This window comes from Argiope bruennichi, chromosome 8 (genome assembly GCF_947563725.1).
Source record: "Argiope bruennichi chromosome 8, qqArgBrue1.1, whole genome shotgun sequence".
Classification (NCBI taxonomy): domain Eukaryota; kingdom Metazoa; phylum Arthropoda; class Arachnida; order Araneae; family Araneidae; genus Argiope; species Argiope bruennichi.
The window spans coordinates 32623200-32911557 of NC_079158.1; the positions used below are offsets into that span (position 1 = coordinate 32623200).

At 28.6% G+C, this 288358-nt stretch overlaps 10 protein-coding genes and 1 long non-coding RNA gene across 16 annotated transcripts; 6 read left to right on the forward strand and 5 right to left on the reverse strand.

The window, feature by feature from the left end:
• Positions 1 to 14607: 14607 nt before the first annotated feature.
• LOC129981473 (peptidoglycan-recognition protein 2-like) lies at positions 14608 to 24238 on the reverse strand. 2 transcript variants are annotated; one of them, XM_056092322.1, is made up of 5 exons: positions 24120 to 24238; positions 23068 to 23129; positions 20961 to 21140; positions 19974 to 20051; positions 14608 to 14841 (listed from the first exon to the last, which is right to left on the reverse strand). In XM_056092322.1, the coding sequence occupies exons 1-5, from the start codon at positions 24128 to 24130 to the stop codon at positions 14819 to 14821; spliced, it is 354 nt and encodes a 117-aa protein (XP_055948297.1). In that variant the 5' UTR covers positions 24131 to 24238; the 3' UTR covers positions 14608 to 14818. The 2 variants fall into 2 exon arrangements, with proteins under 2 accessions (XP_055948297.1, XP_055948296.1); XM_056092321.1 differs by having other exon boundaries at positions 19846 to 20051.
• A 5055-nt stretch (positions 24239 to 29293) lies between these two features.
• On the forward strand, positions 29294 to 93424 carry LOC129981745 (ninjurin-2-like). Of its 5 annotated transcripts, none has more exons than XM_056092722.1 (3): positions 29294 to 29713; positions 86711 to 86920; positions 87927 to 90112. In XM_056092722.1, exons 1-3 carry the CDS (start codon positions 29495 to 29497, stop codon positions 88152 to 88154), a joined length of 657 nt encoding a protein of 218 aa, XP_055948697.1. In that variant the 5' UTR covers positions 29294 to 29494; the 3' UTR covers positions 88155 to 90112. The 5 variants fall into 5 exon arrangements, with proteins under 5 accessions (XP_055948697.1, XP_055948698.1, XP_055948702.1 ...); XM_056092723.1 differs by lacking the exon at positions 87927 to 90112 and adding an exon at positions 91432 to 93424 and having other exon boundaries at positions 29339 to 29713; XM_056092727.1 differs by lacking the exon at positions 29294 to 29713 and adding an exon at positions 56067 to 56103 and having other exon boundaries at positions 87927 to 90110.
• Positions 93425 to 97205: 3781 nt separating this feature from the next.
• On the forward strand, positions 97206 to 102713 carry LOC129981650 (ninjurin-1-like). The gene is made up of 2 exons (XM_056092580.1): positions 97206 to 97583; positions 102369 to 102713. Exons 1-2 carry the CDS (start codon positions 97335 to 97337, stop codon positions 102588 to 102590), a joined length of 471 nt encoding a protein of 156 aa, XP_055948555.1. The 5' UTR covers positions 97206 to 97334; the 3' UTR covers positions 102591 to 102713.
• A 10645-nt stretch (positions 102714 to 113358) lies between these two features.
• Positions 113359 to 120590, forward strand: LOC129980548 (uncharacterized). Its single transcript, XR_008785247.1, has 4 exons — positions 113359 to 113444; positions 115370 to 115445; positions 118757 to 118779; positions 120344 to 120590. It is a non-coding gene; the product is annotated as an uncharacterized LOC129980548 (long non-coding RNA).
• Positions 120591 to 122439: 1849 nt separating this feature from the next.
• On the forward strand, positions 122440 to 130135 carry LOC129980610 (uncharacterized). Its single transcript, XM_056090992.1, has 3 exons — positions 122440 to 122534; positions 123923 to 124079; positions 128497 to 130135. Exons 1-3 carry the CDS (start codon positions 122480 to 122482, stop codon positions 130133 to 130135), a joined length of 1851 nt encoding a protein of 616 aa, XP_055946967.1. The 5' UTR covers positions 122440 to 122479.
• Positions 130136 to 145014: 14879 nt separating this feature from the next.
• LOC129981575 (uncharacterized) lies at positions 145015 to 151465 on the reverse strand. Its single transcript, XM_056092474.1, has 2 exons — positions 150316 to 151465; positions 145015 to 146495 (listed from the first exon to the last, which is right to left on the reverse strand). The coding sequence occupies exons 1-2, from the start codon at positions 151146 to 151148 to the stop codon at positions 146045 to 146047; spliced, it is 1284 nt and encodes a 427-aa protein (XP_055948449.1). The 5' UTR covers positions 151149 to 151465; the 3' UTR covers positions 145015 to 146044.
• Positions 151466 to 154106: 2641 nt separating this feature from the next.
• On the forward strand, positions 154107 to 181107 carry LOC129981108 (uncharacterized). The gene is made up of 9 exons (XM_056091784.1): positions 154107 to 154994; positions 160741 to 160986; positions 166251 to 166336; positions 169796 to 169887; positions 171095 to 171133; positions 172101 to 172202; positions 175420 to 175542; positions 177156 to 177284; positions 180909 to 181107. The coding sequence occupies exons 1-9, from the start codon at positions 154233 to 154235 to the stop codon at positions 181010 to 181012; spliced, it is 1683 nt and encodes a 560-aa protein (XP_055947759.1). The 5' UTR covers positions 154107 to 154232; the 3' UTR covers positions 181013 to 181107.
• Positions 181108 to 181195: 88 nt separating this feature from the next.
• LOC129981107 (uncharacterized protein CG3556-like) lies at positions 181196 to 208820 on the reverse strand. Its single transcript, XM_056091783.1, has 14 exons — positions 208713 to 208820; positions 206882 to 207022; positions 204054 to 204170; positions 201081 to 201226; positions 197728 to 197829; positions 195159 to 195351; positions 193663 to 193782; positions 191822 to 192041; positions 191009 to 191265; positions 189312 to 189472; positions 188971 to 189172; positions 188127 to 188298; positions 185037 to 185170; positions 181196 to 181531 (listed from the first exon to the last, which is right to left on the reverse strand). Exons 1-14 carry the CDS (start codon positions 208750 to 208752, stop codon positions 181461 to 181463), a joined length of 2076 nt encoding a protein of 691 aa, XP_055947758.1. The 5' UTR covers positions 208753 to 208820; the 3' UTR covers positions 181196 to 181460.
• A 6107-nt stretch (positions 208821 to 214927) lies between these two features.
• Positions 214928 to 222440, reverse strand: LOC129981525 (RNA helicase aquarius-like). The gene is made up of 3 exons (XM_056092383.1): positions 219023 to 222440; positions 216804 to 217035; positions 214928 to 215925 (listed from the first exon to the last, which is right to left on the reverse strand). Exons 1-3 carry the CDS (start codon positions 222349 to 222351, stop codon positions 215356 to 215358), a joined length of 4131 nt encoding a protein of 1376 aa, XP_055948358.1. The 5' UTR covers positions 222352 to 222440; the 3' UTR covers positions 214928 to 215355.
• Positions 222441 to 222689: 249 nt separating this feature from the next.
• On the forward strand, positions 222690 to 243355 carry LOC129981073 (phosphatidylserine lipase ABHD16A-like). The gene is made up of 20 exons (XM_056091719.1): positions 222690 to 222893; positions 223234 to 223302; positions 224447 to 224513; positions 226223 to 226309; positions 226734 to 226819; positions 227040 to 227110; positions 227198 to 227290; positions 227380 to 227453; positions 227837 to 227877; positions 228662 to 228766; positions 230279 to 230392; positions 231831 to 231995; positions 235375 to 235438; positions 238466 to 238529; positions 239287 to 239343; positions 239560 to 239622; positions 240156 to 240229; positions 240962 to 241060; positions 242846 to 242892; positions 242985 to 243355. Exons 1-20 carry the CDS (start codon positions 222825 to 222827, stop codon positions 243114 to 243116), a joined length of 1641 nt encoding a protein of 546 aa, XP_055947694.1. The 5' UTR covers positions 222690 to 222824; the 3' UTR covers positions 243117 to 243355.
• A 17669-nt stretch (positions 243356 to 261024) lies between these two features.
• LOC129981753 (parafibromin-like) lies at positions 261025 to 274499 on the reverse strand. The gene is made up of 15 exons (XM_056092736.1): positions 274210 to 274499; positions 271107 to 271212; positions 270960 to 270998; positions 270340 to 270421; positions 269993 to 270051; positions 269213 to 269298; positions 268081 to 268297; positions 267047 to 267142; positions 266868 to 266943; positions 265587 to 265745; positions 265413 to 265500; positions 264761 to 264898; positions 263561 to 263652; positions 263287 to 263428; positions 261025 to 262277 (listed from the first exon to the last, which is right to left on the reverse strand). Exons 1-15 carry the CDS (start codon positions 274338 to 274340, stop codon positions 262241 to 262243), a joined length of 1548 nt encoding a protein of 515 aa, XP_055948711.1. The 5' UTR covers positions 274341 to 274499; the 3' UTR covers positions 261025 to 262240.
• Between the last annotated feature and the right edge of the window lie 13859 nt (positions 274500 to 288358).

Genomic DNA, 288358 nt, shown 5'->3' on the forward strand with positions numbered 1-288358 from the left:
TATTTTCGTGAAATGATAATTTTAATGTTATTCTGATAGAAATTTTATTAATTTCCTAATAATATTTCGTGATAATTTAATATTTTTAATAAATAAGGATATCATTAACTAATGATTCCAGTTAATTTTCCGAAATTATTACAATTCTAGTCATTTTTAAAAAAATATTATGTATTAAAAAATAAATGAATGAAAACATGTTTCACAAAACTGTGCTATTAATTTAAACTAAAATAAATCATTAATTTGTTGTGTAAAAAAATGCGTAAAAATTAACTGTTGTTATTATAATTTAGCTATAATTAATAGTTAACTGACCACATTTATTATTAACTAATAATTTTAATTAATTTTCAGAAATTATTACCATTCAAATCATTTTTTTTTCAAAATAATATACATTAAAAATAAAAGAAAAAGAGTATGTTTCTCAAAGCTGCACTGAAATAATAATTTAAACTAAAATAAATTATTAACTTGTTATTTGAGTAAAAAAAAAGTGTTAACTGTAATTACTACAATGAACTATAATTAATTGTTAACTAACCATATTTATTATTTAAATAAAATTAACTAATAATTATAATTCTTTTTCAGGAATTATTACTATTCAAGTGATTTTTTTTCAAAACTAAAACATTAAAATCTAAAACATTCCACACAATTATATTAAAATAATAATTTAAATTAAAATAAATCATTAACTTGCTATTTCAGTAAAAAAAAGTATTAACTGCAATTACTATAATTAACTAAAATTAATAGTTAACTAACAAGATTTATTACTTAACTAAAATTAATTAATAATTATAATTAATTTTTAGGAATTATTACTATTCAAGTCATTTTTTTTCAAAATAATATATATTAAAAACTAAAAGAAAAGAACATATTCCCCAAAACTATACTAAAATAATAATTTAAAATAAAAAGAAAAATCATGGACTTCTCATTTGAGAAAAAACAATTGTTGAAATACGAAGCTAAAATGACTAGTAATTCAAAGAAATACATCATAGTGTGTACGCTGTGTTTGTTAATAAAATACCTACATTCTCCACTGCCAAAACATAATCGCATTAAACTGCATTTTTTTGTATATTTTATATACAACTAAAATGATAAATATAAAAAAAAAATTATATATATTAATATATTTTTGAACATCATTTTCATAGATTCAAATAAATTTCAACTTGGGACTGCATTTATTTCTGAATTTTCCTGTTGCTTCATGTTTAAAGAAAAAGCTGGCTGATTTACAGAGTTAGTGGATCAAGCATTTTTAATAAATTTTTATTTCAGTATAATCTACACATTTCCTGCACCTGAAACTTATTTACACGAAATGAACTTATGTTGAAATCGTTTCTCTGCTCATTTTCCATTGATTCAGAATGAGACAGCTGAAATTATTCTCTCAGGCAGAATGATAAAAGCCAATTCAAAGTTTTCTATTTACTTCCTCGTACTAATTTGTTCGAAACCTGCATTTAACGCGGCTTACGCAAGTTGGCCAATGAAATGAAGAGAACAGATTCAAAGAGACAGAGATACGATGAGAAACTTGCTCTAGTCGTTTCGAGTTAACATCTCTTTTCAATGGAAAAAAAATTCAGTTGAGAAACTATTGACCCGTTAGGAGTATACTTCTCAAATTATATCATTAAATACAGACAAGTGAAGAAACTGGTTTGGGATCTTGACAGGCAGAAGTTGATTGCATTTCAGTGTTAATGAAAAGAATAATAAGTTAGCACTTTTAAGCTTTTAAGAATATGGGAAATTAGATTTTATGGTATTTTAGACTTTAACAGAGCTTTTTTTTAAAACTTTTTCAAGCAGTAAACAACAAGAAATTTAGTGATCATCATCATCAAAAAAAAAAAAAAAATGAAACGTTTAAGACCTTGCTAAGACTGAAAAAAAAACTCCGCATATTTTTGAAATATAATGAACAAGAAAACTCGGCAAAAAGTAATAAAGTAGATATATAAAATTTGTAATAAATTTTTAACTTCAAATTAGTACATTTCTAGTCTGTCTGACTGACCATTCTTGTGCATGCTCAAAAAAATACCGAATTAAGTGGATGAAATTTGGCACATGAATTTTTCATAAGATTCAGAAATCTAGTTCAAATGTTGACAGATTCCACTAAAAGCTTCACTATCTATTTATTTGGTACACAAATTAAAAAATAGCTCGAAAACATAGAAAGTTTACTCAGGTAAGCAAGCATATTTGATTTATCGTATTCACAAACAGGTATAACTCCAAAATGTGTTCTTCCGAATGAAGAAGTTTTGAACTAGGAGATTCGTCAAAACCTCAAATTCGATTTTTTGATAATTACAGAACCCTCTCTATATTTCATGCACAGAACAACATTCGCAACATTTAATTAAATAATTTACCATTTTAAAAATTATTAATAACTCAATTTTCGTCAAATCGAAAAATAAATTAACTGTCAGTTTTTAAAAATCGTTTGGAAATCTATAATTTTTTCAGTAATTAAGTTTTAAAAATCGTTTGGTAATATATAATTTTTTCAGTAATTAAGTTTTAAAAATCGTCTGGTAATCTACAATTTTTTCAGTAATTAAGTTTTAAGAATTGTTTGGTAATTGACAATTTTTTCAGTAATTAAGTTTTAAAAATCGTTTGACAGAACTGATATTTCCGTTTTAATTAAGTTGTAAATAGTAAGAAAACTTGTGTATAATAAAGTTTATACTAAAGTACTTTTTATAGGAAAAATATTAATAATCTTGCATAAATAATAAACAATGTAAAATAAAATATTCTAGCGGAAGTGACCTCACTGAAACCTTCTCACATACTCTTTAATAAACATATTATATCCTCCGTATAAAATTGCGGAACTTGGGTAAGGCTGCTAATGCTTCATGAAAGTTCAAAATTTGAAATTTGTGACGAATATGTGCTCATATAAAGTTAATTCATGTTTAAGTAACATTATGTGTTATTACGTACTTACGCAATTTTTGAATTCATTACACATCTGACAGGTGGAAAAATGACGTCATATTGGAGGAAAAAAACAATGTGCAATTCTGTAGAGTGTTTATTCTAACTGTTTATTCATCCATTATCTAATTTCAGAGCCATTAAATTGTCTTTCACTTCCAATTGGAAAAGTGCTCTAAATGTTGAAAATATTTATCTTGTACGCATGAGTCAATAAATGTATTGCTGGTGCAATTACGAAATTTAAATATTTATAAAGCTTTTTCCTGTTAGTCATACGTAATAAACTAATCTTCACACTTTAATTTTTGAACCCACCGCTATTCGTAATTCCTAATAAATACGCATGCACTCCGAATTTATTAGATATTTCTAACGCATTATGATTAGAATTTTTCAAGCAGAATAATCATGATTAGAATTTTTCAAGCAAAATAATCATACACTTTCTCATCAGAACTCTTCAATATAGTTTTAAAGGAAAACTATCAAAACGGATATTTAAGGAAAACCAAATTTATTTCCTTATTTAACTTGCAAATGATGTAAAAGTAGTAAGTATTGTATCGGTATTGTTTAAGTATCATAATATTTATAGACAAAATTATATGTCTGTAAATTTCAACATGCGACAAGCATGTCTTTTAACCATTTAGAATGATCAGGTTGGATTGCTGTACCTAAAGTTATCAAATTCGGCTCGTAGTTTTTTGGATGGCTATTATAATTTTTTTAAAAAAATTATAAAATAATTGTATAATTAGTTTAATTTTTAAAATAAACTCAAATTTTTATAAAATTCAATTTGTAATTTTTTTTAAAAAATTAAAAATAAACTTTTTAAAAGTTTTAATATTTTTTTACATTTTAATTGGATTTTTATTTTATTAAAATTACATAAGTTTTTCTCAATTTTTTATAACAACTTCAAAGCATAACTAAGCATAATATAAAAGCTAATTTTCCACTGTATTAAAATAATCCATCTTCATTTCATTCAATTTTGTTTGTAATTTTAATAAATCTTAAAAATCAACAATTTTAGGTACATGCTGCAACAAACAATTTCATTATTTTTGTAACTATATATATATATATATATATATATATATATATATATATATATATATATATATATATATATATATATATATATATATATATATATATATATATATACATATATATATATATAGCTAGTAGAGAGAGATTTAATTTGCTACTTAAAATAAAGATAGACAAAACAAAACCTTTAACATTTTCATAATAATTTCTGATATTTCGAATGAGAAATTAAAGTTAGAATCTTCTTTAGATCTTCATTTTTATAAAATTTAGAAAAACATAAAAAACCAAACTGACCTCGTAAAACACTGCATGACGTGAAAAACGAGGAAACACTTTTGAAAATATCTTTTTAATCGTTTTGTAACTGGTTTTTTTCTGAGTCGCAGGAACATGCACGTTTTAATTCTTTGTAACAGGATTTATAAAATTTAAATCTGGCATAATAAATATTTCTACGAAACTGGAACAAAAGTATGCTTTTTTTCGTTAGAAAATACAACGATTTTGGAGCATAAAGTAATATTGTAATAAGGGGGGGGGGAATGTTGGATCGTTCGAATGCTCATCGCATACTTTCCAATAAGGGTACTACCCTTCTTTAACCTCCCTCGCGCATAAATTTTGGGGCCTTGTATAAAGCTGCGAATGCATTGCAGGGAGTTTCGTAACTATAATTACGAAATATTCTTCTTATCTGGGAATCTAGCACGTTTGCTGAATCAATCGGTTGTCTTTGATGTTTGATACTTGGCATGGCGTGAATATACATGTACCCAAAAATCGAATTTGTATTTTGAACGTCTTTTTTCAGATCGATTGAAATTAAAACAGATTTAAACAAATAATTACAATTGTAGCCACAATTGTACCAATACCAAATTTAAATCACCGTATGTTTAAGTTATTGCATTTGCATACATGCGAAAGTAACAGACAGACTTCAGAAGGTTCGGTTCAAAATTTGATATGAATCTACATTTTAAATGCTAAATCTATGTATCAAACTTTATCTGTCTAGCTCTTTATGCTTTAGAGTTCTTCGATATTCAGATAGACAAATAGCTAGACTCTCTTATATTGTAATTCGTTTTGAATTTATAAGGAATTTACAAATGTGGTCTTAAATCTGTTTTTCAAATTTCCACCGTTCTAGCTCTAAACGTTTTTGAGTTATTGCGTTCACAGACAGACTGACAGACATAGTTCTGAAAATGGGCTTTTTTGTAATCAGAAATCTCTGAAATTTGAATCTGGGTTTTAAAATTGGAGGGTCGCTAGTTCGAGAATTATTCCCACCAAAGACAAATAGCTAGACTCTCTTATATTGTAATTCGTTTTGAATTTATAAGGAATTTACAAATGTGGTCTTAAATCTGTTTTTCAAATTTCCACCGTTCTAGCTCTAAACGTTTTTGAGTTATTGCGTTCACAGACAGACTGACAGACATAGTTCTGAAAATGGGCTTTTTTGTAATCAGAAATCTCTGAAATTTGAATCTGGGTTTTAAAATTGGAGGGTCGCTAGTTCGAGAATTATTCCCACCAAAGACAAATAGCTAGACTCTCTTATATTGTAATTCGTTTTGAATTTATAAGGAATTTACAAATGTGGTCTTAAATCTGTTTTTCAAATTTCCACCGTTCTAGCTCTAAACGTTTTTGAGTTATTGCGTTCACAGACAGACTGACAGACATAGTTCTGAAAATGGGCTTTTTTGTAATCAGAAATCTCTGAAATTTGAATCTGGGTTTTAAAATTGGAGGGTCGCTAGTTCGAGAATTATTCCCACCAAAGACAAATAGCTAGACTCTCTTATATTGTAATTCGTTTTGAATTTATAAGGAATTTACAAATGTGGTCTTAAATCTGTTTTTCAAATTTCCACCGTTCTAGCTCTAAACGTTTTTGAGTTATTGCGTTCACAGACAGACTGACAGACATAGTTCTGAAAATGGGCTTTTTTGTAATCAGAAATCTCTGAAATTTGAATCTGGGTTTTAAAATTGGAGGGTCGCTAGTTCGAGAATTATTCCCACCAAAGACAAATAGCTAGACTCTCTTATATTGTAATTCGTTTTGAATTTATAAGGAATTTACAAATGTGGTCTTAAATCTGTTTTTCAAATTTCCACCGTTCTAGCTCTAAACGTTTTTGAGTTATTGCGTTCACAGACAGACTGACAGACATAGTTCTGAAAATGGGCTTTTTTGTAATCAGAAATCTCTGAAATTTGAATCTGGGTTTTAAAATTGGAGGGTCGCTAGTTCGAGAATTATTCCCACCAAAGACAAATAGCTAGACTCTCTTATATTGTAATTCGTTTTGAATTTATAAGGAATTTACAAATGTGGTCTTAAATCTGTTTTTCAAATTTCCACCGTTCTAGCTCTAAACGTTTTTGAGTTATTGCGTTCACAGACAGACTGACAGACATAGTTCTGAAAATGGGCTTTTTTGTAATCAGAAATCTCTGAAATTTGAATCTGGGTTTTAAAATTGGAGGGTCGCTAGTTCGAGAATTATTCCCACCAAAGACAAATAGCTAGACTCTCTTATATTGTAATTCGTTTTGAATTTATAAGGAATTTACAAATGTGGTCTTAAATCTGTTTTTCAAATTTCCACCGTTCTAGCTCTAAACGTTTTTGAGTTATTGCGTTCACAGACAGACTGACAGACATAGTTCTGAAAATGGGCTTTTTTGTAATCAGAAATCTCTGAAATTTGAATCTGGGTTTTAAAATTGGAGGGTCGCTAGTTCGAGAATTATTCCCACCAAAGACAAATAGCTAGACTCTCTTATATTGTAATTCGTTTTGAATTTATAAGGAATTTACAAATGTGGTCTTAAATCTGTTTTTCAAATTTCCACCGTTCTAGCTCTAAACGTTTTTGAGTTATTGCGTTCACAGACAGACTGACAGACATAGTTCTGAAAATGGGCTTTTTTGTAATCAGAAATCTCTGAAATTTGAATCTGGGTTTTAAAATTGGAGGGTCGCTAGTTCGAGAATTATTCCCACCAAAGACAAATAGCTAGACTCTCTTATATTGTAATTCGTTTTGAATTTATAAGGAATTTACAAATGTGGTCTTAAATCTGTTTTTCAAATTTCCACCGTTCTAGCTCTAAACGTTTTTGAGTTATTGCGTTCACAGACAGACTGACAGACATAGTTCTGAAAATGGGCTTTTTTGTAATCAGAAATCTCTGAAATTTGAATCTGGGTTTTAAAATTGGAGGGTCGCTAGTTCGAGAATTATTCCCACCAAAGACAAATAGCTAGACTCTCTTATATTGTAATTCGTTTTGAATTTATAAGGAATTTACAAATGTGGTCTTAAATCTGTTTTTCAAATTTCCACCGTTCTAGCTCTAAACGTTTTTGAGTTATTGCGTTCACAGACAGACTGACAGACATAGTTCTGAAAATGGGCTTTTTTGTAATCAGAAATCTCTGAAATTTGAATCTGGGTTTTAAAATTGGAGGGTCGCTAGTTCGAGAATTATTCCCACCAAAGACAAATAGCTAGACTCTCTTATATTGTAATTCGTTTTGAATTTATAAGGAATTTACAAATGTGGTCTTAAATCTGTTTTTCAAATTTCCACCGTTCTAGCTCTAAACGTTTTTGAGTTATTGCGTTCACAGACAGACTGACAGACATAGTTCTGAAAATGGGCTTTTTTGTAATCAGAAATCTCTGAAATTTGAATCTGGGTTTTAAAATTGGAGGGTCGCTAGTTCGAGAATTATTCCCACCAAAGACAAATAGCTAGACTCTCTTATATTGTAATTCGTTTTGAATTTATAAGGAATTTACAAATGTGGTCTTAAATCTGTTTTTCAAATTTCCACCGTTCTAGCTCTAAACGTTTTTGAGTTATTGCGTTCACAGACAGACTGACAGACATAGTTCTGAAAATGGGCTTTTTTGTAATCAGAAATCTCTGAAATTTGAATCTGGGTTTTAAAATTGGAGGGTCGCTAGTTCGAGAATTATTCCCACCAAAGACAAATAGCTAGACTCTCTTATATTGTAATTCGTTTTGAATTTATAAGGAATTTACAAATGTGGTCTTAAATCTGTTTTTCAAATTTCCACCGTTCTAGCTCTAAACGTTTTTGAGTTATTGCGTTCACAGACAGACTGACAGACATAGTTCTGAAAATGGGCTTTTTTGTAATCAGAAATCTCTGAAATTTGAATCTGGGTTTTAAAATTGGAGGGTCGCTAGTTCGAGAATTATTCCCACCAAAGATCTGACGTTAATGAAGGTAAGAGACACATTAAATCTTTCTAGATCAAAATCTCTTTCTTATTGTGTTACGGGATTTTAGACAGTATTTTCAGCTTGGGTATCATTTTTATATAGAACCAAGGAAAGCCAGAGATGGCAATTGACCCGAAAATTATGAATCTATAAATGACTCCTTCGCCGAATATTGGATTCTAAATATCCAGTAATATCAAATTTCTTTTCTGAGACTCGAACAATCAGTATTTTACGTCAACTAAAATTTTTACTGATACTTCATACTCTTTCTCTTTTTGAAATCTACCATGCATGAAGTATGCTGCATTATATGCACAAGAGAGTGTGTTCCAATGCCTGAAAGAGATTCCATGGCAGCAAGAATACTGTAATGGGAAATCTGCTTAATAGTCATACAATTAAAAGTCAGTAAGCTAAGTAATAGATAATGTTGTTTTATTTTATACGAAAACGCGAAGCACAGATAATAAAATATAGACTAAGCTTACTTAAAATAATATTTGCTGAAATTAGTAACACACAAGCAACAAGCCTTTGTTAAACAATCGATAAAGCACGAGGCGCAAAGAGAGAACTCTCTGAAGATTCATTAGAGTACTCATGTCTCGATTCGTCTCCGATTCTTATAGCTTTCATAACATGGCATCGAATGTTTTAGAACAAATTCTAGGATTCAAGACTTAATGGAGCTATCACTAAGATTCTCGAATATTCTGGGTTCTTAATTTTTGTCGCCAAGTTCATCAAATGGTCTTCAAACCTGAGAGTCATTGATCAGACATCCATTCATCATCTGTTAGAGCTGATTGCAAAACTCACTTTTTTAACAGAAACTAAATGAGCAATGGAGTAATATTACAAATTCGTAACATTATCCTTCTATTATTCGTATAAGATCATTGATGAAAAAGAATTAACATGTTTATTTAGATGATTTTAATAACAACATTATAGGGGAAACAAATTAAATTTTTACTTTCTATAAACGCTTAGTTTGAATCTTAAACTATAATTTGCAATAACTCGTAATAACGAATTTCTCATCAAAAACGATCTTTTTTGTTTAGGATTTTCATTGCCACTGCTTTTTGTAAATAGAAGTTATAATAACTTTCCTCATAGGAAAATCAGAATAAATGATATCTCCGAAATGTTTTCGAATACTCCTTAACAAAGTCATTATTCCCTCTCTTTCTACTTAAAATTCGTGAATCTTGGGCAAGATCGTAAACATTAGAATTTTCAAATCTTTATTTTCATAGTTCCACACATGAATATTTTGTACCCTTATTACAATGAAGAAAATGGAGAACGCATTTTAGTCAACTTTTTATCGACTGATTCAATCCAAAATTCGATATAGAACTATTATTTTAGTAATAAAATGACACACCAAATTCCATTTATATAAATCATTGCATTTTGTGAATTACATCGTTTTCTCGTATGCCAATGTGCAGACTAAGAAAAGGTGAATCCTGTGATAGATTTAGTTCAAAATTTGACATGGATCAATACATTAGAAGCTAAAACTATGTACAAAATTTTATTGATTTAGCTCTTTATTTCCTGAATAAATATTTATCGCGTTCACTTGTACTCGGATCTACAAATAAATTCCTTAGGAACTGATTTTATAGAAAATCTACATACTTGGTTTAAAGGTGATATACCGAATTTTATGTGTCTTGATTAAAGCTTTTTGGAGTTACCAGATTCATAAACGAACAGACACATAGACATAATTTCAAAAATGCGTTTTACGGATTCAGGGTGTTGGTGGAATTTTTCGATTATTACAATTTGTTTTGTATATTTCGTATGTGAGAAAGTTAAAAAAAAAAAAAATAATAAAGCCTTCAATCGATTGAAACAGTGAAATACTTTCTCTCTTCTTTTCTCAAACTTTCTTTTTTTTTTATCAATATAGATGCTTTACAACACGTGCGTAATATACAGGAAAATATATGCAAAACTAATGATCCATGTCAAATACGCACAGAGAAATAAACACACGGAAATTGTGACAAAATGAAACTTTCCTGCTTTTTTTCTTTTTTATTTAATTGGTTATCAAAGGCGTTTAAGCATCGCAAACACTTGTTCGAAAGATTTATCGCATATTTCATGGAGGAAAAAAAAGGGGGGGGGGGCTGCTAATACCACTAGCACTTTGTCGATTACTGACAGTAATCGGTTTTTCGAGATGCGGTTTCCTAGGATAAAGGTCAGAGATTATGAAGCGATCGAATTATGCAATTAACCAAATGAGAGTTATGTAAAAAATAGTGCATTTTTACGTTTTGTTGTTGTTGTTGCCCCGCAAGATTTAACAACGAATTACAATTTTTCCCCTATACTTCGATATTTGTTCCTTAACATTACGAGAAAAACGTTTTTAAGTGTTTTATTGTAATATAATAATTTTATAAGCTGATTAAATACCGACATGATGCGATAAGCATGATTAGAATTCTTGCTAAATTCTCATAGGGATGATTGGTAGTCCTAGAGTTATCAAATTCAACAAATGATTACTTGTCGGATATTAAGAAAAGAATTTTCCGAAATTCTTATTAGTCGATTATTTAAAATTAAAAAAATAATAATGCTAGAACGAAAATTGTTTTTAGACCACCTTAAAAGAAAAAAAAATGATTTGTGATAAATTGTATTTCCGTAAAATTTTTCTCTAATATCGATAAAATTTTTAAAATACTTTAAGCCATTGTATAAAAATACTTACAATTATTTTGGTAACTGCGTTTGTACATATGAGCATTGTAACCGCATCAAATACATATTTGTAAGTACATTTTCATTGCTATAATTAAAAGTAAATCTGAAACTTAAAATAAAAATAGATTAATAAATCCTAAAGTGTTACTATTTTATGATGTTTCTGAATGTTTTTGGATTGTTTTAATTTTATTATTATTATATGCTTCTCTAATTTAATCATCGGTGTATTTTCAACCAAGCAGATTAGGCAGGTGCTAGCCCGGTAAAAACGTCGATTAAAATATTCTATTTTTTCTAATAGCCAAATAAATTAATTTGTAAAAAAATACAAACTCTATAAATGATAAAATATTAATAATTTATCAAATATAATTAATCAGGTATCTGTTTTATTATGTTCTTTCAGAATATTTATTAAATCGAACATCTACTTCAATTATATTGTCTCCCTCGTCGACTACTGACAGCTTATCGTTGGCGATCTTGGCGAAATTCAGGCAGCATATGCCTAACAGAGCTTGGCAGTTTTGGTGTAATATAAAAAACGCCAAATAAGACAACGATAGTAAAAAAATAAGCAAATACCACAATCGCCATGTATAGGTGAACAAAATATCTCATTTTTTGAATTATTTTCCCAATTAAATTCGTGTGGTAAGAAATTGTTAAGCAAATGTGGCTGATTTCAGACTAGGTATCTGGGCTGAAAGAAAAGGAAAGAAAGAAAAGGTCGACAGGTCGATATAAAAAATGTTATCGACTTACATGCCAAATAAATAAATTCGTAAAAGAAATTCAAATTTACTAAATTATAAAATATGAAAATAATGTCAACACTTTTTTGGTTATGATGAGTCAAGTTAATATCTATTTCAATAAGTACAATGACTTATGACAGTAATTAGATGCACGCCAACTTTTACGTAATATAATTTTGTTCAAGAATGGGTAGTGCTCAGTAATAAGCCATAATATATAAATAAATAAACCTATATATTTTCATAAATTTCTTAACGTAATATTTTATCCTAAAATAAATCATTAATATGTTTAAAATCCGATAAAATTTAATCAAAAAATAATCAGTTTATTTTAAAAGAATCCTTATAATATTCTTTGTTGGAAATCGTAAAATAGCGAAGTACTCCACTGTTTGTAAACACCGATTCTTTTTTTTTTTTTTCTATGAAGTTTTTTTACAGATAAGCGTAACTGGAACGTTTGTGTAGTAACATTACAACTCCAATTATAAAAACAGAAACTACATATATGCATGGAAGAGAAATATTATTGAAGTCACAAACTTAATTAATATTAAATTTTATCATTATGCTATTTTTTAATTTTTAATTAATGATATTCAAAGAACATCACATACAGACGCAATTGCAAATTCTGTTACAGTCTAAGACTCGAATGTTCATTAAAATCTTGATGTCAGACTTTTCCAACATTTCCAGTATTTTCCTTGGGCATATTTCATATACAAGAAAATAAAGACGGTGTTTGTAGCATTTTATGTTAAAAATATTTTCAAAATATATATAATATATCCATAACTGAATAATTTTTTAAATGGCATTATCTTGTAATATGAAGCATAATAAACGGAATAAAACAAAAAGGTTTTCTAAAAATTAGCATTTGAAAATATCCAACCAATAAAAAAATAAATCACATTGAACTCGTTAGATGGCGTCACTGATGTTTAATTTTCTGTTTTAAATCTCAGTATAACAATTTCATAAAATACGCCAGTTAACATTTAAATTAATTTAAAGCATAAGTTTGAACAAAGTTATTTTGGAATTATGTTAAACATTCCTTAAAATAAAGATGATGAGAATTAAAGCATTCAATTTAACATTCCGAATTCGAACATTTGGAAGATTTTATTCATTTATTTATTTTATGTAAGAAAACTTATTGTAAAAAGCATCTCTTCCATATATGTGCGTTAAAAGATGATTGAAACATAGTAAAATATCAAAAAAAATTATTATTATTATTTTATTTTATCAAAGCAAAGCAATTTTAATTTTAAAAAATCTGTGTAGTGGGTGGTATAAGTTACTTGAAACTTGTTGAGGAGTTTGGGAAAATATGTTGACATTTTTGACAAATATTAAAAAAAGTGTAATCGGTATAGTTATGGAAATGAATTGTTACTTTTCTTTAAATAGCATCTTATTATTTAATATTTGAACGATGATGTTTAAATCTTATTAGAAGTGATTATAATTATAAATGTGACTGATTTGATACACCAATGTAGCAGATTGGTATGAGCGAGGATAGAAGCTGGGACCTTGTGGTTCGCAGCCGAGTAACATGACCACAATACAAAAGCAACTGCTAGTGTAGCATACCTGTTAACTGGCTTATAAGCTTTCAACACAACTGTTTGTAATTTTTTGAAATGGCGTTTGTTGCAGAAAGAGATTCAAAGAAAATTTCGATGGTAAAAATCTATAAGCAAATAATTGCGAATGGCATGATATTAAAAGGCATTCAAGATATCGAACATTGAGGAGATGACGTAGAATATCTTGTGCTACTTTCATGAACAATTAGAACATATCAACAACTTATTCAGAATTGGGTAGATATTTCTCCTCTGAAGCGAGATGTGGTGATTTATCGAAACCAGAAAAATAAGTGATAGTTATTCTTTTCCTCAATTTTAATATAATATTAATGATGATTATAAATTTTGGTAAATCATTTTCTTGGAATTTAACTTGAAATATGATCAAAACTAATTTTTTTTCTTGTTTATAAACAAAGCAATTTAATTATATACTGGCAGTTCATAATATATTATTTTAGCATACAAATTCCGATATTCAATGATTTTCTTAGAAATGAAATACTTTGAACCATATAGTGCAATAATATCAATTTTTTTCGCGTTTTAAAAATAGTTATTTTTAAATCACTCGAACTTCACGTTAACTTCTGAGTTGCGCAGACTCTTTTTTTTTCATGCGCTTTTTTCCATATGCTGTAATTAAAAATGCTTTATCTTTAACATTCCATTCTAAAGCTATATAAGTCAGAAAACTTAATAAAGTTCATATGTTATTATTATTTGTTATGTTATCAGCTATGTATGTTTGCTATATAATTTGTTATGTTGATGCCGCAGTCAAGTCAGTTACGTTTTTAAAAGGAAAGAATCGAATTAGTTAGTCAGTAATTAGTTATTAGTAAGTAATGGAACAATCATCTACTTTATATCCCCCTTTTAGATAAATTATATCATGTATTCTTTTAAAGCTTAATGTTTCAATGCGTTCAGCGAAACCTATTTACGGCATAGATGGTAGCATGCGTTCAATGCGTTCAGCAAAACATATTCACGGCATAGATGGTAGTATCACTGTTGAAAATTAAAATTTCGTTTGCTCTGTTTCATTATATGAAAAAGCAAATGTTAGTCGTCTAAGTGATTAGTATTTCTGAGAAATAACACTGAAGACAAAATGATAATGAGTGCATAAAAACAACTTGAACGAAAAATTCCATGACCAATTTATAAAATATAGTTGTTCTAAAAAATACCCAGTGAATTTCGAAATATAGCTTTATAAGATGAAATGAACAAAATATAGACATTTAGCACTTGTATCCTTCAAGACGACCACCTTTGAACATGGGCCAATGTTTGATTATTTCATACAGTTTGTCTCCTGGAGAAGCTGTGCAGGTTGCGTCTCGGGCGCCATGTAGCTCACGGTTTTCTGCTACGTGGCCCTGAGAAAGAGAGAATAAAAAAGGAATTAGCATTGCAATGGAATTGCATTTATTATTCAAGAAATTTTGAATTTATAAAACACGTGTTTTTTTTTGTTACAATTATTTAAAATTATCTCAGAATGATGCATATTAAAACATATCAAACCAGAAAGGAAAAAGAAAGCTGAATTTCTCTGGTTTCAAAATATGCAAGTCTCGGGTTTTTAACAATCAAGAAATATTTTATTCTTTTGATTATTACAAGTTTTTTTTTTATTTAATAGACTAAATTTCTGTTCAATTTCTCAAAATTTCCTTTTTATTCTAGTTTAGGGAACAATTCGCTAACAATCAACTTGTAAATATTATTAAGAAAACTTAATAATAATTAAAAATACCTCACTTACGACTAAAACTAAGATATTATTTAAACAATAGCATTTATATTTCTTGAGATTGTCTTAGTTCAAACTTTTCTAAGAAAAGGGATGTTTGACCCGAGGATTAGGGATGTTCATCCAAAGGCGGAATTTTTGATCCAAGAGCTGAGGATCCAAGACTATCCAAGGATAGCTGAGATAACACATTTTAAAAGAGTCACTAAAACAAGAAATTAAACAATTAAAAAAAACTTGATGAATCACGAAAATGTTTCAAGCCTTACATATTTCTTCTTATTTGTTAAAAAAAGATAAAATTCTAAAGAACATATTGAAAAAGGAAATAATAATGAAAGCAGCAGATCACAATACTTAACATTCAATAGTCTAATAGATAATGTTTAATTTTTTAAGGCAAATTACTGCAACTAAAGAAAGGAAATTTATAAATGCTTCATTAATCATACAGTAAGAAATAAAAGTGGCAACTTTCAACAATGTTGCATCTTTCCAGTACTGTAATGATTCTAAAGATAATAATAAGAATGTTTACTCCAATAGTGGAGATCAAATAGAAATCCACAGACAATTTGCACTTTGTCTTAATTAGAAAAAAAATTAACTAGCAGATATCCTTACAAGGCACTTATTCCAACTTTTTCTGATATAGTATCTGAGTAAATATCATACTTATTAGAAATGTGAAAATGAAGGAATTTTAATAATTTTTTATAAATCAAATTTTTTATTTATGTTTTGTCAGTAGTTCAGCTGTACAGACAATCAACAATTTAAAACATAATCTAAGAGTGTGGTTGACAGCTTAAAAACATAATGAAAAAAGAAGAAAAATAGAAGAAATATGTTCTTTATAGATAAATTATTCATTATTCGATAACTCAAAATCTCGAAAGAAATTAATCAAATATATAAAAATAACAAATTCGAAAAAAAGTTCACTCTTTTGAGTTCATAAAATATTTCAATATTACTTTCACTGTAATTATTAAAAGAATATTTTTTTTAAAAAAAAGCTAATATTTAAACTGAAATTTTTCTTAATTACACAAAACTGACGACTGAATTCCAAAAAATTCATACAAAGAAATATTTGTAAAGAAATAATATCACTATACAACCACGCTCATTAAAAATAAAAATGTTTGCTGGAAATAACTATCACTGCTTACATATTACATCCTTTCATAATGAGAACCATGAAAATAATAACCTTATAATTTATTAAAAAAAATTCCTTCATATTATAACAAATAAGAGCTATAAATAAGAGCTATCTAATTCAAAGAACCTTGGAAACTACCAATTTCAATAACATTCACTGATGAAAAGTATTAACTTAGACAGCCATTTAACTACTCCTAGCCGCAAGTTAAAGCTCAAAGCAAATTATCGGTAACAGCATAAGGGATTTCTCATTCCCACACCAGGCAAATTAAAGTCAAAAAATAACCATCGGCATTAGCCGAAATTAAGGTTAGCAGGGTGTGCCGGGCAAAGCAACAAGCAAGAGAAACATACCAAGAAACATGAAAGCTACATTCAGCAATCGATATTTTTTTTGTGTTACATTAAGGTTAGCTCTAGCAAAGTAGCCATTAGGTGATTTCAAGTGATTAAATGAACCCATTAGAAAAACTAAAGGGAAAGTGATGCCCTGGGTACATTAACACTGATTGCAAAAATATGAATCACGTGAGAAGTGGAAATCAACACTGAAAAAGAATACACTTGGAAGTCTAGTGGGGCTTTTTTGGGGGGGGGGGTATTATTTCAACTTTGTTGTTCAATATATAGTATCATGTTTCAAAGTTAATTATTTATAGTAGTGGATAGTTTTTACTTTTTTCATATAGGAAATATAGAGAATATATTGTAATCGTCAAAAAATTCTAACTCGAGACTTTGACGAATCTCCACGTTTAAGACCATCCTCAGTTCAAAAAACACTTTTATGAAAAATGTACGTCTGTCTGCTTGGGATAACGATAACTCAAAACCACTTTGAGATAGATTGTTGAAATTTGGTACATGGTCTTTACTCAAAATTCTATTTAGATGAAGTACATCTGTACGGCTGTTTTAATATACGTACATAATAATATAATACAAAACAACGAGAGCTAGTTAGATAGAATTTGGTACACGAATTTAATATATATAGTATAGACACTTGCCAAATTGATCCAAATCCAATTAGAGTTTGACCGTCTGTCGGTTTGTACTTTCAGAAACAAGTAAACGCGATCATTCAAAAACTGCAATGACTTTAATTTATCAAATTTGATATGGAAACGTATGTCTTCAAGTACAATTTCGTGCCAAATTTTTGTTTCAATCGGTTGAGAAAAGCGTGTCAAAAATCTGTGAATGTTATTAACATATATCAATGATTAATCGCCAAATAACTCGCCAAGAATGACACTATAGACTCAGTAAAAATGCTAAGTTTACGCCGAAAGTTAATATTTCGCAACTATTGAACACCAGTGCCATATAAGACGTTCTCTGACGTGACAAGTTTATTACAGAGGATGCGAGAAAGTTTTTGGGATTCACTCTCGCTGGTTTATTTATTGTATGGTATGAATTACTCACATTGTCTTAAAAACGAACCTGAATATGTAATTGTATACTTTTACCGTTTTGTGGGTGGCATTAAGTTTCGGAGTTTGTAACATAAAATGCTATTCACCGTTTAAACGATGGACTGAACTGCATGAGTGAACAAAAAAGCGAACAATCTGCAACATAATATATTAATATGAACTTTAAAAGCAGTCACTATCTCAGGATAGTTCAAATGAAGTAGCCATTTGGTTGGTTCAAGTGACTAAATGTAAAATCCTAAGGAAAGTAATACTTTAGACACATTAACATTGATTGCAAAAGTATGAAAAGTATGAACACTGAGAAATAATGCACTTTCATTTCATTGATTGTTTGTATTATTCCGGTATTGCTAAAATTCAGTACAAAGTATCGCACTGCAGATTGGATTGTTTACAGAAATGGGTACTGTTTTCTGTTTGTTATATGGTGTACGTTGCACACCTTTTACTTAAAGATAAACCTGAATATGCAATGGTAAATTTTTGGGGCTTTTCTATGTGACAATAAACAGGAGGATTCTGGGATGTAAAACATGAACAATGATTTTAATGCTGGACTGAGATGCACGACTGAATAAAAGACGAGCAATCTGCGGTGTAATGGATTATTAAGAACTTTGAAGACAGTAAATATCTCGGGATAGCTCCAGTTAAGTAGCCATTAGGTTGCTTCAAACTCACCCATTAGGAAGACGCTCTAGGAATATTAACATTGATTTCTAGAACGGAAAGCATGAAGGAAGTGGAAATAACAGTAAGTAATAATGCACTTGAATTTTAGCGATTGTTTGCATTATTTCGTCATTATTGCAGTGCAGCACAAAGTATCGTGTCAGGGAGTGGATTGTTTACAGAAGTGGGCAGTTTTTCATTTATTTTAGAGTATATGTTACTCACATTTTTTTTTTTTTTTTTTTTTTTTTTTTTTGAAAATGAGGCTGAGTATATTATTGTAAATTGTTGTTACTTTAGTAAGAAAAGGCTTTGGAATGTGGAGTGATTCACCATTTTAATGTTGGAATTAAATACATAAATCATTGAGGCAATACAATATAGAGTACAAGATGATTTTGAAACATTACTTGACTTCATTAAAGACTTTTAAATAGGCAATAAAGGAAATAATCACAGGGCTGCTAAGAAGGGGAATTTGAGGCTTAAAATGATCTATTTAAAGAAAACATGGATATTATATTATGCATAAACGATTCACCTGAGGTTAAACAAAATCAAACCAACATTTGCAAAGAAAAGCCTGCAACAGAAAGCAATTGATTCAAAATAATCAACTTTTCCAACTTTTATGAGTTAATCCACGTAAGAAACATTGGATTGGAAGTCCGTTTAGAGTAGTTGTTTTAAAATGTATCTCCATAATTTATCGTCATATAAACGATTAAATAAAATCGATGTTAAGAATTTACCTTAATTCGTTCGCTGCGTTTCAAGCAAATGTGTTGCTGATCCTATTCCAGCAAATTTTAATAAGGAATTTTTAATTAGAAACTGGATATATATTTGGGGCTATGGTATCCATGCTTTCTTCTCTTAGATTTTGAAGAGTTTAAAGTATTGGTAATAAACATATCGTTCCTGATATCAGTAATTTTCGTTGTTTTGTGGAAATGTAAATTCATGTTTTATATTTCAATGCTTACTTGCTGGTCAGAGATTATTTTAATTAACATAAAAGAAAGTAGATTTGACAGACCTTTAATTCTAAAAGTAGATGCAAGAAATAAGCAATGAATATCATTGCTTTGATAACAAAAGAAAATGATATGTTAAGATATTTTTATCATATACTTATCATGTACACTACATATGTATATATTTAACACATTATTATTATTATTTGAAAATAAAAGGAAAGGAAGTTTGATATTTGGAAAACAAAATTGTTTTGAATTGATTGCTGTTTTTATAGAGATTTAAATTTGAAATTTGAAAAATTAGCCTTCGTTATTATTAAAAACAATTAGAATCAATTAGATGTATTATTAGAATCTTACCGATCGTATACCACAGACAATTAATGATCTCGCTGCCTTCAACATTTTTGCATTTGGTGTAACTTGTTGATAATTTCCAATAAATGCTATACCATAGGATTTGCTATTCCAACCAAAAGTGTGGATACCTTCTTTGGTCCAACCTGCTCCTTCGTAGACTCGTCCATCCCCACCTATGACAAAGTTGTAACCGATATCTCCCCATCCTGAAACGATAAAAAAAAAAAGCAATATGTAATGAATCTTCAATATCGCTTCTCTGCAGAGTTATTCTCATTGCAAGGAAGACTTTTGTAGATATTTTAATGGTCGCTGAATGGATGCCAGTTTAAAGAATTTCCAGATTTGGTAACAGAATTGATGGTTATTTGGCGACTTGTGGCGGACAAAAATGAAGGATCCCGAATATTCGAGAATCTTTTGGATATCTCCATTAATACTGATGTTATGACATTTGTTCTAGAACATTCGATGTCCAACCACAGGAGCTGTAAAAGTTTTCTTTGCTATTTTCAAGTTAATTCACTATATTGCTTTTATTTCATTTTTAAGAACTATGTATCCGAACTATTTAAATTATAACAAAGTATCGTTTAAATGTCAGAACACTTTTCTCAGTAAACATTTTTTTTTATTCTCTTGTTTTGAAATTCACCTGTAGATTAGGGTTATCTTCTTTTTTTAGTTCTCAGACTAACTAATAAGATAAAACTCTGATAAATTTTGTATTTAATTATTTAAAAATGTTTTAAAAGCGTTAGAATTTTTTAAAATTTAAAACATCATTTGATAACTCATTTTGTAAACCTTTACAGTTTAAAACCTTTTTAATTTAAACTATTATACTCAGATTAATAACTTTTCTTTTAAGAGCCAAGAACCGGTGAGTCAATTTCCACCCTTTATTCATAGTGTATATGGCTGCAAATTTAGAAATCTGTATGTCTAATTCAATACCTTAAACCAATACAATTACTAATATATTTTTCCATATTTTGATACGTTTCATGACATTTTAAAGAATTTATTTATTAAGACACAAAGAATTACATTTTTATATTTAAAAAACATTTATTATTTTGTGAAATTAATGAGAGACAGCATAAAGATATTACCCAGATTTATGTGGTGATTTTGCATGTTTCGCATTTGAGCACTACATGCTTCTTTGTTAGGGCACTGAGGAGTGACTGTATGACCAATGATCACATGCTTCACTGGCCTTTTGATGGAATTTCTTTGTGAAGGAGGCCGAGCTGACCACTGTGAACGGGAAATTATTTCAACGCCTGAGCCTATAGAATACAAAAGGAATAAAATAAATTTAAACTTTAAAGTAGCTAGCGGAAATCAAACTGTCAGTTTTAATGCCTGATGTCTATTATAACATTACGATATTAAAAATCTATAAATTTCTTCAGGGACAATTATTGAGACTATACTAGACAAAAAAAACTCATAGACAGAAAAACACAAGATTTGATAAGTTTGTAAGTAATATTTTCATAAAATATTTTACTAAATATCGCTAATTCTATTGGACACTGTAAGAATTTTAGACATTGTAATTTTTTAATAGGCATACAATAATACATGATTCTTTATGTTATTTAAAGCAGTTTACGAACTGGAACATGCTTATGTCTAAAATTAGCTACTTTATCACAATTGCAGAGTTTGCATTAAATTATATCACAAACAAATTATGTTACAAACTATCAAACTTCAAATTAAAGCTTCTCTAAAAATGCCAGCAGTCTTTTGGTTAGTGAAGTTATTTAAAAAAATTCTCTGCATTTTCAAAATATTTTACAATGCAAATCTCTGGGAACCCCAAATCTTTTAATAATTGAAAAGCCGTTCTGATGTTATTAATTGTATTAACCCTTTAAAGGGCCATTTTTTTTCTAGTCATATTATGTTAAAATATTTTTAGGCTTCAAATTAGAATAAGAAAAGGGATTTATTTAGCTTATTAGATAAATTTAATTTCATGAATTAATTAATTTGGTTAATTAATAATTAAGTAACAAATCAAGACACGTCATTTTGTGTGAGATAAAGAACTGAAGCATCTAAGTTTCTGTCCTTCTAAAAAAATTTGTCAGAACCTATGCCAACATACATAATTTCATAGAAATATTGATAAATTTGGTGGGAAGCATACTTCCCACGGCCCTAGAAAGGGGTAAAAGAGAATCCTGAGAATTTCATTAATTCTTGGACATTTAAAATTTTAGAAAAATACAAGCTAAGATATTTACATGAAGATTTTTGGGCTAAAATAAAGCAAAGTTTCTTTTTGAATGTGATATTTTCATGCATAGATTTGCGAACAAAGATTTTAAACCAAAGAACTTTGGAAATTTTAAAGAAATGACTGTATAAGGAAAAAAGTTTATCTTCTTAAATAAATTTTTGATTTGCAACACTTCTAACAATTTATAGTTTAATAAAAGTAATTAATCTCATTATATATCCATTTATTTATATTTTTTGTTTTACCTTTGATATCACGTATTTAATGTATCACTGTAAAAGAATTTTAAGCATTTTATATTAAGTAAAATATTGCTAATGGTAAATAAATTTATTTTTATCTTTTAAAAAATTAGTGAATTGCAAATGGTATATTTGATAGTTATTAGTAAAGTAACTAAGGATACAAATATCTAAGAATATCTCTAAAAATAATAATTTATAGCAGTTAAAATTTTAACACGTTATTAGTTTCTTCATAAACTAGATAATAACATTTTACTTCTTGAAAGCTTTTGTATTTCGGAGGTTAAAATGAGAAACTACCTATCCAGAGATGGGAACTATTCAGCTTTCTTTTCCTTGAGGTCAAAGCAGTATTTGAATGTAGTTTTAAAACTTTATGAATAGTTTCTCATTTTTGCTATTTGTCGATTAGTTTGTTATTTGTTTGTAACAGACTCTGAGTGTTTTATAATATCATCTTGAGCATTACTTGAGATCTGGCATATTCGAAAAATGTGATATTAATATACAATTTAATGAATTTTCTTTGAATTATTTCAAAAATCTCGATTATTAATTTTTTATACCGCTTAATTAAATTTCAATTAGAATGATTCACCATGTTTTACATCTTGAAACATTGTTATATTGAATTATTACTAGTTCAAACATGAAAATAACAAGGAATATATAAAGAAATCAAAGAGAAAAGGAAAATAAAAGAATGTATGTACTTACATGCAGCAGCAAATGTCAACAAACAAAGATGAATCAAAAGGGAAATAATCTTTTTCTCGCCTCTGAAAGAAACAATTCAATCTATTCATGATTAAACTGCTCATTAAGTTAACACAAGAGAAACAACAATTTTATATGAATCTTTTTTAGTTCTTTATTAGAATTAATTTTTATTAAATATTTGATAAGCTTTATTAGAACACATATATTTTCACGTAGGTTATAGTCACATGCAAATGCTTCTATTTGTTCTATTCTCTTCCAACATTTGGCACAAATCTATGAAAGCCAAATGCCAAACTTCATCCATGTTGTTAATTGCATTTTTGTAGTCTAGTGTTGGTGACAATTATCGTTCCCAATAACAGGAAGAGAGGCAAGTACATCAAAATAATTTTAAAAATAATCTTTTTTTAAACTCAAAGAGGCTTAAAATAGGGAAATTTATGAAAATCTAGATGTCAAATTATTTCACGATTCCAATATATTTTGTGTTTATGTTTTGTCTACGAGAATTTAGAAATTAAGATAATGCAACTACAGCGATGTAATATGCGAGATTCATCATAATTCCAGAATATATACTGTCCATTTAAGGATTCTTAAATCCTTCATCTTAAACACAGGGAGGTCAATAATCAAAGGCGAAAATAGAAATTTAAAATCTGAATGGCAAAAGAACAATTTTAAAACTTCTAAATAATTGCAAAAAATTATTGATTTAGTTTCAGATTGCTACAAATATCTTGTAAAATATATACAAATTAGAAAGCATATCCATTTTTAAAGAAAAAATTTGGTGTCATCATAGGTCTCTATGTTAATTTTCAGAAATTTATTTACATAATTAAATCAAGCATAAACAAATACCATCACAACATAGTTATTTGAATAATAAATCTCTTTTTAAAAACTATTTCCAATTTAACTTTATTAGATTATTCGAAAATAATTATTCATTGGTGAAATTGTAAATAAACCTAAACAGATTTTAAAACCGAATTTTGAAAGCAACAATGCACCAATTGTTGAAAATGAAATTAAAATAATACCTGGAGTACATGCTGAGTGTAACAAAAGTTCATGAGACAGTCGGTTTAATTTCTAGACCAAATCTCGTTATCATATATATATACTCGACAGCGAAATTATCGGGTGTTTTTTTCTTTCTGATTTGTTCTTCTTTCATATCTTTTTAACTCCTTTTATCAAACAATTTTAACCTTATCGTATAAGTTACGCGATAGGAAATTCCAAAAGACAATAGCATCATTTTAACAGAACGCGAAGAAATCCATGGTTTTCCCATGCCTAGCATATTTCTTTCACATTTGTATAAAAAACTGTCTGCGTATTTATTTCTTAGTTATGTGGTATTTCGTCACCTATGTTATCTTTTTTGATTCTGAATATAATCACAGATAGGTTAATGTTCCATTTCTCTTCGTACTTTGCTTTTAATTTTGTCCATGCATATTAGCACGAATGCTTTTGTGTACATCACTTTATAAAAGCATATAGATTTTGTTTGATCCACATAAAATCTGGTCTACTTGCTTTGTAAACAAGATAAAAGTTACAGTTAACTCTAAAAAGTAATTGAAATATAGGTGAATTGAAAATTAAGTCAATTTTTGGTATGTGCAGCTATATCACCCAAAATTATAATCTCGTCAGAATAATTTTCACATTATATTAAAACAGAAAAAAAAATACAATTTTAGTAAAATAGATATCATTTCAATATGATTTTTTTCTAAACTTAACAAATAAATTTGAATTATTAATAATTAATCTAAGGAAATGGTTTTTGATAAATTTATAGTTAAATTCATAACTAATAAATAAAATATTAATTATAAATAATTTTTAATTGTTTAAAAATATAATTAGTCAATCAATATCATAAAAAATCTTTAAATTTTTATCTGATACATTATCTGTATCAATGTTTTTAACGTTATGATAAAAATCAAACTATTTTCACCATTCCATCAAACCAATTGTGTCTCAAACCAATCAAATAAAAACAAATTACTTATTCATCCGAAGTAGATTTGCACTTCCGTTTTTATTTTGCACGCATGGCAAATGCAATTTGCAATTTGTAGTAAATTGATACCCTTCAATTCATATTTTTCAATCGATTGGTTCCACTAAATTCATATTTTCGAATTAATAAGGCAAATTTTCGAATAATTATTTTCAATTTATTGGAATATAACTTAACAACCAGGAAACCAATATTCTGAGTGAATAAGATGATGGCGATTGATAGCTAGTATTTATTTAAGGAAAAAAGCAAAAAAAAAAAAGATTTTTAAAAAACTGATTAGAAAAACTCTATTACCTTTTTTTATCTTTTAATAATCTAATTTTTTTTCCTTGGTTGTCTAGTAAAAGCAAAAGAAGAAAAAAATCGTATTTTTTTACATAAAAAAAATACGATTCGTCCTTGAAGTTTTGCCGAATCTCAACATTTCAAAAACTCTTAATTAGAATCATACCTATTTATGAATGAATTTACTCACAAATTCAGCAAAGCGAATGGAGACAGTTTAATATGTCGTATTTACATAATAATTGCAACTTTCTATGAAATTTTATTCTAAATAAATGTATGGGAAGCTTAAGTTAGTAATTCCGTATTCAATTGAGGATGACAATTCGAAAACGTAACATAGCTACTAGAAATTCAATAAAATCCATTATTCAGACACTTTTTTATTTTAAATTATTCAGTTTAAATCCTGAAATAAGATTTGTTCTGTATTGACGAAAAAAATACATAAAGTACATGATTATAAATAGTCCATTGCTAATCCAACAAGAAAAATAATTTGAATTTGATTATTTTTCTTTTTTACTTTTAAAATGATGTGATAAATGTAAAAAATTGATTAAATATTCTTTAGTATATTTTTATTAATAACTGAGTGAAGGTAAACATATATAAAATATTTTAATCAATTTAATCGGCGTTAAGTTTTCTTAATGTAAAGAGCAGCAGTATTTTGAAATGATTTGTTTTCCATCGTTGTCATAACAACGCTACGTACACCTGTTGAAAAGAATTAAGACAAACGCCTTTTAATTTATATCCCCACCTTTCTTTTTAATTATTTAATTTCTCAGGATTGGAATATATTAATATTTAGAAGCTGTTTTTAAGATTGTATTCTTTACACAAATCATTAATTACTCAGTAGTTAAAGTGACAACGTCTATTTTCATTTTATAGAAACAATGAATAAAATTTGGAGGAAAATGTTTCAAAATAATTGAATTATCTTAATAAAAAAGTATTTACGGCATTTTAAAAATTACATGTTAAAGCATTATTACACAATTAAATCTATAATATTCTTTTTAAATCTACAACTTGTAAATACAGACTAACATTTTAGTTTGATCGTAGTAATTGTATAAACACAAGAAACAAACTTGTCAGGTGGTGCTAGTCAGTCCATAATCATTTTTTAAGTGGAAAATTGTCAGAGGAGCATAGCAGTTTCTTTTTGTAAAGTAGGAACAGATTGTCCTAATTTATATCCACTTTCCATCTATGTTAGTAGGAAACCGAGTTTTTTTGCTAAGGCTATTAAAAGGGCTATTTTTTATTCATTATTATTATTATTATTTTGGATTTTCCATTAAAAATAAATCGTTTTTATGATAAAATTGGATGTAATATTTCTGAATATAGTATAATTCAATTTGGTTAAGTTTAAAGAAAATTACAGGAACATGTTATGAGTAATATAGCTTTCCGGTAAAATAATGTGCAAATGAAAAATTAATTCAAAAAAATTGAAATTGAAAATAAGTATAAGAATTATTTGTCTTCTACAAAGCAAAAAAGTAAATATGATATTTTTTTAAAAAAAGAAAACATCTTTGAATTAGTAATTTCATTTTTGTGCTATTTTTATTTTCTTGCTATTAATTCCTTAATAAAATTTAACGCAGATGATTTTCGAATAAAGAAATTAATAGATACTCTTTTGTTCGGCAGAGATTTTGAATATCACTGTTTTATTGAATTTTTCTTTTACTTCAATAGACACACATGGACAGTGCCATTTATATTATATTTTATACAGAAATATTCGCTATTATACAGGAAAGAACTTTAATTCCTAACAGCAAGTTTATTTATGAAATTTCAAGAATCAACAATTCTGTCGGAAAGTCAAAAACATTCTGTGCCTAAATTTCTTTTTTACTTCAATACGCATACAATGAATAGTGCCATTTATATTATATTTTATACAGAAATATTCGTTATTATACGCGAAAGAACTTTAATTCCTAACAGCAAGTTTATTTATAAAAACCCAAGAATCAGCAATTCTGTCGGGAAGTCAAAAACCTCCTGTGCCTAAATTTCTCTTTTACTTCAATACGCATACAATGAACAGTGCCATTTATATTATATTTTATATAGAAATATTTTTATGTTAAAAATATTATGTATGAATAAATTATAATTCAGAACACCAACTAGATTATTTATAAAACCCCAAGAATCAGTAATTCTGTTTGGAGCGCAAAATAACACCCTATGCATAAATTTCTCTGAAATTCACTTCAAAAATCGAAAGAATCGATGGTTCAGATGAAAACTTTTCATAACCGAGGTAAAAACCCCGTTGTGTTTTTACTGGTTTCCCGACATCTCACGCAACTTATGTCCAAAAAGACAAGAGCACGCAATTTGAAAGACGTATCCTGGATTTAGCAGAACATAACAACATTTACAATAGTATACAAATACCAAGCGTCGATTTACTGACGTCGGCATATGGGAGGTAAGAATCAATAACAGAGACAGTTCCACGGAGCACGACAATAATCGACAGGTGGCTCTCCCTCTCCGCTTCACACCCACCCCGAAAAACCTCTGCCCGATGGAAATGCAGGAGTTAATCTGGTCTAGATGAATTGCAGAAGCCCTCAAGAACTGGGCGTTTATGAAAAAGCAGTGATGGTAGGTCATATAATAGAAGGGAATATCGAAACTTGCTTCTAAGAATTGGAAGATGTGAACGAAAATTAATTATTCTCCTGGGTTGCTTGTCTTAGTGCGGGGGTGGAATTTTCATATTATTATGTAGATTCCGCTAAATGCTATATGTTGTGAAAACACCGAAACATTTGAAGATCGGCTAGTGAAGTGTCGGTTTAATATGGTGACAAATGAATGTCTGTATAATAAATAGTATTCATTATGCAATATTTATATAATATTTTTGGATTCTATGATATGAAAATTGTTCAGAGAATAATAGAAACTTGTTGAAATATGTTGATGAACTTGATGTGATATGGAAACGAATGTTCAGAAGGATGTTTGAATATTCATGAAGTTGATAAACTATGGGTGTACAGAAAATATAGAAACTGTTAGATTTACAAATTTCGCTTCTAGTTCTCTTTTTCAATGGGTGTTTTTTATGAAGTACTGTATCATCAAATAACAAGAATGTTTTTTTTTACTTCATGCTTGGCTGATTACACAGCAAAAAAGTATGAAAAATTAAATGCAATTAGTAGAAATTAGAAAATATTTGTGTACTAATATAGTGAAAAATATTTGTGTACTAATCGTTATAATGTTGCAAAATGTTCTTAAGTTCCCAGGGCTTTGAAATTCACACAAAATTCTGAAAATATAAACTCTTAAAAGACTCAAATCGACTTCTACAGAGAATAAAAATTCTGTATGATTTTTGGATACTCTTTCAATGTTTTAATGTGCTTAAAATATTAAGTATATAAGAAAAGAAGTATTGATGAAAACTGGCTGCAAAATTTCTTAGTCACTGATTATCGACTACGAAAGTTGTTCAGACACTATTAGAAACTTGGTGAAATATGTTGATGAACTTGATTTGATATAAAAATGAATGTTCTTAAAGATATTTGCTGATGAAGTTGAACTCTTGATGTTCAGAAAATCAATTATTGGCTATGTAAACACGATTATCGACTATGTAAACAAGCAAAAAAATGATAACATAAAAACTGCGTTTTCCTGTAAATAGAAAATAATTTCAGTCTACATGTAATAAAGTCGTACTTTTGATCATCGCTTACTTCAAAAAGTCTACTGTATGTAAATAGAATTTCCAATAATGAATGTTTAATCATTTTAGTCGATTTTGATATTCTACCACATTCCAAGTAAACACTTAAAAGTCATGTTTTCTGAAATGATGTTTTTTGTATAATGGTATATTATCTGGATTCGTTAACAAACTTAATGCTTTAGCTGAGTCAAATATATCTTTAGAACATATGCACATATATTTTTCACGTGCTGAAAACTGAAAGCGATGTCGTTCATAACTTTCACTCTGACACCTTTACAGATATTTTGTAAATAATTTTCCTCTGATGTATTGTAAAATATATAACATTTAAAATGACGATATTCAACGTCGACCCCGATAGTGATACAGTGGTGAGTCGGCGACCTTATCAGGATGTTATTGCCATTAACGAACTATCAGATTTGGATGGTTTTGAAACACGTCATAGGAAAAGAGTTACCATGGAAAACACCGAACCTCCTCGCTTTCCCTGGCTTCGAACTGAATTTATCCAAGAAATGGAAGAAAGAAAAAAATATCTTGGGTATCTTGTAAGTAATTGCATGCAAAAAATTTAGCATTATCACACGAAAGGTAAGAAATAATCTTTAAGAAAGGTTCCGCATATATGCTTTTATTGTTATATGTATTTAGTTGTATGTGTCCATTTAAACTTAAATTTTAGTCAAAGCTCGATAATACTTTGAATAAGAAGTTCAGAATATAAAGTTACTGAATTTTAAAATTAAAAATGTGCATATAAATGTAAGTAAAAATAATGAAAATAATTTATCGTATTACTTTTGTATTAATATGCTGAATATTTAAATTTTTTATTATAATTATTTTTAATCTTAAATTTGTATTTTTTTGGTGGCAGTATTAAAGAATCGCGGAATAATTTTTCACTTTTGCATGAAGGTCTGCAATTTAATGAAATCGGATTGTGTCTAGTTTTCTTCTTTAATCCTGTTGAGTTAAACCTTGTAATTTAGAATATTATCGAGTTTAAATCATGTAATTTAGATACATGTTAATTAATCAATCATTAAATCACTAATCAATCACTAAAACAAAAGTATCCTAAATTTATTTTTAAACTATTATAACAAAACATTATAGCAAATGTAGACAAATAATTCAATTCCTACTATTAGTTCACACTCTCCCTATATATATTTATACATCTTGTTCAAATGTTCAATCGTTAATAAAATACTTTTTATTCATCCACTCAAGTGTTCAAATACATTTTTCAAAACTTGTAGTGGATGACACTGATGTTAATACAGTTTTTTCAAATATTAATTCATTGATTATCAAATTTAATTAATTTTTAATACTTTAAATAGATTTTCAGCAGTTTGTAATAAAAATTGAAATCAACAATCAGTAGCTCAATCGGTAAAATGCAAGGATTTCAGTATTTTTTCACGTGAGAGTGAAGAATATGAGTTCAATTCTTGCGAAAGTAGGAATTGACTTTAATTTTTTTATATTACTTGTTTTTTATATAAAAATATTATAAAATATTTGCATAAGTTATAAGTTATATAAGTCAGTTTGCATATTATTTAAATTAAAATACTATTGTTCTTTTATAAAAAATATTTACTTAATGATATCTAAATTTAAATACGTATATTCTAACAACAGCCAAAAACCATTTCTTTTTAAAAATTATGTTATGCACCATATTTGTATGATTTCAAATTAATCTATCGATTTTACGGTGCAAATATTAAATAGAATTTAATATATAATTCTATTAAATACTTTGAGAGTTGTAATAAGAAAATCTCTACATGCTTACATCTATATTTCGATAAAATTAATAATTAATTTATTTTCGGTTATAAAATACCTAGCAAAAAATGCATAATAATTTTATGACTGCTTTTGAACTGGTTTTTTTTATTTGAATGGAATATTATGGCGGAGATTATGTCATGTAAATCCTGATTTTAAAATTTTCCAACTCGTCATTGAAAACTATATAATGACGAGTAATAAAAGGTAATTTCATATAATTTAAGGTAATTTCATAGAATATTGTTCATTCCCAATAAATATTGTTATAATTATATTTAATTGAAGACCATGTATCTTTAGATTAAAATTATTTCACGCGCAACCAAATTATAGCAAAACAAAATTTCATAATATTTTACTGCTAGATGCAAATCAACATGATAAATTCCCAATAATTAAATTAAAAAGAAACAGCAATATCATCAGAGGAAAATATCTTCGTATGCTTTGTGGGTTGAGGAAAAATAAATTTTGATGATCACTGGAGAAAAACCCCACTTATCAGTTTAACGAAAAAAAAAAAAGAAAAAAAAACCAAGATTTTTGAATCAATAAGTTCAGAAAAAGGAAGAATGCATAATTTTTTTTTCTCTCAGAAACAAAACAATTAATTAATTAACTTCCTATTTTTCTTTCCTTTTTTTTTAAAAAAAAGAAGCTTTTATAAAAGATATTTTATAAAAGCTTCTCGTTCTTTCTTTTTTAAATGACTCATAGTAGACTAATAGTTTCTGTGTGATACAAAGCTTGAGTATGTTGTCTGCGATTTTAATTATTGATATTTATGCACCTTCTTCAAATTGCTGATTTCGTAGAGAAATATGTTAAATTCTAAAAATTTGATAAAAAAATTCATTTTTATCAAACGTTTTATTTTAATTTTTGTTTAAAATAAAACGTTTTTATTTATGTTCTAAGAATAAAACAATTTTTTGAATCATAACCTTGGAAATCAAAACCACATTGTAATAGAGTAATAAACAGAAAACAGTTCCATAAAGAAATTAAGTTACAATGAATATTTTAAAAAAGTATATACCTAAAATATTTTAAAAATTAAAAAGAAATTGTTATAAATGTTATTTAATTTTCTAGTTATTTATATTATTTATATAAGCGTCTCATATTCTTAAGATTTCATTTTGAACTCCAGATTCTTAATTTTAAAAAAATGTCATTTCTAATATTTATTACATTAATAAAAGCGTGCTTTTAAACACTTTTAATCAATTTTGCATTATTTTAGTTTGTAAAAATAAAAATGTCTAATCGATTTTTACTCACTTCATGTTGTAATTGAGTTCTGAAATTTTGAACATGACTTCAGATGATAACTGAATATTTTAATTATTTTAGAGCTTTTAATTATGAATTAACACTTAAATGAGTTACAAATTGATTTCATAGAGATGGTATCGTTTAAAAGTTCATTTAAAGCCTATTAATTTCTAGATTTCATAATAATCGTAATCATAAATAACGAAAATATTAAAAATGGAAAATAATAAAAAAGGGCTTTAAAAGCCATTTTACTAGTGTAATTGTGAAGTAGAAAGTAACATTTTTTGTCAAAAATCAAGCAATGTTATTTTAAAAAAAATAAGACTCGATCATGTATAATTAAGAAAATTAAATTCAATCATTAAAAAGAAATTCTTGCATTTCCACCAAGAATTAAAATATAATAATCTGATTTTATTAAGAGTAATTTTATTGGAATTTCATGCTTTTACAATCTTATTTTGATATCCAAAGACGATTTATAATATTTATCATTCTAATAGAATATTAAATTTAACTATATCTACCCCATGTATAAATTAAATATTTATTCTTAGAAATCTAGAATATCAATATTGTATAATTTTCTTTACAATAAAAGTTATATGTTTATATAAATTATAGATAAACAAATGAAAGCCAGCACATCAAAATCGTACAAACGTTCAGTACCTATGAAACAAAAAGCGTTTTCAATAATTCGAGACAAAATATTGTTATAAAAAACTATACAAAATAAAAAGATATTAATTCCTTCATACATTTGAACAAAAGTTAAATATTAATACCATTTTTTAGAATGCAATGTTTTTAATTTTCGATTTGATATTTAAAAATCTGCTAACTAGTTGGAACGGAAATATATATTAGCCTCTTATTTTTAAGAGAGTGATTTAGACATTTGAAAAACAATCGTATTATTTGTGCGTACACTGCAGAATATTTTCTCTAATAATTTAGAAAATAAAAAATTAAGAGGCAAATAATTTCTAATAAGTTAAAAAGAAAAAAATTATTATTTTCTAAGAATAATGAATCCTTTGGCTCTTTAATCAAGGGATCATTGTGCTCAGGCCTATCGTGTAGACTTTGAATAAAGTCTTCATTTATACCCACAGTGCTCGTTCGGACCGTTTCAATTGAACACTCCTTGTATAACAGATATGCTAATTAAATGAAGGGAACTTTGATTTCACATTACTATGGCTTTTTATCTAGGAATGAACCTACCAAAATCTGTTGTTGTTGTTTCTAATGGCACTTGCTATGAATAAGCTCCCTGCCGAAGTCAACGAAATTAAGCCGAGGGTGCGTCTCTTGTTTTGTAGCGCCAACTAGGGCCAAGAGCACGTCTTAGCTACTCACGCATCACATTCGCTTGCACAGCCCCTTTTTACATGTGGGGGGGCACATTCACTCTTCTCACGGATAGAACAAATGAAGAACAACCACGCTGGAACCGTGATTCGAACGCAGGACGCTCAGACCAGGGAAGGCGCGCTACCCCTATGCCATGAAGCCGGCACCAAAATCTGCAATAAATTTATGTAATGGTACTTTTGTAAAAAAAAAAAAAGAACAATCCTTATTTAATTAATGGAAATTTTTAATCCTATCGCTGATGACAATTTTGTAAAAAAAAAAAAAAAAGTTCAATAATTACTTTGGGTGAAATTTGAAAGAATACTTCAATTGCGGATATTTGCATAAAAATTTTGATAGCCTTTTTATATCGCACAAAACAAATCCATGCTTTGTAAATAATATAACTCATACAATACTTGATAAATCTCTAAGTTTATAACTTGTACATAGATTCAGTATTTTTATTACTATTACCTAGTTATTACAGTAATTCAAAGCGATTTTTACCAATACATAGAGAAAAATATTACGATCTTCATAATTCACACCAATACGAAAGCAATAATCGTCGCAGTTAAAGAAGGCAATAATTGTTTAAACGGAACATTACAAACAAAGAAAAGTTTCCGTGATACATCGTCCATCCTCTGAGCAACTCTTACTAGAAAGAAAGGCCATTTAATCCAAATACTTAGTAATTTGTTAGATGATGGTAAAGACTCACGCAAAGCTGCAGTCTTCTAATAGAAGAGAAGAAACTTTTCCAACAAAAAAGATTACATATGAGAAGAGTCCATAAGCGAAGCAAACACGAAACACTAATTCCTTTTCTTTCGGTGATGAGTTAGAGCACCATAAGAAAATATCGACAAAAAGTAACAAGGGAGACACCGCAAGTAAATGAATCGAGATGTTTCATTGCTGGTTCAATGCATGTTTACAAAAGATTAATGAGTATGAAACGAGGTAAAATGTCTTACAACAATGGAATGAGAGTATTTTCGTTTAATCAGAGTTTTTGTAAGTGCTCCTGTTACTGTTTCAAGCACTTAGCCAAGCATAGAAGTAAAATATATAAATTAATTTTTTAAATTGATAAAATATTATTAAATTTGCATTAAATGAAAAAATATTACTGATTTTTTTTTTAATTTGTAGCGGTTACATAACTCTACTACCTTCTCATTTGACACAATAGATGGCGTTGCCTTATTAACAACAAAGTATATTTCCCATGATTCTTCTGGAGGGTCATCATTAGATTGTATTCTAGGTAAATGTCGTGTATTTTCGTGTTCGTGTTTGATTTGTCTTGTGAAATGTGCAACTTAGAAAATAATTAAATAACTGTTCCTGAAACTCGTCTGTTATTTTCATCGATCTCATAATGAAGCTATAAATAGTCTCGTCCCTCTACAAATTTATAATTTAAACATTAATAACTTATTAGCATATAGTTTTTAACATAATAATGTATTCACAGTTAAAAAGATATTGATAATTCTTTTTATTCTAAGGGACTAAGAATAAATGTTAGCTTTGTTCAAGCGCGTTTTTTTCATATCCTCTAACCATGAAATCGGCCCTGAACTTAATATTTTTTCATATATAAGGACAAGGCGGTTTAACACTTTTACTTCTGGTTTTCTAAAATTGGATCTAACTTATTCTCAAAGATATGGTAGTTATTGCTGTTATACAATTCTTATTTATTATTGTGTAACAGCAAACCACAAGTCACCCTTGTCCTGCGGTAGTAGAAGGGCAATCTTCATGACAATTCTGAACTGGGGTATGTCATTAAGTTCTAATGGTCATCACCTCTACGATACAATAATCCCTTCCATAAAAGTATGTGTCGTCATCGAAGTGGATGCGACTCGACTTTCATATCTTGCTATGCCCAGCCAGCCAGTGGGTGTACAAGGTATTAGAGCTAATGACGTCCATTAGAGCTTAACCACCGAGAGTTGACAACAAACCACTGTATAAGACTTGCTATTGTATGAAGAAAATTAAATTGAAGGGTAGATTGCATATAGGAAAGCTCGTCACTTTTACAATAGAATATGGAATAGCGAAAGCAAAGAGGATCGCTATAAGAGACTCTTAAAAAAGTATTAAGTAAAAGAAAACAATACTCTTAAAAAGTATTAAGTAAAAGAAAACAATACTCTTAAAAAGTATTAAGTAAAAGAAAACAATACTCTTAAAAAATATTAAGTAAAAGAAAACAATACAAATTAAATAAAGTACAAATTTACACTAGCATGCCTACATTGCACGAGAAGCATGTATTTCCGAAAACTGTAAGTTCTTTGAACACTTACTCTAAGTACTCAAAAGATTTATTGTTAATGTTAACATAATGAGGAGTATAATGCATGCAACTAATATCATAATGTAGCGTTGATTTGAATGCGTGTTGCATTAAATCAGTCTTGAAATTTTGTTAAGTTGAATGTTATTTTTTATTTTAATTCATTGGCAAAGAACCCTTGTAACATTTGATTTTGTGTTTTCACATACTCTAGTTTTATTGCAAAAATGATAGTCTGCTATATGCTTGATCTAACTTTTAAGATTGTCTAAAGACTTTTGAATCACTCTGCGTAAAACTCAATGCAATAAATCACATTTAAAAGCATTACATAAAACATCGATTAAAAATATCCGTCAGTTTATACAAGCAAAATAAGAAATCGTCTGAAGTTGAATGATTGAATTTAGCTATACAGTAACATTTTATAAATTGTTTCTAAATATTATTTAGTTAAGCATACTTCTACGCAGAGTATCATTTTTCACATTATAACTAATACTATTCTGAATTGCCAATTTTTAGGAATAAATTATTTTAATAGTATATGTATTGTTGCAACAAATTCACATTAAAATAACTCATAATCCTTACTGCACACAATCGTACATGAATTAGTTTAAATGTAAATTGTTATGAAAGAGATATTCAAAATTATAAAGAGAATTTCTTTATGAGAATTTAGAGAACGAAAGTGTTCTTTTAGTTAAGAAATAATAGATATAATAAAAAAATTTATAAAAATCAAATAATTAAATTTATCCTTCGATTCAACAATTCCCTGTACATTTAACAAAATTTTGCCAGACTTTAATTTGAATTCATTTGTAATTCGAATTTTAACCTGATCCCTTGAATTTTCCATTCGCATAATGTTAAAACCTCATCTACATCAAAATATTGAAAAAGAAAGCTCTCATTTCTGATTTTTTTTTTCATTTATTCCTTTATTCTCAAAGATCATCAATGAATACTTTTCCAAAGCCCCCTTTCTATTCTTCTAGAATCTTACTGTTGTACCATGTATTCGATTAAAAAGTAATAAAAATTTCTCAATTAAGCAATTTTGTATACGTTTGACGCCGAAGGCATCATTTATTCAAAACACTGTATATTGTTTGTTTATTAAAATTGCATATTTATTTCTGAAAATTATTAATTAAAAATGCTTTAAATTTCTCTCTATTATTTCATTAATTAAAACTACTTTTTATATTGTATATTAAATGTATACTATTTATTGAATTTTTTAAATTTTACTAATAAATTGGCGACTGTTTTTATTTTTAAAAGTGTCATTTTCCCTTCCTGCGTTTTTAGATCCTATTTTCATTAATTCGAATTTTTTATGATTTTTCTGTCAGCTTCGACTTTGTTATCGTATTGGTAATATCTGTAGATATGTTTTATTAGTTTGAATTATTACTTGATTGTACGTATCTTTATTTACTAATCTCATGATTTGATGAATCGAATTTATATTTCGCTCCTCTTTACTTTTTAATTTAATCTTTATTAGGTAGTACTAGCTTTTTTTACCAGATGGCAGCACTAAATATCGATATTCAGCGGTTTTCCTTATAGAAAGTGTTTCCCCTTCATTCCATTAACCACATTCAACATCAGCAAACATATTTTAAGTTGTTAAATCATTTCAAATCATCACATTCAAAATTAATAAATATATTTTTAAATGTTAAATCATTCCGCAAAGCACACAGAAAATTACCAAACATATTTTAAGGTGCTAAATCATTCCGTTAAGCACCCACAACATTAGCATACATATTTTAAAGTTCAGCAACCTACACAGTTTTAGAATTATAGATGTTTTTGTTTTTAGCATTTATTTGATTGTTCCAAACAAAAATCGCAAGTCAGAATGAAATTTTACTTATTAATTTTCCAAAAATAAGTACCTTTTTGTCTATTGTCTGTGAACACAATGACTGAAAAATGCAATATGCTAGACAAACTAAATTCTAGAGGGGGCAATTTAATTAAATATTTAGAGCAATATCCAATTTTGGCGCAAAGAATCAAATAAAATAAATTGTTGGTTTATCAGTCTATCCATGTATACAAGGACACAATGGATCAAAATAGAGGTAACGGAAACGAATATAATTTTATAAAGGGTTTTATTACCATAATTGTAAATTTTGGACCTGAAAAGTCAAAAGGGAGTAACCTAACTTGTATTCCTAATTCTTGTAATCTCTCTAATTTGCCAACCTTCATTATATGACGAAACTAAACAAAACACTGGCCATAACGAGGAATTGTGTATGAAAGTAGAAGATATTTGATTCAAAATTACAATTTTTGTATCAAGAAATTTCATTTATCTCAGTCATTGTGTTTTCGAGTTACATGCACGTGAAAGTACAAACTGACAGACGGTCACCCTTTCAACGGATTTGGTTTAAAATTAGATACGTATCTCCACAGTCCCTCGGGGAGGTGGACCTCGAAATGAGGATGAGATGCTTCCGGCATGGTAGTTGCATCTCGCCACCCCGGAGGATACACAAATAGGTGGGGATCTGACCCCTTCAATCGATGACGGGACGTACTTCCTTCTGGGAGGGTTGTACCGTGGCTGGTGACGGCCCTTAGGACTCAACCACAGTTCCCGCCAGTGTTGCTGTTGCGGCGGTCCGGTCATTCAGCCTTATGGTTTAAATCCGTGTGCCTTCGTGGCGGGTCGGAGAGTCAATTGGTTGACTTAACTATCTCCACATTAGGTGTTAAAACTACGCACGAAATTTTATTCATTTCACTCTTTAAGTTTAGAAATTACCCTAGGGCGGACGGGCAAAGTAACTTTCTGTGTTTAGATTTCATTCAAAATGTGACAGAAATCTACAAATTTGAAGGTAAACTCCAGAGTTCGAATTTTATTTGAGTCATCGTGCTCACCGACAGATGGACATAATTCTCATAAAATTGTTTCTCAAATTCCAGGTGGTCTGACGCTAGGAGATTCGTCAATATCTTATTTGAAATTTTTGAACGATTGCAAAAGATTTTCTTTAGATATTTCGCATAAGAGAAAGGAAAAATCATAATATAAGAAAATCATTGCATCATTGTTCGCCATGAGTTGTTGAATTGAATATTATGATGCAGATAAGTTGAAAGATCAAATTAACACGAATGCTCTCCTTTCAGCTTTATTGTATAATTTCATCAAACGACACCTTGTTATACAATGACCATAATTAATGATATATTTTAAGCCTCTGCCCATTGACGAATTGAGTTCAGTATTCATTCAAGAATCAGTTAATTTATATTAACCTCTCTTTTTAAAGCAACTCTAAGGCTATTTCGGTACAGACCTCGTAATTTTGAAGCGAGATCAGATGACGAGGATGATACTTGAGATTGCTTATACACACTCATGTCCATAAATTAATGATAATTCAGAGTCACCCGGAAATCGAACTCTAAAATACATACAACACCCGTAAAATGACTACACACATCTTCAAAAATCATATGCAATTTGCAGGAAGCCACCAGATGACACCGATAGTAAGTCACAATGACGAGAGTGTCAGAGAGTGATGTATAAGATATACAGGCAAAGAAGTAAAATTGTTCGCAAGCGCTTTATAAGCCTTTCAGTGCAATGCCCGCATAGTTATGACACAAAGAACGCATTTGGATATTTTTTTATGTGGTAGAATTAACGGCCGTCTGGAATGTAGGTGTACCCAGCTGGAAGTATCCGAGGAACTCGGAATCACCCAGAGTGTCATCTCCAGGCTTTGGTTACGATTTCAAGATGATGGTAATGTGAGTAGAACGTTACAGCACAGGTCGCACCCAAGTTACAACGCCGAATGAGGACCGGTATTTAGCAGTTACTGCCAACAGAAACATTCGGAGCACATCATCAGACCTGTCTCGTCAGCTCTCTTCAACCACTGGTACGACAGTTTCAAGGCAGATCGTGTACAGGCGCTAAGAGCAGATTGGTCCATATGTTCGTAGGCCTGTCAGCTATGTTCCACTTACTGCAACTCACTGTCGCCTGCGGTTAGCCTAAAATAGAGAGCATGCATTGTGGACACCGCAACAGTGGGCTTGTGTGGTGTTTTCTGGCGAGTCCAGGTTTAGCTTCCAGTCTGATTCTCGCTCTCATCCCGACAACAAAGAATCCTAATCTCAATACAGAGAAAATTTCTCCTGAGTATTTCTGGAGCATTCCGAACAACATCCACGGCAGCACTGCAAGTTATAGAAGGAATTCTTCCACTTCACATCAAAGCGCAAGCAAAAGCAACCTATGTAAGAGCAAGTCGTCTTCAATTACCTAGCCATTTTCAGAATATAACATTCCATCCTGAGAACTTCGAGATGAAATGCTCTCACACAAAATTCTTCCCCTCAAACTTTCTTCTTGAGGACATAATTTCCCTCAAACAAGAATTCCAACCTACAAACAAAACAGATATTTTTACAGATGGGTCCAAATTCGAGGGGAAAACCGGCTTTGCCTACTGCGTATTCCAAAACGAACAAATTACTCATCAGTGGCTCGGCAAACTGAACGAAAATAATTCTGTCTTTCAGGCAGAGCTGCTGGCCATTAAGGAAGCATGTAAATGGGCTAGCAAATACGATCATAACGCTAAAATATGGAGTGATAGCGAGTCCAGCTTAAAAGCGATCAGTTCATTCTCCACCTCAAGCCCAATTGTTCAGGAAATTCAAGCCATTCTGCTCCCCCAACCTTCTATTAAGTTAGGATGGGTTAAAGCACATGCAGGCCACAGCGGAAACGAGGTTGCAGATTCCCTAGCCAAACAGGCCATTTCTGCAGGTACGCCCGTTCAATACCCAGCTCCTAGAAGCCATCTGAAAAGTATTGTAAATGAATTGAGCCTACAGCGATGGCAAGAAGAATGGGATAATGGCTCAACTGGCAGAAACATCCATCAAATCATCTCGAAAGTGTCCTTTAACCCATCATCTTGGAATAGGCTTGACATTATCTTTGCAACTGGCCATGGCCCTTTCCCTTCATATTTCAAGAGATTCCATATTAAAGGATCTGATCAATGTGGCTGCGGCGAAGTAGGCGATCCCCTTCATTATGCCACTAGTTGCCCTCTCACCACATCATTTCATCTCAAAAAACCCATCCACGACCTAGAAAATATCTGGTGGACCAACGTTATGAGAAACAAGATGTCCAAGGTTAAAATTAGAAATCTTGTGCGGTTCCTACAAGAGAACGAGGAATTGATTTCTCCAGACCCAAGCCCAGTATAAATTTTCGTTTCATTTCTCAACCAAGCTCTTCTCCAGAATATATTACCTTCAATAGATTTCATCTACTCATACTCCCCACCGAACACCTCCCTCATCATTATAATATTGTATATAGTTACTTTTTATGTGTATTGATGATATTTTATGTCTTTTTATGTGTATATTGATATTTTATGTCTTTTTTTGTGTATATTGATTTTTTTCTTTTTATGTGTATTTCTTTTATCTTAATAAATACTCCCACGTATATCCTTTCAACCGACAGGGAATCCTAGAGATTCCAAGTTCGGGGATATTCTGTGGCGAAAGAAAGAAAGTCTGATTCTCGCCGGTCTTTCATATGGAGAGCGCCAGGTACCCGTTACCACCAAGAGAACATCATTGAGCGACACCGTTACGGTTGGTGCAGGATTGCTCGTTTGCGGAGGAATTATTCTGGATATATATATATATATATATATATATATATATATATATATATATATATATATATATATATATATATATATATATATATATATATATATATATATATATATATATATATATATATATATATATATATATATATATATATATATATATATATATATATATTTGTAATTTGCTCCAGGGAGCAAAAAATCGCAATTTTTTTTTTTATGATATCAAACATATAGCATCTTTTTTGTTCTTTAACTTTTGTTTATTAAATAGGCTTTACAAATAAGTCACATTTGTTTTGCTTCTGACTCTTTCTTTTCCTGAACTTGCATTATCCTTACTTTATGGACATGAGTGTACATAGACACATAATTTTATTGAAAAATCTGCCTATGAACGGAATTCCTCTAAAAATAAGCATACAATTTTTGTTTAAAGATTATAAGCTAAACTTTATTAATTTAGTTTATTACCTTTCTCAGTTAAGTACGTTCCATGAATACAAGAAAAGATATTCTGATAAAAAGTTTACTCTTTGATAAATTTAGCTCAAAAGTTCACACAGTTTTATGTTTAAAAAATATAAGCCAAATCTTATCTATCTAGTTTGCTGACTTTTTGAATTATCATATTCTCCAATTCCGGTTTCGCCCAAAATTTAAAGATCTGCAAATTTGGTGTGAAGATCACGTGCCAGATTTCACTCATTCCATTTGGTGATTTATCTCATTCACAAGCCGGAAAATATAATTATAAATATATGCTTATTTTCTTATATAGGAAAATCTAAAACGGGAAGATTTATATAAAAGTAAGGATTAAATATTTCGAGGATTGCTATAACCATCTTTTTCGTACATGAAAAATTAAAATGATCAAAAAGTTCAGGGCTGTAATTTCCAACATCATTCTTAAATCAACAAAATAATTTGTTGAAGCGATAATTTTCCTTCGTTTTGTTTTCATATGATTGCGTTTGTGTGCTAAATAATCTCACAAATTTCAAAAATCATAGAAATTAGCTTCTCATTGGCATTAGAGAGTCATAAATTATACATGCATTCTTAACGCTATCTGACAAAACCTTCAGCATTTAAACGAACAGGAATGTGCTGAAGCAAAACGGTTTAGAATGACTAACACAATTCATGTTCCCTTCCAGAACCTGATCCACTGGTTGATTTTCAACAACCAAACCGTGTATTTATCTTATTTCGACCTTCACTCCGGCAGACTGTAGCGGGATTTTTTTCTTCTTATACACTTTTAATTAACTAAAAACTTTATTTATTTAAAGAAACACCTGTTCGCCTATTTTTTACACGAAGGTCCCGTAAGTTGTAAGTGGACTTTTACTGTAAGTATGAAGGGAATACGATCCCGAGATAAAAGCAACTCGCGGGTCACGCTTCGTGTTTTGTAAAAAGGAGACAATGCGTGAAAAAAATAACGATACTTTTGCGTCTGCTATATCTACCAGTTAATGGCGATAATTTAACAGGCTTGACTTTCGTTGAAATGTTTATTTGATTTGGGATATTTTAAGGATATCTATTTAAACAGTGTTGTTCTGGGAACCGCCATAAAAAACGACGTGTTTGGGTTCCCAGATTTCCATGCGAATGTCTTTTCACCTTCACAAGTTCAGTTACATCATTTTATTCCTTTTCTTTTAAGTTAAAAATGCTCTTGTTAAAAGTATAATTTTTTGTCATTCTCAAATGTTAAATAAACTGGCAGAAATCATTATAAAAGTAAATAATTTTTTTTTTTGGTCATTCGCTTTCTAATTAGAAAATAAATCAGTTTTGAAAATATATCTGTGTTTGTGTGTATAGGAACAAAATTCAGAAACAGAAGAAGAATCCCAATGAGTGAGATTTGTCTTGTCGTTTTTACATCACAATTGAGGGCTAATATAATATTTTTACAAAAATACTTCAAAGGGGGTCGATAATTTCCTGAAATACATAGTTACATGACGAGGCGAATTCAAACTTCACGATATTGTAAAAATACATGTGGATTTTAAAGGAACTGGTTCTCGTTGATTATTGTTGTTTGTAATGGCATTTGCCATCGACAAGCTTTCTGACGAAGTCAGCGATTTTAAGCCAAGAGAGCGTCTCTTGTTTTAGTAGCGCCATCTAGGGCCAAGAGTACGTCTTAGCTACTCGCGCATCACATTCGCTTGCACAACCCCTTTTCACAGGGGGGCGCATTCACACATCTCACAGATAGAACAGATGAAGAACAACCATGCCCGAACGGGGATTCGAGCGCAGGACGCCCAGGTAACGAGGAAGACACTCTACCCCTATGCCAGGACGCTGGCCTATTGATTGTTACATAGTTTTAATGAAAATAAGTATAAAACAGTAAAAAATTAAGAACTGGTGGATTTAAGGAATTGATTACGATGAAAATTTTTATAAGCTATCATTTCAATACTATCCCCCAATTAACTACCATGCCCATGGCTTATACATGCATTAAATTATTGAATACTGAAATTTCTATGCTTTGAATAAAATGATATTATTCAGTTAAAAAATTATAATATTCATAAAAAGGTCAAATACTTCAGTTACCGTTAATTGAATAAATACGAAAGCATACCACCAAACAGAATCCAACCATTGAAATAGATAATGCTAACTAAATACATATTCGAGATAAAGAATTAAAAAAAACTAATTAATGGCAAAAACTGCATGAAATGCTTAAGAATCAAACAGAAGTCTGCCAAGGAAATAATGCCATTTAAATACAAGCTCGAGGCAAATAGTTAAAGAATTAATTATGGCAAAAAATTAATTAACTAATTCATTATTTAAATAAATTTAAAAATTTATTTAAATTAATTTATGGCACAAAATTGCATTAAATACTTAAGTATCTGTAATATCATCGTAAAATACGAATAAAAAATTCTCACAATTAAATGCATAATTTAATTACAATTTGATCCAAACATCATACCATTTCAAAAATTTGATACCAATTTTATAATTCTGTTTTCCTTTTTGTCCGAATATTTCAAATACTGAAAATTCAATTTTCGGTATTTCATGCTAGTAAAATGAAGTTCAAATGAAAGGACTAAAGCTACTTAACATCATTTGCAATTCAGCGTTCCGTCGCCTTTACATAACATGAATATAAGCTGATTCATGTTAAACATTTAAGCTTCTTTCTTTCATGGATGCATAGGCAAAGAGAATGCATTGTAATGATCAAAAAATGTAATCACGAGATTTTGAGAAATTTTGAAATTTTAAAGAACCTTGAATATCGGATCTTTCACGAAATAATGTTTATTTTATGTATAGCTGTTCTTTTATATATATATATATATATATATATATATATATATATATATATATATATATATATATATATATATATATATATATATATATATATATATATATATATATATATATATATATATATAACCGTTCTTTATGTGAACACATTAATTTAGAAGTGCAAGTAGCTACACCGACGAACTATGGTACGTAGATCTTACCCTAAATTTTTGAGCTGTATTATGTTTTTAATAAAATCTATCGGTGGCTTAAAATAAATTTTTGATGGCATTAGATTTCTTTCATTGTTTTAAATATGCAAAACGTTTTTTTATTGCACTTTGTCACTTATAGTGAATTGAAACTAGTATGTGTTATTGGATATTATTACACTTGAGTAAATGTTAGTACGAATTGGCATCGGAAATTATTCATATAAAAATCGATAACTTTTCATAATAATCGATTTAAAAATCTACTCAATATAAATAATTACTGGTTATTACCAATACTAAACATGATTAAGTGTGATAATAAAAGATTAATCACTGTAACCGCAACATATAAGTTTGTAATCAGCTGCAGAGACACTGCCATCATATGACCCAGTTTAATTTAGTTCTGTTGTGAAGACAATTGAGTATGCATTTTGTATTATTTGCTGAGATTTATTGAACCAAAAATTTCATACAGTTAAAACCTTAATGTCAATACCTCATATCAAATTTTATTTATCTAAAATATATATGATCATATCTTTTTAATTATCGCTTTTAAAAGCATACTAATCTATATAACGAAAATTCAGTTTGATAATTAATAGATTGGATTTAAAATTTGACTCTGACCTATAATTCTAACGATAAAATTTGATGCAAAATTTCATCTATCTAAATCTTTGTCATTTTCAATTATCATGTTCAGATATGCACAAGCTGATAGGCAAAACGATTTCGTTTTGTAGATAGCTTCCAAAATAAGATAAAGATAGATTATTTTGGTATTAGATTCACATACCAAATTTCACTTGACTGGCTTGTTATGTTTTAGAATTTTGATGCTCACAAACGGACAAATATAATATTAAAATGGGTTATACTGATTCAAGGAGGTATACTCGATGTTGCATTTTTTTAACAATTATATTACTTCTTCTTTATTAATTTTTTATACGAGGAATCTATTATTACATTTTTATAAAAAAATGCTTATACAAGGAAAAAATACGTACACTTTTTAAAATTAAATCTTTTTTGTGTTTGTTTATGATGTCAGAATTCAGCTTATTTATTGCAATTCATATGCATATTTTTTTAATTAGCTTTTTTATTTACTTGATTGTGGCCTCTATATCATATGTATTTATTATTATTCATCGGATGTAGAAAATTGTTGTATTTAAAATATTGCACTTAAAAATTTAATCATTCCCCTCATTTGCAAAACATGAAATTAATGTGAAAAATATAAAAGATTCCATTCTTAACTTCTGGCATTACTACAAACATAAAAAAGCGCATATCTGCTACGAAAAAAAAAAGCGACAAACTTCTGATACAAGATTTATTTTATTCAACTTCCTACGGATCAAATGGCAAAGAAAAAATCAATGAACATTGTCCTTTCGTTGCTATGTGTTTAATGAAACAAATCACAGTGTGTTTGATGTATGGTTCGTTCGAATAGTATCTCCTTTGTCATGATTCCCAGTTTGTGATACATACGTTATTCCCAAACAAAATAGGATAGGCTTAAAAGAAGAAACAGGCTCTAGAAATCTATCGTTTTAGAGATCTATTATGGAATAATATCGAATCTTTCAGCAAAGAAATGATACTTTTTGAGGTGGATAAGGTGGGATTAAATTTATTCGATGAAAAATATATTTGACTCTACAACAAATTTCTATGAAAGTACAAGGTACATAAAATCACAGGAAAAAATTTTTTGAATTAATAATTTTTATTTCTTGTAAATAAAAAAAAATCGATTGATCGAAAAAGATCGATGCAAAAAAAAAAAAGAACTGATGAAAAACTTAAGCATTAGTTTGTTAATTTTAAACCAGTGGGATCGATCTCTCCAAAACCTCCTCTCATATTCTCCATTAAAGGTGTTATCCCACCTCACCCCCTTTATCCTGCATTGTGGATCTTGAGATAGGCGTGAACGCTTCGAGTGCTCAGATTTTTATTTTAAGAGCCATACATATGAAAGTTGCCTGCTTCGCAGTATAATAAAGTAAACCAGCTGCCAGTAAACCTTTATTAATGCGAACAGTTTAGCAAAGAAAACCTGTACTTGTTTATAAATTGTATGTCATTGGAGAACAGTAGTACAAAAAAAAAATCGATTTTTGACGATTAATCGCTGTTATAGGTTAATATACAAACACCAGAAAATAGTATATGTAATTTGGAATGCTCCCCCTCTCCTTCCAATTAAAATTCAAATTTTGACACAGAATTAAAATTGTAGTTACAAAATTTACCAAATTTCATTTATTTAAATCTTGAGTTTCTTAAGTTATCGCGTTTGCATGCTTTTGAAAGTACAGACTGAAAGACGGTCATCTCCTAGGCAGATTTGGTTCCAAATCTGATGTATTTCTTTTTTTTAGATATTGCATCTGTGTACCAAATATTATCCATTTAGTTCTCTTCGTTTTATTGTGTTAGCTTGTATTAGTACAGCCGATGAGACAGATTTCGTCCGAATGTATTTCGCTCAAAATTTGATAGATATATTTGAGGAAGTCTTTCTGTCCGGCTATTTGATACATTTAAACTTGCGGTGAAAGCTTATAAGCCAGTTAACTGCTACGCTGCACGAACAATTGCTTTTGTATCATGGTCATGTTACTGGACTGCGAACCACAAGGTCCCAGGTTCTATCCTCGCGCATCACAATTCGCCACAAACTTTATAGAAAACGTGAAGACTTAAATAAGTAAAATTTGATCTGCAGATTTAGCATCTATCATATAGATCCTATCGAATTCGGTACCAGATTCATCAAGGGGTTGAGTGTCTGTACTATTTTTATGCATGTAAGCGCATTAACTCAAGAATTCAAGGATTTAAAAAAATGAAATCTGGTATGGGATCTAGTGACTACAATTATAATTCTATGTTAAATTTTGGTTTCAGTCAACCAGGCAAAAATACATATTCAGTTTTCTGGTATACAGTAGACTCCCGATTATCCGCGCCTGCCGCACTAAGTGTTTGTTTTTGCTTCCAAGCAAAGAGAAAATGCTTCCAAAGCAAGAAGCAAACACAAATGACTGATTTCTTTAAAAAGGTGTAGTTTTACAGTTATGCTTTTGTAATTACATAATACATTAAAGTATTAAAACAGTACATATGTATTAATTTTTCTGTGTATCCTTGACGCCTCTCGTAAGTACAAAGCACTTTTCTGTTTTCATTAACAAAATGCATTTTAGGTTAGTTTTGAGTGATATACTAAAATATTAAGCGTTAGTGAAACATTTCCTGCTGTTTATTTTACGTTTTATTGTACATAAAACGATTTTTCAAAGTTAAGTCTTACTGTTTTCTCTTTTGCTATACCCGTTTTTAGCTTTTTTCGGATTATCCGCGATTTTTGTTATTCGCGGCGGCCGTGCCACCCAATTCCGCGGATAATCGGGAGTGTACTGTATATACATTAACTGCAGGTAAGCGAGTAATCGCCAAATATCGCACCTAGATGCATGCCAAAAATCGCTATATCGTAACCATTGTTCGCCAATGCTAAGCAGTTAATGCATGTATTAAAATTGTATTAAAGTATATTTTTACTAGAATAGGATACACAGAATTCTTATGTATAGGATTCCGATAATAAACTTCTGAGTTCTCTTTGCATTTATAGCCTTGTTGAATATCTACAATTTTTGTAGGCAGAGGGGACAACAATTTTATTAAAAAGTGTGCGAGAAAGTTTTGTAGAGACCATTTCTGCTGTTTCATCAAGATAATCTGCGTTTCCTGACCTGTCTTCATTCTTATCTTGATTTTTGTTTTATATTTCATTTGTAAGGAAAAACTTTATTTTATGTCTTTTTATATTAACTAAGAAAATTTTAAAATTTTAATTATATGAGGCTAACTTTTTGATGAGTTCTTTGTTTCAGATTTTCAGTTTTATTTGTAAAGGTTCTTTGTTTATGACGTAAATTTCCAATTACCAGAATAAATTTGATTTTTATCTATATTTTCCAGTTTAGTAAGATTTTTCATTTTCATGCATGTTATCATTCTCTGAGTTATATTGGTATATTTTATGAATCATTTAATTATGAATCATAATACATGGTTATTTTTTAATTCTTAAGCTTTTATAACTATATTTAGTCTTAAATGTTTTTTTTTAAATTATTATGAAAATTCGTGATATGTGAAACAAAAAACAATTATAAAAAATGGAATAAATTTTAAAAAAAAAAATCTTCACTTTTCAAGGATTTTTTGTATTTTTTAACACAATGATTATGAAATTGTATATTAGGGTGTTTCTCTGCACGTTGTTTTTTTTTTCTGAATTCTATTAAAATTATTTCGTGTTACAAAGTGTTTACTAACATGTATTTAATAAAACATAAATTATTTTATACGTTAAAAGTTAAATGCTTTAAATTTTCATAAAATAAAATATCACGAATTCAAGTTTTTTTTTTTTCTTTATTCGCATGTCTTATCAACAGAAAATATTTATTTTATTTAATACAAAATGAACTATTTTATATAAGCTTATCGCAAATTGATCATTTGTTTTTTTTTCTAGAGTTAAATGTAAATATTTTATTTTAGAAATTTTTGTGAGCTTTTCTGTACTTGATAACAAAACAAATTTTTTTTTAAATTTTTATGATCGGAAGTAACAAAAATATTATGGTGAATAAATATATAAAGCGATAAATTTTGTCTTGTTTCTTCATAAATGTAATAGATTTAAAAAAATTTCAATGAATTGTTCCTGCTACCTGGGTTTAACATTTTTTTTACATAACAATATTTATAATTTTGAAAATATTTTTACTTATTCAAAATACTAAACTGCCAACCTTTTTGTTAAACTGAACAATAAAAAACACACTGTTAATATGCAAAAGATTTTGTTTAAACGTTTGATCGGAAAAAAGTTACGAGGGTTATCTATCTTGAACTATCTTAAAACTTTAATGGAAAGAAAATGGTGCAAACAAGCTGATAGTAGAAGTAAAATGGATTTAAAGAAAATATTTGTTTCCAAAGATTCCCAGAAAGAACAGAAAAGGTGATTGCAGAAGTCCGTGTAGTAAGTTATCGTCCAACCGGAAACGGTCAGACAGCTGAAGCGAATAATAAGATTTCATTGATGACTGACTCATGTTTTTTTTTTTTTTTTTTTTTTTTTTTTCAACCAGACGATCGTAACGATGAACGATTTCCTGCGATTTTCACTTACTAATCTGTTAAGTGAATGCAAAGATTTTATCTGAATTATTTAAATTTTTTTTGTATGTCTTAAGAATGCGTGATTGTATAATTACATAAATATTTCATGTATATTTTTGTTTAAAAACACTTTTCAGATACGTTACAAATATTCTTCTGAGTAATCAGTTAATGAATTATTCAATTTATTTAATCCTGGATTTGAAGAATTTTTGATGGTATTATTTTCTTAGTATAATTAGTAAATATTGTCATTCGGTTTTAAATATTTGTTAATTTTAAGGATAATTTTTATTCATTCTTATCATTTATCAACAAAGCCAATCGCTAAAAGATAATTTCAATGCTATTCTTCAGCCATGGAGGGAGGGCATTTAACAAATTAATTGATTTTGATAAGTATACTCGTCACGGATAAAGTACAACATTTTGCGTTATGACGATTTTTCTCAATGACAATTACTATATTTATATAATAATGGTTTAATTATTATTTTTATAATTAATTATTTCTTATATTTATATAATATATATATATATATATACTATATATGTTTATGACAATTTAGATACTCATTTTCTGAAGAGGTCGAAACAGTTTACTGACAAAATGAAATTACATTTAATTATTGCTTGAACTAATTTCATTTTAAATATGCGTTAAAATGGCATTTTCAATTCGTTAAAAATTATAAACTATCGCAGAAATTCTTAAATTCGAAAATGTAAAGAACACATCAGGAAAAGATTTACAATAAAATTTATTTAAATAAATACCATGTACAAAAAAGGCATTTATATTGAAACAAACTTTTATAGAATAATTTGAATAATTCCTTCGAGTATTTCAACAAACGCAGTGCAGATTTCATTATTTATTTTTCACATTTATTTTTCTCAAACCTTTATCCGCTTTCATGGTTTTCTCAGCAAAGATTCAAACTATAAATTCTTAATTATGATTTTCATTTTTTAATACTTTTCTATATGTAGTTAAATAGGATAAAATAAGAAATGTATAATTAATATAAGAGTACGAATTTTCCTACTTTTAGCATAAATGTTCAATTTTGAATATTAATATTATAAAGTAATTTAATAGTATTATCCTTGCAATGCGTTCTTCTATTATACATATTATATTAGTAATAATTTTAAAATTATTATCTGAAAAGAAGTAAGCATTAGTGATATTTAATATGTTATATTCAAAGTTTCTTATTAAATTTTCGAATATATATCTTTTGATTTAAACTTTATCTTAAATGGGTCCTTTAAAATATGAATAAACTGGGATTTACCGTTTTATTTTTATAGGTGGCCAATAAATAGATGATGCCTCACTAAACGATTAAAGATGATTAAATCTTAAAAAAATCTGAAATCTAAAGTTTTTTTTTTTAATTAGACTAACATCCAGCTTTTAAGAAGTACAAAAGCTATTGGGTGATAATCCTTTGACTTTTTTAACTGTGATCAAGTGACGCCTATGTCACCTGAGTCTGCATTCCGTCATCCCCTTCCACACCATCGAGATGACATCTGATCTCTTCGACAAATTTAGCATAACGAATTCAAATATGCTCTGCATCGGATTTCCAACGAAGAAAAATCGTATTCATTCTGCTATCGAGATTTTAAATGCGCTAGCGTTACTTTGATGCTTTCAACTCCTCAGACTTCCCTCAGTTTGAAAACACATTTTTGGAATTAGGCCTATCTGTCTGTGAACACTACAATCATTGAATTAACTACGAAGAGGGGGATGTCTATACATTAAATTCGTTGTTTTCTAATAAATGTTGAGCAACATCCATGCAGAGAAAATCCGTCATCTAGTTATACGAATATGAGTCATCATGACAACTACAAACAAAGAGAACAGGTTGAACAAAATTTGGTCCGAATATTTAAAATCGAAAGTACAAATAAGTATAAAATTTGGAGTTAAATTTATGAAGGAGTTGACAGTTTGTACTTTTACAAACATGCAAAAAAGGCACAACTTAAAATTGCAATGACTTCGGTACATTCAATTTAGTATATGATTTTGTAACTACAATTGAAGTTTTGTATGGAATTTTGGTTTCAATCTGCCGGATAAAATGGCGTCCAAAATGTGCATTCGATTTTCTGGTACTTGTATATTAATACATCGCAGCGCTTAATCGCCAAAAAAATTGCTAAAGATCGCACGCAAATAGGCTCTTTCATAACCGCTATCTGTGAATGCTATGTTGTTAACTTGAGAGTGCCATGTCTCACCGACCATGCCACATGCAAGGGTGGCGAGAAAGTTTTGGGAAGATCATTACCGCTGGTTCGATTCAGCCTATGAACTTCTGCCATTAATCCAGAAAAAACTACTAATAATGATTTTGTGTCTCTTAAAATCTAATGATAAACATTAAAATTTGTACAATTGTACTGCTTTTATAAAAGTATAATCTAAGCTTCTTAGAAAAGTCTTTTCAAATCATTTTTCTACGATATTATTTCTGTTATTGTCCGTTTATTAAAAGTAACAAAATAACAATAAGATAATAACAAACAGCAGTATTAAACTTATAAATGCTCTTTTAAGTACATGGCTTTAAAATTATATTATTTTATTAATTGTATTGTATTATTATTGTATGTACATTGAAAGATAACTGGGTTTGTATTATGAATTTTCAAACATGTTTTTGTTAAAATCAATCAATGTGAAATCGCAATCACAAGCATATACGCGCGGTTCCCCCAGCGTCTAGTTGTACGCTATATTACATTGCGACGCGGTGCGGCATTTAATTTTTATTTCTGAAAGATGAACAATTAATTTCAAATCCACAGTTCTTATTCATTTATTAAAGCTATATTGCCTCTGTTGCAAATATTAATAGATGAATACTATGAGTATTACTATAGTTAATTAAATTTAATTGGTGAGTATTATAAATTGAATACGATTAAAAAAATAAAAGTATGTTATTGGAATCTTTCAGGAATCATAAATTTTATGCTTATTTTTGCATGAAATAAAATAGTACTTTTATTACAAATATAATTTAATGTTTTGTACTCGTTTCTCCGAAATGCAAATTTAAATTTCTGGAAATAATATCGTATGATATGCTCATATTTTAATTATAAATTATTTTTAAAGCATTTTATATGGCATCTTTCTAAAACTAAAAGAACACGGAAGGCCTTTGTCTGTCATATCTTTCATAAAATGAGGTCAAATATTACGTGCCCATTTTCAATTCTTATGCAGGGACCCGCATTTTATGACGAAAACTAGTGGTTTATACTTATTTTATGGTAGTAAACTCTCGTTTTCGTCTAAATATTAGAAAAAGAAAAGAAAAAAAGTAGACATTTATGCAGTATATAGTTATGCAGTAGTTTGTCTTTCTTTAGTTCAAACAAGTGGAACCGATCCTTTCTTCTTTTCAGGAATTTCAAATACGATTTTTTTTTAAAGTTAATTATTTTTTTATTTATATGTTGCAATTGTAGAAAAATGTTTTTTTTTAAAAACTTTTAAATTATTTTTATAATGGCATGGAAAGATTAGTTATTTATCTTTGCTTATTTTATCTTATTTATTTATTTTCATCATTTGGATTTCGATTATTATTTTCTTAACAAAAGTAGAAACAATGTAGCGAAAACTGAATGATTCTCTATCTTCAATTTTGGTTTATTTATTTCCTTCAAAAACCTAAATTCTATATCTTTTATATAATTAAAAAAATTATCTTCTTTTTAAAATGTCTAAAGACAATTACTATATTTATGAATTAAATAATGTTTAAAAAAATGATAGCTGTTATCGCAAATTTCAAGTTAGCATGTGAGAACGTTTTTATTTTGTAATGTAAGTTTTGATTACCAAGCGTTGAGTATTTAAATCATAACTGATCACACAAAATGAACTGATAAATTTAACTATCCGAAATATTCTGATGAAAAAAAAAATTATATTGAGTTTTATCACATCATCTTAACGTAGAAATATTTTTAAGAATGTGATTTATTTGAATTAAAAGTAATAGTCTAATCCAAGCTCGAACGTTTTGAATTTGGAATGTTTTTTGAAATTTTACGTTTTCTGTCATCCTGGTTTCTTCGATGATATTATATCTGGACTTTATATTATATCTGGCCAATAATTCCCAAAACAGAATCATATACTCACATAATAATAAGCTATATGATAAATTTATTCAAAGATTGAGTAATGCTACATTACTTTTTTTATTTTCAAAGTCTTAGTCTTGCTGATTCCCAAACTTTGAGATACAAAATAATGAACTTGAATGCAGTTTTTCCCATATAATTACTCTTTTTTTTTATTTTTTAAAATCATTACCTAAATTTATTAAATTATTTCATGAAATTCAATCATTTTTCCTAAAAATATTTTTAAATTTTTTCTTTCTTTTTCAGTTTCCTTATTTAAGTAAACAATACTAATTAGAAATATCACGAACTTTTAAGATATAAATCCTATTTTTTAGGGGAATAATTTAGTAAAAATCTAAATTGCTTTTGTTAAAATATATCTAAATTGTTTTTATTAAAATATATCTAAATTGTTTTTTATTAAAATATATCTAAATTGTTTTTATTAAAATATATCTAAATTGTTTTTATTAAAATATATCTAAATTGTTTTTATTAAAATATCTGCTCGTCGGTTTTTTTTTTTTTTCAATAGCAGAAACTTTTAAAAGAATGCTTAAAAATATCGTTTGAAAGTTTGTTTAAAACATATAAAATTTCATTTAAATAAAACGCGTTTCCTAACTTATTTTTTTATATTTGACATCATGTAAAAAAAAAACTGGTTGCGATATGATGAAATGTTTTTGTTCAAATTTCTAGAAGAAAAAATTCGAAGTCTTTAAAAAAAAAATCGATTTTACATTCAAGAGATAGTTGCAGTTGCCCCCATTTCACTATTCCATTTATAAACCATTTTGAGTGATTTAAAAATAATGTTAACTTTGAAATTGTACACCTAAAGTAAGCATGTTTCTCGTAATGACGTGTCTAAAATAATAATAAAAAAAAGTAATAATAATTTCTTTTTAAGTTCCAGTCAAAGTAAATTGAAGGGAACTTTATTTATTGCTAATGAAATGCACGCAAACATAAGACCTTTCAAATATAAAATATTGACTCACTGTCCAATCAACAATAATGTTTACATAATATTTTGATGCTATAAGCACAGGCAAATAGACTACAACACCTTTCAAATCCAACTAATTTATTTTCATGTAAAATATATACTATCAATCGATCTTTTTAGATCAATTATCTGATATGAAATAGCAAAATGAATAGAATTTTCTTTTACAATTCGGAAAGTAATATTAATATGAAAGAAAAACACATCTTTGTTTGTTTCATTTTTTTTTCTTTACTACTTCATATTCACGTTCTTGAAATAAAAAAATAACATTCGCGCTTTTTTCATAAAACGTGTTTATTCTTTTTTTTTTTCATGGTGTCTCGCTTTGAGAATTAAATAGATTACAGGGAGGGGAGGAGGTTGTTTGTGTTCCGCTTCTGCTTCGTTGTCACGGTAACTGGGCAAGGATGCGCGCGCATGTATTTATGTTCCATCGGTTGGTAAGTGGAAGTGGAAAAAAGGTGGGAATTTCATTTCGCTTATGGCAACCGTCAGTCCAACCAACGCCGCAGTAAGTAGTCCACATTTGACATTTGTATTCTTTTTTTTTTAATAGTCGCATTGAACTTGACTTTTATGTTTCGAAGTAACACTTGTTCCGAATATTCCGAGTATTAATAATCTATTATAAAAGCCGATTCATTAGCTATTTAAGAGAAATGTTATTTTCTTTTGTTGTCAGCGAAACTATATTTTAAAAATTCGGTTGAATTTATTTATAGAAGACAATGGTTAGTTCGATGACATTAAATGTAATTGACATTTTGGAAATAAGAGACAACTGGAAATATAAATGTAAAAATTTTTATAATAGATATTGTGCTAATAGTAATGGATTACGGATTATAAACTTTTGTTGGAAGACAATTCAATTGTAATTTTTTTAAACTGATCATGACTTTTTGTTATTGTTTTTATTTAGATAAAAGATATGATTTATTACTAATTTATTTGACTAGATCTGATTTATATTGAGCAATTAATAAGTTCTAGTTGATGTAAATAGTTTAATTCTTATCATCTTTTTAAACTTTTTAACTAAGCCTTTTTTAACCGCTAGTTGATGTAAATAGTTTAATTCTTATCATTTTTTTAAACTTTTTAACTAAGTCTTTTTTAACCGAATAATGAAGATAGAAAAAAGAATCTTTAAAGGATTAAGGGATTACGGATTATAAACTTTTGTTGGAAGACAATTCGATTGTAATTTTTTTTAAAACTGATCATGACTTTTTGTTATTGTTTTTATTTAAATAAAAGATGTGACTTTTTACTAGATTATTTGACTAGATCTGATTTATATTGAGCAATTAATAAGTTCTAGTTGATGTAAATAGTTTAATTCTTATCATTTTTTTAAACTTTTTAACTAAGCATTTTTTAACCAAATAACGAAGATAGAAAAAAAATATTGATTCTCTTCATGTTTCGTGATTTGGCTGTTTTGTCAACATTTAAAAGATTTTCTTAAACTCGGAAATCAAAATTACTGTTTAAAGATGTGTTTAAATTTTATATGTAAGCTGAAGTATATTGGAACGTTGTAATCTTCATTAAACAATGAGGAATTATTTCTTAAATGTTACCATAGATTCTGATTTTTAAAAAGATAACTGAAAAATATTATATTTGCTTTAACGAATAAGTAATCAAAGGTGTTTAAAAAAATATTTCTGAAGATATTTATCTTTTGGGGAGTGGGGAGGGGAAGAGCGAGGAATTTTTTTTTGAGGGGAGGGGATTTTTTTGTCTTTATTTAAAATAAGAAGCCAGCACAAATGAATATTATCATGATTACAAATAGCAGTATTCTTTTTAATAAAAATTTTCTATTTTAATAGAAGAATTTCGAAAAATTCTGTTTTTTTTTTCCTCCGAGTTTAAAAAATTAAAGAATTTAACTAAAAATTATTTTGAAATTAATACCTTTGGCGACCAACTGGTTTGTCAGTATATCGATTACGTTGAATTACTTTTAACTCATTTTAACTTCATGCCCATGATTCCATATATTATCAGACATTAAAGCCATGTTATTTTGATTTCCTATACATGCTCTCTTTATAGTGTTCATGAACCTCTCTAATAGAGATAAATCCCATGACATCAGCGAGCTATTAAATATGTAAATTCCCGGTTCATTTGTCTTCTAAATTTCGTGGTATTGTAATACACATTTTTATCCTTAAACTACACAGAATCCTTCTTGTTTATAGAAAATTATTATATAAATTATATAAATATTATTATAATTATGTAAATTATATAAATATTATTATTATTATGTAAATTATATAAATATTATTATTATTATGTAAATTATATAAATATTATTATTATTATGTAAATTATATAAATATTATTATCATAAAAATTATATGAATATTATTATTTTTATGTAAATTATTTAAATATCATTATTATTATTTTTATGTAAATTATATAAATATTATTATTATTATATAAATTATATAATTATTATAGAAATAGAATCTTACTTAGTTATAGCTTTAAGAATATCACGCGCTTAAATTTTTATGAAACAGTGAAAATAGTTGGAAATTCAGGCAAGCAAGCAAATATATTGTTGAAAATTAGGCAAAAAAAAATGTTTAAAAAAGGAATAAAATAAAATAAAAAAATTAACATTTTAAGAAGTGTGCTCGACTATTAAATCTACATTTTAAAAAAGACAATTTCTTAAATTTTGAAACGTAAAATTTTTGCCATAATATTTTCTAAAATTATTGATAAAAAATTCCGTAATTCAGCTTAATGTTTAATCAATTAGAATCTAATTAAAATTTCAAGAATGTCGCTACAAGATACACATTTATACCCTCCATGATATATTTATGTGCAAAATTTCGTAGATATTGGTAAAATCGTCTGACCTATAGAGCATCAACAAAAGCGCACACAGACAGACACACTTTCTTTTTTATTATTAGTAAAGATAGATACAGTTTTGTAAACTAAAATATCGTATTATTGCTATTTCTTTTGTAGTATTATACAATATTCAATGAAATATAGCAATATAAATAACAAAAATTTTTAATTAAAACGCAACCAGTCGGATTATTATCGAAATTTTCTCACAGTAAGTTAAAACATCAGGCCATAAGTTTCATTTATATAATAATTATTATTATTAAAAAAATTTTACTCTCAATTTAATGAAAGTTTTTCAAAAAATTTATTCTCTAATTTAAAAACGAAAACTTAATGACGTATAACCAGAAACGATTTGATATTTATGAGGATGGCAAAGATATTCATAAAATTATTTGTTCTATTGACAGCTGCTATTAGATTAGAAATTATTCTTAACAGTCTGGAACAGTACTTGGCACCCGATTCTTCTTTACTCCTTAGTTAGAGATAACCTTGAGTTTTTTTAGGCGTGCATAAGACGAGGGAGGCTTTGTGTTGGCTGGGAGAACTGCAAATGTTAAATAGAATAATGACTTCTAATTATGATTATGCATGTAGTCTTTCTATTTTGGTTTTCACTGACAATGAAGAGGCTTTTACTTCCTGTTTTTTCCTTAAACGGTTTCAGAAACGTAACTCTTAGGAATATGTTTGTTGAATGTTAAATTTATTTAATTATATTATTTAAAAAATTATTTAAAACTTATCTAAATTATATAAAAACATAAATTTAGTAGGAAATTAAAACTGATCACCGCAAAAAAAAAGTTTAAGCCATTTTTTTTATTTGGAAAGAAAAAGATTTGTTAAGCTTTAATTTAAAAAGGAAAATTTTTACTGTGTTCTTTGGCATTTAAGAATAATATCGAATTTTTTTTAAAAAGCAACTGTACAATTATCTTTTTGTTTCATTAAAATCAATTCTAGTTGTTTAATCAATTTAAGGTAATTTAATTAATAATTACTTTATTACATTTTATACTTACAATAGATAAAGTTTCTAATGCTGGAATTTTAATCACATGTCTAATAATAAGAATAATAATAATTTTTTTATCTAATATTATATTTTTTTAAATTTAATAAGAAATTTTTCTAATAATAATAAATGTAATTAATAATAAATTTTCTAATAATTAATCATTTAATAATAATTTTTATCTATTAATTAAATTTTGATTTAAATTTACTAGTGCTTAGTTACAAATAAAATTTTAACTAATATCTGTAATTATAAGTTAAATTACAAATTTCTTTAAAAAATTTTTCAAATGTCGTCAAAAATCATTTACTGTTTTTTACCTATAAATTCAGATAACATTATTAAAAATAAATTTGCCTTTTCTCCGTAAATTTAATATTATAAAAGAAAGTTTTAAATAGATTATTTTATTCAAATGATCTTTTTAAATATCTAATAGAATTTTTCAAAATTTTTTCTTCTTAATCCTGCTTATATATATATATATATATATATATATATATATATATATATATATATATATATATATATATCATGTATTTCTTAGACTATGTTTTTGGCAACACTTTTCTTCTAACTTTTAAATTTTAAATGCATGATAGTGATTAATTGGTAGACAAAGATGATAGTCTTAACAAAGAGAGTTATATCTGAGTGCGAAAATGTGTTTTTTTAAAGATTTTGTACATCTAACTCTGAATTTGAGAGATATATACATTCAGTAATTCCAGTTAAACAAATTTGAAAAATGGAAGCTTTTTTTTTACACGAGGCTTAAAATTCAGTTCAATACGTTCAAATAAAAAAAATGTAAAAGTACTGGTGAATTTTAAAATTTGGAAATTTGAAATTTACCTATGTTTGCATTCTCACATAATACAGTTGCTTCAATTTTACATAAATTTCATGAAAAAAAAATGAGTAATTAACGAATCCGTGAGAAATAGTAAAAAAGACAAAAGAAAAAAAAATGGCGATACAATAATTATTAAAAAAGTAAGTCTTCTTTTTTGAAAAAAAAAAAAGTAAATCTATTTACCTTAAATTCAATAAAATTAGTGCAATTTTTTGGTGTGAAATGTTGCTTCGAGTTAAACAGAAATTTGCTCGGCATTTGGGGAAAACCAGTCTACCATGTAAAGTAACGACTTAGCGCATTCTGAAATCTCGTAAACTGTTAACCTCGCAATTACAGAATCCACACAGCATAACGAAAGTTCCTTAAAAATGTAAAAGTAAACAAAAGTGGACTACAGGGAGTACCAAAAGAAAAAAAACAAGCAAACTTTTAGAAGTACGTCATTCTTATCTTGTTATACCTCTCCTCTTCCCCCCGGGTTTTGAGATAAAAAAGGAAGTTTCGTGGACAAATAATGTGCATCGGCCATTTTCAGTCGGTCCTGGGACAGAAAGACATATATATTGTTGTTTACAAGCACCTAGATAGATTTGGCTTCCAAGTCATTCATTCTCTAGCCTTCCAATATCTTCGAAAGACGCAATTAAAACCGTCTGGTTTAGAATATATATCAAGATAAAAGGCGCCAAAACTAACTTCTTAGGTCCGTGGATGCCTGCTTTTTTCCTTGTTAAACAATTTCTGTAAATTCTACTTTAGATAGAATTTCTCTAAATCAGGGTTCAAACTGTAGTAGCGTCAACGTTTAGTTGGCCAGCAACATGATATTCTTGAATGTACATGAATATATCTTTCCATAATTTGCAAAAAAGTAAGGTGGATTTAAAATATTCATCAAGCTATAAATTATTATTATTTTTTTTTTGTAAAACTATATTCAATAATAAATGTTTTTTATCACATAGTTTCCTAGTTAGCCCATAAAACCATCTTTTGGGAAAGAACTGGTCGTTTTTGAAAATAATCCATTGCACCAAGGTATCGCTATAGATTCGTTTGCTAAACAATAAACCGCTATGTATAAAATTTTGGGAAACTCTGCAATAAATAATCGTTCTGGTATTGAAAACAGCACTTTTCAGATTTGAATTTTTGGTAGTCTATGTCAATATATATACATACCGACATTTAGATACCATATACATAATTTTTTATATATACACACCGACTTTTTTTACAACTTTTATTTCAAAACTGCGAGAACAACAAAAAGAGAAAGAGTCGATATTTTTGAAATAGCAATGAATTATATAAATATATATTCAAATAAAAAGTTTTATCATACTTTCTTATAAGTATTCATATTTACAAATGATTACATGTGATTTACCATAAAAACGGTTTTTACTCAAAATTTTTAATTTGAGCTAGGCTACAAAGTTACCGAAATTGAAATGAGTTTTCTATGCGATTAATAATAGAGATGATAGTAACTAACAAAAAACTGCTGCACGGATGTCACAGATATATTTTTATTGAAAATTTTCGAAAATAGATTAACTTAAAATCAGTAAATCTCACTCTCTAAACTTATAAAAAGCGCAAAAAATTTCGCAAAATCTAATAATTAAAGCACGATAAAAAAAAACGATTTTTTAAGAACTATAATAAAATAATTACGTTTTAAAATAAGTAAACTTTGAACCATAATTTTTACTATGTTAAAGATGAATGTATGCATTGGCACTATACAGGAAGATATATGACTTACAACTGCCAAATTTATCAAAATTTAGAAATATACACATAGAATTGATTTTTGTATATTTTCATTTAATTAAAAATTAAGCTGAATTATTTAAATTTTCCGTAATAATTTCCTAAAATATTATTGCAAAAAAATTTTACACCGTTTCAAAATTTAAAAAAACTGCATTTAATATTGCCAATTTAATAATCTGCCACTTTTTTAGCAATTTTTAGCAATAACCTGAATGTTGGCAATTTTTAATAAATATTATTTGCCTATTATTCAACAATATATTGATTGTTGCGCTGAAATTCAGAATGTTTTCATTGTTTCATTAAATTTAATCTCGCAATTTTCATTCATTGTTGAAAACTAAAGAAGAAAGATTCTATTTAATATATGTGTAGTTTACAAGATGAATAAATAAAATGACATTACGATACCGCGAAATTCAGAAGATATGAGAATTGGACACTTACAATTTTATTAACACTAATGTCATTGAAGTGATCATTAGAAAGGTTCATGTACACAATGAGGCGAACATGAGTAAGACAATTAAAATAACACAGTTTTAATGCCTAAGAATTTAACTGAACAATGAACATGAAGAAAAAATTTAGCTGAAATTAAATGTAATGAATATCTTAAGAGAACAGGCTGGATGCTAAGGGAAAAAATATATAAATAACACAAATGGTAATTTAATTTTAAATTTCTTTCGATCGTTTTAAATGGGCAAATACAAATATTTTTTATTATTGTATCATACGTTTGTGTATGTATTGAACTATAAAATTATTATAAACATCTTGCATAAATGACGGTTATGGATTTATCTACAAAATATTCATGCTGATTATGATTTTAAAAACAATAGATCCCATTTCACAATTAAATATTTTTATTCTATTCATATAGAAAATCTCAGCATAATTGTTTCATTGACTTTGGGAATCCTTTTCTTCGATTGCACACTAGAGTATTCATGTTTAAATGAATTATTGATGTTAATCATAATCATAATTCATTTTACTGATTCGTGTTTTTAAGTATCGATTAAAGTTTTCAGTTTTGTGAAGCTGTCAAATCCTTCGTGAGTTAGGATATATAGTGATGTTTCCAGCATGTTTGATGTTCTGTTTATCGATATGTTGTTCTTGGTTACCTTGAAATCAATGTTTAACATTTGATATACGTATGTTTAGAATATTTTTTAAAGGATTATTCGATTAGTTCAGCTGCAATCTTACTACAAACAGTAATAATATTCTCTGAGCTTTCATGTATGGTAACGCAATACGATACTTTTTGTGTTTAAATTCGAAAGTACGAGGCAGATCGAACTTCGCTCTGCAGAGTTTTAGTTTTTCGTAAAATCGTAAATAAAATCCTATCCTATGGCTCGTTTAAAGTTATAAGCGAAATCTAAATGAATTTCAAACGCGGAATCGAACAGAAAAATTCATGGGAGTCCGAAGTCCTAACGACTACTCTCTCTCTCTCTGACACGCTTATGCAGATCTTATATTGTCACATGTCAATATTTAGTTATAAATTTTTGCGTGTGTGTGTGTGTAAAATCGCATTTTTTTTTTCAGATAAGACACTTATATATATATAAACTGAAAAAAAAAACCAAATTTTATTTATATACAAAATTTGATCCAAACCGTTAGAGCCGTTTCCGAGATACGCGAACTAAATTTATGTAATACAAGAATTGCGAGTTAAAAGTTATGATAAGAGAAGCCATCATGCATTTAGAAACTTTTTCGCCGGCGTCCTGGCATAGGGGTAGCGCGTCTTCCCCGTGATCTGGGCTTCCCGGGTTCGAGTCCCGGTTTGGGCATGGTTGTTCTTCTGTTGTTCTATCTGTGAGATGTGTGAATGTGCCCTCCTGTAAAAAGGGGTTGTGCAAGCGAATGAGTGATGCGTGAGTGGCAAAGTCGTACTCTTGGCCCTAGTTGGCGCTGCTATAAAAAATAAGAGACGTTCCCCCTCAGGCTTAAATCGCTGTCCTCGTAACAGCGGGCTTGTCAGTGGCAAGTGCCATAAGAAACAAACAAACAGAAGCTTTTTCAGTTGACCAAATGGGTCCAGAAATGCACAAATCGAAACTGAAATTTAATATTAGAGATATGCAACAAATTTCATTCCTTATGTTTATTGGGCTTTTGAGTTATGGTTGTCTTATATACACATACGGGCCTATTACTAACAGTCTATTATATCGTGGATTTAATAAAAAATTATATACATATCTATTATTTTAAAGTAAAGTAATTAAAACATAGTAAAATTCGACCATCGATCATAGTAAAATTCGACCATGTTGTTTGTTGTTATTGCGTTAATTTGTGCATCGATACATACTTCGAATGACATGGAATTAATACAAATGAAATTCCCATCCTCAGTGTTAATAACAAAATTTTATGCCGGAGTTCATCTGTTCATGTAGCTGTGGGGAGATAGGATCCCCAATTCACTATGCCACCGAATGCCTACTGACTCTCTCATGGCACATGAGGAAGCCAGAAACAAGTCTCGAGGAAGAATGGTACAGGAGAGTTGCATCGAATACCCTTTCACGCGGCAAGATCCACTCCATAGTAAACCATATTCATAAATACCAAGACCTCTTCAAGACTACACAATAGCTGAGACCAAAATGCCACTTATCAAAATCAGACGAAATTATAACTTCAAAAGTCCCTCAAAAGTGCAGTTCTGACGAAGGAAATCCAAACCACAGGACTCAGAAGGCGTTACAGATTTCAGACTTTTCAGTGATAATTTATATGCTTATACATATCATACACATGTTCTCAATGTAATTTATCAGTTTTTTCAGTTAGTAATCTCGTTTCCCTGTAAGTTGAACCTATAGTGACCATTTGTTTAAGTATCCTTGTCCCCTCTATTCGGTTATTACGTCCCCAAAAAATTAAACACTGTCGTGTAGGATTTGACACCGTTGGGATTCTCTCTGGAGAACCCTGGATGGTCTGTCGTCTCTTTCTTTCTACCAACATTTTCTTTCTTTCTTTTCTTTTTTTTTTTTTTCCTTCCATCTTGTGCTCATCCAACTGGTTAGATAACTTAGTGTTATAGGCACCGGGGGCACAGGATGGCGTTATGTTATGTTCAGCTATGTGTTTTTCAGTTATACTGTTTACCTGGATACATACGCATAAGGCATAGCTGCCATAGACGTGTTCCTGGAAAAAGTTGAGAGATATTTATGAAGCTAAATCATATCCAAATTCCATCCATATACCTCGTTCTGCTTTCTGGAAGCTAAGACATAAATCATAAGTGCTTTCTGTGGATTCATGGGAATCTAAAAAAATAAAATTTCTCAAAATCAAAATTCAAATTTTTAAGGGTCATACTTTTTTTAACGGTTCCAATATATTTTTATTTTTTTACATATTTGTTTATGAGTAAAGTAAATATTTAATTAAAACAACTTTCAAAAATGCATTTTTATTATATTTTGTATTTTTATTATATTTTATTATATAAATGCATTTATATTATTGTACTAAAAAGTAGGAATGCAAATTATTGTAATTATTTCCTATATTTAAATGTTTTATTTTTAATTGAATGCTATAAACATTACGTACGCTTAGAAATCAACTTTTTTCGGGTCCATTAATGATACCTCTGGCATTGATGAATTTTCGTAATAATGAAAAAGCGAAATCGGTTACCAGTTATTTTAAACATGTAGATATCAAAGCTCATGTGAACATCTCAGCGATTCTTAATCGACTTACATACCACGAGCAATAAAGAACTTACATATTATCTACTATCAGAGGGGACTTAATTTTATCAAACACTACTTATTTAACTTAATAAATATTGCATGACGACAGTTTTATCAAAAGGATATTAATCGTACTAAGGTAAATACAAATATGTTTATTTTGCATTATTACATACACGATCTTATTTAATCTATTATTTGTGCGGAAAACAGATAAGTTTATTATAGTTTCAGATGAGTCACACTATTATTATCAACTTAACTGCGCATGTCATCTTAACATCTAACTGCATGCTATAAAGTCCCACCCTTTTTGACCTCCAAGATGAGAAATGAACTCAACCACCAGTGATGGTCTCCTCGAAACTTTCCCGTATATTCTCTTAACTGCTCTTCTCTCTGACGTAATTGTAGCTTTTGGACAATGCCGTGAAATCCACAAATATTCAGATTTTTATTTTCAGTGCCCAACACATTAGAGTTATTGTTTCGCTGTATAGTGCCGAAAACAGGTGCTTTTGTTTTAAATATATTGGCGCTTTATAGCTGCAAAGTAATCGTGAATTTATCATTTTTGCAGAATCTGGAGTGTGAATGATCTTTGGTGATTATTGACTAACAAGTGGGTAAAATATATGTACCAGAAATCGCCAGAATTCCCTTTTTCCGACCAGCTGAACCCAAACTTTGACATAGAACTATATTTGCGATCACAAAATCACATGCCAAATTTCAGGTATTTAAGGCCTTGTATTCCTAAACTATCGCATTTACGAAAATACAGACTGAAAGATGGTCAACTTCTTGACGGATTTAGCTCCAAATTTGATCCGGACCTTCATCTTTGATGTTACACTAGTGTACTAAATTTTAATTATTCAGCGCTTTGTGTTTTGTAGCTATCGCATTTACTTGTACTCCAGCAGCAAAACATATAACCTTTTTCACATGAATTCTGTTAAAAATTTCATGGAAATCTACCAATTTAATTTTGAGTCCATAGACCCAATTTCATTCTATTAGAGTATTTTTTTAGTTATTGTGTTCTCATACAGCCAGACATAGTACCAAAAATATTGCCTATTCAGACATATTTCATGACGATTTTTCAAAATTTCGATGTCGTACTTTGCTGACCATTACGATATTTTTTCTTTTTAAACTTCATATACGAAAAAATAAATAATTAAATAGAATGCTGAAAATATATTGACTCCCTAACTTCATCTATTTATTTTAATTTTTTTTCAAAAATGACGAGTCATTTTAAGATGGGGGAGTTCAAAGAATTACCTAAGAAATAAAAAAAGTCATTCTTATTTTAGATAGTTTACAAAACTGAAGGAGTTGACTCACTTTTAAAAAGTCATTCTATCACATTCGCCTTATTTCTTTATTCAAGATTCTCCAAATCTTTCTTTCCATCTTCTGTCATGACACAAAGTCACGAACTGAGATCAACAGTCGTGAGTAACTCATCCTTATTCTGAACAGTATCGCGAACCATTTTTATAACGTCATTTCCTCTTCCGAATCCCCTTCATCTTTATCTGGGCTTACATTCCATGTTCAAACATAACTTATTTTGAAAAACAGCGGTTCTGAAAAAGAGCAGTTATAGCATATTTTTTCTTCGAAGCAAATATGATGCAATGGTATGATTTGGCAGTTATGAATATGGTATGTATGTATGATTTTATTTAAAAATAATCCCAATAATCAGATAGATTCATTAATTTCGTTGTATGTATCGTACAATTCATATTAGATTTCCGAAAACTCCTGAATGTAACAGGAAAAATTATTTTAACATAATAATGTTTATAATTGGATCCTGAATTGCAAATTCCGGGAACATGATGCAAAACATCGTTCGGAACGTTCTAAGAAAAGACGGTTGGATCTGCAGCCGCCAAATTTGGCATGTAATAACTTATTGGATATTAGAGGATCACTAAGAAAAGATTTTTATTTAGATTTTTAACTAATCCTTAATTGAAATGTTAAAGTTTACCCTCAATAACTTCAGACAATATTATTTTCTAATAATAATTTTTTTCATCAATTTAAAATTCAACTGATAGCGTTTTATTGATTCTAATTTCATTTCTGAATGATTTTTTTTTAAATTTGAATAGTAGATGAAAAAATCTGAGTGCATTTTACAATAACTTTTTTTTTCATTATTTTGGTTGCTACATTTATAAACATGCAGATTGCGATCGCATTAAACAGAGTTTTTTTTATAAATCATCGCTGCAATAGTTAATTTTAATTAGATTATTTTTATAAATAATATAAAGACATATGAATTAAACTAACTGGATCTTCTTCAATTTTTTATTCAAAGTATTCAAAAATTAAAACCTATCATTAAATCTATTATTATATACAATTTCGGGTCGACATTCGCTTGATATTCGCTATTTCCTTATTTTATATCAGTATGCAGATATCAAATAATCATTGTAGTTAAATTATTATTTATCTGAATATACTGTTTTCAATATTCGATAAACTGGTTTCTCTACTTTCTTAAAGGAACAAAAATTGAAACCATATTTTTGTAGAAACGTTCATTTTTATACAAATTTACGGTCTGGCATTTACAGCGTACTATAATTATTTTTCATTTACTTAATACTTTGTAAATTATAATAATAAAATATACAATAGATAAATAAAGATCTGTCTTATTTAAATATAAAATTATTTCACTACTTGATCAATGCCTTTAAACTGTATTAAATTAAAGTTATTTAACTATTGAATTAACATTTTCTGTTTTAAATCTTTACATAGAAAATATTAAAAAATATATTATAAAGTTATTTTATGATTTCTTATCGCATTAAACATAATCCACTCAATTGTAGAATATTATAAAATAATTTATCTTGTATAATATCGTACATTTTATATAAAATCGAGCAATTTGATTTGTATTTTGTTTTATCATATATGTCCAAGCATGCTCTAAAATGCAATTATGAAATTAATTTCCCTGCGATGAACAGTTTTTTTCGCAGGAATAAAAACTATATTTAATTTTGATTCAACCTATTGTGTATAATTTGGTGTTCATGATATTTATAATAATTAAATTCTTTTAAAATTCAAATGTTTAGTTGCCTTGAACTTGTTCTGTCGATTATGTACATGAACATTCCGAACCAGATCTAATAACATAACATAAGTACCTGCATTATCTAACATCTAACTCTATGCTGTCAGTGCCTTCTCTTTCCTTATTCTTCATGCAAAACATGCAATTGATACTAACATTAAAATGATATGACGAAATGCCAATCCTAATTAAAAATCAGTTAGATATATTTCTTCGCATATCCTTCCTTTATTCTTGGAGGGATTAGTTTACAGATTCTTCAAAAGCAAGATAAAATGAAAATGAATATAAAATCCTTATCCTTATTATTAAAGAATATAAGAGTAAGCGGAGTTTTTAGTTTTAAGCTTTCAATAATTGAAGCCCATTTTTGAATATTTGTATTAATATTGAAATTGGTTTGAATTCCATTACAACAATAACACTGTAACAAATCAGGTTTTTTGAAAAAATTATTAAAATTAATCCAGAAAATTGAACTACGAATAGTTTGATAACTTCGGAAAACATAACTACTAAATATTAAAATAGTGTAAAAATTATTTTCATTCAACAAAATTCTCAAAAATTATTGCGAAAAAGCGCTAGCATTTTGTTTCATTTTGAATTAACTGAAATCCTAATTAAAAATTTTTTTAAATTCTCCTGGAGAATCGCATTTCTATCCCCCCCTGTACCAAATTTAAAAACTCAAATAGTCTTTTATTATACTTACACACAGACAATCATTCGGTTTTATTATTAATAGAGATATTCACCAGGTCATATAACTTCGTACAATAACATATAATAATGTATAATATCAAAAAATTGTTCCCATATAGAGGAACATACTGTATGAAATTGTACGACAAAATGTAACAAATTGTATTTCATGGAAATAATTTTATTTGGTATACCATCAATGCTCAAGAACTGATACATTCTTAAAATGCAGTTATTGAATTCTTCTAATAATACAGTAAAACTCGTATAACCTAGAAATAATCAAATACCCCATACAATTTTAATTTCGAATCCATTGTGCGTTTTGATGCTAAGAAAATAAATATCATTTCACTGCACGGAAATAACAATTCGAAATGAGATACATTTTATATATATATATAATAATTATTGTGGTTTATAATTATATAAACAATTATAATGGTAATTCATAATATAATTTGATGTAACATCGATTAATTAGTGTAGAAAATTTGGCTGAATTCTAATTTTTAATCTATTCGAAATCTATATATTCTAATCTATTCCAAAATAAGAAATTTTTGGTAAATAATCTAAGTAATTATTCCTAAGATATTGCATGAAACGGCAAAATTTTTTTTTAAACGACACCCATATGATTAGTCATGGTACTAAACAGAAGTTCAAGTTGAATGACATTTAGAAGAATTTCAAAACATTATTTATTTGATTGGTAAAATCATTTTATTGTACGCTTAGCAGTTCTCATTCAAAAGAAAGCCATTTTCAGTTAGCTGTAAATTTTCGTGTCACTGAGCTAATGCTATATGTCATGCCAATTGATTTATTGAAAATGCCACGTGCAGTACACGAACCAAGGATGATTGATTTGAAAAATGCCAGCTTTTTATGTTCTGAATGTGAATGTATTTTTTTTTTGAAGGGGGGGGGTGTCTTTTTTTATCATATGAGAACATGATTTTGTTTTGGTTTGAGGTTTTTGAAGCCTCAAAATGCGTAGGTAACAAATTGTTGAATCCTCAGAATGCGCAGGCAACAAATTGGCGATTTATCGCTTTTCAGGCATCAATTTTTCACTTTTAGGGTTATTAGAAAATGATGCAGAAGGTTGCCACATTTAGCGATTTATTGCCAACTAAAGTTACATCTTGATTTCCAAATTATTCATTTTCTAAATTCTTACGAATTGTCTTAATTAATTTACGACTTCTCTGTCGTCTCTATCCTCTCTCTCTCTCTCTTTATATATATATATATATATATATATATATATATATATATATATATATATATATATATATATATATATATATATATATATATATATATATATATATACATATATATATAAATAGATATAGGAATAGAGATCGAAACAGAAGTCTCGTGATTATTTCAAACCGGTTTAAACTGGTTAATGACTTAAATTAATTAGGACAAATAATGACTTAAAAATAATAATGTTCTCACATAATAACTTGAAATTTGCTATCGTAGATTTTTTTTTCCTTTTTGTGAGACTTCATTTTTTAAATTTCTTAATTAAATTTTATGTGTCATCGTTTCTTGAAATGGATATCAATTATTTTCATATGAGGAGTTGTGTTGGAATGTAAGAAAAAAGATGTTTTTTAAAAGAGAGTAAGAGATATTTATTATTTATAAAATTATTATTATATTATTTATAAAATATTTATTATTATATTTATTTATATTTATTATTATATTATTATATTTATTTATATTTATTATTATATTATTATATTTATTTATATTTATTATTATATTATATTATTTATAAAATTGATTTACATAACAAATTTATTTCTAAATTGGATAGAAATACTTTACACTCAGATTGAATTTTGAATTATTTAATAGTATAGGATTAAGAATAAAAAAGTATATTCTAAAAAAAAAGTTTTTCTTCCATTTTTGTGACATGAGTTCCAGATTGATTGAAAATATATGCATTTTTGATTATTACTCTCATTTACATAATAGCTAACATACATTTCATTAGAAATATTAAGTAATCGCCTTTGACGCCCAATGCTCATGATTCCACCATACTGTGGGCCATGATATTTTAATCTTCTTACACATGTTTTGCTCATTGTGTGCATGAACTGTTTTAATAAAGACTAGTTCATAAATATCTAGTTCAACGTAATTATGAAGTTTCATAAAATATATATCCAGTTCAAATGCGTAAATATCCAACTCATTTATTTCTTAAATTGTGTGATATTGTAATTTCACTTTTATATGCGTCTTTTTAAAGTACCTTATAAATATTGAACAAAATCCTTCTTCTTTAACTTTCAACAATGGAACAAAAATACACATTTAAATATTTGATGAAACAAGAAAAACGTTTAAGCTTCAGAGCAAAATTAATCTATTGTTGGAAAGTAAGTAAAAAATGATTTTTAAAATAAAAATGCCCAAATTCAGAAAAATTTTCACTGTTACTAAATTGATATCATTAAAAAAATAATTTTTTAAATTTCCAACAGTCTAAAAATCATTTTTGTGCAATAACATTGTCTGAATACTATGGGGAAACCACAAAATTCAGCCAAAATTTTAATTAATTAAGATCCTGATTAAAAATTTTAAAAATCTCATGAAGGTGCACATTTCTATCCTCTCGCCTTGTATATGTGACAAATTTGGTAGTTTTATGGCAGAAGTTTTGACTTATAAAACGCCAACACACACACACATACATTCATCTTTATTATTAGTAGATATTATTGCTGAATCCTTGTTATTATGAGCATTAAACTATGATGAACAGTTGCAATTTCCTTATCTAAAAATAAAAAGGTTTTTTTTTCACAAATTCCTTTAGTATGATAGGATGTAGTATTAATGGTAGATTCAAAATAGCGGACTGTCTCATTATTTAAAAGTGAATATAGGTGGATATCTTCTTACAGTATTTATCCTTGAAAATAATTCACTAACATTCCATATCCGTAAAGGAAATGAAGAAAGGAATTTCCATGTTGGATTCTGAATGACTCTATTATTGAATTGAATAGGAATTCTTCCAGGATTCTGAATGATGTCAATTGAATACAAACAAAAATACAATTATTAAGTTAGATATTGAGTCAAAAGAAAATATATATATATACTTATCTGAAGCAAGATAAATGTTTTTCAAATGATCCAAAATGATTTGACAAAATTTCAATTGAATAAAATATTTTATCTCAGTTCCCAATCCTTTTTGGAATTTGGCCTTTCTTCTCTTTTAGCAAAGTTTACTAGGAAGTAAGAAATTTTTCTTTTTCTTTCAGAAAGAATTTTGTTTGTTTTGATTACTATGCAGTTTGATTTTGGATGCCAGTTTAATCATTAAATTGGATTTCTATTTAAAATTGTTTACCTTTTCTAACCAATTATCTTCAAAGAGGCCAATAAACAACCTTAGTTTGCTGGTGACTGATGTTAACAGGATTTTTATAATGGCAAAAGATAAACTGCAGAGTTTTCTTTCTTATGGATGGTTTAAAAAGACACAACAAATGTACCACGGATTTTTATATATACTTTCCTACATTAACTTTAGAACGGCGACAACTACAGCCATAAATTTGTTGTCTAAGTACAGTAACGTGACCATGCACTATATGATGAGATCAGAATTCGGGTTTCTATCCCGAAAATGACAAATGATAGAGGGGGGGGTCAATTACAAAATTGTAAAAGGTCTTTGATTTAGTACGAAAAGACATTTTCTTCACAATAATGTTGAAAATAAAATGTATAAACTGCAAAGTTGTTTCGTTGCAATTTCCAGCTCTCTTATACCAGAAAAGCGCAAGAAATTTGATACCTGAACAATTGATTCCAGATATACAGTGTAGCTAACAAGGAGCATTTCGAACACCAAAAATAAAAGCAACTGCTGATAGTTAATTTGTCTGGTTTATTTCTATTTTTCTGGCGTTAGAGTATTGAAAATTGCGACCTAACAAATGAGCGTTTTGTTCGTAGCATTATGACGCTGAAGCTGTCTTTATATATTAAAACGAAGATACAGTACAATTTTGTAACTAACTTTTTTCCCATGAACCTTTTTTGGAAAAGAAACACTAACTCAGTTGTTTGCCGTGAAATGCCACTGTGATAGATCTCACCATGTTGAACATGGTCACTTAGACACCAGGTTTGTGGCAATAGTTGTCGTTTTCAAGTTAATGCGGAGTAGAAGAAGTTCAGCAGATATCCTATATATCAAATGCTATCAACTCATCCCAATCATCAATCAAAGCTTGCTTTTTGTCTACTTTTATTACATAGAAAAAAAAACATTTTATTTGAAATAAAAGGGGAAATCAAATTGTTGTTATTGTAGAAGGTGGGGCATTTCTTAACATCTGAAATTTTCTGAAAGCATCATAAACTTTTCTACGCAGTGAAAATTTTCGATTTATTTAAATTTTGGCGACCGCAATTTCAATCAAAAATGTACACACCCTCAACTTTGAAAAATCAGCAAGAGTAGTCTTCCCGAAACTTTTTCGTAAACGTCCTATTCTTCCCTAGTATTGAAATCTTGTATCTTAGTTAATGACATTGATGACACATGTGTTCAGATATTCATTTTCAGAATTACGCACATGAGTTTTTTATTCTTCATAATACAACTGAGAAAACCATGTTCTAGAGAACTACGGAAAATAATTTAATAACAGGCATAATACTTTAATTACTTGATCATATATCAGATTTAATTAACTAAGCCTAATTAACTAATTTAATTTACTAACATATTGACAAACGGTTAATCTTTTTAAGAAATTTAATTAAAAATTTAATAAGAATCTACACTTTGGGGGCTAAAAATGTATCGAACTTTACCAACTTTGATCTTGTCATTACTGTGCTCACTTGCATTCACAAGGATTTACAAACAAAGGCCGGGATAGTCTGATAGGTAGGGCGTTGGGTTTGCTTCCCCTGGGTTGCGAGTTCGAGCCCAGCCGGCCGAAGACTCTCCGTGAGTGGTGGTGGCTGGTTAACTTATAAATCTGTCGTGGTCAGTCCTCCATGTCGAGAGTAATACCTCTGGCGGAACTGGATAAGGGATTATCGCTCTCGGATTCATGCCTAAATTACGATCTGTGGATGAATGAATGAAGTCCACCCTGTAAAAAGGGTTGTGACGTGTGTGTAGCTAAGTCGCACTCTTGGCCCTAGATGGCGCTATTAAAAAACAAGAGACGCACTCTTGGCTTAAAATCACTGACTTCTAAAGTTAGCGGGCTTGTCTATGACAAGTGCCATTAGAAACAACAGATATACAAACTTCCTGGGAATGGATTTCTTTTACAATTTAGGAGATATCAATAAATTTTATTTAAATATTGCATCTCAAATTTCATTCATTTAGTTTAAGGTATTTATGAATTAACGTGTTGACATACACACATATTTTTTGAAATTGTATTTGTCGGACCCAGGGATTTTGAAAGATGGAAATTCATTAAAATCTAGAATTTGAATTTTTTAACAATTACAATAGTTCCTCTTTGTATTAATAAGAGAAAATGAAAAAAATTGATGTTAGAATACGTTAATTAAAAATTATAACGTTAAAATGTTTTCGCAATTTAGTTAAATGTATTTATTTCATATTTATTCGTCAATTTTTTTTCCTTATAAACAATTTAGATAAACGTACCATTTTTCTAATGATTCCTTTTTACGGGCGAGGACTTTTCAAAACCCATTAGGGAAGTGAAACACCTGTTGACATGCTTTCCACAACACTGCCTCTTTCCCCTGACGCACTCCGAGTGACTTGTTCCTGGAAACACTAAAATATTCAGTCAGTGGAAAATGAACAATGGTTTTGTACCACGCTCACGTGCGCTGGTACATGCTAAGGGGTGAACGACATCCCAAATGCATTAAAGTGGCACCACTTCCGTAAATTCATGAATATCAACTCACAGAACTGCAGACGATTACAGTTTCTTTTGAAAAAAAAATGCTTTTTTCAGCAACTTGTATAAGGCAGTACAAGTTCAAATTCCAAGGAATACCATATGCTGACTCATATCTCTTTGTCCATTGTTTTCAGCTTATAACATATTTGTTTGAAAAGAATAAGGTATAAAATGTCTGACCTATCCATGTTGCAGATTACGTTGGTGTTCTTTAAGAGCTTATTTTCTATCTGGATAAAGACATATGATTTGAAATTTTTCCAAAATGCATTAGGAAGAATGCATTGATCTGAACATTCCTTTAAAAATAGATAAAACAGAAATGACTATCTATTTTACAGAATTCAAAACTTTTTAAAAAAAAATTACTATATGTAGTCCTCTAACAGCCATTTTATGGGATACAGTCTAAAAGATTCTTTGCTACTCGTGGATCTAATAAAGTCGAAAGCCGGCGTCCTTGCATAGGGGTAGCGCATCTTCCCCGTGATCTGGGCGTCCCGGGTTCGACTCCCGGTTCGAGCATGCTTGTTCTTTATCTGTGTTCTATCTGTGAGGTGTGCGAATGTACCCCCCTGTAAACAGGGGTTGTACAAGCGAATGTGTGGGTTGAGTTTTATCTTCATATAAGCTAGGGTCAGACTTCTGCCCTTGGGAGCTCAGCGGTCTTTACCCTCAGAAGTTACTGCACCCTCTTTCCGTGGTAACGCGGACACGACATCATCATCAATGAAATCAAAATTCTTGACATCGCTCCGTGTCATAAAAGTAATCGCTATAATCGTGTCTCTTTTTAATGCTGTATGTCGCGTAATAGATTCAAAGCGAAACCTGTACGACGCATTTGACGTGTATCACGTGAACATGGATCGATTCTTTTGTTAGCATTTAAGCAAATAAACTCTACTTAAAATAAAATTCTCATACCAAAAAAAAGGAAGACTATGCGAAACAAATAGAATTTATACGAAAACTTTTCTTCAATTAAAAAAACACACATACAAAATTTTATTCTAAATAGTTTGCAGTTTTGTTTCTGTTTATTTTTAAAAAGCTTTGATACATTTTTACTTTCTCGTATATGTAGTACAGAGAAAATATAGTTATCGTCAAAAAACTCGATATTCGAACTTCATATTTTATTTTGATGAATTTTCACTTTTAAGACCTCTATGAGTTCGAAAAACACATTTTTGGAAAATGTCTGTCTATCTGTCCGTGACAAAAAGAACTCAAAAACGCTTTGACTAGATGGCTCAAATTTGATTTGATTACAGTGATTTTTGCACATTCACCAAATTTGCAAATTTCTATCAAATTTTCAGTAAAATCTATTCTGAGGAAGTCTGTCTGTCCGGCTACACGAATATAAGTTAACACGATAATTACAAAACGAAGAGAGCTAGATAGATAAGATTCAGTACTCAGATTAACCATCTATTCTACATATACCCGTTAAATTTTGAACAAAATCCGACAAAAGGTTGATCGTTTGTCTGTCTGTACTTTCAGAAACATGTAAACACGATCATTCAAAAATGCAATGACTTAAATGTATCAAATTTGATATAGAATTTGGTGATTGCAAGTGCAATTTTGTGTCAAATTTTTGTTTTAATTGATTGAAAAAAAAACGTGTTTAAAACGCAAATTCGATTTTTGGATACTATTATCTCATGCCACGGATTAATTACCAAAAAAAAAAAAACTAGCCAAGGATGACACGATAGGTTCAGTAAAAATTGCTAAATTCATGCCAAAAGCTACTATTTCGTAACTAAAAAACGCCATTACCACGTAAGGCTTTCTCTTTCATGACAAGTTTATTACAGAGCATGCGAGAAGAGTTTAGAGTAGACAACTCCTGCTGGTTAGATACTATAATAAATAATTATTTTTTAATATCAGTTTTTATATCTATAAATAATACACTTAAAATCTTGGAGAAAACTCCAAGATTTTATGGCTCTTAAATTTAACACAAAAATTCCTCTTTTTTTTTTTTTTTTTTTTGTAGAATTTTTATTTTATAAATAATTCAAATGATTCAAAATGAAAAAAAGAATAAAAAGCTGTCAATATTTAAAGTAATTTTAAAAAATGGTTATCTGTCATATTATATGCAGTCTCAAATATATTATTAGTAATTGTAGAAAATATATCTTTTTCGAGAAATAAATTTCTTTAAGTATAACATCTTATGCCGGTTTTACACTCGGCTAGTTATAAGACGGCCAGCAGGCAGTGCATGCGTAGAAAGACTGAAAAATGCTGTTTGGTCCATGGCAAGTAATTGTCCGGACAGGACAACAACATGAAGCTTTATTATATACTAGCCGCCTTTGGCGACCAGCCGGTTCGCCAATCTTAATGTTCGTTAAAATTTTAGTAATTAAATATTTTATGCAATTCCTACTTTAATAGCTTCTTCATCAAAATATTTTAAAACTTCACATTTTGATAATCATATAATTTACTCATAATATTATAAACGCCTTCAGTCATAATGTAATATGTATCTCTCTCATTTTCTGTTAGCTCCCGTAGAATTTATACTTTAAATTAAAGTGGAAAGGATTAATCTGCAATTAATATAATAATATTTTTTACTGAAACAAAGTACTTTTTTGTAATATGATTACTGAAAACAGTCAATGAGCGTTTAAACTTTATGGGCACTAAAGAATATCTTTCTTAATTTATGTAATATTTCAAGAATTTGTCAACAAAATTTTCTCAGATTCATCATGACCAGATCGATTAATTAACAATGTTTAATTTTAAATGCACCAAACACTAAGAAAATAAAACGAATCGTTTAAAATAATCTGTGTAAAACAGGTTAAAAAAACTACTTAAAACTATAAGCATATACAAAAAATATATAACTAACATAAATACAGTTCAATAACAAAAGCATGCAACTAACCTAAAAATAAATTAAATCATCCGTTGATAATGTTTGTCATGTCAACAATCAGAAAACAATGCGCATGCGTGAATTTTCAACGCCAGTTACGGTAACGCAAATGCGTGAGTTTTTCTACGCCAGTTTGGGTAACGCTATGCAGATTAAAAAATTTTAATTTCCTTTATTCTGTTTTATTTTAATTCAAAAGTACTTCAGAATGAATCTGAAAGATCGATTCATTAACAATGTTTAATTTTAATTGCATCAAACATTAAGAAAATAAACAGAATAGTTTGAAATAATCAGCCGAAAAATCTTAAACCTAGCCTCATTACTGTTGGGAAAAGAAACTGGAGCCTTACTCATTTGGCGGTGGGGAAAATGAAAATATTCTTTTAGCTGGAAAGTTTGTTTTTAATTAATAATTAAAATTCTAATTAAAAATTCAATAAAAGGGACCTCAGGTGCACATTCCCGACCTCCAAGGTATACATGTACCAAATTTGGTAGCTATAGGTCAGATGGTCTTTTCTGTAGAGTGCCAACACACACACACACACACACATTGAGATTTATATATAAGTATAGATATATATTGTTTTCTTACTGCGCATGCGTTTGTAGAATTGGCGGTTTTTGGCTTGAAAAAATTGATCACTTATCATAGATTAATTCCGACATTTTTTCTCTTTCTTCTTTCTGATGCGAGGTTGTGAATGTGTGTTTTCATTTTATTTGCCATTTTTTTCTATAGTTTTCCAAATTTAGGTATGTTGACCTCTTTTTTTTAATTTTTTTTTTATTTGTGTAAATATCTATTATTTTAATACGATATGCAGTGAAAAAGAAAATTTCAGGGACACCAAAACAGCAATTTGTAGTCACGAATGGGAAGCCTGAATCTATCTTATGAAATTGTGGCAAACATAAATCACTCCCCTTCTACGCATGTGCTGCCTCCTGACCGTCTTGGCCAAGTATAAACCTGATGTTAACTTGCATAATATTTTCTGCGATGAGTATTTTTGATAAGATATGGATACAGGTAATTCATGAAATTTCACATAAAAAGATTTATTTAATTCTACACATTTCCTCCGATTTATTCATCTTTTGATGGGAAGCGTGACCCACTGCCACACTCTATGGCCGTTGTCTTTCCGGCATTTACAAATTCGCTCGCATAAATTCTGTGATTTATTTATTCAGCTTGAAATTTGGAATAAAAAAATGAAAAACACTTATTGTAGTTTATAGAAATTCGAATTCATCCGTCTCGAGTGCGCAGGAAGGAAGCTCATAGGATTTCTTTTAAATTTTAGGACTATAGTGCTTGCTTGTGTGCAGCAATTTGTGATCTCCATTATTAATAAAGGGGAATTATATCTATGTATTGGCGCTCTATTAGTTTATCATTAGGACTAGAGTTACTTAATTTGGCAAAGATGTATTTTGGAAGATCAAAATGTGCATTTCAGGACAATTTTTACAAAATTTGATTAGAATATCAATTAAGCATAAAAATTAAGTGAAATTTTGATGCTTTTCCGATATAATTGTCTAAAATATTATACCACTAAAATATCAGGCGCAGTTATCAAATGTACATTATATGATACTTAATTTAGTACAGATGTATTTTGGAAGATCAAAGTGTGCATTTCAGAGCAATTTTTACAAAATTTGATTAGAATATTAACTAAGCATACAATTAAGCGAAATTTTGATGCTTTTCCGATATAATTGTCTAAAATATTATACCACTAAAATATCAGACGCAGTTATCAAATGTACATTATATGATACTTAATTTAGTACAGATGTATTTTGGAAGATCAAAATGTGCATTTCAGGACAATTTTTACAAAATTTGATTAGAATATCAATTAAGCATAAAAATTAAGTGAAATTTTGATGCTTTTCCGATATAATTGTCTAAAATATTATACCACTAAAATATCAGGTGCAGTTATCAAATGTACATTATATGATACTTAATTTAGTTCAGATGTATTTTGGAAGATCAAAGTGTGCATTTCAGAGCAATTTTTAAAAAATTTGATTAGAATATCAATTAAGCATAAAAATTAAGCGAAATTTTGATGCTTTTCTGATATAATTTTCGAAAATATTATACCACTAAAATATCAGACGCAGTTATCAAATGTACATTATATGATACTTAATTTAGTACAGATGTATTTTGGAAGATCAAAGTGTGCATTTCAGAGCAATTTTTACAAAATTTGATTAGAATATTAACTAAGCATACAATTAAGCGAAATTTTGATGCTTTTCCGATATAATTGTCTAAAATATAATACCACTAAAATATCAGACGCAGTTATCAAATGTACATTATATGATACTTAATTTAGTACAGATGTATTTTGGAAGATCAAAATGTGCATTTCAGGACAATTTTTACAAAATTTGATTAGAATATCAATTAAGCATAAAAATTAAGTGAAATTTTGATGCTTTTCCGATATAATTGTCTAAAATATTATACCACTAAAATATCAGGTGCAGTTATCAAATGTACATTATATGATACTTAATTTAGTTCAGATGTATTTTGGAAGATCAAAGTGTGCATTTCAGAGCAATTTTTAAAAAATTTGATTAGAATATCAATTAAGCATAAAAATTAAGCGAAATTTTGATGCTTTTCTGATATAATTTTCGAAAATATTATACCACTAAAATATCAGGCGCCGTTTTCAAATTGTACATTATATGATACTTAATTTGGTACAGATGTATTTTGGAAAATCGAAGTGTGCATTTCAGGACTTTTTTTTAAGAATTCCATTAGAATTTTAATTAATTAAAAATTAAGCGAAATTTTGATTTATTTCCGATTGAATTGTTGAAAATATTACACGACTAAAAGGTTAGACACCGTTATAAAATTTACATTATATATGAAAGCTTCATAATGAGTTATTCTCTATTTGTTATTCTTTAATTGCAATTGAAATTAAAATAAAGCTCTTAAAATTTCCTCTAATGCAAATATTGAGAATTCCAATACATGGGAATTTTTCCTTAAAAATCAGCAAGATTTATATTAATAATAGCCGCCTTTGGCGACCAGCCGGTTCGCCAATATTAATGCACGTTAAAATTTTAATAATTAAATATTTTATGGAACTCCTATTTTAATTGCTTCTTCATAAAAATATTTTAAAACTTCAAATTTTAATAGTCATATAATTCACTCATAATATTATAAAAGCCTTCAGCCATAACGTAATATGTATCTCTCCAATTTTCTATTAGCTCCCGTAGAATTAATGCTTTAAATTAAAGTGGAAATGATTAAACTGCAATATATACATATATATATATATATATATATATATATATATATATATATATATATATATATATATATATATATATATATATATATATATATATATATATATATACTGAAACGAAGCATTTTTTTAAATATGAATACTGAATATAGAGTCGCTGAGTATTTAAACCTTATGGGCACTAAAGAATATTTTTCTTAATTTACATAATATCTCAAGAAGTTTTCAACAAAATTTTCTCGATTCATCATGAACAGATCGATTCATTAACAATGTTTAGTTTTAAACGCATCAAACACTAAAAAAATAAACAGAATAGTTTGAAATAATCTGTCGAAAACATATTAAGCCTTCAAAACTAAGTCCGTATCAGTTGTCAACAATCAGAACACAATGCGCATGCGTGAATTTTCAATTATGGTAACGCAAATGCGTGAATTTTCAACGCCAGGTGAGGTAACGCTATGCAGATTAGAAATTTTTAATTTCCTTTATTCTGTTTTATTTTAATTCAAAAGTACTTCAGAATGAATCTGAAAGATCGATTAATTAACAATGTTTAATTTTAAATGCATCAAACCTTAAGAAAATAAACAGAATCCTTTGAAATAATCTGCCGAAAATTTCTTAAGCCTATCCTCTTTAGATTGCGGAAAAAAACTGAAGCCTTACTCATTTGGCGGTGGGGAAATAAAAAGATTTTTTTGGCGGGAAAGTTAGTTTTAATTAATAATTAAAATTCTAATTCAAAATTAAAAAAGGGACCCCAGGTGCACATTCTCAACCTCCAAGGTATGCATGTGCCAAATTTGGTAGCTGTAGGTCGAATGGTCTGGCCTGTAGAGTGCCAACACACAAACACACACATTGAGCTTTATATAAGTATAGATAGATTATCCAATAATATTATACTAGAGATATTATCATTATCTCATATATTATTATAATTGTATTATATCCAATAGTATTATCATCATAGCATAATATTTTCCTAGTATGAAAAATAATTTTACATATTTTATTATGTAAGAAGTTTGATGTATTTATTTTAGTGGAATCTATCTCCATTTAATTTCAAACGTATGTACTTCTATATTACATTTTACCTACATTAGATTATTTTCCTTAATTAAATTGTATTTAATTATAATTTTATATTTATTATTATCATTAATCGTGTGATATTATTTTATCTATTTGCATGCGATTATCATGAAAAATTTTTAATTCAAATTTTTAACACTTTAGAGTATCTTGTCTGTCTTTGTTCAGGTATGAAATTTAATCATACTTTTTGTAAATGTTAATATCTATATGTAAGTTTAATTAATTGAATTTTTATAATATTTATTTGAAGCAAAATAAATGAAATTTATCATTTAGAATCCTTACTCTTACGGTATTAGTATTTTCGCGTTTTACGGAATTTATTTTCAGCACGTGCATACTTCTGAAATCTTTACCGTCTTTTACTATTTATTTAAATTTTTTGAAAAATGAAGATTTTCAAGAAACAAATTTGTAATTTTCTTAAAAGCTTTTTTCTTTATAAAATTGATTTCAAATAGTAATGAAGAGTTATAATTAACAGTTTAATCCTTTAGGCTATAATTATAACAATATTTAATTGTCCTTTCACAAATTTAATAACTAAAAAATAGCGCAGTGGGGACATGGTCATTTTTATCAAAACTCAGCATAATTGTGTAACAAAAGTAATTGCTAAAAATAATTGCATGACAAAAATTTTAAATTATGAGTCAGTATTTTATTATTATTTGTAAAGTTAAGAACTAAATACAGGACGACAACATATTAATAGCACTTATCATTTACTAAGACTTGACAAAATTTTCCATCCACTTATTACTCTCGTGGAAATAAACCCTATCAATATTAGTATATTCGATTCAAACTATTTTAGGTTTTCCCTTCATTAAAAAAGACGCATTTAGTTAAATAGAATAGCAGAATTTCTATAAATGAGATATGCAATAATAAACAGGGCACTTCAATACAACGATGCATTTGAAGAGTAGAATTCAGAGTTTTTTTAATTCGTATCTCTATAAATGTTTATGTGTTTAAAACAAATGCCATAACAACAAAGAGCCTTTGAATTATAAGTAAACCATAAATGTAGGATATTTGCTAATATAGGGAGCTGGTGTCCCTGTTGGAAAATATTTTACCCTTTCTCAAATCATTCGATCAGATCTTTATATTTCCATATTGAATAACTTATTTTTATCTTTCTTTTTTGGAAGTTAATTCATCCATTATCTGTCCGAATTGATTCATTTGGGAAAGGTAGTAAAGTTATCTACAGGATGATAAGAGTTTCCACAGATTAATTCTTTTAGAAAAAAAAAGCCTTTATTAATAGTTAATATAACAGCTCCAACGCAATGGAAAAGATAATTGACGGTATAATGCTGTTGTGTTAGTTAGGAAAAGGTTAAACATTCATTAAATTCTAGCCTCAGCTCTTTGGGAATCAATAACTGTAGCCACACGCGACCACTTAACTACTCCCAAATCGAATTAGCCTCGATAAACTAGCGGTTTGCAGTCAGCTAATTAATAATCCTAGCTTCGCTTGTGAGTACCTTCTCAAACAAAATCATTTTTCGTTGAAAAACGACTGTTTCTTCGATCGCTGCCCTTGTATAATTCATATATGCAAATGGCCATGAAGTACTAGAAATGGTTATAGTCACGCAAAGAGGCTATAAAAATCATTACAAAGGTGGCAGACCCTTAGTAACCAAGCACATTAAGCTCATTGTACCTGGAACCAGCAGCATGGCAGCGGGGTAGCGTTCTTTTCAACATCAGACCACTTGTAAGATTGCTCAGGCTAGAGCTATTAATGAATCATCATTGATCAACCGTGATGTCTTCAGGAGATGGAATGCTGTTTTCAAAAGTGAGACGTTCATTTGTAAATTATAGATGATTGTTTTGAGCATTGTGAATGCTTAGATTTGTGTGGTGCAAAATGCTAAAGGTAGCATGCAATATTGTTAAAATACATGGTGTTAAAAATCGGTGGTAAAGTTCTTACCTTTTAATTTTTCTCTAATATAAGTTAGGGATATTGTATTGTTTTTACCTGTCTTTATTTTAAAAACTCTGTATTAATTTTTTTACTAAACTTTTTGTGTTTCTTCTCTCCTATAATCAATAAGTTTTTCAGTGGCTTTTTTTCTTCTTAAATGGATGAATTTATGTTGCTTTCATTCGATTTAATTACAGAATTCATTTCGACTCTTTTATATTCAAAACAATGTACAAATACTTTCAATTGGTAATTTATATAATTTGATCGACATTTTTTATTTTGATTCATTCATAATTTAGATTAACTGCGTAAGGTAAAATGTATATTACTTTATATTTCGCTAACTTATATGAATTTTTTCATGAAAAATGTAGTCAAAAATTAGCAAGGAGTCTTGTTTAAATTACCTTTATGATGATTTAGAAAAATTTTAAGCATTAGTTTAGCATTTAAAAGATTTTCTTTATCAGAATAATTATATTTCTTTTTTACGACTGGCTAATAAAAATAACGGCTAATAAAAATAACAAGAATAATTAACAAGAATAATAAATAATTAACATAAATCAAAGCTTCTTAAATAATTAGCGATGCTTTTTCTGTTCGAAAACATTCTCGCTGTTGTACTTCCCTCAAAAACATTTCGCTGCAACTCCAAAGTTTGAAAACAAATAAAATAAGCATTTTTGATAATTATTTAATTAAAATGGACATTAAACAAATTTCATTGCAAATCTATCTTTAGATATTTTGACGAAAAATATTTTTAAAAAATCTTATGAAAAATTTTGCGATAACAAAATCCTTCTTCCTTTTAGGGTCTTGATATATTTAAAAAATCTTTTCACAAAATAATTTCATTAATTACACCACTAAGAGTAATTAATCATCATTGATCTTAAGCATGAAATATTTAAGTTAATTTCTTTTAGATTGACTTTGTTTTGTTTTATGCCACATAAGTCATTTTTGACTACGTTATTCAAAAGGGTTAACATTTATACCTTTCCTTGCTCTAAACTCAGACAAAACTCATTATATCCTAGCAATAGATCGGCAAATCTTAGAGATAGCTTTTCAGTAATGGATGTTATTGCGAAACGTTTCATTATTACGTTTCATTATTACTTTTCGTTCGAAACGTTATTACGTTTTCATTAACAAGCTCAGATTGTACAAAGTAATAGTAAAATTTAAAAACGAACTATATAAATACACCAAGGAATGAATCATGTGTAAAACATTCAGAAAACAACTGTGCATCGTTCAAATATCTCCATTAATATTTTTGAGCAAGCGTCGTGTTCCAACTTGGCAGGAAGGATGACTTTTATAGCAAATCAGCTTAGGCAGTAAATCTTGCTGCTATACGTTGCAAGAATTATCAACATTTCAGGGTGTGATAATAATGAAATAAAAGAAAATACGATTAACAAAGAGCAGATCGGCAAATTGCAGTTATAATAACTAGATGTGAATAATATAATAAGTAGTAATACATAGATAATAAGTAGATGTATGAAAAGAATGTACTCAGTTCGCAATCTCCTTAAAATTGTATCATATATTCTTGATAGGGTTTATGTTAAGTTTAAATATACGAAGCTTGTTGTAAATTTGAGCATCCCAATATTAGGTGTGTTCATATATTATATTGTATTTATTTATAACAGTGGTTTTAACTAATATTCTATTTCATTGCAGAACGGCACAGGCGAAAACGCGGGGAAACCATCCTCCACCTCTCTAGATGCCAATGTGTACGCCACTAAGAAAACGATTGCCCAGGGGTTGCTCGATGTAGCACTCTTGACAGCCAACGCGTCACAACTCAAGTATCTTATACAAGCCGGCAAAGAACACGAATTTTACTACGTCATGATGACGCTCATCAGTCTTTCAATCATACTGCAGGTAAGAAAATTTGATTTCTATGGCACAAATACGATTTTAATAAAAAATCATTAATTAATTAATAGATATGACCAATGAAACATTAGCTTCATTTTTCATAAAATATCTTCTACGAACACAAAAAAAAATATTTCATATGCACTTATCACAGAACCATAGCTCTGATTATTACTAAAAAACGTTTAATTTTTTCTAAATCGACTCATTGGACACTGTGATTAATAGAAATACTTTCTTTAGTATCGAGTCTTTATTAACACCAAAAATACTGAATTTGTCTGAAACTGTGATTGTAAGTCTGTCCTTTCACTGATAGCGAAATGCCCTACCCTAGAAACAAATCTGTACTGTCGTTTGTCTTTAATTTTAATAATTGTGTTTTTGGGCATGCATGTAAACAATTAAGATTAGAAATGGTTCCAACTTAACTTTATTAGGATAAATTAAACAATTCATAATACTTTAACAACTTTAGAGAAGCTGTGAATAACTTCAGATGCTTAATACAATGATCTTTAATACCTTTTTCACCATTTTTCCTATAACTCACTGTGTTTGGACATTAGTATTCAACTTGTTGAAGATAATACATTTCTGATTATATGATGTGACAATTTTGAGTTATAATTTCATGTCACATTGGCTATTTAACAGCAAGCAGCTAGGCTAACGCTTTATTAAACTAGAAATGATTTAATTATAAATATTTTAATCAATAAAACTTAGCAATAAGTGCAAATTTTCAGCCATTTTATTTTTCTGTTGAGCCTGCATTGGCAACATCTCTTTCAACTTAAAATATTCGATAAATAATATTTTTTACCACTTTCCTCCAATGAGTTATGAAATCGATAAATGAATCTAATTTCTTCTGACGGTCCCTCTTCTTTAAGGAATTTTAGATCACACTAAATGGAAATAAAATAAATTCATGTTGTTCCAATTTTACTGAAAGCGCCCTTAATTGGAGGGTGTGCAATGGTATGTACGTCTCTCTCTTTCATAGATGTGCCTGGGATCTGTGCTGATCATCAAAGGACGGACGGACATTAATGACCCGAACCAACAAAAACGAGCAGAGAGACTGAACGATGCAGCCGTCTGGTTGGTCTTCACATCTACGGTTATTCACACATTTCTCTCGGTTTTTCACATCACTCCCGAAGTTCAACCTTCTTTCTATTCTGCAAATTGGACAGCTACGACCACCCCCAACCCAGATTATGAACGATAACAACAAAAATTGAAATTGGTGTAACAATCTTCCACTATGTGCGTCAAGTGAACAGTGACTATTATTCTAAAAACGAATGAATGGGTCAAATTTTGATAGATTTTTATGATATTTGAAAATTTTCGGCGACTTCAAAACCTATCGTGATCTACTGCTCTTCAACGATTTTTATAATTCAAATTCTACATGACTCCTATGGAATCCTTTCATACGAATTAGTCATTTATAGAACTTTGATACGAATAGAATGCATAGATTTTTAATGAATGACAAAATAAATTTCAAAGTATTTATGGTGACTATAGACTTGAAAAATTTTATTGATGAAATATGACCCTAGAATTCTATGAAGATTATCAATTAATGTCAAAGAAGTATTTATAGATCACGCACAAATATGTAGCGTAGATTCTAAATATTTTATTCATTTCCTTAAACGATATTTAAAAGTACTCTGTGCGTTTATTTCACAACTCATGATTTAATATGTGACTTTAATCGAATGAGACGACAAGAGATTGCCATTTGAAGATAATTTAATTCATTTATATCAATTTTAAACGTCGAGCTTGTTCTCAATATTAATTTAACACTTATATCATTCTATTTGACTTGGTATACTTGAAAATAACCGACTATAAAGGTTTGATATTGTTTTATCTTTTCAGAAATGTTGTATCTTTTTGTGTCAATTTCTAGATCATCAGATGTGTGAATATGTATTGTGTATTAATATACAGAATGTATTGTGAAATTTTATTTTTTACAACCGGGTTTCTTGAACTTTAGACTGGAAACCTAAATGATATCAATAGAATTGCCCTCTTATTAGAACTCTTATATTGAACAATATAAGGTTCGTGGCATATTTTTCAGGCATGGCATCTATAAGATTCATCAATATTTGCCAATAAAATTTTTCATAGAATCACCTTATTTTAAAATGTTCAACTTAAATCAATGAATTAATATTTTAGAATGAATTTATTTTACCCATCCTTAATTGTATTTTAATTTTATAATTACTTTTGTAATTTTTGAGAGTTAACGAAATCAGCCATTCTGTACCATAGTCAAATTAAGAAGAAAATATCTCGATTGGTGTTTCTTTGTCTAAACTATTATGCTATATCAACATGAGATCTCTTGAATTTCCGTAGAAGAATACATAACGGATGGCCCAAAGTTAGCCTGGCTCGATAAGTTGGCGAGTATAACTTAAGAATCACATGATAACAGACAAATCTATGATTGATAAGTTGGGAGAATTTGAATTTAAGTTGGCCAGGTTTGGCGGCGTTTCGATACATCATAACAACAATTCGCCGCCTATGCTGTACGAAAAAATTCGCCAATATAGGGACATATTCGCCAAGTTTAGCACCGTTGTATTTATAATAACTCTATAATTTCTGTACCACTGGTTCTCAATTTTAACTTTTTATCCTCTCTGTAAATACACTTTACTGTCTAAGGTCGAGCGTCAAACACCAATTCGCCAAAAAAAAAAAAAAAAAAAAAAAAAGAGTTGCGGGTTTAAAAAGTTTAAGAAACCCTGTTCAATATTGTGTTTTAAACTTCTCACACTTTCATCTTCTTATTTATATATATTTCTGTGTACTCTTTTATATTTATTGCATGAATTTATCTTCAATAATTTTAAATATGAATATTTTATAAATGTATAACTTCATTCTGTTCAATAAAAACTTTAATCGCTAACCAATGTTTTTATATTGTGACGGATAACAACAGTCTTTAATTTCTGTGTCTTTAGTATAGGCCTCAAAAAACGTTAAAAAATTATTTTTTAATTTTCACTAATTCGAGGTGCGGTGAAAGTAAAAACGACGATCTCAAAATATCCTTGATTCAACCGAATTTTTTTTAAAGTAATCTAGCGTCTCTGAAATAATTGTGTGAAACGTTCGATACTGATTCTTATATATTTGCAATTAAATTTATTAATTTAATTACTTCTCATACGTACTTTTGTGTTTTTCGATTATGAAAGCAAATAATTTTTAGCATGTATTTCATTTTTAAGGTCCTTTTAAAGCCTTTCTTCGTTTAAATAAATGATAAAAAAAGTGAGCTAAAACAATTTAATAGTTTAAAAATATATATTTTATAATACCTTGTTGAGAAATGTTGATATTAAAGTTTATTGATTACTTTTATTTGTAAGAAATTGGTAATTTGAATTTCTAAAAAATTATCATTTCCTTGAAATACTGTAAAAAATTACTGATATACTATATTTAATGTTATAAAAATATAATATTAAATGCTTGTTATTTTAACGATTGAAATAACATTATTTGTAATTGTTAAACTTATTTTATTGTCATTAATTTTTTTCAATTACTGACAAATTTTATTTCATTTAATTTGTAGATAACTTTCATTGAATCCTAAGTAATTTTATCTTTGTATGCTTTCACCATGAATGAAGCTTAAGACAGGTTTTATTATTATAGTACTTAAAAAAACAGTTTTGATATGAAACTTGGGAAATTGTTCCGATAAATTCTACATCAGAATATGTATTTCTTGAAATACAGTTTTGAGAAAATATTCTATTAATTTTCATAATCTAACATATGTAACTGTACGTAAAATGTTAGAGTTATTTTTAAAAAATTGAAACTAATTCAATTTCTAACAATGTATTCATTGATTGAATTTCATTATTATATTAATTTGCATATCACAATCATTTATAACAGTTAGATTTTATCAAATATCGGATATTATTTTATTTTATATAATAAATAATATACATATAATAATATCATATATATATTCTAATTAATAGCGAGAATAGTATAAATAACAACTTAAAACAATATTATAGGAGTCCATTCAAGCTCATTTTATTCATATTTAACGCTTTCGTTAAATAATGCTATTCGCATTTCAAAAGGGAAAAAGATGTGTCTTCACAGAACTCATAAGACAACGTTTAATTATATGTTATATGATATGCAAAATTAGTTTGTTCAATGATTCAATGACATCGTATGAGGAATAGAACTTATATATATTAACATTAGGATAATAAATGAACTCCATAATCATAAATACTGCTAAAATCTTTATATAAACTATAAATTTTTTATTGTAGGATATTTAATCGCTCCATTCCTGTTAAATGTAATTGTAAAATAGGGTATAATGCATTTAACAAGAAATCTGATATCAAAATAATATTTGAACTCCTTATATATTTTTTCTGGACCTCTGAATTCCTGTCACGACGTTTCTGTATTCACAGGTTTTAACAGGTTGCATGATGCTATTAATAGCCAACACGAACCTCAACGAAGTTAAAAAGCAACGCAGAGCAGACAATCTGAACAACGCCATCACCATCGGGGTGTTCTTGGTGGCCATCCTCAACATCCTCATCTCAGCCCTTGGAATCAAGAACAGTGACGACTGGCAGTCATTCCGCTTGTCCGCAGAACACCTGCTGAATGCCGCTCAACAAAGATGATTCACTCACAGAAAATGTTCTTTCCTCTCTGTTATTCTATTCGCAATGCTTAGAAAATGCTTGTTGAGAATGTTCCACATTTATTATGAAAGTTCACGAATGTTTACGAATTTGTTCGTTGATGACTAGAAACAAATGGAAGATAGCCATTTGATGTATCCATTTCTTCAACAAGTTATCTAATAAAGAATACTGGAGAATGAGATATACAATAAGGTATCTGGACATCGAGATTCATGTCACTTAATAACTCTATCCCAGCCCTTGTTATAATTTAGCAATGAATCAGAATAGCCATATGCTGGATCTAAAACTCTAAAAACATATGAGCGAAATAATTAGGAAATATGTGAGTCAAAACATACGGGGAAAGGAATTTAAGAGCAGTTTGTTACTTTACCCTCCGATAGTCGCGACCGTTGAGTAAACCCAAAATTACGACACGGTTACTAACCAAGTTTACGAAAGATTCGCCTTACCGTTAAAATGCTCACCAAAGTTCCTTTACCTTAAGTAATGGCAAAAAACGTTCCACTTGAAAAACATTCAATTATTGGTTTATACGGTTGCAATAGAAAGTTTTTTTAATTGCCGCAGTCGACAAGTCATTATTTGAAAATAATTATATTCTTATTACCGCATCGTAATGTATACCTATTAGATATTGTGCCTGATGAAGGATCAAATAGTAAATGATTTTCTATTTTATTCCAAAAATAACCTTATGTTTGTTTTTTAAGCTAAGTTCTCATTGCGTGTCATTTAAGCCTCTGACAAGCCGAGGGGCCTTGTAATGTTAAAGCCTTAGACAATTACTTTATTTTCTAAGAAAAAATTCTGCCATTGTCTAAAAATATCGAATTCATTTGATACTTTTAGGCAATGTGGATACATTTATGAAAATTTGGATAATTCGACAGAACTTCCTTATTTCGAATTTTTCCAGAATCTTGACAAATGACTTGGCTCACTTTTGAATTTGATGAATCGGCCCAAACTCTAAATTAAGTTCAGGGGACATCTCAGAAGTTAAATGTCAATATTTTTTTAAGAGCTGTTGTATTGTGATTGTAAGTTGTTTTAATAAACATTTAATCATCTGAAGACATTTAAAAATAATAGTTCGATTTGGCAATTTTCGTTCGTTTTGGTAATAGAACAATTACTGCCTTCCTGTATCTATCAATTTTTAAAGAATTTCGAATAAGAATTATTTAATAAATAATTAGCCAATTTCAGATTAATAAATAAGCAATTTTAAACTGCTTTTTAATAATCTTAATTCACTAACATAACAAATATGTCTTATTTTCTCAGTATTGAAGAATATGGTAAAGTAAAAGACAAATATTTACATATTCTCAAGCATTGCTCTGATGCTTATAAATAATCTAACATAATGCTCCGATATAGCTCCGATGTTTATAAATAATCTAACATAATGCTCCGATCTAGCTCCGATGTTTATAAATAATCTAACATAATGCTCCGATATAGCTCCGATGTTTATAAATAATACATATGTATAAATGTGAATATTCATGAACTTTCTTTATGAACGTGGTTATGTCTGTTGATTTGATAATAAATATCTGCTCATTTTTCTCTTGTTAATGCTCTCATAATATTGTATTCTTGTGCTAAATCTATAGCTATTCTATCACATCTTTACTTTTATCTTTCTATTCTGTAATAATGTGTGTATAATGTAAATTGAGGTTGTGTACTTAAACACTTCACACAAAATTTGTTTTTACTCTTGTACTCTTTTAATCAAATAAAGTTTTTTTTTAATTTCTTTATTTTTTTTTGTGTGTGTGTGTGGTTTTCAAATTCATTCGACACGAATTCTTTTTTTAACTTTCAAAAGTTACTTTACTTACAAAATTATTCAAAACCGCATGCAATGAAAATTTTCATTACTATCCTCAAGTAAACGAAAAATTTAATTCGTCAGGTCTAATAAATAAATTTATTTTAGAAACATTATAATCAAAAGGTTTTTCGTGTTTGCAAGATTACATTTTTTTTAAATTTATCATTATAAGTTGGAAGCATATTGGAAATAAATATTAATTTATCAATAATAATTTAAATATATTTCGATAATAAATTAATTTTTAATATTTAAAAATTAATTTATTTCTGTAACTTTAAAGGCCAAGTGTTGCCTTTAAGCAATTTTATGAGAATAAAATTAATACCGAACAATTATTGTTGCCAATAGATGCATTCAAATAATGCAATTAAATCAATTTGCAAAATATGCATGGCAACACGAGCGCTGGTTAAAAAATAAATAAGAAATAAATAAATTAATGTTTTTCACTTCTGATGGTCCATTTTTTTTTTTTTTTCGTTTTGTTTGTAGAATTGAAATCAAAATATTTTATTCTGCAAAGGTTGAAATAAAAGTTTCTACTTGAAGATTTAATGTATGTTTATTTAATTAAGCATTTAATGTATATTTATCAAAGCTGCTGAATGTTTTACTCATTTAAAACCCAGCTTTACAGATTGACAACAAGCTATTTCTTAGTTATAAATCATATTTATATCTATTAATTATAGTTTTTTAAAGCAAACATAAAAAAAATACATTTTAAAGCATTTTTCTTTTATGTATTAGAGAAATGAAAGTAAAAAAAAAGGCATTTCAAAATCAATTTTGTAAAAAAACAGGCATTTAAAAGATAAAGATGTGACAAATACCTTAAATTAAAAAATTTGGATAGTCATTTTTAACAATTCAAAATAATGAAAATAGCATTGTTAGAGCTTTCTTAAAATAATGATACCAAAATCAACAGCATCAACCCACGTGTGTCTTTCCTTTGAAGGATTGTTTAATACAATTAATAACTTGTTAAAGAAAGCAATTTTAGATTACAAACTTTTAAAATACATTGATCAAAAAATAGGTCCATGAGTTAACTTAAGTAATCATCAATCTAATAACAGTTTCAATACATATGTAGCTGAAGATAAAATTCATATCAAATAACTCTACTTATAAAGAAAACTGAGCATATATATTTCTTAACCAGAAGAAACTCTACCGTAAAGTGAAAGTTTCAAAGATAATTTATTCACGAATAAGACTCGTTTACCTTGACTCTTGAAAACCAGTATTCTAGACCACTAGTGTCTGTTTCACGCATTGGGTTTGCTGTATAGGAAGGCCATTGTGAACAACCAAAAGTGCTATTATTTGCAGTTGAAGGCAAGAACACTTTGTTAGCAAACGATTTTATTTATTGTAACTGTTAACTAGAAAGAAAGTCACTCAACCCAACATTTTGATTGTTTTCTTCATGTAAAAAATTTTGCAATCATTTCAATAAGCATAAGTTTTCAAAGCACTACTGAACTTAACCATTTTATTTATATTTAAAATTAATTTTAGATAGATATGGAATGAAAAGATATTAAAGCATATTTTATAGCAAGAGAATGGCATTCCATTTATCATTGCTGAAATAATATTTTTTTTCATTAAATTCCATAAATTGTTCTGAAATTAATATCTAGAATAATACCAGAGTTTCATTGCTATGGTTTTGTTACCCAAAAGCTTAACAAAACTGAAATTAAGCATTATTATTCCAAATTAGCTAGAAAATAAAGAAACCAATTCATTATATTATAGACTTAACTAAGGATATTTGCATACACATGCAAGGATATCTGCATAAATAGCTAAGGATATCTGCATACATATCTAAGGACATTGTATTCATATCAAAAGATATCAGTAGAAGTTACATACTTCTTGAAAATTAAAATAAAGATACAGCAACAATACAGTATAACATTGCAATTCATTTATAGTTTTTTTTAATTCATGGGATAAATACCTGTTAAACCACAACATCAAAATAAATAAATTAAAAAAATATTTATAATTTTAACTAATTTTTTTAAATAAGAACTGAGTTTAAAGATAATTTGACTAATAAATTAACAAATAAATAACTAATGAGTGGAAGAAAAATTTGATTTCACTGGAATAAATGAAATGTTTTGTTATTCACACACCACACAAAAGTTTTATATGATATTTCAACAAGATTATAAAATTTTGCCTGAAGAAATGTTATATGTAAATATAACATAAATATTTTCCAATTATAGAATATTTTTAATTTAATTAATATTTAGAATATAGAATAAATAATACTATTTTAATTTAATGTAGTAAGAAAGTTCCTTAGTTTTTTGTATTAATTTTCGCAAAATAACTTTTCAGTTTCAAATAAATAAATAAAGAATGGGTGGTTCATGACTGGAAATATTCTGTAAAAATATATTCACACCGTGATATGACACATTTTTAGTTTTGGAAACAAAAATCGAGAAGAAAGAATAAAAGAAAACAGAAATCATAAAGTCGAGATCGGATTTCAAAGTATTTGTAAAAAGAAGTAAAAAAGTCGATACCCGATTCCAAGAAAGATTCGTCATCTATGCGGATTTATTGTACCTTTAATCTATCGAAGTTTTCTTGCCAAAATGATATGAATATTTAAGTGAAGAAAGATGTTGCCGCAGATATAACCCTCGCCATCTAACAAAGGCTGAAATACCTGTGGCCAGTTGATAAGGGCTCGACTTGGTAATGGAGGGTTCCAAGTTCAACACCCAACTCCACAAAAGAACCACTGTATTTATAGGTTTTGTATCATTATGTTTGTTTGAATTGAAGATACCTTCGCAAGGGTCATCCTCATCATCTGAGTATGATTGAAAATCCTTCAGACATTTCGAGAATAACTTTTACATTATTTCAAAATAAGATGTTAAAATTAAATCATGGTTCTACACTGTGAAGTCTATTTGAATTAACTAATGGGATGGTAAAAAAATGAACAATAAAGATAATTACTCTTTCATCAATAAAGTAGCGGTTTAAGTCTTCCCAGTCTTTTAGATATAAAATTTTTAGTTATGAAAAATACTTTTATGCTCTTGAAAACAACATTCTCACAAAGAGAAAGCAGCTCTCTTCCAATATAATAACGAAGCCGTCGCTGTAATTTTTTTCAAAAGCTATGAAAAGAATAAACTATTAATCATATCATATTTCGGGAAACATTATCTTAATTTAGCCTTTAACCCTTTAAATATATAGCCTAACCCTTTTAATGTAACAATCTAAATGAGAAGTCTAATTTATAAACATTATATGTCCATCAAAATGAGATCTGTCCAGACTTAAAAGTAGGGCAATATTACAAATTAAGACTTTGCTTTTTATTAGAATATATATGTATAGGTACATATTTTGCTGCCGATCCCTTAACGCCCATTTGTTGCCATGACCACGGAGCCCGTCAGAACAACAAAAGTTCACGATCAATCTCAGAAATATTACTGAAGAGGTCTATTATAAACAGGCAAGTGGCGAAAAACTCCCAAATCAGTGCAAAGTCTCTCGCTCACGTTTGGGAAGTTGACGTCATTTGGAGCATGTCAACATTATGGAGGAAACAGGTAACGCCTGACATCACAGGGACATCACCTCCCTGCATCCATTTTCCAACTTGGCGAATTTATTTGGCGAGATTTTGGCAGAATACGGGAAGAGCGTCCGAATTTTATATTGCACGCAAAGAGCATCCATAAAAAACAACGCACAGAGGATATTGTTCAGTGAGTTTGTTTAAGAGAAATCATCATTAATGGAACTAAGAAAAAGAGATCCCGAAATGCAGTGTCAACGCGGTAATGTTGTTTGCCATGCTTTGAATTTTATTAAAAAAATGAAATTCTGCACTTATTGTCGGCGGAAATCGTATGCACAAATGTCCATGGATGTAGCCCTGGTGATAACAAATGCTGCCCATTTGGTTAGGATTTTAAGAGGCCATCCTGATGAAGAAATGAGACTTGCGAAAATCGTACTTGTATCTGTATCGATAGCTTTAGAGGTAAGTAAGTTTGTGGATATTAAAAAACATTTCTATTTAGGACTAGATGAAACTTCATACGTTTGTAATTTTCATTTCAACAAATGTTACATTTTTTTCTGAGTGGGGTGGGAGTGGAAAGGCTTGAGCATGAAGAAAATGTTCAAAGCAAAACTGTCGTAAATATCTAATATTTTTATTTTAGAAAATGGAGAAATTATTTTTCGCGTTATTTTATGTAAATATATCAAAATAATATGTCAAAGAAATTAAAATTTACTGAAAACGATTATAAATTGCTTTAAAATTAAAAATTCAATCGCTATCAGTAAAAAAAAGAAGTTTTCTTTTTTTAAAAATTGATCTTTATATACCTTCAGAACAGTGCGATACTCAAGTTAATCAAATCAAGAATTAGTTTTATTTAAATAGCTTTGACGATGCGTAACTAATCTTAGTAATCATAACTGAAACAGAATACTAAAAAAGATAAAACTGATTTTAAAGACGATAATAAATAAGATAATAGATCCCATTTTTAGATTATGAAATAAATAAATATTTCATTTGTTTATTTCATAATATAAGAGTCATTTTGTTTGTTTGTTTTATAAAAGTCATTAGAAACTATAAAAGTGGATGTTTTATAATAGAAGTCGTAATAAAAAAAAAAATTTAGGAAAATTAATAGGATCTATTTTTATTAAATAAAGTTCTAAATTCCTATTGCAGAATAATTTAAATAAAAATTAGGGAAATAAATTGATCTTAGACATGAAAGGAAAAAAAAAAACAATTTCACATAAAAAGGTGTTAACTTTTGTTTTTAGAAATAATTTTTCTTTAATCCTTCATACAGTAAGTTTTGCTTAGGTATTTTTTTTTAATTGTATAAGATTATTTTATTATCTTTACAAAAATTTTCATCAAAAAAATCAATGTAATTGTAACATTTTTATAAATCTTTTGATGCAAAATACGGTAAATAACTGAATTTAATTATTGTCAAATTAAACTGCTAAATTAGTACTTACGGATCTAAAGATTTTTTTTTTTTTTTTTTAGTTCTCTAAACCGATAAACAAAACTAGAATTTTTCAAAAATAAATATATCTACTTGAAAAAATGCAGAAAGACAAACCATTAATATTAATTCCGATTTACATCAATATTACAAAATGAATTTTAATCAATAAAATCACAACATGGAAAGCAAATTTAAGAGTCTGAGTACAAATTAAAAGTTTTTGCTAGAACTATTTCATGTAAATAAAAACTTAAAAAAATTAAAGTTGCATGTTAATTTATTTTCAAGTATTCTATTGGAATTTCTTAATGAACACTATAATTTAAAGATTTATTCAAATCAATGATTGCATCAACTTGTGGGAGGAAACTCATACCTTCTATTTGAAGTTCTTATTTTAACCAATAGATGGCAGCACAAAGCAAAAACACTTTTTTTTTCAAGCGAATTTTTTAAAGATTTTTTTTAATTAAATTATGAGATTTATTGAATTTTATGACTTAATTTGAAGAATCATATAACATTATGAAACTGTAATTTCATTGGAAATTGAAGTGAACTGTAAATAAAGAATTTTAAATTTTGCTATTTCACGCTTCCAAAATTAGAATTCTTATATTTCAAAAAAATTAGAAGAAAATTTAAAGATAATATTAAAAAATAATAATTCATTATAAAAAATAATTTAACTCTCTTAATTTAATTAATATTAAAATTTGATTTTTCAACCTTTCTGAAAGATTCTTAAAAAATGCATAATTTTAAAATAACATTGAATAAAAACGTATTTGTTTAGTGGAAATTAATGATAATTTTTCTTTCAATTTCAAATAATAAAAAAATAATTTCACAATTTATAATAATTTTAAAATTTTCAACTCCATTTTTCAAATATACATTTATTCTTTAAAAAAAGAATTTATATACTAATATAATATAATATAATGTACTTTATATATATATATAATTTAAATAAAATTTATTTATTATTTTCATTGAGAATCGCCGTTTCTGTCATTTTAATAAAATATTTTCCCTCAAATGCTTTTTTAATGCTTTCATGAATATTGTATTATATTTTTCCATTTTTAATATGATCAAAACAAAGATTTCTGTATCAAAAACTCAATTATTTAAATTTTTTTCTTAATTTTTTTTCTTTTCCTTTGAATTATTGTAATTATTTGACAGAATTAAAATAATAAATATCAGTTACAAATAGCTTGTTTATGTGATATTTCATTAATGGTAACCTTTAAAATCAAGCAAAAATATTCATTTCTCTTTCAGATTTCGTGTTTTAAATAATTGAGCTCATAATTATATGCATATGTTATGAATTATTTCCCAATACTTATTAATTAGAAAATTTGACATTCATTTTGTGTTCCAAGTTTTGCACAATATAAAAAAGAGTATGCTTATAATCTGTTTCTATGCAATACTTTTAAGTTCAGAAGAAAAAAAAAATTACTGGTTTTTAAAGGCAGTTGGAATTCTAAGAAATAAAAATGTCCTTAAAGTAAATTCTTTATTATGAGATATAGCACTGGCTTTATTAGGAATAAATGATGAATACAAATTAAATGATACAAATATAAAACCGAATTATGAAATGAAAAGGGGTTTTTTTTCTGATTTTTGTTGATGTATTTTTAAAAAAATGTAATAATATTTTTTTTAAAATTTGAGTTCATACTTCTAATAAATTGTATGGATTTAGAAACGATAATTTTTTTTTTAAAACATATACATTTCTGCACAACTTAAAAAAACACTACAATTTTAAAATAACACGTAATAGGAAAATACTAATAAAAAAGTCTCAGAATTAATTCAAATGATTAAAAGATTTACTTGAGCTGTCTGAATGACTATTACTTGACTTGCTTATTTCTTGGCTTCAAAATGTTAAAGAAGGTCCAGCGAGAATTGTAGTATAAATATTATTAACATTAGAAAAGTTGCACCCAGAAAAATTCGTGCAGAGCAATAATAAAAAAGTTTTCCTATGTTAATATAGATGGCAGCACATGTTAATATAGATGGCAGCACAAACAGAAAAATTTAAATTTAAACCAAAGAGAGTTCAATATTCTAAATTTTCTGTATTCTTTCAAATTTCTGCATTCTTAAAGAGATTTTTAATAAAGAATTAAAAATCTCTTTTATAATATAAGAAGTATTTCTTATCAAAAATAAAAATAGAATTAAGATATTGCTTAACATTTTAAATAGTAGTAGGTCAAATAAATATTTCTATAATTATTAAGAAATATTAAATACAACGACCATTTTTTATTATTAATATTGGACACATTTCTTATTTAGGGAAACATATTTGTGAAGCAGATAAGATAATAATCTATAAACTACAAATCTCATAAACATAAATTTTTAAAATTAACTTAGCAAGATTTTTTTCTACTTTATTTGAAGAAAAATAATTAGTTCATTTTACTCTTAATTTTTATATTAGCCTTTATTCAGACAGCCTTTTTTGAGGGGAAATTAACGTTTCTCACGATTAACTGACAATTTTTTTTTCTTTCCTTTCTAAAGTTATTCTTTCATCATTATTTCAGTGGAAAAGTGATATTGCCTATATTATTAATGCACTTGTCATTAGAATTATATGAGATTCAAACAATCTTTAGAATGTCTTATCAAAGTATAAAATTTTTATAATATTTTAATATTTTTCAAGCGACTCATAAGCATTGTTTAAGAGAAGCTATGCTGAAGAATATATGCTGTTATGAACAGCAAAATAGATTGTATTTCAAAACCTTGTTCCAATTAGTTGGATTTTAAGATTAAAAAAAGAGACGAATTAAGAAAATTGCTTTATATTTTAATAACAGGCTTAAATGTTATCTAATTCTTACCATATAGAAAAATTCTTTTTGTTCTTTTGTATTTGAAAATAGAGCCGTACTAAAAAACTTTTATATATAAATAAACTTTTATATGGACAATAAATATTTATTACTCTCTATGATGCTCCGGCTATTCTATGAAAGAAGAAATGATAATATTTTTAGAATCAAGCAAGTCTTCCTGCTTTGATCTGCTTTGTGAAGAATACCTCAGTTTAAGGATATTCCATTAACAGGACGTTATTTTTTAAAACATTTTAATGAAAGACAGTGATTTTTATAAGGATGTTAAAAAATAAAATTACCTTATTTTATTTCCCATATTTTAACTTTATTTCACAATTCATTATGCAAATAGTAGGAAGTCTGAAAATATTTTTCCCTCTAATATATTCGCCAGATGGCACCACTGGCATTAAATCAAAGTTCAATTAAATTAATCGTTTCACTGATAGTACTTTATATTTTATAAAAACATTAAAGTAGCATATATTTCCTTGAGCAAAGTTAAATGTATAAAATATCAAAACACTTTCGCATCTTGATATGAACGAAAAATTTATTTCGAAATCCTATCTTTACAAACACGGTTAAATTAGACAAAAGCATGTAAAATATTTTAAATAAAACTAAAGAACATGGTTAGAGAGAAACCACATGGTACTTATAGTTAAATTAAGAATAAAATATCCGTCATATATTTGCTAACTTCAGTATGTTAATTTAGATCTGAATGTCCAGATTTCACCTTTCCGCTAGCAATTTTATGTAGAATCCCTTGCTTTACGCTTGAGCATGCTTTTTGATTTAAAATTCTTGTTCATGAATCATAAATTTTTGTCATTTATATCAAATTTATCTGCTTTTACTTATTTTATTATTTTTTTAAATTTATTTCAGGTACTTATAGGAATTCTGCTAGTTTTGAAAGAACGATACGACATCGATGACGAAAAGTGCCACAAAATAATGGACGTGATGAACGACATTGTGATATTTTTGATATTTACATCCGTTTTAGTACACGTGTTTGTATCTGTGTTTGTGGAAGATCACATGTCGCCTCATCAGTTTGCTCTTCACTATAAACATTTTTCAAACTGTTCGGCGTCATCGCCCTGAAACTCAGGATGCCCTTTCCTGAAACGAAAAATATCTTTTTCTGATGGGATTGTATTTTATATATATTTACTTACACAAACTATAACTATTGTATATAAATGTTTATGTCTTTTTGTCTATGAATGCTAATGTTGTATTTTATTTATTTTGAGAGATTACAGTTGTGAATGCCGAATTTAGTAATCAAAATATTAATTAATTGCTTAAGTTGGGGCCAATTTGTATTTAAAATGTTTTGGCCAGAAAACTGGAAAAAATTAAATATTTGTCTAATACTTTCGATAAACATTTATCACAAAAGGGCAAAATTTAATTCTTGAGCATGATGAATAACTAAAACGCAAATTATCATAATCATAAAAGAGATATTCCCTCCTAGTAAAAGCGCCTGGAGTAGCATGAAAAGCCATCCAGCGTGGTTGAAAACTAAAGCTGAGTCTTAAGTGACATCACCGGTCACGGTAAAAACCTTACCCGTAGGAGATAACTCTTGCCAGTGAAACGAAAGTAACTTAATCTCATAATATCGTGTTACTCCAGTGTGCTTACTTATATGATAATTTTTCATTTACATACTCGTGGTCACGCTCCAGTGAAGTAATTAAGATTCAAGTAAAAAAGAATTTATAAACCAGTGTATAATGTTATTAATTGTTACTATCTTTAATAACGCTTTAATATCTTTAATAATGCATCTCTTTGGCAATCAATATACAAAGTAAAATTGGAAATATAACTTTTACAATCAAATTACCTACATTTCTTGCTGTTCTGCGAATACTTAATGTCATTTGCTTACCTAAAATGTATGTAAGTAAATGACCTAAAATACAGATAAGTTTAAGGTTAGGATATGTCACCTAAAATGTAGGTAAGCATTATTCGATTCAATTAAAATAAATATATCTGAGCAAAGTTTACTCAGTTGACAAAATTAAGAAAACAACAATGTAAGAGAATTCTTGGAAAAGTATAGTATATATGTTTTTATATACGTTAAAGTATAGTATATAGTTTTAGTATATACGTTTTAAATGCAAAAAAAAGAAAGTCTACAAAATGTCAGTATGGCGTCAAATTCATCCCACCATAGCACTCCTAGGAATTAAAAATATTGTATTTGTTTTAACACATTCAAAGTAGTGACAAAATTAGCTGAAATAACCGATTTATTTTCGAGTAAATTTTTATTAGTATATTTTCTCCACTCTTCGAATATTCTGTCATAGAGCTAGCTATTAGGAATTTATTAAATCCTTTATATTTACATAAAAAGATATTATTTTTGCATAATTCTATGCCGACGAGTATATTTAAATCAAGGACGGAATTGATTCTGTGGAAAAGTAAAGCTAGTTGAATGCACCAGGATAATATTAAATCCTTTATGGAGAAGAATTTTATCATAACTGTTTTTAATTAGAATATTAATATCAATTATGTATAGATATGTTATTAGAGTTTACAAAACCAAGGAAGAAAAAGAATAAGTCACGTTATTTTAGGAATAAAATATAATATGGATAATATTAGGCAAAAATACAAATAATCGAAAAAATATGCAAAGAAATGTATCGTTTAGAGGAATTACTACTCATAGATAAATTTTCTTTGAATATCGACTGTCATGTAAATATAAAACGAATTCAATGAAGATTCAGTAAGAGAATAATTTCAATATATTCATTACATCGTGGATAATGTTGTGGTATTATCCTTAAAAATTCACTAAACAGGAAAGCGTCATATGTCATCTAATTCAAAATACTGCAGCAACTTACATATGTATATCTTTTTTGTGCTTTACATGTATCAATACCAACCCAGACATACATATTTACTTTGATAAATTCATGGGTTCATTTTTTTTTCTTCGCAATATTTTGAATAAATATGATGATTAACAGGTGAATCTTTTCCCATAATTACAAAATCTTGCACATCCTACATGCAGAAATTGAGTCCAAAACAATGATTGCAATCATCTATGATTTTATAATAGATGACACAATCATTGAGTCATGGTTAGTCATTTAGTAATGTAATTATATCATTTTGACTTTTTTTTTAAATTGGGGTATTCCTTAAATGAAGGTTTTAACTCTAAATGCTTTTTGAATTTTGTCATGAAAAATGTAAGCATATTTTTAAAATTAATTATCATTGTTTTATCCATGTTTTTAATTATTTTTTTTTATTTTTTGAACATTATTTAACTTAATTTCTGATTAAATAATTTTGACTTTAAATATCGTTAAATTAAAACACAATAGAAATATATAATTTTTGTTATTACTACAAGGGTTTCAAGCAAATCTAATAAATAAACCAAAATAACAAGATATCAGCGTTAACTACAAGAAAACACATAGAGTGAACAATATTTTGTTTAGTATACTATTTTGCCTGAAGCCATAAAAGATCGTGTTTTCTCACCTTGTAAAGTAATCGACAGTCAATGTATTAACCAATCAGAACGGGGCTGACGCAAGTGGAATCTGACCTAGAATTCAACAAAAGTGAACTAGGCCATTATTGGAATTAATTTTATACACATGGGGGAATGTTTCCTTTGTTGCAGGGATGGAAAGGACATATTGAGGCGATTGGTTGCCCCATCGCCCCATTGATTGTGAGAACGGTCGAAAACGCACCTTTATTTCAAACACTCAAGATTTTCTGCTTTCTATGATGCACTTCTCCAGAATTAAAAAGAATTTCTAAAAATAATAATTTGGAATTAAATTTTTATCAACAAAAAACTTTAATACTTAACTTAAAATTTAATCTTCTTTAAAACTTTCATCCTTGAAGTTAGACATTATAAAAAAAATAAATATGTAACAATTAAACAATTTGTTATAATTGTAAAAAAAAAAGAAAAAAATTCATTTATTTGTGGAAAATCAATTTTAGAAAAGCATGAAAATCAGTGATAAACATTGATTGTTGTTTAAATAAACGATGAATACTATTACTTATTTAATACTAATCGCCTCACGCGACCAGGTGATTCGCCGAAAATGTTAATTTTATTTTATTTCAAATAAATCGCTTAGATATAACTTCATGTTCATGATTCCGTTAAATTACGTGATGTTTAATGCCATGTTACTTTAATTTCTTTAATAAGATTTATTTATTTTGTATATAAACTGTTCTAATGGGGATGGTCCCATAACATTATAACATTATTAAAAATGCAAATATCCAGTTCATCTATTTTCTAAATTTCAAATTGTAACTTCATTTTTTTTTACTTATCTCGTAAACTACAAAGGTATTAAATAGAATCCTTCTTCTTAAGCTTTCAACAAGGGAAGAAAATCGTTCGATTAAGACAGTTTCAATTTCAAGACAGCAATGTAAATTTATTACATTGCTGTAAATTTATTACATTTATTAAATTACATTATTGTAAATTTATTACATTTCTGGAAATTAGACAAAAAAATATTTAAAAAATGCCAAACTCAGAAAAAATTTGCACATTTATTGAACTGATGTTATTAAAAAGGCATTTTTAAAAATATTGGAATGGTGTAAAATTTATTTTTGTGAAATAATATTGTCAAAAGTTATCTCGGAAAACTTAAAAATTTAGCTTACTTTTTAACTAATTAAGCGAAGATGAAGCCTAAGATGAAGTTCTAATAAAAATTTCAATAAAATCTCTCTGAGATGCACATTTTCCTCCTCCTAAGTATATAGCACCGAGTTTGGTAGTTCTAAGACACAAGGTCTGGCCTAGGCAGGCACACATACACACTTTCAACATTATTATTAGTAGAGATAGAGATAAATATACTCATGACAAGTTTCATCCATGCTGATTCAAAGATCGTCCTTCTCATCTGATAACGTTTAAAAACCTATTTTAAAGCAAACTTTTCTTTAAATGACAGTTAATTAAGCAGCAAAACTGTGTGTTTAAGTAATTTTTAAACTTCATATTAGGATTGCCAGTGATACAATTAAGCTTGGACGGCGCCTTCTTTTATATTATTATTTTATTATCAAAAATTTTCTTCTGTAAATTAATCAATTATGAGTTCTTATACCTTTGTAAAACCTTTTGACCGAAATAAAGGTCGTGGAAATTTAACACAATTGCAAAATGTAGGTTTTGAGAGATAGTTAAATTAGAGAAACACTGGTATAATTATAAGAGTATTTTTATGTATTTGTCTAAGCCAACACAATTCGCACAGAGTGCATGAGGGACTGATTGGAATGGTAGAGCATTTCAATTTATAAATACAATTAAAAAATCAATTCAAATACAAATATTACATTGCATTAATATTTAATCACATAATATGAAAAATATTATAAAATTGAAAAAATTGAAAACAATATTCGAAATGCACAACAAGAGCACAAAACTTTACTTTAACTTTCGTACACAAAACATATTCTTATATGACAAGACTTTCTTCCTTAAAATATTATCAAAAATAAGTGTAAATATTACAGAATTTTTGAAAAAAATAGTCCAGAGTATTCAAGGACAGGCCAAAACTAGCTCAATATTTGTTTACTGTTGAAATTCTAAGGAGCTGGTTCTGTCTTTCATAGCTACGAGGGAATATTGACCTAAAAGCTGCTCTTGAAATTCTCACCATTACAAACAAGTGTGAAAGGAACCTAAGCAACGCTTGATGAAACTCTTTTTCTTTGACAGAATCTTCATATCAAATTTTTACTTTTAGTTATACGCAGTATACAAAGAAAAAATATTGCATCCATCAAAATATTCGAGTGCGATATTTTAACGAATCGCCACGTTCTCACCTCCTTGATTCCGACAAACACAACTTTGGAAATTATGTCTGTTTATTTGTCTGCCTTTGAACACAATAATTCAAAAGTGCTCTGAAGTAGACGGATAAAATTTGATATACAGAATTATGACTAAATTTGCAAATTTCTATCAAATTTTGAACAAATTCTATTCTCAGAAATTTTGTTTAGCAGTTCTGGTCCAAATGAACGAAATATGATAATAAAAAAATCCTAGTTTATTCACGGGTTTATCATCTGAAATATAGATTCAAATTTCGAGCCAAATCCATCAAACAGCTGTCTGTTTGTCTGTCTGTACTTTCACATGCATGTAAACGCAACAACTCCAGAATGTAATAACTTAAATGAATGAAATTCAGCATGTTATCTTGTGGCTAAAATTGTAATTGTGCGTCAGGTTTTGGTGTTAATCAGTAGACAAAAAGGTGTCCAAAGTGTATATTCATACAATAGATCAGCCAAAATATTATATTTATGCCAAAGATCTGTATGTCGTAATTATACTCGCCGGTAGATTGCTAGGTATTTCGTAGGGGCCGCAGTGACCTGGTGGTAAGGTCTCGGCTTCGGAACCGGAAGGTTTCAGGTTCGTGACCCGATTCCACCGAAGAACCATCGTGTAAGGGGGTCTGTTGCACGTTAAATCCGTCATGACCAAACGTCCTCCCACTGGTGTGGCGTGGAGAGGGGGATGCCAGCTCAGGTGTCGTCCTCGTCATCTGACCGAGGTTCAAAATGACGAGATCCGTCCCAAAATAGCCCTAGAGTTACTTCAAACGGGACGATAATATAACCAAACAAACAAACAAACCAAACAAAGCTAGGTATTTGGCGGCCGTATCCAAGGTGCACAATTTTATACGAAGGAAGGGGTATAAAACCTTCTTTAGAGAGTATACGAGAAAGTTTCGAAGAGACCCCTTCCACTAGTTTTTAAAAAGTTTATATTTCCACCCCTCCCATCAGACTCCCTTTCATCCATTTAATAGGTTTCTTCTCTTCATGTTTCTAGTTTACTACTTTTTACTTTCTAGTATATAACGAGAAATTATTGTAATCGTTAAAAAAATTCGTACTAGAAATTTCGACGAATCTCCGCGTTTTAGACCACCCTGAGTTCGAAAAACACATTTTTGGCAATAAGTCTGTCTTTAAACAGGATAATTAAAAAAAAAATATTTTTTTTAGAATTTTATACCAAATTTTCAGATTTCTGTCAAATTTTGAACTAAATGCAAACTAAGGAACTCTGTATATCCAGTTCTCTGAATATAAGTTAACAGGATTATTACAAAACGAAGAGAGCTAGACGGATGAATTGATGCGCATATTTATCATCCAAACTATAGATTTTTATCAAATAAATATATCAAGGGTTTGACCGTCTGTAAATTCGAATGCGTGTCAACACGATATCTTGGAAACGTTATGACCTAAATAAATGAATTATGGTATGTGATCTTGCGACAACAATTGTAGTTTTTATGTCAAATTTTTATTGTAATTTGTCATGTCAAAATGTAATTTGTCATGTTATACCAAAAGGAACATCCAAAATGCATATTAGATTTTCGATAATGTTTTTAGGTGTCTAAAGTAATCTATATACTTATAATAAAGCTTAATGTGTGTGTGTGTGTGTGTGTGTGTGTGTGTGTGTGTGTGTGTGTGTGTGTGTGTGTGTGTGTGTGTGTGTGTGTGTGTGTGTGTGTGTGTGTGTGTGTGTGTGTGTGTGTTGGCGCTCTACAGGCCAGGTCATTTGACATACAGCTATCAAATTTGGTACATGTATACCTTAGAGATCGGGAATGTGCACCTGGAGTCCCTTTTTTTGAAATTTTAATTATTAATTAAAAACTAACTTTCCCGCCAAAAAAATCTTCCATTTTCGCCACCGCCAAATGAGTAAGGCTTCAATTTTTTTTCTCCCAGCAGTAATGAGGCTAGGGTTAACATTTTTCGGCGGATTGTTTCAAACGATTCTGTTTATTTTCTTAATGTTTTATGCATTTAAAATTAAACATTGTTAATTAATCCATGTTTCAGATTCATTCTGAAGTACTTTTGAATTAAAATAACACAGAATAAAGGAAATTAAAAATGTATAATCTGCATAGCGTTACCCCAACTGGAGTAGAAAAATTCACGCATTTGCGTTACCGGAGCTGGCGAAAGAAATTCACGCATGCGCATTCTGATTGTTACCATGACAACCGTTATCAACGGATGATTTAAATTATTTTTAGGTTAGTTGCATGCTTTTGTAAGTAAATTGTATTTATGTTAGTTATATATTTTTTGTATATGCTTTATAGTTTTAAGTAGATTTTTTTAACCTGTTTTCAATTATTTAAATTATTTTTAGGTTAGTTGCATGCTTTTGCAATTAAATTGTATTTATGTTAGTTATATATTTTTTTGCATATGCTTATAGTTTTAAGTACATCGTTTTTTAAGTAGTTTTTTAAACCTGTTTTCGACCGATTATTTTAAACGATTCATTTTATTTTCTTAAAGTTTGATGCATTTAAAATTAAACATTGTTAATAAATCGATCTGCTCATGATGAATCTGAGAAAATTTTGTTGACAAATCTTGAGATATTACATAACTTAAGAAAGATATTCTTTACTGCCCATAAAGTTTAAACGCTCAGTGACTCTATTATCAGTAATCATAGTATTAAAAAAAATGCTTTGTTTCAGTAAAAAATATTATTATATTAATTGCAGTTTAGTCATTTCCATTTTAATTTTAAGCATAAATTCTACGGGAGCTAACAGAAAATTAGAGAGATACATATTATGTTATGGCTGAAGTACTTTATATTATTATGAGTGAATTACATGACTATCAAAATTTGAAGCTTTAAAATATTTGATGAAGAAGCTATTAAAGTAGGAATTACATAAAATATTTAATTATTAAAATTTTAACGAGCATTAAGATTGGCGAACCGGCTGGTCGCCAAAGGCGGCTAGTATATATATAAAATATCTATTAAAATTTTAAGTTTAAAATACTCCGCTGAGGAAACCGTTAAGAGCAAGCTTATATAAAACATTTAAGTGAAAATTTTATCAATTTTATTTAAATCCCGACAAGCCAGATGGTTGTCTAAGACGGCTAATTTATAATAAAAAATAATTGTTATGAATTATTTTTAAAAAAATTTTGCTAATAATAAGATTGTAATTTAAAAGTATAATCTCAAAATACTTTTAAAATACAGTTTAAATGTGAAGTTTATTTTCTATTTTAATATTAATTTTTCTTTCTTCTCCACACTAATGAATTCCAAAACAATTATTCATAAATTATCTCTTTATAATGCTGCAATAAGATATATATTTTCACCGTTTAATTGCGAAAGAAAATAAAACAAAGTACTCCCATTCCGTGTGGATCATTAAAAATTCTAATTTAATCGTTCTCTGAAATATATCGCAATCAAAATGTCAAAAAAATAAAAACTTCAACTTTTTATTTTGCTAATTATCGTTTAATATTTCCAATTGTTTACTAAGGACAGAAAATGAAGAACCATCTGGAATTCCGAAGAATTCTCCAAGAAATAAATTCTGATATAGATTGAAAGTTAATTTAATTGAAATCTCTTTCAAATATTTGGCAGTGGTTAAAAATTAATTAAAATTTAGTTGAAAATCGAAATTAAATATATATATATATATAAACTATTTTAAAATATAATTTAATAAATATTTAAACCAGAATCATTAAAAAGATAATTTTTGAAGTTTTAAAATGGTGTAAAAATCAATTTTGCATAAAAACATTTTCTAGACTTATCACTTGAAAACTTTAAAAACTTGCTTAATTTTTAAATAATGAAAAATCTAATATAAAAATAACTAACCCGAAGACCATAGATCTACCCTCTAAAATTTGTTTACACCAACTCTAAGTTAAACTACTCGCTCTATAGAATGCCATCGGCCATATATGCAAGCAGTAGTGCACATACACTCTGCTTTGGTTATTAGTAGAAATAGTAAATTTAGTAATATAAAAATAGTATTTTAAATTCGGCTTTTTAAATTGTAATAAAATTTGACATCTTCTGAACAGAAAATTAAAGCTTTAAAACTGAATTAAGTAAATTTCTCTGGACTTGTATCTGAATTGTTATTGCTTAATTTTTAGCCGCCTACGGCAACCAGCTTTTTTAGGGGTATTATGTTTGATTTCAATTAAATTTCTGACGCATTATGTGATATTTTTTAGCACGATATTTATTATCACTTTAGCAAAGTAACTTAAACTTCACATTGCATCGATATTAAACTCGCCTTTTTTGATAGCCTCAAAACTGCCCTGCCCTTCGACTATGTGAACTTGTTGTTGTTGCTGCTTATCCCCCTTGGAGTGAACTCCAATCCAAAACAAGTCCACGAGATCGGGGAAAGAGGGGTGCAGTAACTTCTGAGTGTAACGCCCCTGATCACTCGATGGCAGAAGTCTGACTTTTGGTCATATCAAGATGACATTCACACACTCGCTTTCACAACCCCTTTTTACTTGAGGGCTCTTTCACACACCTCACACATAGAACACAGGATATAGAACAACCATGTCCGAACCTGGACTCGAACCCGGAAGCCCAGATCACGGTGAAGACACGCTACCCCTATCTCAGGTCGCCGGTGCTTTGTGAATGTTCCTAAGGGAATATAATAATATCAAATTTTTATCTGTTATCTGAATTAAATCATGTTTGTAATCATGTTTGTAAATCATGTTTATTATTATGTTTGACATACAAACGAAAGTAACTGAACGAAAGATTTGGAATAAGAATCTACATTTTAGATACTAAGCCCGTGTATTAAAATTCATTTATCTAGCTGTTTACATTTTTTTTTTTTTTTTTACTTTCTAGTGTAAAACATATAAAGTATTGTAATCGTAAAAATCTTCGAATTTTAGAATTTTCGAATTGATGAATTTCCACATTTTACAGCTCTCTGAGTTTGAAAACTACATTTTTGACATTATGCTTGTCTAGCTGTCTGTCTTTGACCACAATAACTGAAATAGTTTTGAGCTAAACAAATGGAATTTAGTATATGAACTTTAAAACAAATTTGTAAAATTCCGACACATTTTTGAACGAAATTCATTTAGATGAAATTGGTTTGACCAATTGGTTGACTTGAGTACAAGTGAATTAGATAACTGAGCTAGCTGATAAGAGAACTAGATAGATAAAATTTGGTTCGCAGTTTGAGCACTGAAGAAGTAAATTTTTATTAAATTTGAAACCAAATCGGTCAAAGAATAGATCACCCGCTAGTCTGTACTTTCTCATGCATGTAAACACAATAACTCATAAACGTTATGAAGTAAATGAAATTTCGTTGTGACTACAGTCAGTTTCGTTGTGACTTCGTCAGTTGTGACTACAACTGTAGTTCAGTGTCAAATTTTACTTCCATTCAATGCGATAAAAAGGCTTACTCCGTCTAGCTATAAACGCTTTTGAGTTTACATGTTTACAGACAGACGGTCATAATTTCAAAAACGTGTCTTCGGACTCAATAAGATCTGAATTCTTTCCAAGATTCGTGAATTTTTTGTAATCGTCAAAAAATTCGTGTGTTCGAATAGAATATTTTCTCTCTATTTACTTTGTAAACAAGCTACAGATGTGTAAATTGGGAGTGAATTGAGAATGACGTTATTGAGCAATTATAAATAGAGAAAAATTGTGAATTTTTATAGCACACATCACTTTTTCTTGGAATTATAAAATAAACAAATGTTATTCGATAGAATTAACTTCTTAATATATGCACAATAGAATTGCCTAATTCTTCTAAAATAGTTTTTCCCTTGATTAGAAAACAATTAAAGTTGAGGCGAAAATAAAAAAAAAGGTCTATTAATAAAAAATATTTTTTTAACAGAACAAACAATACACCATTGATATTAAAGTATAAAAGGACAGTTGTGGCTGGTAGTTGAATTGAAATTTTCAATAAGCCATTCAAACGTTGTTTTCTGAAATTGAATTTTTTGAAGATGCTGGTAAGTATGATTTTTTTAAAGAAATTTTCTTACTTAGGCTTTATTTTGCCCTAACAATTTTAATGATACACGTGTCATCTTTAATATGTCAACTTAATATAAATGAAATAGGTGTGCTGTTTGCTTTAGATTTGCTCCTGAAACTCAGGGTTGCTTTCAACGGTGAACTCTATAATTATTCACTTAGAGTAATTAAACTGTTTATAGATAAGATAAAGAATTTTGCAATAAGATATTGCGTGTGAATATATAAATCCGTTAAATATCTTTAAAACTTTTTAAAACAAAATATTTTATTTTTGAAAATGTAAAAAATATATATATATATATTTTAAAAAATTTCAAAAATTTGCAGATAACTTAATTTTTAATTTTTTCTCTCGTTTTTTTCCTTATTATTCTTTATAAATTTATTGGACCAAAGCTGATACGATTTTGTATTTCTAATTAAAAGTTAATTTTTCAGATATAATGTCAGATGCATAGAATTTTCATAAGAATTTTTTGATTGTTGAATTAAATTTGACCTTTAACAATCTAAAAGAGGTCGAAGCAAAAATATAGATACTAAGTTTTTTTTTAATGTTTAAACGAAATCTTCGTTATCAGTTTTATCTAGTTTTCTCTAAATTAAGACATCTGAAATATTTCAAAGATATAAATATAATTAGCACACAGTTTTGAGAAATTGCCATTTAAAATATGTTTGCACTTCTAAGCCCTTCAAATATTCATTCTATTGAATACATTTATGATGCTATTTTAGTTGAATATAGGCGTATATTTTGATGATAAGTGAATAATGCCTCATATTTTTGTCAGTTTTATTCATTTCAAAGTCCACCTTCCCAAAAAACTTTAGAAAGAATATTGCCACCATTTTAAAAATAAAAAAATTAAATCTGTAAATTGGGAATTATTTCTAATCAAATGAATATTGCTGAAATGTTGGCTACATCTGCCGCAATTTCAGAACAAATTATGACCCTAAAAAATTTTTTATTCCATCATAAACCATACACTGGATGAATATTATTATTTTTTTGTTTGAAACAAATTTTATTTACAAGCATTTTTTCTCTAATTTTATTACTTTTTAAAAAATTATTTTTAAACATAATTTGTAACAATGTTATTCATCTTTCAGTTCAAATTAAAATAATTGAAAGGGAGTTTTTTTTATTATTTCTTATGTTAACTATGGATAATTTTTATTTCAGATGTTATTCACTTAATTAAATTCATTAATCATTTCACTTAATTAAATTAATTTTTAATTAATTCCCTTAATTAAATAATTGATTAATGATGTTGATGTGTTAATTCATTTAATAAATGATGAATGATGATTAATTAATGACGAATGATTTTAATTATTCATTTAATGATGATTCATGATATTTTTGAGAAATGTGCTTACGGACAGACATATATAATTCCAAAAATAGTTAATACATGGTTTTATGGCTTCTGAATAATTTGAAAATGTGGAAGTCAAATAAAATCTCGAAAATAAATTTTATAGCAATTGCAAGCCTTTTTCCAAAGTACTTCTCATGTGAAAAAGTCTTTTATAAAAACACTTAAATTAACAATCGTTCCAGATTCCTATTAACTAAAAAGTTTAATAATAGAACATCTTTTCAAATTTTAATCTAAAAGCACGACTAGTTCTTATGAAAAGACTTCTTCAACGCACTCCCTTCAATCAAATCCTAATTAATATTATCACTAAATAATAATTAAAATATTACACTTTAAAAATACATTTTAGACTATCAGCTTGGTGTTTTCTCAAAATTATTGTACCACCAAGATAGATGGATTTTAAAGTTTAGCTCACCAACAAAAATTTTATTGCATTTATATTTTGATGTAAAATATTTCTATTATAGATCATAACATGTATGTATTTTATATTACAGTTCAGCAGGAAATCAGTGGCTATGTATAACATGTATATTTCTATCCTTTTTATTCTGCTAGCATTATTTCATTTTGGTAAGACTTTTTTTTTATACTAGTGATGAATATTAAAAATTTTATTATTTATTCATTCAATATTATATTATTTTATTTATGCCTTAAAATATGACATAAATTTGATTTTTACGAAAGATGTATTAGGGTGTCCCAAAAGTTTCTTTCCTATTTCTAATATGAAATGAATACACAATATTTACTGTATAAGATATTATTTATTTTTTATATAAGAACCCTTATGCCCTATTACCTTCTTCCATCTCTCGGGAAGCCTCGTTATGCCTTCTTTCCAAATTTGTTGTGCTTCGGACAAAAAATTACCTTCGAAGTGCGCTTTTGCTCGTTGATTATTTCGAGGTGGTGTTCGTTGATGGATTTAAAGCGTTTATCGCGAAGTGAATTTTTGAAGTAATAATCAGATGGAGTGTGATCTAGAGAGTATGCAGGATGCGGTAAAACATCCCAATCAAACTGTAAGAGCTTCTCTCTTATGGCTAATACAATATGTGGTCTCGAGTTGTCATGATGAGAAACAACGCCTCGTCAATTCATTAATTCTGGCCATTTCTTTTTTTTTCTTTTGCTATGGCAGCTTTCAATGCATCCAGTTGATGACAGTATTTCGTAGAATTTATTGTTTTATTGTTTCACCTTAAGTAAGGAACTCTTAGAAAATTACGCCTTTCCAATCCCACCAAATGGACAAAATATCTTTTTGGGGGTGTAATCTCAGCTAGGGGTGTAGTAGAACTCTTTCAGGGCTGAAACCGATGACATAGACGGCTAATAGATAAGCCTGCATGTTTGCACAAGCAGAGCCAGATAAGGCCATTCATAGCGCGATGCGAAAGAAACTTTTGCGAAACCTTAATATTATTGACATACATTTTCTATTAAAATAATAGTTAGCAACTGTTTGGCAGATTTAGAAGAATTTAAATTTAGAAGGAATTCAGAGTTTTGTTGAACACGATAAATATTCATATCAATAGATCTAAATAAATTTTTTATTCAATTAATTATTTTTATTTTATACACTTTTACTTAACCTGACTTGTTTCTTGTATTTAAAGATAGAATGTTGAAGAAATATTCAACCGTCCATAACTGCTAAAATTTTACAAGAGCAGAATTTTGCTTTGAAGTTGGCTTTTAGATCATGTCCCATTTATGTTAGATAGTTTCACATCTGGTTATCTATGTGGTCATATAATACAAGAATTTTGTCCGGAATGTTCTTTAAGCAATCTTAAATGGTTTTTTCCCAGTGATTTGGGGCACTGCCATCTTGGGAAAATTTTGTCATTATTTCAGTATATGAAATCTATAAATGTAATATAAATTAAGTCCAAGTAATGGAGTTTAACCATTTCCACCCAATAATTGGTTCCATGTGATCAGATGACACAAACCATATCATTTAAAAGAAGATCATACTGTAATGGAGTCACCAAAAGCTTGTAAAGTGCACAATTGGCATTTGAGTTTATGAGATCTGTTTCACATTCGAAATTTATCATCAGCTCTTAACAAGTGAAATCCTAATTCTTCTAATGACGTACAGTTTTCCAATCATATGGTATTTAACTGATGTATTGTTCATAAGTTCAGCTTGATGTTAATAAAGGCATACGAACCAGTCTTCTATTGCCATATCCTATCAATGCCAAATTTCGTTGCATTGTCCTCACAATCACTTCTGCCGTATGTTCTGCAAGGTTGTCAAAATTAAAACGTCTCTACTCTGAGCACTCTATACAGAGAACTACCCAGTGTAAAGGCTCCAAAATTGTTTAGCATACTATTCAAGACATGATGAAACAGATTGCTTGAAAAAAATAGTTCATCAATAGATGGCGCTTTACCACAAAAAAATATGCTGAAAAGATTCAAAATACACATTTGTAACACATTTTACTGGAACTTATCAAACATTCAATCACAAGGAGCTTATTGATGCAAGGAAAACTGCACTATATGGTTCTCGTCTTCCAGATGTAAAATCTGCATTCCGTGCAGAGCTTGTTTAACTGTGGATCTTAATTGGTCGATTGAAATGTTTCTGATATGCAGAGTGATACTGTCTTTGAAATCTACCAAGGTTGCCAGATCTCCAAACCAAAAATCACAGTGATTAAGATATGTAGAACGAAATGGTTAGGTTGCCGGAAACGCACGAATAATTACTCTATCATAGTAAAATGTTGCCGAAGATACTGCTGTACACAGAGTCCAATGTGTGGAGACGCTTCATCTTGCACAAAGGTAATTAAATCAAGATATTGGTGTGTAGCATTTGGGGTGCAACAAAAGTTTCGAGCGTGTTTTGGTACCTTCTAGTCCTATACGTAAATTCTCAAGCTCTCGAAGTGCAGCTGGAGTATTTCCTTTGTTTTCATAAAACAACTTCACAAACAAAGGTTGAAACCATCGTTGATAAGAGTGACATTTCCCCAACTTTATCCCTTTTATGCCTAGAACAGTAGCAGCAAACCAAGGGTTTATGCAAACTTTTGTGCTTACAATGCGAAATTGTAGTTACAATGACAGTTTCAGTTTCTTAACTTTTTTTATTTTCCTTTTTTCATATCAGCAATAGAAATTAGAAAGAAAAAATTCCATATTACATGTTTTTTTGTGTCTTTTTAGCATATTTTCTGTTGTACGGCGCCATCTATCAGTGTTTCTGGAACTAGTTTTTCCCCCCTCTTAATCCGTTTCTCCATGGCTTGAATAGTACGCTCAACAATTTTGGAGCTTTTACATTGAGTAGTTCACTGTATAGAGAGCTCAGAGTAGGGATGTTTCGATTTTGACCACCTTGTATATTAACTGTCGTTGCTGTTAGATGCATTTTTGCGGTCTGTTAACACCGAGTAATCTCCGAGCATATAGCGAATCTCGGTCATTAAGTAAATTCAGTTGACCACTGCCTTGTCAATGGCGGGTAGTAATGTCTGAAATTAATATTCTCAGTACACTCTTAACACTGTATATCGTAGAATGTTGCATTTCTAAACGAATTCAAAACTAAATAATCCTTGAGTTAAGATTCAACTAACATTCTACATTCAAAGTCTGCTAATCCCCCTCGTGTGACCATAATCACGTCAGAAAACTTTTCGTATAACTTGAGAACAAAGGAAAATCTGGTAATGCACTGTTCGTTTATACATTTCTAATGCTATTCTTTTGCCTTCTTTATATATCATATTGCTATTGCATTAGTTTTGGTATTTCAATAAATAGAATAAATACATAAATAATACGCTTTATTATTATGTGTATGGCTTAATGGTAATGTTTTCTTGATATTTTCATTTTTACAGGATATGCTGCACCAGGAGCATTGGTGAGAAACTTTTTCTTCTTATACTTTAGGTTCTTAATATATAACTATATATTAACAATTGGGTTGAGCCGGTTTTTATTACTCCGGTTTTGAATGAACTTCATAAATGCAGGTTATCCGTTTCAGGAATACATTTTTAACGAATTTTATATTTATATCAAAGCTACGCAAGAATTAGAATTTTAAGAATTTAACCACCTAAGGTGAAAGATGGTAATCTGGCTTTTTGGAAGACCTTCAAGGGAAACAAACCCACATTCGTGTTTAGAAACACAATTATGGATCACTTCCACCAAACACAAATGTTGGTGAACCAGAAAAACTCTACCAGCCAATATATCACCCGGCCGAATGTTTGATTCTTTGCAAAAGACCACATTGGTCTATCGGACATGAATACTGCTAATGTAGAATACAGAAATGAAATTGAACACTTCATCATATTTCAGATTCATGCTTTCTCCAACTATTAATCCCCATATCCGTCTGGTATTGAGATACGAAGTGTCCAATAAGATGGATGCTCTAGTGCGTACAAAAATGAAAACTCCTGCCGATGACGTAACGGGTGCTTCCGATGGGAGAGATCTGTACCGTGGCCGGTGATGACCTTTAGGACACAAACGTAATTCCCGTCTATGTTGTCGTGGTGGTCAATCATTTAGATTTGTCAGTGTGCTTTCGAGTGGGTCAAAGCAGCCAGCTATGATTATATAACTAGGCTTTGTTTTGACTTTGCTGAAATAGTTTTTGGATATTTAAAGTTATATAAATCGCTTCAAACCATCATATATATTTTCTTAAACAGAAAATTTCTCCTTTCAAAAGAGGTATTATTTATGAAATTTGGACAACTTTTTCAGACATTATCAGTGAATTTTTTATTCACAAGAGTCTGATTATTACCGATGGAGTTAAATGATGTACAGATCAAAAGGATCTTTTTCACCTGAAACTCTCAACTTTACTGAACAAAATTTCGATAGTTCTCTGGAGAAGATGAGTTTGGATTTACAGTGGTGTACGGTGGTTGCTTCGAGTGTCTTGCTCTCCTTTCTTTTCTGAGTTTTTGCTTTAAGGTCGAACAAAGCTCTTCAGATAGTCATGATTTAGTTTCAGTTCTTGTGATCCTTGAACAGATTGTTTTGTAAAAATAAATACTCTCGTAGGACGATCTGTTACTAGATGTCATCATCAAATTTTCTGTATGCTTTGGCTGCACAAAGTGTTTCATTTATAGTTACCAGCTTGACCACTGGTACCTTTTCTTCTTGTAACAGAAGATTCTCTACCTATAATGATCTACGAGAATGCATAAAAAACAAAATTCTGAATACATTTGGAAATATTCTTCTCAATGTCGCCATAGATAATATAAGTTTAATTAAGTTTATAAGTTTAAATAAGTTTAATTAATTAAGTTTAAATAAGTTTAAGTTTTTATATTTGTAAATACTGTTTAATAGAAAATGAGGAGATTTCAGAATTAATGAAATAACGCAATTTCTGTACTTCAATTTGGAATCGGTGTTTGTTAAAATTAATCATCTAATTTCTTTTTTAGAAAGAAGCGGAGATTTTAACGAAAGACGTTTTTCTTGGTATTATCGAGCCTCCCATAACGATTCTACCCGGGATAAAGGCATAAAAATAAGCAATTCAGAAGAAATAACAATTATGTGTTTTGCAGTGCACCATTTTTGGGAAATGGGTTTTGAAAATAGTAAGAAAATAATCCTGTAAGAAGTAAATTTAATTCCTATAGTGTGAATGGTCTGAACAATTTTTTTTCTGGAATATATTCATGAAGAAATAAATACATACGTATAAAAATTTGTTGTTATTGTTTGTTTTTTCAATAATATTACATTTTTTTTACATTACTTATTTATTGCACCAACATATTATTGCAACAACAAAGGGAGTGAGTGAGGTTAGAGGGGTGCATAATCACGTAAACATTTATCTATGTAAAGATATTGCAGAAAATTACTCCCCTCGCTTGATCCCAAGAAAATTAATTCATAAATATGATACTGTTGGCTTTCATAATTTGTTTAAACCATCTCTTACAAATTCATGGTTTAATTAAGGAAAAAATAGTACTTATTGAATTTTTTGAGTACCTTTAATTAATGCAATTGTAAAAATCCTATATTAGTATCACATACGATGAAAAATATTTATGATTGACTTTTTAATCATATATAATTTAATCAGATTTTTCAATGGCATCGTTTCCGAAATCGGAAAAGTTGGAGAAAAGATTTTTTTTAAAATAAGATATTAATGTTTTAAAGTGATCTTTCCCATAGAGATTTCAACACATTTTTATTATATTATATAACAACTAGACTTAATATTATTTTTATATTTATTCTAGATATTCATCATTATTACATGATTTTGAAAGGCTAATTAATAGCAATTTTGGTGGGAAATTAGTTGTAATAAATAAATTGTGCAAGTTGGTTCAGACTTGGCATAATCTTGTTGGAAAACAAAGAAAAACAATTATTTATAAATGTAAATGAATATCACAAAGCAAGAGAAATACATCATGAGATGCATTAATCAAAATAAGTTTTTTTCCAATTAAAATATGCATGCATTCAACGCATGTGCAATTCTTGCCATTGCATTCATTTAAAATTTCCAAATCGGGGAAGCTACTTCGCGATATTCTAGAGTTCAAAACCCGATTGGACCAAAGAACCACCGTGTAAACGGGCCAGGTGCACGCTAAATCCATCGAGGTCAAATGTCGTCACACTGGTGTATTGAGAAAGTTTGGAAAGAGGACTTCAATCTCAGTTATCGTCCTCGTCATTTGACAGCGGCTCAAAATTATGAAGTCCATCCCAAAATAGCCCTAGTGTTGCTTTAAAACGATATGTTAATATAACTAAACTAAGACGAAGTGCAAATTCTTTCAAAAAGTAATTATGCAAAATTCAGTAGCTCTAGTTCAGATGGTATGTTCTGTAAAGTGCCAGCATAAGGGTGCATACATTTTTCTTTATTATTATAAAAAAAAAATCGAAAAAAGACATTTTCCTATGCATTATTAATTCATTCTGAAGTTAATCGTCATGAAGTCTCATTTCTTCAGAACAGATTATTGAAACATGGAATGTATGTTAAAATTGCTATTAAGCCTTATAATTCATTTCATTTTAACATTTTAAAACTCATTTTAAGAATCAAAAAAAAAATTAGGCTTCCACATAATAATTTTGTAATTCTTAAAAGAGTTTTGAAATATTAAAAATACTATTCTGAAAATGTGAATTGTGATTGATAAAATTTCGAATGCATCATTTCTCTGAAAAGGTGTTATTTTAAATGACAGGTTTTTTTAATTAAAAATTTAAATGTATGTCAATTTTTTTATGTGAATTTTTGTGACAAAATGTTTTCGAAATTCTCAGAATGAAGAAATGTAATTGATTTATGTGGAACATTCTGATCGTCAGAAAGACAGAGAGATGTCAAATTAGCGTGACAGTAAATAGGCTTTATTCCACGTAATTATTTCGTAAAATTCTAGATCACTGGTGATGCTTTCAATAGAAATAATGAACCATTAATCTATATATATGTCTTCATAACAGTATACTAAATTATTGAGTTTGAAAATGCCTTTTCAAACATCGTCGCACATCTTTTACATCGCATAGCACATCGTCTTTGATAGAAAATGGCCTCTATAGCGCCTGCGACTGTGTTTACATTATGTGTGGTGTTTTTCAGTGGTAAGTAGGTTTTCACTATATTGTAAGAAATTCAATTTCTATATAAAATATTTTAAGGAATATCTGGTAATCTAGAATACAATGTTTAAACTGCTTGATGATGTTATTTTAACATAAATTTACTTGGGCTTTTCAAAAAATATTTCATATAAACTGAACTATTGAAGATGTCAAAAAATGGTAGGTCACGGTGACCTGGTGGTAAGGTTTCGGCTTCGGAACCGGAGGATTTCAGGTTCGAGATCCAATTACACCGAAGAACCATAGTATAAGAGGTCTGGTGCACGTTAAATCCGTCGGGCCCAAACGTCTTCCTGCTGGTGTGGTGTGGAAGTTCGAAGAGGAGGGAGCTAGCTCATGTGTCGTCCTCGTTATCTGACCGCGGTTCAAAGTTAGGAGGTCCGTCCCAATATAGCTTTAATGTTGCTTTAAAACGGGACGTTAATACAATTAAATGAAACTAACCACACTAAATGGCAGTTAGTTAGTTAATGCTTTAGGTTACAGTGCATTACTACACGAACACATGAAAAGATCCTTATGGTTTGACAGATTATGGTCAAAATTTTACACATATCTATAATTTTGATGTAAAATCACAAATAAATTTTTTTTATTTCCTTGAGTTTTCGATTTACAGTTTTTATTTGGAATAACCAGATCTATAATCGATCCATCAGTAGATTTTATTCAAAAATTGATATATATCTCAATTTTAATAGAAAAATAATAGTATACCAGATTTCACCCATTTGCTTCATTCTATTTCTGTGTTATCATGGTCATATTCACATTGATGGGCATATGGACAAGTTTTCTGTTTACGAATTACACACAAGTTTTCAAAAATTCAACAATTTTGTTACTAAAACATCATTTCAGAAATAATTTCTTCGTTTCCATGGAATATTCCGATAGACATCACTTCAGAAATAGTTCTTCATATTCGGGGTATTTTGTAAGAATACATCCTTTCAGAAAGGATCCTGTCGGATTCAGAGAATTCGGACTCAAAAAGGTCTAAAACTTGGAGTTACGCCAAAATCTCGAGTATTTTGGCGATTATAATACTACATTCTGTTAGTATGTTTCGTGCACAAGAAAGTGAAATAGCATCCAAAATGCATTATTGGTGTCTTTCATCACATTATGAAGCAAAAACCTCTCATAGGCGGAACTCTGAGCACTCATGGTGTTCATTGCCTTGCCCAAAGTTTACAATTTTTGATTTTTTTTTTTTTTTTTTTGCAGTGAAAAGGGGGGGGGAGTATAGCTTAATTTTTCTGGAATATTATAAAAGGATTTCGGGGGGTGGGGAGGATCGCTCTCACTGATTATTTAGGAATTTTTTTTCCATAATAATTAGAGATATTTTGGCATTTTTTCAGTTATATGGAAAGGACAGGCACAGTATGCGCCTATATCATCAGATGAAATTGATAATGATGATGCGGCACTCAATGATGGTGATGCGACATTCAGTGATGATGATGCGACACTCAATGATGAGGAAGCATATCTGAGTGACAATGGAGTTAAAACGGAGTAAGTTTACTTTCATACTAACATTAATAATTCTTTATTTTTCTTAATACTGTTAATAAAAAAGATTATAATGTATGATAAACGATAAAGGAAGTTGATTGTTCGTTGAAAACGGCATCACTCTTGAAAAACGATATGTTTCTTATGATTATAGATTGTGCTTCCTAAAATAAATAGCTATCGCTCTAAAAAGCTTTATTTCATTGGGCTGAATATTATTACGAATCTGTAATATTGCTTTCCTGAGCAGTTATTTTCACAGTAAGAAAGACAGTTCCACAAATATTTTATTGGATTTCAGATCAATGACCACCAACCATGGCGTCATTCAACTTGGCAGCCATTTCATGATTTGAGGAATTTAGAGAAACCAATCATGGTTCTAAAAAATGGAAGAATTATGGCGATATCTTTATTAAAAGCGGAGTTTTGGGTGATCTTTTGAGATCTTTCATGCCATCACGTGTTTTCGGTTTCAGAATATAAAACGAGAGGTTAAATTGAAATCTAGTGAAATCTCTCATTAGAGTGATGATAGTGGAAGGAGCACTATGAGCGCTTCATGCTGTTGCAATTTCTGAATAATGATTTGTTGGTTGCCTGTTGGTTAGTGTTGTTGGTTTTTGCAAGTTATGTCTCTGGGCTGTATTTTTAAAAAATTTGCCTTGTGTTTTCTTTTGGATTAATGATGAGGAAGCATATCTGAGTGACAATGGAGTTAAAACGGAGTAAGTTTACTTTCATACTAACATTAATAATTCTTTATTTTTCTTAATACTGTTAATAAAAAAGATTAGAATGTATGATAAACGATAAAGGAAGTTGATTGTTCGTTGAAAACGGCATCACTCTTGAAACTGTTATCGAGTTTTTTTGGACTTCTCATGGAAGAATTTCCGTAGCATTGTCTATCACTGATATTTAAAATTATACTGTGATTGTTTGTATATCAGGGATAGAAGTTGCGTAAATGCGTGTATGGGCATTCAAAATTGCTTTTAAAAGTAGGTTGAAGATATTAAGTCTCGTTTATAATCTCAAAAGTTTGAAAACATAATCTTGGTCTTGTTTAATGTAGCTAGTAATAGCGGTACATGAGAGATATATAATGTATATAATACTTTAATGTAAATCTAAAAATAGCAACTGCAATGCATAAAATCCGTAGACTTGTGAAACTACTTCAAACGAAATGGAAACAATAAATTTTCTTTTGAACGATATAAAAACTCTATACAGGGTGAATTTAGCTTATTCACCTAAATAAAAGAGAATGACAGAATTGCTCATGGGGATCACAGAACAGTATATGACATATCTCTTATCGTTTGCAAGTTTTTGCGGATAAAGTGAGTATGCTACCTCCTGAATTAGAATGCTAATATGATTCAGTGTAGGCTCATTAAAAAGCTGGTACTATGGACAAGTTTTTGGTAAATATGGTACTAGTACGTTATTTCCAATATTCAATACTAAAGATTTTGATGGCAATTCTAATTCGTATTTTGCCAAGGTTTCAGCACTAGCAACTCGGCTTTAAATCCAGTTCTTGATGGAATATGCTTTCTACTTTTTCCAAATTTATAATTATTTTACATGTAGACCAATCAGAAACATTTTAATTTGAGATTTTTCCCGATTGGTAATATATTTGCTTTATCCGCTGTAAGTTGCAAACATTAAGAAATATTTAGGTGTTACTTCATTGTTTTTTTATCCACATGAGTCCTGCTATTGTATTCTCTTTCGCTAGGCAGAATAGTTCCAACTCACCTTGTATAACACAGTAACACAAAAGACCGGTTATCTTCAGAGACATTGGAGCATGCCGTATATCATTAACACACACACATGCATATATATATGCACATGAAATATACAGGATAAAACGTGTTATTTCCCCTCTTTTATTTTGAAAACATCCAGTTATAGATACAATCCTTCCCTTTCGAAAAAGGGAAGGATTCATTTTGCAGTATTTTTAAAAGTAAATAATAAAAATAACATTACGAATATTTGAACTTTTTATACCATTTATAAGTTTCCAAAATGTAGAAAAAAAACTGCACGATAATGAATTTGATATCATTAGAAAAAGACATCTCTTTTAAACTTTAATACTAGCAAAGAATAGCATAGGTGTGTATCATAAATATGCGATCTTCTCCTATAAAATTATCAAAACATATCATAGTCTGGCTAAACTTTTGAAACACTGTGTATTATATTTATGCCAGAATTCATACTTTTTCAGAGCTATCTGCCTGAGCCACGGTAATAGCTCACTCCCGCATAGTAGCATAGTTTCTTGCATAGTAATATAGTTTCCCGCATAGTAGCATAGTTTCTTGCATAGTAATATAGTTTCCCGCATAGTAGCATAGTTTCTTGCATAGTAATATAGTTTCCCGCATAGTAGCATAGTTTCTTGCATAGTAATATAGTTTCCCTCATAGTAGCATAGTTTCTTGCATAGTAATATAGTTTCCTGCATAGTAGCATAGTTTCCCGCATAGTAAATCCGCATGAATTAGAAGTAACCATTTGGTTCGCCTAGAATATTAGTTGTTTACTTTCAAAGAAATCTTTTATGCATAATTTGATTGTTCAAAACTCACTCAAGGAAAATTTTTAACCTCCGATTGTGACAAATATTAAAGGAGTGTTATTTTGAAATCCAATACTTTTCCCATACTTTATGTATATGAATATCCTAATGAAGTCAAGTTCCATGACGTCATTGATCGGTTACTTGACCGGTTGATCCATCTTTTATTCTTCTGCAGAAGCAATGAAATATAATGTTAAAAAATAATGAAAAGAATTATTTTATTTGTTAAAATTTATGTAAAAAAAATAACGCAGCAAACAATTTATATGATTTTTTAAAAAAAGGTTAAATTTTATGATTGTGTAAACATCAATTTTATTCGATAATATTTTCGGAAGCTATTATAGGAAAACTCCAAACTTTCGTTTAATTTTTAATTAATTAAAATTTTAACTAAAATCTTAAAAAATAGATCCAAAGAGCACATTCTCACGTTCTAAAATAGAATTTTGATAGCTCTTGGACAAACGTCAGAGCTCTAGAACTTCAGAGCTTCAACACATACAATTTCCTTTCTCAATAATCTCCTCTTTCATAGCTTCCTTTCCTAACTCTACGCCAAGAGCACTTGGTAGCTCTTGGGAAAATGTAGCTCTATCCTGGAGAGCTTCAACACACACATTTTCTGTTCTCGATAATCTCCTCTTTCCTAACTTCCTAATTTCCTATCCAATTCTACGCCAAGAGCCGTTGGTAGCTCTTGGACAAACGTCATAGCTCTAGCCTCCAAATCTTCAACACACACATTTCTCGATAATCTCCTCTTTCCTAATTCTACGCCAAGAGCTCTTGGTAGCACTTTGACAAATGTTGTAACTCTATCCTGGAGAGCTTCAACACACACATTTTCTTTTCTCGATAATCTCCCTTTTTCCTAACTTCCTAATTTCCTTTCCTAATTCTACGACAAGAGCTGTTGGTAGCTCTTGGACAAACGTCGTAGCTCAACTCTGCAAAGCTTCAACATATACATTTTCCTTTCTCAACGATCTATTTCTTAACCTCCTTTGGCGACCTATCTCTTCACCGAAATAAATTGTTACTAAAATTTAGAATTAAATATTTTTGCTTGTAATGACTTCCATGGCAAAGTATTTTTATACTCCAAATTTTGACAGAAGTGTAACACGTACTATTTTGAAAAATTTCACCTTCGTTTTATTCATTGATTTATGCATCCCCCTAATTTTCAGGTATCTAACCTAAAATTTCTATTTAAATTTTAATGACGAACGGGATTAAACTTCAAGACTTATACGTTATGGAAAAATAGTCTGCAACATCTCTAATAGAATCAATAATCAATAATAGAAAATTATTATTCATTATCAAAATTCATAATTTTTCATTATTAATAATGGATAAAAAAAATCCTAGATAAATTATTTGATTCAGCAAATGAAAACGATTCGAATTTTTTCATGACAAATAAATAGTATATTGTGCTAAAATATGTTTAAAACATTTATGAAAAATTAAGTAAAAATAGATTTTGAAAAAACTAGAATTGAATTGGTATAATTGAAAAGAATTTTTTTTTCTGAATTTTAAAATGATATAAGAATTACTTTTGTATTATAATTATATTACTCAAAATTTTGCTCATTTTTTAATTATTTAAAATTTTAATTAAAATCTCAATAAAGTAGTTCGCAAGTGCGCCAAAGTACACATGTGCCAAATTTGGTCTGTGTCTAATGTGTTTGTCTTACAGAGCTAAAATACACACACATGCACACATTCTTCTGTGTTATTAGTTGTAATAGAAATGGAAAGTTGTATTTTTTTATCTTTTCTTTTCCACAGCGAAAAAATATTGTACTTGCGGTTTCCTGTCCGACCGATAGTTAAACTGAAAAGTAAGGAGAAAATTCCTCCGCCTACGCCAGGGGGAAAAGCTGTGGATTCGCAAGGGGAACAAGAGCAATATATGGGAGGACAGGATTCTGCCTCAAACGAGGATTTTGCTTCGGGAGAGGATTCTGCTTCATACGAGGATTTTGCTTCAGACGACGATTTTGCTTCAGTCGAGGATTATGCATCGGAGGAGAATTTATCTTCAGAAGAAGAATTTCCTTCAAGAAAGAAGCACCTCGTTTCAGATGAAATGAACTCCGAAGAGGATTTTGCTCCAGAAAGAACAAATGATAAGTCATTCTTATCGAAGAAAGGGGTGTGGTGGAATAGAATGGGGGAAAACAGAATGGGAGGAAATAGAAGATGGGGAAACAGAATGGGAGGAAATAGAAGATGGGGAAACAGAATGCAGGGAAATAGAAGATGGAGAAACAGAATATGGGGAGACAGAAGATGGGGAAACAGAATGTGGGTAAATAGAAGATGGGGAAACAGAATGCGGGGAAATAGAAGATGGGGAAACAGAATGCGGGGAAATAGAAGACTGGGAAACAGAATGTGGGTAGATGGAGAAGGCAGGAAATGGGTAATCAGAATAGTGGGAAAGGGAGGAGATAAACGACGAGGAAACGAAATGGTGAGCGAAGAGGGAGATACAAGTTGGGAAAACAGGATGGATGGAGAAGAGAGAGATCAAACTAGGGGAAATAGAAGATGGGGAAGTAGATGGTGGGGAACTAGAAGAAGGGGAAATAGAATGAGGGGAGAGAGGGGAGGTAGAAGGTGGGGAAATAGAATGGGGGGAGAGAGGGAAGGTAGAAGGTGGAAAATCAGAATAGGGGGAAAGGGAGGAGATAAACGACGAGGGAATGAAATGGAGAGCGAAGAGGGAGATACAAGTTGGGAAAACAGAATGGATGGAGAAGAGAGAGATCAAAATAGGAGAAATAGAAGATGGGGAAGCAGATGGTGGGGAACTAGAAGAAGGGGAAATAGAAGGCGGGGAAATAGAATGGGGGGAGAGAGGGGAGGTAGAAAGTGGAAAATCAGAATAGGGGGAAAGGGAGGAGATAAACGACGAGGGAATGAAATGGAGAGCGAGGAAGGAGATACAAGTTGGGAAAACAGAAGGGATGGAGAAGAGGGAGATCAAACAAGAAGAAACAGAATGGGGGGAAATAGAAGATGGGGAGGAAGAAGGTGGGGAAAGAGAAGATGGGGAAAGCGAAGGCAAGGAAATAGAGGCCGGGGGAATAGAATGGAGGGAGAGGGTGGAGGAAGAAAGTGGAAAATCAGAATAGAGGGAAAGGGGGAAGATGAAATATCAGGAAACGAAATGGAGGGAGAGGAAGGAGATACAAGTTGGGAAAACAGAATGGATGGGGAAGAGGGAGATCAAAATTGGAGAAACAGAATGGGGAGAAATAGAAGATGGGGAAGTAGAAGGTGGGGAAACAGAATGTGGGGAGATGGAAGATGGAGAAACAGAATGTGGGGAAATGGTAGATGGGGAAACAGAATGTGGGGAAATGGTAGATGGGGAAACAGAATTTGGGGGAGGAGAATATGCCCTTGCGAGGACAATTGAAATTCTGAAACAAGAAAACCACCAATAAATTATTTTTATCATAACCACCCAGAATGAAAACATTTGAACTCTGAAAGTATTCTTCCCTGGGTTAAAGACATATAAAATTATTAATAATTTTTCTCATAACTCATTGAGAAAATTTTGATGGTATCTAATCCTGTTTTTTTTAAAAAAATCTCTTGTTCAAATAAAGTAGTAGTGATTAAGACTTGATATTTCTATTCACATATTGATGAAAGTCATAGCTTCAGTATCTTAAATACAAAAGTTTTTCACGCAATTTAATCATAGAATTTGTCTACTTGGAATAATTTAAGGAAAGTAGGAACATTTGTACCTTCAAAAAAGGATTTTTAAATATCAGTCAAATAAAATAGAGTCCATTTCTTTCATTAAAAAAACGTTCTAATTAAAAATCTCTCCTTGCTAAAAATTTCAAAATGTAATAACTTGTATAGTTTTTAAAATCAAAAGTTATTTCGTAAATTGCTTTTTTAACAATGAAAAGAACTAACATGAGCTTCTATTATAAAGAGTTTCTTTTTTCTCGAAATATGTTTTCTTTTGTTGGATTAGTCACAACAACAAGAGCAGAGTATAAAAACCAGGCATAAGGCCAAAATCAAATTCTTTAATGAACAAATAAAAAGGTCTGCATCTTGCAGAGTATACAGCTAAAGCTTACACCAAGTCGGTGTTCGTTCTTCTTATTTAAAATCACAAACATCCAATCACAATTTATCCGGAAATACAACGTACTTCCGGTTACAAAACGATCTAACCATTAATGTTATTCCTTTGAGACCGGTCTCTGCTTGATTTGAATATGCAACATCTTTAAATCTCGATACGTATAGAACACATTCCATTCACTACAATCGCGTGAAGCCATATATAATAATGTTTACAAACGTTATGCATCGGCTAAACCTATTGTTTTTTGTTCTATAGAATTAATCTTTAAAGGTTATTTATTACGCAAAATAATATATTTGTTTTAGATTTTCACATTATATGACATTCATCATTTTTTAGAAATTTCTGTTATAAGCATATTTAAATTAAAATAAGTTCAGTGCAATTATTAAAATTATGCTTAAATGTTATGTTAATTTGGGAGTGATTTTAATCAGAACTATTTTTCTGATCGTATAGATTTCTGGTTTTGAACTTGAAAATTATCGTATTCCAACACACTGTAATATGGTAGCGTGGATTATTCCAAAGAAACAGGTCGATTTTTAAACCGAATTGGTTTATTTCTTTTTTGACACATAGGGACAATCACTACATTACACAACTTTACAAAGACTAACATTTTAAACATGAAACATTTTAAATTTTAATAAACTATTCCATCCGGTGTTCCTTTTCTTCGCACACCACATCATTCTGCTTCCCGCTTCTTTCTCCGCGTTGCCACTTGGCACCAACTAAATTTAGTTTCTGTCGCCATCTCACCAAAATGTCTAGCCCTTCAGTACTTTACAACATATTCGCTTTGCTATTAAAAATCAAATACTTCAAGAAACGAATATTTTTTTCTACTGTTTTATAGTTAAAATAAAACATTCTTTTTATATGTTCTAAATTTCCTACCGGATATAATATATTTTTCTAAAAAAATCCCCCTATTTTTTACAATTCAAATTTGATAATTTTTGTTGATGAGAACATTCCAATTACCTTGCTAGTAATTGAGGTAATTAAGTTTTAAAAAAACTCTAACATTACGTAAGCATTTTTCTAGATTAAAAACATGTAAAGTTGTTATATTTTTTTCTAATTACTCACTAGTTGCCTTTGATAGCCAGTTGATTCACCTGGATTCATGTTTGTTAAAAATTTTAATTAAATATTTTATACAACTTCTTTATAATGGCTTTCTTGAAAAAATATTTTTGAAGTTTTAGGTTTACATTTTCCTAGTTTTAGAAGTTTACATTTCGCGTCCCTTTGGTTGCGAGTTCGAACCCCGCCGGCCGAAGATTTCCCGCGTGCTTGGTGGCTGACTCGCGTATAAATCTGTAGTGGTCACAAAGTCCTCCATGTCGAAAGTAATACCCCTGGGGGTACTGGATCAGGGGTGATCGTTCTCTGATTTAGGTCTAAATTACGATCTGTGGATGAATGAATGAAATGCGTGAATGAAGTCTGCCCCGTAAAAAGGATTGTGAAGTATGTGTAGCTAAGTCGTTCTCTTGACCCTAGATGGCGCTACTATTAAAACAAGTGACGCTTCCCCACTGGCTTAAAATCGCTGTCTTCGTAACTGCGGGATTGTCCATGGCAAGTGTCATAAGAAACAAAAACAATAAGTTTACATGTTTCTTCTATATTTCTATACGGTTCTCTATGTTCTACCATCTCATCCAAAATTTGAAACACAAGTGATTAAACTTCAGAGAATACAAAAGACTTCTTGTTCAAGCTATTTTTAAAAAATCGGCGATTTAAAAAAATTTATAACTGCTTTCGAGACTAAAACTTAATTGTAAGTAAAGTAGAATGCCAAAAATGTATATTTCAGTTATACTTTGAACAGAAGTTAATTCATTGTGAAATAGAAGTCATATCTTCAAATTCAAAAATAAAATAAAATTCCAGGGTGAAATATTTGTAATAATAATGAAAAAGATTTAAATTTCTTCATGAAATCATTGAAAAATATTTTATTAAAATAAGTTTAAAACTATATTTTAAATTTTAATTAAAAATAGATAAAATCTATTCAGCAAATAAATTGGCATTATAGGAAAAAAATTGAATTTTAAGATGATGTAAAATTTATTTTAAAGCTTTTTTTTGGCAGTTCAGGGGTACTAATAAAATTTTTCTCAATTTTTAATTAATTAAATTTTTTTATTGGTCTTGCGTTCATATTCCCACCCTCCAAAGTACATATGTTCTAAATTAGGACTAATGTGTCAGGCTTGTAAAACTGCCAATACACAAATATTCTCCTTTTTAATAAGTAGATTTTGGAGTTACTTTGATAGTGCTAAATTTTATGTAATTTATACTGCTTTTTATGTATTCTTTTTCCCAATTTTATGCATCTTTTTTAATTTTCTTGTGCACGAAATAAGCGAAGCGAAAGTATTGTAATCGTACAAAAATTTAAACTGAAGAATATCCATGTTTCAGATTCCACCGAGGTTGAAAAATACTTTTTTTAGAATTATATTTGTTATCTGTCTGTCTGTGAACACGATAATCCAAAAAATACTTTTATGCAAATTAGTGAAAGTTGGTATTTGATGGCATGGTAATTTGTAGACTGCTGTGACGCAGAGTTGCCACTCAAATCTGAAAAAAGATATTCCTAGTATTTTCCTGGCATGTATACGCAATATAAAAGGAAAGTGCAAATACCACTCATATTCTAGTTATAATAAAAACACCTCCTGGTTTTTATCAAAGGAAAAAACAAGGAGAAGGGAACAATTCAGTATGGCTTGATATATTGGTATATTAAATTGAACGTTTATATTAACACACAGAAAAATGAATTGTCTCTATTTATTGCCTAGAATTTAGCAAAGTCAGATTCATATTTTAAGGGAAAAAGAGATATCGAACACTTAACTCATGCACCCTAATTTAAAATCTTGCAAGATTAAGGCACTTAAAATTCCCCTTATTTTCCCGGTTTTGTTAAATGTAAACATCTCCTCCTTTTTTTTTTTTTCCTTTCATCCTTTTTTGTTTAAATAAACATGTCCTACCTATGCATGGACAGTTTTCGAATCCGCGAATGAACAGTATTTGGTTTCACATTTTTATTTCGAAATATGATTGAAGGGCTAAAACAATTAAGCTGATTGTAAATTAAAGCTGAAAATCGAAAACACAGCAAGTGTCAAAATAAAAATTAAACAATTCCTGAATAAAACTAATGAATAACAAGGTTTTTTCAATCTAGAAAAATGGTGGAAGTGTCCAACATACTCTAAGAAATCGATAAATGCCATCGATGGCAAAAATACAGCTATATATGATCCTCAGAAGCTAATAAGTGCGATCAGAGCCGGCATAAATGAGCGAACCTGTAAAACGTAATCAATGCCAAAACTATCATAAAAGTGGTTTTTATCTTTTCTGTATAATTTCCAATTTGGTTCTTACTGTGTTTTCCATTTCCAGGCTTCACTTATAGAAGCTGAGATTGATATACCCTCTTCCTCTAGATATGCTTCCCAAGACAAAATTTCTCTTGACAAATTTGAGCATCCACCCTAAGCAAGAGTGCCACTTGGCACCTCAAGCGCAGCCAGGAAGTTGAGTTCTATAGCTCAGTGAAAATCTCTGCTTAGTAAAATAACACAGAAGAGGGGAAAAAATCAACTGTTTGCTAATAACACTTCACAAAAAAAATTCGTACTTTTCCATTTCGCCATCTGAAATCTCGCCAAGAAAATTTTATTGGTGAACACATTCAGTATGCACATAAAAAAATGTTCACAATGCTGTTGCCAGCAGGGGTATTTCCGTTTGGCGGCGGTTGTATCTTTTTTTTTTTTTTTTTGGCGACTTTATCGCTTGCGCCAGCGAAATTTAAAATTTTTTTGAGCTGATATGCATATTAATGTGACATTACAAAATCGATTTAATTGCAACCTACCCCAAATCATACTTTTATTTTTAACAGATCTAACATTAAAATTAGATTTTTTTTGTTAAAAGTTAAAATAAATTTATATAGTAAATTTGTTGCGTCTTTGGATTAAAGAAAATCTTGGGCTAGAATCCATTGATCCAACTGAATAAGAAAGCTATATGCTTTCAGAAGATCAAGGTTGTGAGGAAATAATGGTGCAAGCTTATCAGCAAATATGTCGATAGTAATTTACAAGCTAAGGAGTTACGAAGAATACTTGAAAACTAATAAAATATGAAACCTTCTCAGAATGATAAAATTGCAATTCAAAACAAGTAAGAAGATCACGGTTTTAATCTGACAAGAAGACTGCAGATAAACTGCTTCTCATGATGACAAGGAAATCTTTTCTCACAGGCAGAAAGCAAAAACGAACCTATTAAAATTGCGATAACGTGCCAAAGCTGGCAACCTCCAGAACCTCCAGACTGGTAAACCTATAATCTTTCGCCTTTATTATGCTCTGTGATTGGATATCTGCTCCCTCGCTTTTGAACATTTCGCAAAATACGGCTCAAGACCGTTGTTTACGAGTTGGCGATTTTTGAAAACTGCACCAAGCAGGGGGTTAAACTCCGGTTGTACCATAGAGACTCCCAGGAAAAATTTATTTCGTAAAGAAGATACGTGATAGGAAATCTTTCTTGCTTCATTTAATTGCATATTACAAGAAATAATGGTAAGACTTAAGATTAATGTACAGTATCTCGCCAAGCAGGTTAAAATTATACCTGTAAGTCCACTATCTTGGATGATTATCAAAAATGGTAACAAATGGCTTTTAGAATTGCAATTAAAAATTTTCCTGACTACATTTGGCAAGAAATCATCTCGAAATAATTCAACTTTGGCGACTGTACATTAATCTTAAGTTTAGCCGAAATAATGATTGTGTAGCTTAGCTTGGTATTAGAGAATCAAATAATACGAGAATAATGTTTCCCTTCAACCATGCAAAAACATGCCATTAATTGCCAAAAAATATCCAGATATTCATTATCTTGAAAGACAATAAAAAATTGCAATAAGTTTGTGTTGCAAAGAAAATTACCAGAATTACTACATTTGGCAAACTGACATTATTTGTAAGTCGGTCCGACAGCAGTAAACAAATACTTTTTATCTTATATACAAGATTTAACATTTCTCTAATATAATCTCAAGCAGAAAGAACAATTGTATTCCCATAATTTTTGATAATGCCATCCTTAACTTAATAAAATTGATTGAAACATATAAATATTTAAATCATTCACAATACTTTATACAATTTACAAAATATAAGAAAACTGTTTCAAAATTCACATTAATTGATATAAAATAAAATAATTAAAAAAATCATGAGAACAGTTATATATTAGGAAGAAAAAGAAATACAATAAAGTAAAGGAAATTACTTTCGCCCTTTTTTTTTTTTTTTTTTTCAGTTAAGATCCTAGCAACGACTATTATTCCACTCAATTTCATTACAGTCAATCATTCGAGTACAAGGCCTCTGCAACTATCTCCATCGATTTCTTTATATCTTTCATTGTTTATATTTGGTTGCTATATCAACTGAATTTTCCTTTACGAATAGTCCTCTTACTTTTTTCAGTAATTGAAATTGAATCGTGCAATCAAAATACTCTAGTAAAATCGGTATATATTTTGTTTAAATCTCAAAGATAGACCTTTAAGCATGGCAAATAAATGTTGCAACTGCTGCAAAGTTCCAACTCCTGGTATGTTTATAAATCCTATGGATGAGCATGACAAAGTTCGACTCTTCAAAGGCTTTGGGCCAACTTGGCGATGGACGAAAGATCCCAGAGGTAAACTAGAATATCATCCACCAAGAGAAGTATATGCACCAGAATATCAATATTACAGCACAAGATTTTCGAAAGGGTTGAATCTCTCTCAAGAGCCAGATTACGGTCGTTCTGAAGACATGACTTTTCGAATGAATGGCTATGGTCCGAAAACTATTTAACACTTGTTAAAAAGACTTCACTAGTGACTGTGGTGCCTTTAATTGAAATTCAACTTATAATGAAACAAAATTAAATCTTATATTTAAAAAATGCCCTGTGAAGTTTTTTATTTCAACAAATGCTTACAAACTGTCATGAGTGTAAATCATAAGCAATAAATATTTGATACTTGTCAGTTGTAACGGTGGTCAAAACGAGCCAAGAAAAAATTTCGCCAGTTTGGCGACAATTCACAGCATGTGATTTACACGTGATTTGATCTATATTTATGCACATACTTATTATATATATAAATATTTATGCACTTGAATATATTTTTATAATTTGGCGAAAGTTTTTCCTGGCGTTTTTGGTCGCCGTTACAACCGGTAAGTACAAAATATTTGAATTCAATCTTGGAATTCGTTTACATGGTTCATATTATGAGGACTCTTTTTTAGTAACACCAACATATAATAGGAAATGAAATTGATGTAGAAATATAATAGATAATAGAATTTATAAGGAAATATTACGAGAAAATTTACTAAATTAATAAAATTCTAGAAAAAAATTACCATAGTTATTTCTTAAAGATTTCCTAACTTTCAAATAAAATCATTTAATTAAAATTATAAATTATAAAAAAAATAATCAAATTTAAACAAACATGACATTAAAAATTAGGCCTAAGTGAAGATTAGTGTGCACCAGCCGATTGTCGCCAATATTGCAACCCATCGGATCCCTCTTATAGCAACCGTACTGCTGTTTTATTTACTACTTTTTGCAATGGTTGAGTTGTACTTAAACTACAATTAAATTATGAAAAATGTTAAATTAAAAATATTAAAAAAAATATCGATTAAAGATTTTACTTTTGTTCTTTATTATAAAGAAATTTAAGCTTATAATTAAAAGTTATTTTCTTCTTTCTTTTTTTAATGTGAATACGAACAGAAAATATTTATTCTTTTGCAATTTTTAATTGTCAGTATTCGCTTTAAAAAAATAGTCTGCATTCTCACTTTCAAAGACAGTTGCAAATGGAATTCTTCGCAGTTCCCGAAATTCTTTTGGTGTTATAACGGTTGGTTCCCTTCATAATTTGTTATGTCGGGATTATTTCGAACCTGTAGAATGGATGAAGAGCGAGTTAAATATGCATGCATATATATTTTACGAGTTAATGAAATTAGGAAAGGATGCTTGTTTGAAATTTTGTATTGAGAATGGTTTGATATCGAACCGGCAGAATGGATGGAAGGTGAGTGGAATACATTCTTTTACAAGTTGATGAATGTGGGGAAAGTATGTTTGTTTGAAATTTTGTATGGAGAATGTTCCGATTGCTTATTTCTCCGTTTTTTCTTTTCTCTTGGTTATGTACTGTTTCTGTTTTCCACACAGTCTTTATGTTCAATGTGCTAGCGAAACTACTAGGTTCCCGCTACCGCTGCTAGCGAAGCCGTAGGATGTTTTTTTAAGTTAAAAAATCCTGCCCGGTGCCTTCTACAGATGCCTTCGGCATCTGTAGAAGGCACCTGGCAGGATTCCCTCTGAAATCCGTTCCTACAACATCCTTCATTCTTTCTTTTCAATTGATTATGTGCAGTTCATGTTATCCACGCAGTCCTTATGTTCAATGTGCTAGCGAAGCTACTAGGTTCCTGCTACCGCTGCTAGCGAAGCCGTAGGATGTTTTTTTTAAGTTAAAAAATTCTGCCCGGTGCCTTCTACAGATGCCGAAGGCATCTGTAGAAAGCACCGGGCAGTATGAAAAAAATACAAAAAAAAAAAAAAAAAAACTTATCAGTAAAAAGTTCTAATTAGATGGCGGGAAATAGTAACCGTAACTGTTCCGCGGAAGTATTTGTTTATTTTGTCCGCCATCTTTATTGGCGACTTGGCATTGGTGGCGCAGCTGGGTGCACACTAAAATTCACTTTTACCAAAAATTATTATTTTACAAGATATATCATATCAAAAACAAGGTACTTGTCGGTTGTAACAGTGACCGAAAAGCGCCAAGAAAGAATTCCTCCAATTTGTCGAATAATTTAAAAATTTAGTATATTTTTATAATATTTATGTTGAATACGTGAATATATTTATAATTTGGCGAAATTTTTTTTCTTGCCGCTTTTTGGACGAAATTAACAGCGAATTGTACCAAAAATAATGTAAACAGTTCAGTGAATTGTTTACATAATAGTAATTATGTAAACAATAATATTTTAACCTTAATATAAATAAAAGTCAACGTGAGTATGCATATATATAAATATGTATGTATGTTGTACATCTCCTTCTAAGCGACTGGATCGATTTCAATCTAGTTTTATGCACTTATTCTTCAAAACAAGAGAAAAAATATTGTCTACATTTCAAACTGAAAAAATTAATTATGCATTCAATTAATTAGAAATTGGTTGAAATTTTATTTTTTTATTTTTTTAGTAACTTTCGGGCAAATAATCTTAGAAGAAATAGTTTAATATATTTTTAAAATTCAAAATTTTGCTATTTCAATGAATTAATTCCATTTTCATAGTGAGTAATGCTTCAAAACAGGCTTAAGTCAAATGGGGGAAAAGTAACTTGTAAACGAATGAAATAGATTTACCTAAACAGCAGACATAGGCTAAGACAAATTAATCATATTTTGTCTTTTTTGATTTCTTGGAGAAAACTAAAAACACAAAATAATACAATTTATATAAGGAAAACATGTTTTAATAACTCTGATAATATTAACTAAACATTTTAATTATTAAAAATATTATATTCATAGAGCATTTATTTTAAATGTTTCACGTTTGTTTTTATTGAAGAAAATTTAACTATTGTATCTCTCAAAATGTTCTTCGAATTTTCTTCATAACTCATGAACGAATCTGTAATACTAATATAACGAATCTGTAATACTAATAAATTATTCCGGGTTTACACTCGGCCAGTCATAAGCCGACCAGTAGGCAGCGCATGCGTAGAAAGATTGAAAAATGCTGTTCGGTTAATGGCAAGTAATTGTCCCGCCGGGACAACAACATGCCGCTGTACTGTATTTTTTTTTTTCTTTTTCTTTTTTTTTCTTTCTGCTCAAGCGTTTGTAGAATTTGGCGGTTTTCTTGGTGTGAAAAAATGGAACACTTATCATAGATTAATTCCGATATTTTTTGTTTTTTGTTCTTTCTAATTTAAGATTGTGCTTTTTTTTTCACTTTATTTGCCATTTATTTTCTATAGTTTTCTTAATTTAGGTATGGAGATTTTTTTCTTTATTTTACTATGTTTCTCTGTGTAAATATCTATCATTTTAATACGATGCAAAATTAAAAAGAATAATTCAGGCATGCCAAAACAGCAATTTATAGCCAAGAATGGAATGCTTCAATCTAATGAAATTGTGGGAAACATAAATCAGTCCCTTTCTGCGCATGCGCTACTTACTGGCCGAGTGTAAACGTGGCATTAAAGAAAAAAAACAGCTTTGGACGGTTTTAAAAATCGCCTGCTATAGTAATATTGTTGATATTTTAATTTTAATTTTAAAAAACATTTAAGATAATAAAAGGAATTCTTATTAAGCAAAAAAAGACAGACTATATTTGCAAACTGACCGATTTAGTACAGCAAAAAGAAAGGATCTGGAATAATAAAAGTATTATATATTATAGAGAAATAGATTTTTACTTTAAAAGAATCACACATGAAAGGGCTTTAATCCTGGGCAGAGCAGAGAATATATTCCTTTTTATTATAAATATGTTTTTTTTACTTTAACTTTTTTAATAATGATTTGAATAATTCAGTGCAAACACACAAAGTAACTCTAATATTTCATAGTGCATAGAATTTGTGTTTTTACACATTTATTTATTTAGCATTGAAGCTAATAATATATTTGTCAACTTCATATTCGATTCTTTGGTTATTTATTGGTACAGAAACGTGAGAAGATGATTTGAGAGAATCTGTAATATAAAGTCTTGAGATAATAAGACTTTTATTCGATGTTTATTCTGAATTCGGTTATCTAAATGAAAAATAGTAAAACAAGCGATATCATACATATTTGAGTTTTAAACTTCAAAATTTATGTCCTTCATTTCGAAAAACATTACTAAATAGTAATTTAAAATTAATTAATCAGGAATCTTACCTCTTTCAAATTCTCTTCATCGACTTCAGATTCGGGATCAGCATAATTTGTTCTATTAAAAAAACTTCATATTTCTTGCAAAGAAATTTTTTTGACCATCAATACATAGCGATAATATTCAACAAATGTAGAAATGTGATTTTATCATATTTTCCTTGTCTATCTTCCCAGCCAAATCCGTGCACATATTTCTGTAGCTTTCTATAATTATCTGTCTGCTCAATCGTGCTCTGAAACAGACGATTTCTTTAACAGATTTGGCTAACAATTTAAAGTTCGAATTTTACATCTACTCTTTAGAACAAAACAAAAAAAAACGAAGTTGTGAATAAGCAAACAAGAAAGATCATTGGACACGTGTAACCTCGAACCACACGTGTTTTGATTGACTGATTTTTTTTTTTTCATTCTTCCCCAAAGAAAAAAATTGTACTTTCTGATTTATGTGCATCTTAATAGTGTCGTTTTCTTTTTTATATATATATTTATGTTAGTATTCTTTTCAGAATTCCGAGACGACCTCTTTTCGACGATTCTATCTCATTAAGGGGTGACACACGGAAGGATGTACGCATTTCTGGAATTTACTTTATTGTTAAATGTAAACATCTCCTCCTTTTCTCTTTCCTCTCATCCCTATTTTGCCGAATTAAACCCATCCTAATGCATGCGCAAAAGTGTGGAGAGTTTTAGAATTCGTTGGCAAACATCATTTCTTTCTATATCGAATAATATCAAATTATAAGCATACATTTTTATCAGAGAAATTGTATTTTGGAAAACACTAATACAAGTAAATGACATTTGTGACATTCTTTTTTTTTTTTTTGTCAGGTCTCCAATTTTGATGCTGCTGAGAAATTCTAACCAAAGAAGTTACAGATTGCGGTTGACTCAGCTGATTTAGATTATTTACATCTAAAATAAAAAGTGGATACAGTGTCTCCAAAGCTTTTTCGCGTACATTTTAATAAAGATGCTATCTTATTCCATCAGCATAATATTATGGACCTTGGGTAAATCCGCGAATGCCCTTGCATGGGATGGGCAAACAATAGTTACAAAATATTGATCTTTGATGTGAATTTAGCAATTTTATTGAAAATATCTTATGATAATTGGCGACGTTTTTTGGCGATTAATTTCCTTACTCGCTAGTTTTAATAACTAGTCTTTTGGTTCTGATTAGAGTGGATATCCTATACAAGTTCAACTGTGTTTGACTTTAATTATTCCTACTATTAGTTCACACTCTCCCTATATATATATATATATATATATATATATATATATATATATATATATATATATATTGTTCAAATTTTCAATCGTTAATAAAATACTTTTTATTCATCCATTCAAGTTAAAATACATTTTTTAAACTTGTAGAGGATGACACTTGAAGTTAATACAGTTTTTTTTTCAAATAATAATTAATTAATTAAATTTGTCCTGTAATTTCTATTTGGTCTCCAAAATCGCCAAATACGTCGCCATGTTGCCAAATGGTCGCCAATTTGGTCTCCAAGCTCTGAGATTACTGACGCACACCCGATCATAAATAATATAAGATATATATAAATAAAATAAGAAAATAAGTAGGAATTAAATTTTAAAAGTTTTGCCGCTCAATATTGTAATTCTTTCATATGTATATACATATTTATATTAATTGTAATTATTTAATAAAAAGTTTTTTTTTTGTTGACTTAAGTAAGAATTGACTTTAAAATTTATATATATATATATATATATATATATATATATATATATATATATATTGCTTGTTATTATGTGAAAAATGAATTGTTAGAAAATATGGGTAAAATATTTTTTTAAGAAACATATTAAAAATAGAATCTTAATTTATAGTTTAAAGAATTGGCATCATTGAAAAGATATAATTTTTTGAATTTTAAGTTGATGCAAAAATCATTTTTGTGTCATAACGTTTTCGGAAATTCTCGCTTGAAAACTCACCATTTCACTTAATTTTTATTTAATTAAAATTGCAATAAATTTTTTTTAAAAAAATTGTTCTAAGGTGCCCTTTCCCATACTCCAAATATGTATGTACCAAGTTTGGTATCTCAAGGTCAAACGAGCTGGCTTGTAAACTGTCTATACACATGCATTATCATTTCCATGTTGAATACGCCTTCGACAAGTTTCAATTATGCACCAGCAAATTTTATTCTGCTTTGATTCAAGAGAGAGAGCTTCAAAATTAATCGACAGGAATTTTTTTCATCTATAATATTGTCTTTTATTGTGATAATTATGCTCAGGCGTTTCTTATTAGTAGTATCTTTATGCCTGTAAAATAACTTTTTTTCCTATGATATACCATAATTTTCCTTTTTTAATTTCATACAAAGGTTGAATTTGCCTTTTTTTATTCTTGTAAAATCAAGAAATTTATCCTCATTTAAGATAAAACATCGAAATCAAATGAATTAACTTCAACAATAATTGCTTTTTTTTTATGGCTGTGCTATGGTGCACATTATCTTTATTCTGGCGAGCAAGATTCGCTAAGAATCCTCCTGAGGGTTAGTGATCATTGTTGAGCCAGTAGCGTAGCCTCTTAGTTATTAATATACGTTGTATTTTAAATAAATAATACATTATATTAAAAAATTTTACAAATTTTTATTGTTTACATGCCAAAAAATTTAATTCAATTTGAAAGTGGGGTTGAAATCTATTTTAAAGTGTTCATTCAGTTTGTCGTCATTGTGGAAATCAAGAAGTAGTTTGTCTAACAAACCTACTGCAGATTTGTTTGCTAATATTTTGCCTTTGTGAGTAGTACACCTACTACTTGGAGACTAGCATTGGCGATGTGAAGAAACATTAACTTAGATTTCAATCGAAACTTTTTATTCATCCTCTGTTTCATTCTTTATTTTAACTGCTTTTTTATTTGGATTTTGCAGCAAAAAAAAATTATAATTTATATAGACACCATGAAAAAAGTATAAATATGAATTCTATGCATTCGAGTTCTATGAAATAATTTTATTCTAATTTTCTGATATTCACATTAGCATTTTCCATTTACAAGAATTAGAACAATCAAGCAATGCAAAACAATTATACTAGTGAATAAATAGCATAGATAATATATTTTATATTCTTTTCATACACACTCCTAGAGTAATAAAAGTAAATAAAATCCATGTTTGGAAAAAGCTTTCATACAGTATAAGCTAAGAGAAGATATTTCATAAAATAGAAGCTAAAAGGTTTCGTTCGTCTTTAAACTGATATTAATAATTTTTTTCAGAAATTCTAAATGCATTTTGTCTGAATACGATATACAGCAATACAAATAGATAATAATAATAATACAATGACGAAAATCTGAATAAAATATTATAAAACAGATGATAATAATAAGAATAAATTTAGCAATATAAAATGTATAAAAATACAGCAAATATTAAATGCAACAATACAAAATAACAAAAAAAAGCAATAAGCATAAGTAAAAATCAAACATTATTTTTTTATAAGAACAAATGCAACAATAAACAATGAAACAAATATCCGTAATGTACTCATATAACATTTTCATAAGTAATTTTGTCTAAAGATAAATTCAAACATAACTATTCAAATAGGCATTGAAGCATTAAAAAGAGTGACAATAGTCTAGTGGGCACCCAGACTAATGCCCTTCCGCAGCGAATTAATTGATCTCAAATTAATTAATTCATTAATTTGCTTAATCTGAAAGTGGATTTACATTCAGCCAGCCGCAAACCATCTTAGACTACATATGCCTAGAAACTATACAGCGGCAAATACTATGTGTCCACCACGAGAATACTCCCAGACAAATGTGATTAGGCGGGCGTTATAGTAACAGGTTTCTGTAGGGAAGATCCATTTCGAATAGGGGGAATCGGACAGAATTCTAGAAGGATATATATATATATATATATATATATATATATATATATATATATATATATATATATATATATATATATATATATATATATATATATATATATATATATATATATATATGTTGCAGAAGGCTTGTGCGTGTTGAAAATAATTTCAAATCAAAGTTAGATTTTAAAAACTTTAAAAATTGATAGCATGGTAATTGTTAATTTTATGTTTCGGAAAATAGTACATACTTCAGAAAAAATAAATAAATATAAATTTCGAAACGACTCAAGCATATTTAATAATAAACATTTTACTTTATATTAGAATATAAGCAAATTTATATAAAAATTCTGAAATAACTACAATTATTTATACTACTGTTAATGAATTATACTAATTTTAAATTAGAACTGATTACCTCACATTTGCTCCGGAGAATTTGGTATTAATTACTTACATAAATTTAAAACAAGTGAAATGAAGACGCTACATTTTTATTTGTCATGCATGATTCTACTTTAGAATTCTTAATTATTTTTTTTCTTGAACAGTCGTTAGATATACAAATAATTATTCAGTTTTTCTATTTGATTTGCATTGCACTTTGACAAGAATGTCAGATATTTTCAATATTTCGAGTATTCAAATGATTTTCAGCTTAGTGAGTCATTTTTTTTAATTTACTTTCAAAAAGTAAATACAATATTAATAAATATCGCCGATTTGGTGTTAAACGCTCTAGTGGAAATTTGAATGAATTTCTACCAATACGAAATGAACTCTTCCTATTGTAACCTGTTTCTTTTGCGACAGCCTTAAATGTAGACATTTGTTTGGAAGTGTTCTCGTGGTGGACACACAGCATTTGTCCCGTCGTGACAAGAACTTGCTATTGTCCGCTTTCTCAGCGCCTGCGCAATCTTCTTTTTGCGCATGCGTGACTTACTGCAATCTTATAACTGGCTGAGTGTAACCCACTTTGAAAAATAATTTATCGTTTCGTTGTTCTGGAATAATATAAAAAAGTTCGAGATTTTCTGGATTGATTGATTTCACCAATAATAGCCATGAAGGAGTTGTAGATCTCACTAATTTCTATGGCACTAAGCATTTCTATGAGATCTATCATCTCAGGTAATATGAAGAATGCATCAGGAATTAAGCTACAGATAATTCACAGAAACAATTGATGAGAGATTTATAGAAATAACTGTCACTATTTATTCCGATAAAGAGTCATCAGTGTCCGTATATTGCTGCATTTCAAGATTTAAAAAGGACTGAAGACAATTTGGTAGACATAGCTGACTGATACCATCAGGCAGCCATTGATTGCTCCGGTAGAGAGTTCTTCGTATTGATGTTCTGGAATAATGCTGCAAAGATCGGGGCTGGCTGCAGTCAGGAGTTTCACTGATAGCAGCTGTGTAATAATTGTAAATCTCGCTGATTTCCATGTCACTGAGGATTTCACCATAAGCGTCTGTTATTTCTTCTAAAGTAACGAAGGCATCAGGAATTGAACTCCATATAAGTCGTAGGACTTCAGGGGGAATGGAAGGATCAGGATAATCGAGGTAAAATATCATCAGAATTTGCAGCAATCGATGATTTCTCTGCTTGCTCATCCAAGCTTCCGGTTTTTCTAATACTTTACAAGTCAATTTTCGACTAAAAACATAAAAATATTTAAAATTATGCTTATATCTATCTGTAAATTTGCTGTACATTGGATATTAACATTTGATCTAGTCAATAAATCACGAAATTTTATTCAAGTTCATTAAGAAAATTACATATTTGTCCCAGTTATGAGTCTTTTAACATTTATTTGTTATCCGGGAGTTCAAAATTCTTTAATCCTTGTCCTAATCCTTAACTTATGGTTACCTTTGCTGTAGTGTCTAGTAAGGATGGTATATCCACACAGAAGATCAAAAGCAACTATGGCAGAATTTAGGAAAAAATGGCCGGTTTGTTCAGGGATTAATTGCAAGAATCTCACCGTTGGTGAGTACTAAGTTTATATAAGATTTGAATAACCAAAATTACTTTTAAAGATTTGCACCATCTAAGACAGAGTATTACGGTAAGACTTTTCAGTTATATATAAACTTAATTTAGCAGATGCGTGGCCGAAAAGGGGAAACTTTTGAAATTTTAACTTCGACCATGGGAGTCATAATTTATACAGAAAAAAAGATGATAAAATGACATCTGTTTACATCGCGATATAAAAGCAAAGTGCAAGAAATTTTTCTTTTCGGTGATTTTACTATGAGATTTTGATAGAGATTTCTTTTGCACATGTCGACTTTAGAAAGAGAATCTTAGGTATTTTTAAAAGAATGTTGTAAGCAAAATGGATTTTTATCCTTCCCTCAGAGTGTGAGAAAATGCTAAAGTCATCAATTTTCTAAAACACATGTTAAAAATAATTAAATAAAAATTGGGAGTTAGATCAGGAAATAATAAAACATTTTAAATGGAAGTTACGTGTCTAATTTAAGAAAAAAATTTGTGTATATATATGTGTGTGTGTGTGATAAGGAATCATAATGGAGGAAATGATAAGTCGTACCAATGATAACGCGGGGACCAGACGCGGAACAGCTAATTTTGGTATTTTGGTGAGCTGAAGAAATACATAGGAATTGCATAACTAAATTGCATCACCAATATTTATTTTCATGGTTGAAAGAATGTTGCACCACAAACATGATTTCCTTGTGCTGCACTATTATTGTTTATCAAGTTTAAAATATTAAGATATACTGCTGAATTTTGTGTTTTTTACTTTTTTTCTTTTACTATTAGAAATAAAATTAAGTAATTACTTAAATATTGACCTCCAAATTTTAATTATTTATAGATATCCATAATTTCGAAAAAAACTGGGGAAGTGTCCGAATTTAATGAAAAATTAAACAGAGATGCATACTTTCAAATACCATTATAAAATTAAATCAAATATGGTTAAAAAAAACATATTTTCATCACAAAGGATAAGTTCTCCTTTCCCTTACAAATCTTCCAAAATTAAACCCAGCTTAATAATTAAATAATCTTAAAGCATACAACTATCAGCAAGAATATTTTTTAAAAACTAAGTAAATATATTAACTTTTTCATGCAGGTTTTAAATTCCCATATCATTGGGAAGCGATAATAAACTTAAGCAAATATATTTGATTCCGATATTTAATTTATGAATTATGTATGTATTTATGTTACGGCATCTTAATTTTTCCATTCACAACCCCAATTCTGCGAATAAAAGGAAATAATTTTGTAATCTTAAATTCACAAATAAAAATGGAAACAAAGCATTTATTCTATGTAATTCAGAAGTTAATTTCAAAATGATTACCAATTATTTTTTTAAATGTTCATATCAATTAACATTGTTTACAACATAATGTATAATTAAGGCAAAGGCTCTATGAAAGTTTTTGATACACAAGTGTACTCCTCTCGTTTAGAAAGCCGTGAAATAAACAGTTTCTTGAGATTGATGATTTATGCCACAATTTTAAATTAATGTGATTTTTATTTAATTAAAATTTTGTATTGCCAAATACTGGCAAATAAAATTTCAAATTTTATATAATGACTGCACTTAATATTTTATAGATGTAGAAAATAAATGATTAACGGAAACGAAATGATAATCTGTAAGCTATAAATAAAATATAATTTATTATAAAAATGAAGCAAGGAGAAAACTCTTCCACATACAGTGACGCACAGACTTTTTCCTTTGTTTTTAGTAGTGATAAAAGGTTAATTAGGTTTCTTTTAAAATTTCTGATCCTCTGATCTTCCCGATAATGATTCAGATTATACATTTAGAAAATCTGATTACACTAATTAATGGCATAATAAATGAATTTAATTATGCCATACCAAATGCTTGAAATAATTAAAAAAATCATTTTATTTAATGGTATATTTACGAAATTTGGCACGCTATAGTAAATGCATGACGTAATTTTAAAAAATCAATTAATTTAGTTAACGGCATGATAACTAAATTTGGCATTTCTATAGCAAAAGTATGATGGATATGCTATAATTTGGCCATACTATAGTAAATTCATGATCTAATTAAAATTATCAATCAATTTAGTTAATTTTATATTAACTTAATTTTTCTATGCTCTAGCAGATAGATGCATGCTGTATTAAAAAAAAATCAGTTAGGGCATAATAGCTAAATTTGGTTTTGCTATAAATGTATGAGGTAACTAAAAAAAATCAATCAATTTATTTAATAGTATAATAACTAAATTCGGCATTACTATAGAAAAAGCATTATGAATATGCTAGAATTTGGTTATACTATAGTAAATTCATGATCTAATTAAAAAATCAATCAATTTAGTTATTGGTATAATAACTTAATTTTACTATGCTCTATGCATGATGAAATTAGAAAATAAATCAAATTAGTTAGTGGTATAATAACTAAATTTGGCTATGCTGTAGTAAATGTATGATATAACTAAAAAAGTAAATAAATTTATTTAATATAATAACTAAATTTGGCATTGCTATAACAAGAGCATGATGAATATGCTATAATGTGGCTATATTATAGTAAATGCATGATCTTCTTTAAAAAAATTAATCAATTTAGTTAATAGTATAATAACTTAATTTTGCATTGCTCTAATAAATGCATGATGTAATTAAAATATAAATCAAATAAGTAAGCGGTATAACTAAATTTGGCTATGCTATAGTAAATGCATGATGTACTTAAAAAATAAATCAAATAAGTTAACGGTATAATAATTAAATTTAGCTATGCTATAGTAAATATAATATGCAATTAAAAAATAAATCAAATAAGTTAACGGTATAATAACTAAATTTGGCTATGCTGTAGTAAATGTTTGATGTAACTAAAAAAATCAATCAATTCATTTAATTTAATAACTAAATTTGGCATTTCTATAGCAAGAGCATGATCAATATGCTATAATTGGGTTGTACTATATAAAATGCCAGCTCTAATTAAAAAATCAATCAATTAATTAATGGTATAATAATTTTTCTATGCTCCAGCAAATGCATGATGAAATTAAAAAATAAAATCAGTTAGCGGTATAATAACTAAATTTGGCTATGCTACAGTAAATGTATGATGTAGTTAAAAAATAAATTCAAATCAGTTAGTGATATAGTAGCTAAATTTGGCTTTGCTATAAATTTATGATGTAACTAAAAAAAATTTACTATTCTATAGTAAATGTATGATGTAATTTGCTATGCAGTATTAAATGCATGATGTAAAATAAAGACTTATTTTAATACGGATTCATTTCAAAAAAATAAATCAAATAATCAAAAAAGATGTTTAAGTTTCTTTGATAAAAATATGAAAAATAATTATTTCTGCTATTAAATTAATCCATACAAATTTTTTCACAAGCATTGAATACAAACATAAAAAAAAATTAAAATCAAAGAGCAAAGGCACACTTACTTTCTGAGGTACATGTACCTCTTGAAATGTGTATAAGCGTTAGAAGAAAAGCACGCTTCGTTTCTGTACTTCAGATAAGGGCCAACATTAAGCAAATATGATGAACTGATACACATGTCAATAAAACTGGGTTTTGAAGATGGACACTTTTTCTTATTGTAAGCACTCTTGTTGGCGTGGTACAATAAATATTCCAACATTTTTGGCTGCTCTTGGCGACACAGACTTCCAATCAGATGAAATTTTTTCGAACATTTATTCACTAAATCCGAATCAGTACATTTCAAGTACAGTTCTGTCAAGAAACGGTTCAAGATCCGCATTGGGGGGTTAGCTAACTCCGGAGATTCAAAGTTCACCAGCCATCCAATCAGTTTCAGTTTATCACAGGTTTGCTCAAAAGCAAACTCGAAGATTCTGAAAAATAAGGGATTGAAGAAATTTTCCTTGATGCAAACAACCACGAAGATGCTTTCGGAATCGTAATCGAAATGATGAGGAGTACGTCCCTTTCTTAAGCTAAATTCTCTTCCATGTGGAATGTCCAAATGCAAAGAATACAAAAGTTTTCTTTGAGGTATCAAAACATTTCGGCAAGATTCTTCCGTGTTTATGAAATTCCTCCAGGTCAAATATCGGTGACCACTTCCAGTACCCCGATACAACTGTCGATAGCGAGCATATTCAGAAAGATTTAAATCCAAGTACGATATCGATTTATGGAACAGAAAACTACATTGCACTATATTGGATATATCGACTAATTCCACTGAACTATATCGCAAAGTGGTATAAAATCTATGTATGTGAAAATTCCTTGGAAAGGATGCCATTAATATATTCCTTTAATACACCAGCATTTCAATAAAGAAATCGATGACTGGATATTTTTAGATATTTAAAGACAAGACTGTACCACTTTCTCTTACCTACAATTTATTATAAACAACTTCCTCAAAATTAAAAACTATTCCACAAATGGAATGTTTAATAATTAATAAAAAAAATTACAATTAAAAGAAAATCTTCTGCATAACTTCGATATTAAGTATGAAAAAAAATCCATACAATATCCAGGTGTTGAAGTATTGTTTACCTTAGCAAGAACAATCATATGCGAATCCAGAGATCCTTCCTCTATTATGATAGTAGTTCCAAATACTGGGTCAAAATGACTCGCTCAAAAGTTGTCAGCTGACATTGGACGAATTCATTTCTACAAAATGGGATAAGAAAGATCCAGTTTTCTATCAAGTGTAGGAACTTGTTAAGCGAGCCCCCTAAATTCGCCTCAGTCGTTTGATATAAATTATCTTTATCTTATAAAGCAGGTTTAAGTGCTTTCCTTTTACTTTTTCTGTCCTCTTTCTTTACTTATTTTCAAGAAAGGTGGCAGAGGTGACAGTGTTAGAGGAACTTTTCTAAACAACAATTCTAATATTTTATATAATGTTATAAATATTGGTGAAATCAACCGAGAAAAACTTTTACTTTATTAAATTTTTTAATCGAAATTATTTAATAAAAGTCTAGCAATAATTTAATAAATATTCTCTCTAAAATTATCTTATTTCAGGTACAAAAAACATCGAATTAAATTAGTTTGCTAATTTTCTTTTTAAATTATTCTGATCATTTTAAATGCTAAAAAATCGATTAATAAAAATTATATTTACTCTTTGCTTTTAGATAGTTATTTAAAATAATAAGCATTTGTAAAAAAGCAGAAAATACAAATAGACACCTCAATGTCTGATTATTATTGATCTTTTTTTCTTTTTAAAGCTGTTATATCTTGCAAAATTTAGTGCAAGTGTGTTTTTTTACTTTATAAAACAATACGCTTTTAAAATAAATGTCAAGATATATAATAAAAGATAAATTTGATATTATTTAGGATTTATATTAGGGATTGAAAAAGCAATAGTTTTAAAAAATAAACGATAAATAACAGATTTTCGGCAAGAGGTAAATTAAGAATTGCAGTTTAAGCGATATTTCAGTAAACCTTTTAAATATTTTACTCTCAGACAGAATAATTCTTTAAAATCCCTATTTAGATGCGAATTCCGCAAATACGTTCAAATATTTTTCAAACAAAGTGAACTGATACTATATGTTACACGATAATTATATGATGTAATAAAAATCTGTAATCTAAAAAAATAAGCACTCTAAACTGCGAAAAACGCGGGATGCAATAGATAAAGGATAAGCGGCTGGAGGGTTAAACATAATTTCTTCTATATGATTCATAACATTATATGACCCTTTTTTAAAATATAGAAATAAACATTAAATTTATTATCACGTCATATTACAATAAAAAAAATTATAAAAATTTCAATGAAATTACAAATTGTATTTCATTTGTTTAATTCAGAGGAAAAGAGCATTTATGTAATAATAATATTATAAATATAGAGAAGTAATTATTTGATAAAATATTAAAATATATTAAATTTAAAATGAAATATTAAATTGTACTAAATTAATTTATTTCGCTCGTCCTGAATAAAAATTGTTTAAAAAAAGTACTCAGAAAAGAATTTTGATACTGTTGAAATTTTAGAGTTTCTTGAAAATGTTTTCTCTGATGATAAATAAAAATCTTTAAAAAATTTATATTAAAAAAATATTATAAAATCTATTAATACAATGTTATCAAAAAATTATTATAAAATCTTTGAACTCAATATTATTAAAAATTATTATAAAATATATGAATTCAATATCATCAAAAAATTATTGTAAAATCTATAAATTCAATATTATCAAAAAATTGTTATAAAATCTATAAACTCAATATTATTAAAAAATTGTTATAAAATCTATGAATTCAATATTATCAAAAATTTATTTGAAAATCCATAAATTAGATATTATCAAAAAATTATTGTAAAATCTATGAACTCAATACTACTAAAAATTATTATAAAATTTATAAATTCAATATTATCAAAAAATTATTGTGAAATTTATGAATACAATATTATCAAAAAATTGTTATAAAATATATAAATTCAATATCATCAAAAAATTATTATAAAATCTATGAATTCAATATTATCAAAAACTTATTTTAAAATCTATGAATTCAATATCATCAAAAAATTATTGTAAAATCTATGAATTCAATATTATTAAAAAAAATTTATAAAATCTATAAACTCAATATTATCAAAAAATTATTGTAAAATCTATGAATTCAATATTATCAAAAAAAATTTATAAAATCTATGAACTCAATATTATCAAAAAATTATTATAAAATCTATGAATTCAATATTATCAAAAAATTATTGTAAAATTTATGAATTCAATATTATCAAAAATTATTATAAAATCTATCAATCAAGCTCAAACAATATTATTTTATTAATACCCCATTCACTTAAATTATTTTAATAAATGTAATATGATCATCCGGAGTTCTAACTTAGTTCAAACTTCTGGAGTTTTGGACAAAAATGGCATCTTCCTCAATTTATAAACAGAAAAAGGCCCCAAATAATTCATTTGAAATCCTTTCTATCTAAAATAATATTTCATTAATTTTCAAGTGAAAAATCGACACAAAAAAATTGTTCTCGAGAAAAAAAATGAGTCATTAACGGAAATAGTCTAAGAAGTGTTGTTCTAATACACTTTCAAGAACTGTTTTTCGAAGTGATTCTGTCCAATCCCTTTGAGATGTATTTTTATGAAGAAATAAAGACAAAGAAACGGATATGCAAATGTTCTTGGACGTTTTAATCAGTAGAGGAAGGTTAACGTAAGTTGGCAGCTTCTATTAAGAGGATATCCGGACGATAACAAGCACGTTTCTGGTATCTCCACAATTCAGTCTCTCTCTCACTATGCCAGCAAACCGCATAAATACTGTTTGTAAACAACGATACTATGAAATCCTATAAATGGAAAAATACTGCACCATTACAATACTTGTTTGGCTGGGATTACCTTTATTCTGTCGGAGTTTGATATTCCTGGAAAGCGATGAATCTCTGAATATCGATAGCAACGACAGAATTTCTGCAATTCTGCAAAACCGTGACTATCCTTCACCATCTTATATCAGTACCGGTGATTATGACTCGATCAAGACTAGGTCTCTAAATACTGAAGAAAAGTATAGCGGTAAAGAAGATGAAATAATTTTGACGGGTTTTGGACATAATAATGATTATCATGACTATCCTCTATCATCTCAGATCAGTACCAATAGTCATGAATTGATCAAAAGGAGGTCTCTAAATACTGAGGAAAATTCCGACGGTAAAGAAAGCGAAACAATTTCGTCGGATTTTGAAGATAATAATGACTATCATGACTATCCTTCATCATCTCATATCAGCGCCAATAGTCATGAATCTCTAAATACTAACGAAAAATCCAGCGGTAAGGATGATGAAATGATTTTGCCGGGGTTTGAGAACAACAATGACTATCATGATTATCCTTTAGAAAATCTAATCGCTGGTGATGGTCATGAAATGGTGGAAAGTGACCCGGTGGTGGAAGATATTCCTGAAGATATTGAGTTGGTATATCAAATGAATAAAAAGAGGCATGTTCCTGATCGTGGGTTTACAGAAGAAACAAGAAAAATGATGTTGGATCTTCATAATGTGTACCGGGGAAATGTGACACCACCGGCTGGTAATATGAATTTCTTGGTAAGGTTATTAGTTTTTAATACATTTTTGTTATATATCCTCTTTTATTAATATTGTCTTAGCAATTTACAGTTTTGCAAAAATCAAAAACTATGAATTACTGATATCTATATAATATTTCATTGCCGTTTATTAAAAATTTTCCCATAAGATCAAATAAAATTGTTCTAAAAGAAATACTACTGGGAGTTATCTCTCCAAAACTTTCTCGTATATTTTTTAATGTAGGTATTATTCCCCATAAAAATTGTAAATCCTAGGCCTACCTGTGAGAGCTACAAGTACTCACATTTTTATTTTCAGAATTCCGTGTGTGATCGGTTTGTGTTTCATAGAACAAAGAAGAAAATTATATAAATAAATTATTGAATTATTATTATGGATTATTATTACTGATTATTATTAAATAATTATTATTATAAATCATTATAATTCTTATTAATTATTGCTGATTATAATTCATTATTATCAATTGTTATTAATTATTGCTGATTATAATTCATTATTATTAATTGTTATTATTATGAATCATTATAATTATTATTAATTATTGCTGATTATAATTGATTATTATTAATTATTATTATTATGAATCCTTATAATTATTATTAATTATTGCTGATTATAATAGATTATTATTAATTGTTATTATTATGAATCATTATAATTATTATTAATTATTGCTGATTATAATTGATTATTATTAATTGTTATTATTATGAATCATTTTGATTATTATTAATTGTTGCTGATTATAATTGATTATTATTAATTGTTATTATTATGAATCATTATAATTATTATTAATTATTGCTGATTATGATTGATTATTATTAATTAATTATTATTATTGATTATTCAAATTTGACACAGGACTAAAATTTCAGTAGAAGTATCATACACCAATTTATCATAGTCGTAGCGTTTTTATGTATATGCCTAGAAATCTGTAGACCGACAATCAGCCTGTTTAGGGATTTCATCTGCATTCTAAATGCTAAAACTTTTACCGAAGTTTATCTATCCAGCACTTTAAGTGTAATATTTATTAAGATTACTTGAACTCAGTTGACATATAGATAAACTTCCTATGAATGGATTTCGTTCAAAATTTATTTGGTGGTAAGCCTTAATTAAGATTTGGTGTAAGGACTATCTACCAAATTTCATCAGTCTGCATCAAAGCGTTTTCGCATTATCGTGTGCATGGACATACAGAGAGATATAATTCGAAAATGTATTTTTTGAAGTCGGATGTTTTTGAAATATAAGAATTGTCTGGAGATAGAGATTTTTGACAGTTTTAAGACTTTGTTCTTTCCATAATTAATACACAAATTATTAAAAAGGATTTATTCCAATGGAGTTTTAAATTTGAAAATTTTAACAAATTACTTGGGATTATTATCAAAAATTTTAATTTTTAAACAAAATAATAAAAAAAATTCTTAAAAATTCATTTCTTCGAAAAAAAATATATATTAATGCAATACTAAAAAATGGGTAAAGAATAAAATTTTACGTGACTACCTTGAAGAAATAGGTGATAACAACAACTATTTCTAGGAAATAGTCACCTAATAGTTAATTAGGGAAAATATAAGATAATAAATTATAAAGAGAAATTTCAAGGAAATTTATGGATTTTATGCTAAACCTAAAGCCTCACATTTGATTTATCATATAATAAAGAGATAAAACTATCTAAATGCTAAAATAATTTTCATTCTAAATTGTCCAACATTCAACCTTTTAGGAAAGCAATTCTAAAGTACATATTTTAATGGGGAAATATGAGAAAATTCGTGTTAAAATTTAAATATTCTTATATATTTCATATAACTTTTTTCCTTTTCTCCGAAATTCATTCATTATTTTTTTTTAATTTATGAAGAGATTAGGAAAGATAATATTGTTTAGAATAATTTTTATTAGGTTCATTCATTTATCCATTGCGAGTAAAAATTGAAATCTGAAAAAAATTTGCTATTTTAAAAAATTTTGCTAACATATATTTGAAAAAAGAGAAAAAGTCTTTTTCAATTAAGCATATCTAAGCATGTTAATTATATTTTAATTAAGATCTAAAATTGTTCAGTGAATACAATAGCTTTTCTGAAATTTCATGAAAGCTATTATATTTATTTCATTTTTGCAAACTAGTAGTTCGAGTAAAAAAATGAATATTATCAATATTAGTCAAAGAAGCAGGTTTAATATACACTGTTTTAATATACACTGCAGAACAAATATACACTGCAGATTTAATATACACTGCAGAACAAAAGAAAGTTTTCCTTTTGTACAAATATGAAACTATTACAAATAAGTACAAATACAGAGAAAGAACTAAGTTAAAATAATTGCATCTGTACTACCATTTTGCATCTGCTTTTTTCTTTGCAGCATTTTTTTTTTCAATCACAGTAAAAATCTGGTTCACAAATGTTATGTTTCCAAATTTAATCCAAAATAAACATTAACATTTTTGACTGCTTCAAAAAATGTATTCTTTTAAGGATCAAAATAGCTATTTATGTCATTAAAATATATACAAACATTGAAAATTATTTTAATGCAAATTCTTAGAAAATTTCAAATCTAACTTGCAAGTATTTAGAATATTGAGACCCTCCATCTTGATCTAGATTTGTCTTCAAATCAGAATCACTGAAGAACTTGGTGACCACAGATTTCTGATTCCATGTTGAGAAGTTGTGGGAAAGCAATTAAGAGCCACAGTCCGAAAGTCCAAAATATCGTAACATAGTTTTCATTATTGGTTTGAGCATGATTCGTTAGGTTTGATTGCATTGGTCGCTGTATTCTGTGCATAACGATTTTTGTATCACATAGAAAGAATGTCAGTCTCAAAATGTTATCATATTAATAAAAATGATTGAGGTAATACTATTTTGTAAATAACTTCAATAGTAAGAAACTTTTCATCATAATATTGATAAAAGTACACATGCGAAATATTTGGGGAAACAATAACATTGGTTGAATTACAATTACAGCAATAAAGAAATATTTGTACATTGTGCTTAAAATTAGAAAATTTATGAAAAATAAAGAAAACAATGCACGTAAATACTTACCTATATATTCTCACAGTTAATTTTGATAATTTGAAAGTCACTTTAATATAAATAAAAATCATTGCTCTTATAAAAGTACGTACATACCTATTTATATATGTTCCACATCTCCTCTTCAATAATTAGGCTGATTTCAGCCAAATTTTGCACACTTATTCTTTAAGGAAATAGAAAGACGAATGTTTACTTTCCAATCTGCAAAAGTTAACAAAATATTCAACTAATTAAAAATTAACCTAAATTTTGCCGTTTTCCTACAGTAATTGCGAAGCAAATAGTTTTACAATAAATATTTCAATACCTCTTATAGTAAAAAATTTTGTCATTTCAATCAAATCATTTCCATTTTTGGAAGCGTCTTTCCTTTTCACAGCCTTTTTCATAGAATCAAACTTTAATTAAATTAATTGATTAACTGATAATCAAGTATTGAAAATGCGTTTAAAAAAACTGAATTGCATTGCAAACGATATTTTGTTTCAGTGACTTCAATGTAAAAATATCGGTTAGGTTTGAAATAAATATTTGTTGGAAGAGAAGATAATTATTTCTGTAAAAAATTTTCAAAATATCTCGCCTGTAGTAATGCATTTAAAGCGAAAAAAGCAATAAAAATAAAGTGTTTAAAACACCAGAAGTTGTTCACATGTGCATCTGAAGTTTTATATTACCGAGTCTTCGATTCGAATTTTCAACTCCGAAAATTTTTGCGATTTACAACATATGTTTTAATGAAAAACAAAAACTGTAAAACTAGAAAAATCTTTTGAAATCTTAAACTTTTTTCTTACAATAATATTCGCTTCTTTTATTAATTAATCAGATACAATAATTGGCATACTATTATCCCAATTGGATGAATATTTCTCTATTATATAATATTTTATAATTTTTAAAAAAATTCTCTTTTTTTTTTTTCTAAAATAAAGTATGAAAGCTTGAACACGTGACCTCAACTAAATAAATCTAGAATCAAATTTTTCTCAATTCTAGCTAAAAAATCAGTTTTTTTTTCTATACTTCTACAAGTGACTAAATGAGCTAGAATTTGATTTTGAAATGCTAACTCATTCAATGACTAAGTTAGTTAGCATTGACTAATGTTTAAATGAAATCAAAGTCAAGAGGCAGATCGTCTACATTCATGATCTTCCTTTCTTTTTATTATTTTGGGTTTATTTTGTTTTTTATTTTTAGCTAATTTTTCAACCTCTCTTTAAAATTTGAGAAATTTAACAAATTTTAAGATCCGTCATGTATGATCTTGCTGTCGTGTGTAATGACAATTCCTCCAGCTTTCTTTTATGATTATCGGACAGTTCTAGTTCTTGTTCAAACATAAGGAGGTCGTAGATCTCATTGATACTATATAGTATAATTATATTTCCAACATTTCTATAAAAAATATTATTACAAACACTATCCAATGGATATATGGTGAAAGAAGTCAGGAATGTTGGATAATCAAACGGCGTTTTATTCCACAAATATTTCAAAAATTACAGAGCATAAGTAACAAAAACACGGCGTTTGTAGACGCAAACAACATAATCAGACAGCAAATTGCTGATTAAATAACGGCAATAATACTCAAAGACCACAAATTCTATCTCTATCTTTGTGACCTCAACCCCAAGAAATAATAACTTTGGCAAAGTTTCTCGGGTTTGCTGAAAGGTCTTGATGTCAGTGAAGTTCTCTAGAATAATCTTCATGTCCCTATTCCTGATATGGATAGTGCCATAATTCTTGTATTTTCCAAAACTTCATTTATGTCACCAAAGTTGTCAAGATAGGGGGAAATTGTCGTATCATCCATTCATATTTCCTAAAGATTTCTTGTAAATCTTTCTTTCCAGGGATAATACGAACGCGACAGGGAAATGATATTACAAATTCCTAAAAGAGTATTTAACGGTCGGAACATTCAAATGAAAACAGCACTGTCAAGTGTGATTCTGTTTATATCTTAAAAAATAGCAAATGTATGAAAATTGAATTATTTAATATTTAAATACAGAAAATCGAACTGGAGATAGATCCGGTGAAATTTTATATTCCTTAATGGCTCATCTCTATTGGGGTATCCATGAATGAGGGTATTCCATAACCATTTTTGCACATATTTATTTAATTTGAGCTTATTTTACATTTGTTGAATTTAACGTTAAATTTTGTAAATGACTTCTCACATTTCTTTTTGTGCCAAAGTTCTAAAATTTTGTACACAATACATTAATCGTGCACTTTTAAAATCTGCTTTTTTAAATTTATTTAATTACAAATAATTCCCTTCATTAGATAATAAACACACCACGCACAACCACGGATATTTATATATCCTAATAAACTAACGTGGTTTCTTTCCTTTTAAGGTTTGGATGAAAGTTTAGAGCAACTCGCTCAGTTGTGGGCAGATAATTGCGTCTACGCTCACGGTAGACCTCCAAACACGAGTTACTATTTCGACGGAAAAGTAAAACCTTACGGGCAGAACAATACATTAATCGTGCACTTTTAAAATCTGCTTTTTTAAAAATTTATTTAATTACAAATAATTCCCTTCATTAGATAATAAACACACCACGCAAAACCACGGATATTTATATATCCTAATAAACTAACGTGGTTTCTTTCCTTTTAAGGTTTGGGATGAAAGTTTAGAGGAACTCGCTCAGTTGTGGGCAGATAATTGCGTCTTCGCTCACGGTAGACCTCCAAACACGAGCTACTATTTCGACGGAAAAGTAAAACCTTACGGACAGAATCTGTATCTGGGCACCGATCCTTCAGGCTACAAAGGGCTCTGGATGTGGTACGAAGAATATATGCATTACGAATTAAGAAACCAAACGTGCAAGCCCAACGAGCAATGTGGACATTATGTGCAGGTAAGAAAAAATCCCTTTTTCGAAGATTTTCTAAGCTCTAAATTTCAGTTATATACCGAAAGCATTAATTTATTTATTTAAATATAAAATATTTATACTGAAACTAATTATTTCATTCTTGATGTTATGGTGAAATCAAAGGATTTTTCTAGATATCTGTAATATTATACAAATACACTATATTCTAGTTACACCTATGTTATAAAAACCAGAAATATTATACTAATATTACGCCATTAAATTAGATGTACGATTTTCTATATATTTATATTATTGTAGTGAAATTACCACTACAATAATATAATACCTAGAAAATAGCATTTACCAGGGATATTGCTTTGTAGGTATCTATACAAAAATTTGAGCATGTTAAGTTATAATAGTCGCTTTTAGCAATCAGCTTGTTCGCCAAGCTTATTGACCTGGTTGAAACGAATTTTCAAAAACTTTTAACATAATATTTGATACAGCTAAAAAAACTGAAGTTTAATAAAAATTATATCCGCCATATAATTATATCCGTAGCATATACATATTAGAAAATGTATATGCTACGGAATAAAAGCGAAAGTGAAAATTCTACATCGGAGGTATTGCCGTAAGAAAGCCACTTTTTGAATTTTAAGAGGTATTTTAAAAAGACCTATCAAAGATATTATATCATTAAAAATTGGTATCTTAAGAAGAGATATTACATCATTAAAAAGGCTTTTTTTTTATTTTAAAATAATGCAAAAATTATTTTTGTAAAATAATGGTTTTGGAAGCTATGAACAACAATTTCCATACAGAAATCATAGCGATAATTCATCTGGCGATAGTTAAATGGTTTTCACGCTCAATTAAACTTTGTTTTCTGCCTATTTCTGTAATCTTGACTTTTTTTAAAAATTCCTTTTGTTTGAGTGACTAGAGATTTTGTTGATATGCCAAGCCTACACCATGGAAATTCTAATAATATTTTATAACTCCCTTAATTTTTAAGCGAAATTTTGAATTCAGTGTAACTGTAAAAACATTCAATGAAATACTCAAACGTTTGTATGAGGTTTTGTTTCCATTTGGCTACTCTCATTCGACAATCATAATTTTTATATGTAGTTACTGCATTTTATATATATAGTTTCTGATTGTTGATCATGATCAATATTATAATTAATCATGTTTCTTTTAGTAAATGCATACAAATACAAGTGCTTGTTTTATGTTGCTGAAAGAAACGAAAGAGTTCATTTCCTTTTATTGAATGCTTAATTTCTCCGCAAACTTTGTTTCATAAAATTGCACTCAATTTAAAAGGATTTAAGTTTGTCTTATTTAAAAAAAAAAACTTTGATCCGGAAATAGATAGAGAATTTATATTTGTAGAGTTAACTATTAAATCCGCTAACAGATGACTGAAACTTACAACAATGTAAGAAATAATCTGGAATATCTAAACTTATTGAACATAAAATGAAATTAAGAAAATAACCCTCAGCAGTTAGTTAGTTTATATATTATTATAATCATTATGATGCTGATCGAGAGCTGCTTTGCGATGAATCTCATAATTTTAAATCATAATTAGATGATGAAGTTGACAATGCTGAGCTGGTAGAAAGGCGCCACGCTATCTCTATGGACGGATATATCACCGCGATTGTTTTAACTTGTGAAAGAAATGCTTAAACGGTAAATCTTCAATTCAATCGGGGTTTTTTTCAGACCTAGAAGTCTCAAACCCAGAAGACGAGAGGTCTTTCTTTAGAACACCATAATATTAATAATAATTTTTACACAAGAGGTCTTGATCGACTTTGATAAATATACTTTAAAATATGATCGTGAAAGAAAAGCAGAGAAAAAGTTAACCTTACTTACAGGGGCTATATTCACTTTGATTTCATTTTTCGATCATCACTACTTGCTAAAAATCATAAACTCATGCTACAAAATAAAACACTCAGCTTTGTAAACATGAACATTTAAGTTTCATCTGCAATAGATGAACAGAAAGAAAGATAAAGGAAAACAGATGAAGAGGAAAATTAATTTAAAAAAATATTTAATCATTGATGAGATTGGCCTATAGTGGCCATTGGAAACCCAAGAACTTTCAAACATGAGACCCATATAAGGTAAAGTGACCAAACAATTAACACTCATTTAAGTCTTCAGATCTATTTTTATCTGTATAATGTACAATTCACAATAAATGAATGAGAAAAAAGCTTAAATTATTGATTAATTTACTATAAAAATGGATACTGATGATCGAACTACTGAATTTGGTTAACGTCATCATGGCAACGTAAGAGGGAATTCTGGGAATGTTCCAGATTTTCCATGTGAACTGGTTGCTGGATATTAATTTTTTTAATTTACTCTGGCGAAAAAGATTTCGCTAAATGGATATCCAGCGAATTTACAGCTGCAATATTTTCTGAATTGGATTAGAAACCTAAGTATACTTTAGGATTCCATATTAAAGTATTGATTAATAATCCTATCAGAAAATGTAAATAAATATTGTTTACGCATTACTGCAGGGGTATGTATTCAATATTTACAATACTACAAGTCACGCCCTCTTTATTTTCCAAGAGGGAAGTAATGCGGTGTAGGAGTGGAGCAGATGATCCTCACATCAGTCATGGCGACAAAACATTGGCGTCTTTTTTCGAGGCCAAACATAAAAAAATTTCTGTGTCCCAAGTGCCTTTTATCTTTTCTAAGCCAATAAAGATAACAAGAAAGAAAATATTATGTTATACCAGGGAGATCATTTACCATAATTACTCATTGTTAATGACTGTGAAATAATTTCTACTGTAATTTTAGTGAAATATACCAATGAATATATAATTTAGAAGGATTTCATTAATATTGTTGCAGCTAGCCAGTAGTATATCTTGTTTTTTTTCCTGTTACTTGATTATTAAGCGGGATTCAATTTTGCATGCAATTGCTTTTTTTTTTTAATTTCTTTTGTATTGGGGCTTATTTCTTTGCATTAAATAATTTCTAAAAACGCCATTTCCTCAGAGATAAAAACCACTTTATAATTGGTACGCCTACTTATGAATCGCCTGTTTGTAATACTTGTGAGTCATTTTTCTGTTTTTGACACCAGCTTCTCTCTAAACAAAAAGAAACGATTAATGGATTCTTATTTTATCAGAACTCCCGTATGCCAGATAGAAATCATAAACAAATATCCACATGAGACCGCAGACAAGGAATAAGATAAATAACTTGTAAGAGCAATGAAATAAAATGGGCTCTAATAATTTTTAAAAAAATTAATTACTCAATCACTTATGCAAAAACCTTAAACTTACAATTACACAAATTTAGTCAATATTTATATTTACAAGCTTAACATAAGTAAATATCGCTGTCGGTAGGTTTTCACATGCTTACAGTCTTGCGGCCAGCCTCGTATAGCTACCGCACTTTTGATTGGCGAGGAGGTTGGAGCTTGGTTGGCGCACTGGCTTTATTTGAGAGTGTTACAAACTTACTAAATAATTAACGCGCGCATAAATCTGTCGTGGTCTCAAAGTCCTCCATGTCGAGAGTAATACCACTGGGTGTACTGTAACAGGGGTGATCTTTCTCTGATTCAGGTCTAAATTACGGTCTGTGGTTGAGTGAATGAAATGCATGAATGAAGTCCGCCCCGTAAAACGGGTTGTGACGTGTATATAGCTAAGTCGTTCTCTTGGCCCTAGATGACGCTACTGAAAAAACAAGAAATGTACCCTTGGCTTAATCCACAAATGACTTCTTAAAGCTAGTGGGCTTGTCTAGGACAAATGCCATTAGAAACAACAACAACAGTTTACCAGTTTTTGGCTGGTAATCGGATCTATGCGTATTTTGAAATTGAAAATGAAAACCAATATATTTTTGAAAAATTTTTGACATAAAAAATATTTTTACTTTTTCATGTAATAAGCATATAAAGAAAAAAGATGTGTAATTGCTACAAAAATATCAAACTCGAGATTTTGACGAAACTTTACATTTCACACCTTCCTGAATTCGAAAAAGATTGAGATTCTGTCTATGTCTGTGAATGTGACAGCCCAAAAAGCTTTGAGCTAGACTTATGTCATTTGGCATATGGTCTTTAATCTGAATTTATAGATTTCTGTCAAATTTTGAATGAAATTTATTCACAGAAAATATGCCCTTCCTTCCGTCTGAGAATGGATGAATACAATAATTATAAATAGAAGAGAGTCAGAGGGATCAAATTTTGTAGATACAGCAATTAAAATTTAGATCAGTATCATATTTTGAACCAAGTCCGTCAAGAGGTTAACCATCTGTCGATCGATGTTTCTGTAAATCTTCTTTATTAATATAAAGGGGATAAGTCAAAAATGCAATTACTTAATAATATGAAATTTGATATCTGATTTTGTGATTGCAATAATAGTTTTGTGTCAAATTTTGGTTTCAATGATTTGAAAAAAATCTAAAATACGCATTCGTTGCTCTACTTCTTGTGTTATAACCGCAATCAGGGATTAATCTCAAGCAATGATCGTACGGCACTAGGCTTTTTTATAATTATTGCTTACCAATAGCATGTGATTAATAACATATAAGCACATTTGTTAGAGAATATATGAGTTAAATTCGAACAGACCACTCCCGCTGATTTAAAAACAATTCATGATTTATGTCAATAACAACATCGATGGTCACTTCAAAACACATCTCGCAATTTAATATAACTATTAATTTATTATAATATCTGTAATATCTTTTAAAATTCTGATTATTTATATTGGTATAAGAATGCTTATATTTATATAAGAAATATTTTGATTAAGTGGGTAAAATTCATCACAAATTATGCTTAAAACTGATCTACTTACACCGAACTCTCCTACTAAATTCAGGACTTTTGACAGGACTTTGATAAGGCAAATCTAACTTTCGTAATGCACAGAGAAAACTGACTTTTTTGTTAAATTGGTTTTAACCCGAAAACCTCCCATTATTAAAGCTACTTCAATTATTAACAGAAAATTGGAAAAAGAAAAAAAAATAGATTCGGAAAGGAAGATAATTATTTCATAGTTTTCTGCACTTTTGGTTCAAGTTACATTTCTATAATAATAATCTGGGAAACTAACAAGCGAAAAATAAATATTATGGGCATTTTTTTCCCCTACCAAACCAGCTTCAAATAAATGAATTTTACTTTCGCATTTTAGTTCTCTAAGATTCTTTTCATTAATTCATTTCTTTTATCTCTTTTGCAGATGGCCTGGGCTGAGAGTAAGCGCCTCGGTTGTGGAATCAAATTATGTGGAATGAGATACCTCATTGTGTGTCATTATTATCCAGGGTGAGAAATATTTGCTTTGATTATTTTTAAGATCACCTTCAAATATATCCTCATGTATTATATATGAAAATAAGATACTTCGATTCTGTTTTTATTTTCTGATTGCTGTAAGATCTATAAAATTATATTTTATTAATCTATTTTCTATTTTTAAAGTAATTATGTTTATATCATCATTCTTTCAGAAAATAAAATAAATCTTATGGTAAAACGTCACAATATTGGCTCTCTTTTGAGGTTAAAAATAATAAAAGAAAAAGCAAAATTATGAATGTACAAAATGTATTAATGTGTTTTAAAATAGCAGCTGAAGTAATAGCATTTGATAATACCCTGGATTCAGTAATTCAAAATGCTCATTAGTTGATGTTTTTCTTAAAAGCTTTGATTCATTAAAATGCATTCCAATCAGATCAGTAGACTTTTATCAATAGATTAGGCTTGGTAATGTGAGGAACAATTTGCCTAAAGGCAGCCATTTAAATTGTTGTCTAGAATAGTCTTGTTCCCAAAAAATGCATCAGTCACTGAAGTATGAGCTAGATTAATCGAAACAGACTTTAATGAGCTCGTTTTATGGAAATCCCTGAAGAATTCCTCATAGAAATATTACCAAGCAAGTCATAAATGCATAGGTCAAAAAAATAAGATGCAATTTTAAGCAGTTGTAAAAAAATAAGTACAGAAACCCTAATTTGTATGGAAAATGAGATACAAATTTCATTTTTACAAACATGAAATAACTTAAGTTAAATGAAAATGTTTAAAGAGTATTGAAAGAAATGTTAAAGAGTATGTAAAGCAATAAATTTATAATTTTCTTCAGCTTTCATGTCTTTCTTATTTTGAGAGAAGTTTTGATTATAGAAAAATAAATTTAACAATACAGTTCTTTAAAACGCACTTGTCGACGTCCTGGCATAGGTGTAGCGTGTCTTTCCCGTGATCTGGGCGTCCTGGTTTCGAATCCCGGTTCGGGCAGGGTTGTTCTTCATTTGTTCTATGTATGAATGTGCCCCTCTGTAAAAAAGGGGTTGTGCAAGCGAATGTCAGGCGTGATTAGCTAAAACGTACTATTGGCGCTACTAAAAGTAAGTGATGCTCCCTTTGTTTAAAATCACTGATTTCGTCAGCGAGCTGGTCCATGGCATGTGCCATTTTAAACAAAAAGCATCAACAAAACACACATTTTTTAGTGTATTAAACAACGGAAACCAGCTCTGTGAACATTTTTCTAAAATTCATCCTTAGTTCTACCGTTATCATGTCTAGCCAACTCTCCCAACGGAATTTTGCATTCAATCACCGACAGCATTGACACTAAATTGAATAGATATAGTGGACTGACTTTTTATAGATGTGTATGACATTAAAATATTTTAATATTTAAATAGCCTAATTATCAACTAATTAATAGATTGTATTGAGTTTTTGGTTACCTATGAGAGGCGAATAATTTGGTGGCGAATTTGGAGGGATAAATGATGACAGTTTTTTATGATATTTACTGTAATTATTTATTAGACTCATCAAAAGCAATTAAAAATAATAACAATAGAGTGCCGTATATAAAAAAAATTTAAAATTAAAGCTTAAGTTTATTGCCGGATTAAAAGAAGACAGCCGAATCTCCATGGTCGAATGGTCATGGCACTATTTTCATAATCAAGAGACCGTAAGTTCGAATCCCGCTAGAGACGATGCGATTCATAGTATATGTAAATATTTAATTCCTTGATTTTATATTTTCCTTTATTTCATGTTCCAGAAGATACTGGACATTTCTTTAGTTTACCAGACAAGTGTTCTGGACTTTTCTTACTGTCTCCAGAAAAGTATTCTGGAACTTTCCCTGCTAGTATAAAAGCAGAAGGTTTGTCAGTCACTGTATTCTCAGTTCAGAGTTGAGTTAATAAATTGGTTTAGCTCAACTTCTTGTGTGTGTCATTGAGTTCCACACTAACGAACCTATGTAACCCTATGAGCCCTAACCATTGGAGTTTATGAGCGTTTAAATGAGCACTCGTCGAGAAATAAATACCTCTCACCTTTTAAACTCATTTACCACCCCAAAGCGCCTGAGTCAGGCCCCTATCGAACGGGGCAATATCGGGTGGTCAGGGTGTACTAAAAAGGGGGGAAAGAATTTTATTAAAAATATAGGTGTCAAAATAAAATTGTAAAACCATAAATCACATAAAACAATACTATTATAAAACTAAACTATGATGATTGTGTTCCGAAAGAAAAATGATACGCTTTTTACCTTTTTACTTTTTTTGCATACCAAATTTATAAAGAGAAAAGATTTTAAAAGTCGGAAAAACTCAAACTCCAGTTTTTGACGAAATTCCACATTTCAACCCATCCCTAGTCCGAAAGACACGTTTTTAGGATTGTGTCTGTCTGTCTGTGAACATGATTATTCAAAAATATTTTAATCTAGATAGTTTAAATTTGGTATGCGGTTTTTAATAAATTCTGAATGATATCCATTTCGAAGAAGTCTGGATAACAAGTTATTCGAATATAAATGAAAACAATAACCACCAAACATAAAATTTTGAATACCAAATGGTAAATCGGTATTAAATTTTGATCCAACCCGGTATAGAGATTATTCGTCTGCCACCCTATAATTTTGCGTGCATTTAAACATAATAACTTTAAAATGATGGATTATATCCAGTACACAGTTTTAGCATTTAAAATGTAACCATTTATTATATTTTGAACTAATACGTTGAAGGATTGAACGTCTGCGTCGGTCTGTATTCTCGCCAGCATGTAAGAGTAATAATTCAAAAACGCAGAGGGTTAGATAAATGATATTTGCTATCTTGTAACTATAATTATAGTTTTCTATCAGATTTTGGTTTCAATTTATCGATAAAAAAGTAATCCAAAATATATACTCAATATTTTTTCACTATACTTCGAAACACAAAACGCTCCTGTGTAGGATTTTTAATCTGTTTTGAAACTCGACAAAAGAAATATTCACTAAAGGAAGTGAATATTTCTTTTGTCGAGTTTCATCATTTATAATGCTGAAATTCAATACTATACTTTGACATTATTCAGGGTCGATTAATCATTGACTCTGAATCGATTTTTAACAATTCTATTAATTTTTAATTGCAAATCTATTTAAAAAATTTAAAATCTTAGCACTCATGGCGTTCTCATCTTTGATCAAAGAACATAATTTATTTGAGAGTAAGTAAACATGCTAGATGGTTTAAATGAGATAAAAATTTTAATTTAGAGTAATTATATATATGTCTTGTTATTTTATCATCTTATTTTGATCTAATATTTGATTTTAAAAAATAATATATTTTCTACTTTTTAAAACACAAATAAAATCCGGCTTTTAAAAATATTTTTTATGTGTATTATTTATCTTGTGGTTCGTTTGAATGAAAACTATTTCTGTAAACGATTACAATTTTTCAGAGCACTCAAAGATGTTCAGATGTACCATGTTGGAAGACCTTGTTCGCTGTGTGATGAAGAGGAAGGGGCTTTATGCAAAAACAAACTTTGTGGTAAATAATTCTCAATAAATAATTAATGTAAAAAATTTAAATTCTCATTACAATTCATTTATGATATAATAAAAAATGATATATAATATTCTAAAAGAATGCTGCTACTCATCATATGGGAAGTACAAATAAAAATATTTTCATCATTTATAATATTGAAATTCAATAATATACTTCGAAATGATTCAGGGTCATATAATCGATTGACTTAATTGATTTAATCGACTTTAACGATTCGATTAATTTTTAATTATAAATCTATTTAAAACTTTGAAAAACTTTTTTCTTATCAAATATTTACTACTCAAGGTTTGATTTGATGGAGTTTATTGGCGCAAGAACCATTTATGATTAAACTGCGCCAAACATATGGTGAGAATTAATCCTATTTAAGGAGTTTATTTCTAAATTGCTTCTGGATCTGCTCACTTGTGAAATCTGCTAAAAGTAGTCGCATTGCAGAAATACAATCTAAAAGTTAATTAAGAATCAGATCAAAAAGTAAAAGCCAAATCATTTTTTAAAAAATAAAAAGATGGGGATGGAGAACTTTATGAAGAATGCCCTTTGATTTGATGTGGGGAGAATGAAAGCAGCGTATATGTTTATTATTAAATTTTGGGCATTTATTAAAATGTGAAGAACCGTCATAGGACATTGAGGAAGAATAACTCCGGATTCACTTTGATTGCTCTAACAGTCAATCCAATGGAACATTTTGGATAATTATTGCATCACACGACATATAATTCATTGTAAAATTTAAAGCGATTGTCCAATATATTAATTCATATTAGATACTAAAATAAGGATTATATGCGGCATAGTAAAATGGACTCTTAATCTAAATCCTACAGAAGACTATGTTCACTTTTCAATAAAAGCTATTTGCAAGGAATGGAAGAAAAGTAATAAAAAATTTTTAATTTCTTTTTTACGAAATATAATCAATTAAATAACATTAATAGCTGACTAAAATTTTAATTAAAATTTCTTTCGTAGAAAGGTTTCCATTTTTTAAGTCAGAAATATAGCTAATAAATGATTTTATTAGCCATTGTTAAATGGTTCCAAATAAATTGGGAAAAAAATAATAGGAAGTCAGTTACAGTAATTTAAATTATTCACATATTTAAAAATATTTTTCTGAAGAAAATATAATCCGGTATTTTATGTGGTTTATTTGATTTTTTTTATATATTTACAGTGTCTCACGAGCTATGCAAAGAAAATCCTAAATTTTGTGGTAAATATTTTTATTTTCTTATTTTCAAAATAAAGTATCATACTGTTTCTTTATTAAATTTATATGTAATAAATCCTATTTAATTTTCTCATATACGAAGTTACGTAAAGAAAAAAATATTTTAATCGTTAAAAAAATTTGACCTCGACATTTTGACAAATCTCTAAGTTTCAGATCGTTCTTAATTCTACAAAAAGTTTTAAAAAGAACGCATTTAAAAAAAGAACACATTTTTAGAATTATGTCTGTACGGAAACTCGAAAATTCAAAAATGCTTTTAACTTTTCGGATGAAATTTGGTATAATACATAATAATAAATTGGTACATAAAATGTGTAGCTTTCTATCAAATTTTGAACGAAATCCATTCATAGAAAGTATATCTGTCTGGATGTCTGACATGAGCATGTAGTTATTGGCGATAGCGAGGGCCCAACTCGTAACCTTATTGTTCGTAGCCGCGTAACATGACCACTAGACAAAAGTGATCACCCGTGTACAGAAGCTGTTATCTGGCTTATAAAGGTTCACAACAAGCACAATAGTTACAAAATTTGAAGAGCTAGTTAGATAACATCTGGTACACAGGTTTAGCATCTAAAATGTAGATCTATTAAAATTTTAGAATTAAATTCATCTAGGGGTTGGTTGATCGCTTGTCGGTCTGTATTGCCGCATGCATGTAAACATGATAACTTAAAAATATAATGACTTAAATGCATGTAATTTGGTATATGATCCTGTAACTGAAATTGCAGTTCTATATCAAACTTCGATTTTAATCTGTGTGAAAAAAGCTGCTCATGTTCTACAAAGAGAATTCATCTATTTGATATTAATATATAGTTTAACTAGAAATATTAGAATAGTCATAATGATGCATAAGCAAAAATAATTGAGTAACGTTTATTTAATGTAGCAAAATAAATAATAATATATTTTTTTAAATTGTTTTCATGACCGGAAGAATCCGCAACCTGCAATCTAAAATGCCAAAACTGTGGCCGATTGAATAAGACTTCTTGCCATTGCACATGCGCAGATGGATGGGACTCGCCTGATTGTTCAAGTAGGTGAAAAATTCTTGCATTAATTCTTCCTATCTACTAAAAACTTTCTAACTTGTTAAATAAAAAGGGTGATCCGGAGTTTAACCCCCTTCTTCGCCAAGTCGCAATAACGAGCCAAAACTGGCAACCTCCGTTTTCTCTAGACTGGCAAACCTATTACATTTCACCTTTATTATGCGCTATGATTGGATATCTGCTCCCTCACTTTTGAACATTTAGCAAAACACGGCGCAAGACCATTGTTGGCGAGTTGGCGATTTTTGAAAATTGTGCCAAGCAGGGGTTTAAACTCTAGTCGTACCAATAAAAATAAGTGTAGCATTATAAATACATAAACTGGGTTAAACGCTCCACACTATAGCTTTGGTTTAAATGAACTGCAAAAGTGTTCAATATAGTAGTCTGAAACGCTCGTATGGTGGTTTGTTTGGTGGCTACATACATTACCATATTATATCTATAGATCTTACTAGGATACATCGAAAGAATGCCAAGTATTAAAAGCTTGGTAAAGTAATCCGATTTAAATTATTATTGGATACACTCTTCATAGGAAATTTGTTGCAATAAACTTATTTAAGTTTATAATTAATTACAGATTCTAGTAATGCAAAATTTAAAAGATTAATGAAGAAGCTTCTATTAAAAAGATGTGCATTTTATGTAAATTCAAAATAACATATTTTTTTTCTTTCAAACAAAGGTTGAACTGCAATTACTAAATTATCTGAAATCAAGCCATGTTACATTAAAATAATCAGTGGTGTGAATATTTTATTCTTCACCAGTTTGATTTTTGGTATCACATAAAACGCCTTGGTAATTTTCGAAATTTTAATTCTTTCGTTCCTTGCATAAAATATCAAGTATTCTAAACATAGTTTTAATATTAGTCATAAAGTCTGCTTCCATGTTTATTAGTAACATCTACATTCATATGATAGCGTTTCCAGCCCAACCAATAAATTCAAACTCAATAATCAAATAAGTGTAATTCAAAAGACAAGTTTTATAACTTGAAGGAGTAAAACCTGTTTTTTTTTAAAATATTATACAACAAGGTGACAAAATCATGGGACAGCAATATACAAATATACAGATAGCAGCAGTATCATGCACATAATTTATAAAGGCATTGGCAGTGCTTTCATTTATATTCAAGTGATTTTTTGAAAAGGCTTCTAACATGATTATGCCCACAAGATGGTAATTAATAGTCTTTGAAAGCGGAATACTAGATGATAGATGAATACAGAATGAGTCACGATTTCAGTTGATAAAAGCTGTTGGTCGGTTTCGAGTATGCCGCAGAACCCACGAAGCTGTGGATCTTAGTTGTGGAGGTTCCAAATAGTGTGGTCTGTTTTTACGTAGAATGGACCAGTCCCTCTAGTCCAACTGAACAGAACATTGACAGGGAATGGTTATGTTCAACTACATGGAGACAACTTTCAGCTATGTTGGACTATAGCTATTAATGGACTTCATGTACCCAAACAAAGATGGAATTTTTATGGATGCATATCACCGGCCACAACTGGTCCCGATTGGTGTGAAGAACATTCTGAACATATCCATTGAAGGATCTGACCACCTGAATCCCATCGAGCATTTATATGGCAATATCGAGAGGTCGACTCGTGCATAAAATCCTGCTCCGGCAATACTTTCGCAATTATGAATGTCTATATAGGCAGCATGGCTTAATATCTCTGCAGAGGATTTCCAACTACTTGTTAAGTCTATGCCACGTGTAATTCCAGCATTTCGTTGGGAAAAAAGATCTCCAACACATTATTAGAAGATAGCCAATGACTTTTGCCACGCAGTATTTATCCCGAAAATACAGCTGGAAAATATGTAGCGAAACCTAAAATATTGTTAAACTTTTTCTGGAGCAGATGGTTTTGATTGCATGTAGGACATTTGCATTCATGATGATAGAATTTATTTGTCTTTTTATATAATAGTTATAATTATTTTTGATTAGAAGTTGCAAAAGGCTCTTTTAAGTAGGAATAAATTGAGAATTCTAAAAAAAATCAATACGTCTGATTTACTTACAAAATTCTTTTCGAATGCCTTTCCAATGAATTCATTCATTTTGTTGCATGATGATGTATTTAACACCGCTTGGTTTAGAATATCTACCCAAGTCCATAACGAAACAACTTATGTTGAAATATCATGCCTCTTGTTGGTTACATTGATACATTTGAGTTAGAAGTCTGATTTTGCTTCAGTATCTGAAGATAAATTGACTTTCTAGAAAACTTTCAGAGAAACAGATATACATTTGGACTTCGCTTAGAATAAAACTACATATGTTAACCTCCATCAAGCAGTCCGCCTGTAGCGAGCAATTCGTTAGAAAATTGCACTTGGAACTATACCAATTGAAATCATGCAGATTCTACAAGAAATGCGTTTTTCATAGTATAGAGAAAATATAGTAATAATCACCAAATTCGAATTCTAGATTTTGACGACGCCACGTTTTTGACCTCCTTGACATTTTTTACAATTTGTCCATCTACCTATCTGTGACAAAGATAACACAAAAGCACTTTGAAATAGATGGTTGAAATTTGGTATGCATTCATCACACCAAATTTGCAGATTTCTGTCAGATTTTGAGTAAAATCTGTTAAGAGGAAGTTTGTCTGTCCCGCTGTTCCAGTTAACACAATAATTACAAAACGAAGAGAGCTAGATAAATAAAATTCGGTACACAGATTTAAAATTTATATTATAGACACCTGTAAAATTTTGAGTCAAATCCAACAAGGGGGTGATCATCTGTCAATCTGTATTTTTAGAAACATTTAAACGTGATAATTCAAAAAGGCAATTATTTAAATATATCAAATTTGGTATGGGATACCAACTTCATTTTGTGTCTACTTCTCAAATCTTTGGTTCAATTTGTTGAGAAAAACATGTATAAAACAAAAATTCGATTTTCGAATGAGGCATGCCAGGGAATAATCACCAAAAAACTCGCCAAAGATGGCAAGATAGGATCTGTAAAAATGCTTAATTCACGCCAAAAGTTATTTCCTAACTACTGTACGCCAGTGCCATGCAAGGCGTTTCCTGGTATAACAAGTTTATTAGCGAGTGCACTTGAAAGTTTTGAGAAGACCATTCTCACTGGTTCTTGTAGCCCATTCACATATTTTTTCAGAAAATTAATGTCTCTCATTTTTCTAATAGAACCTTGTGCAGATAATCACGAGAGATGTGGTAGGAAACCTGGTTTCCCTCACAAAGCTTCCTGCTCCATTCAAAATTACGCGGTTGCTAAAAAATACTGCCGAAAAATGTGCGACACTTGTGGTAAGTATTTACTAAAATCAATATAAATTTGTGAACCCTTTTAAATATATAGAATCGATAGCAATATTATTTTCGAGATTCCATGTAAAAAAAAATTGTTTGTTGGCATGGTGTTAATAATTTTGAGTTAATTATTTAATTCTAAATGGAATAATTGAACCTAATTTCTTTTCTATATGCTATAAATATTTTTCCGTTCATAGCTGTTCAATGTTCGTTAAATCCTTTCCAATTTAGGTCTCCATTTAGCTATCCTAGTACAATACTGGTGAGAATCATCACCAGGTTCTTTTCGTCTTGATTCAGACGATTATAATTTCAAATTAAGCGCAATAATATATTTCTAATACATTTCCTCCATCTATATTTTTTTGTCGCACGTAGTAAGTCAAAAAAGTGCATTTATTTCTCTTGATCATTAAAATTACTATAATTGATAGTAAATAATATTTTAACGCTTTAAAGTACCATTTTTTCTAGTTATGTTATATTAAAATATTTTTAGGATTGAGATCGATTAAGAAAAGTGATCCTTTTAGCTTATTAATAAATTTAATTTGATTAATTAATAATTAAATAACAAATCAAGACATAACATTTTGCGTGAGATAAGGAATTGAAGCATATAAGTTTCTGTTTTAATAAAAAAAAAATTGCCAGAATTTATGCCAATCTCCACAGTTTCATACAAAGATTAATGAATTTGGGAAACATGCCTCCCTTGACTCTAGAAAAAGTTAATAAATGTACTATGTAAAATTTCTGATTAAACAGATTTTAAAATATAGATAAAAATTATATAGTTTCATTTTAATTAATTTAATTTTTTACAGATTTTTTCTAGTGCTTAGAAAAGTTATCTAAAAACATGTAACACATTTAGTGGAAAAAAGGTACTTGTCAGTTGTAACGCAGACCAAAAAACACCATAAAAAAATTTTGCCAATTCGGCGATATCAATCGTCTAACTATATGGCATGTGGCTGTCTCGTTCAAAATTTTTCATAATAAATAATAATGAATTTGTGTGCATTTTTATAACCAATTACTGTTTATAACCAATTACTGTTAAACCAATTACTGTCATTAAATTCAATAATTGGAAATCACTATCAACTATTCAAATATCCCCCAGGCCAAAATATTTTTTTTTCAATTTTATTCAAAGATCTAACATATATTGTGCATGTCACACCATGTTCTGTTTCACCAATCATGATGTCTTATGAATGCCAACTTTAAAATATCGCAGCTCATTTTATGCATTCAATTTGAAATATCATCCAATTCAAATCCTTGAACAGCGAGTAAAATTGAAATTGTTACAAAAATTATTTTACAACTAATAATTGTTAACTGTTGATATGTCTGATTGACATTATAAAAACCAATGTATGAAAGACACAACAACAACCAAAATTATAAAGAATCTATCCTTGAGATTTCATGCTCAATATGATTTAAATGTAGTATAAAAAGTTTATATTACATTTCGCATAAAATGAAATTGTATTTGCATAAATATCAAATATTGTTTGGTATATATTTCATTTATTCTACTGTAATTATAACTAGTAAACCAACTTGAAAAAAAATTGACTATCTTTTTTTAGTTTCTGTAACAAATGACACAACGGTTAATCATCTTTGCTGTGATGGTAGCCTATGCCAAAAAGGTTACGTCTTAGACCTGGAGAGGAAACCATGCAGATGCACTTTACTTTGTCCAGGACCGCTTTGTGGTAATTATTAACAGGCACAGCTTTGATATACAGTAATTTTCGCCAAAAGAATAGTTTATCGCCAAATTTTAGTGAAATGGCCGAATGTGGCGCGTACGACCGCAATAATGTAACAGTAGCAAAAGCGCCACCAAAAAATTGCCAACCTCAGAAGGCGCCAAATGACTGTATATCAAAGCGTAGCCTTATTTACATTTTTCTACATTTCATTAACCTGACTTTTAATCAGAAGAAGAGTTATAATTAAAATCATTCCTGATTATGAAAAATAATTATGTAAGTGTACAAATCCTAGGATTATAAATGATTCTTGCACCTGAATTTTTAGAATATAAAAAAAAATTTAGTGAGTCGATTTTTTGTCTAGAAACATTCAGTTCCACAAATATGTAAAGTAAAATTTTATTATAAATCCTCGGGTATTTTTTTCTTTATAAAACTCAAATACTTCTTTACAAAACTACAGTACACATAATTGTGATATTTATGTGTACTCATGCGTTTGTGTTGATATTGTGTTTGTGTGTGTTTTACTTTTTGACCCTTGCTAGCTGTTTTATTTATATATATGGTTTAGAACTTTGTGATTCTTTATGCTTTACTTTTCCTTTATTAATACTCGTTTTTATTTGCTTTGTGGCTTGTGTTCCTTGTATATTTTTGATTAATGCTTTCTGTAAATAGTCAATCTCTTTAGAATGCTTATTTCAAATAAATAAATAATTGGTGATATCTCAAGTATAGTTGATAGCATTGTTACGCCTTGTACCATCTTTCATTTGTAAAAGAGACGGAAATTATGTCGCAAGTTCCTTGGATTAAAACATTTTAATTTACCCAGAACTCAGAAACATTTGGCTTCGTCACGTTCCGTTGTTCGACCAATTCTGAAAACTGAACTACCGAACTGTTGCCCGCATTTTAAAACCTGGCGAAGTGAGGGGACGAAGTTTCGGAAAATATCCCCATGTCTCGAGAACCAAGCTTTGTTATTATAGCTTTTTTTAGAACATCGAATTTCTCACGCACACTTTTAGCGTCAATTTTGGTTATCAAATTGCCAAACAATGTCGCCAAGATAAAATCACCTCAACAACATGTAGTAGAAAGTTAAGAAAGATTATTTAATCCAAGAAATATGAAATACTCTTTTCTAGTTCCATACTCGTTTCTATTCTTAGAATATAAAAATAAATGGGACAAATAAAGCAAAAATCACTTTAAATTTAAAAGTTTAGAGCACAGAACATTGATTACTAAGGTTTTAATATTTATTCATTTTCATGTTTAAACTTTTCCCACAACATTACACACAACTTCCATATTTAAAAAAAAAAAAAACAGGCTTTTTATAGAAAATTTCATCACACTTCAAAGTACTCCCTATGAGTTTAGAATTGCCTTTATTATAAACTTTAAATTATGTGTCTTTTTCTTTATTTTATTCACTAGCAAAAAGACCATGCTACTGTTCTGCTTTTGCTTTTAGTACCTCATGACCTAATGTAAAATTTATTTGCATCAATAAGCCTGACCTATCCTTTAATTCTGTCCAATAATTTAGATATGCCTATATAAAATATGATTACCTTGTTTTCATAAACAGAGCAGAATTTGAATTATTTGAATCATACAGAACTATGATGAATGTTCAATTAAAGCAAATTTTTCCCTAAAAAAAAAAGTATACAAAATTGTTAAGCTAAAAAAATAACAGTGAAGTTTATTTCTAAAGGATCATAATTTTAATGAATAACATATGAGCATTATTACATTTATGAGCATCATAATGAATAACATGATGCTCATAAAATGACTTTCAATGTTTTGAGGCACTAAAAGTAAAGAGCTGAGTGAAACTAAATTTCTTATTAAGTCTGTAGAAAGCATGGAAAGATCACTTCCACAAAAAAAGTGTTAGAAATTACCGACTGTAAATATTCTGGAACTGTCAGAACTAAAAACGAGTCAATAATTACAATGAAAGCGAGAAAATGTATTTTCACTATTCCACAAATGTCTTTATAAAAAAAGGCTCATATATAAATGTATAACATAAGTACGAAACGCATAGAAAATTTTTTATTAATCTTCTTAAATACTTATTGTACGATTCTTTTATTAATTATTATTAAAATCCTTTATTAATCAACGTTACGGTCGGTTCAACATTTACAAAATGATGATTTTACCAGTATACAAGATATCGCAACGATTATTTCTAGCACATTTTTTCTTTGAATAATTCGTATTCCCATGTCTTTCACAGCTGTATATGACATATGATTTCATTGCGTTCATTAATTTTAGCTGAAAATGCCTCCAAATAGAAAAATTATTTTATGCCCTCCCACCCTGCATATCTAGTAATTATATTGTAAATAATCTTACTTAATATGGTGTTGATAATTATAATTAAAAAAATTTTAATAATATTAAAAATAATTATTTCAATAAATAAGCAAAATCTTTTAATAAACGAACAGTATGCAGTAGTTAGGATGCATTTATTGTGCAATATTGAGCAGAACAATTCACATCAAACATCTACAAAGTTTTAAAGTGAAGAAATTTTCCTTGCGATTGACTGAATACATCGTACAGCATGATTATCTTTGAGTAAATTCGTGATCATTAAAAAACTATTTAACTCACAAAAAATTAGAAATAAAAGAAATTTTTACATTTTTTTTAAAAAATGTGACTTTTAATTAATCAACAAATTTAAACTGAAAATTTTCGTATGCACCAATACCACAATAATAGCAATTCAAAAATAAATTTAGAAAATTATTAGTTCCTTATTTATTATCTGAGAATTATAATTAATATCACCGGCGTCCTGGCATAGGGGTAGCGCATCTTCCCCGTGATCTGGGCGTCCCGGGTTCGAGTCCCGGTTTGGGCATGGTTGTTCTTCTGTTGTTCTATCTGTGAGATGTGTGAATGTGCCCTCCTGTAAAAAGGGGTTGTGCAAGCGAATGAGTGATGCGTGAGTAGCAAAGTCGTACTCTTGGCCCTAGTTGGCGCTGCTATAAAAAATAAGAGACGTCCCCCTCAGGCTTAAATCGCTGTCTTCGTAACAGCGGGCTTGTCCGTGGCAAGTGCCATAAGAAACAAACAAACAACATAATTAATATCAACGGTGAAATTAGGTGATAAATATCCGATTTATAACTCTTTGTTCCTATCGTCTCTAATCCTAATTCGAAACTTTTCACCAGCTTCAATATTGTCAGCCTTACTCTCTGGCAGTTGCATTTTCCTTTAATTCATGTCCCAAATTAGATAATAGACGTTCAAATTATGTCTCTTTTTCTTACTTTCTCTGTTCCTAGTTCAGAAAATCTCGCTAGCTCAGAGACTCTCAATCATATACGTATTTCCTTCTCTAAATTCTCTGATTGCTGCTTTTTCTTTTTCTTTTTGTCCGTTAAAGCAATGACGGCAAGTTTTATAGTAGTTTTACTTTTGACTGAGATTTATGAATTTTGGCACAAAATATTATATTTATTATAATTTATGTTCATTGTAGTGTTTTTTTTCGTTTCTTAATAAACATTTAATGAAGTACATATATTCAAAAAAATATTTCGTATAACTTTTAGTTATCTTCTTTTCTAGATTACATGGATGATAGCTCATCTGTACTGAATTATAGCCTCACTTTTCTGATTTCACAGATTCTGGTGATTTACTTCATAAACCATACAAGGCATTCACTTTGACAAAGAAGAAATGGATAAAAATTGTATTATAATGAAATGCAAATGAATCTTCCATTCGAATCTGTACAGTTTCGAATAAAAGTTTCACCAACTTATTGTTCGTGTTATTTAATAATTATTATACAATAATACTTACACATTATATAAAAAGAAATGCAAAATGCAATTTATTATTCATGATTTCAATATAGATTGATTAGTATCCCAAAACAAATCAACTTTAAATACAGAGTGTTTCAAAACTAGAGCAAATTTCTCATAGTAATAGAAATCGCCATTAGAATATATAAATAATTATACAATATTTCCCAATATCGAGGTCCGATCGAAATCAGTGATTATAAATCACTGAAACACATGCCATCAATATTTTATATCTAGAAACTTTTATAGAAAGATTATAACTTTTTATTGTAATATGATTTTTTTTTGTTCCGATGGCATGCCATCAGTCTATTTGGGCTGTTTTGTACCACATAATTATTTTGTCGTTGTTCTTCAGGTAAACTTCATCTGGACCTGGAAAAACAATGTTTCTTAATAGGCCTAAATTTATAATCACCGTAATTGATAACATTTTAAAGCAAACACATTATTACAAAATAATTACATCTTTAACCAAAGAACTAACTATTTGAAATTGAATCCAAACAAGTTATTATAAAAGTATTTATAACTTGTTTGGATGTCACGAGTTTTTAGGGTATTTATTCATAATCTGAGAATATGTATTATTTCAGTCTCAGTTATAAAATATATTATCAATTAAAAAATTTATTGCAACTAGAAACTTTCCTTATCTTCTGGTTTTTATATAGTGAAAAAGGTTTGAATTCTGGATTCTCACCTTATTTGGAAGCGTTATAGAAAAAAAAACATTAATGAAAAATTTAAAGACATTCGAATATATAGTCTGAAACATGGTTAATGCTTTGTTTATTCATCTATTTTTTTAATTTTTTTTAATTTAATTACATGGCAATGATAATATTCTAAAAAAGATATATTCAATATTCTAATAAACATGGAGATTATCCAGTAATTTAAACAGTGAAGAAAGATTGTAAAATAAACAAAATATATTCAAAATATTATTAAAATTTTACAGAAAATGTTACGATAATATAATAAAATTGATATCACTGAAAAACCTACGCTATATGTTTTAACATAATGTAAAAATATTTTTATGTAACGCTACTGTCTGAGATTGCTAAGAAAATGTTAAGATCTTCATTGATTTTTTTAATTGAAAATGTAATACTAATTTCGTAAAACCTCTTCTTAGGTTAGTGCCTTCTACCCAAAAGTAAACTACATTACAAATTTAGTAACTATATGATTATCATTATAACGAATGATATTTTTCTTGAATTTCCATGGTACAGATATTAGTCCTAAATATTACAGATAGTATACTAGCCTTAAATATTTCGTTAAAAAAGCTTTTGTTGAAAAATGTTAAGATCTTCATTGATTTTCTTAATTGAAAATCTAATACTAATTTTGTAAAACCTCTTCTTAGGTTAGTGCCATCTACCCAAAAGTAAACTACATGTCAAATTTAGTAACTGTATGATTATCGTTATGACGAATGATATTTTTCGTGACTTTCCATGGTACAGATATTAGTCATAAATATTACAGATAGTATACTAGCCGTAAATATTACGTTAAAAAAGCTTTTGTTGATTATCATGCTGAAGTATAAATAATCATTTACTGTATGATATTGATCGAATTATTTAACAGATACATAAAATTCAGTATTTTTGATAAATTCTGATAAAAAGAGCAAATAAAAACTTTTTTAATTTCTTGTTACCTCAATTTGTAATTATGGAATTCGTTTAATAGATTTTTCTTTGATCTCCTTATGCTCTAAATTTGTAAAAAACTTGTTTTCAATGACAATATAAAATTTAATAAGTTTTGGCTTTTAATTATCAATTAATATATTAATTTAATCATATATTGATTTTTATATAGGCGGTGTAAACTAGAAGTTGATTTGAGAAATAATAATTTTATGATTCCATAAAATCTGTAAACACATATATATATAAAAGAGAAAAGAAAAGAAAATAATAAAATAAAAAGCTTAGAAAAATGCTTGAATTAATGCAGGAAATGATTAAGAAATAATAATTGTTTCCGTAAATAAAGCAAAATTATAAAGACGCAAAGAACATGACACGAAAGAAATTTCTGAATATTCATTAAAAGTCAAAATGTATTCTAAATGTGATTAACATGTTAATTCGCTTTAAAAAATTTATCACAAGTTTTTACAGGCTTGTTTTGACAGAATCGCAAAGTTTTACAAATTTATATATTACATTCATATTTTTTATTTTTAAAAATGGATATAAAATGTTTATATTTTTGCTTTTAAAAAAGGGGTATTTGTTTTTTGACTTCCATAATTTTGATTTAAAAATAATATTTTAATGGCGTATTATAAAAAGATAGAAATTAATATATTTATTTTTATAGTAAGAACTTTATTAATACGGGCTTTAATATTCTAGAAGAATATTAAATATATAGATTGTTTAAGAAGCTAGCTATTTTTTTCTTGGAAATGGAAATTATAAGTAGACGATAATTTGCTTCTTAAATGAGATTTTGTATATTATTCAGAATATGAATATAAACTCAAAAGAAAACAGGGGTGTTTTGGTGAAATGGTTTGCGCACATCATTAAAGGCCATAACTGTCTGTTCCTTTTCTCAGCTATGACTTGTAAGCTTTATATAAATGAAAACCAAAGTTTTGACCATTGGATAACTCGAATAAAATATAAAAGTTTCACCTTTAAAATTGTGCAATATAATTTTTGAAAATTTCTTTTTATTTTTCATATGCATGTTTCTCTTTCTTTGAACACTTCTTAAGTTGATGAGTAAAAACAATTCATAGTTATTTATATTTTTGGTAATTGTTACAACTTAAATTTTATGAGGCGAAGTAAACTGAAATGAAGAACTACCACTGATTATAAAAAGAAATTAAATAGAGAAATATATTTAAAAAAAAAAATCTCAAAAATTGTAAACTAATAAAAATTAAAGATTAAAAAACGCTTTTATCATTGTATTATACAGATTTATAAAATGTTTTTAAATGGTTTAGGGTAAAGCAAAAAGCGTGAATATTTCAGAATAGAAAAAAGATATTAACCCGCAATGTAAAGAGAAAGCAAAAAGGAAATTAAAAAAAGCAAAGAACAAAAAAAATCATGAGTATTTATCATGTAAAAATTGTAATATATTATAAAAGTTTTTTTTTTTTTCCTATTCTAACTTAACTTAGAACATTTGTAAAATGCATCTCAAACTTTTGCATTTTTTTTTTTTTTATTTTTATCTCCAGATTTGAATAATAATAATAATAATAGGCCTTTTTAATACGTCATGAAAACATTTTTAAAAAGTCTGTTTATCTGTTAAAGGTATCCCTGGGGAGGGGGGACCTTGAAATAAGAATGAGAAGCTTCCGGCATGATAGTTGGTTCTCGCCACCCTGAAGGGTACACGAAAAGGTGGGGTCCTTGCTCCTTCCAACGATGACGGGACGTACTTCCTTAAAGAAGGGTTCTACCGTAGCTGGTGATGACTCTTAAGACTTAACCATAGTTCCAATTCGTATTGCTGTAACGACGGTTCTGTCATTCAGTATTTATTATGCGTGTGCCTTCGGGCGGGTCGGAGAATCAATGATATGACTTTCTGTTAAAGATTGTCTGTTTATATATATATATATTTTCTCTCCAGCCCAACCATAACGGTATACAGAAAAAAAATCTTATAAATTTCATTTGTTTTGAAAATTTATTATAATACAGAGTTAGTCATTAAACAGATAATATAACTCAATTTAGTTTCCATTCTATGAAAATGAAGTCAAAATTTCAATCAAATTTATCTTCAGGAAATTTTCGTTTCTTTTAAATTAATCGAAAGAAAATAAATAGACATATTATAAATATTTACTTATACTTATAAGAAAAATTTTACTTACTTTTAGTAGTTAGTTGAAGAGTTGCATTTTTTGATTCAACAAATAAGAGCCAAAATTTTTCGTCTTCAGGATCATTGGCTATTCCAAATAATTCATAGATATATACCTTTCCCCTAATATCTTGAGCCTGAAATCTAAAATTTTAAAAAAATTTGGAGTTTTATTTAAATTTAAAAAAATTCGTAAAAAATCGGAAAAGAATAATATAATAATCGCAATACATTCAGGAGGATTTAGAATCCTTTTTCAATAAAGGAAATATATTGGATAGATCATCAATGACATATTTAGGGTAATTTAGAAAAACCGATCAACAAGGAAAATTTATTAGATATATTATCAACGATATTTTTATAGTGACTAGAATCACTGCCCTATAAAATAGCTGTATTAAATATACTATCAACGATATATTCAGAGTGATTTATAGATACTGATTAATAAGAAACACATAATAGATTGATTATGAATGATATATTTAGAATGGTTTGGAATCACGAATCACTAAGAAAATTTTTAGATATATTATCAATGATATTTTGATGGTGATTTAGAATTACTGCTCTATAAAGTGAATGTATTAATATCTTAAATATTAGACATACTATAAAAATAATAGTATGTCTAATATTTAAGTCTTAAAATATTAGACATACTATAAAAGGCATTTTCAGAACAATTTAATACCACTAATCAATAAGGAGCAATTACAAGAATACTGATTAATAAGAAACACATAATAGATTGATTATGAATGATATATTTAAAATGGTTTAGAATCACGAATCACTAAGAAAATTTTTAGATATATTACCAATGATATTTTGATGGTGATTTAGAATTACTGCTCTATAAAGTGAATGTATTAATATCTTAAATATTAGACATACTATAAAAATAATAGTATGTCTAATATTTAAGTCTTAAAATATTAGACATACTATAAAAGACATTTTCAGAGCAATTTAATACCACTGATCAATAAGGAGCAATTACAAGAATACTGATTAATAAGAAACACATAATAGATTGATTATGAATGATATATTTAGAATGGTTTGGAATCACGAATCACTAAGAAAATTTTTAGATATATTACCAATGATATTTTGATGGTGATTTAGAATTACTGCTCTATAAAGTGAATGTATTAATATCTTAAATATTAGACATACTATAAAAATAATAGTATGTCTAATATTTAAGTCTTAAAATATTAGACATACTATAAAAGACATTTTCAGAGCAATTTAATACCACTGATCAATAAGGAGCAATTACAAGAATACTGATTAATAAGAAACACATAATAGATTGATTATGAATGATATATTTAGAATGGTTTAGAATCACGAATCACTAAGAAAATTTTTAGATATATTACCAATGATATTTTGATGGTGATTTAGAATTACTGCTCTATAAAGTGAATGTATTAATATCTTAAATATTAGACATACTATAAAAATAATAGTATGTCTAATATTTAAGTCTTAAAATATTAGACATACTATAAAAGACATTTTCAGAGCAATTTAATACCACTGATCAATAAGGAGCAATTACAAGAATACTGATTAATAAGAAACACATAATAGATTGATTATGAATGATATATTTAGAATGGTTTAGAATCACGAATCACTAAGAAAATTTTTAGATATATTACCAATGATATTTTGATGGTGATTTAGAATTACTGCTCTATAAAGTGAATGTATTAATATCTTAAATATTAGACATACTATAAAAATAATAGTATGTCTAATATTTAAGTCTTAAAATATTAGACATACTATAAAAGACCTTTTCAGAGCAATTTAATACCACTGATCAATAAGCAGTATTTACAAGAATACTGATTAATAAGAAACACATAATAGATTGATTATGAATGATATATTTAGAATGGTTTGGAATCACGAATCACTAAGAAAATTTTTAGATATATTACCAATGATATTTTGATGGTGATTTAGAATTACTGCTCTATAAAGTGAATGTATTAATATCTTAAATATTAGACATACTATAAAAATAATAGTATGTCTAATATTTAAGTCTTAAAATATTAGACATACTATAAAAGACATTTTCAGAGCAATTTAATACCACTGATCAATAAGGAGCAATTACAAGAAAGTAAGGCTAGAATTTTTTATGCAGAGACATTCAGTCGTAAAAGCAACTTATACTACTTATGAGGAAATGAAAAGAACACCATGCTACATTGATTGCCCGTCAATTTTTTCTACAAACATCTCCTCCAATATACCAATAAACACTCCATCGATTCATGCTGGCAATGGTAAAGTTTGAACAAATCTTCTCTCTCTAATATTTGTATTTAAGTGCACAACGTTGCTCTTTTTTATTCACGGATTTCTCAAAGGCCAAAAGCAACAATTATTGGACAGACATTGGCAGTAACATTCCTTGAAATATGAAGTTTCGTTTGTGAAATATTTTTAAGATATAAAATCAACCTGACGTGCTGTTCACCATTTCAGCAATCCTATCTTAATACGTTATGTTTACACTCTACCCCCTCCAGACATTAGAAATTATTTTATGAGAACTTGTATGTATTTTTTTTTCCTCTGTACCAGACCTTTAATTGTAATTTCCGTTGGTAATATGAAATAATTTTGAATTGTACTCATAGTTCCTCTAACATGCAAAAACTCGATGTGAGAGGAACCGCGAGTACAGCAGGTACTTATTTTTTGCTAACATCAAACACATGCCTACAAAACATGTACCTACCAGACGTAAGCCTAGAAATGTTTTTAAAGACAAAAATAGAATATTTAATTTGCAAAATGTTAATCTAAACACATGTCGATAATATTTCTTCGAAGAAATGCATCTTTTAAAAAAAATGCAGTAAAAATTGTTTAGCTATATATCTTTTAACAATTATTCCTTTTTCTCTTTCAGTGATATCTCGTTTACAGGATATAGGTATTATTTTCAAATCATTTTAATGCAGAAGAAAATAATTGTTTCGTCAGTATTTTCATCATTTTAAGAGAAATGATGTGATTTTATCTGATCATTAATGTAGATATTAAAATTCTAAAAGATTACTTGTATTTCGGATCAGCTTCCGATGCCAGTCTCATCATATCTAATACAGAACTATTGGCTGGTATTCTCAGAAATAAGGGATGAACTTGATCTTTTTGATCTCCTACATAAAGATAGTATTTTATTGATATCTTCGGACCAAGCTTGAATTCGATGTCCGAAACTGGGTTACCTGTAACAGAAATCCTTTCTTATAAAAATGCACAGTAAATACATAATATACAGAATATACATGTAAGTATAATTTTTGAAGCAGAGTCCTGGCCGAAGACAGAGAAGAAGACTGAAATGTGAATTATTAAGTTCGTTTTATTCCACCCCGGGAGGCACGAATTATGAACAAGCAGAAGCGACGAGAACAACACAGAACGACAAAAGACGAAATGAGGAAAAACTGATGAAAATTTTATCCCTATGAATATATACTGTGAGATTTTAATAGGGATCTCCATCACGTGTCAATCACAGGCAAGGGAATTATAGGGATCTTTTAGAAGAATTTTCGTAAGTCAGCAATATTTTATCCCTTCACTCTTATTCCCCTCACTGTGGGAACTTTTCGGCTTTTAGAACTCGTGTTGAATAAATTAAATAGAAAAAGTGGAATGGGATCAGGAAATAAGTAAATACTTTAGAATGAAATTAATATGGGTCGAATTATGCTAAAAATTAAGAAATTAATTAAGTTTGAATTAGAATTTAAAATATCATTACATTACATATGAGAAAATAAAAAAGTCAATATTATGCTATTTTCACAAAAAAAAATTATAATTTTTGGGTGTTTTTTAGAAGGAGCATTGTTTGTTATAAGCTTCAAAAAAAAAGCTGTTTAGCTACTTACCATCTCTAGGCATTTTTGAATTGTCAGTGCAGTTTATTTTTCCAACATCGGCCAAACTTTTCGAATTCAATATTGGCAAGATGAGATAGGTTGCTAAAAAATCTCCAAAAGACCCATCTTTTCTTTGTTTTGTTTTAAGAAATTCAACAGCAGCTTTTAAGTCCCAATCGGTATCTTCCTCGTGTCCTAAACTTAGGAGGGCCTGGAAAGATATTTTATTTATTCAAATAAACTTCGTACATGCATTGTAAAGTTTTATTGAATGAAAAATTACATAAATTCGCTAAAAAGCATGCAAGCAAAGTTACTGTATTAAAAAGAACAGAGAAAGAGAAAATTACTTGAACTACAAGAGCAGTTGTATAGATATTTCCAAAATTCCCAGTTTCATTTTGACGTTTCTTTAAAGTTTTAACGGCTTCTGTAATGTTTTCTTTTAGTTCCAAAGTCTTTGAAGTATTCCCTAAGCAAGCTAATATCATTAATGCCATTGACTGCACATCTAAAAAAAGGAAATCATTTAATTTAAAAGTCTCCTGATATTTAAAATATTTCTTCACTGCTCATTTTTTTAAAAATTCGAAAAATTGTAATATTTTTTGGCGTCATCTTTTTCATCTTATAAGATCACTTAGTTATTTCTCCTATTAGTTATTTTTCCACCACAGTTTAAAAATAAAAGTGAAGATTATAATCACTGGCATGCATTAATAGTATCCTAAAATTGATTTTGCATTTCTGACACTTTTTTCTCAAGTGATTGAAACAAAAATTTGACACAAAATTGCATATGTTGTCTTAAAACCCATACCAAATTTCATATAATTAAGTCAGTGCGTTTTTGAATTTTCGTGTTTACAGACTGACAGACAGTGAACCCGTCGTTGGATTTCCCTTGAAATTTGTCAGGTCCCTGCATTGAAGATGTTAAATTGGTGTATAGAGTTTTATCTACTTAGCTCTCTTAGTTTTGTAATTATCGTGTTCACTTATATTCGAATTACTGGGCATACGGGTTTTGACAGAACAGATTTTACTCAAAATTTGATAGAAATCTTCAAATTTGGCATTAAATACGTATACCAATTTTCAGTCGTCTTGCACAAAGAGTTTTATTAAATTATCTTTGTCACAGATAGACTGACAGACATATTCTAAAAATATGTGTTTTGAACTCAAGTAAGTCTAAAAAGTGGAGATACTCCAAAATCTCTATTTTTTTTATGATTGCTGTAATTTTTTATCGTATACGAGAAAATAAAAAACAAATAGCTTCAAAATACATAAGGAAGCATACTAATACAAAACATATATAAATAAATGCATAAATGATGCAAAAACAAAACAAAAAATCTATAAAAACTTAAAATAAAAAATTAAATTATGGATAATAAATAAAATGGGAGAATATTAGGTAGCTAGATTTGAAAATCAGTTTAAAAGAAATCATGCTGAATAATATTCCTCAACAAAAAGATTTTTCGTCCATAAGATCCCTTAGAATTGTCGAAATCTGATTCTTGATAAATTATTTGTGAGGATATTTTTTAGTTACTGTAGTTTATTTTCTTTTGCAAAAACTTGGAAATATCAGGTAACTACAAATAGGCATTTTGAAACATAATGCATTGGATTGCTTCTTATCTTTACTGGAGCAATTATAATTTGTTCGGAGATTAAAGAGAAGGTGAGGACCATGTAGAGAAAAGACCATGTCCTGAAATTGGCTTAACTTCTTTTCGGATTCGTTCTATAGACTTGTTTGAAATCATGGCCATTACAACTGGTTAAATGACAAACAGAAAAAAAAAATTTCTTCATGATCTGATTGACAACACATAATATTTTTGATTTTATAAAGGGTGAAATACTCATTGCAGTCATATATGATGTAGTTGGCTGTTTACTAATTCTTATATTTGCAAAAACAAAAAAGCATATGTACTTGTGTTTATTCATTAATATTTCTGAAATGTCAAGGTTTAAATCAAAGATAAAAAAAAACCTGAAAATTAAACAGAAAAATGAACTTACTTACCTGTGAGGAAACTGTGATTGGATGAGCTTTCTAAAACGCCAACTATCTTGCTTATATCCACATCCGTAAGTGTCTCTTTTGCATTGCAAAGAGCTAAGTAAGGCAGAAGATGTGTAGAGTTTTTGGAATACCCCATTTGTCTTTTCAAATCATTTACTAAATTAAAGCCATAAAAATTTCTAGGATCATGACAAATTACTAGAAGGGCGTTTATATACATTGCAAGCTGAGTTGGACTTATCAAATCAGTCTCGCTTCTGAAAGATAAAAAAAAGTTTTAAATATCCATGATTTTAGATATGAAAAATTATATCTTTAGAAGAATGTTTGCCTCTTCTTAGGTGATAGAATTTTATATGAAATAATAATTTTTTATTAATAAATATATAAATTTAAATTTATAATATAATATAAATTTTTTATTAAAAAAATTTACATTATATTCTCCGAAAATTACAATTTTTTGTCATTTTTTGAAGTAATAAATAGATACCACAAGAAAAAAAATATATAAAAATTATTAAATTTCTTAATAATTGAAACACAGTCCTTAAATACCGTGTTACAAGAAAATTAATAATTGATTGTCCGAAGAAGCAATATCAGTTGAATGCTGCAAGCTTTTTTTTTCTTTTAATGCTTCAGTTAGCATGCAGAGAAGATCTTTTTCTCCTGTAATTGTTAATTATAACTAAAGATTTTAAAAGATTTTTTTATCCTTCATCCAAAAACTATAGTTTTTTAAGCTCCCTATTGTATTTTCAGTAACTATGAAACTGTTGTATATTATGTGCCGAAATAATACGAATGTACCTCAAAATTGCCGTCGACATCTGTAATTCTAGTTGCTTTGCCATAAGATCCTCTTCCAAGTTGGTGCCATTGAAATTCGCTCCTTTGGCAAGATACAAAGCAGTTATAGCTCTGTGAGTATTTTCACGCCAACCCCAAGCAGCATTACGCTGTTCCTTTAGCCAGTTCAAAGCAAGGTTGCGGTTAGTATTTACGCCAGGTACTGCGAAGACGCCCTTTTCTAAAAATTATAGAATGAAAATATTCATATAGATAGTTAGGTTTATTTTTTTATTTTATATTAATATTTAATGCAGTTATAAAACCTGTCAAAATTTAAATTTTTAAAATCCCATTTACCTTTAGGTGAGGTTCGAGAGACAATTCATATTTTAGTTTCTAGTGTATTGCGTCATTGTTCTGTTTTACATTTGGAACTTGTTGTAGTAGCCTGGTGGTAAAAGAAATTAATCAAATCAAAGATTAAAGATTTGACAATCAATTCTAGCCCAAACCCTTTATAAACGGTGAGTCTATTACATATTAAAACTTCAATTTAACATATAACGCCTCTATATTTCTACGTGGGAGAAAGATTTTCGGCTCATTATCTTATCCTAATTTTTTTTAAATGATGACAATCCCAAAATAAATTTACTGTAGCTTCAAAAAGTGATATTAATCTGTTGTTGTTTCTTATGGCGCTTGCCACGGACAAGCCCGCTATTCGAAGACAGCCGATTTAAGCCTAAGGGGGAGCGCCTCCGCCTCTTGTTTTTATTGTAGAGCCAACTTGGGCCAAGAGTACGACTTGACTAATCACGCATCACTCATTTGCTTGCACAACCCCTTTTTACAGGAAGGCACATTCACACATCTCACAGAGAGAACAGGAAGATCAACCATGCCCAAATCGGGACTCGAACCCAGGACATCCAGAACACCGGGGAAGACGCGCTACCCCTATGCCAGGACACCGGATTATATTAATCTTAATTCGATAACTAGATGAATTTATCTTGATAGAAAGTATAAAAAATAAATCTATGGTAATAAATCTACTTATAAAGCAGTGCCATTTAGTAAATGAATGGGTGAAAGCAGAACATTCAGAAAAGATATCAACTTTATACACACTGTACATACTCTTAAATATTCAAAATATTCAAATTATAAAATAAAAAAGAAACTGAGAAGAAAATGTGATTAAACTGTCTATTTGAAGCTATGTGACAGCCATTTTAAGACAGGCATTTGTTAAGGTGAACAAAAGTTAGATGATGAAAATGATACCTGAGTCGGTCAAATAATACATCTTTAATTCAAATGATATTAAAATGGTCTCAAAAATATCCTCACGAAAAAACAGTGAGGATATTTTTGGTTTCGACATATTTAATGTGTGCAAAGCTATCATCATCTAGCATAATTCAGAGCCAAAGTAGGCCTGAAAATTGGCTAGAGCAGTTTCGAATAGAAGAAAACTAAAAAAGCTCCAGCAGAAAGCTCAACCGCACCGAGCAAATCAGTTCTAATAGAAACCATATTTTTAAAAATGTATTTAGCACTCCGGTTTAGTTTAGTTACGTTAACGACCTGTTATTTTGGGGCGGACCCCGCAATTCCCCGGAGATAACGAAGACGACACCTAAGCTGCCACCACCTCTCCAAGTTTCCACATCACACCAGAATGAAGGATTTTTGCCCCCCAGCGGGTTCAACCCGCGCCATGGTTAGTCGGTGGAATCGGGTCTCGAACCTGAAACCCTTCGAAACCGAGACCTTACCACCCTGCCACTTCGGCCCATTAGTAATCTGGAGACATAAAAGAAAAGCGGCTCTATAAATTTATATTTACTTACCGCACCCCACTTCATCTATTCCATTGTAACAATTTCGGACACCATCGCATTTTTTCTCCATTGAAATACAAGAAATAGAAGAACATTTGAAAGAATCTGGTTTCAAGCATAGCAAATCAGCTGAAAAAAATAATTGTCTAATTATTTTCTTTTCGACAACTTTACCAACATTATTTGAAAAGAAATACATATCAAAAAAGGGAATTTTTGTATTTAAAATCAGTTGCAATAAAACTCAATATGATGATTATCTATTTTTTAATCTAGAATACACATTTATCACGATTGTAGCACTCTTACTCATTAGTAATGGATTAAGATATAGACGAGACGATTAATATGATATTACTTAAGTAAAATATGTAAAATCTTACAAATACTATTCATACTAATATACTATTCATACTAATTCATACTATTCATACTAATATACAATTAAGAAGAGTTGTTTTTATTTCAATTATTTTCCACTTTTTAATTTTTTTTAAACTTATTGTTCATTATTATACGCATTATAAAATCTTGAAATCAGTGTTGTTTTTTTTCAAATTCTTTATCAAGGGAAATCAAAATTTAATTATAAAGCTGTCAGATAAAATCATCTGGATAAAAGTTATGGTTTGAGCCATTATTTGGTTTTCATACTAACATTCATAATTCGAAAGACCTTAAAAAGTAACCTTCAGAGATACTTACAGAGGTATGTGAGGATACTGAGTGTATACTACTAAATGAAAGACATTTGCACTTATTTGCACAACAGCTATATCGTTCGTCTCACCTCCGACTCACTGGAGGGAGAGTCTGTGGGGAAAGCTTATAAACCAGTTAACAACTACGCTACCCTAGCAATTGCTTTTGCATCATGGGCATGCTACTGGACTGCGAACAACAAGGTCCCAGGTACTATCTTCGCTCTTTCCAAACCACCACAAAGTATTTATATCTGGCCGTGCGAATACAAAGTGTCATGATAACTATCAAATAAAATGAGCTAAATAAATATAATTTGGTGACACAGATTTAGGACCTAAAATGTATAATTTTTAATCAAATTTGGAACTAAACCTGTCAAATGGTTGACAGTATATCGGTCTGTACTTTCGCATCTATGTAAATGTAATAACTCATAAACTCGCATGCATATAAACACAATTTACTTTTAAAAAATGAGATTCGGTATGTGATCTGGTAACTACAAATATAGTTCTGTACAAAATTTGGTTTCAGTCACTCAAGAAAAAAAGGCATCTAAAATACTTTTTCACACGTTCAGTAAAAATATTGAAATCAGGTAACTATTTTTTGCCGAAGCCATGCAAGACATTCGCAATCTAACCCATGTCCAACATTTTGTGGTAAGGGAGGGGATAAGTTATTTTATTGAAGAATATGCGAGAAAATTTAAGAAAGATCACTCCCGATGGCTAACTTTTAGTAACAATCATTCTCTAAAGTTTTATGAGATGTTAATAATATGAAACTTGCAAACTTACCAATGGCATATGTAATAGTAAACGAATCGAAAGTTGATCCAGTAGATGATCTGCTGACTGCACGATGCTTGATTTCCGTATCACTGAAAGTTTTGATTAGTCTTTTGGAATTTATATTATCTCTAGGACAAAATGAGACTGTTTCTGACTTCAAAGAGGCCCAACTTATAGTAAGACTTGCTTCATTGCAGTTCTAAAATAAATGCAAGCTCACACTAATAAAGTTAGAAATTACTATGATTCGAAACATGCATTTCAAATTATCTTCTGAAAACACTATTTTTTAAACCAGTTTAAACCGGTTTGAAACATTTACGTGACTATCAGATTACGTATGCGTCAATATTTAGAAAAAACAATAAAGGTGGGTTTTTTTTTTTTTTTTTTTTTTTTTTTTCATCTTAAAATCGTTTGAGCTTCTAAATTTTTTTCTCGAGACCAGAATTTTTTCTTTTTTGGGGGGGGAGGGGGGGGTCCGATTTAAATTGGTTTGTAATTATTACATGGCTACTGTATTGTGCAGTTGTCAGCTTTTAGAACAGCGATGCTTTTTTCCCCCACCTCAAAATCGTTCGAGCTCCAAAACATTCTTTTTTTTGCCTGCTAAAAAAATTAAAAATTAAAATATTTTTTAAAACTTATTATTATTATTATTATATGCATCTTTCGATATCTCCCCTCGCTGTTCCGTGTTGATTCCCGTTTTCTTTTTTGTGCGTCTTCGGGTGATAACTTCTTATGACCCATGCGCTTTATTTTCTGCCTATGCATGTCGAAGCTTTAAAAACTCCAAACCAAAGCAACATCATGTTCTCACATGGTAATAAGCAACGTGCTACAAATGCATTATCTTTCACAGCAGTAATTGGGATATTTCTAAATTATTATTACAATCTATCAACTATCACGAGAAAATGACCAAGATATCTTGACCAACATTCATAATCAGTTGAATAATACATTGGAACTGAAAAATTCTTGTTCCGTATTCATAATACTAAAAATAAGCACTGTATCGTATTTTTTTTAATCGATTTTACATTATTCAAGCAAACGTTTTCACCTGAATATGCTCCATTCTTCGGTATGTTTGCTATAGCAAAACGTACTCACCAATATGATACATGGTAATATTTCATCTACCCTGTTAGCACAAAACGCCGAATAACTTTGTTACGATATCTTCCTGATATTGGCCGGCATTCAGAACATCGAAGAACATTGTGCGAATATTGTGAAATATCTTGTGCTACTATGTTAACTTTCTAATTAAAAAAAAGATGTTATGAACATAGTAGATGATTAAGTGCTATTTCTGATATTAGCACAATTTTGCCCCTCCCTTTCATGGCGTTGAGCTAAACTGCCTTAGCTTCTCTCATCAAAATCACCTGTCAAAATATCTTGACAGTAATTGATCCGACAATTTAATCATTTCTGTTCCGTGGTTCTATATAGTTTATGAGGTGCTTAAAGATAGCATTAAAATGATTATAAGACATCTCTTGATGAACTCCATATTGTTACAAAAATCTTCTACAAATACCGTCAATCAATCGTAATAACGCAGCGCATTTAATCGCTAGTTCAGCAGTTTTCTTGCTGTCTAATCCTCTCCAAGACTTGTTACTTATCGGCGACTCCGACTACTCGCTCACACGACTTCCACACAGCTTGAGAGTGCCGGTCTTTTATTGTTCCGGCAGGCGAGGCTAGAATCTTCCAGACCAATCAGGGCGTATCAAGGTGTATCTCGGTTCTTAGTGGATGGATCCTGAAAGTTCTCGAACTTTCCAGCATTATCCATTTTGTCACGGGGCCGCGGTGGCCTGGTGGTAAGGTCTCGACTTCGGAACCGGAGGGTTTCAGGTTCGTGGCCCGATTCCACCGAAGAACCGTCGTGTAAGGGGGTCAGTTGCACGTTAAATCCGTCATGACCAAACGTCCTCCCGCTGGTGTGGTGTGGTGTGGGGAGGGGGGTGCCAGCTCAGGTGTCGTTCTCGTCATCTGACCACGGTTCAAAATTACGAGGTCCGTCCCAAAATAGCCCTAGTGGTGCTTCAAACGGGACGTTAATATAACCAAACCAAACCATTTTGTCACCAAACTCGCCAAATTTGTCGCCAAATGGTCGCCAAGCTCTGAGGTCATTGACGCGGCACCCGCTCAGCACGCACAGGACAGATCTTACAACGGTTTTTCCCACGATGACACTATTCGTGCCGGGAAGAAAAATTACAGATTTGTAACAATATTTTCAAGAATGAAGAACTCAATTTTAACTGTGAAAATTAATTCATTGTGTCAATCTGTCAGTGATGCCATACTTTATAGCCATCCTAATACCAAATTACTCGAAACTCGATTATCCTTCCTCCTCAACAATAAGACAAAACAACATTAGATAGATACGGGTGTATCTGAGTATGTGCATGCATTTTATGATAGTAATCAGTTCTTGTTCAGTATTGTAATTGTTCAGTTCAGATGGTAATCAGTTCTTGTTATTGTAACTCATTTATATGGCATATAAAAGATATTAATCTGTTAATCTAATTTATACTCTTACCTCGTTAGTGTTTGATATGTCTTCATTATCGTTCGATGCGACTTCATATGAATAAGATGAAGTATAGTCATCATCACTAACGATTGTTTTTTCAGTAACTTCCTATACAGGGAAAGAATCAGACAAATAAATAGTTTAAATTTCTTAAATAAATAACATTTATTGATAAAAGAGATTGTTAGAAATAATTCTGTTCACTTTATATAATGTGGTAATTCGAGCAAAATATCATCATTCATCTCAAATTATTCATCATGATATGGCAATCGCGATATTACAATAAAATTGAGAATGTCATATTTTAATATAAGAGAAAAAAACGTTGTAATTTAAGGAAAAAACTCATTTACATTTAAATAACAATAAATGTAATTTCGTTGAATTTGAAATCATGAGTAATTTTTTTTTAAATTCCAGTAATCAAATATATTTACATACCTTAAAATAGGAAAATATAGAAATTTTGGTGATTTTTTCTCCATTTCGATTTACGAAAAAGAGATTCCTTGTTTTATCTGTTTAGCTGTATCAGTCACACACATGTGATCCATTTAATTGATGAATGATCCTCTTTCTTTAAACTCTTTTCCCTTCTCTCTCTCGGGGCTCACAAATTTTAAACTGCTCAAACGTATATTTGCTTTTAAGTTTTGCAATTTTCTGTATTGAATAAGTAAATTAGCTACTCAAAAACTATGAAACAATTTGAAGCAAATATAAAAAAATTATTGCTTCATTGCTATTAAGATTTTTTTACAGATCATCGAAAATTTCTCTCATTTCAAAATGTACAACACAGCAAAAAACGCTGATCAGAGATAAGTAATTAGTATTCTGATGATAATTAGGTGTGTGCCAAAAGTGGCTTTACACTGGTAAAAAGCTCATAATCAAAATTTTTTAAAAAATAGAATTTAAATAGCAGTCAAAGAATTAGCTATTGAAAAAAAAATTTCATACGTATGTGTACTAGGTTCAAAAAAAGCTAAAGACAGCCAAAATAATAAATAAATACAAACTGAACAAAAAAATAAAGGAGCAGGCATAAAAAGAAAAAGTGAAGAAGGCCTAAATGGCTCAAACAGAAGAACCTATAAAATATTCCTCAGTAATAGTATCATTGAAAAATAATTAGTAAATAATGAAATTTACCAAAAATAGGCAGTTTAAACTTTGAAAACAGAAAAATAAAAGAAAAATAAAGAAAATAAAAGCAAAGAGAAAAATATATAAATAAATAAGTGAAAAAAATTAGTAAATAAATGAAAAAATAAGTAAATAAATGAACAAATAAATAACCAGAAAAAATAAATACATATACATTGGCTCAGTTTAAAGTAGAGTCCATGATCAGAAACAAATGATTAGATAAAGAGCTCTTTTTTCATTTTTTTTTTCTTTATACTGAGAAGATACTGTCCACATTTAACAGTGCTTGACTTTCTCTATGCATGCTTTGAAAGGCTCAGGCGATAGTAGAGTCCCATTTGAAGTTTGCAACTGTTAAAAAGGCATTGACACTCAAAGTAGTAAGAGGAATGCAAAATTACTTTACCACACCACCGCCAAAAAGTCTTTTTTTTCCTTTGTAGTAAAATAACATATGGCTGGAAAGTCCTTTTTCCTTTGTAGTAAAATAACATGTACAGTTGAAAATAAAGATTAGTCCAGATAGGAGACAAACCAGGATAAATTATTATTCCATTTGGAAAACTCTGCTTTTATTGTGAAGTAATTAGTATAGAATCAAAATGATGATATGATAGAGTTTGTGGTGGTAACATTATAAGCCAGATAACAACTTCCGGAGAAGAATGTACACTTTTGTCTAGTGGCTTTGTTACTCGGCTATGATCCCAAACGTTCGAACCTCAACCCGCACATTGGTGACCCTGGTTCTGAACAACCGCATCATTCATTCAGCTGTCATGGCTCCATCTACCGGCAGCAACCACTCACACACGCTCGCCGTCGCCCTCCATAACACTTGGCGCGATAACAACGTTCGTCGCTCGCCATAACTGGCGCGATAAACTCTACCGACTCACTGGTGGGGGACTGTTGTGGTAGTAACATTATAAGCCAGATAACAACTTCCGGAGAAGAGTGTACACTTTTGTCTAGTGGCTTTGTTACTCGTCTATGAACCCAAACGTTGCGAGTTCGAACCTCAACCAGCACAAGTTTAGCTTCTTTGTTTCGAGAAATCTTCCCAGTTGATTTAGGGCTTTCACAAATTATTACATCCTTTTTTTTAATCGTAATTGTTATTGCTCATACATACCTAGAAACGTTCTGAAACTGAATCTTTTCACAATCCGGTTATCAATGGTGAAATTTCATTTTAATAATATGAAGAACCTTCATACTATCTTTTAAAAGTCATAAAACTCCTTTTTGACGAGATTCCTAATTTTTGAGCTATGTGTGTATGTTGGCGTTCTATAATTTAAAACGTTCGACCAACAGTTACCAAATTTGGAACTTATATAATTTGGAAAGTGGTAATAATAAGGAGCAAATTTTAATTTATTAAAATTGGTATTATTATTTTATTTTCAAATTTTAATTTATTAAAAAATAAGCTGAGTTTTGGAATTCATTCGCAATAATTTCCGAAAATATAACAGCCCAAAAATGATTTTTATATCATCTTAAAATTTTTAAAAAATCATCTTTTTAATAATAACCATTTTAATAGTCTTACAAACCTTTTCTGAATCTAGGAAATTTTTAAAAATATTTTTTTGATTAATTTTCACATACAGATCACTTTCTTGCCTTTCATTTCTAACATTTTTCCTATTTTTATCAAATACTTAAAGTTTAATCAAATATTTAAATTTGAAGTACTTTCTTCCATTATTGAAAGCCAAAGAAAGATTATGTTTAAATCAATTTAGTTTACAAGATAAATAAAAATAAAAAATAAAGTTACAAGATAAATGAATTACAATACCGCAAAATTTAGAAGATAAATGAACCGAACATTTACGTCTCGAAGAGTACTATGATGTCATGTGACTGATTTTATAGGAAAGATTCATGTACAGAATGAACATAGCATATGAAAGATATTTAAAATAACACAACTTTAATATCTGACCATTTGAAGGAATCAACGACATGAAGTTATATCTAATTTATTTAACTGAAATTAATTATAACTAATAACCATAGTGAGCCAGGTAGTCGCCAAAGGCGATTAGTTTTTAATAAAGATGCAGACTTTTGACATAATCATTCCCTACAAAGTATTTGAATCATAATATTTGTATGCCAAAAATAATATTGAAACATATATTGCAACTTTCTTTTGAGAAGTAATAATTCATATAGATTATTTTATTTACTTCATTGGCAAAATATAGATTGTTTAATCTCAAGGTGAGAAACTTGTCTGTAGGGATGGCTATTTTCCAGCACTTTGAAGTCCGTTTCCTTCCAGCATGTACACTGTAAGTTATATTTCCAGTGGCACGGTATATTTCTTCACAGTCTGGAAATTATAAAATTTAGGAATATATCACATACAAGGCAGCTAAATTAGAGAATTTTAGCATAAAAGGTGGATTTACACCCGGCCAGTTATAAGATGGCCAGTAGGCAGCGCATGCGTAGAAAGGCTGAAAAATGCTGTTTGGTCCATGGTAAGTACTTGGCATGACGGAACAACATCCCACTGAATTGTATTTTCCCTCACTGCGCGTGTGTTATAGAATTTGACGGGGATTTTTTGGCGTGAAAAATATAGATTGATTCTGACATTTTTTGCTCTTTGTTCTTTCTGATGCGATGGTTTGTTTGTTTTTTTTTCATTTTATTTGCCATTTTTTATAGTTTTCCCAATTTAAGTGTGTTTACATTTTTTTTATTTTTTACCTTTTTTGCGTGTAAATATCCGCCATTTTAATATGAAACGCAGTGAAAAAGAAAAATTCCGGGACGCCAAAACGGCAATTTATAGCCAAGCATGGAATGCCTGAATCTATCTTATGAAATTGTGGCAAACATAAATCAGTCCCTTTCTGCGCATGCGCTGTCTTACTAGCCGTCTTATAACTGGCCAAGTGTAAACCCACCTTTACTTTATTTCAGTCTTGCCTCGAGACAGATCAAACAATAATCTAAAGATGATTTATTTTCAGCGTTATGAAAAAAATTATGTTATATTTCCATTTGAAATCTTTTAGTGTGTTCGATTTTTGATACTATGACAGTTTTAGTTGCTATCAACATCTTTTACTCTTTTCAGACTACATAATAATTAAAGAATTTTTTTTAATAAACTTATATACTTAAAAAAGTATAATAAACAACAATGAAATTTAAAGTGAAATTCTAAAACAGTTTTATTTCATATTTAAATTTTAAATCAGTCTTCACAAATCTTAGGAAAAATATTTGTTATTGAATTTTATTAAAAGGCGGATATGAAATATGAAAAAATTCAAATCATCAATTCATCAAAAATTTCAAATATGCCCTTTGTACAATATTTCGCCATAAATATGTTATGAATTCGTTCTATTATTCGCGGACGCAATGTATGCGAGAGAGTGATTTTTATTTGACGGTTATCTCCACATTTGAATCAGAAACAAATAGTTATTTATTTATTTTTTAAATTTAATATATCACCCTTTTAAAACGGATTAAAATGTATAAAATATTTTATCCTAGAGCCATACAGATTTATAAGTTCATACAGAATGTCCTAACAGTGTGCGTTTGGGAATTTTAAATACTTTTTCTTGCAAGTTTCTAACTACTAAAGAACAAGATATTTCTGAGAAGAAACAAAGGAACTTCGAGAAAGGTAGCAAGAAAATGTTGAACAAAACTGCATATAAGCTCACTCAATCAAGTCGGATTTTTTTTTAGTATAAAAATTTTCGATACATTTGTAAAAACATCATCGCAAGTAAACATCATGTAAGTTATTGATCAACGTAAAGTTTTTTTTATTTTTTATTTTTATTATTTTTTTAGTTTGGATTTATTTGGATTGGACTTTATTCCCCCCTCCCTTCCTTCCTTATTCCGTATTTTTAATTTGAAATGATTTATTCTATTGTATTAAAGTTGCACACAAAATTTTTAATTTGCATTATCGAATAATTGGCATTCATGTCTCTATTCTGAATATTGAGATTTAGATTTATATCTCCTAAATCCTAAGAACAACTTTAAATGAAGCATAGCAGAAAATCAATTATTACAGACGAGTAATTTTTGCATAGCAGTCTCAAACACAATGTACCTCAGAGGAAATTACTGTTAATAGGTAGTGTGGAATACATATGGCATAAACACTGAGGCCTGGTCGTTACGGAAGAAGGATAAAGGAAATGAAAATGTTAAAGAGCTTTTCTGTACATGGAAAAACGAAACGAAATGGTCAAACATTAGGTTATTTTTTTCAGAAACATCACCCAAAATAGACGTTTATCTGATTGCATCAAAGTATATATAACAGGAGCTTTCGACGTGAACAGCTCCCGCGTTCAAAGACTGACAACGCCTTTACTGATCATGGAAGAAATGATCAAATATATAGTAGAAGGTGAATCATTACACATATATTCATAACATATGATTGTGGTAATTTGATGTAATGAAAAGTTACTTGATGAGTAGTATTTGCATTATCTGAACTCGATAAGATTGTTGCTATATGGCTTTTGCATCAGGTCATAGTGCAACTTGATTTTCCAAATTGGGTTTATTATATTGGCGAAATAACATTTTTTTTATTTCTCAAGACTAAACAAAGTAGAATTTAAAACGAATGTTACGTTGTGGGAGTTAAAAGATCAATTGCTGACTCTGCAACTACATTTTCTTATGCAAAAAATAACTCCATGTTGACCTACACTTACTTTTCATCAAAGCCTTTGTATTTCTTATAAGTAACATATAGGATGTAAATATGTATTAAAAAGTTGTATATTGTTCTTTGCTTTTTAATGCGTTGTCTAAACTTTATGAACTTTAAAACAAAAACCTAACCATTTTTTTTTCTATTATTACCATAAAAATTCAAAAAATCTTCGCTTTGAAACTGAAATGATTCTCATTTTGAAATACGATTCATGACAAATTAAAAATGGCCCTTTGATCCAGGAGGTTTTATTTTAATATTTTATTTAGTAGCGCAAAATGCAATTGCATTTCTGGCATCGTATATTTTAAAAAGCTGTAGGCTCTAAATGATAACAGCAAAATAAATCTGAAAAGCATATATTAATATGGAGGAATTATGATTCAGCGCGTTAATGGAGAAAAGCAGAAAAACATTTTTAAAAAGAAAATAGCATGCTCACCACAATGAAATTCGTCTGATCCATCAGAGCAGGAGGGATATCCATCGCATCTGCCATTTTCCGGAACACACATTCCGTTGTCACATCTGAAGAAATCCGATAGACATTCACTTTGATCTGTCAAAGAGTGCTACTTATATTAACGTTTTCAAGTCATTATATATTTTGAAAGGGTTAAAATTTTCGAGCTTGGTAACCCAATGTTATTTGGAAAATTTTCTATTATTCTTAAAATATATTCTACAAGACAAAAATATGTTATACTAAAAAGTGTGTTTTAGAAGTATTTTTCAGAAACAATTGATACGAAAATTGGACACAGCTTCATAACAAAATTTTTTATTTAAAAAAAAATGTTTTTCGAACTCAGGTAGATCTAAAAAGTGGAGATTAGTCAATATCTCGACTTTGAATTTTTTGGCGATTGCAATACTTTCTCTAGTTCGTATAACATAAAAACAGGATTATAGAATACTTCTTTCAAAGGTTCTTTCAAACTTTTAAAATAAATTGGTAAGGTAGAATTTATGCACATTTCTTTTTATACTTCTTTCTTTATTTAAGCTTTACTCCCCACCTCTCCTTTATCCTGTCAAGACTGCTTTCAGTGCTGGCGGGGTGGTCAGCCGTACACAAGAAGCTCCCATTTATCATTACATAATTGTTTGAATTATATATTTATATCACTATTGGGCTATTAGTAGGGACGAATTATGATACAGGCAAAGTAAGTAGCTACCTAGGTGGCCTGAGTTTCCAACATTCTTTTTTGTAGTATTTTAGGAATAATTTTACTTTGCGCTTTCACTTAATGTCGTGTATTCAAACTCATTAAACTGAAATCAAGTATCATTTTAAGTTTCAGTATGCTAATCTGCACATTCCGAATATATTAACTTTCGAAAGTTCTCTATTAAATTTTAAGATTTAAGAAATCAAAATGTAGCACAATTTTTATTTTTAAATAGTATTTAGACTGTGTTTTTGTAATTTTTACTTTCTCGTGTACGAAGTGTGGAGAAAATACTGCAATCGTCAAAAAAAAATCGAACTCGATATTTTGATGAATCTCCAGATTATATATCGCTCTGGGTCATAGAAACATATTTCTAGTCTGTTAGTCTGATCGTCTATCTGTCAATCTATCTCTCAGTCTGTGCTAAAGATAATCCAAAAAGATGGACTTAGAAAGATTCAGCAAGATGGATGAAATTTTGTGTAGGATATTTATACCAAATGTGTTCATTTCCATGTTGTTGTCTCTTATGGCACTTGTCATGGACAAACCCGCTCCTACGAAGACAGCGATTTTAAGCCGGTGGGGGAGCGTCTCTTGTTTTTACAGTAACGCCATCGAGGATCAAGAAAACGACTTAGCTACACACACGTCACAACCCGTTTTACGGTGCGGACTTCATTCACTCAAAAACAGATCGTAATTTAGACCTGAATCAGAGAACGATCACCCCTGATCCAGTACCTCCAATAGTATTACTCTCGACATGGAGGATTTTGTGACCACGACAGATTTATACGCCCGTCAGCCACCAAGAACGCAGGGAATTTTTAGCCGGTGGGGTTCGAACTCGCAAACAAAGGAACGCGAATCCAACCCTTTATCAACCAGGCTAACTTGGGCCCGTTCATTTCTATCAAAGCCTATACGAAATCCATTCAGAAAAAGTCTTATCTGTCCGAATATAAATTAACACGATAACTACAAAATGAAGAGAGCTAGATTAATAAAGTTTGGTATACTGATTTAACATCTAAAGTGTAGATACTGATCCTATTTGGAGTGAAACCCATCAAGGGGTTGACTGTCTGTATTTATACAAGCATGTAAAAGCAATTACTCAAAACAGTAATGACTTAAATATATGAATTCTGGAATGTAATATCTTGACTACATTTGTAATTAATTATGTGTTAAATTTTGACTTCAGTCAATTGAAAAAAGACGTGAACAAAGAAACAATCTGAATTTAAATGAAACCAATACGGGATGTAAAGCAATAAAGTCTGCTATCCCATGAAATAGAGATTCATTTACATTTGGCTGCTATCATTCGACTGAAAGCAAGAAGAATTATTTCTGTGCCACATAAGTTAACATTTTAAATATATAGATAGCACAATTTTATCATATGAAATGAGAAGAAAGGCTTGGATGATGGTAGATATTTATAAAGATATATATATTTCTTTAATTTTACAAAGCTATAAAGAGATAAAAATGACAATTTTCTCTCATTATTGATCAGTAGATGACACAATACTGATCAATACCTAAGATCACTCACAGATCAAATACCTAAAGAACGTAGAAATTTTATTTTTCCTACAAACTGTACAAGTTTTTTTAAGCGCTCAGTCTTCGGTTTCATAGAGGAAATGCGTCGTTAAATTGGTTTTGCAAATATCACAACATATCCAAGTTGTGAATTACAATTTTACTAATTTGTATTTTGTGATAAAAATTCAAAAAAAAATTTATTCATAGTTAGTTACACAATATGAACTATTATAATAAAAATGCTGAAGCTATTATTAAACGTTCAGCTATTTATAGCTGCGATTTTTCATATTTTAAAATTTTTTAAAATTTATTAATATTATTTGGCATTATAAGCGTAATAACATATTAAAATTAATATGGAAACAAAAATTATTTATTTCAAGAAAAATAATTTCATGAAATAAATAAATGTCTCTTTTAAATGAAGAAAATGGCATTTTTGCCATTTTTAAAATAAAAAAATAATCAGTCAAAGTAACATACTTCACAAATATATGCAGTAGTACTTTGTAATCTCATAGACACTTACATCTGCAATAAGTTTCATCACTTCTATCCTGACAATTGTAAGAGCCATCGCACCAGAGATATTTATAAATACAGGACTGTCTGTTATTGCATTGGAATTGATTTATATCACATTTAACATTAGGTACCGGCCAGGAATAAACTATAAATAGAAATAGTTATAATTAATAAATTATAATTGTCATTTTAATGAAAGGATTTTTAAAAAAGCACTTAAGAAAGCATTTAATAGTAATTTTAATTAAAATATTATTAAATATTATTATTCAATTAATTTTTAATACTAATTTTAATACATGATTGTGACTAAACTATAAATTCCTTCTTTCCTCTAGAAGGAATTAGCAGTATTAAAACAAAATAATGCTCAAAATTGATAAAAAATAAGGCAAAAAAAATCGATTAAAAAAACTATAAATTTAAATTCTAGTGCAGGGACACTAGCAGCTAAACTTCTTTAGTCTGTTGACGTACTAATTTTAATCAAATTATTATTAAATTAATTTTTAATACTAATTTTACTACATGATTGTGACTAAACTATAAATCCCTTCTTTCCTCTAGAAGGAATTAGCAGTATTACTTTTTTATATATAAAACTAAATAATGCTCAAAATTGATAAAAAATAAGGCAAAAAAAATCGATTAAAAAAACTATAAATTTAAATTCTAGTGCAGGGACACTAGCAGCTAAACTTCTTTAGTCTGTTGACGTACTAATTTTAATCAAATTATTATTAAATTAATTTTTAATACTAATTTTACTACATGATTGTGACTAAACTATAAATTCCTTCTTTCCTCTAGAAGGAATTAGCAGTATTACTTTTTTATATATAAAACTAAATAATGCTCAAAATTGATAAAAAATAAGGCAAAAAAAAATCGATTAAAAAAACTATAAATTTAAATTCTAGTGCAGGGACACTAGCAGCTAAACTTCTTTAGTCTGTTGACGTACTAATTTTAATCAAATTATTATTAAATATTATTGTTAAATTAATTTTTAATACTAATTTTACTACATGATTGTGACTAAACTATAGATTCCTTCTTTCCTCTAGAAGGAAAGTAGGAATATTGCTTTTTTATATATGAAACAAAATAACGCTCAAAGTTGATAAAAAAATAAGGCAAAAAAAATTCGATTAAAAAAACTCCAAATTTAAATTCTAGTGCAGGGACACTAGCAGCTAAACTTCTTTAGTCTGTTGACGTACTAATTTTAATCAAACTATTATTAAATATTATTGTTAAATTAATTTTTAATACTAATTTTACTACATGATTGTGACTAAACTATAGATTCCTTCTATCCTCTAGAAGGAAAGTAGGAATATTGCTTATTTATATATTGCTTTTTTATATATGAAACAAAATAACGCTCAAAGTTGATAAAAAAATAAGGCAAAAAAATTCGATTAAAAAAACTCCAAATTTAAATTCTAGTGCAGGGACACTAGCAGCGAAACTTCTTTAGTCTGTTGACGTACTAATTTTAATCAAACTATTATTAAATATTATTGTTAAATTAATTTTTAATACTAATTTTACTACATGATTATGACTAAACTATAGATTCTTTCTTTCCTCTAGAAGGAATTAGCAGTATTGCTGTTTTATATATAAAACAAAAGTATGTTTCGAAGTAATGCTCAAAGTTGATAAAAAATTAAGACAAAAGAAAAAACTCGATTAAAAAAACTCCAAATTTAAATTGTAGAACATAGAAACTATCAATTAAATTTTTTCAATCTGTTAACGATAAATTAGTTTTAGAAAAATGCTGTTAATTAAAAACTTTATTTTTAAACAGTTGTTAACAACATTACCTGTTATTCCAGGAAATATGAGAAACCACAAATACCACATTAAAATACTTTTCAATGCAAGCTTGAAGCAGAGACTTTGTATCTTTCCTTTTGTACGTTCGCTTTTTGAATAACTACAAATAAGCATACGGGAACTTTCCCTTGAGACGGTTATAAATTTCTAAGTAAATAAGAAATTGAGAAAATATTGTTTATTAGATGTTACTGACGTAAATTTAATTGGAAGATCCTTTTCGTAAGTGAATAGAATTAGAACACTGAAGGGAATTCTATTCCCTCAAGGCAATCTGAGTTTTATTTTCTTTTACGATAACATAGATCAGTATTGTTGCAAATTGCTGATTTTTCTTTCATTTAATTAACTCAACGCCCTTGAAGAGCAAATATATCTATCAACATAATTTTTTTTCTATGTGACTGCAAACTTTTCGATCAGTGAGACGATGTGGAGGTTCTTTTTCTTCTTTTCCTTTTTATAACTTTTCTATCAAGGAGATTCCTTGGAACTTTAATATTTAAAAATGTATTCATGATAACTTGGATACAGAAAGCTAAACTAAGTTTCCATATCGAAAAGAAAACACGGAAATCAAATTTATTTAATAGTTAAATATCAGATTCTGTAATTACGACTGTCGAATAACTGAATTTCCCTATTATTTGCCCCCCCCTAATCAACAATTTATTGTCTTGTGTCATGTAACCGTGATCAAGTTAGCTAATTATTAGAGAGCTATTTTTTTGCAACTTTATCTGTCATCGAAATATTCGTTTAATAAAACATATTACTCTTAAATAAATCTGATTACTTCTAAGCCATTCCTTCACTTGCTCTAAAACATCGTCTCTAAATTTAAATAGTGTTTTTAAGGAATTTTAAATTAAGATCTGTTAGTCAATCATTTTACTTTAAAGAACAGACATACAATCAGTGGGAGTGTCTTCCCAAAACTTTCTCGCATATTCTCTAATAACCTTGTCATGCCAAAGAATGCCTTATATGGAATTGGCATACAATAGCTAAGACATATCCACTTTTGGTGAGAATTTAGTATTTTTACTGAATCTAATGTGTCATCCTTGGCGAATTATTTGGCGATTAATCTCTGGCATTCAGTTAATAGTATCCAAAAATTGAATTTGTGTTTTAAACACGTTTTTCTCAGCCGATTGAAATAAAAATTTGACACAAAACTGCACTTGTAGTCAGAAAATCCCATAAAAAATTTGATATATTTTAGTCATTGCGATTTGGAATTATTGCGTTTTTCTGAAAGTACAGACCGACAGATAATCAACCTGTTGTTCGATTGGGCTCAAAATTTGTCAGATGTCTACTCAGATGTTAAATCTGTGCACCAAATTGTATCTATCTAACTCTCTTCATTTTGTAATTATCGTATTAATTTATATTCGAACAATAGGACAGACGGACTTCCTCAAATTTTGATAGTGCAGTTAAATTTCAATTTTCCTTCAAGATTTTATAGAAGTCTGCAAATTTAGTATAAAGACCATAAACCAAATTTCAACCATCTAGCTGAAAGCGTTTTTGAGTTATTTTTGTCACAGACATACGTACATTTTCTAAAAATGTGTTTTTCCAACTCAAGGAATTTCGAAACGTGGAAATTCCTCAAAATCTCAAATTCGATTTTTTTTTTTTTTTTTTTTTTTTACCATTACTATTCTTTTCTACAATACATATACGAGAAAGTAAAAATGGTTCAGAAATTGTATGCAAATTATTTTCTTTCCGAGGCTAAAAGTACGTCAACTTTCATTTTTCAAAAGAAGAAAAAAAACCTAAGTGTGAAAATGAACCAGCACATTTATGTTGTTCAAAGCTGAAAAAAAGAAATTAAGAAAATTGTAAAAATAGTAGAAGGTTACGATTAGAAAAAAAAAAAAAAATGGAAGCAGCAAAAAATGAGAAGGAATTCAGAGCCTTTGACATATTTGGTTCAAAATTTGGGAAATATATGAATTTTAAATACTAAATCTGTCCATTAAATGCTGTCTTCCTTTTTCTTTTTGCGTTTTCTGGTTATGGAGTTCACTTTTACTCGAATAACCAGACAGATGTATTTCCTGCGTATGGATTTTATTCAAAATGTGATCGAAAGCTACACATTTGACCGGAAGTGCATATACGAAGTTTCATCAGTCTAGCTCAAAACGTTTCGAAGTCATCGTATTCACAGAGACTGACAGACAGACATAATACTATTACGAAATTTCCGGGTTCGTATGGACAGTGGAAGTTATATGGTGTGGAGAACTCTCAATCAGCAGGCGGCAGTAGAAAATAAAACAACGACGTTTATTTACACGAAGACACACAGGACAGCACAAGGGCAACAACTATATACAGCACAGAAGACGATTATCTTCAGCCGAGACGTGCACACAGCAAGAATCTACTGCAGACAGTAGCGCACAGCTTAGTTCAGCACTAGCTTGACTCCGCCGCTGCTCCGCTTAACTCTGAAAGACTCGTTCTTCACCGATGATTCCGACTACTCTCGGCAGCTGCAGACTGCCTCCTTTTATAGGTCTCAGGAGGCGGGGCTAGAAGCCTCTCAATCAATCAGGAACTTCGGAGGCGTATCTCCATTCCTACTGGACGGTTCGGGAAAATTCTCGATGTTTCGGGTATAATCTATTTTGGCGCCAAAGTCGCCAAATTCGTCGCCAAATCGCCAAGTTTGTCGCCGAGCTCTGGGACCTCCGACGCAACACCCGGACTCCGTCCAATACAGATGATTGTAAAACAGTCTTTCTGATGATGGAACCAACTATGCTGGGAAGCAGCATCACAGATTCGCAACAATATACTTGCAAAGTTTTATCAAATGAGGTACCAAACGTGTGAAAATACTTTGGCTCCTGTAATTGCCGAGAATAAAAATTTACAAAAATTTACTTTTTACATGATACCCATACGGAAACCCATATCCAGAAATTGGATTTGGGTTTTAGACTCGCTTTTATCAACCGAATGAAAAAAAAGTTTCACACAAAATTGCATTTGTAATTACAAAATACCTTACCAAATTTGACATATTTAGATCATTGCGTTTTTAAATTATTGCGTTCATATGTTTCTAAAAGTACAGGCCTATAGAACGGTCAATCCATGGTTGGATGTAGATCAAAATTTAACAGGTGTCTGCACAATAGATGTTAAATCTGTGTACCGAATTTTATCTATCTAGCTCTCTTCGTTTTGTAGTTATCGTGTTATTTTCTATTCGAATAACCGGACAGACGGACTTCATCTGAATAGAGTTTACTCAATATCTGGGAGAAATATTCAAATTTGGTGCAAAGATCTATACAACATTTCAACCGTCTCTGTGTGAGTTTTTGTGTTATGTTTATCACAGATAGATAGACAGGCAGACATATGGACATTTTTCAAAAAATAAATTTTTCGAACTCTGGAAAGTCTAAAACTGGAGATCCGTCAAAATCTCGAATTCGAATTTTTTGACGACTACAATACTTTCTCTATATTACATATACGAGAAAGTAGTTAAGTTAATGAGTAAAATATTTTTTAAACACTTCTATAAACACTCAAAATTGCATATTTCTATCTTCAAAATTTGCTGAAATGTTTATTGACTTGGAGCGTTTTTCCATACTTCAGACTGGTGTTTAATCATGTCATTCTCAGTCTTTTTTAAGAATAATATATCACAAAAGTTTATTCAAAACAAGGAATCATGCTACTTTAGCATAATGATGCATTTATTAATTTTCATTAAACTTTGAAAATAATGAAATAAAATATTAATTGAAGTACTTAAAAAAACTTGCTCAAAATGTACATTTTCGACACCTATACAAATTTACATTCTTCTAACAATACTCATATAAACTTGATCTAATTCATCCCTTATCAAATTCATCCAACCCATTTCATTCCTTATATCAAACAGGCCTCATGAATTTGCTGCGTCTACAGGAGATGTGTAATACACATCAGAACGTAAACAACCTTAGTAGTCAACAGTCAGCTGATGGAAGGGCGAATTTAGCGTCTTTCTTACCAGGACTTGCAACTTCTTACTTTTTTTTTTTTTTTTTTTTCCAGAAATTTCAGCTTGATGTGGAGAAGTTGCTTTCCACAACTCCGCATAGTAACCTTTTTAGTTTTTAAAAAAAATATTGTTAATCACTTATAATCATATACAAACATTAGTCACACTTTTTAGTACTGCAATATTACTTGTTAGTACTTGCGCCATTGTTTGCGCTTTTTCATAACTCACATTTTTACGCTTTTAGACATTTAGATTTCATAGACATTCCATGTTTCGATTTTATTATAAGTTGATACAAATATTTTAATTCCATGAGTGTGGCGCAGCTTAACCAAAGACGATTTTTGTGCCATAAAAAAATAAACTCACACCCTTCTATCCAGTATTCCGCATTCGACCGTCTTATATCTGACGTATAGTGAGAATTTATTTATCTATTTGCAACTGCATCTATAGAGGTATCGTCACAAGCCAGAATTCGGACATAATGTCATTCAAAAGTAATTGAATATAACGATCACCATACAACAAACTGTTAAAGGAAAAAAAAAAAAATCAGAGTTTCTAAAAATGCTATGCAACATATTTGTAGAAAATTGTCACTAACGAAGAATATATTATTTTTTCTTTTGAAGTTGATCATTTTCACAATTAATACTTTCATTTCGATTAAAGCGACATTTGTCTGTCCAGATTATATTCTGAAAAAAGAAAGATTTTATTCCACCTGAAGTGTGCCCCAAGTTATAAAATTCTTAACTGATCATTAATTGATTCTAGCTGTTTATGAAGTCCACAAATAGTAAGGATCCTAGTAATTTTGTTGAATTATTTTCTACACTCCCTGCATTTGTTAAATAAGTTCTCAACTGACTGTTCAGAATAATTTATGAAATAAATATGTCAAATTGTATTCTTTTGCAACTAGACTAGCATTACATTTACATGCAATATAAATTATCAACATTTCAAAATGTAACTGAAATATAGTAATATTCTACTTTAAATCTTACTTTCATACACATAATTGCAAGAAAAGAATTTTCGTTTCTTTTTTAGTATTCCACTATTTCTCTGAGATATCTAAAAATGTTCCCTCTCTCAGATTTTAATATAATATGTTATATTGAAATTTGAATAAAACAAATGTTTCTACCTAAATTTTTTATAGGACCCTCTAAATTTTAAAATAAGCATATCTTTACACATTCTGTAGAAAGAAATGTGAAACTTTGTGTGTGTAAGAAGAATGTAAGTCAAAGGGCTTTCAAATGAATAGCTTTATTTAATGAAACTTTGTAATTGGAAGTACGTGTATAATTGCAATATATATATATATATATATATACTGTTTAGGTCAGTTAGCAATAACTTTTTGTTGTTCCCCTTCCTTTTGCTCCTTCTCAATTTCAAACATATTAAAAAAAAAAAAAAAAAAAAAAAACCTACAAAATTTTATTCTTTTTTTATTGATTGTTGCAGCTTCTAAAAGCTAATATTTTAACAGTTTATTAATAATCCTGTGTGCAATTGCATAAATATATATATACACACACATTCAGGTTGTATATTCTACGTATGTTTTAAAATGTGTATCTAAATATTCTTTTGAATTTTTGATAACTCATCTAACCTCCATAAAATCTTCAATATTCGTAAAAGAAGTGATGGGGAATAATTGTTCTAACAATAATATTCCGAAATTAAAAATGCTTATTACAATAAATTAAGATTCATAACAATTTAAGAAAAAAATTATCAATAAAAATTTTTAATCCTTATAAATATAACAGACTTCTCTAGTTAGTCATGCTATAATTCACTGTATTTATAAAAAATTAATTAGCACAAAAGTTTTAATGCAATTTTCACATAATGTAAAATATGAGACTGATTCCTTGAAGGAAAGAATGCTGAAAAGATTTAATTTTCTATGATTATTTTATTCCCTAAATTTTTAAATAAATGACAAATCTTAAAAATTATAAAACATTTATTTCCATCAATAATGAATATGGTTACATACATATATCAATGATAGGAGTAATTTATACAATTCCTTCAGAGCATAAAAAATCAAATGAAATGGATTGTAATATGGATTTGACAACCAACATTTTGTTAAATGGTAGCAACATTAAAAATTTTTTTTTGAATATTAGTTTTCTCAAAATAAAAACTTTCTTAGACAAGTAACTATTGTCTTCACATTTATAAATACACAAAATCAGCATTTCATAAAGCATAATATGAAGAAACAATAAAGAAATTAATATCAAAATTACAAAAATAATGTGAAAAGGGGGGGGAGATAAAATCAAATATTTCGAAAAATATTTTTCAAATCATAAGCAAATTAAATTTTAAAACTGATAGTAATTTAATTACTACAATAAGCAAATAATCACTAATCATGCAACCAAAGAAATTTCTGAAATCAAAAACATTATGAGAAGCGATGTCTAGTATCTTTAACATGAAATACTTTCGAAATAAATTCAGATTATTTAATCGGATTTGATTATTAATTATAAATATACAAAAGTAACTTGCTACCACATAACAAAATATCTAATTTTGAGACAGATAATTTACTCTTGATCTTTTTTCACTTCTTCCATATGCATTTTTGCCAACTCTAATTTCTGTTGATAAAATTGGTACACAAACTGAGCCATTTGAGGCATATCATTTATTATATATGGTTCCCCCATTGGCTCATCATCTGATTTTCGGGTACAAGGGTATACTTCATGTGGCAAAAGATATAACACTTGAGGACGTTGCATAAGAATTTTAAATGATGGTCCTAATTCAAAACAGTTTTGGAACAGAGATACTCGAGCAAATATATAAAGACCCAATCTAGCACGAGACATTGCAACAACTAATCGACGGACATCTCGCAAGTGACCCACAGCTTTTGTTCTTACTAAAGATAAAAGAATATAATCATTTTGTTGTCCTTGATATTTGTCGACAGTAGTTACTTTGTGAGGTCGTCCAAATACAGGATTGTTCGCACATCTCTTATTCACAACATCTCGAATCAGATGCTTCTGTCCATTGTAGGTAGTTAGAATAGATATTTTTTCAGCAGGATATCCAAGGATTCTCATATACATAAAAACACCAACAACATATTCAGCTTCGGCTAGATTCTATAAAAGAAAAAAAGATACGAATACAATGTTATAACTCCTTTCAAAATTCCCTTATTGTGTACGTATAGTAGATTTTAAAAATAAAATTAACAATTAATCCTGACAAACTGATTACTGATATTGATATAAACAAGTATTTTATACAAATTCATAAAAAAAAAATCATTTTTTTAATATTTGTCCCTTAAGAATTTTTAAAGATAAATTAAGACATAAATGAATAAATAAGATTAATGTGCATGAATATCAATATAAGCAACATTTGTACAAATAAATTAAACCCTCCTTTCATATTATCAGATTGTTTCCTAACAGCAGTTAATATCTAATAAGAATTAGACTCGAGCAGTTTATTATGTTATATTTCGTGTTATCATAAATTTAATAAAATATATGCAGTAATGTGTCAAAGTATTTATAAAATATGGGTAATAAAATAAAATAAAACTTATAAATATGAACTATTTAGAACAAGTATTTAAAAGCTTGTAATAAACAATAAATAAGAAACAATGAAAAATAACTGGCATGGTTATAATCACACATAAAAAAATCACACATATAAACACAAGACAGTTTACATACTAATATTTCTCCCTTCAATTTTGAATTTGGAAAAGCATTCAAAAATAAATATTAAGCATTTGAAGAAAAAAAAATCCTTACAAATAATTAAAACAATGGATGAATAGAATTATTATTATTTGAATTTTGATAAAATGACAACATTTTATTTTTAAGAGGAGAAACAAATAAAAGAATTTTTATACTATACTACTGAAAATATTTATACAAAAATTTTGATACAAATTCAAAAAAGAAATATTAATTTATTTATTTATATTTCTTATTAATCTTACAATGAAAAAAATTACCTGATAAAAGTATGGATTTGGTTCAGATTCCCCAATGCCATTGAAATCTTCAACATTAATTAACTGGTAATCAAACCAAAATCCAGAATTTGCCATTTTGTATTCAGGTAAATTGAGCACATGTGGTAAGTTTCCTAAATTCTTATACCGCCAATTATAAAGATTACATATACTTGGTCTTGAACGTCCTTGGGCATCTAGATCTATTGTTGGAACACCTAGCCGAACAAACCTGAGAAAGAGATAAAATGTTATTATAAAATTCTAATGTAAAAACACTGATAAATCATTTTTTAAATGCATTAAAAAAAATCTGATTCCATGCAGGAAAATTTGTACAGTAGAAAGAAATGAATAAATGATTAATTAAGAATATGTGTTTAAAAAGCAATATCAAGTAAGAAATGAACAAAACATAATGCTTTAAGGGAAAAAAATGCAAAAATAAATGCTTTCTTTTCTTTTTATCAAACTCTTAATTGACTAGCAAAAAGGACACATTTTGAAATGCAATTTTATTAACATATATTTCCATACATAAAACAAGAATTTTGTAAACTTAAGTTATGGTACTTGGCTTACACATGGATCTGTTAATCATGCAAAAAACATAGATATATTTTTATTAATTTCATGCAAACAATAAATTGTTAAATACAGTACATTTTATAGTTTATATTTTTTTAAGAGTGAGAAAAAAATTAATGTTAAATTAAATGAGTTTTGCATGTGTGTGCGCAAAAATGAGACGTTTCATTTTTAAAATTATTTATTACTTTTGGGTTGCACTGCATGGAGGATTAAATAATAAATACCAAACAGACATGCAGTTAGAATTTTCAGCAAATATTATTACTTGCAATTTAAAAATTTCTGCAAGAAAATTTCTCTTCCCACTTTCTTACTTTCAAAAAATAAAATTGCAAAGAAAATAAGATTAACACGTGTACAAGGAACTGTATACAAGACAGGAAGTGAATGAAAAATAGTCTGCTATCTTAGATATAGTTACCAAAGTTAAAACTATTTTTGTTTACTTTATAGCAACATGATTGGAAAAAAAATTCCACCTGTTTTGTTTATGTTTCAAAATATTTTCAGTCTCATGGCAAAAAGCACAAAAAAATAGGAGTTTTTTTTTTATTATTTTTAATCATAAATATATTTTGAAATCAGGATTTCCTTGAAAAATTTATCCAGAATTCAATTTAGAACTGAAATTAGCAACAAGGACATTCTACAAAATATACCCCCCCCCACACACACACACACACTTTTAAAATATCAGTATCAGAATATGCTATTTTAATTGATTTACAATTCAAAAATATTTTAAATTATAACTCATTAAAGCATAAAATTTGATGCCAGTTCAAATTAAAGCTTTGAATAGTTCCCCGCCCCCCCCCCAGCAATAGCCAACATGATCATTTAGCAAAACATGATTTTTGTCTCAATGTTCCAATTGAAAGAAAAGGTCTAGAATTATTATCTAAAATTCTTTCATTTTCCTTCAAGAATCATTATGCTAAACTAACTCGAGTTTTACAAATAATCAACTTAAAATTTAAGGAACATATTTACAAAAAGCCAAAGAGTTGCATATTTCATAGCACAGAAAATTAATTCTAAAAAAAAAAAAATTTAAAGGCTTATTATGTTTTTTCTTATTATTATTATTTTCTTATTTTTTTTTACTATGTGCAGAAAATACCATGTACAGTATAGATAATATTTCTCCTGTTGAACTAACCCTGCTTTCCTAATATATAATTACAATAGGAATGAATTTTAAAAGTTATAATGAATGAATTTTAATGAGTTATAATTAATTTTCATACTCAGAAGACAATTTTAAGATTTCATTTAAGATAAAATTTAAACTATTTCAAGATTTGATTAATAAATCAATTTCCACATATTTACATCATAGTTTATTGAAAAACATTAAAAATTAATAAATGATTGTGAAAAAATTGAAGTGACTAGTGTAGAAGTATGTATCTATCATTGATGCTAACTAAATTGTACCAATTAGCCTCATAACATTTTTATAACATCAAAATTCTTTTTTAATAAATATAGAGAAAAATAGAACAACATTTATTTATCTCCACACAATAATTTTTTTAAAGAAAAATCCAATGAATTCCTCTTTTTTTCCCCCATTTATCAAAAATAGTATAAGTATAAAAATAGAAAAGTTAAAATAAAACTACCTAGTAAACAATGATTGTTCCATATTACTATATTTCTGGAAAGCCATATTTTTAATCACAGGTGGCAATTGATGGTGATCACCAATCATGATCCATCTTTTCAGACGATTAAACCCATCATGTGGATTTTGCAGCAACAAAGGAATAAATGTTTCAATTTCTAATATTTGTGCAGATTCTTCCATTAAAATATTATCATAAGTAAAACCTAATTCTACCAGCTCTTTTCTTTTCAAAGCTGCATGAGTGCAAGTCATAGCTATGATTTTAGCTTCCTTCACTAATAAATACTGAGATCTATCCAAGCCACTACGCAATAGTTCAAAGGCCCGGAATTCTTCCAGTTGTGAAAAGATTTTCTTTATGTAGCGAAAACACCCATCAGCCTTTTCCATATCTTCTTCATAATTTGCACCTCGAAACAGAGGCTGAGGGGTATTGTCAAAAAATTTAGCAAAAGGGAAACACTCTGCCACTTTTTCTTTAGAAACTGATTTATTTTTTGCTGGTTTTACTTTGCTTAGAAACTCTTCCCATCGAGCCAACACATGATACATATAGAAATGACCAGCTGTCTCGCAAGTATACGAGACATCACCAGGCACATTAAGGCTTTCTTGTAGCCTTTGAACCTCATTTAACAACTCTAATCGCTTAGCTAAAACATAATTTACTCGACCATAACGGCTGAAGTCTTTCTCGGTTTCAAGTGATTCTTCACCATGTCCCAAACGAAGCAAGTGCCTTTCATCAATATCCAAAGCCATAATCTTTTCAAAAAGTTGATTCAAGGCCTGATTAGAATGAGTCACAATTAGTGTCCTTTGATTTGGGAAATTATGGTACAGATTTGAAATTATCTGTACTGCAACATCAGTCTTCCCTGTTCCAGGAGGTCCAACCACCATGGTGAGTCCTCTATGCATTCCAGATCGAATAGCTTCAACTTGTGTTGGGGTAAACTGGATCATATTCTTTTTGGGCTGCTCATATAGATAGGGTCCACGACTAGGTAAAACATGGGGAGTAACTACCAACTTATTCTTTTCCTCATCATCGGGAGGTAAAAATTTTATTTTAAAAGGTGGCACTAGTTTTTTAGGATCATCAACATTCACTTGTATCTCAGAATCCGGAAAACTTTTTCTTAAATGATCCATATTTAGAAAAGTATCATTAAAATCAAATTCCATTATCTGATCATCTATTTTTGAATAATGAGCAGCACCAGGATCACCATGACCCAAAACAATATCATGCAGCCAATCAGGAACTACACAATCAGTATTCATCAGACTTCTTATTGTCTCCAGAACTGCCTTAAAATTATTTTCTTTTGGTTTTCTTCGCATTATAATATTAAAAGTTTCATAAACATCTTCCTTTCCACCAACAGCATTCAACATGTCTAAACGATACTGATTGCAATCCAACCACACTCGAAAAGTTCTTGTATCACCTTCCATTACTGGTTTCGGCTCAGGTCCCTCCTCAATAACCTTACCCGTAGGGCCTAACATACCTTCAATTTCACATCCTCTAACATAAGCCAAGCCAAACTGAGGTACAAATGGTTGTTTTGGATCATATGCTGTACCAGGCAAGCATTTTGGTTTAACAGTGATTAAGAAACATACATCATGCTTACGCAGAGATTCCCATTCAGCTTTTATGTCATTTTGATAACTTAAAGTAACAGTTACATCTGCTCTAACTCTGGAGGGTTGTTTCTCACCAATATTTGGTTTACCAACTTCTATGATGGTAAATGTTGTGATTGGCTGAGCCATTCGAGCCCAACCACTAAACATAACTTCACCAACTTCAGTTTTACAAGGTCTCAATCTTCTAATAGCATCTTCAATATCTTGTCTGATTTCATAAGTAGACTCTAAACGAAATAAGTTAAAGTTTCTAAATAAATAATCATACAGAGTTAGAAACTGGAGATTTAATTTTGGTAATGCAAGACATCCTTCTCCAGAAAAATATTCTGATGGCACAATGTTTTCATCCCATATAATTTTCTCTGTAGGATAAAGAGGCATCTGATTTAAGGCTTCTAACTGAGAATCGCGTTTCTCCAATTTTGAAATTAGTAATTCTAAAAGAAATTGATTATCAAAAGGATTTTCAGCCTTTTCAATACCAGGTAATAACTTAACAAATGCTGCCATCTCATGCAGTGTAGGATTTTCCAAAGATGAAAAAACTTTCTCTAAGCTGGTTCTTGTATCAACACTAGCAACATTTGCAAGATAAAATTGCCTTAACTCAGGAAACTTCTTGAAAGCGGCTTTCTGTACATTAGTAAATAAAGCATAATGTATCAACATCATATCATTATCTGTAAGAGGTTCACCTGTAAATTCATTTACTTCAAAACGTGAATAAAATTTTAAAATATCCAACAGCTGTGTAAACAAACGTCCCTCTGTCCTTTGGTTTAAATTTGATAACTGACATTTTACTACAGTATGACAATCATCCAACAAGACATTGCAAAAACGTCTTGTTAATGGTAGAGCTTCAAGATCAATAAGAAGTTCAATGAATCTCTCACAATAATGAACAGTTTCTAACATTTCTTTATCAAGTTCTGGGGATTTCTCTTGATTTGGAATGGTACTTAAAACTGTAAAGAAATTCTGAATTAAGTTGAATAAGAACTTCCTCTCAAACTCAACAGCTTCCAACTCATCTGTATTCAATTCTTTGTCCTTCTTTTTCAATTTATTCCAATATTTCACAAGAAATTGACATTTTCTAAATTCTTGATCTCGTCTCTCTGGTAGAATATTTATCCATATAGATAATGAAACTAGCTTTTTGACATTTTCTCGGATAATTTCAACTTCACAACTGTTGAAACAATGGATAAGAAACACAAGCAAACAAGTTTTTTCTCGAAGCGATACACTTTCATCCAAAACGCTACGTAACACCTGTTTGAAAAAAACTGGAAAGTTCTCCGGTTTGACTTTAAACGGTTCCCAAGCTGGTACACGTTCACGAAATTTTTCATTTACCATAATTACGATGGACATCATGTGAGCATGTGATGCATCTTTGTTAAATTTCGGCCACAGACAATTTTCAAGGTATTGACTAAGTTCAAGAACCATAATGCGTCTGACTGAAAAATCAGAAGCAACGATTTCATCAGCGTATACATCATTAATTATATCAACACTTATTAATGAGGGATCGGATTCAAGACGATTCTGTCTGTTCGGAGCCCAATATTTATTTGCTAGCTGAGTGATTGAATCTGCTTTTATCTGAGCTACAGTCGGTAATATATCTTTTTTTGGAACAGATGCACTCATGTTTAAACTCTAGAAAGTAAATTTACGTTTTAAAAAGAAAGGAACCTCCGGCACGTAGCAACACAGTTTCAAAACATGTTTACAAGCGACAGCGGCATCATTTGGTTGCCAATTTTTTATTGATATTTCAATATAAACTTGATTCTCCATCATTCAAATATTTCTAAAAATTATTCTTCTAAAATTCTATAGATTTTTCTTTACTTTAAAAAAATAGCCACCATTGCTTTCAGGTTTTTTTTAAATTTTTGCACATATTTGTTTCGTATGTTCTTTAAAAAAATCAAATATAAGTCATTAGTTAAATCGATTTGGCAACGAATTGCTGGAAAAACAAAGTTTCCTTCTTTTTTTTTTCTGTATGTGTCTGCTTAGTTTTCCTCTGAAGTGTTCTTTTGTCAGAAATAGTGTAATTAAGAATTTAATGTGCGGTAATTTTCTAGCTTGAAAGAGTATTTAGTTAATTTTCTAAGATGTTTACTTTCATTCGTTGCATTTTTGGCCCACGGCTTTTCAGATTATATAAAAATGAAAGTAACCAGGTAAAGGATGATTTTTGTATACTAATTAATTAAAATTTTGTTCTTTTACCAATGCATTTTGTGCTGATAGAAAATATTCAAAAAATACATGTAATAATAAATCATAGGATTTTCTTTAAATAAAGTTTTTATTTAAATGTCCTATACTTTCATTAATAATTTACTTTTAGTTATTTAAATATCTATAAAGAAGATACTGATATTGTGGCTAATTAATTTAATCTATAATCTTCAAAGAAACTGTCATTTTTTGTTGTATATGCTAAATTAATAGTTATTTGATTCTTATACATGGTTAGTATCTTTAGTTTCTGTTTTTCCATGTGTTTTTATTTTATAGGGAAGAGATTATGTTGGAAATCCAATAGAACATTACAGTGATGGATTTGTCAAAACAGTATTCTTTTCGGTATGTTTAGTGTTGAACATACTTTTATTATTCATTATTTTTTGTCCTGTCTACAAAATCAAATATATATATATATATGTATATACAGTATCAAACTTGAAAATTTTATAGATAAATTCAAAAAATGTATTTTTGTAATTGTCCATTTATACTTAGCATTTCTATGAAGTAAGTTCAGTAATATTTCAATTTAATCTTCCTAATTTTAGAGTTATTTTAAGGATTAGAATTAAAAATAAAATAATTTACATACTGAGAATTCATAGACCAAGTTGAGTTATTTATGTGAAAGTGAAATCAGGTTGCATCTTTATCAAAAGTTGAAACAAAAAAAAGTCAATGTATATTGTTTGTTTTTATTTTTTAAAAAAAGCATTCTATTTTATACCATTCCTTTTTAAATTATAAATTGTTATTTTAAATTAAATCTCAAAAGTAATAGCTATTTTATTAATATTAGTTAAAATATTTATAGAAACCTTCTAATTTCATTTATAATATTTAGTTTTAATTGATTTAATTGATCATAATAATTTTGCGTGATATTTTTTATAGCAATTGCAAAATTTGTTGCTGCAATTTAATGAATTTCTTGTGGTGCAATATTTTATTTTGGAGAGCTGTTCATTGCTGTGAAAGGGACATTCTACCGCTGTCACAAGATAGTTTTCAATGTTGTTGCTTATGCAAATTAACTCTATTTAGTTATATATTAATTATCTTGTTATAAACTTTAATTTTGTGTATTTGTTATTAGCCATATGTTTATAATTTTCGTTCTAAATATTAATTTTGCTATTAATCCCCAAAAAAGTATAGGAAAAATAGTTTATAAAATATGAATTTTTCCTGAAAGAATTGAGGAATTTAAAAAAAAAATTATGATTCTGTATTTTTTTTTAGAAAGTATTAAAAATTTTTTCTTGTGCTAATAGTAAGCCATATGAGATAAGAGTCTATAATATTTTAGAAATTTTATTCCTAGATTACAGATTTATTATTCATTCTGCCCTAAAATCAAAAAATGCTGAATCATATCTTTCAGTACTTTTTTTATACCTTTAATTTGTAATGTTAAAAGTAAAAATTACTTTCGTTTTATATAGTAATTTATGCATATCAATGACTTGAAATTATTTTTCAGTTATCTATGGCCTGGTCGTTAGGATTTTATACCTCGCCTCTCCTTGCAAGCTTCATGTACCGAAGAGGTAAACTGTTTCTTTCAGTCCGACCATTCACCATGCAGTTAAACTGTCATTAGGTGCTTTTTTTTCTGAGTGAGATTATTATAAATAATTTGAAGTAACTTTCCTACTTCCTTTTTCTTCTTGATATGCAGTACTCTGGCTTTCAAATAATGTGGAATACAATTAAATTGTTTGAGTATTTGTAATAAAAGAAAGCGATTAATTTCATATCAAATTTTATTTCTAGAATCATACAAAGTATATTAAGATGGGATTATGGAGTTTTATATTAGATTGTTTTGGTAATCTGATGCTTTTATTTTTTATATTGTATTGCATACTTCTAAAACAAGGCATCATTGTATAATTTCTATTCATATTAGTGTTGAAACTGATGTAACATGGCATATCCTAATTTAATTATAAAAAGCTTATCATATGTATTCTTCTTTGTTGTTGTTATTGAAAGTTATGAACCAAATTTCAAAAGTCAATATTCTAAAGCTCTTTTCAGAAAAGATAGATACATATTTGTATTTTGAATTAAATTTCATACTTTAAAGATCTTTTGTTCTTTTGAATATCAAAATTTAATTGTTTTTTATTTACTATACTTGTTAAAAGAATGCCATTTCTTAAGCATGTGAATTTTACTATTTTTCCTCCTCTCCTAGTTAGCAAATTTTAAATTATGTTTATATTCAAATACAAAAAAATAATCAGTTTTTTTAAATGATTAAATTTATCAAGGAAAAGCTGAAATAAAAACTTGAATAAATGATTGATAAATTATTAGATTTAATAAATATAAAGGTGGGTACTTGAATAAACCTAATATAACACTTTTGTTGTATTATTCGGTGAAAATATTGTATTGTTATTTAGCAATATTTATTAGATATATGCCATTATGTTTTCGAATTTGAATTTTTAAAGTTTATTTGTGAGACAAACGATGAGCTAAAAATTATTAAGAGCAACTAACCTTCTTTTTGCCAAATTTTTACCACTTGAATGCAAAAGAAATAATTTTTTTTTAAATATTTAGCAGTAATTATTCAATGCAATTGTCTCTGTAGAAGATTGTGTTTAAAATATTAAATATTCTCTAATTTTAACAGTATTTCTTGTTAATTTTGTTTCTAAATTTTAAAAGTTGTATTTTATTTTATTTTGAGAGTACTGGTGCAAACATGAATTTCTTTTGCACTGCAAGATTTAATCATTTAATAAGGTCATGCATAATTTATATTAATTCTATTTGAAATGATAATATTATAATTATTGTTTTTATCAATATTATCATTATTACCTGTTGAAATATAATTTTTACTCATTTAAATTTTCAATTAAATCTCTTGGTATAATTTTTTACTAAGATATCAATTTCGTTTAAAATTAAGACTAATAACTAACATGTGCAATTTAAATATTAATTATTAATGTATAATTCTATTGACCAAAGTCAGCATGTTATTATTTGCAGTATAATTTAGGAAATTATTATTTACAGCTTTTATTATAATAGACTGATGAAAATAGTATAATATTACAAATTGCTTTTACATCAGTATTTTTCTGTTTTAAAAAATGTGTATATTTGAAAAAAGATTTTAATATATTGCTTTTGAGAAAATTTTATAAAAGGATTATATTTTTAATCCTGTCCAAAATTTTGCTAAACTGAAAACTTTTAAGTAGATGTGTTATATTTCAATTTATTTTTGCAGGATATTTCACTACTGAAGGAATGGTTACTTTATACAGATTATCAAGTACTGTGGGAATTCTAATTTTTTTTAGCATGTTCATAAGAGGTAAGAAAAAATAATAATTGAACTGTATTAAAAGTTTGGAAGCTAAATATCACGATATATTCATTGTTCTGTTACAGGTTTTATTTTGATTTTTATATTACAGTTACCTCAGATAGATTTTATATATGCATAAATATGTACAAGGTAATGAAAAAAAAAAAGTAATGTGGCCTATATTTAAAAAAAAAAATTTAGCTAAATTAAAAAGTTTGAAATGCTTTTAAAAATTAATAAAATAAACAAAACAAAAGGTCATAACCTTTATCAAATAATTGCCTTCTATCTGACGATTTTCAGATTATGCCAAGATTGCAACATTTTGTTATTTATAATACAATAATCTCGGTGAAAAAATACGAGAGCCATTATAAATCGTATAAATTTCCTATTCATGTTGAATTGTCATAATTTTTCTTTATTCCAGGTCTTGGTAGGATGATGAATTCTGATTATTTAACATTCATTGCTTCATTAGATGCATATAAGCAGCACAGAACAAGGGATTTGAAGGTATGTTTCTCATTTTATAATTAATATTTATTTTTGTGTGTGTTTTATTTTTAATGAAATTGTTGTTTGATTCAAAGATAATCGTCAACCTTTTGAAATTGATTTAGATATTTTATGATACATAAATCAGGTTACAAAATCAAAATACTATATTTTAAATCTTTAATAAATCCCTACTTCATATTTGATTTTTTTTTTTTTTTTTTTTCACATTATCTAGTATCAGATAGGACAGTATGATTTTGATTTCCGTGAATGGCCTGTTGATTTTCGTTGGAATGAGGGTATGATGTAAGTAATTCATGTTTATAGATATTTTTTAATTGTAAAATATTTTAAATGTTCTTAATTATTATAATTATAATCATTTTTTATTAGTGATGCAAGCAAACCAAAAATTTATCTTAATAAAGGAGCTGAAAGAGATGGTATTTTAAGTAAATTGATGGCCTTGCCCTGTGATATTTTGAGGTAAGTACTTCTAAAATATACTTTTCGCAAATATTTTATTTTAATAACTTGATGGTTATTTAAACTTTTTTTTTCTTTTCTTTTTTTAGCTATATAGCAATTCACACTTTTGGAAGAATGATGATCTATCCTGGATCTATAGGTCTACTTAATACTTTCCTTTGTAAGTTTTGAGACTTAATTAACCCTTATGTTCATTTTGTATAGTATACCATACATACAACTTTATAAAAATATACTATTTTAAATAAAAATGTATACAATTTTACTATTTATTTATTACTATTATATTATTTATTATTATAATTTATTACTATTATATTATTATTTATAAATTTATACTATATATATAAATACTATTTTAAATAAAAAATTTCTTCAAAAAAGCAATCTTGCCACGATAAGGGTTAAGTATATGACAAAGCATTTTTATGACATTAGTCTTTTTTAAATCTTTTTTTTTTATTTTCTTATTTTTTGCTAATACTTTTACTGATATAAATATTTTTTAACGTATAATTTTTAAAAATTTTTTTTTTTATTTAGCTCCTATTCTTTTAAAAGGACGATCTAAGTTAGTTGAAGAAGTAAGTATATATTTGTTTTCTTACCTCACATCATGTTTATTCTGTTAGTTTACAGTAGTTTAGTTTTGAATTGCTATTTCATAATTACATTTGAAATAATGAATGTGATAGTGCATGCAGTTTGTAACTTTTGATGAACTGATCTTTTTTGTGACTAAATTGTTAAATTGAGATTATATTTCTAAAGGCACCTAATATCTAATGCCTATTATGTATACAATTTAACCAGTATATTTTATAGAGTTTGTCAGTTTATATATAGTTTCTTCTAAACACTGGTTTGGAAATTTTGTTAGAACTGAGATCAAAATGACAGGATGTATTTGCAGCAAAATTAATCTTAGATTGAAAATTACAGCAAAAATCTGAATAATAAAGTAAGAGAAAAAAGCCACAAGTCATATATGTATTCTAGTTTTTTTTTTTTTTTTTTTTTTTTTTTTTTTTTAGATGTTGAATGATATTCTTATTTAAATTTTTTTATTATTATTGAATATTATTTTATTAAGAAATGTAATGCTAGATTGCTTCTTTTAATGATAAAAATTTGAAAAGAAATATAAATTGAAGTTTTTGTTTAATAAGAATTTGGTTTTATTTTTTTATAAGTTTCCAAATAATTTAAGAATTTGGTCTAATGTTCTTAACTGTGCAATCATGTCAGTGGATGAGTTCTATCTTCCATAAAAGCGTAATCTCTTTTGTTGGTTAATTTATATAAATACATTTAAATGTCTCTTTAAAATTACTGGGTGATTAAAATTTTTGAGTGATAATTTTATAGCACAATGGAGAAAGATTTAAACTTCTGACTGAAGATGGTAATGAAATAGATTCCATGTTTGTGGATCGAAGAAATAATCCTCAGTTTAACAATGGAAATATCCTGGTAAGTTTCTTTTTAATATAACATTACTGTAAATATTTACAGTATCAAATGATGTTTCATTTATAAAAATTCTCTTAAATTTTAAATTAAGTGGAGCAGTTTCTGAAATATAGATATCAACTTTTGCAAATTAATTAATATAATTTTGATTTCTTTTCTTTTCTTATTAATTTTATTCTAAACTTTTCATTTTACTTCAAATATTGTATCACATGGGTTCAACATTTACAAAGAACAGTTTATTAAATTACTGATAGCAAGAGCAGTTCTTTTCATTACAGAAATAGCATCCAAATTCCTTGTTTGCATCTAAGTGTGATACTTTTAAAATTATTCAGAAAAATTAATGACATTTAAATAAAATATTTGCATGTATTTATGAACTTTTGTATCTAATGGTGGTAAATACGTATTTTTAAATTTCAACGAGAAAAGAGGTATGGTAGAATTTCAAGTTTGTAAATTAATTTATATCTTTATAAAGTGGTTAATTATTTTGAAATAAATTATTAAATCATTTCACTGTATTTTAGTATATTATTTTCTTCCTTGTGTACTACAATATAGCATTTACTTTGTTTTAAAGTTTTCATTAAAATTAGCATTCTATGTAATCATTGTTTGTTTTTAAATGCATTGCTAAAATTTTACTGAAAATTTCTTGAGATAATTACATTATTTAAATCATAACTAATACTTTGTATTATTGAATTTTTTGTGTAAATGTGGGAAAGCTAATGCAGTGTTGAATAAATAATTATTGCAATGTATAGAGAATTACTTTCTCTAATCTAATCTAAAGAAGAGCAATTTATTCAGTAAGAACTGGGAAAACTTTATGCTGATATACAGGAGCTGAGAAAGGAATGACTTTTAGCTTTTACTCATGACATGTACATGAGTTACTTTATTTGAAAAAGAATTAACATGAGTCACTTTATTTGAGCAAGGATTAATTTAATTGTCACCTGCATCTTTGACATTCAGCTTACATCATTCAGTTTTCTTGCATAATATGCAGCCTTAATATTTAATGTTATTATTTCAAATTGTTCATTTATTTTATTTTAATCCTGTTTGTTATGTTTATATGAATATCATTTGTTTGTACTTTTAATTTTTAAAAAAATGGCACATTTTAAAATATTTTTTTAAACTAGGAGGATTTTTTTTTTTTTTTTTTTTTTTTTTAATGATGAGTAAATTTTTCAAGTGAAATTGTGAAATTTTCAAAATTAATGCTTCTATCAAGTTTTTCAAAGATCATTTGAAAATTTCAAATAAAGGTATATTTAATTAGTTTTTTAATGATTTTTTTTTCCTTTGATACGGAGGTTACAAAAAAAAGCTCATAGATGGATTTCCTCAATATTTTGTTGAGCCGTATTGGGATTGTAAATAAAAAGTGCTTCTTTTTCTTGTGTTATATGCTTGCATTTATATTGAAAAGACATTCTTGCATTTTGTACCATAGACAGAAAAAAATGCAACATTATATATATATTATTTCAGGTTATTTGTTGTGAGGGCAATGCTGGATTTTATGAATATGGAATCACAGGAACCCCTATTGAAGCTGGTTATTCTGTATTAGGCTGGAATCATCCAGGATTTGCATACAGTACTGTAAGCATGCTGTATTTTCAATTGATATTCAAATTTTTTTTTAATTCTCCTACATATGAGTAATAAATGCATGTATTATAATTAATTTTATTAATGAATGAAAACTAAAAACACATTGGAAATGCATAAACCTTAGAAAAGCATTCATAAATGCACTTAAAATTGCAAATTAATTTAATGAGATTACAAAATTTGTACATAGTTAAGGTATTTTTATCATTAATAGCTTGAATAATATATTTCTTTAAACAATTTTCTGATTTTGTTTAATAAATAAATTTTAAATTCCAGTTTATAACCTAGTGAATCTCAAACTAAGATTATACAACACAAGATACTATGTGTATATATATATATATAGAGAGAGAGAGAGAGAAAGATTTGGCGATAACTTTGTAGTTAATCATTTTTTTTATTTGAAAATATGAGATTTATTTTATGTATCAATCTGTTTATTCCATTCTTATTATTTAAAAGGTCATTTTAATCTTTTAAAAATGTATGCTTTTTCTTTTGACATTTTTAAAAAATAAATAAAACTTCAAAAATTGGTCATTTCAATTTCTTCTAAATGTGTTTACCATTAAAATTAAATATATTTTACTCTTATTCATTTTTGAAAACTATTAAATGCTAATTTTTTTTTTAAAATATGTATCTGACTTCAAAAACAAAATCAACAGTATGCATAAAAGTTTTAAGAGGTATGAAGTGTTATTGATGAGGACAATTTGAAAGCATATGTATTTATTTGACTTCTGACTATTGTGGCTGATACTTATTTGAATTTACAACAAAAATACATTAATTTCTTAAAAGTATACAAATAATAAAGACAAAGATACATAATTCAGTATTTTCAACTGTGAGAATGGAGTAGCTCTGCATTACTATTGTGAGTTGAAGGTCTATCTGATGGAATTCTAATAATAATGGTTAATAGAATTCTAACAAGCAAATGGTTATCATGAAAAAAATAAATATTGGACTCCCTTCAACAACCATGTATTGACAATTAGATGGATTTATTTTTCTGAAGATAAATGAAATAGAATTTTTATTGTTACAGTACCAAATAATGAGTTGGGCCACTGAGAAAAAATATGCCTGAATGCCAATTAGCATGCTTACAGTTATTTACAATTCTATTAATTAAATAACTTTTGATAATGGACAAAATGTATTAATGAACAATGAATATCTGACTTTCGTTATTCTTTGTTTTTAAGTAATAGTTTTTCACATATATTCAGGGCTATTCTATATATTTTATTTATTGTATTAAGTGATTGTTTGAAAATACTTTTGATGATTTTTTTTATCATTATTACCTTTTGGTTTTGGTAGTTATGGAGATTTTAAGAAATCTTCAAGAAACAGAATAATACAAAATACAGTTGTGGAGTTCTTTAAGTACTGAGTAAATTGTTCTTTTCAGGGTCTACCTTTTCCATCTCAAGAATTGAAAGCTATGGATGTAGTTATGCAATTTGCTCTTACCAAACTAGGTTTCAAAATGGAAAATGTTGTTTTATATGCTTGGTCCATAGGCGGATTTAGTGCTACTTGGGCTGCTATGAATTATCCTGATGTAAAAGGCTTAGTAAGTAATTATTCAATATTAAAGATTTGAAAATTATAAATTTAAGACAGGAAAAAATAGGTGCTTTGTATGTAATGTATGCATGCAAAATCATTTACTAAATTATAAGAATATACATTGACAGTGAAATATTTCTTTACTATATAAATAATAGTTTATCCATTGTAATTTGTAATAACGCATGTGATTCCTTCCTTTAAAATCTTAAAAAAGGGTAATTGAAAGTATCTTAATTCATTTTTACCTCATTTTAAACTGTTAAAAACATCAGCAGTTAAAATAAACTGATAATCTTCTGATGGTAATTCCTAGACAATCTCTGATTTAAAAGGAATTCAAAATTGACTCACTTCAGTCAATTATTTTTTAGGTTTATTTTTATATTACAAACTGCTGACTATAATTTGACTACATATTATCAATAAGTTTAAAATAATTAGATAAACTGAAGAACCAGTCTCCTCATCATCAATTATTTGTATGATTGCACTAATTTTCTGCATTGTGAATCCTAACTAGGTTGTCAGTAGCCATCTGCTCCTTTGCCACTCCCCATATTCAAGAGAAACCTTCAATGCACATTTTTCATGGGGATGAAAATCATAATATGGCCCTCCACTTCTAACTACTATACTAATTTCATCAGTTTTTATTTTATTTGAAAACTCATGGCATTTAGAGCTATTCTTACTACTTTTAAAAAAAAACAATGAAGGAAGATCCAGTTATATAATAAATGCATAAAGCCACTAACATCAGTTTTTTCTGATGTTAGAATAATTTAAATTTTCTTTTAATTAAAAAAATTATCTGGAATTGTATTTTATTTATGATTGATTTATGAAAAATTGTAATGATTTTCTCTAAAAGCATCGTGTATAAGTTTTGGATAATTTTTAATTTTATTTATTACATTACTTTCAACAAAAATGGAGTATTTTCAAAATGTAGGAAATAACTTTTAATAGCAAATTTTAATTTTTCTAAATAAGTTAATAATAATGTTATTTATTAATGAAAATAATTGAAAGATTTGAAATTCATATGTTTGTATAAATTTTTCTTAAAATAATTTTCTATTCAGTGGTTTTCTGAGATTGTATTAATTATGATTAATCAAGGTAATCTAGTACCGACTTTTTTAAATTATGCAATCTAAACAAATGTCAGTATGATTTGAATTTAGTACCAATCTTTTGTTTATTTTAAAGTATTTTATGAAAAAGACATTAGAGGCCAGGACAAGGAAGATAAAAATATTTTGTTCATCAGAGTGGATCCATAGAGATAAAACATTCTGAAACACCTATTCTGGGAAAATACAAACTTAATCGTACTCCTGGCACCATTTGCTCTTGCTAAAGCATCAATGACAAATGTGAAGAGAAAAGAAACCATTGTAGCCTGAGTGAGATTAACCTCATTACACACTCTTTTATAGAGAGGAGGATTCAAAATATGTTCCTTCCATACATGGTTTCCTTCTCCTAAAACTTCAAATTTAAAAAGGGGGGGGGGGAGATAAATTATTTTAGAATATACTACTCATTCAGAATGCCAAAGATAAATGAAAAGATGAAAGATCATATTGGTATGAAGATGTAAATATTGTTTTTCTCATTTCTCCTCATTCTTTATCATATTTCAATATGTAGAGTCAAATTAATTATTATTCTGGTGACTGTTAATTCATTAAGTTGTTTAGAATGCATTTCTTATTTTTTCAAAAGTTTTGCTCAAGATAATTTTGCTCTGAAAAAAATTAACTATTTCTTATATTCTGTTTCAAAAAATACTTAGCATAAATATTTATATACACTGAATAAAATTACTGAATTCAAAGTATACTAATTATTATCAAAAATTAATTAAGCTAATTTAAATCAACCAATTCAGAAATTAGGAAAATATTCTTAATAAAAACTATTAATTATCATGATTAAAAATATATGAAATTATTTTATGTGAAAATGTCTTACCTGGTTCATCTAAATTGCAAGTGCAGGTGTGTATATTCAGAGTCCCTAACAAATTTATTCCATATTTGGTTGAATATTTAAATTTATTGCAGCTAATATGCATGCTCGAGATTTCTGTAACTGTGTGAAAGAATAGAATACATTTCTCTGGCAGGATTAGCAGCATTCAATCTGTGGAAGTAGCATGGTGGTATTTAGTCAACCATATTCATTTGTTGTTCAATATTCAACAATATGTTCACCATCATATTGTTGAATGGTTTGTTTATTATTTGAGAAACTGTGAGCTTATTCAAAGTAGATTAGAGAATTTGTTTAAGCAATGAAGTGCTCAAAATCCATATTTAATACAAATTGGACAAGATAAAAAAAATCAATTCTGATTTTGCTGGATTGGTTCAAGGAGTCCCGCAAAATCTGTTTGTTGTATATTGTTCAGTTTGTAAGATAATAAGTTTATTAAATCTGGGAAAGCAGGCATTTACTAGTCATTGCAAAAGAAAAACACATACAAGACTGCATGCCTGTTCAAAAGAGTCATCTAAAGGGAATACTGAAAGCGGTGACACATCAAATTTAATGTCTAAAAATGAACCAATTTTGAACTTTTTTGTTCAAGAACAATTATTTATTGCTGAATTTTTATGGGCATTAAAACTTGTTGTGTCACATTTGTCCTTTAATGCATTCACTGATATATCATAAATGTTTTCACATATGTTCACTAAAATAAATAGCTAAAAAATATACATCAGGCCATATAGAAATGACAGCCTTATTTGTTATAGATTAGATCCATTAGTTCCAAAACTAATGGCTGAAAAATATGTAGAAGTTGCAGAAATTTCACCAAATATTTGAATTGGCAAAAATGAATAAATAAAAAAAAGTAATCTTGCTCTTTTATGTTTTTGTTAAGTAGTCATTAAATGAGTTGTATCATGATAACAAAAATGCTTTGTGTTTTATTTCATCTGAGTCCTTAATTTTGTGTGACTTACAGTTAAAGAGCATGAGAGGTAATATATTCCCCACCCCATAATATTTAAATTTTGACTTGCTAAATTCTAGATAACAAATAAAAAGAAATTGTTTTTTTCTGTATGTAAATAAGAACCTTCTTTTAATATGCTATTTTGAGTAATGTTAAATTGTCGCTTCTTTTCCTTGCTTTTTCCACTCCTTAAAAACATACCCCATAATAATTAATATTATTAGTGCTATTTGCACATTTTCTCATATTTTGAATATATGTACTTAGAAAATACAGGGAATCCAATCCAATATATATAACTCTCTTTTGCTTATATTAAAAAGCATTTTAACTAAATATTAATTGCAAAAAGTGTTTGTTGAATTAAATTCTTATAAAGTTTTCTTAATTCTGATAATATTTTCAGGTTTTGGATGCAACATTTGATGATCTTGTAACTTTAGCTATTCCAAGGATGCCTGTTAGCTGGAGTAAGGTTTATTTCTATTAAAATATTAGATATATCTTTTATCCTCTCTCCATCTTCTTCTCATTTTGCAATTACAGTAATGTTTGCTTAACATAGCAAATGCCATGTTCATCATTGAGGGTCAGAATTTGATTTTCCAAATTAAGCTCCTGCTTATGTATTATCAAAGCAAAATGCTTATTAATGAATTAGCATTATTTAGATGAGTGTACAGAGTCTTATATAGAATTAAATTGTTAAAAATTTGTTTCAGTTAAAGAGAAAACATATTGATTTTTATCTAAAGATATATTATCAGTAGCAGAAATCTGATTAAAATATATATAATGGCTGAAGTTGTTAATATGTTGCTTCATTTTATTTCAAATAGGCAGTTGAAATTTCTATACCTATATAGATCTATATGTTAAATTAAACATTTTTGCATGAAGCATTTTTATCCAAATATATAAGGTACTTTGTGGTCTCTTTCTTTATATATATATATATAGAGAGAGAGAGAGAGAGAGAGTAATGTGATTAAAACAGATTTTCTCATCCCTTTTGCCTATAGCATTTAGGCATTTCTAGATTTCTAGTCAGTTACATGAAATTGTGACTTGAAATATAGCATAGAGAGCAGAAAAAACATCTTTAGAAGTTTGATAATAAATAAAAAAAAATATATCTTGAGAGTTTGATTGTTGAGATATGTTTGGACGTTACATATACAGTGTGTATGTATAATAATATAATGTGTAATTGCACCTTGTATTCCATAAAAATATTTCTGCAATCAAATACCAATTTATATTAACAAATTGAGATTTCTAATTATGTATTTTTCTATTAAAAATATTTAAATGTAAAGAATTTATTCTGGCCAATTAATAAAATAATTTTCATTTTAAATCAGTTAAAAAGAAACTTACTTGTATTTTTTCTGGAAGTCCTTTAATTTCTTCATTGCTTTTAAATTTTAATTATTTTTTTAATTTCCAAACAAAGCATTTTATAATATTTTTTTATATTAATAGGCATTTTAACGTGCATCTCTTATATGCATTGATATTCTTTGTTCTAATTAAAGTTCTTATAACTGTTGGAAATAGAAGAGAGGGTTGTGGCTTTCAATTCTTAAAACGAGGGATCAGAACGTTTGCATGAATCTGAATTTTAATCCCCTAGTATTTCTCCAAATGTCTATTAATTATAAATCTTCATGCTTTATGAATCTTTTATTATATGCTTGTATATTTTAAAATTATACATGTATAATTTGATGTCCAGTGCATATAAAATTTAACTTTTCTTCATTTAACTGATTAAAGTGAAAATTTAATGATATTTTAATTTTAAACTAATGGCTAGAAAGTATTTTTTAATAGATTAAATGAGAAAGCAAATTTTTGTAATTTTTTATTTAGTTGTAAAGATCTAACTTTTTGATTTAAATCTAATATATAAAATTCTCGTGTCACAGTTTTCGTTGCCATACTCCTCCGAAACGGCTTGACCGATTTTGATGAAATTTTTTGTGCTTATCCGGTATCTATGAGAATCGGCCAACATATATTTTTCATCCCCCTAAATGTTAGGGGTAGTCAATTATTAATTAAAAACTAACTTTCCCGCCAAAAAAATCTTCCATTTTCCCCACCGCCAACTTTTCCGCCAAAAAAATCTTTGATTTTCCCCAACGCCAAATGATTTAGGCTTTAGTTCTTTTTTTCTCCCAACAGTAATGAGGCTAGGGTTAAGATTTTTCGGCGGATTATTTCAAACGATTCTGTTTATTTTCTTAATGTTTTATGCATTTAAAATGAAACATTGTTAATGAATCCATGTTTCAGATTCATTCTGAAGTACTTTTGAATTAAAATAGCACAGAATAAAGGAAATTAAAAATGTCTAATCTTCATAGCGTTACCCCAACTGGCGTAGAAAAATTCACGCATTTGCGTTACGTAAAAGGCGAAGAAAATTCACGCATGCGCACAGTGTACTGATCGTTGGCATGGCAACCATTATCAACGGACGATTTAAATTACTTTTAGGTTAGTTGTATGCTTTTGTAAGTAAATTGTATTTATGTTAGTTATATATTTTTTGTATATGCTTATAGTTTTAAGTACATTGTTTTTTAAGTAGTTTATTTTAACCTGTTTACAATGATTTAAATTATTTTTAGGTTAGTTGCATGCTTTTGTAATTAAATTGTATTTACGTTAGTTATATATATATATTTTATATATGCTTATAGTTTTAAGTACGTCGTTTTTTAAGTAGTTTTTTTTAACCTGTTTTCAATGATTTAAATTATTTTTAGGTTAGTTGCATGCTTTTGTAATTAAATTGTATTTATGTTAATTATATATATTTTTTATATATGCTTATAGTTTCAAGTACATCGTTTTTTAAGTAGTTTTTTTAAACCTGTTTTCGACAGATTATTTTAAACGATTCATTTTATTTTCTGAGTGTTTGATGCATTTAAAATGAAACATTGTTAATGAATTGATCCATTCATGATGAATCTGAGAAAATTTTGTTGACAAATTCTTGAGATATTACATAAATTAAGAAAGATATTCTTTAGTGCCCATAAAGTTTAAACGCTCAGTGACTCTATTATCAGTAATCATATTATTAAAAAAAATGCTTTGTTTCAGTAAAAAAATATTATTATATTAATTGCAGATTAATCCTTTACACTTTAATTTAAAGCATAAATTCTACGAGGGGTAACAGAAAATTAGAGAGATACATATCACGTTATGACTGAAGGCCTTTATAATATTATGAGTGAATTATATGACTATCAAAATTTGAAGTTTTAAAATATTTTGCTGAAGAATCTATTAAAGTTGGAATTGCATAAAATATTTAATTATTAAAATTTTAACGAACACTAAGATTGGCGAACCGGCTGGTCGCCAAAGGCGGCTAGTTTCTTTATAATTTTATTCCTGTTAGTTTATACATCTAAATTGGTTTTTCTGTCCTTATTTAATATCTGTTACTTATATATGTATTTTTTTCTTTTTAGAGCCATTGGTTGTGAGGACAATAAGAACTTACATGAATCTTAACAATGCAGAGCAGTTATGCAAGTAGGTTTTGCATGCTGATTAAAGTATGCTTTCATGTTATTATAATAGCAATGATTAGATAATTGATGTAAAGTTTGTATTAATGAAAATATTTCTAAGAATATGTTTTAATGAAGCTTAAAGTTTCAATCTGTTTTAACTTTTTACTTTTCCACTTAATATGATAGTAAATTATAAATTGTATCAAAGAAATGTGAAATTTAAAAATACATCCGGTATAACTAATAATAAGTACTTTATATTTTATTGTAAAATTCAAACGTACATCATTTTGAGGTTTTCCTTTGCCTGTATGTTACTGTATTTCAACAAGAACATGTTTGTACATATATTCTCTTGCACAATTCTCTTATTCTATATCTCATGTTTCCATGCTTTTTTACATTAAAATAAAAGAATGCTCAATATTTCTTTGTTACATTTATGATGAAGAGAAGATAGTGTTGTATTCCTCTTATGTTTTTAAAGTATTCTTTTTATAATTTGCAATTTTTATGTGCTTTATGAACACACACACATTATGACTATCATTATACTAATCATGTTTATATTGCTACGTTCCATTGCTACCACTTCAAGTAAAGGAGATAGCTAGTTTTGAAATAGATTTCAGATTAGAAACTTTGATGGGTAAAACATTTGGAAAGGGAGGTGGGGAGGGCGGCTAATTCATACATCCTCATTTTCAAGGCATCTCTTTATGCATGTATAGAAACGAATTTCTTTTCTATTGCTAATATGTAATTTTTATTTATAGATATCCTGGTCCAGTAATTCTTATACGTAGAACAAAAGATGAAATCATATCTACAAAGCAAGTATTTTTTTAATCACATATGTTTATTTAAAAGTCAGTGAATGTTTAGTATTTATTTCAAATATTTGTAAAGAATGGTATAAATGTATGTGCATGTAAAAAATTTTATAAAATAAAAATGTTCCAGTAAAATAAAAATTTCTTTAAGTATGTATTGAAAAATTCTGTAATAGAATGTTCTGATTAATAGAATTTTTTTTCTCTCTTTTTTAGAGCTTCTAGATCCATTCAAACAAATAGAGGAAATGATCTCCTTATAAAGTTGTTGCAAACTAGGTAAATTCACCCCTTTCTTTTTAGTTAGAAAATATATTAATGTAAGCTCTAAACATAAATGATAACTGTATAGTTAATTTTTTTATAAAATGAGGAGAATGCAAGGATTGTCAACTTTAAAATTTTACTTTTTTGCTAATTTTCTCAAACAGTTTCAGATAACAAATTTTTGTTTATCAAGATACGTTTTTTGCTTTCATTTTTTTAAATTATATTTTTTTGATAATTAGTCATTTACTTTTTTAATAATCAATTATGGCATAAAATTAGTACCTTAAAATGTCTTGCTTACAGTTTCAGGTTTTACTTTACTAAGTCAGAAAATGTATAATTAATAATATATAAATATATTAAAAATCTGATAATTTTTAAAAATCTGTTGGGAAATATTTTTTGTCAAAATATTTTGTTAAAATATTAAAATGATCTGTTTTGTTTGTCCATTAAAAGACATCAATTAATCTTCTAAAGAATATTTCATTTTCATTAAATGGAGCAATTTCCTCTAATAAAAATGTTGGAAACTATTTTAGGTATCCAAATTTAGTAAATAATGACACTCTTTGGGCTCTGAAGGAATGGTTAGCTGGTGACAAAAACCATCAAAGTAAGTTTACTATCTTTATTATTACTAAATATATTTTTCCAAGTTAATTAAAAATTGTGTTTTCTGTCTAGAAAAGCAATGACTTCTTTTAGCAAAACATCATGGTAAAATTATACTGCCGTTTTCATAATTTTTTCACTTTTTAAGTCACACTTTAATAATTTTTTCTGGAAACATAATCACTTATAAGTTTTAGTGCTAGTAAAAATGCTTCCTATGCTTCGTATTTGTTATGCTATTTTCATTCATTATATTGAATTTCATTCGCTGTATTGATAAATCCATGAACATATTATTATGCATATTTTATGTTTTTATTAATTGATACTGAGTAAAGAAACTGTGAAAAAAAATTATTTACTTCTTTTCATTCATATATATATAGCTATTGATTAATTTTTTAAGAATATACTTCATGACTAACAATAAAGCTTTATGCAGTCTAAAAATAAACACCTTATTTTCTTTTGCTTTGCTTATCACTGTATCCCATAGCAGCAAGAATGAATTCTAAATTTCTTGTCTTGTGGTTTATTATAAAATCATAAAATTTTGTATTTTACTACATAGAAATTATCCAAATTAATAAAAAGTATACTAAGTTTGTGTTTCCTTTCTTTTATTCGAAAAAAAATTGCTATTAAACCTTCATATTAAGCAGTGCCATTGTTTATTTGGATTCTTAGAATAAGAAAAATGATATTCATTAAAAGCAAAATAAATAATTTTCAGGTGTTCTTTGGTCTCAGCAAGGAGTTGAAGAAGATTTGTGTAATGCAACTATAATGTCCTACATAGAAGAAAATGGGGCAGATTTCCCTTTGATGATAGGTAAATAAAATTATTTTTTTATTTTAGAAATTATTATTATTATTCATTTTTTATTATCTTTTACCAACATGATAGTATTTGGTGGATATAAAATTTAGTGTGTTAATAAAAATATTAGAATTATAAAGAATTAGAACATCTTCTAGCCAGCAGTAAAATCAGATACTTGAAGGAAAGTTGATACTCTTTTGTATTTATGATTGCTTTAACATAGCACTTTAATACGCTCTATATTAAAGTACTGAATGTTTGGAAATTTCCTTTAACCTATTGCACTCAGAATACTTATCATGTAAAAAAAATGTTAAAATGTAGATGTAATTTAAACATCCCCTCCTTCATCTATTTACTAAAAATACAGTCAGTTAAGTGTATAAAAGATCTGTATGAATTGTTTTTGCTGCTTCTTTATAGTGATTTTAATTTGGGAAGAATATGGCTCAGATTTTTTTTTTCATCTGGAGATTATATTTCCAAAATGAAAAATAGTGTTCATTAGTATAAAAAAAAAAAAAACCATTCTTTGGAAAATATATTACATTTGCCAGTAATCTGAGAAAAAAAAATTTTTTAATTGTGTAAAAAGTTGTTTTTTGTACATTTTTGTAGTTTTTTTTTTTTTTTTTTTAATAAATAAACCATTGCTAACTTATTTTTATGAGGGATTATTCAATTTCCCTTAAGGTTGTAAGTATCACAAAATTCCAATTAGAATGCCACATGGTATAAAAATTACATTATATTTCCTCAAACTATGTTATATCAATATTATAATAGGTAATAATTTGGTATGATTAATTTTTGTGTGTGTGTTTTGCAACTATAATTGCTTATTACACAATCATCAATATAGATAGCAGTGCAAATTATATCATCTGCTATGGTATAACTAAGATAAATTCATGAAATTATCAATTCCTAAGTTGGGGGGAAATAAGAGATTTAGAATTAGAAATATCTACCTACATTATTAAGGATTTTGTTATTGCAATAGTAATCAACATATTAGGGCAAAATAAAATTTCTTAACTATATAATGAACCAGTTACTTTTCTAAAAGACATTGATAAAATAAATACTATCTATTATAGAAATTCTCAAAGTACTTTTGATTTATCTGCAATGAAAAAATATAATAGTCTTTATATTAAAGTTATTTTATCTACAAGAAGAATGCAAAATTTCATTGAATTCTAAGCATTAGAATTAGTTATGTTCTGGTTGCAACTAAAATTTTTATACTATTTAGAATACTAAAAATAGTCGTATTTCAAACATTCATATAGTAAATATCAACATTAGTACATTTTATTTTTTAGGATATGCAAACAAAAAGATATAATCAGTAGTACATTTTTTGTTTAGAGTGACAACTAAATATTTTGTGAACCTAGACATCAAAAGAGCATAGTTTTTCTCTGCTGAGTTATTTAATTTTAAGACCATGTAATAATCGTGCAGACTTACCTGTATGAATAAGAGGAATGCTTCAAAAATGTTTGTCTGTTTCTTTAGCATTTATTATAGATGTCATGCATTAATTACTATTTAAGAAAGACAGATAAGATTCATCATTTTAGTATATATTTTCTTATATTCTTCATAAAATTAGAACGGTAGTTGATATTTATATATATATTAATTAGAAATTTTTGTTTCTAAATATTTTATGAATCAAATTATCAATTAATGCTTCTGACCATTGTTTTATTCTCAAAATTGCAAACTAATATTTATATACAAATGGTTTTTTACTATAAGAATGATTTTTTTTTTATCGTGCAGGTGAACATATGTCATCCGATATGAAAGTACAGTTAGTATTATATCTTGTGAGTATCTGGATATATTATTTCATAAATATTTTTATGCTGATTTTATTCATTTGATATAATTTGGAATATGAATTTGTTTATTTTTGTAGGCTGAAAAATATATGGTTGATTTTGACTCAACGCATTGCGTTCCACTGCCAGGTCGAGCATTTCAATTACCTTGGGATTTTTCTCGCCTGTCTATAAATGGATCATCATCAGAACAGCAGTCACATATATAACTGTATTTACAACTGTTATGTTAGAATTTTGCAGCTGCTGTAGATGTGAATATTTGTTTAATGACAATGCATTGAAAAGTGCTGGTAAATTGCAAAAAATGCTGTTATCACATTCCATGTCTTCTAAAATTCATTCTCATAAATTCCATCAATATGTTTTTTTGATGTTATTAGTTAATGTTATCACTGCCAGCATTTACACTGTTTCTATATAAAGTAGTAAATTATCTTGAAATAGATACTACTCTCTGTTGTATAATTTCTTATGAGAACAAAACCAAAATAATATTCATCAAATTTGAACAAAACAAGTATTTATTTAAGACTGGAATTGTCCATATGTAAGTATATTCTAAATATTAACAAAAATAGCCATTCTTTTATTTATATATATATATATATATATATATATATATATATATATATATATATATATATATATATATATATATATAATGAATGAAATTTGGTTAAAAGGGTTGAATATTCATTTTGTTTAGGCAAACTTAATGCAAATTGTTCAGTATTAATTAATTTTAAAAAAATTAATAATTTTGTATTTACAGATTTCCTAATAAGGTGAATTATTAGATGAATTAGTAAATTACTGTGTATCGTGTAACGGCAAATTAAAATTAAAACCTATTCCATTATTGAATTAGTTAATTTTCTTGAAAAAGTAAAAAGAAATTTTTTAAAAAAATATTTTGATATGGTGCATCACATAAGTTAGAATAGGAATTAATTATATGTGATTCCCTAGTATTTCCTTAAGATATAATAATTCATTTGTAGCTACTAGTACTTTGCTTAGTGGCCATGTACATTGATTTAATTTTTGTAAAATATTTCTTAACGTTGATTATTTCACCTCAATATTATCATAAAGAGACTTTGTAAAACTTGCATGCATGATATTTTATCACCAAGAATTTATATTCATAAAATGATATTTAAATCATAGTAGTACTGAGACATTTCCATGTTCTTTAAAATTTTTAATCTCTTAAATAAGTTACATTTTTATTAATGTGGATTATGGTTTGGTTTCTCTGCTGCAGTGTTCATCCAATTTCTCCTGTAAGCATTCTATGGATGCCCTAAAAATAACAAAAGTAGGAATTATATATAAAAATATTTGTTGGTATTATTTCCATGAACTGCTTTTTAAATTTGATTTCTAAAATAAATATCCACTTCAAAAAAAAATTGTTCAGATTAGTCTTTACCAATTATCATTCATAAACCCAAGTGCTGGAATGTTTTCGTATTGTAATAATTATTCCTTTTATTGGACTTGATATTTTTTCTTTAGTATTTATTTATTTTTAGCAATCCTGGTTTCCATTTTTGATCTCATTTGCAATATCATTTATTCCTTGTTTCATTTGCAATATCATATATTCTTGTATAAAATATAATTGAAGAAGTCAATGAAATTCTTCTTATATCAGATCAAATTTAAGTTAAATAGTCTTTATTCTTATTTCAAATATTTATTAGATATTTATAAATAATGTGTAAAATAAAAATCCGAAATACTGTCCTCATCAATAATTGTTTTATCAAATGCTTTTACTTTGTTTTTAGAAATGCGATAATTAATCTATTAAAATATTTGATTGTTTGAAATTTCTGGTTTATTGATTATTAACACTTCATTTTATCATCATCTCATCTGATTGACTTTCCAAATAATAATTGTTAGTTTTAGAATGGAAATTGGTGCATATTATTTGAAGCAAAATCTTTTTATATTATGGTAATAATATAAGATTTTGCTTCTAATAATTATAATACAATGGATGATAATTAATATTCTTCTAATAATGCTTCTGATATTATCATACAGTGGATTAACACTTGTAAGCATTTGTATCTAGGATGTTAGAACATTTTTTTTAAAAAAGAATCTTGGTTTTGAAAATAATCCTAGAAATTACAAAAGTATTTACAAGAAAATTTAGTTAATGATGAGTTGGCTTAGGAATTTTATGAGAAAATGAAAGCTGGATCCTGTATACTTTTTAAATTTAATCATTATTTTTATACAGCAGTTTAGTAAGGATTTTAGTTACTTTTATATCATTTTGCAGTATATTTATTCATGTTTAGCTTTCACTCTAAGACTTTTCTCAGGCTATAGTATTATGTTGCTGGAAGAACTGGGGAAATTGAGAAAACACAGGGGGGCTTAAAAATTATTTATAAAACTTGGAAATTGCAGGAAATTTTACAATACACCACATATGCATTTCAATTAATTTTTTTATCGAAGGTTTCAAAGTTGAAACACTTGATAGAAGGGATCCAAGAATAGTTTATATTATATACCATTTTTAGAGTAAAGTCTCTATATATATCAATTTTTGTCAACTTTCCTTTTTTTTTTTTTTTTTTTTTTTTTTTTTTGCTTTAGTGACCTTTTGATTTGATTCTGAGAAAATAAAATATTTCTAAAATCCTATTTGATACCTTTTAAAACTTCTTTGTTATTTTTTTTTATCTGCTGTTTCAATATAACAATCTGTTTTCTTATTCTTGTAAAACAGAGCGACACTCAACATGAAAAACCGCATTCTTAACCTGAAATTTTTTCCAAAATCTATATGCACACGCTATAATACATTAATCGTTTATTTCTTTCAAATGATAATACACTCTTGTTTTTTGATAAATTTAACGCTGGTACAACTTTTTGTTTCAAAATATTTCTGTGGGAATACTAAGCAATCCAGCTTTCTGATTCCAAGAATAACTGCTCTCGAGAAATGTTGAGAACAAATGTGAGCATATGTAATGTTATATATTATATTACTATGTAATGTTATATAAATATATATTTCTATCTGCATATGAAAATTCAAATTTTCCTAACCTCAGGATCTTCTGAAAATGAATGAAAAGAAATTTTTAATTTCTCCAATACATGGAACATTCGACAACACTATAACCAGGCATCATATTAGCTTAAGATTTTTCCGCAAAGGTGTAACATTTGGCTCTGAGTGAGCTGTCTCTTAATGTTTATCTTTAAGAACTAGAGGAAAATTCAAAACTCTCTTTTTAGCAAGCAAAGAACCTTCTCAGCCAGGTCAAATAAGAAAAATTCATAACTAAACTAAATTTCTCATCTCTTAATTTGACGATGAAGAGAAAAAAAAATTCTCAGACTAGATAAAATCCAAAAAATCATGTTAATTTTCATGGACAGAAAACGACTATTGGGGGGAAGGGAATCATATTCTCAAGAAGTGAATCAATTGCTTGGATTTCTATGAAATGAACTGATGAATATGTGAACTGAATGAAGGAATGTGAATGAACTGAATGAAGGAATGTGAATAAAATTTATTTTATGAAAGTAAAAATGCATAACTTGGAGTTTATAAGAAGTAGAATACAGTATCAACATATAAAAAGAGGATACAATAATGATATCATTAATCGAGTATTTTTACCATTTCTTACAGATGAAATAAAATTATTTCTTGAATTCAAAACTGCATGAAATAGCGGAGAATTCCGGATTTTGTATTTATGCTACGTAACTTGCATCGCGGTTGTGAACTTGTCAACATGTCTTAAAAAACATCACAATTTTTATTCAACTATCTCAGTTGGACTAGGAAAAAAATGTATTAGATAATACATTTTAGAAAAATTAAACTTTATATAATCAAAACCAAAAATTATGAAAATGAAATTCATTAATAATTTGCATAGTAAAAAGGCCTTTAATTCTATCTCGCCCCCTCCTCCCAATTTGCGGTACAAATAACAATTGATAAACGCAAGTTTAATAAAAAAAATTGTACAAAATTTGATTTATCAAAATGAACTTAGGATTCAGAACAGTTAACTTCATAAAAAAATTGTTTTTATAAAAAAAAAAAATCTGATTCTATGTGAAAAATGTATATTTTCACACTGATAATCAAAGTGATATGAAGATCATAAAATGCTGGGTTTTTTTAAATCTGTCTTTCTTTATTATAATTCTTGAAAGTATAATTATTTTCATGAGACTAAATTGAGTGCTTTCTGATCTGTCTAAAACATTTTTATGCATTAGAATGATAAAAGAAAAGAAAACCTTTTGAACAACATTATGAACATTTAGAATGTGCAATTAACTTGCTTCGTGACCATTGTTACAATGAATCTTTTTTAAGCAGTAATCTCTTATGCAGTGGGACTTTCTAGTTCTAAGTATTGCAGTTTCTAGTTTTCAATATTTAGAAATGTTTAACATAGTTGAATATAAATAATATAGAAAAATTTTACCTTAAGGAATGAAGTTCATTAATAATCTCCATAGTTAGTTGATTATTGTTTGAATATGTAGAACCACTTATGTCTGTTTGTTGTTCAACATTTATTTTATTCGTTAGTTGTGATTGCATTTTTTCATCTGCATCCAGCATACTTAACTGAGATGCTGTTAAATCAAAATCATCATCCATTTCCATGCAATTGTCAAAATCTATAGATAAGAAAATAAAAGTAATGCAGCTCAAAGAACATAGAACCTTTAATTTTTTTGAGAAAGAAAAAAAAAGAATTATTGCATTACAGTTTTAAATAATATTTCATAACTAAACGTATTCTGTTCTGTCTTGAAACTTGTTAAATATTAAATAATGAAGGATGTTTACCATTATTTTCAAAAATTTGATATTGTGATGAAAATTAATCTACTACTAATAAAGAATTCTCGTGTGTGTGCTCGCTATTTGATCTAAAGCTGCCAAATTTGGCATATATGTGCCTTGGAGATCGAAAATATGCGAATTTCAGAGGGGGGGGGGGGTCCCTTAAATTTTAGTGGAAAAATTAAGACGAATTTTGGGGCGTTTTCATTATATATTCCGGAAATATTATTGCTCAAAAATAAATTATACACCGTTTTAAAATTTAAAAAAAAAATGTCTTCTTAATTATTTCATTTAAATAGTTAGGGGAATTTTGGTAACTATATATTACATTTTAAGCGTTTTCATTGTTTCATCAAATATTTAATCGCGTGATTTTCTTTCGTTGTTTAAATCTAAAGAAGGGGGACAGATATTGACACTCTGTAACCACACAGATATTAAACAATCTGTGCAGTTTACTTGATAAATAAATAAGTGAAATTACAATATCATAAAATTTAGATAGATGACTCGGAAAATAACATTTTTAATGTCACTGGGAAATTATTGGGCTGTCTTCATTAGAAAGACTTTAAGCTTTAATGTTTGATAATTCGAAGTTATGGATATGAACTATTTAAACAATTTATCTGAAATGGAATACACCTAATATTCCCGATGAACCAGCAAGTCGTTCGAGGCAACTAGTCCGATATATTTGTTTTTTCCCCCTTTTGAAATTCCCGCCGGTGTGGTGTGGAAGTTTGGAGAGGGTGGTGCCAGCTCAGGTGTCATCTGACCGCTGTTCAAAATTACGAGGTCCGTCCAAAAATAGCCCTAGTGTTGCTTTAATACGGTACTTAATACAACTAAATTAAACTAAACTCCTTTTGAAATTAACACAAATTATGTGTCTTGGTATTTTTATCTCAAATATTTGAGAATAGAAAACTATTTCGAATTTTCGGAATGTTAATAAAAATGTATATACCTGAAAAATATTTTTCTTCATTTCTTTTACATTGTGCAAAGCTTGATTCTTCAAGGCATTTTCTAGTTTTATTTATGCTGCTTTCTGTTAAATCTTTTGTATCGCTTTTTACATCTTTAGCACTAAACCTGTCATCTATATCACGCAACCGTATATTTTCTTTATTGTTGCATGCTTTTATGTTGTCATTACTTTCATGTTCGGAATTTATTGAACTGGATAAATTTATATTTTGATCTATATTTTCTTCAATTTTGTTTAAATTCACTTCATCAAAATTTTTTATAAAATTTAAATCCTCTTGTTTTAATGAAATGTTATTTATTGGTTTTGTGAAATCCTTTTTGTTATTTAAAAGCATTGCTTCATTGGGGCTGTCGTTTTTTCCGGTATGTGTGACTTCCTTTTCGGATATAAATTCATTCGATTTTGTAGCTGTGGCATATTTTATATCGATGGAAGTCGTTTCATTATTATATTCAAATATTTCATTTAGATGTGTGAAAACACCGGTAGGAATAACATCGTTATCATCACTTTCTTCCTTTTCCCGGAAAGTTATTTTCTCTGCAATAAATTCCTCTTCATTTAATAGGCAGGATCCAATGTCTCTAATATTTTCTGTTTTAAAAATATTTGTACTAGAAACTGCATTTATTTTATCAGATGAGTAGAGATTGTGGCCTATTTTATCATGATCGTTGTTTGTTTCTATCTCTCCTAATGAAGAATTTGAATCTTTATTTTTAGGTATTTCCTTATTACAAGTTATTTCTTTGTGAAAAGTTGAAAGCGTAATCTGATTTTCCTTTGCATACTTTGTATTATTACTACCATTTGCAAATTCTGCTTCAATTAATTCTTTTTGTGGTGTTGAAATCTTTTCAGTACATAAACTTCCTGTATTAAAATTATTTATTTCTTTTGATGAACTAGATAATTTAAAATTTTCATCTGTTTTATTTTCACCTTCCGTTTCTATTCGTTTAAAATAATCCAGCGCAGTCATACAGGGTATTGTTAATTTTTTTTGTATATTTCGCAATTCTGGTGTAATTGTTAAATCAGATTTTAAATCTATAAATTGTTCTTCAAATTGCGCTTTCTGATTTATTATAATTTGCAATGAAATATTTTCATTTTTTTGCAGGAAATTAAGGTTGCTCAATTTATTGTTCTCATTATTTGAATTATGTATGTCACTAATAGTTTCATTTTCTTTTGAATCAGAATTTTCCAAAACATTTGAATAGTCTTCTATAAATTCTGAAGTGAAACCGTTTTCATTTCTGTTTGCATAAGAACTGTCGAAATTTTCAATATTATCCTGAAAAGTGTCAGTGTTTCCATTAACACAGTTATTCTCTGCATAAACGTTATTGTCCATTTTCTGCTTTTTATGTTTCATATTTTTTAAAACCGGGCCATTTACTTGTTCTTTAGCATCCTCGTTTTTTCTTTTAATGCTATGCTTGTCTTCAGTTCTGAAGCTTGTGCATTCTGTGAGTTGTTTAAAGTCTTCACTGCTCTCATTATAATTTGCATATTTCATGTTTTTTATATTATTTGAATCACTCCATTCTTTTTCATTGCCTTTTATTGCGTTTGAAAGGTTAGCATTTAAATCTTTTACATTTTGACAATTACTTATTAGATCTGTAATATTAGAATTGCATGAAGATTTTTCTATATGTGGCAAGTCGTCTTTCAACAAGACATTTTCTTGGTTGTATAGGGCCTTGTCAAATTGCAATTGTTGGACAGGTAGCTCTTTCTTACTCACATTATTTATTATTTCATTTACTAGTAAATTAATATCATGCGAAATTTTATCGTAATAATCATTTGCCTCATCACTATTATGCCTATTTGAATTTATAACTAAATTTGAATCATTGCTTTTTAAAGAATTCTCTTTATTATTTTCATCATTTTCAAACGAGATACTTGTTTTATTTTCTTCTTCGCCATTTAATTCAGGCTCCGGAATATTGCATGAATTAAAAGAATTTGTATTGGTTTTTTCATAATTGAAATAATTTTCATTCTGTTCTTTCTTTCTTTGACGCTTTGGTAGTTCCAATTTATTCTGACATTTATTTTCTTTAAAATTTATAGTGATTGCCGTTTTTTCTTTATTATGCGGTGCATCATCATTCGAGAGTTTTTCTTTCTGTTCAATCTTTAATTTTGAGTCGTTTTCTTGAAAAAGAATATTGTTTTTATAGGGAATTTTATATGAATTTTGTTTCTTTCTAGTAGTTTTTTTCTTGTTCATTTGTCGCTTTTAAGCTAAAAAAGGAAAAGAAACAAAAAAACCTGTGTTACTTCTTTCTAAAAAATGGAAATTCTATACGGTGAAGGAAAAAAAAAAAAAGACATGAAATGAAAAGTTATTATTGTTTCCAGTGACGCATTTTTTGCAGGGCATGCAAATTTTTGAATTGCAATGCCTTTTGCGATTTCTCAATCTTATTTTGAGTTATCTTCTCGCATTCAAATAATAAAAGACAAAGGGTTAATTATAGTATTATACCTTATTGATATTTATAGATTTAAAAAAGTTGAGCTAAAACTGCTAGTTACTAATTAACAAATCAAAATAATTAGTGTGTTTCCATAGAACGCAACCAATCTGATAAACACAGTTTTAGCAAAACAGCTTCTATTATTTTGTTCAATTGACGTTTGATATATAACATACAATAAATTTATTACTGTGGTGCTTTAAAACAGAACTCAGAAATGCAGATCAAAAGAACGAAAATGCTGTCCTGTAATGCACTTTTAAGAAGCAGATAGGTATAGTTGTAATAATGAGCATTTACAAATTTTGCCTCTTTATATTAAACCGTCTGTATTTATGAACTTGATAATTCAAATTAAAGCTTCTCCATAAACTTTACTATACAGTGGCTCCCAAAAGTGTTCGTACACCAACAAGAATCAATTAAAAACCTCATTATTTACCATTATATATTCTTATTTTTACATGAAAATTTTTTCATAGCATATTTTTACAGTTCTTAATAAAGCAGTGAAGAATAAATTTTAATTACGACGCAAATTATTTTTTAAAAAATGACAATAAATAAAATTGCACAAAAATAGGACACAAAAGTGATCATACACTTTAAAAAAACATCACTAAATATGAAATTTTCTAAATTTTTATAAATGTTAAGTATTTAGTAGGATATCCTTTATTCTTTATAACAGCTTTTAAACGTTTGGGCATAGATTTAACTAAACGGTCGGTTACTTCTGCACCGATCTTGTTCCATTCTTCGATCATTACTGCTTTCAGTTGAATTTTCGATTTAATGTCGTGACTTCTTATTCGCACCTCTAATTCTTTCCAAATATGTTCTATAGGGTTTAAATCCGGTGATTGAGCTGGTGTTTTAAGAGTTTGAGGGCAATGATAGAGGCAAAAAAGACGAACATTCATGGCCGTGTGCTTAGGATCGTTGTCTTGGTAATACACAAATTTGTTTAAAATGCCCAATTTTTGTGCTGACACTTTTAAATTATTATTGATAATATTTATATAAACTCTATGATCCATTATACCATCAATGAATGCTAAATTGCCTACTCCAGCCGCTGACATACACCCCCAAACCATGACACCTCCACCGCCATGTTTTACTGTTCCACCTAAATTCTTGGGGTTAAGTTTTTTTTTCTCCATAGAATGATTCTCCCATCCGACCCAAAGATGTGAAACTTACTTTCATCTGCAAATAAGACACGATTCCAATAGCTCTCTGGCTGGTGTATCATAGATTTGGCAAATTTAAGCCTAGCAATTCTGTTCTTCTGACTTACAAAGAATTTTCTACGTGCAGAGCGGCCATGTATACCAGCATTCCGAAGAATTCTACGAATAGTTTCACAGGAAATAGAAGTTCCATTTGATTCATTATATTGTGAAGTAAACTTTATTGCACTCAGACGTGGATTTTTTAGAAATTTACTCACAATATTTCTTTGACTTCTAGCTGACAGAATTTGAGGGCGACCATTACGAGGCTTGTTTGCAATCCTTTTTCCCTCTCTGTAACGTTTTATTATGCTTTGCACCGTTGAATGAGGTAGATTAGTTATAGTTGCAATGCCTCTAATTGATTTTCCAGCTTTAAAATGAAATATAATTAATTTTCGTACGTCTAAACTCGTTTCTTTACGAATGCGCGTCATATCTAAGAATAAAGTAAATAGAATAAATAATTGTGATATTAAATACTGAAATCAAACGATTTTAGTGTATTTTTCAATTAGAAGAAAAATAAGCCGCAAAAGATATTTTTATGATGAATTTAAATAAATAATGTTTGGATGTACGAAGACTTTTGTGTTCTAATTTTGTGACATTTTTTATTTATTTATTTTTTAGAACAATACTACTTGATTTTTTATAAAAATATTTGTTCAGTTTTATTAAGAACTATTTAAAGATGCTAATTAAAAAAAACCAACTAATAAAATGCTTTATTAAGAAGTATAGAATACAATTTCTGCAAATTTCTTTAGTGTACGAACACTTTTGGGAGCCACTGTATATATTTTTTTTCTTATACCGTATTAGAATTAATGCATTCTAAGAAATACGATCTTATGCATTCTAAGAAATACGATGTGTTGCTATATTTATACTGAATGTATAAACAGAATTCTGTGCAATTAAGTTAGATATATATATCTTGATGGTAATATGGGGGATTATTTAATTAATAATGCATTCTTAAAACAAAGTAAATACATTTCGCAGTAGAATTAAAATTGATTCATATCGATATTAGACTTTATATCATCTTAATTAAAGTCGTACTGCGCATAATTTTTTTCCTTCAAATATTTTTATTTCAAGCACTGAATTATTATATGTGAAGATAACTTAATTTATATTTTAAAGAATTATTTTTGTAACAAACTTACATGAAATTAATTGTTAGAAATGAAAATATTTTCAAGTCTAATATTTCTAATGCAAAGAAATCTGTCAGTATTGTTCTCACTTTTACATTTTTCAAGGAATCATTGGAAGGTGCCATAAATCGAAGAAATTATCAATCGAACATTAGCTAGCATTTCAGAAGACAAACAAAGAATGTTGTAAACACATATATAAATGGGGTGTAATACTGCATTATATTACACAAATTCCTTTTATCGTCTGAAATGTGTGTGTTTTAATTTGAATGAGAATATCATTTAAACCAAACGATTTTTAAAAACCGTTGAAATTTTATTTGCTGAAAACATAATTAATAATCTTTAAGAAATATATAAAATTGAATTACCCAATGCAAAGGGCAAGTCAAAAATAAGTAAATGGAATAATTTATAATATTTTCATTCAATACGAAATGGCACCTCTAAAAATAAACTAGTTTTTCTATATCTGGAAACAATAAGTTTTTATTAATAAAATATTAACTATTTAATTATCATGAAATTGTCACTAAAGCATTGCTGATGCTTCATGGTGTTTGTGAACAAAACTGGAAGAAATCTATCACTAACTTTGGATTTCAACAACATAAAAACTATTTATGCATTTTGGGATTCAAATTTTCCCTGCTCATCATTGTTACGGCGATAACAATGTATTCAAGCCATGACCAACCTTTTATAGCTGTTCTCTTCGATTTAGTATTTGTGTTTAGTATTAGTATCGTACAATGTTTCTGCTTTTTCACCTTTCCGTAATTTTGGAATACCTTATAGAATAAAATTGGGTAATTCCGCTCACCGCTATTTTCGACAGTAAAAATCACTGGAAATTGTCTTGGATTACGATACATGGAATATGTTGGAAGATGTATGGTAGTAAGTAGAAGCCTTCTCACTCTCTAATTTCTCGTTTTTATTAGAACAGGATTTTATTACCGTATATTGAAAGAAATAGAAGTTTCCCTTACAATTTCGGGCCTCTAGTTTCGAACGTAAAATTTATTTTCCAAAGCAATAAAAGTAACTTGCATCTGCAAACATTGTCAAACTTAGCATCTCCCAATACAAAAACATATGCTTTGGAATAAACCATTTTTTTAGTCAATCTATCCATTTTAAATTGAAATAAAACTTGTTAAATTAATAAATTCTGAGTAATTATAATTTTGCATAGAAATTGGTGCTTGGTATTCTGTAAGAAAAAAAATACTTTACCTAATAAGTATTTTGTAAATGCCTCGAAATTACACGTAATATATTTTTAAGATTTTCCGTAAAGGATCAATATCATTAAAAACAAAAGGCCAAACCTACAATCATAAACCATGTCATTGATTTAAAGGAAAAAGTAGAAAACTATTTTTAAAATTTTCAAGTAATTCTTGAAAATTAGAAATTAATTGAAAAACGAATTTACAGTTTAGAAGAAACCGAATAACAAAGATGCAAAAATCCATGAAAATATTGAGGTAGTTAAGAATAAATCTGTTCTACGGTTTAAAATCTTGGAAAACTGTAAATAACATCACAAAGGTTTGTGCTTTCAATGCTGCCGAAATATAAACTTTGAAAACTAGTAATGAGTTTTGCTTCTCTATTTGCTCTGATAGAACTCATAAAGGACGGGTCAGAAAATTATGTGAATATTATTAGCTTTGTTATCTTAAATTTGTTTGATAATGTTTGTTATTTTAATATGTTGCTTATATCAGTAAAATATGCAAATTTTAGATCAAATTGTATTCATATTTAGATTTCTGTTTATTAAGTGACTAAGAAACAGTGTTTTTACTTCTAATTCATAATATTTCAGCTCAAAGCCACATGCGCAGTGTTATTCGTCGTAGGGAGTAATATCGCGCAATGATATCTTTTAGAAATTTGGTTATTTTGTAGAAAGTAAACTGGTTGGACAAAAAGAATTTCTTCAAACTTCACTTAATGGTTGCACTAAAAAAGTATTGAACATCGGTTAGGAAAAGTCATCCCTAAATTTACTATTACAAAACTCCCATAAATGCGTGGAATTCCACCACTCTCTTCTAACCGGTTAGGATAATTTTTAAAAAAAATCACATCAAAATAGAATTTTATGTGATTTATTTGATTATGTTCATTTTAAGATAGCGGCTTATTCTATTATTTTATATAAAAATAAGTTTCGTATAATAGTTATTTCAAAAATTATTGACAAAAAAATTAATCAAAATTTGGATTACTTTTGTTATTTAATCATCCCTAAATTTACTATTACAAAACTCCCTTAAGTGTGTGGAATTCCACCACTCTTCTAACCGGTTATACTTTAAGATGTAATTAATTTTGGAATTTCAAAAAAATGTTGTTAATCTATAAATAATTTTTAGCTGTCTCTACTTTCGCCAATTAAAATTCCTATTCTGCAAATTTTTCCTTTTTTTTTTTTTTTATAATGTGCAATTTTTAAAGAAATGTATAACATAGAAGGAATTCGTCTCAATAGCCTTGGAGCTAACGTTTAATAGTTGCATTTCCTAATTCATGGATTTAAAATAATTATTTGAATACATCATTTTTATCTGGATTTAAGTTTTTTTTTTTTTTTTATCGAATTGCATTTAACAGAGAGAAAATTCAATAATTTCTATGAATTAACAACACAATTTTCTTTTAAACGAATAATTTACATGCATTAAGTTTTTCACGTGAAATACTTTAAAACGCGCAGCTCTTATAAAAAAGTAATTAAATTAAATTCAGTGATATATTTACGTTGATACATTCATTCAATTAAAAAAACATTTTGTATTATTTTAAATAAAGTTTTAAAAAAATTAAATCAAAAGGTTGAACTTACGTTGTCGAACAGAAAATATAATTTCAAATATCTTCTGAAATTGTTTTATTGAATGTTTTCCTGCTTTAAATGAAATATTATTCGTTTGTTTAGAATACGTTGCCACGTGACTATTACTTCACAAAAATATAATAATAATAAATCTTTAAGGAAACTGTTGTTTGGAAGTATTCATTAAAATAGATAAAAGTTCTTAATTTGGATAAAAAATAAAGTATTTTATATTATATTTAAAATACATCTTTTAAGTATTTAAAATAGTTACTTCTGGATTCATATTTTGCTGGAGAAAAACCTGCAGTTAGTTAAATGTCATTTTTACTGTTCCTTATTAGGAATATTCAAACAAAACTACAGTCATTCTAAAAAGTTTTCAAACATGACAAAATTTAAAAAGCTTTTGTAAGTAAAATTATTTTCAAAAGTAGAAAGTTTTAGCAATTCGCGAAATTCTTAGAAACTTAATTTACTAAATAAAAGTGGATTTCATTATTATAATTTTAAAGAATAAACGTAATAAGAAACTGTGAAATCATAATCTGAAAGAAATATTACAATCTTATAAAAACTTTTAAAAGCATAGAAATATCTTTAAGTGCAAGTATGATAACTTATTTGAGATTTCTTGCATTTTAATGCTAGGGTAAATACTTTAAATAGAATAACGCGTGGTTCACAATTTGTATTAAATACAGATATTTAATCAAAGATTGTTTGATTTACAACGAAATTTTTTTTAAACTCAATCTAAGATTTAAATTTAAAAAATAATATAGGATTTTTAAATACTGGGTAAATAAATATAGCGGCCCTTATTATTTTAATCAAAAATAAATATTTATTTTTAACACTTATAATAAAATTTGTTCATTTTATTATTGAGGGAAAAAATCAACGTAATTCTTCAGTAGTAAAATAATCGTCTGCAGGTGAACTAATTTTATTAAAATGTATTCTGATGTTAAAAATAAATCAAATCTCTATCTAGACGTACTGAATTTTATTTGCACCTTTCGATCCATAGAGAAATGGCGAAAATTTCTGTTGAATAGCAATTTTTAACAAATTAAAGAATTACGAGATTGAGTTTTAAATGATTAATTTTTATATAAATCAAAACTAATTACCATATCAATAGCATTGTCGTTTTAATAAAATTTTCACTTATATGTCTATCCTTTAGGATACGGAAACGATGACATTCATTAAATTTAACCAGCAGGAAACCAAAATTTTCTCGTATACTTTTTAATAAAGGTGTTATCCCCTATCTCAGCATAAAATTATGAACCCTAGGTTAGGCCACGAATACCTCGTATGACATTAATGAACTTGTTACGAAATATTGATCTTTGGCGTCAGTTTAGCATTTTTACTGGACCTATCTTGTGATCCTTGACCATTAATTCCTGGCATTTTGCAATGTCCCTACTAAACGGATAGACTAAATACCAAAATGGAATGGACGTGGGTGACAGAATCTTTAGCTGTCGTAGTTCATATACTGTATCAAGAATGTATATCAAAAACTATATTGCTATGAGATTCTGAGTCTTTTGGGTGCACATGCTTCTCATAAAAATTGCAGAAACACCCGACTTATAAGTATATTCATTAATAGTCAATGTACTTGAGTGCGAAAATTCTAAAAGGGATCTCCGTGAAAATGCGAAGCCAACAAATGTTACAAAATTAAATTTATGGCAAAAATCTTTTCATTACCATTTGTTTCAAAAGAAAAGAAAGAATTCCGTGAAAAAAATTCACTCAGTTTGTTTGAAATATTATTTTTCTTATGAAGAAAATTAAAATAAATTTTATTCTAATAATTTTAATGAATCTTATATAATGAAGATGATACTTTTCTTAAATCTTTAACCGCTTCACTAGTATTCGGCGTATTGTAAAAAATGTTGACTAATCTCATTCAACGGCTCATAAGATTCTTCGAAATATGTTATGTTACTATTATGTCGCTAATGCAACAGCTCTTACCAGCTGATCTTAATAGCCTATAATCTTTTGTTGGGCAATTTAAGATCCAAAATGAATGACCATAAAACATTTTGTAAACGGAGAAGACCCACATTCATCTGAATGGTAGTTGGGCTGCAAGAAACCCACATGAATATCTACAAATGCCATTACACTCTTCGCAAGTAACGGTTTAGAGACTTTATTGCTTCATACATTCAGCTTGGGTCCATCTTTTTTTGAAGAGCTCAGCGCCACATGCCCTGTCACCGGCCAACAATACGCAATTTCGCATTTCAAGCTAGGCGATCTGTTTCAACAATAATGTTTATACATGATGGTGCTCCACTCATCGCCCGTTGTGTAAAACAAATTATCCGCCGTCATTTCTGTACAGTTTGGCCTCTCAGATCGCCACATTTGAACCATAACGCCTTTTGGTTTAGGGGATACCTTAAAAACTTGTTTTATCATGATCCTATTACATCTGTCTCAAACTAAAAGAAAGCATAGCACGTCATGTGTGTAACATTTCTTCCATACACTGCTTTCAACAGTTGAACATGCGATTTTATGCTTCCAGATGATTGCAGACAATGGTGGATATCATACTGAGCATATTTCGTAAAATTATTATATTTAGTAAATTCTTGTTATGCTCTATAATACGCCATCTACTGTTGTTGTTTTTTTTTTGTTTTTTTTGGATTTCTATTTCTTTTGATAGATAAACTTTTTATCATTTCATTACGCCATCACCCAATTTTCATGAAATTCTACCGCATTTGATACAGATGTCTCGTAAATGCGAACATTAATTATGGTCATGCTGTATTTGATTTTAATAAATATCCTAGTCTCTCTCTGCATCCTTTCGGAAATATAAAAAATTTATCAAAAAAATCATTTTTTTTTTCAGAGAAAAAATTACATAAATTAGTTATCTTTTCCATATTATTATGCTGGATTCTATACAGCAGAAAACGACTTTATAAATGTTTTTTAAATCTTCATTATTTAGAATTTCAACTTCTAATAATTTAAGACGAGCTTATTTTGTTGATGTGTCTACCATCACACACTTGTGATGGCTTGTCAACTCAGAAATGAGCAGTGATATAAAAGATACGGTGAGTCAGAATTTTTAATACTGTGTCAGCAAAATTAAATAGAAATTATTATTTGGTTTTTCAAATAATATCCTATGGCTTTAATGCATTCTTTACACTATTTCCATGACTGCAGTTTACCCTGCAGAAATGTCTTAAAACTGCTTGCATGATCAAAATAGCATCTTTTTAACTCCATTCTCACTTGAAGAAATTGTTGAGTGCTAAATCTGCCAAATACAGTTAATGATTCAACACACAAATATAACTTTTCACCAGAAGTCCATCGACATTCAGCAAGTTGCGACTGTTTTAATTAGGATATTGGACGGGTTTTTATTACTTATCAGCAACTGTTTGTCCAGTTGCAACATACTCATGAATTCTCATATATCCTTACTACAGAAGAATAATGAGTATGATTTTGATTTTAAATGAACTTTTTCTTCAATAGGCATGTCTTGCTCATTTTTGCTCAATTATTTAAATGTTTGGGACAAATTTAGATCTTTGTTTTGAACAATTTTTCCATGTAGGATGATTTCAGCCATCTCTTTGTTGATGTTTAAAACCTTCCAGTAGATCATACCAAGTTTTTAAAACAAAATTAAAAAAAAAAAAAAAAGAAAGAAAACCCTGCCTTGTTATCTATTAATCTATTTCTTTCTATTAATCTTTCTCCCCCCCCCTTTTTTTTACAAAATTATTTTGCGAAACAGAAAAAATATTTGATCTATATAAACTGAACTCAGCATAAATTTTTTTAATTAGTTCATAAATTATTGAGGCAATTATACTAAGTTACATGTTAAACAGAATACAACTTTTTGTTCAATCTTAATAATTCAACATGATAAAGGAAATTCTTATGAAATAGTTAGATTTTAGAGTAACAAATGCAGTAATCTTTAGAATACTTCAATCAATAGTTGAGGTTTAAAAAATTTGAATGATTATATTGAACGTGCCACTGTAACCTAACACAAAATCTTAAAAAATTTTTGGCATTGCATATTTTATAAAAAAAAAAGTCCTTTCAACTTTCAATTTAATAAATAAAAAAAAAAAAAAAAAAAAAAAACTAACATTTCATAAAACATTTAAAGTTTTGAGCATTTTTACATTTTATGAGAATGTTTTAAATTCTATTTCATCTGCAATTTGAATTTTTTTAAATCTTTTTTTCTACCATTTAGCTGTTATTATTTGAGATTAAAAAATCATTTTTTTTTGAAGGAGTAGAATAATATAAAACTCAAGAAATGACAATAAATAATACAAAGCAAAGAATTTCTTAAAAAGTAACAGGAATGCTATAATCTCAAAGGAGAAGCCATCAGTATTGCACATATATAAGAAAAGGAACAAATTAAAACATACAAATGGATTAAAGACAACCAAATAAAACAAGTTATTTTTATTTCACAGAGAAATATATATACATATAAGTAGGCCCTTTTTATTTTACAATAAGACCTGTAGCCGAATAATAGCTATATACAAGCAGTAATGATTTACAATTACATTGACAATGATACAAGTCAATCCTCATAAGCACACATTCACATAAATTTCAGTTCACAAATTCAAGGAGGAAAAAAAATGAGACATCACTGATAATAAATGCAGTTGAGTATTCTATAAGTTTAAAAATATCCTATCTAATATTTATTCAAAACATGAATAAGCTAGAAGACAAAAGCATCCAATGCAGTGGAACAATAATGTACCTAAGGTTCTGACTGAATAAAATAAATTACATTTTTATTTTAATGTAAATGACAATAATTTTAGATCATGTTAAGAAGCTGTACAACAATTCATTCAAAAACTGAAACAATACATAAAACAAAGTTGTTTAAGTTACAGTTTAATAAGTCAAACAATTATTCTCAAAAAATGTAAATGAAATCTCAAATACAATATTAAATGATTCTTAGCTTTTGAGAATTGAACTGTTATTTGCAACATGAAAAATGTTTCAAAAATGCCTTTTTATTCAAAAAATAGTTCTTTAATCAAAACTTACAATGGCAGATAGAACAAGTATGTTCTTGTATTTACAACAGTGATGAGTCACAATTTACAAATTAACTTTTTTGTAAACATATATTTTCGGAAATCATACAAGAATTTATCCTACAGACATTTATTTCTTAGTGTGTAATGCAATCATTGCACAGTTTGCAACAAACACTTTTAAACATTTCATCACAAATTTGACTGGTGCCAGAAACCAATTCAGCTCCTGAATATAGTCAGTCTAATGGAACGTCTAAGTTGAGAGGAAGTCTAATACATGGGTGACTGAGATACATTGTCACAAATTGCGAGAAATGTAATTCAATCAAAAGAATATTGTTGCCAGAGAAATAAATAAATGATCTTGCAAATAAATGAAGGTTTCTTTACAATGCAACAACCATTTCAGCACATAATTAAAGAAACATTTCAAAATTATTTCTACATCATCTCTTCGTAAAACAAAATTAAAAACATTCCTCTCCACAGGTGCTTCTATTTTGGTTAAGAAAAATACATTTTTCACAGGTATATAGTTGAGAACTCTACGGAAATTTTGTACACAATCACCCATACTAAATAGGGACACAGTTCTTCTAAAAACGAAGATTTGGCTTGTGTTTATGCATATAGCTAAAAAAGAAAAGGAAAATTTGTAAGATCCATGTAAAATCAGAAAAGAAAATTACACTATCAATTCTTGTTTAGTTTCTTATTGATATTAAAACTAAACTGTTAATTCAGAGAAATAAATTGTTGTGCAAAAAGAGAGAAATAATGATAATTAATTTAGATTAAGTACCATATCAACTACAAACTGAAGTTAAAACATTGGAAAAGGTTATCTTTTAAATTTTTTAATCCTTAGTTATTAATATTCATTCCTATAATTTATTTTTAAAAAGTGAATACACAAAACATTCAACTTATAATAATATCTATTAAATTGTAAATTTAAAAAAAAATTTCATTATAATCCTTTCTTAAAAAAAAAAAAAAAGGAAAAAGGAAAAAGTTTTTTTAACTATTACTTTTTTAAAAGCCTTTTCAATACAAAAGAACAAATCCTTAGAAGAATGATGTTTTAAAATACGTCTCAGAATTTTTATTTGTTTTCATTGTAGAGAATTACAGAGTCAAATTTCAACATTATATTTTTTTAAAAACCCACCAGCAACTACGATAAGATAATTTTAAAACTTCATTGTATTATTAAATATCAATTTTAAAAATGTGACATGCAAAATAAATTCATTTAAGAGAAATCCAATATTTCTGTCAATATTTGTTTCAGTTTCTTAAAAAAAAAAAAAAAACTGATTTAAAAATAAAATATTTCATCTCATGCATGGCTATGCAGTCCTTTTTCAAACAAGTCAAAACTGAAGGGACAAGAAGTGAAATTTCTGAAGTAGTTATTTGATAGTACAGCGATTTACGAGTTCAAAAATATGATGGATATTGATTTATCACTGCAATCTCAAATCATGGATAATTTATCTCCGATTAAAAAAAAATATTTGAAGAATTAATTTATGAATAGAACAGGAATAAGAATTCAAATACAGCATGGAATTTATTATATAACTAAATATATTAAGCATCTAAAAAGTTTATTAAAAAAAGTAAAATATTTACTTACTTATCAAGAATTTCCCAAAATTTTAGCAAATTAGCTCGATCTAAATGACGCTTGTTTCTATTCAATTCAATCACATGCACAGCCCATTTACCGACATTTGAATCAAGCTTCATTTCAATCCATTTTAAATGAAATGCTTTTACTATAAAAAAATATAATAATTAGAATAGTAACTTGTTTTTAGAAAGTATATAGTACAGAAATAATTTTAGCAGAAATACAAAAATAAAATAGCACTTTTTATTAAAATTCAGAAATGACTAAAAATACTAACTTTTTGCAAAAATTTCAACAGGATTTCCATTCCATGGCCATCCTTTAAATTGCCATGTAGGTCCTTGCACAAACACAGCAACAACTCGATCCCTACAGACGTAAAGAAGGAAAATTCAGAAAAGGAGAGAAGTTAAAATTAATTTTTTAAAAGATAGGTATTTATTATATTTTTATTGTTTTTTTTAATATTTAAAATGAAAATTTACCTGCAATAATTATTATTTATCATTAAACTTCATTCATCATGTGTATTTAGAAATCAGTATTAATTAAAAATAACAAAACGTCTCCTCAAAAATACTACAGTTATGGCTTTTGAAGAAATAATACTTGTCATGAAATAATTTTTTTACTATATAATAATTCTTTCAAGTTGTTTCTAAACTTTAATTAATCATTAACTTATAAATATATAATGCTACAAATTAGTTTCGAACAGCATGGTATACTTGTGGATCATTTACTTTTATCAAACATTTTTTAATGTTATTATTATGATACTATAAAAGTTTAAATGCTTTTGAATGCAATTAAATAATCTTTAGTGAAAGGATGCTCTTTATTATAGCTATATGTAGCCATTATCTTTCTTATATACACTAATATCTCTTATATACATTTTGAAACAAGTTGGATAGAATGCAATACTTCTGAACTGCCAATAAAAAAGACTTAAACAAATTGCTTTAAATATAAAAAGGTGAAAAATGTACAGGAAAAACAGAAAAACACTGTCACAGATTTTTAAAAACAAGCATTATTATTCAGATTGTAGGTATATAATCCAAGAGCTACTGTTTTACAGATTTCAGATTCTGAAGTTAAAAGTATGTATAAATATGCATAATTTCTCAGACAAAACTGAGAAAACAATAGCATTAAATATGAATGAAAAAATAATGCAATCATATACTTTAAAAAAATGCAGCATAGTTTGTTTTTTTTATTGCAAAAATATTTTTTATTGTAAAAGGACATGTATTGATAAATTCTTTTAATTCTATTCAGGCCATTCTATGCTAGTAATGGTTAACAAATATGTTTTACCAATTTCAAGACCTTTTCTTAAGCATTAGTGTAATGAGCAATGCAAAAGAGTCAAATTTATGCACAATTTTCATAATGATATCAAAATAAACATCAGTTAATATGAATCAATATCACAAAGCGAAAGCTGCAAAAAGAGAAATAAATTTACCATTCATCATCTTGCAATTTCTGAGCATTGTCTATCACTCGATATGGAACTGAAGTTCCACCTTCTTTTCTTCTCTGAATCAATACTTCATTTTCTCTTTTACAACCCTGGCCTTTTTTCTCATTAGTATCCACGTATCTGTAGGAAGAAAAAAAAATCACAAAATAAATGTAGTGCATTAATCTGTATGTAATATAGTTATTATGTAGAGAAATAAGTTACATGGATTTGAAATTGATTTTATTGTTATAAATGTACTTCTATCTATTTAACTGCTAATTAAAAATTGTATTTTCCAATTATTTGAAATATATTTAATATATAAATGGATCTATTTTTAATATTCTAAATATTTTCAGTCAAATTAACAAAATTAAGTAATTGATTATTTAAATGGTGAATGATCTTTGGCAATGCTTAGTTTGCAGATAAAATTGCATTATCAAAAATTTTAAATAATAAACAATCAGCCTCTTTCCAATTTTAATTAAGATGATGAAAGTGAACTTATATTTATGAAACTATAACAAAATTGTTTTCAAAAGAAAGTTTTCATATATCTCTTTATATAAACAGAGGCTGTATAGAGTACTCTTATATAGAATTTTTATATATTTTACACATCTTTAAGAAATACGTGATTTTCATTCACCTCAGATCTTGTAACAAATCCTTAGCATTATACATTGTGATGAGCGAGGTTGTAGCAGCAGGAATAATAATAATAGGGGTTTTTGAAACTGCAAAGAAAAAAAAAATGTTATAACAATGGCTATAAATTATTATGATAACTTTAGATGTATAAAAAGGCAAATCGCTTGCAAACCTCTTTTGGTTGTCTGTCTGACAGGATTAACAACCGGGACTGGTCTTTCAGGTTGAGGAAGAGGAGTAACGGGACGTTTTGGCTGACTTCCTTCTGTTACAGATTTTAAAGTCATACCGTGATAAGTGCCCATAGTGTCAATCTTGAAACCCTCAGTTTCTAATTGAAAAAAAAAGAAAAGGTAATTGTAAAAATTTACCAACAAAAATAATGTAAAATAGAGTACTCTGTATAGTCTAGAAAATTGCATTGCACATTTTTTTTGCTGTTTATTTTTCAGGATGCCATTCTATCCTCCTCTATTAGTGTTTCCTCTATTAGTGTATTGAAATTTCCACACTATCTATACATATATTAAAATTGAAGTTCATATAATAATTTACACCTGATTATGAAAAAAAAATTTATTTGTGAATAGAATTGTGCATTTTTAGGTATTATCCATTAAATTAAAAGCATTGGTTCATAAATTATTTTTCTTAAAATCATTACAATACAAATATTTAATATATATTAAGAAAAATGCATCATAATCACAAAAAAAAAAAAAAACGGACTAATGCATTCCAACGATAATTAAAAAATAATGTACTATGTTAAGATAGCATATAATAATTCATTTGAATATTGAAATTATGTGTGAAACAAAACAATTAGATTACAAATTAATATTATTAAAAATGATCACTGCTGAAAGGTATTCACAAAAGTTAAGATGCAGTATTATAAATTATTCTTAACTTTTTCATTTCCATTAGACTATGCATATGTAATGTTTTTATGCTTTTGTAATAATAAAATGAGTTATTTAAAATCCGTACGTATATTTAACGTATATTATTACGTATATTCAGAGTTTTTAAAGAGATATGATTAAAAAAGTAGTTGATTATTAGTTGAGTGTATAAAATTTAGATTTATGATTAATTTCATAAACATTTTAGTTTTAAAAAGTTTTAATTTAAACCAATAGTTTATCAGAATAAAAATTATTAACAATTTGCTTCAAAAAATAGATTTTTGATAAAAACTTCAAATTAATTATTTTTTGAAAAAACATAAAATAACTGATAGCTACAATTATTTTTAAACAAAAATAATAAAAATTATACAACTTTTTTATAAATTATTTTAAATAAAGGTAGAAAGATAAAAACTTAAAATGACCAAAATTTAAAAAGAAATGTAAATTAGCAACATTTTCTTACCATGATTTTTATAAAATATGAAAAATAAATGAATAGAACAAAATAGAAAGAAAATACTCATTTGAACAGTTACCTTCTTTCGATCTAAATCTTTCTTGATCGTATCTGTTATATACAACAGGCTGAGTAGCTGGACGAACAGGAGTAGCCTTAAAAAAATTTATATAAATGTTCATATTAGTGATTTTAAGTCCACAGAGTAATTTCTCTAAGATGTAACTTTTCATGAATATTCTTTTTTTCAGAACATACCTTAGGTGTCTGAACGGGTTCAGGCTTCATTTTATTGCCACCTTCTTCTCTGGCTTTAATACTCTGTAGCACAGGAAAAAGGCTTTTGGCAAAATTCTAAAAAAAAAAAAAAAAATATTTTTTAAAAATTTTATTTACAATTCAAGATTACAAAATTGAAAAATATATAGCATACACTATCCTCTAATATATACAATTTCATAGAAAATTTTAATGAAATGATTAAAGGGTAACAAAACTTGAAATTTCTTAATGATGAAGTTAACAATATAATAATTCAAGAGTATCATAAAAGATTTAATCCTATTAAAAAATGAAAGGTTCATAAGTAAAGTATTTCAAGATAAAAATTTCATGCAAATTGTATTATATAACTCATGTCATTATATAACTTAAAGGAGCAATAGTGAATTCTTGATTAGCTTTGGATATAAATTCCAAAATGTTAAAAAAAAAAATTCTATTATAAATTCAAAGAAAAAAATTGCTTTGATAATAAAAATAAAATATTTTTTTTATACAAAGAGTGAATTAATGAACTAGTAAATACACAAATTTATTATTAATTAAATTATTATTGTCTACACAAGCTCCTAACTATGAATAAATATCTTTCAAAAGCATTTTCTTTCTGATTGGTGTTGTTCCTTCTTCATTTTTCAGATTATATTATTATCATGTGTTATTACTATAACACATGATACAACAAATAATTAGAAGTTCATAGAAAACTGCAAATATAAACTCTCGAAATATATTTTAAGAAAATTTTTCAAGAATTAGATTCAAATTAAAAATAACCTACACTGGTGAAATTTTTAAAAATTCATTTGCAAAAAAACAGAGAAAAAAAATTAATATCTTTATTGAAATTTTTATTATAAAATTAATGTTCTTCTTTAAGCACATTTATTTTTAAATATATTAACTTTTCAAAAAATATAAATTAATTCAGTAGCATAAAAAAAAACTCATAAGGAAAGAAATCTAATAGTTCCCCTTAAAAAGAATAAATATATTCTTTTCATGCTTACTTTTCCAGTACTTTGAAGAATTGTAGTCCTAGTTCTCCACTGTCTTTCTCGACTAATGATATCCCGAGTTACATCTACATCATATTCTAAAATTCTTTGTATTTCTGTATAGGTGGGAGGTACATCATCATCAATATTTATAGTTGATCTCTTTTTTGCTAAACGTTTAGCTTTTATAGCAGCAATCATTTCAACTGACATAGCATCTGACAAGGATCTACAATAAAAATAATTTTTTTTTAAAAAACCTATTGACAAAATATTAATATATATATGCCATTAAATATAAAATAAAGATTCAACTTGCACAATTATTTAAGTTAGGATCAACATTTCAAAAACCGGATAATATGTAAAATTTTCTATTAGAAATACTAGGATACTATATTTTCTAAATTTTGTATAACTTTTTTTTTCATGGAAACTGGAAATATAATGGGTACAACTAACTAAAAATAATATTACAAATTCCAAAACAGGAAGTAATTTTTCAATGTTTGTCATCCTAAAAAGTATCAGAAACAAGTTCCAATGTTATATTATATTTGTGTGTGTGTGTGTGTGTGTGTGTGTGTGTGTGTGTGTGTGTGTGTGTGTGTGTGTGTGTGTGTGTGTGTGTGTGTGTGTGTGTTTTAAGCATAAAACTGATATGACATAAAACAAAAGAAAAATCACAGTGAAGGCAATTCAAATTGCCTCTAGAATCTTATTTCCTTATTTAAAAATTTGGCTAGAACAAGCATATTGATATTTTGAAAGATTGCATTAACTGTAATCTGAGATTCAGACAATCTACAATAAAATACATTTAAACAACTATTTCTTATTCATTTCTGATTATATAAATAAATATAAGTATATATTGCACTGTTAAAGGAAACCTATTTAGAAACAGTGACTAATACATTTTTATATTTTTCAGTATGCCTCCATTCTTAACTTTTAAACTTTATGTATTAAAAAAAACAATTGAAATAAATCTACAAATAATTATTTTCATTAAAAAAATTTATTCAGTTTATAACAAAAATGCAATACTTTTAAGTTAAAAATTTTTATATCAAAAAATTATAAATTAAAAAATGATGGAATGGGCATGAACACAATAATACAAAGTATTATTTAAAATTACCTAATGTGTTCAGTTGTCACAGATGCCTCTTTAGGTGAAGCAAGTCTGGCAGCTAACTGATCTTTGGCTCTCTGAACTTCCCCTTCCTGTAATATACACAGATAACATAAGAAAATTTAAAACTGTAATTTAATTTATATGCAAAAATACATTGATTATGGACCAATCACATCCTTTCATGACTATAGCTATCCAGATTCACAGTATGTAGAATACATATATAAAAAACAGTATAAGTACTTTTTCAGTTTTATTTTTACCAAAATCTTTTAAAAAATAGTATGCTTCATTAAAAGTCTCCAGTTGAAATATCAAAATACTGGCATTATACAGTCCCTCAATTAACTCTAATATCTCTTTGCAAATCTGTAATTTTCATAATGTACCATGTATGGCATTTACAAACTTTGAAGGAAAAATATTTTAAATGGTACGAAACAAACCTTTTAAAAATAAAAATCCTTACATAGTTCAGTTGCTCATCTCCTATTCCAAAAAGTTACCTTAAACAAGAATTCCCCAATGGAAATTCATTTAAAAAACAGGTATTGAATACGAGATGAGCATGGCAGCATATTACTCAATAGTATGGCTATATGTGGCAATCCTTTTTTAACAATAAGATTCTTTTTTTCAGTTAGAATCAGTATTAATACAAGTAAAATATTTTTTTTTCATTGCAAGGTAAATTTCATTACTAATATAAAGCTTGCTAGTAAATAAATTCACTAACAAACTCTATATTTAAAATTTTAGATATGTCACAGAAAAATTAATTACCTCCAACCTAGGCTTCTTAACAACCTCCTGTTGATTCTGTTCTTCATACACATGCTTAACTATAAGGCAAAACAAAATCAATTATTTAGATACAAGCAAAAACATGCAAATCCTACTAATGATAACTATGACAAAATAATAATAATAATAACAAGTAGTATGTTAATCAGTTTCAATCTGTATTAAAAAAGTGGGAACAATGCTGTGTAATTATACAAGCGAGATAAGATTTTTATATGTATATTAATGAAATAACAATTTCTAAATGTGCTGTTGACTTTTTTCACTTCAAAATAAAAATAAGTATTAACCAACTTTAGATGAAGGATTCCTATAAAATTACTTACCAGTAGTTGGAATTTCAATTGGAGCACTTTTGTCAATACTAGCAGATGTGTTAGTTTCTCCATTTAAATATGCCAATAATTCCTACGGAACAATATCAGAAATAAATAAAATATGCACACTAACAAGGTTTATTCGAAATTTTAATTATTGAAATCGTAGAATTATTTCAAAAATAGATATAATTCTGTATTCTATAGAAATAAAAATCCACATTAGATATCTCACTTAGATAAATATTATTGGGATTTTTTTTTTTTTTTGAAAATTTCAAATTAGATTTTGTATTGTTATAATAAAATTTAAATATTTTACATGTCACAATTTTAAAAAATAATGACTCTGAAACGAAAATTTATAAAATTTACTAGTACTTTTAACCTATCTATGCTAACATAATTGATTTAAATTTTAAAATAACACTTGAAAAGAAAAGATAATCTTATCATTTAGAACATATATCTGAATATTGAGGAATTATAAGAAGAGAACAATTAAGGTTTCTATAAAATGCTTTAAAAATGTCTTTCTTAATCAGTAAGAATTAAAAACAATACAACAAACACTTTTCAATTAAAAAATTAATAATATTATGAAATAAATTACAAAATATGTCCCTTACTTTACGATCTGGACGTCTCACAACAGGAATGTTTTCAGCCTATGAAATATAAAGAAATTAACTGTATAGATAGAATATGTCATATGCATATTAAAAGTACATTTTTAAATTTAAAAAAAAAAACTGTCATAAGTATATTATACTTACAGCAGCTTGTCTGACATACACTGGATGAGATAGATGAACATTTTTTAATAGGAATAAGAGACATTCTAAGGTATAATATTCTTTGGGAGTTCCATCTTTCCCAGACCTATAATGTAGTTAAATATAATATTTCATACGGAATTTAATCAAAAATGTTAAATATTGAATGTAAAGCATTTACATATAATACTAATAATTAAAAAAAATGGATTTCATTGTCATCAAAAATCAATAAGAATGAGTCATTAGCTTTTTAAATGTATACATGAGAAAAGCTTTTTATTATGATGTGTTAACTTAGTAATGGGTTAAAATCCATGATTAACAAATAATTCACTCTTTTTCTATTTCATTTTAAAGCATAAATCAAATTTACAAAAAAAAAGCACATAATCAATAGAAATAGGCAATGGTAGAAAAATACAAGATAGCAAATTTGTATTTCTAAGGAGAAATTAAAATGTATGATATTATACCTTATTGTTCATATTATTTAATTTTATTTGATTCCATTACAGCCAAAATAAATTACTAATAATTTACAGACAAAACTACTATAAATCTATTTCACGAAATAAATTTACCAAATAAATCAAATGATAAATTAAGAAAATAACTATTTCATAAAAATGCAACTTTTAATCATTTTTTATCATAAGAATTAAATTATTTGAATTGCATCACTTATATTTTTAAAGATTCCAAGTACTGGCAATGCCCCATCATGTTTACTTTTTAAAAATTGCTTTCAAACATATTTTACAAGGCTTATACAAAACATAACAGATTTGCCTGGAGTATTCGTTAAAAGACACAAGTTTTTTTTTACTGTATTCTATGCAGTTATCCTCTTCTAAAAACATATTTTAAATAGTTAGTATATTTATGTATTAAAAAAACAACTTTGATCTTAATTTCAATGTTCAAGAGGGAAAAGAAAAGGTTTAAAAATTAGTCTAAAAAAATAAATCTATTAAGGGGTATTATTATTATTTGCTGCAAATTAAAAATTACTGAACTTTGATCAAGTAAGTCACTTTGTTTCTTCTAATACAAACATTTCCTACTGATTATCTAATTCTTTCTAAGAAGAAACGTTATTCAAACTAACCAAGCACTTGTACAAGTTTACTATATCTCATCTTAAGTGTAAAATAAAATTCTACTCAAATTATTGATCAATGGGTTATATTACATAACCCAATGATATATAATATAGCATTGTTATATTACATATACTGTTTAAATCTATTTGGGGTTACTGAAAAATCAATATTGAGATTCTATAATCATATGAATACATAATTCCCAGTTTCCTAATTCTTTCATTTATACTTTCACAGATTTAAAATGCATGAACTTCTTTTTCCTGCATATATGTATATGTACATAAATAATATATAGTAAAACATTATGTTGCTGGTTGTAAAAAAAAACTATTAAAAATAGTTCATTACTATATTACCCTCCTCCCTCTTTCCATAATTGAAGTTCGGAAGGTACATTTCATCCTCTATACATGATAAATTATTTTCTCCTAATAAATGAAGGATTTTGTTCTTCCTGCCAACATAAATCCAATCACAGCAAACAATTGAATTTATGTCTTTTTGTTTACAAATTTAAAACTGTCTCAAGATTATCTCAGGTTATAAAAATCATTTCAAAAGACAGTGAAGAGACATCATAAAGCAATTTTCTGCAGTTATCTTTAATGCATTTATATCCTGAATGGTTAAATATACTCCATTCTCAACTAATAATTATGACATTGACAAATATACAGTTCAACAGTGCTTCTTTTCTTAAGACTGAGATAAAGTACATATTTTGAATCAGAATGTAGGAACTTTTCAATGATTTCCTTCTGCTGACAACTAAATTCTCGAGATCTTAATAACAACATAAACAAGGATCTAAAAATTATAAAACTAAACACACAAAAAAAAAATAATGCAAGAGAAAAATGTATAGGAGAAAGAAATTATGTCATATTTATAACTATTCTTCTCTTCTTGTAAACTTATATAAATTTTGATATTTATGATTATTATAAGGAAAAAAAAATAATACCAAAATAATTATGATACACAGTATACTAAAAGTTTTTCTTTTTTTAATATAATCAAAAACTTAAATACAATTAAGTAATCATAATACTTTTTTATAAAAAGCAATTGCATTATTGGTGTGATTGGGGATTATAAATAGATTTCACAGATGCAAAAAAAAAAAAGCATTCATATATTATTTAGTTTAAATTAACATGAGAGCAAAATAAAATTCTTAATATTGTTCATAAAATTATCAATCAGTAAGAATTTAAGTAATAGTTTCATTAAGTTTTGATCTGACCAGGATAATAAAGCATTAAAAAAATTTAACAGTATAGTTGTTTCAATAATCTGACTGCATACTGCTATCCATCTGTCTCAACTATTAAGGCAATATATGCACAATAATTAATTTTCTAAAACTGGCAAACTGGTTAGAATTAGACTAATGACAGATGGTTTACAGTACAAGTATTTTTAAACACATGACACAATTTTCACAACACAATTTTCTTTCTTAAAAAAAATTATAAAAAAAAAAGATCCGAAAATTTTTAATAACATATTTAAAATGGCAGAATTAAAATTGCATAACCTTTTCATTAACGCAAAATATAAGAAAAAAAAAGATTGAAGTTCTTGTTACATCTCAGACAAGTAAAAAATAAAGGATAATAATAATAAACTACAAGAAATGAAATGCAGTTAAGAAACTATTTCATTCACAGCGGACCGAAAATTGAATCAGCATTACACAAACTTTTAATGTTACAATATGCTCAAAATTCTTATGATTACTCATTGCCTGAATAAAAACTTACAAAATGCTCAATTTATTTTATAATAATGAATTTTGGGTTCATCAACTGAAATCTGAATTATTACTTTAAGTAGAACACCATATGATCAATTTTTTATTTGAAGGTTACTTTAAATCACGAATCAAATAGTTTATGATAAAAAAGGATATTCTTACTTTCAAAACAATCTGACAAATAGATGTCGAGCCCTAACAATATAGTAAAGAATTTTTTTTTTTAATTACTCACCCCCATACAAGATAATTTGTTTTCACAGTCTTGGGCCACGAGTATTCACCAAATATAATTTGATCTTTTCTTTCAGTGATAGTTTTCTTGTTAATGTTATACTTCCGAAGGAAACTCAGAGGATCAGCCATCGTTATGTCCAAAAACACAACAGCCTAAACAAGTACCCTACAGCAATCAACCAATTATAATTAATTCACAGCCATCACTTAAAGCAAATCAAGTATAAATTCTTACAGCTTGCTTGTGTGTAGTAAAATAATTTCTATATTCAAGTGCGCAAGCGCCATTTAAAGTTATGGGTACAGCGACACATTTTTTTTTCACAGAGTTTATTACAACATTGTGCCGTTTAACTTGCAAAGTGAATAAAGTGACAAATTATTCAAACCTTAATAATAGTTTTTAAAAAATACTCATGCAATACAATCAATTATTACAAAAGTTGCTGTAAAGACAATACACTTGATTTTTTTTGTCATGTTTATAAAGATATAAGTAGCTAAAAAAACGAGAGAGAAAAAAAAATCTGTAAAACAATATAACCCAAGGATTGGAAAGATCGTGTCGTCTTGATGAAACAAAGAAGCCATTGACGCTCTTTAGAAATTTTGAAATAGCTACTTTTTACTGCTAAATTTTAACTAACTAAATTATAATATTAAGAAAATTAACTCAAAGATGCTTTGAGGTAGACTGATGAAATTTGTATATTTCTATCAAATTTTGAACGAAATCCATTCACAGGAAATCTGTCTGTCCGGCTGTTCGAATATACGTTAACGTGATCGCTATGAAACATATTCCTAGTAAACCAGTAGATCGACAAAGGCGACTAATTTTATATACCTTAATGTAAGAATATGGTTAGAAATTGTAATCAGACAGCCATTGACTTTTGCAATGTTTCATAATCATAACGATATATTTATGCTCAGATAATTCATGAGATCTTGAAGTGTGTGTGCAGTAGAAATTGCCTGCATTAAGGAAGATATCTTACAAAATCTTATTTTGAAAAGACACCGATTTGCAAAATTAAAAAGGCATAATTAGAAAATATGTTTTTCCTAGTTAATTATTTTATTAGATAAATAGTTTTGTTCTGACATGGGCTTTCAAATTCGTCGTTATCGTCTTCATGGAGAATAGAAAGTGTCATCCCTGACTCTAACCAAAGAAGAACTGGATTAAAACAAATTGGATGCCTAAAAACAATGCCTCTTTCCTACCTTTTTAAACCATATTTATTTTACTGATTTTATTTAATATGTATTTGTATATACATTTCCAAGCATTAACTATTACGACAAACTGAAATACAAAAATATAGAATTGTGGCTCAATTTTAGGAAGTTGGCTTCAATATCTAGCGTATAAGAAAACTAATTTGTATTACAATTTAATAAAAATTTTCAAAAAAAAAAGTTAAAAAAATTATTGTTTTGCCCAATTTAAATATTTTACTACAAAGTTTTCTAGATCTGTTGATTTGTGAGTCAGTTAGCGAACAAAAACAACAACAACAACAAAAAGAAAGAAAAAAAGAAAAAAAAAGGCTACACTGAACAATAACGAATTTTCTAAACATGAGGAAAATGTCTTAGAAACAATTTTCTGAAGCTTAAGTGACATTTGTTTATAATTTCAATAAATTCACAGCTAATGTAAACCGAATAAAAGTGAGGAAATCAAATTACTCTAAAAATAAAGCAAAAAAAAACCCCACTAAGCGAGGGGAGCAAATTTGAAGAGTTCATAGGCATTTGTCTATTTTATCTGTAAGATAAGTCAGTCTTGAGCTCAGGCAGAGGCGGCGGTAGAATCTTGCCGACGGGGGGGCAAGACATATCCGACAGAGGGGCAATCACAATTTCCCTAATTTGGTTAGAAAATAACTCATAATAATTAATTTTTTACATTTAATTAAAGGAAATTAAGTATTTTTTAGCTTCTTTTTTATTGAGATACTGACCTTTCTTTCATTGATAAAAATTTACAAAGATATTTGCAAAAAAAATGTTCTCAGTTGTTGTTTTTTTTTACTGCCCTTTAAAAAATTGTCAATATTTGAATCTATATTTTTATGAGATTCTTGAGATTTACTTGCCCTAAGATCTAATTTTGGAAAAAATACAATTATATTTATTCTAGATTGTAGTATATAGATAGAAACACAGGCTGAGGTAGAATGCGGTGTCATTGCAAATTAAACAAATACATGTTCTCATCATAGAAGCCATTTAAAATGAATGTAGAAATTATATTCAAAAAGTTTTATGAAAGAAATTTTTTATAAATCCAGCATGATAAATAAAAAGAAATATTCAGTGTTTTCGCCAAAAACCGATTTTTTTCTCCTCCTTTGTATAGTCTCCTACCTAAAATAATTTTTATAAGAATTGCAACAACGAGATGGAATTTAGATATATTTCGAAACCGAGGCGAATAAGCGAGCGCATACAACAAAAATTTAATATAATTCGGACACAAACGATAGAGAATGCTGAAAAGATACAATGATGTTTCTTAAGAAAGTTGGGGAAGATATTTTGTAAATATATGTACAAACTTAACTATTTTATGTAAGATTGAAAAATGAACGTGTGAAAAATGAGCAGCTTAAGTATTAGGTTTCCCATCTATTATGTATATGCTAAAAAGCTATCAGACTTAAAAAGACAAAGCGTTTTGTTAAAAAACATTTAGATCTAGAATATGAACTCCTCTATCTTCATTTTTAAGCACGTGTTCTTGTGGTTAAGTATTTGTTTCCCTCGAAGCTATTGCAAGCTAATATTCCTCTAAAAAATTATTTTTATCCCCTCAGTTGCATGCATTGGTTTTTCTTAACCACTTCGTATACAATGAAGAGTCTGGATCGCGCATCGAATTACTAAATTTTTAATCTACAATTAAGTGAAAGTATTGAGTAATTTAAAATGCAAAAATCACTTGAAAACTCATCAATGCCTCAAATGACTTTATATTATTTTAAGAATTAAAATAATAATAATTGTCCTTAATAAGATATACCAGTTAAGTAAATTCGTATGTCAAGGTATTGATATATCATATATAAATATTCTATGAATAAATATTTTAATCAAGACATTATCATTTTATCAAGATATCTTTATCTAAAGTCTATTAAAAATTTATTAGCACCAGAAATTATATAGATTTTACTGTAAAGAGTATTTATAAAAAAATGAAAAAGAAGTTTTCTTAAAAATACTTTTTCCGATTACATAGTTATAATACTGAATGCAGAATCTTAAGAATTTAGGTAGTAATTTATTTAATAAATTTAGTACATACTTGGATAAGCTCTTAGCGTAGCTAAAAAGCTACCATAACATATATTTATTTTTTGTCGTCATTTTCAGTCTATAATATTTCTTTAATAATTGTAGCCAGTAAATTAGATTGCATAAAAAAGATATTTTACTGTTAAATAATTTACTATAATACAATTTACTTATTCCAGTAATTTATAATGAATTCACATAACCTGGCTACAGCAACCTAACTCTTCTTAGCATGCATAAAATACAAGAGTATCGAGAGAAAAGAGTGTTTATTAAATTTAGTTTAACCATACACTAGATTTTAATCAGAGAATTCTCAGTGAAGTAAAATAAAATAAATTTATCAATTCATCACCGAAGAAATAACAATTAGATAAAAAAAATGATTCATTTTATAATCTAAAATCTCATAAAATGATTCATTGAATTCCGAATTAGGGAAAACTATCGCCCTATTCATGTTTATAATGGCACTTGCCATGGACAAGCTCGCTGACGTAGTCAGCGATTTTAAGCCAAGGGAGCGTCTCTTGTTTTAGTAGCGCTAACTAGGGCCAAAAGTATGTCTTAGCTACTCACGCATCACATTCGCTTGTACAACCCCTTTTTAGAGGGGGCACATTCACCCATCTCACAGGTAGAACAGATGAAGAACCACCATGCCCGATCCGGGACTCGAACCCATGACGCCCAGGTCACGGGGAAGACGGGCTACCCCTTTGCCAGGACGCCGGCCCTATATTTTGTGAAATATAAAAGTATTTTTCCCTAATAATTCCACTTGCAAATAATCGAAGTACTCGATAAATTTTTTTTCTGATAACTTATGATAACATCTTAACCGAAAGACAAATATAAATCGGCAAAAATGTGACTTGACACGTTGTCGGTTATTCTGCCAAAAGTAATGCAAATTATTAGCCGAATGAACATTTACATAAGATGTCTGAAAATTGGCGAACTTCCATCGTATTCAGTTCATAGTCGGTAGAATGGGATAACTTAATCACCCTGTCGGATATACTGCCAAAAGTAATGCTAATTAGAAGCTTGATGAACAGCATTTCAATCAAAAGCCTGCAAATGTGTGAATTTAACTTCTACATCTATCAAATTGCGTTCATAGTCAGGTGATCAAAAATCGTCTGCAAAATGCGGCATCTTATTGACCTGCCACCCTATTGATTATTTTACCAAACATAATCAAACCTCTTTAACAGCTATTTAATTGTTTACAACATATTAATTTTAAGATGGTTTTTAAATTTTCATATTCGAGAATGTGTGCTTTTCCACAACCATTTTGAAGTAGTGAAAAATTTTGCCGACGAAACTCTCAATCTCTCGCCGACAGGGGGGCAAGCGGTTGCCGACAGGGGGGCAATTGCCCCCCTGCTAACGCCGCCTCTGAGCTCAGGGTGGCCAATTTTACTAAGAGGAGCCTACATTTGATGCCATATTTAGAGAACATACACAATTATTTTATGCGATTGTGAATTTACTTAAACTATCTCTACTACAAAAAGAAAGCTTCATTTTCTTCTTTAAAAGAAATTGCATCTGTCTTCCTTCAGATATAAAGTAATTTGCTGTGCTAAATTTGACACATTAAAACTGAAGAAATTTTAAGTATTTCCCCCTAAATGTTTTTGCATCCATATCCACTAGAGGATGTCCTTCAAAGGCTCATTCATGGTTTAAAAAAATTTTTTTTTTATATGTTAAGCAATCAAATGTTTTCAAATAGCAAATAAAAGCATTTTCAAAATCCAAAAGTTACTTCCTTCACTGATAATTTGTTACTGTTAATTTTTGATTTCGTAATTTTGTTTAAAAAATTAAAAAAAAAAGTATTATACTCAGATTGAATTTTACGGAATATGAGCTACACCACATCTTGTAAATGGATATATTATTTTCTGCTGAAAACCAGTTTATTTTTTTTAGAATTTGATCATTTTAAAAAGAAGATGTTAAATTTAACTTCTATAAATACACAAAATTAAATATATTCAATAATTTTCTTGGAAGGAGTGCTAAAGCATATGTAAACAAACACATTAGACATAGAAATGTCAGCAATATTTTTTCTGAACATATGTAGCAACACTGAGGGAGGAAAAGTAAAAATTATTTTAATACTTTCGTTTAATGAATATAAAGAACTTTAATAAACATGGTCTTTTTGAGTAATTTCATAATAAAGTAAAGACGATTGAACAGGTTTTCATGATAAGCATTTCTTCCCATTGATGGATTTTATCTAAAAAATTTACGTAATTTACAGTAATTTTGATGTTAGAATCACATACTACATTTCATTCGACTATTTCATTGCTTTTTCACCTTCTCTTGTACGAAGTATACAAAAAATTTCGAACTTGAAATTTTGATGAATATTCATATTTTAGACCTCCTTGAATAACACATAAAATAACATAATTCCATAACACATTTATGGAATTATGTATGCATGTCTCTGTGAACATGATAACGCGAAAACGCTGTGAAATAAACGGATGAAATTTGCTATATGGACTTTGCACCAAGGTTGTGGATTTCTTTTAAATTTTGAACGAAATATATTCAGAGAAAGTTTGTCTTCCCAAATATATGTAAATAAGATAAAACTACAAAACGAAGGAAGCTAGATAGATAAAAAATATGTTGGCTTATCATCGAAATATAGAGACGATTCAAATTTTCAACAAAATCTGTCTGGAGATTGACCATCTGTCTATCTGTAATTTGCAAGCAAGTAAACGTTTTGACTTAAATATATGAAATTTGATATATGATCTGTTTTTTAAATTTTGGAAAAAGATTTCCAAAATATATATTCGGCTAACTGGTGCTTTTGCATTAACCATATTCCAGCGATTCATTGCTAAAGACAGCAGTTTTTGAATTTTGCCACTTCGAACTATCTTTGGTTCTTTTGTAATTATTGTCCACTAATGATATGCTGTTAACCATGCAGAAGTACATTTATTAGTTTGTATAGAAGAAAGTTTCGGAGAGACTGCTCTCACTGATTGAATCTATTGCGCTCATATATATATACATGGTGCTGCATAAATTCGTGCAAACTGCAAAAAATCATAATAAAAGAAGTAATGCTCTAAAAAATTTGCGGTTTGCTTAAATATGTTCAGAAAGCCTTTGGATTTTGTTATTTCCATTAAAAGAATGTATTTAAAAAATAACCAATAAATGGCATTCACACATCATACAGAGATTGGTTGTGCAAATCAGTATAGCTATGAAACACAAGGCTGGAAATGGATCTGTCATTTGACGCCAGTAGCATGCTATCGCTACCGGATCGAGCATTAGTGGTGAAACTGTACTATAAGAACGGTGAATCCGCGACTAAAGCATTGTGACAGTTACGGACGGTGAAAGGAATTAAGGCGAAGAAAAACCCAATTTCATTGAATGGGTTATTGAATTTAGTTCGCCGTTTTGAGGAAACGGGAAGATTAGAGGATGGTCCACGAAGTGACAGACCATCCGTCAGCGCTGACCGCGTACCTGTTGTCCAAAGGGTCATGAGAAATGTGGCAGCCGAGACTTCAACGGGGAGTTCCAGTGCAAGTGAAGCAGGTAAAATAACCGGAATTCCGGAAAGGTCGATCCGACGCATTCTGCACGAAATCTTGAAACTGCATCCGTACAAGATAGAAGCATTTCACCAGTTATTGCCAGTAGATTGCGAGAAAAGACAAGCCTTTGCAACATCGGTGCTCGCACAAATGGAACGTGACCCACAATGGTTACTGATGTGGTGAATTGCATATAAGCCAGTAACAGCGCTTCTACCCGAACAGCTGTTTTGGCAAAATCGAATCTTACTGGACTGCTAACCAAAAGGTCCCAGGTTCTATCCTATCACGTCCCATACCTTTTCATTTTACCTCGGACGCTGAACCTTCAACCTTCGTACAGCTGTTGTGGCGCCATCTACCCGCAACTAAAGTCGCCAGACTCACTTGACGCAGCAAAGTCATCAGACTCACGTGACGCAGCAACCCAAAGTCGCCAGACACACTTGGCGCATCAGCATTCACACACGCTCACCATAACGCTTGGCTCTATTCAACTTGGTACCGGCCCATTAAGACAACAGCTACAACTAAATATATCACCACTCAACGCCATATCGTTCGTCTCCCCTTCGACTCACTGGAGGGAGAGTACTGTGGTGAATTGCATATAAGCCAGTAACAGCGCTTCTACCCGAACAGCTGTTTTGGCAAAATCGAATCGTTACTGGACTGCTAACCAAAAGGTCCCAGGTTCTATCCTATCATGTCCCATACCTCTTCACTGAACATCATGTGGATAGATGAAACCCACTTTTCATTGCATGGTGACGTCAATACGCAAAACAGTCGTATCTAGGCAGCATCAAACCCTCAAGCGTACACGACCAAACCACTACATTCTCCACATGTGACTGTTTCGTACGGTTTCACTGCTTCCTTCATTCTAGGCCCTTTCTTTTTTAAAGAGCGTTGTCCAGTATCCAGTGGGAAAACCTGTTCCGTCACTGCAGAACGCTATCTTAGGCTTTTGCCAGACCACGTTATGCCTGCTTTGCAGCAAAGACGTGCGTTATCTTCCGTCACCTTCATGCAGGATGGTGCCCCACCCCACGTTGCTAGTTCCGTTAAGACGCTCTTCCTAGATACATTCACTGAGGACAAAGTGATAAGCAGAGGATGTAAGAATGAGTGGTCCTCACGATCGCCAGATCTTTCTCCAGTGGACTTTTGGTTGTAGGGATATCTGAAGTTTCGTGTGTACCGGGACTCTCCTGCCACTTTGATGGAACTGAAAGATGCCATTCAATTGGCCATTAGTGGCATCAATGCCGACATGTTACACGCAGCTGTAATAGGCGTAGTTTCGCGCCTCACTTGCTTAATACCTTGTGGTGGCGGTCATTTTGAGCATCTTTTGCTTTAAAATAAAATGTACTATAATGTTACTGTGCTCTGTTTTCCTGATTTGCATAAACTGTCTCGGTATGACAGTGTGAGCGCCATCTATCGGTCAGTTTTAAATACATTTTTTAATGGAAATAACAAAATCCAAAGGCTCTCTGAACATATTCCCGTAAACCACAATTTTTTTCGAGCATTACTTTTTTTACTATGATTTTTTGAAGTTTGCACGAATTTATGCCGCACCCGGTATATATATATATATATATATATATATATATATATATATATATATATATATATATATATATATATATATATATATATATATATATACCAACAGAGTTTGGAAATGCATATTTCGGAGCAATTTTATGGAAATTTTAATTAATAAAAATTATGAAATATTTGGAAAATTTCCATAATAATTCCCAGAAATATCCTTGCACAAAACATTGTAGTATGAAGCCCTTTTATTAAGATGCTAATTTAATTATGATGTAAATTTTTCCGCAAATTTAATAATTTTTAAAAATAATTTTTGCATAATTTTCAACAATATATTGCTTAGTTGCTCTGCAATTTAAACAGTTTTCATTGTGTCATCACATATTTAATAGCTTGATTTTCTTCCAATGATAAAAGCTAAAAAAGAAAGTTTCTGTTTAATGTCTGTGTTGTTGTTTCTTATGGCACTTGTCATAGACAGGCCCACTGAACAAAGTCAACGATTTTAAGCCGAGATTTTTAGCGTCTCTTCTTTCAGAAGCGCCATCCAGGGCCAAGAGTACGACTTAGCTACTCATGCGTCACAACCTTTCTTACAGGACGGACTTCGTTCATACATTTCATTCACAGTTCGTAATTTAGACCTGAATCAGAGAACGATCACATCTGAACCAGTACCCTCAGTGGACTGCGAAGAGGTGCCCCCTCTAGACTTGGAGGACTTTGTGACCACGACATATTTATACGTGCACCAGCCACCTTATACACGGAGAGTCTCCGACCGGTGGGATTCAAACTCACTACCTAAGGTTGCGAGTTCAACACCCTACCAACCAAGCTATCACGGCCTTTAATGTTTGTGTAGTTTATATGAGGTATAAAAGTGTTTTATTATCGCGAAAGTTTTAAAACAGATGAACTGGAGAAATATATTCTTAAAAGGAATATGTTGTCATTGGTCTTGACTCACATGCGCAATGAATAGAACAGGTATAAGGCTATTAAGATAAGATGGCTTTGATGTCTGTCATAATTTAATACTTCAACATATTTTCTTTGAGGAAATATGAACATAAAATTATACATAGGAAATTTTATTAAAAACAAATGCCTAATATTCCTGGCAAGCCAGGCTCACGGATAATAAATACTGAATGACTGGACCGCCGCAACAGCAACACTGGCGGGAACTGTGGTTGAGTCCTAAGGGCCATCACCGGCCACGGTACAACCCTCTCCGAAGGAAGTACGTCCCATCATCAATGGGAGGAGTCAGACCCCCCCTCCCCATTTTTCATGAACCCTCCAGGGTGCCGAGATCCAACTACTATACCGGAAACACCTCATCCTCATTTCGAGGTGCGCCCCCCCGGGGGGGAGGAGCCAGCTGGTTATAAAAGGCAGCTAGTTCATTTATAAGAACGAGTCTGTCTATGAAATATTTGGTCACTTTAAGAAAATCCCCCCCCCCAACTCCCTCAATTAGAAGATGAAAATGAAAACAAAAAGAAAAGAATTTTGAATTTAATAATGCAATTAAAACAAATGTATAATTTCATTTTTTATTTAAGTACTAAAGGTCTTTTATGTTGAGTTTTTAGACACAAATCGAGGAACCAGTGTAAAAAGGTGAGCCATCGTAATAAGTTGCAAATGTAATTATTCATCAGCTAAAAAACATAGGTTTACTTTCTAATCCGACGGTAATCTAAGATTTTCTGATAAATATTAATGAAGCTGAACATGTAACAATATACCTTTCCATCACAGACACCGAATTAGACTAAGCAATGGTAAAGTTGATATGGAATAAAATATTTGAATGGAATTTAAAAAAAAATCTGACTTCAGGATTTGATTTCTATTTTAGCGTAAGCTGCTACAGAAAATTGCAAGTCTAAGTTGAATATTTATGTTTAACAGGAATAATTAAAAATAAATTTCCTGAGAAAAGAGAAGTCACTGTGACCCAATTCATGGAAAAAGTTTTATGTTGGCATTATACGAGTACAAGCTGTTTGAAAAAAAAAAAAAAAAAAAGTCATTATATTACTGTTGTCGCATGTGCTATGTGTCGCATCTTTTAGGCCTAAAATTACTTCCCCCACAATCTCATTCTTTGAGGGAAAAAATTTCAATGAGTATTTAAATTGGAAAATAAATAAGAAAGTTAAGTATTAATCGTTGATATGAAAAAAAAATAACCAAAAGTAATTATTTAGAAAATATAAATGAAATAATTTAAATTAAAATAATACTTGTAAATATTTCTTGCCTTAAAATGCAGTGCCATAATGATAGTGGGGAGCGGGAATATAAATGTCCAGGGCGATAATATTTTAAGGAGCTTTATAGCAACAGAATATTAGTGAGTTTATGCCATTTTTACATTCTTGTATATAAAGAGAAAGAAAGTATTATAATCATCAAAAAAAGTTGAACTCGAGATTTTGAGAAATTTCTATGTATTGGACTTTCCTAAGTTCGAAAAACACATTTTTGGTACCATGTTTGTCTGTCTGTCTGTGTATACGCTTGGAGATAGACAGATAAAATTTGATATATGATCTTAACACCAAATTCATAGATTTTTTATAAAATTTTGAACGAAATCCATGCATAGGAAGTCCGCCTATCCGAATCTAAGCTAACATTATAGCTACAAAACGAAGAGAGCTAGATGGATAAAATTTGGTACATAGATTTAGCATCTAAAGCTTAGATATGCATAAGATTTGAATCGTAGGAATAGCTACCCAAAAAATCAATTTAATATTTTAGTAGCATTTTTGTCCAAGCGATTGAAACCAAAATTTTATAATGAAATACATTTATATTAAAAAAAATCACTCATCAAACTTTATTTATTTAAATCACTATATTTTAATGTTATTGTGCTTATATACCTATGAAAATACAGAACAAACAGATGATCAGCGTACTGATGGATTTGGTTCCAAATGGGACACATTTTAGGTGCTAAATGTCATCCATCGAGCACTTTAAGTTTTGTATTTAACGTGTGCACTTATATTCGGGCAGCCCGGCTTCCTTTAAATGGATTTCGTTCAAAACCTGATATATATCTACAAATTTGGCGTAAAGATCATACATCAAATTTCATCCGTCCACCTCAAAGCGTTTTTACGTTTTCTCTATCATCATGAGACAAATGTGATGCTAAAAAAAAAAAAAAAAAAAAAAAAAAAAGGTTTTTGAATTTGGAAAAATCTAAAACATGCAAATTCGTCAAAATTTCGAATTCGAAGTTTTGTTTTTTGACGATTACAGTATTTTCTCAATGCTTCATATACGAGAAAGTAAAAAGCTGTCTCATATTGCGAAATATTAAAACAATATAATTTGTATAATAAATCTCTTATTGAAGAAGTTAAGGGTTTGCAAATTTCTATTTTGAAAAGGTGTTGATCTGCAAAACTGTGAGCCTTTAATCAATTTTTTTATTTTGCTACTTAATTATTTCATCATGGAACTATTTTTGTTGGTTCACCGGTCATCAAATTTCTCATTACTGCTGTGATGTGGCCCATATTTGTACAGGTGGCAAAGGTTTTACTTAGGAATTAATTTAAATTGCATCTGCTTCTTATACAGAGCGGGTTTCTGCGGAATCGAATATCAAAATTGTAAACCTCCGATTTCGCATTCAATGTCTTACCACAATAGCCCTAAATTTGAATTTCTTGTTCCTATCCTTCGAGTCCTTATGTTTAGATTAAACGTGAAAAAACAGTTAGAAAGTTTGGAAAGGGGGCAGCTTAGTATTCATTCTCATCATCTGACCATAATTCAAAATGACGTCGTCCGTTCTAAATAAGCCCGAGGGTTAATTTAAAAAACGAGATGTTAATATTAATTAACTTAAATATCATTATGGAAAATATGAGAATTTGCTCCTTTCTGATGCAACTAAAAATTATAATAAATCGTGTGGTTCTTTAGGAGCAAGTCTGAATGTCTTTAGAATGGGCAATGTGCAATAAAGATGCAAACTAAACTACTAGAATGACCTTGAGGTGATTTTACCCACATGCACTGTTGACGAAGTACCTAATGGAACGTTATTAACAGCCCGATTGTGGAAACTAGCATATAGCTAAAGGCATAATATTTTTTTTGCAAGAGTATATTAGCTCTTCTCGACCCTGGAAATTAATAAGCAACGATAAAAAAAAAATGAATGAAATACAAAGGTTTTTATGTAGATTATACACGGAAGAAAATGGATGTTTTCAAGTGGAACAAGTATTTCGATGAGGGCTGTAAAAATTCCGAAGAACATCGACTGCAATTGCTGATGAAAACATCGAAGAAATTCGGTGGTCTCTCGTAAGCTGCAATTTTCGTTTAATTGGTTTCGGGAAAATTTAATTATAATTATTTAGGAGTGAAAAAATTATGTGCAAGAATTGTTCAACTCTGAAACATTCAGCATTAATTGTCCGCAAGCTTCTGAAGGTAATTAGATCACTAGTATAAATACCTTCCTACTCAGAACCTTATGATTTCCTTTTACTGCTGCATATAATGCTACTGCTGGGGTAGCACTGGGACAATCAAAGAAACAGTGTAACACGACCCGCAAAAAAAAAAAAAAAAAAAAAAAAAAAAAAATGAACACATTTTTTTGAACAGTGGAATAGAATAAGCATTTTCCTCACAATGTTGAGTACAGTACACTCCCGATTATCCGCGGAATTGGGTGGCGCGGCCGCCGAGGATAATCCGAAAAAAGCTAAAAACGGGTATAGCAAAAGAGAAAACAGTCATTCCAACTATGAAAAATCGTTTTATGTACACTAAAACGTAAAATAAACAGCAGGAAATGTTTAACTAACGCTTAATATTTTAGTATATCACTCAAAACTAACCTAAAATGCATTTTGTTAATGAAGACAGAAAAGTACTTTGTACTTACGAGAGGCGTCAAGGATATACAGAAAAATTAACACATATGTACTGTTTTAATACTGTAATGTATTATGTAATTACAAAAGCATAACTGTAAAACTACACCTTTTTGAAGAAATCAGTCATTTGTGTTTACTTCTTGCTTTGGAAGCATTTTCCCTTTGCTTGGAAGCAAATAAGAAAACTTAGTGCAGCAGGCGCGGATAATCCGCTCCGCGGATAATCGGGAGTCTACTGTATTTAGATAATTATGAATCCTAAATACTTTTTACATATGCACAACAAACATATTGTTACAAACCTGTAATGTTGCTTCCCAGCACGGTTATTTCAATCACTGGAAAGGCCATTTTATGATCAGCTCTATTGGATGCCCAATCAGTGATCTCAGTGCTTCGCGCCGAAACAGATAATACTGGAATCTTCAAGCCTTTCTAAAATAGAGCCAACTGGAACCGAGATATACCTGATTGTTCCAAAACCTTCTCTGCCCGGCTCAGGGAACAATAAAAGGCTGGCAGTCTAAGCTGAAGTCAGTCATGTATAGAATTGTCGAGAAGTTGAGAGTCTTATAGTAAATCAGCGCCGAATAGTTGTATCAGTTCAGCGAAGCGCAAGCGTTCTGTGGAGCTCAAGCGTTTGGAGAATTGAGCTGTGTGCAGAATCCTAGTGTTTATTATAGAAACAGCATCGAGTCGTGTGAGTCATTTCTGTAGTCAGTCGTGTGGG

What these genes read in the sequence shown, in the direction of transcription:
- LOC129981473 (XM_056092321.1), bottom strand. An exon ending in GTTGACATTTGCTGCTGCAT is followed by an intron (nt 21,141 to 23,067) that starts GTAAGTACATAC and finishes TGTATTCTATAG; the next exon opens with GCTCAGGCGTTGAAATAATT. An exon ending in TTGTCTGTGGTATACGATCG is followed by an intron (nt 14,842 to 19,845) that starts GTAAGATTCTAA and finishes TCTCTTTCTCAG; the next exon opens with GGCCACGTAGCAGAAAACCG.
- LOC129981745 (XM_056092722.1), top strand. Translation starts at nt 29,495, where the DNA reads ATGACGATATTCAACGTCGACCCCGATAGTGATACAGTGGTGAGTCGG. An exon ending in AAAAATATCTTGGGTATCTT is followed by an intron (nt 29,714 to 86,710) that starts GTAAGTAATTGC and finishes ATTTCATTGCAG; the next exon opens with AACGGCACAGGCGAAAACGC. An exon ending in GTCTTTCAATCATACTGCAG is followed by an intron (nt 86,921 to 87,926) that starts GTAAGAAAATTT and finishes TCTCTTTCATAG; the next exon opens with ATGTGCCTGGGATCTGTGCT.
- LOC129981650 (XM_056092580.1), top strand. Translation starts at nt 97,335, where the DNA reads ATGGAACTAAGAAAAAGAGATCCCGAAATGCAGTGTCAACGCGGTAAT. An exon ending in CTGTATCGATAGCTTTAGAG is followed by an intron (nt 97,584 to 102,368) that starts GTAAGTAAGTTT and finishes AATTTATTTCAG; the next exon opens with GTACTTATAGGAATTCTGCT.
- LOC129980610 (XM_056090992.1), top strand. Translation starts at nt 122,480, where the DNA reads ATGGCCTCTATAGCGCCTGCGACTGTGTTTACATTATGTGTGGTGTTT. An exon ending in ATGTGTGGTGTTTTTCAGTG is followed by an intron (nt 122,535 to 123,922) that starts GTAAGTAGGTTT and finishes GCATTTTTTCAG; the next exon opens with TTATATGGAAAGGACAGGCA. An exon ending in GACAATGGAGTTAAAACGGA is followed by an intron (nt 124,080 to 128,496) that starts GTAAGTTTACTT and finishes TCTTTTCCACAG; the next exon opens with CGAAAAAATATTGTACTTGC.
- LOC129981575 (XM_056092474.1), bottom strand. Translation starts at nt 151,148, where the DNA reads ATGGCATCCTTTCCAAGGAATTTTCACATACATAGATTTTATACCACT. An exon ending in AGGTACATGTACCTCAGAAA is followed by an intron (nt 146,496 to 150,315) that starts GTAAGTGTGCCT and finishes TTATGTTTTTAG; the next exon opens with TCGAAAATTGACTTGTAAAG.
- LOC129981108 (XM_056091784.1), top strand. Translation starts at nt 154,233, where the DNA reads ATGGAAAAATACTGCACCATTACAATACTTGTTTGGCTGGGATTACCT. An exon ending in AATGTGGACATTATGTGCAG is followed by an intron (nt 160,987 to 166,250) that starts GTAAGAAAAAAT and finishes TCTCTTTTGCAG; the next exon opens with ATGGCCTGGGCTGAGAGTAA. An exon ending in AAAAATGTGCGACACTTGTG is followed by an intron (nt 175,543 to 177,155) that starts GTAAGTATTTAC and finishes ATCTTTTTTTAG; the next exon opens with TTTCTGTAACAAATGACACA.
- LOC129981107 (XM_056091783.1), bottom strand. Translation starts at nt 208,752, where the DNA reads ATGTGGTATTTGTGGTTTCTCATATTTCCTGGAATAACAG. An exon ending in ACATATCAAACACTAACGAG is followed by an intron (nt 195,352 to 197,727) that starts GTAAGAGTATAA and finishes CATTTATTTTAG; the next exon opens with AACTGCAATGAAGCAAGTCT. An exon ending in CAACTGCTCTTGTAGTTCAA is followed by an intron (nt 189,173 to 189,311) that starts GTAATTTTCTCT and finishes ATATCTTTCCAG; the next exon opens with GCCCTCCTAAGTTTAGGACA.
- LOC129981525 (XM_056092383.1), bottom strand. Translation starts at nt 222,351, where the DNA reads ATGAGTGCATCTGTTCCAAAAAAAGATATATTACCGACTGTAGCTCAG. An exon ending in GAACAATCATTGTTTACTAG is followed by an intron (nt 217,036 to 219,022) that starts GTAGTTTTATTT and finishes TCTCTTTCTCAG; the next exon opens with GTTTGTTCGGCTAGGTGTTC. An exon ending in CAAATCCATACTTTTATCAG is followed by an intron (nt 215,926 to 216,803) that starts GTAATTTTTTTC and finishes TTTCTTTTATAG; the next exon opens with AATCTAGCCGAAGCTGAATA.
- LOC129981073 (XM_056091719.1), top strand. Translation starts at nt 222,825, where the DNA reads ATGTTTACTTTCATTCGTTGCATTTTTGGCCCACGGCTTTTCAGATTA. An exon ending in TTGCCCTGTGATATTTTGAG is followed by an intron (nt 227,291 to 227,379) that starts GTAAGTACTTCT and finishes TTCTTTTTTTAG; the next exon opens with CTATATAGCAATTCACACTT. An exon ending in TGGTGACAAAAACCATCAAA is followed by an intron (nt 240,230 to 240,961) that starts GTAAGTTTACTA and finishes AATAATTTTCAG; the next exon opens with GTGTTCTTTGGTCTCAGCAA.
- LOC129981753 (XM_056092736.1), bottom strand. Translation starts at nt 274,340, where the DNA reads ATGGCTGATCCTCTGAGTTTCCTTCGGAAGTATAACATTAACAAGAAA. An exon ending in GTGACAACTGAACACATTAG is followed by an intron (nt 268,298 to 269,212) that starts GTAATTTTAAAT and finishes TTTTTATTGTAG; the next exon opens with ATCCTTGTCAGATGCTATGT. An exon ending in GATTTGTTACAAGATCTGAG is followed by an intron (nt 264,899 to 265,412) that starts GTGAATGAAAAT and finishes TTCTTCCTACAG; the next exon opens with ATACGTGGATACTAATGAGA.